The 252,498-nt window shown below is 46.2% G+C and overlaps 9 protein-coding genes, 3 non-coding genes and 2 pseudogenes across 16 annotated transcripts in view; 5 read left to right on the forward strand and 9 right to left on the reverse strand.

Annotated features, from left to right (window-relative positions):
• Nucleotides 1-53,839: 53,839 nt before the first annotated feature.
• Nucleotides 53,840-68,447, reverse strand: ATPsynF (ATP synthase, subunit F). The gene is made up of 4 exons (XM_084604274.1): nt 68,288-68,447; nt 64,184-64,282; nt 61,474-61,590; nt 53,840-53,963 (listed from the first exon to the last, which is right to left on the reverse strand). Exons 1-4 carry the CDS (start codon nt 68,364-68,366, stop codon nt 53,935-53,937), a joined length of 324 nt encoding a protein of 107 aa, XP_084460400.1. The 5' UTR covers nt 68,367-68,447; the 3' UTR covers nt 53,840-53,934.
• Nucleotides 68,448-68,849: 402 nt separating this feature from the next.
• Nucleotides 68,850-112,434, forward strand: Agps (alkyldihydroxyacetonephosphate synthase). The gene is made up of 18 exons (XM_084604275.1): nt 68,850-69,165; nt 89,462-89,550; nt 92,360-92,450; nt 95,743-95,863; nt 96,908-96,982; nt 97,501-97,572; nt 97,973-98,052; nt 98,157-98,237; nt 100,171-100,405; nt 101,284-101,411; nt 102,643-102,694; nt 102,811-102,950; nt 104,632-104,681; nt 105,565-105,634; nt 106,409-106,470; nt 108,096-108,285; nt 108,686-108,743; nt 110,235-112,434. Exons 1-18 carry the CDS (start codon nt 69,013-69,015, stop codon nt 110,357-110,359), a joined length of 1,872 nt encoding a protein of 623 aa, XP_084460401.1. The 5' UTR covers nt 68,850-69,012; the 3' UTR covers nt 110,360-112,434.
• On the reverse strand, nt 72,373-72,446 carry TRNAI-AAU (transfer RNA isoleucine (anticodon AAU)). The gene has a single exon. It is a non-coding gene; the product is annotated as a tRNA-Ile (tRNA).
• Nucleotides 72,903-72,976, forward strand: TRNAI-AAU (transfer RNA isoleucine (anticodon AAU)). Its single transcript has one exon. It is a non-coding gene; the product is annotated as a tRNA-Ile (tRNA).
• Nucleotides 112,435-115,059: 2,625 nt separating the features above from the next.
• Nucleotides 115,060-146,159, reverse strand: LOC146189468 (lymphoid-specific helicase-like). The gene is made up of 15 exons (XM_084604276.1): nt 145,684-146,159; nt 143,480-143,692; nt 140,855-140,957; nt 139,239-139,291; nt 137,682-137,813; nt 134,031-134,261; nt 132,668-132,942; nt 131,525-131,666; nt 131,194-131,328; nt 129,685-129,830; nt 124,915-125,134; nt 123,351-123,496; nt 121,285-121,535; nt 119,806-120,017; nt 115,060-115,955 (listed from the first exon to the last, which is right to left on the reverse strand). Exons 1-15 carry the CDS (start codon nt 145,795-145,797, stop codon nt 115,914-115,916), a joined length of 2,415 nt encoding a protein of 804 aa, XP_084460402.1. The 5' UTR covers nt 145,798-146,159; the 3' UTR covers nt 115,060-115,913.
• Nucleotides 146,160-146,258: 99 nt separating this feature from the next.
• Nucleotides 146,259-147,746, forward strand: LOC146189469 (intraflagellar transport protein 27 homolog). The gene is made up of 7 exons (XM_084603269.1): nt 146,259-146,330; nt 146,426-146,505; nt 146,590-146,649; nt 146,790-146,849; nt 146,924-147,041; nt 147,383-147,492; nt 147,562-147,746. The coding sequence occupies exons 1-7, from the start codon at nt 146,294-146,296 to the stop codon at nt 147,658-147,660; spliced, it is 564 nt and encodes a 187-aa protein (XP_084459395.1). The 5' UTR covers nt 146,259-146,293; the 3' UTR covers nt 147,661-147,746.
• A 772-nt stretch (nt 147,747-148,518) lies between these two features.
• On the reverse strand, nt 148,519-154,055 carry LOC146189470 (PHD finger protein 10-like). Its single transcript, XM_084604277.1, has 2 exons — nt 153,198-154,055; nt 148,519-149,771 (listed from the first exon to the last, which is right to left on the reverse strand). The coding sequence occupies exons 1-2, from the start codon at nt 153,852-153,854 to the stop codon at nt 148,605-148,607; spliced, it is 1,824 nt and encodes a 607-aa protein (XP_084460403.1). The 5' UTR covers nt 153,855-154,055; the 3' UTR covers nt 148,519-148,604.
• Nucleotides 154,056-159,180: 5,125 nt separating this feature from the next.
• On the forward strand, nt 159,181-180,805 carry LOC146189471 (uncharacterized). Of its 2 annotated transcripts, none has more exons than XM_084604284.1 (9): nt 159,181-159,393; nt 164,002-164,340; nt 168,220-168,291; nt 170,400-170,435; nt 172,911-172,940; nt 175,596-175,778; nt 177,141-177,272; nt 178,615-178,744; nt 180,400-180,805. In XM_084604284.1, the coding sequence occupies exons 2-9, from the start codon at nt 164,002-164,004 to the stop codon at nt 180,456-180,458; spliced, it is 981 nt and encodes a 326-aa protein (XP_084460410.1). In that variant the 5' UTR covers nt 159,181-159,393; the 3' UTR covers nt 180,459-180,805. The 2 variants fall into 2 exon arrangements, with proteins under 2 accessions (XP_084460410.1, XP_084460409.1); XM_084604283.1 differs by having other exon boundaries at nt 159,183-159,393; nt 172,911-172,988.
• A 514-nt stretch (nt 180,806-181,319) lies between these two features.
• Nucleotides 181,320-203,980, forward strand: LOC146189472 (putative ATP-dependent RNA helicase DDX5). 2 transcript variants are annotated; one of them, XM_084604278.1, is made up of 12 exons: nt 181,320-181,472; nt 187,000-187,268; nt 187,895-188,028; nt 188,623-188,688; nt 190,449-190,590; nt 191,072-191,232; nt 191,498-191,670; nt 194,045-194,090; nt 195,534-195,660; nt 197,444-197,503; nt 202,222-202,461; nt 203,384-203,980. In XM_084604278.1, the coding sequence occupies exons 1-12, from the start codon at nt 181,450-181,452 to the stop codon at nt 203,959-203,961; spliced, it is 2,019 nt and encodes a 672-aa protein (XP_084460404.1). In that variant the 5' UTR covers nt 181,320-181,449; the 3' UTR covers nt 203,962-203,980. The 2 variants fall into 2 exon arrangements, with proteins under 2 accessions (XP_084460404.1, XP_084460405.1); XM_084604279.1 differs by lacking the exon at nt 181,320-181,472 and adding an exon at nt 181,829-182,035.
• Nucleotides 203,981-207,479: 3,499 nt separating this feature from the next.
• On the reverse strand, nt 207,480-218,870 carry LOC146189473 (uncharacterized). Of its 3 annotated transcripts, none has more exons than XM_084604280.1 (6): nt 218,494-218,685; nt 218,147-218,177; nt 216,895-217,001; nt 214,929-215,045; nt 210,784-210,866; nt 207,480-209,613 (listed from the first exon to the last, which is right to left on the reverse strand). In XM_084604280.1, exons 1-6 carry the CDS (start codon nt 218,525-218,527, stop codon nt 208,309-208,311), a joined length of 1,677 nt encoding a protein of 558 aa, XP_084460406.1. In that variant the 5' UTR covers nt 218,528-218,685; the 3' UTR covers nt 207,480-208,308. The 3 variants fall into 3 exon arrangements, with proteins under 3 accessions (XP_084460406.1, XP_084460408.1, XP_084460407.1); XM_084604281.1 differs by lacking the exon at nt 218,494-218,685 and adding an exon at nt 218,730-218,870 and having other exon boundaries at nt 207,483-209,613; XM_084604282.1 differs by lacking the exons at nt 218,147-218,177; nt 218,494-218,685 and adding an exon at nt 216,171-216,283.
• An 8,884-nt stretch (nt 218,871-227,754) lies between these two features.
• Nucleotides 227,755-229,115, reverse strand: LOC146189474 (uncharacterized; annotated as a pseudogene).
• Nucleotides 229,116-234,981: 5,866 nt separating this feature from the next.
• LOC146189475 (cytoplasmic dynein 1 light intermediate chain 2-like) lies at nt 234,982-239,238 on the reverse strand (annotated as a pseudogene).
• Nucleotides 239,239-246,343: 7,105 nt separating this feature from the next.
• The window catches only part of LOC146189476 (uncharacterized), a 13,160-nt gene continuing 7,005 nt past the window's right edge, over nt 246,344-252,498 (reverse strand). The window contains exons 3-5 of the mRNA XM_084604285.1: nt 251,312-251,863; nt 249,774-250,103; nt 246,344-248,323 (exon numbers count right to left, since the gene is read on the reverse strand). Coding sequence (XP_084460411.1) covers nt 247,826-248,323; nt 249,774-250,103; nt 251,312-251,863 — 1,380 coding nt within the window. The 3' untranslated portion in view covers nt 246,344-247,825. The remainder of the gene's footprint in view (nt 248,324-249,773; nt 250,104-251,311; nt 251,864-252,498) is intronic.
• LOC146189477 (U4 spliceosomal RNA) lies at nt 250,199-250,340 on the reverse strand. The gene has a single exon (XR_014707754.1). It is a non-coding gene; the product is annotated as a U4 spliceosomal RNA (small nuclear RNA).

The raw sequence follows: 252,498 nt of genomic DNA on the forward strand, positions 1-252,498 counted from the left end.
TGCTCTTGAGACGCTTGAACGCGTGGATGTGGCAAAGACTTAGTCTTGTGCGTTCGATTACTGTTTCCACAAAGAAGTCTTCTTGTGGCGTAATTTTGTGGCATGTGTCGCAACTAGTCTTAATACTAAAAGGAAAAACGCACGTAGTGAAAAACCTTGTGCGGAAGGCTTGTACCTCTGAATGTGGCAAGAGCAGTTCCGTTCTCTCCAAGAGGTCCCGCACTAGGTAGACAAGTGCAGATTCTGCATCAGTTCTTCTTGGGTCATTTCTCTGACGTTCCAAGTTATGCCTCTGACCTGGCCAGCGTATATGTGGCCGCATATACTTGTAAAGGAACCGCCTTACCTGCTTGTGAACGATGTGGCGTTGATGAAACGATTGAGCACCTTCTTTGTGATTGCTCTGTTTTTGCAACTGAACGACATACGCTGCGTACTGCATTGCATCGTCTGGACGCTCACCCCTTAACGGAAGGGAAGATCTTGGGACCACGGCCACAAAAGTCATCTGCGCTCAAAGCCTACAAGACACTTCTTCGCTTTTTAAGAGAGACTAGCCTGATTTACAGATTGTGACTTTCTCACCTCCTTTCCTCTTCTATCCTCCCCCTTTAATCCCCCATTCCCCTTCCCCAGTGCAGGGTAGCCAACCGGAATTCATTCTTTCTGGTTAACATCCCTGCCTTCCGTCCTCCTTTTCTCCTCCTTTTTACCGTTTATGGGTAAACGCTTGATCTTCAGCAGTGCGTCGCGCACACGCTGGTGAAAATCGATGTACTCGTCGGAGCTGCCTTAATAATCGCCGGCACTGTTCGGCCATTTGGTTCCGAATCCAAATTCGGGACGGCTTGTCTCCATCCGGTAGGCCTCCTAGTGTGAACCGCTTCGTTGAATCGATTAAAGTCTCCTTTCGGTTGTTATTACCTAACCAGAGACACGGATTTATTTCCTTAGACCTCACAGACATGTGGAGTAGGTTCGTAATATGTTAATTTTTGTCATTTGGTACGCAATGACTTCGTATGTAGGCGAGGTACTTTAATGTGGGCAGAACAAGAGATGGTGCATGCAGCAATTGTGTTGAAGGACAAATGACTGGTCACGCTTATCGCAAAAACGGAAAGACCTAAACATAACGGACACTTCGTGTCTGATATGATTCTCCCAGGTCACTTACCATGATCCGAACCCACGACCACGGTCTTAGTGGCCGAAAAGCGCAGGAATTGAGTCTATAGTCTAGTTAGGTTACCCGCTGGTGCCTGAAGTCTTCAGGCATGGAAATGGAGAAAGAAGAATCAATTTCCTGCTTTAAGAGCAGTGCGCAAAAAGCCAGCACAGAAACTCCGAACCTCTTTGTTGTTTCTTCGCGCTTGTTTTTAGATAGGAGGGTTTCTTGTTAAAGACATCACTTGTAAGCAGCCTTGCCGACTTTGCTTTCCCAAAAGGAGTTGTTGAGCGCCAATGGGCACGATGGAGTGGATTTGCACTCGGCTAGAGCATAAAATGACGAGATTTTCACGACCTAATCTTTTCAGGACTTTTTTTTTCTTTTTCAGCCAACAGAAAAACCGTCCATGCCGCCATCTTCTGCGCCCTTCAAAGATAAAGGGCCACTGGAGGCGCAACAACCTTCAAAGAAGCCACCAGGTAAATTTGTAGAATGGCGTCATTTTTTGTTTCCCCTCATCTGGCTTCCGCTTATCCGACTGGCCGGATAGGGATAAAGTATGCGATTTGCGCCTCCGAACCCAAACAATCCAAATATCGCACATTGTCGAACTGCGCTGGCAATGCAACTGGTCTGTTTAAGGCCAAACTTTGCCAGCACAATACCAATATTAGGTATGTGGTTAGTGCTGCCTGGGAGGAAACGAGCGCGCGATATGTTTGTTGACGTGAAGGACTCTTTTTGTCGCATTATTTCTGGTCGCTCCTACTTACTAGACCCCCCTTCATGGATCACTGCCTTGTCGTGGCGGAGGGGCTTGCGAAACCCGATGAAGTCGTGAGCTCTGCTGTGTAGGACCACCCAAGATAGACAGGTCACGGCAGAGAGTTCTGACAAAATGTGATTCACTGGAGAAGGTAATGGCAACCCACTCCAGTATTTCCTGCCAAGAAAACCCTATGGCCAGTCACAATACCATTATCGATATGGCGCCGGAAGATGAGCCCCCCAGGTTGGAAGGCATCCCACATGTTAACTGGGGATGAACAAAGGGCGATTCCTAGTAGCTCCAGGACGAATGAAGCGGCTGGGCTAAAGCCAAAAGGACGCTCAGTTGTGGATGTGTCGGGAAGCGACCGGAAAGTCCGATGTTGCAAGGAGATATATCACATAGCAACATGGAATGTAAGATCTATGACGCAAGGTAAACTGGATATCGTCAAGCGAGAAATGGACAGATTGAACATTGATATCTTGGGTATCAGCGAGCTCAAGTGGACCGGAATGGGAGAATTTAACTCCGGCGACCATTATGTCTTTTATTGTGGGCACGAATCCAAGAGAAGGAATGGGGTCGCTCTCATAGTAAACAGAAGAATGGGCAAAGCAGTGCTAGGGTACAACCCCAAAAACGACCGAATGATTTCACTTCGGATCCAAGGTCACCCTTTCAACATAACAGTTATCCAAGTCTATGCCCCGACCACTGCTGCTGAAGAAGCTGACGTTGAGAGATTTTATGCGGACCTACAATGCCTTTTAGACCGCACCCCATCATCAGACGTCGTTTTTCTCATAGGAGACTGTAATGCTAAGGTCGGGAGTGAAGAAATATCCGGAATTACAGGCAAGTTCGGTCTTGGTGAGCCAAATGAAGCTGGGCAGAGGCTAGTAGAGTTCTGTCAAGAAAACAACCTGACCATAGCGAATACTCATTTTCAACAGCACGAGAGGCGCCTGTACACATGGATTTCACCGGACGGTCTGTACAGGAATCAGATCGATTATATTATTTGCCGGCAGAGATGGATAAGCGCTATACAAGCAGTAAAAACAAGGCCTGGGGCCGATTGTGGCACCGATCATCAGCTTCTTGATGCCAAAATTAAGCTTCGGTTGAGGAAAACGCAGAAAACTAGAAGGCCTTTCAGGTATGATCTGGATCAGATTCCATTAGAATATGCTGTGGAAGTGAGGAATCGATTTCAAGAATTAGATCTAGAAGACAAAGAGCCCGAAGAGATGCGGACTGATGTTCGTCATATAATACAAGAAGTTGCTACTAAGGTAGTTCCAAAGCAAAAGAAATGCAAAAAAGCAAACTGGTTATCTGAAGAGGCTTTGCAAATAGCTGAGGAAAGGAGGATGGCAAAAGGTATGGGGGAAAGAGAAAGATACAAGGTTCTCAATGCGGATTTTCAGAAAATAGCAAGGAGAGATAAGAATGCCTTCCTGAACATACAGTGTCAAGCAGTTGAGGACAACAGCCAATTAAGGAACACAAGAGCTCTGTATAAGACAATCAAAGATATCAAAGGAAGCTTCTGTGCTAAACTGGGCGTGATAAAGGACAAACGAGGCAAGGACCTCTCTGAAGCCTCAGAGATAAAGAAGAGGTGGCAGGAATACACAGAAGAACTGTACAAGAAGGACCCGGATGTGCAAACCCAACATAGGACGGTTGTGTTTACTGATCTCGAGCCGGGCATCCTGAAAAGTGAAGTTGAATGGGCCTTAGCCAGCCTTGCTAAGAACAAAGCTAGCGGAATTGATGGTATTCCAGCTGAGTTGCTTCAAAACCTCAACCACGACGCTGTTAACACACTGCATACATTATGTCAAAAGATTTGGACAACCCTGCAGTGGCCACAGCATTGGAGAAGGTCAGTTTACATCCCCATTCCAAAGAAAGGCAGTGCCAAAGATTGTTCCAACTACCGCACGATCGCGCTTATTTCGCATGCTAGCAAGGTGATGTTAAAAATCCTGCAAGGTAGGCTGCAGCAGTATGTGGATCGGGAGCTTCCGGACGTGCAAGCTGGGTTTCGCAAGGGCAGAGGAACTAGAGACCAAATTGCCAACCTTCGCTGGATCATGGAAAAAGCAAGAGAGTTCCAGAAACCCATTTACTTCTGCTTTATTGATTATGCGAAAGCGTTTGACTGCGTAGATCACAGCAGATTGTGGCAAGCTCTCCAAGAGATGGGAGTTCCAATTCACCTCATCTGTCTCCTCAGGAACCTTTATGAAGGGCAAGAGGCCACAGTCAGAACTGGGCATGGTCTTACTCATTGGTTTCCGATTGAGAAAGGGGTGAGGCAAGGCTGCATACTGTCGCCCTGCCTATTTAACCTATATGCAGAGTGCATCATGAGGAAGGCCGGTCTGGACGAGTCTTCAGCTGGAGTGAAGATTGCTGGAAAACGTATCAACAACCTTAGATATGCGGATGATACCACTTTAATGGCAGAAAGTGAAGTGGAACTCAAGAGACTTCTGATGCGCGTACAAGAAGAGAGTGAGAAGTTTGGGCTTAAACTGAACATTAAAAAGACGAAGATCATGGCGTCTTGCCCTATCAAGTCCTGGAGCATCAATGGACAAGAAGTGGAAGCTGTGACAGATTTTCTGTTCTTGGGCGCCAAGATTACCTCGGAAGGAGACTGCAGCCATGAAATTAGGAGACGCCTGCTTCTGGGAAAGAGAACAATGGTTAGCCTTGACCGCCTAGTACAGAGCAGAGACATTAGTCTGCCAACCAAGATCCGTATAACCCGTGCTATGGTCTTTCCAGTTGTGATGTATGGATGCGAGAGTTGGACTGTGAAAAAGGCTGACCGCCGAAGAATTGACGCGTTTGAATTGTGGTGCTGGCGAAGACTCTTAAGAGTTCCTTGGACTGCCAGAAGATCAAATCAGTCGATATTGTCGACCATAAACCCTGACTGCTCATTGGAGGGTCAAATTCTAAAGTTAAAGCCCAGCTACTTTGGTCATCTGATGAGAAGAGAGGAGTCGCTGGAGAAAGATTTGATGTTGGGAAAGGTTGAGGGTCGCCGGAGGAGGGGTAGGCAGCGAACGCGATGGTTAGATGGCATTCTCGAGGCATTGCAGATGAAGCTATGTGATGTTAAGAAGATAGTGAGAGACCGGAAAGCGTGGCGTGACATGGTCCATAGGGTCACGAAGAGTCAGACACGACTGAACGCCTGAACTGAACTGACTTACTAGAGCAATCTCACAGTCATGAGTGTACTCCAGCTTGCTTAGTACTCAATTTCAAAAATTGCACCATAGTTTTTACCATAATTTTGCAAATAACTCATCGGCCACTTCATTGAAGGAATGCTTCTTTATTCAAAACATTTAGCACCTCATTTTTCTGTCGATGTGACGGCATTCGAGAGGACGATGGAGCTCAGGCTGTCCTGAACGTAATGACGATGAAATGCAAATCTAGGTGCCGGACAGCTACAGAAGCCCTGTACCTCCGCCTCGCAGTGTTGTATGCTTTGGACTCGATACTTGCGGTCGAGCCATGATGTGCTTCATAATCGTGAATAAAGGGTATATCGAGGTGTTTATAATTCAACAAAACAGCGTGCCGTTCCACGCGCATAAACGCTATGGGTGCGCAGTGCAAGTATACGCATCAAGTTTTTTGTGTTCTTTTTGCGCATTATTTTCCGCCTTGAAAAAAACTCCACATAGAACAAACACATTCAATCGTGGGGATACAATGGCAATCCGGGGAATGATTTAATGATTTTGAATTTTGGTCATGAGTTGTAATATGTTCTGGGATATTTCTGAGCAGTAGAACCGGTGTTATGAGCTCGAAAGGTATGTTTTTTTTTTTTTAATTTTAAATGTACAGAAGTCGCATTTAAATGCGTGAGCATTAAGGCATTCAACATTGCTAAAAGTGCTTGGCTTTTCTGTTTGTGATAATTTTAATAATTATCAGTTATTTTACGCTAGCTTTGTCCTAGTTTGCATACGCTACCCGCCTAAGCACGCGCTGCATGAGTGCAGGCAGGTAGGTCGTTATGTAAAACGATTTGCTCCTATACGAATGGAAGGAGTTCTCAGACGTAAAGCTCAAGCATCTAAGCAAAGAAGCCCATCAACCTGTTCTTCAAAGGGTATCGATCTATGCAGCACTTCTTAATCCTCCGAAGGCTCAAGGAGCGACTGCACTTACCGCAACGACGGCAGTCCTAAGGGACCCTGACTCTGCAGCGCACTCACGAGGAGGCACCGCAGCTGCCTCTGGGAATAAATTGGTAAGTGACACTGACTCATCACAAAGCGAGACGAAAGCCAGTCTGCACAAGAACACTCCCGTTAGGCCAACTGGAAGGAGAGCATGCAATCCGTTGTACTGCGCTTTCAAGCCGGGTTGTTGCTGAATCAGTTTCGAGTACGTCTTTCACTTACTAAATAGACAATCAGAAATACTGCTGCAACATCTGTTTCACAGTGTTTGCCGTGAGACAGATTGTAACCCTGGTTGACATCTTTCCGCAGACAAACAAACCTCCATTTTATAGAAGCAATTCTAGATGCATCTCTCCAGCCATGTAAGTCAACCAAGTGGGAACCGTGGGCAGCTACTAGTACTTAGGCCCGGTTATAAGAAGGTGTGAGCTGCAGCCACTTCCCTTCGTTGCGGTAGCACAGTTTGTCACAAAGTCGCCTAGCTTCTTCGCTACTCATCCGTCAACAAGATTAGGCCCCATTTTCTCCAAGTGCCCCACTGGGGTGGCGCAGTGGTTACGGCGCTCGACTACTCTGCCCAAGGAAGCGGGATCGAATCTCAGCCTCGGCGGCTGCACTTCATTGGAGGCGAAATGGAGTGGCGTCCATGTGTTGTGCGATGTCAGTGCACGTTAAAGAACCCCAGGTGGTCAAAATTTCCGGAGCCCTCCACTACGACGTCTCTCATAGCCTGAGTCGCTTTGGGACGTTAAACTCCAAAAACCAACCAAACCCTACAATTTTCTCCAAGTCTTCGTGACTGTGAGCCTTACTGGGGATCATCTGGTGGCATTCATACGTCGGTCGGCTGTGCTTCGTATCAGGCGAATAATTATTTTATTCATTTTCCCTATTAGCAACGTCTATGAGCAATGTCAAGAGCAAACATAATGCGCTCTTTTTCGGCAATCGTTTTCGGCATTTCAGAGGCATTGCAAAGAACCTGGATAAAATTCGCAAGATGACTCGATGCGGCTGCATCCTACCCGTGAACCGCAGTTCAAAGAGAATAGCCGGTCCGCCGTCTGCATGCCGCCCTGTCACTGCTAGAATTCTATTTTAAGGCGAAACCCTTTAATGGCTCATGCTTTCGTCGACAAAATGTGTTCCACTTGCGGCGGCTCTGATTGGCCGAGGCGGGATGACGTCATAGAGGTCTCAACTAATAACAGAGCACTACCACAGTATGCGCGAATGCGTGCCTTATATGGCCATATGTCAATTATTGATCAATTACTAATTAATTACTAATTCGGTAACTCAATAATATCTAAAAATGATAGTTCAATTCAATTACTTACTTATTAATTACATAATTGAATGGCTAATAATTAAATAATTACCCGATAAGTAATTATTTGATTTATTAATTAATTGGGCTAGAACGTGGAGGCTAACCAAGAGGGTGCTACTTAAGTTGAGGACAACGCATAGGGATATGGAACGAAAATTGGTAGGAGTAACATTAAGAGATAGGTGCGTGCAGAGTGGGTCAGAGAAATAACTCAAGTTACTGACATTCCAGTGGAAATCAAGAAGAAATGGGCATAGGCACGACATGTAGTGCAAAAAGAGGAGGAGAAAATTAGGTGGGCGGATGAGGTTAAGAAGTTCGCGGGGGTCAAGTGGATGTAGCTAGCACAGAACCGAGTTAATTGGAGAAATATGGGAGAGGCCTTCGCCCATGCAGTGGGTATAGTCAAGCTGAAGATGACGATAATGATGATGATGAATTAATTACTAATTAGTGTCAGTTGTGTAGCAGAATGCGACACTTCGCCTTTCACTACTTTAGTCGCTAAAGTCCCTTGTAATGTTTGGCTTGAGGTCTTTCGATACCAACGTGACAGTTTTCAGCTGCGTTCTACCTTCGAACTGTACCAGGTTCATCAAAGGCCACGATGGTAGAAGCCTAGCTGCCATACATTTACACCACAGCAAACCAGTGCAGCAACCTTATTTGCAGAAATAGTCTCGTCTGTCCTTTCTTCACCCATCTTTAGCTCTTTTTTCATCTTTTCGCAATAAAAACACTCACTAGTATTCCCATTTGTTCCATTATCAGGACGTCTCCAATTCAACTACGCAAAAATGATTCAGAGCTCAACTCATCCAAACTACTCTTATCTGGCGCGCGATTTTTCACACCCTCAATTATTAAAGCCATTTAGTTTGCTCCCACAAATATCACAGTGAGACACCACACCTGGAGATTGTTTAGAAGGCGCCATGTGCACGTTTGTGGACGCAAAATGCTTAATATCTGACTGAGCCCTTTTTCCTAGGGGCTCGAAGCTCATCAAGTGGACACTTCACTGTTTCTTCGAGCCCCATCTTCTGTTTATTCTACGGAAGAAATGAAAACATCGATCGACCGGCCGACCGACCGACCGACCGACCGACTTATTCCGACATTACTTTATTTCACGTTTCGCATGTTCAGTTGCGTCAAGGCCCTAAATGTGCAGGCATATAGCTTCTTTCAATCTCATTTCGCTGTATCTTCGAGAGATGGAGCAATATACTCGACAAGCAGGGCCTATATGTTTATGGCGCACAATTCAGAAAAGGAAATTCGCCTTACACATGAGGATAAGTTAAATAGAGGTAGCGATCACAAATGTGGACATGGCGTCTCGAGGGTCTGTGATAAAGTACGCAGGTTATCGCACCCTTTCTGTTTTCGAGACTCACTTTTTCTCTACCTCCCAATTGAAAAAGAGGTCTTGGTGTTATGTTTATTGCCAATATAAAATAGTTATTGTGTATAGAAATGAATAAGAATAGCCGACAAGTGGATTAGAAGTCTGTGAGTATGTTTCCTTTACGCTTTCTTTGATTATTTATCTCAATGTATCCTATGTATCTGCATGTACCTAGCAGCCATCCGTCTTCATACCCCCTCCAACATCATTCTTTTTTTTTTTTCGGCTTCATACTATATCCCAGTCCGTATAGCTTCTTGGTGATGTCTTCATTTTTCAACTACAGCTTCAATGCAAGCCGTCTTCGCTCTTTCTGCCCAAAAGTCATTCCTAGTTAAGTTTCTTTGTAAATAGAGTGCTTTATATCAATGTGAAACAAAAACACGATGCCCGTTTTTTTAGAGAAAAGAAGGTTCAAATGTACTAAAACTGCTTTCATTTCTACTTTCAAAACTAGCTCAAGAAGTAAGAGTTGTATAGTATTCTTCCCCATCACCAAATGCATCAGCGTAGAATAGGTTTACCCAGAACAGGTGTCGCTTAGAATTCATTAAAATTGGCGCCGCTTTTTTTCCTTGGGCAGTGGCGAACACGGTCAGTTTCTTGTCCTATAGCATGAAATTACTAAGTTCATCCCCTCGTAAAATCTCACTTAAAGGGACTCGTAAAGTGTCATTGGAAGTAACCCCCCCCCCCCCCCCTCTTCTTTTTTTGACACTGCATAAATACGAAGGAAAATGGGATATCGAATTACCGCCAGCTTACTGCAGCCTCACTATGCCGTTTTCGATAATCCTTGAACGAGAAGATGGGAGCAACGGGCGGCTCACTGGTCAACAAGAGTAAACAGCTATTCAAAACTATTACTTTTTTTTACTTTTAGACACGAAGATATTAGAATCATGCCAGAAGCGCTGTCTTCGAATCTCTTAAAGTCATAGCTTCACGACACGAGGTAAAGCCAAGGTCACCGTGTGCTTCCGATGACCTTCAACAATCTTTTGGGTCAAGTTGCAGCTTAAATAGCCACAACCACTTTGTGCAGCTACGTTCTCACCAACGGTCAAGGTCAAAGATCAACTGACGGGGAAGTAGCTTAGCGCATGAGCAGCTGCGTAATGAGACGCGTGATGAATGACGTCAATAGAGGCGCGCCGCTCGCCTCGGCCGTAGGTATTGCTTCACATTTGGATTAATCGAAGCTAAACCAGAGTAATTTTTTTTCCTACTTAAAGCGCAGATTTACAGCTCAGTTTAATAATGAGACCTGTAAAGTTGCATGCTTTGCTTTTAGCATTAAAGTTTTGGTTTGTAGAACCATGTCTGCGTCGGAACTCGTAACCGCTATGATTCAGCATGGCTAGAACACGTGCTGTTTCGCTGTTAAGTGAGTATATGTTAGCCTGATTTCCTTAAAAACGCATCTTTTTTGTGCCATTCATTTAGGAAACGGAATAGAGCCCTAATTTCGTTGGTTCCCTAGCAGGTGTAGTGATTCAGCAACCGATCGCATTGTTTTCTTTCTTTTTTGCAGAAACAACCTTCCTTTATCGATCTACCCAAAGTTGCATTCTCACAACCAAGAGCTCCAGCGACCGTAGAGAAGCAACACCAGCAACTACCCAAAAGTAACGACCACCAAGCACAGATGAGTGCGAAGCCGTCCAAAAGTGATTCTCCCACAAAACCCGCCGCTGACCTGCAGCGCTCGAAAGAAAGCGGCCAACGTTCGCAGCCAGCGCCGTCGCTGCAAACAGCTTCGAGGCAGACTGCACCACATTCCGTCGTCGCTAGCGGTTCCGCCGCCCCTAGCACTGGCCTCAAGCCTACGAAAAAAAGCAGCAAAATCTCGCAGCCGGGGATGCTAGAACAATCAGTTCCGAGACCGGCTGCACTGTCTTCCGCCGTGGCTGCTCAACGCATTGCTCCAGTCCTCGCACCTCGTGGCTTTATGCCGGCGGGACCTGTTGGCTCCAGCGCTAGACTCCGAGCACCTTCGACGCTCCCCGCAGCGGGCACTAGGGAGGAGGCACTGAGGGTGCTGCAAGCGTTGCAGGCGCTGCGAATGGCTCAGAGGCTGCCTTCTATGGCTCAGAAAAGAAGGAAGAAGAGACAGCGCAGGGTGGTGGAAGATCAGAGCCCGTCGCCAGCATCGGAGGATGAACGCACCGCGGTTTCAAGGTACTAACACGGCCCCAGAACCTTGGCTGCTCGCCATTTGTATATACAAAGCATTTAACGAACACTTGCGGATACCGAGTATTGCAGGAGTTGCTGAGCTTTATCACCTATCATCGATCACTATACAGATCATCAGCTGCGATAGTAGCCCACTGGAGAGCGCAAGTTCTCCAATACTCCTACAATTAACCCGGTCCTGTGCTAGCTGCATCCCATTGATATCTACCCACCTGACTTTCTGTCGGCCATTGTTTACACTTTCCTTTCCTTAGAACCCAATTTATTACCTTAGGCGACCACTCTCCAGATATAGGCCTCCACAGTACAACCAATTTCTCTTACAAAACTCTCTAGGATAATAAACATTCAGCAACAGCGGAAACGACAGCCCTAGGCCGCAAGGGAACGCTTCAACGAAATTACTTTTTTGGGCCGATGTGGAGACAGGCGCTCTTTTCGAAATATTAGAGAGTTTATTATAGGGGGTCCTATCGGTAATAGCGGGATACGAGTGCTCATGCCCAGAGTGGTTATCCTACTTCATCCCCCATTGGGAAATACAGAGATGGGAAATACAACTGGCGAATTCATCCCGCGGTACGCAGCAGTCTATGTTCCGTGTTGCAGCTCCAGCGGTGCATGAGCATTCTTTGAGGCACTTGAGAAGCAAGGCGGCTGTCGAGCGACGCATACGCGTTCCTGGAGCCACCTGAGATGCGAGGCAACAGTCGAGCGGCGCACGCGCATTCTTGGATCCACTTGAGAAATGAGACAACCGAGCGGCGCATACGCGCTCCTGGAGCCAACTGAAAATCGAGGTGACAGTCCAGTGGCGCATGCGCATTTTGGATCTACTTGAGTAACGAGGCGACAACCTACCGGCGCATACGCATTCCTGGAGCCAATTGGGAATCGAGGTGACAGTCTAGCAGCGCATGCGCATTCTTGGATCTACTTGAGAAACGAGGCGACAACCGAGCAGCGTATATTCCTGGAGCCAATTGGGAATCGAGGTGACAGTCTAGCAGCGCATGCGCATTCTTGGATCTACTTGAGAAACGAGGCGACAATCGAGCGGCGCATACGCGCTCCTGTAGTCACTTGAGAGGCGAGGTGGCAGTCGAGCGGCGCACGCGCGTTCCTGGAGCCACTTGAGAAACGAGGCGACAACAGGGCGGCGCATACGCGCTGCTGGAGCCAATTGGGAATCGAGGTGACAGTCGAGCGGCACACGCGCATGGCCGGAGCCACTTGAGAAGCTAAGCGACAGCGTTATGTGATTCGCTATTGTAGCGGAATGGACATTCCAATCGAATCCAGCGTTTAGGATCCATAAACGTTAGCCGAAACTATACAATCTTGTGGCACCATCCATCGACATAAGATGTTGGTTTTGGTTTTGGGGTTTAATGTCCAAAAGCGACTCGGAATATGAAAGACGTTGTAGAGGAGTGGCATTGCTCGGCGAGGCGAAAAGACAAAAACGCAGCGAAAGGCTCCGAGCTCTGCCCAGTATGCTGCGCCTGTAACATACAAGCCCAATTCATATACTTACATGTATTATCTATTACGGGAGAAGCAGCAATTTTTTATAAGAATTAAAACAACGCTTCCGGCGTCTATAAAAGTGCACGAACACCATTCAATATCACAGCTGACTTCACAAAGCACCATTCTGCGATCAACTAAACTAGCAGAAATCATTTCCTTGGCTATTTGGAATTCAGCTTATATTCCTCTCATTTTGAACCGCTTTCTGGTTGATTTATAACCTACGGTAAGTATCATATATTTCTGATTATGTTCATTCTTGTTCATTTTATTACCTCGAACTCCTCACTTCATGTTTGACGTCTCATATGTATTGCGTTTAACGGATTTCTAACCCATTTATGATGCCAACGGCAGCTTACAGGTTCCAGTCTGTACTGTGGGGCTAAAATTATTACAAAAAACATTTCTCGTTTCCAGTTATTGCACTGTCTCCTCCTTTCTGCTCGTCCTCGAGTTATTCCTACCGATTATGCATTGTTTCTCTTCTACATCGAGTTACAAAGAGCGCTTTTTTGAAGTGATCCTGTGTCGCCTTTGCATTGGACGTACACATCTCACACACAATTTCATACTCCTCAGAGAAGAAAAACCTTCATGTGAGACATGAAACGAACAACTGACAGTAAACCACATTTTAATATCATGCACGAAATATGAGGAAATCAGGAGGAAACATTTTATGCGTTTCTATAATAAACACATTCCATTTCATCCAAGTCTTTTGCTATAGGAGAGAATGCCATTGTCGAAATTTCTTCTATTTTCGATTTTTTAAAGAAGTAAAGCTAATAAACAAACTCTGAGTTATTTTAACAAGAACTGCTTTACCTTGAGTTTGGCGCATGATGGCCTTAGTTGCATATGTGCCATAAAACCCAACACAACACTTTACTTCGTAGGAAGCACCCTCTCATATCAGGAATGACTATCTTGCAGTAACTGACTCTGCCCATGGAACATTAATCCACTTTCGTACGAAATAATTTTCCTTCCCCCTTTTCAGACTCATACACTATGTGGATATTCAAGAGTAAGTATACCATCGATGGGCTTATCAAGTTTGCATCACTTCCCTGCGTTGAAAACATATCCCTAGCGAAAAACCGTATGAGTCACAATAACCTCACACAGATTTCTCATACTAAACTCGTTCTAAACTCATACAAATCTTATACAATCTCATATATTTCTCATATGTTTCATATAGGTATGAAAGACTAAAAACTATTTACTTCATTATCAATAATTATCTAAAAATTAATAAATCAGACTACTTTGAGATCAAAACTAATGAGACATCAAAGCATCGTCATAGTAGGTTCATTCCATTGCCGGCTATAAAAAATTGCTTCAAGTCTAGTTATTTCCCGCGAACTTGTAAGGACTGGAACTCTCTTCCAGATTCTGCTGTTCAATCATCATCACTATCTGAATTTGTACGCCATCTAGAAAATTTCATCTATGGCACTACCACAGGGTGATGAGGTTCTGTTGCTGTTGTGTAGGATGGCTGTTGTTCCGATTTCTGCGTAATTCATTTTTGTTTTGTTTGTGTGTGTGTGTGTATTCAGAGACAATTTTTGATTGACTATTGGTTTTCATCGTGTTCTATATTGCTCATTTTTCGTTTTGTATTTTCCACTCCTGTTACAGCCCCTTATGGTGGCTGACAGTATTATGAATGAAATGAAATGAAATGACATTTGTATAAGATTATATGAGATTTATACGAGTTTAGTATGTGTTTAGTATGAGAAATTTGTATGAGCTTATTGTGACTTATAGGGTTCTTTCGCTAGGGATATTTGAGGGTGTCAACGGGAGCATGAAAACATTGGTGCGCACGGAGCTGTACTCACGTCCAATGTTACGGTGCAAAGTTCGCCTCCATGAGACTACATTTCCTGGAGCACAGATTGTTACAGATTGCCAATAGAATTAATATCTGCTATTATATCTATTACAGCAAGAAACGAAGCGTTCTGGCGAATTCACAGAAACAGTGCCTCCGACATACAGCTGAAATAATACTTTTTTCTGATTCCATATTACCATCTACCCGACAGATAAGGAAACTGCATCATACGGAAGTCGCACTAAATTAAATAAAATAGTCTAAAGTGTGCATTCAATTCTGGAGTTTCTGATGATTTTTTCGCCCTCTAGAAAATGGAGTATATACGGATAGCGATTATTTCGGGTAAAAGTGCTCAGCTTGTGCCTTCATGCGTAGGCCTCTCAAGTTTTGTCTTAACCCAGAAGTAATTAATAATATTAGACTTTTTATTGTCGTTTTTTTATCCGTTGCCGCTTCATGTATATTCGCATGCACAACATTAAAAAGTGACAGTATTGACCACAGAATTATGCATATTTACGTCTCAAATTACAATGAAAAGTTTGTTGTTTCCACTCTGTTGTTTCCACTCTGTCATCCACGTCCGCAGGGAGACGGAGGACGACCCTAGGGAGCGGGTGCTGATGTTCTGTATGAGCGTCTTCCTCATCTTCATCTCCCTCTCATTATTAGCCATTCTCGTCTTGCTCTTCACAACAAACAGTGAGTGCTAAACTTCTCTGCGCACAACGTATTTACCACAACCTCCTCTTTGAACCGAAACGCGCTATAGGCGCACGAACGTCATAAACGTGTAGCGAACTCCTAAAAGCATGTGTTTCGGAACGCAGCTCTACTGCTCCGGGTACAACCCTGAGTTTCCCCTCATTTTGCGCACTTGTCCTTCAAGCCCGACCAAGCTCAAATCAAGCACGCATCCCCAAGACTAACCATGTATCACAAGTGTCCATGACCGCGCATGAGGTCTAGGGTTCCAATACTCCGCTCGCGTTACAGTAGCCATAGCAACTGGGACGCCAATCGTTGGTAAAGCACCAAAGTGCCGACGGAATATACAACTGACACTCCTTTGTTAAGGCTCTTCACCCTCTGACGCGCAATTTGCTCTTAAAAGGACAGTCTACTGCCAGAGACGAGTATAAAATACTGGCATGCGCTGCTCGGTCTTACACCTTGGTGGCAATATCGACGAAAGAACTCGCAGTTTAACGAACAAATATGCTTTAAATTGATCTGGAAAGTCAGGTTTTAGCAGATGGTGGTACCATGCTGTGTACTTTCGATGCTACAAACATCTCATCTGTTTGGAGCGTCTCAAGTGAATATACTACATTTTATGACTATGCCACAGTCACACAGATACGTAATCTAGTTCATATCAACTTAAGGCAGCCTGCTGTTTTCTCTTTCAATAAATTAGCTTTGTTCTTAAATGCGTTCAGAACAGAAAAACACACCCAAGACGTCGCCATTTTTGTAGCGGTGCCGCCATCGCCAGCGATGCTATAGGTAAAAATGGTTGCTGCTATCTGCTGTAGATTCCACCGAGATTAATCAGTTTATTTATTCATTTCATTCTATTTCAAACCGTACTGGTATGTCAATTATATTTGAACAAAATCTGTGCATTTTAGCCAATCATACGTTCTGCACGCGAGTTAAGCGGCGTGGCATTACTTGTGTTCACAGACTTGCATAGAGTTAGTATACTAATTGTATGTCGTGTCCACAACGTCAGTGTTTACAGACGTGATCTATCAGTGAGAAAACGAGATTACCATTTTGAAAAGAGTTTTAAATGATCCTGCCGTGTTTCTCAGCTCCACAGCTGAGTATTCGTCAAGTTTGGGATGCAGGTTTCTGATCAAACAAGAAAAAATGTGTAAAAATTCAGTGAACTGTCTAAGTCAACACTAACGGACAGCTCCGTGGTGAACGTTTTATCGCTGAATTGCAATCTTTTAAGGCGAGAAACTAACACCAACGGTAAAGATGCCTGATGTCCTAATGATCTCGACAAACATTTCATTCTATCCGTAGTTACTGGCCGGTTCTGCGCGCATTGCATATCACTGGCTTGCAAAATAACTGCCTATCTTCTTAACGATGTCTCCCCATATTTTTAAGGGGACGAATAACCAAAAATCGATTCCTATATATAAGTCCCTATAACGTCTTTGTGTACTTCGGCCCGCGAGAGAAGTTGGTGCCCGTTCCTACATACTCTCTGCTTGCAGGAAGACACCCAAGGGAATGTAAGTACAAAAACAAAATATTTGAATTAACGCCTGACCGCAGGAAGTATTTATGCAGATCATAATAGTTCGCGATACGCTGCTCAAGAAATCATTTTTGAGGACACCGATGTTAATGGGCTATGGAAAAGGAAATAAAGAGCTCTTTAGAAGAGACAGAAGGGTCTGCTCGGTACACAAAGTGGTCTAGAACATAACCGAGCTGGCGTCTAGAATATAACACCCGATTGTTTCTTCGCATAGTATATTCCCAATGGCTACAGTTTTCGTGTTTATTTACTTCCGCTTTTGATCACATGATGTTTTAGAATCGCTTGCGTAAAATTCGTGCATCGCCGCATCATCGGCTGCACCCAGAGTATCTATATTTATACGATTTTAAAGAAATTGGGAAATACTCTGGTCGAGGAAATACGTGACACTATCTGTAGTTGGTACGAGTGTGCACACATATTGGGTGCAACTTATGACCGCTTAAAGATCTTACAAGACACTCGAGCGAGCAGAAAACTTGGTGCTTATAATGAAAACGCCGTTCTAGCATCAAAATCCCCTCTCTGAGCTCCGCAATGGCTTTGCAAAATGAGAAAGTAGCCATTTTCTAAGATGGAATCAGAATTTATTAGCGCAATAACTTTAAAGGCCCCCTTCTCTAGAAATTCCGGCGTTCTCAGCTTAGGCGCTGTCAACGTGTTGAGCGAAAAGAAAACAATGCGAGCATGGTTCTGGCGGGCGGCGTGGCCGGGTACTGATTAGGAAGGAAGCAGGATGGAAGCGGGGTTATGTGACGTCATGAGCAACATAATATGGCTGCCAATCCGGGTTGCTGCTTTGAGATATAGGAATCGAGTCCTCCGAGACGCTAGGAACCCGAGTCAGACATGCTGATATTATAGGCCACGAATTCCCGGCCGTTTATACGACTTGGTCATAAAGGCTACATGAATGTATGTATGTGTGTATGTATGTATGTATGTATGTATGTATGTATGTATGTATGTATGTATGTATGTATGTATGTATGTATGTATGTATGTATGTATGTATGTATGTATGTATGTATGTATGTATGTATGTATGTATGTATGTATGTATGTATGTATGTATGTATGTATGTATGTATGTATGTATGTATGTATGTATGTATGTATGTATGTATGTATGTACGTACGTACGTACGTACGTACGTACGTACGTATGTATGTATGTATGTATGTATTTATTTATGTATGTATGTGCGTGTGTGCGTGTGTATACGTGTGCTAGCGTGTGTGTGTATGTGAGAGAGAGATCCGTTCGGAACATTTTCCTCCATTTTCCAACACTGAAGTCATGATACATGCTGCTGTAAAAAAAAAAAGCGCGCTTGACGATTTGTAAGCACCCCCGTTTTCGTTTTCTTATCCGCACAATTCATACTACACGCTGGCCTCTAAGAATTTCGCTAACGCAGAATACGACCTCCAGACTGAAGACTACCATTCACACCCAACGCCGATGTTTGTGACGGCTTCGCAACAACGAATTCGAGGCAAAAAGCACTGGCATTCAATAGACCCCAGTTCACGCGAACGAGTTAGGTGGCAGCGCGGCCGCACACGCTGCGGTTACTGTGCCAGGAAAGATGTCCACATTTACCTCCCCATCGTAATGGCTTCATCCTTACTCGACTTTAGGCGGGCAACACAGACCTTCTCTTGCCCTCATGCACTATATACGGCAACGGTAGGGGTAACATTAAGAGATAGGAAGCGTGCAGAGTGGGTCAGAGAAATAACTCAAGTTACCGACATTCTAGTGGAAATTAAGAAGAAGAAATGGACATGGGCAGGACATGTAGTGCGAAGAGAGGATAACCGATGGTCGCTTAGGGTAACAAACTGGATTCCAAGGGAAGGAAAGCGTAGCAGGGGGCGGCAGAAAGTTGGGTGGGCGGATGATGAGGTTAAGACGCTTGCAGGGGTCAAGTGAATGCAGCTAGCACAGAACCGGGTTAATTGGAGAAATATGGGAGAGGCCTTCGCCCTACAGTGGGTATAGTCAGGCTGATGATGATGATGACTGTACGACTCTAGCGCGAGGTGGCATATCCCAAGTTCTCTGGATTACCCTGTATTTCCACTGGATGCTCCGAGATCGAACGGTGGATCTTTTCTTCTAGCAATGGACTCTAACATCCAAATATTATTTGCCAAGTATGGTTCTCTCACTGGCCTGATAACAGCAATGTGAGGTAACTGGCGATCCCAGACAACAATGAAGACTCTGTTTATACTCCCCCCTTTCAAATAAAGGACTATCAACTTAACTGAACCAAGCGCAAAAGTATTTAAAGCATGCGAACTTTCGGCAGAAGATGTAAACAAACTTCAACTTGCAATGCGCTTGCAGCGGGCCCTGCGCAGTTAGGTTTGAGAATTTGGAAACTTCAATGACTGAATCAATTTGGCGCAGCGTTGTTCGCCTGTCCCTCTGTGATGACCAGGCATGGTGGCATCTTAAATCAGGCCTCCTGGCGGACGAATCGTTCAGACCAAAACTCCATGAAGGCCAATTTTTGTACGGGAAACGATTTCCCTTTGTGTTTTGGACTTATCAACAAAGCAGTCTATGTACGTTAATTTTAGTTTGCCGCACTGAATGTGTTTACGTAATGTCCCGCACCACTGCAAATCGGCATACCAAGCCCGAAATAGCTGGCAGGGCAGATTTGAGTTCCAATAGGTGGCTTCGTAGATAATTTTTACTTCGGTAAAGCGAGTTATTGTATCTATTTAAGATTTCAAAGTGTTCTTATGGAGAGGGTTTGCTGTATACGTCAATATTTATTTAGACTACGTGTTCCTGATACGTACCCGGAGCACTCGTTTTGCATTGTTCTGGTGTCTCGGAAATTTTAAAATAGAGGTAAATTTATTTTTCTCTTTCGGGAGTGCAAATGGTGGCTATAATGAATGAAAAAAAAGAAATAACCGGCTTGAAACTGTTACTTTGGGTGTTAGATCGCGAACTCAAAATTAAAAACCAAGGCATTTACCGGAGGCTCGAATTCTCGTGGCGCTTGTGCAAAAGCTCTATCTCATACGCTGGTCCCAGCGTTATCAGATAATTTTGCCTCCTGGTAGCGATTTCATGATAACCTTATCTTGTATTACTTCGTTCGGCACTAGGACTGACCTCTTGCAGAAATATATTGCGTTGCTATAGTTCCAATTCCTCAAACTACAATTATAAACATTTCAACGTTTCCTTCCATAGTTCGTGTAAAGGACCTACCACGTAAGTATTGGTAAAAGGTTATAATCTTTGCTAGCAGTACAGAATGAAGAACCTGTTTTGTAATCGGTTGTGTTACTATAAATAGCATATGGTTTGGCACCTTCAAGCACAACAATGGTATAGCAGAATAGGTACCCACTACTGCGTAGTCTACATGGTACGCACTGAGCAAGATTGGCATGGATTAATTTGCTTTATGACAAACACAGCGCAGTACAAGCGCCTACTGTCTCGTGAAACTTGGTGGTTCGCTTTCTTTAGTGCACCATCAAAGGCTTCCGAATCCTTATCGAAAGAGTCTGCATCGCACAACGCGGTCGCGATAGTTTATGGGTGTGTAACCCTATCTTTGTTGCTTGGGCGTCTAGCAACCACGTTTCGCGCGTGGCTGAGAGAACTGTCATCACATACACGGCGGAATATATATTGCCGGCGTGCGCCGATGGCAATGAGTTTTTTTTTTTTTTTTTTCTGCTGGAACGATTATTTATGCTAAGCCTTCCGATGCAGTGCCGTGTTGTGCTTTGTTTTCTTGCAAATCCTGAAGAAGCTTGCCGACTGTAGTGAATACACATTGCTGCAAATGCATTGGGCATGCGGTCAAGCCTTAACGATCAATGTTGGGACAAGGTAACGGAAGCGGTTCCACACTCAATGAACAATAAGTTAAGTTGTCTTTGAGCCATTTACGATAAAGAGATAACCGTGCTGACTCATACCTTTCCTTAGATATACACAAGGATCATCTCTGCTTGACCTACCTTTTCGACAGCCTTGTGCGGAATAAAGTTGTATGCGATTTCCCACACTGACAAAAAAAAAATCGATTCTACACTCAGCAGCCTCAAATGACACGATGAACACTTGAGTTTGCATTAAAACCCAACGTTGGCTCACTTGAGCAGGAACTCAATAAAAAGTGGCAGTGCTTGACGAATCAACGAAATACAAAAATTCTAACATGCAAAGCTAGCAGGTAAAATTAGCGTATGAAATGATGACGTAATCGCTCATATTTCCGTGACGATGTGTACACTTATCCTTGTGGCGTTGTATTATGCATAGAAGCTTGTGGTGGGGACACCATTTCAGGCAAGGATTTCTATATTACAAATGCACCGCTACCTCATTATATGACGTCATCGTGGTACTTGCCCTCTTTAACTGGCACTGTGCATTACAGAGATACCGAAACGTCATTGCGGCTTTACTCAAATGATTTCTTTGTCGTTTCGTATGCTAGCACAAAAAGACTTCGCGTGATTAATTGCAAATGTTACATTTTCGACCACTCGCCGAATTTCAGAACCTGTTGAGTTGCTTTTGAAGTATCGGTTCACATTTGGGTAAGCAAGAGTGTTAGGGCTGAAAATGTGAAGGCACGTGAGAGCACAAGAAGATTAGACTCTCCGAGGGATGTGTGGCCATACTACAACGGGCTTGAACCGGAAAAGAAAGACGCTCTTTTGTGCTGCAATATACTCTGACAGCCAAGCCGGTATCAGAAGTAATGCACTCTACACAATATCTGGCATGCATTTCAACACTGAAGAACTTGAGTGTTTAAGGTAAGCGCTGATTTTGTTTCACATAACGCAATTTGAACAGTCCGCAAAGCAGTGGGTGGTACCAGCTATGTATAGTGATTTTACATCACATATTTTAAGGCGAAAGCCTTTAATGACTCATGTTGTCGTGGACAAAATGTGTCCCTCTTTTGCGGCGGCTCTGATTGGCCGAGGCGGGATGACATCATAAAGGTCTCGACCAATCACAGAGCACCACCACAGTACGCGTGAATGCGTGCCTTATATGGTCATATGTCAATGTCAAATTACTAATTAATTAATAAATAATATTTGATGACTTATTGAAAACTCAATAACTGATTGAATAATAATTATTAGTAATAAACAGGATATTTATCATTTATCCACTTGTTGACTGATTATTTGCTTATCTAACCAACGACTAATTAATTATTTACTAATTACTGTCGGTTGCGCAGCTGAATGCGGTGCTCAGGCTTTCGCCTTTCACCACTTTAGTCACTAAAGTCCCTCGTAATTTTGTTTGGCTATGACTGCGCACATTTTGTAGCAAAGAAAATGTCATTAAGTCAAGTAACCTTTCTGTCATAGAATAAAAATTGATGGCAGCAGCACAAATTTAAAGCAGGTATTTACAACGAAGGAACCAGTGAGACTAACTTGTTACAGAAGCAGTTCTTCACCACGCACCGCCCCGCCAGGGTGGTGCAGTGGTAAGACGCCCGACTACTGTGCCGGAGCACCAGGGTTCGAACCCGACCTTGGCGGCTGCGTTTCGATGGAGGCGAAACGAAGAGGCGTCCGTGTGCTGTGCGATGTCAGCGCACGTTAAAGATCCCCAGGTCTCACGTGGTCGAAATTACTCCGTAGCCCTCCACTACGGCTTCTCTTTCTCTCTTTCCACTTTCACTCCCGCCTTCCCCTTCCCTTACGGCGCGGTTGAGGTGTCCACAGAAAACAAGTGAGACAGTTACCGCGCCTTTCCCTTCCTATAAATCAATATAAATCAAATCACAACGCACCGCGAGATGTGACGCATCAGCGTATGATTCTTAGACACTTATGGAATTGTAAAATTAGTAAAATGTTGCCAAGTCATCTGCACGCACTCACTGCAAAGCATACCCGGAAACTTTGAGTAAGACCATTTTCAGAAGCGAAGTTTATTAAAGCAATTTTTTTACCCTATCACAAGATTGCACCGTAAAAATCAATTCGTCTGTAGATTCCGTCTAGAAATTCTCGTACCTTTTACTGTTTGTTGTAAAATCCACGCCGTCGGTTTTCCGGCCGTCCCTACTCAATGAAATCGCAGAAAGAAACTTCAAAAGCAAGATTTTGCTAATCTGCGGAAGATTAGAGCATTCCATCGATATTTTCATAACTCGTTCACAATAGTACATTAGCATATTCGTAGTCTCTTCAATCATAAGTGATATCCTTGAAAGATGATCTTGTCAGAAATAAAGCGCGCAGTATAAAGACTGACGAGTTTAACTTACTGAAAAAAGAAGCGGCCGTGCAACTTACGTGCAAGTACTCGAGGGAATCACTTGAAAAGTAACTGCCAATGCCGAGCGATGACGGGAACTGAAATTTCTCTTGTAGGCCTCGCCCAGCACAACGGCTATCCCATTATTGCAACCCAACGTCTGCTCAGTGGGAGGCCGTGCTCTCCAGCTTAACCTTGAAGGCTAGCTACGGCTGATTGACATACAAGGTGAAGTTAGTTGCAGAGGTCGCAGTAGCCTTAGGCTAAGCCTCCTCTCATCCAGGAACAATCAGTCACCTTCAAAACTCGTGCTAGTAAAGCTTAATACTCAATTATAAATCGCCCCGCCGGTGTGGTGCAGTGGTTACGGCGCTCGCCTACTGTGCCCAAGGACGCAGGATCGAATCCCGGCCTCGGCGGCCGCTTTTCGGTGGAGGCGCAAAGCAAGGCGCCAGTGTGCTGTGCGATGTCAGTGCACGTTAAAGAACCCCAGGTGGTCGAAATTTCCGAGTCCTCCACTACGGCGTCTCTCATAGCCTGAGTCGCTTTGGGTCGTTAACCCCCACAAAACTAAACTAATTATAAATCCCTCACTCTCCACTCAGTTAAATTCAAGTAACCCTAAACAGCAAAGAGCAATAGGTTTAGATATAAATGTTGTGCAATAATTGATATCCTGGTAAATAAATAAGGCACGCTACACTGCTTTGCGTGACACATCTGTCAGAATTATACCGAATTAGAGGGTGGTGTGCCATGATTCTGGCGTGAAAATACAGGAGTCAGAGATGTGGCACAGATTATTACAATCCTTCCTCAGTAGCGTAAGAGTGTATTATAAAATAGTAATTCAAGGACTCAAATGTAGATTTCATTTGAAGAGTGCAGGATACTGCGGTAACTGCTTGGCGGTTTCAGAGAATCTGACCAATCAGAATGGACAATTTGTATGTTTCAATCAGTGCCGTGAAATAGCTGCAAATGAGGAACGCCCATTAAAACAATCTAAAAGGGCGCATAACTAATCGCTGTTACGGGAAATCTGAGGAATTGTGGAGCAAAGTAGTACATTTATTCAAACAACTTAGACTGGAGACATTTCATGCTTTCTTCGGGGTGAGTGTATGGAATGCTGAGGCGATAGAAAAAAGCATATTAAAAACCGGGAGGTCGTTTTTGTTCATGTGATGTTCACATAAATAAAAGAAGAGTTCTGGTCAACATAGGAACAGACAAGTAAAACAGTGTTCAGTCAGCGCTCTTACGTCGCACGTTTTCAATTCTTATTTTATTTTGGAAGTTTATATGAAAAAAAAAATTATGAAGAGAGTAACGCAGCTGCGATTTGAGAGTCTAAAAGACAATGCTGTGGTAAAAATTTTAAAACATCTCGATAGCAGTGTACACTATTACTTACGGAAGGAAACTGAAAGAAATGAAAGAAAAAATGTGGATTCGGATTTATTTTGTTGTTTCAGCAATTGTGACTGCAAGAAGCAATACCCCTACCAGTACTGATAGAGTCGTCGAAGGACGGATGAGGTAGCTTTAGCCACCTCATCTTTCTTTCTCTAGTCTTTCTCATACTACCTGTGTCTTTTTTCTTTCTCGAGTATTCAGTTACTAATCATGGGTTTCATAGCAATACATGCCCAAGAAGGCTTGACTTTATTCCTTGGGACTAATTTAAACGTGTTATTCATATGCCTTGCGCCCCTCCACCGTGCCCTTGTCAAGGCCCAAGACGCCAAGCCGAGTAGCAGTCCACTTACTATGCATGCCAGTTTGCCGCCCACTACGCCTTCAGTGACCGACAATGACTTACCCACCAAGGAGGCAAGTGGTATGGCCTCTATGGCCAACGCTAGCTCACAAAAAGTTACTAGGAATAATTTCGAAGGTGTCTTGACTCCAAACACCCTTGTGGGAACCAGAACAGGTAGTGAAGACTTGGACGAGGTGAGCTGGAGCGCCGAAAAAAAAGCACTGTTTCTTATTGGCTATCCTTTTTTTTTTTTCGCTTTTGTGATTCAGCGGCACGAACGTGTCTAGTTATGCTTACTGATACGTCAAAAGGATAAGGCTTACAGATAGTCAAGATTCAAAAAAATAATCCTTATAGAGATAGCCAGGTTCCCGCCGGGGTGGCGCAGTGGTTACGGCGCTCAAGTACTGTTCCCAAGAATGCGGGATCGAATCCCGGCCTCAGCGGCCGCTTTTCGATCAAGGCGAAAAGCAAGACGCCCATGTGCTGTGCGATGTCAGTGCACGTTAGAGAAAACCAGGTGGTTGAAATTTCCTGAGTCCTTCACTTCAGGTTCTCTCATGGCCTGAGTCTCTTCGGGACATTAAAGCCCAGAAACCAAACCAAACCAGATAGCCAGGAGAATATGAAGAACATAGACATGACAGGGGCTCTTTGGTCATTAATAGATCTTACAGTGGTATCCCTCAATAGGCATGACTTCATATAGTATTTTGCCCTCACTGCCTTATGGGACGAGTCGTGGAGCAAAAAGGCTTGAAATTATAATGAGGTCAATGTAGGCTGCTATGTGAAGGAGGATGATATAAGTGTAGCTCCACGAGAGAGAATGGCAAGTAATGAGAGTAGATAACCGATGGTCACTTGGAAATAACAGAGTGCGCTCTAAACGATGGAAAATGCAGCAGTGGTTGGAAGGCAGTCAGGGCAAAGGATGGCACCATGAAGCTTGTGGGGACAGGGTCTCCGCCGCTGCCCAGCACAGTGTTAATGGGTAGTCAAGGGGTATCTGTTGCCCTGCAGTGAACATAGTTTGTCTGATGATGATGATGATGATGATGAGGGTGGTGGTGGTGATGATGATGATAACGTAACTATAATATTTACTGCCCATAATAATAATAATAATAATAATAATAATAATAATAATAATAATAATAATAATAATAATAATAATAATAATAATAATGATTGGTTCACAGGAAGGGAAAGGCGCAGTATCTATCACATTTGTTTTGTGGATACCTGAACCGCGCCCTAAGGGAAGGGAAGAAGGTGGAGCGAAAGTGGACAGAGAGAAAGGGGAGCCATAGTGAAGGTCTACGGAGCAATTTCGACCACCTGGGGATCTTTAAATCGCACAGCACACGGACGCCACTTCGTTTTGCCGCCATCGAAACGCAGCCGTCGTGGTCGGGTTCGAATCCGGGAACTCCGGCATAATGGTCGGGCGTCTTACCACTGCACCATCCCAGCGGGGCCATAACAATAAGCCCACTGACGAAACAATTTTGGGCCATAACAGTAAGATCAAGGCGTAGAAGTTGAGCAGTGCGTCTCCTGTATTTCCACCCCACAGCTCTCCTCTCCCTCGGGCCAAGCAGATGCGGGTCCTTGCGAGCTCCTTTCGGAAGACATCAAACACAGGACCCAGTTTTCTGGCTGGGAGATGCCAGGGAGCAAACTTTGCCGCCAGCAATCAGGCCAGCTCACTGAAAATCGAAGGTATTACCGGTGCACTAGGTCATTATGGCGACGCGGCGCCACTTCATCAAGAGGTATCCGGTAGTTGGGAGTTTCACACATTTTCTAATGGACGCTTAAAGGCACCGACGAAAGAAAGAGTATGTAGGTTCGATTGGTTATGACGCGACTTAAGTTAGATTTCAATCCACAGAACCTCACGCTAAGCATCAAAGAATGAATTCTAAGCTATAATGCATAGGTCTATCAGTTTTCCACTCCGTATTCGTTTGCGCTCGTCAACGAAGTCCCCAATATAATTAACTCCAAAATGTATCTGAAACCTCTGCTTATTTTCTGAGCGCCGAAAAATGGTCGCTCTTTGTGCTGTTCACAAATTCAACATTTTTGTTTTTCGGATTAAGGTAAGTCCTTCCTGTCGCACTCATTACGAGTATTTAGTTATGTTTTTTTTTTCGAGTTCTCGTAGCATATGTTTATGGCTTATTTTCTATTCCGCTTAATGTCACTAAGCGACCTAGGCTGATGGACCACGCAATGAAGCGCTACAGATAGCATACTGCAGACCACCTGGGACTCCCAACGGGCACTGGCCTCGCTTAGCACAAGGACGCCTTCCGTCGCGCCTCCATCGAAACGTAGCCGCCATGGCCGACGTAGAACCCAGATCGTCCGGACCAGTAAGATCGTCCAGCGTCCTAACCACTGAGCACGGTGTGAGAATATAGTAATTGATTTAGATGTCTCTCACAAATTCCTTGGTGTTTATTTCCACAAAGCCTTTGATTGGTCTATCGAAATTAAGTATGAGCGGACTAATAATTTGCAGGCTAAGGTACCTAATCGCAAATCTGCCTGAAAAGAAACAACAACTATACTACTCTATAGTTCATTCACAGATTCAATCTAATTTGCTGGTATGGGGGCATACAACAAAACCTAATTTGGACAGCACTGACTTGTTACAGGAAATGATGTTGAGAGTTATGAAAGGAGCCTATTTTTGCCACACAGCGCCGTTTTTCAAGAAACATCGCCCTTAACCGTCCGCAATATCTTCCATCAAAAACTAGCCTTGGAAATCCGTAATCAAATGAAGAACAACCGTGAAGACTAAAAAAAAGTTTTGAGAAAAGTCACACGCACAACTTGCGCAATAGCATGTGCAGGAAGGAAAAACTGCGATTAAATTTCGGGGCCCAAATGTTATCCTGTATAATTCCAGAGTTTATAAACAGATATCCTAACATGAGACAGTTACTGGAAAGAAGCACATCTATACCACTGCATTTAAAAGCAGTTTTCGACCGATTATTGTCGGCGCAAGTGTAAAGATTGCTGTAGTGTTATAATTCTGCCGTGCATATTTTTATTTTGTCATGCATATGTGCTTGCGCTGTGTTTACATTGTTTTATTTTAAGTAATGTGCTCAAATAGTTGGTGAACTTGATTTTGTGTGCAATTTCACCGCTCTTTATATTGCCAACCATGTTAGGCATGTGTCGAATTTGGGGGGCAGGGAAGGAGGCTAGCGCTTCGTTAGGTATTTCACTACCTTTTCACAATTTTCTTATACACTTGAACCTATCTGAACAAACTTTTCCCTCAGTCAGGTGCTGACACTCCGCACGGCGTAACCAGATCTTATTCGCCACTCATCATTTCTTTTGACACCGACAGATGGTTCCACATGACCGAGTCTTGTAAAGTCGTGCTGCAACGGCCGTACTGCACGTGTTGCGGGCTCGTTCGGTACCGCGGCGTATACGTGAGCTTTTCAAGTGCGACAAGGTGCCCAGGGATTGTAACTTCTGTCTACACCGAGACATTTTACGTTACTTCGTGTTCTACTTGCTGGGACAGCATGAATGGACGGAGCAACTACGAGATCGAAAGAGACCCGTTCTGAGCTCGTTATCGAAATACATTCAGTGCAACGTCTTTTTTTCATCCGCACAACTGTTGAGAACACGTTTAGCTATAGATCATTTTAATGATAAAAAGTAGGTTTCAATGCGCTATAGCTCCTACATTTCCTACATTCCAAATTGCTTGAACAGTGTACATAATGCGCAGACATGTTTAGAAGAAGCGCGCTCTCTAGAAGACAGAATTTACTTCCGCAACCTCGGGTCTTTTAACGTTTATAGAAATCTACAAGACGTTTTACAAATCTACGAGACGTTTTCGCATTTCGCCTGCATTAGAAATGCTGCTTGCGCACCTGCGATCAAACTGGCGCTTTAGTGCGAAATCAGAACGTCGCGAGCGTTGGGACCACTTAAAGCGAAACCAAGAAAGGAAACTTCTGGAGTCCACGCCCAAAAAGGTGTGTTGCTGGACAATATCCTGGTGCTCGCGAAATCTGTCGGGGATAATGGCGCTTGATTTTGTTTTCTGGCCTTTACTAGCTTATGAAACCTCACTTTTTGGTGACACACGCAATCCCGACATTCTTGCACACCAGCTTTAATTGTGAAGTAAGTGGCATATTGTCCGTCTCGCGTTTTATGATCACCATGTTTGCCTATCACCAACAAACATTCTTCAAATCTGGGTGCGCACTTTTGACCGCGGCAGTGGCGTGCCGTATTACCCGTATCCTCATCACTAACATATCTGTGGTGTTCACAAAGTCGCTTATTTAGGCAACCGCTGTTGACACTTCATCAGCAGTCGTTACTCCTGACATCCTCCCGCTCTCTTTGCGTACCTCAGCGGGGACAGCTGTGTGGCCGGGTGTTCTACACATACTGCCGGAGGCCGCTGCCCGAGTTCTGCTTCACGCGTGCGGTCGACTTTAGCGAGGGCGACCACCGCGCAAGGTGGAGAGGTGTGCAACCGCAGTCCCAACTGGTTCGCCTCCAAGGCTACCTGCATGCACTCCTGCGTGGACTCCATGTGGCCGCCCGGGGGGTTGCTTGGACAGTCTGGTCTTCTCTCAGTACCGGACGTAACGGCAGAGCGTTTTAGCAAAGCCGGAGAGCCCTACAGGCCGCCACGGTAACACGTAGTCGTTGCTATATATTATTGTCACGTTGCTCAGGCTGACGTACGCAGTAGTCGTCGTAATTAGCGTATTATCTTACAAGCTAAAACTCGGTAATACTATGTGTGATGACCAGCGTATATGGGGTGTCGCATATTCGACTCCCCGCGTGTGTTAAGCTTCAGTGTGGTGTGTCGTGTATTGTAAGTTTACAATACGACGTCATCACTTCGTTTTCATTCCTTCGAACCACACTGCGGCAAAATTTATTAAGATGAAAGCCTTGCAGGCAACGTTGTGTCCGCAACATCCGTCATCAAAAAGTTTCGCCGGATGTGACGCCATCACCTGGTGATGGCATATCGTGTCAATGCTCAAGGAATTATGATAATAAAGATGTAATGATAAAATTCATAATTATTATTAGAGATAGCAATTAATGGCCAATATATATAGATAATATAGGTAGTTAGTGACAAAATAGTAAGCGATAAGGTAATCACTATATATTAGTGAAGATAATTAGTGATATTTATTTAGTGAGAGGTACTTAATAGAAACGTCATGGCAGTGCTAATACTTTTGCATCCTTTCAATGCAGTTTCTGCAGTGATATCTAAGTTTATTAGGCAAAATAATCAAGCGGAACAGCTAAATCTCATTTGTCTCATGGCAGTCTCATCTTCTGTCTGCTCCGCACAGCTCCGACCTGAAGACTCATCTTTGGATCTTCGAAGGCGAGGCTTGCAAACCCTGGAATTTTTCTTGAGGCGTGGTGCTCCCTGCAAGATGCCGACCTTTCCGGGAGTCAAAATGCACGCGCCCGCAAGTGCTCCGCCGGCGAAAAGTTCGTGCTCCTGCGCCGGACTTCCCCCTGTTAGATGTGGCTCGAGGCGCCATTGATAGCGTTGGCCTGCGGCTCCGTGGCTCGGCGGAAGGCATCAGTGGTCCCGACAAAGACGAGGCGTCGACTAACACAACCAATGTTTAATTCAGCATCACGCAGGAACGGGCAGAGAAGCAGGCCCGGAGAAAATTGTCACGCTCGTCGAGCAGGTGTATGGCGTCGTCTTTGCGTGGTCTCTGATGTTTCTCTCGCAGCGGAAACAGCCGCTGCTTTTTATATGCTCGGCAGTTCAGATGGAAAGGGAGAATTCATGTCACAGCAAGCTCTGATGACTGTCACAGTGGAGCGACAAAAACTTCTCCACCTCCTGTTGACGGGCGAGGCTCTCTCCATCGAGCGCCGGGCTTGGCCAGCGCTTGCACACACACGCACGCACACATACACATGACGGCACGTGTAGTTCCAACGCGTCGGAGCATGTTAGCAGGAGGAGCGTTGGGCCGCCGATCGCACAGCGCTGAAATGGCCGAAATGCTCGCTGCTTCGACTGATGCGGATAGCTGCGGCCGCGTCGGCTGTCGCACATGACGGAGGCTAATCGTAAGACCCCTCGGGTTTCTGCACTGCAGGTAGCTATTTCCCTACTTCGCCTTCAAGCTGCCCACAGAGAAGAAAATCAGCCCCACATCTGCACAAGCACTTTTGTCTCACAAGAACCAACAGGTTTCCGGCGTTAGCGTCATGCAAGCGGGCCTGTGGACGCGTGGACAGGCGAAAACGTCGGGCATGACTGAGCTCTGCATGTTTCTGCACTGCCAAGCAGCCGAGATTTCTCTACTTCGCCTTCAAGCTGCCCGCAGAGAAGACAATGCGATGTCTCAGCACCTCAGCCCCAAATCTACGAAAGCACCGTTGTCTCACAGGAACCAACAAGTTTCCGACGTTAGCGTCATGCAAGCGGGCCTGTGGACGAGAGGACAGGCGAAAACGTCCGACATGACTGAGCTCTGCAGCATTTTCAAGCAGCTAAGATTTCCCTTCTTCGCCTTCGAGCTGCCCACAGAGAGGAAAATGCGATGTTTGAGCACATCAGCCCCAAATCTGCGAAAGCACCTTTGTCTCACAGGAACCAACAGGTTTCCGACGTTAGCGTCATGCAAGCGAGCCTGTGGACGCAAGGACAGGCGAAAACGTCAGACATGACTGAGCTCTGCATGTTTCTGCACTGCCAGGCAGCTGACACTTCCCTACTTCACCTTCAAGCTGCCCGGAGAGAAGAAAATGCGATGCCTCAGCATTTCAGCCTCAGATCTGCGCAAGCACCCTTGTCTCATAGGAACCAACAGGTGTCCAACGTAAGCGTCATACAACCGGGCCTGTGGAGGCGAAGACAAGCGAAAACGTCGGGCATATGACTGAGCTGGGCGTGAAGCTCAGCTGCATGAGGGCGCTGTATCAAACGAAACTTCGTAGCACTTTATGAGTATCTGCATACTTAATATACCTCCAGTGCACTGCTAGGAATGTTCAGTGTTTTCTGTGGTAGCAGTGGAATTGGAGATTGGAAGGGTGTTGATGTCCGGAATATCTGCCGGCGGGAAAATGTAGATGAAACATATAGTCGCAGCCATTCGTCGACCACACTTGCTTCGCTCAGATGTAATAAAGTACCACGGTTTAGCCTGATAACCTGCATTTTCAAGCCAGACGCTGTTTACGGCTATTTTACCCAGAAAGAGAGTACTCGGCTGAAAACTTCCTTTTCGTGAAAAGGATGAATTGAAGCAGCGGTAAGTATACAGCTGGGTGGGGTGATGGCATGCTCTCCCAGAAGACGTAAACTCTAGTAAACACGAAAGCATGAAAGCCTTCGTCCGAGTACCTGGCGACGCAAAATATATGGCGAGGATTTATCATTATGTTAGATAGTGAGACACCGGAAAGCGTGGCGTGACATGGTCCATAGGGTCGCGAAGAGTCGGACACGACTGAACGACTGAACTGAATCAGAGGTAGCCTAAATGTGGTCAAAAGAAATAACTTTGGACTTGAATCAGGTGCGCACACTAAACGACGAGGAGGACAATGTCGTTAGCAATAGGCACAATATAATTGAGGCATTCAGCCATGACAACGGAGGCGCGTGAGGAGTCCCCGACACCTCGCCTGTAACAAAAGAGAAGGTAAAAGCCTTACAAGTAATGCAAAATGAAAAACCAACAGGTCAAGATCATGGTTATTCCATGTCTGTTGGCTGACGAAAGGATAGCGCTATCTTTGCTATTGCTCCCCAGCATAGGGTAAGCAGGAAAAGGAATGAGGCAGGATTTCAAGATGAAGGCCTTTCTTGCCTCATTGGTGGTGTGACAAGGACCTGTATCCAATAGCTGTGGACAGAGCGTGTCGTTCATCATCATCATCATCATCATCATCAGCCTGACTATACCCACTTCAGGGCGAAGGCTTCTCCCATATTTCTCCGCTTAACCCGGTTCTGTGCTAGCTGCATCCACTTGACCCCTACGAACTTCTTAACCTCATCCGCCAACCTAACTTTCTGCCGCCTCCTGCTACGCTTTCCTTCCCTTGAAACCCAGTTTGTTACCCTAAGCGACCATCGGCTATCCTCTCTTCGCACTACATGTCCTGCCCATGCCCATTTCTTCATCTTAATTTTCACTAGAATGTCGGTAACTTGAGTTATTTCTCTGACCCACTGTGCACGCTTCCTATCTCTTAATGTTACCCCTACCATTTTTCGTTCCATAGCCCTCTGGGTTGTCCTCAACTTCTAGCGTGTCGTTATGAACAGATGTCAGGGAAACAAAAATTTTTTCCACCCAACGACTCTAACCACCATTCACCAACCCTCACCCAAGTGCGCCAGCCACTACCCAACGCCGACTTTCTCAATTTATTGTCTCTCTTTGATAGACATCGAAATGCATAGCAGAAAAACAAATGTAAAAGCTGCCAACTGGACAAGTTCGCCGAAAGTCGGTGTTGGGTTGTGTATTGAAATATCTACTGTACACCGACTTCGGCGAACCTGACCATACTCCTTGTCTAGCGTAACGACGCTAGAGGGCGTCGACGGAAATACTGACGAAGCGACTAGTGGCTCGACCGCAGCAGCACTCAGGCTTTCACATTACTCCAGTGCAGCAACGTTTCTGCAGTGTTTTTGTCCCTCTACCGTGGGAGCGGAAACTAGCACGCACTCTTTCCAATTTCCCATCGTCACCCATGCGCACCCTATCCTAAACAACGAACAATCCACTCTCACTTCATGCCCGATACCGTGACCAATTCTCCCTCTCATGCAGACTGCGGCAAAACAGGAGACTTCCTACCCATCCTCCTCACAGAGTACAGAGTCAAAGGCCAGTCTTCTTCCCTTCCCTCCGTGGTCTTCGCTGCAGAGCAACAGAAAGCTGTCCTGCACTTTTTATATTGTCATGTGACACCCTACTAGAAAAAAATTCAGGGGCGCACATTAGTCACCTTGCGTGCAGCAAAGCGAAAGCAGTTTGGCCGCCCTGCTGCGATCTTTGAAAAGTCCCTGTTCTTCGAAGAGAGAATGTAAGCTCTAGAGAGAGAGAGAGAAGATTTAGAGCAAGGGAAATAGAAATGGAGAGGCTTTAGAGAGAGAGAGACAAAAGAGAGACGGAGAGGCTCTAGAGAGAGAGAAGGAAAGAGAGGCTCTAGATAAAGAGAAAGGTTCTGGACTGGAGAGAGGAAGAGAGGCTTCAGAGAAAGAGAGAGAAAGAGAAGCTCTGGAGAGAGGAAGAGAAGCTCCAGAGAAAGGCTCTAGAAGAGAGGTATGAAGAGAGGCTCCAGAGAGAGCGAAAGAGAAAGACAGAAAGAGAAGGACTTCATATTTATCTCTAGTCTCTCTAGAACGAGATGGAGTGGGGTAGAGAGATAGAGAGGGGAGGCCTTTCTATAGGGAGAGACCCTGGAGAGAGAGAGCTCTTCCTCTCCACTGTAGTAGAGATTATAGACTCTTTCATCGCTTTCGTTATAACTATCGGTTCATAGCTACCAGAACCCCACTGGTATTCCGCGGAATCACGAGGAATCTCGTGAATATATCTCGCGTATAATTTCTGTGTAGACTTTCTGCGGACGCCACTGTGCGTGCGTGTGTGTATGCGTGCGTGTGTGTGTGCGTGCGTGTGCACGTGTGTATGTGTGTGTGTGTGTGTGTGTGAACAACTTTCATGTTTTTTTTTTTTTTTTTAAGTTGCTCCGTTCGTTCCAAATGCCATGCTGCGCTTTATGGTGCAGCACACTTGGGCATGATGACAAATGGTTGTTTATAATGCCATCCGTGAATAGAGATGCGGCGCAGAGGAAGGTTTTTAGGCACCCAATCGGCCGAGCGGACTATTACTCAACGCTACGGTCGCGGTTGTGTGAGTTAACTGAGCAGTTGCTCATCCCTGAACTAATATGCCGCCACACACTGTACGGATTTGCTCATTTTTTTCCACCTTACCAAAATCCACATGCCCTCGCGTCATATCTTTTTCTTTTTTACATTTTTCGGGTTATACATCTAAGTATAGAACAAGATCCTAGGTTTTTAGCTACTCAGCCATGCTTTCTGAGGCGTTGTCTGCCGCGAATGTAAGCTAAGTGCATTTTTTGTCACCGCAGTTAACGAAGCAGTGATGGGTCTTAGGCTACTGGATAAAGCTACATATTTCGTGCTTTGCTTTCGTTTGGTGTGCTAGTTCTCGGTTTCGCACGCCACGCATGCAAGCGCCGATAGATGTGCAGCTGTAGTTGAAAACACTTGTAAGACAAACTGCTACCACGCTTCTCAAGTTTACCGGCAGCTCGCAAACCATGCAGTCAAAGCTGCAAAGAAACCATACACAGACTGTTGCTAAATTGTTCCCGTCTGCCGCCTAGTTACAATTTTTTTAAGGCGTACCGCTCAGTTTGGCCAACTGGCAACGAACTACGGACGTACGGAGGTGAAGGCGAGTTAACCAACGTCGAAATCGTGTACGTGTGGTGTAAGACACTGACCGCTGAAACTATTTTGGCGGGAAATCCTTGTCAGCATTTTGTATTGATGTTTCAGCAGCGACAAAATACAAGCTGCTATGCTCTGGTGAGACCCTGCGCCAACGCTTTTACCGGCGCACGGCCGCCACGATTGGCGGTGGGGCATCGCCGCTCGCGCCGATCGAGGCGGCCGTGATCGGCGCCTGCTCCGGAGAGCGCGCGCTAGCCATGGCGCTAGCCGTGCACCGCGTAGGTGGAGCCATGGTCGAAACACGAGAGGAGGAGCAGTGGCGCCGGAGGAGGAGTTTAGAGGTCGCAAAGATAGCGTCCAGCTGCTGCACTCTAATCACATGTTACGTGACGCTCGCGGTATAACAGGGTGTTTCACGTCCGCCGCTAGGGATGAAGATGGCGCTGGTGCACACTCACAGGTTTCGGTTAGTCAACATAAATACCCAAACAAGCGGAAGGTTGGACAGCCATTCGTTCAACACATTTATTCAAAAGAGGGAGTAGATATGACGGCAGTCTTCGGTGGCGCCCTCAGTCCGTCGATGTAGCTCAGTTGCAAGAGCACTGGACGAGACATTCGGAGGCCGTGGGTTCGACTCCCACCATCGGTTGTTGTTTTTCCTTCCGCTTTGCATTTAATGTTCTTTATCCCGATAATCACCATAAGTCTAATTTCGGTCAATAAAAATAATATAAACATAAAAAAGGAAGAAGAAACCCAACGTTTGCCTTGCACTCGTAGACTGTTCGCTCCTTCAAATTCTTTAAAAACGAGCCCCTCATTTCCCTATGTATATATATAATACCACTGAGTGTAAAAGAAGGTTTAATCTGCACGGCGAGGTCGGCGAGGAAGCGTACGATGGTCTGAGTAATCACCATTCCACAGACTGCTTCCTCTTCGTCAGCGCCCAGCAAAAAGGACTCATCTTCTTCACAATATGCATATATATATATATACTGTAGTGTGGTAATCTTCATCGATATAACCACTGACATGCGTCGCGTGCTGCCGCTCTCAAGGACGAAGAAGTTGTTCGCTGCCTTGCTCTTTCGCCACGCCTGACGCTTCGCTGCGAGTCTCCCCTGAGCGGCTGGAATCACCTGGGTTCACCGAATAAACACACCCCTACAATTGGTGCAGGTGCTGCTGGGTACGTTCCCATCCACCCTGGAACTTAGAAGCCGCACGTTGACCACTGCTTCCACCATGCCAGACGAGACCACCTCGACATCGGCGCCCCTACCAACCACGGTACTGTGTTCTGGCGTTCTACGGCAGCGTGATCCATGCCTCTTCAGTGGCACGGCTGACCAAGACGTCGACGACTGGTTGTCGGCGTATGAACGTGTCAGCAGTTACAACAGATGGGACGACACTATTAAGCTAGGTAACGTAATCTTTTACCTGACCGACGTGGCGAACCTCTGGTTTCGCAACCATGAGGCAGACCTGCCATCTTGGTCTGCATTTAAGAAGAATTTTTCGGAAGTGTTTGGCCGTCCTGCAGTTCGCAAACTCCGAGCAGAACAACGCTTGCGTGAGCGCACACAGCATGCCGACGAGTCATTCACAAGTTATATAGAGGACATCGTTGACCTGTGCAAACGTGTCGACCCAGTGACGTCCGAAGCGGCTAAGATCGGACACATCTTGAAAGGTATCTCCGAGGACGCGTGTCAGATGCTCTGGCTGAAAAATCCTGCCTCCGTCATTGAAGTGATTAAACTTTGCCAGAGCTACGACGAGCTTCGAAAGCAGCGCGCTTCTACCCGGCGGTCCGGTTTTAGAGACGACACCATTTCTACACTAGCACTGGGTGGTTCTACTTCATCTGAGGACAGCCCTTTGATTCAACAGATAAAAGCCTTCGTTCGCGAAGAGGTCGCCCGCCAGCTATCCCTGGTCCCTCAATTACAAGACACTGGTCGCCTTGTTCCTGACATGGCTCCGTCTTTGGCCCCTACCATACGGCGTGCCGTGCAAGACCATATCGCTGATGTCCTTTCGCCCAGTTCCGTGCTCTCGCCCAGCCCAGTGCTTCCGACCAGCCCCGTGCCACCGCAAGTAACGGCACCACTAACGTACGCCCAAGTTGCGGCCAGGCCGCTAATGCCAACCGCACCTGTTTCCTACCAGGCCGCCCCTTCCAACCATCCTTCACCATCGCCTGGGTCGGCGTTCCATGTCCGTATTCCAAGGGTACGCCAACGCCCTACGAACCCTTGGCGCACCGCAGACAACCGGCCAATTTGCTACTCTTGTGGGCTGCCGGGCCATGTAGCCCGTCTTTGCCGCCAACGCCTTCCACCTTCTTGCCCTGACCCCTGGAACTACACGTACGACGCCGACCAGCCCTCGCCGAGAACTCAACCCGGTTCCGAGTTCGTTCCTCGGGACAATCAAACGTATACCTCTCGCCGATCATCTTCCCCTCGTCGCCGTTCACCATCACCGCTTCCCCGACGTTCTACCGGCGCTGTTGAGGGAAACTAACAGTCGCAGTTCCCGGGGCAAGAACTGCGCTTGGTTCGAACTCTTCAAGTCCTCCGTCTTCTCCCGCAAACGTAATACAAGTGTTCGTCGACGGTGTCGCAATACTCGCTCTTGTTGACACGGGCGCTGCCGTATCCGTCATCAGTGAATCTCTTTGCCGTCGTCTTCGCAAGGTGACCACCGCACTACCCGACTTTTCGCTTCGCACCGCTTCATCCCAGCGCATTCATCCCTCAGCAGCGTGCACGGCCCGTGTTCTCATCGAAGACGTCTTATACACCATCGAGTTTATTGTACTGGCTCACTGCTCACACGACATCATCCTGGGCTACGATTTCCTTTCCGCTCATCATGCCGTTATTGACTGCGCCCGCGCGGAAGTTTCCTTTTTACCTCTTTGTGATACCGTCTTGTGTGACGTCCCTACCCGGCCTGCAAAACTCCTCGTCGCCAGTGACACAGACATTCCTCCATTTTCTGCTGCCCTCGTTCCACTCTCCTGTGAAAGCGTTATTAGTTCGACTGTCTTCTTCACACCTTCCGACGCCGCTTCACGCCATCCCTGCCTCCTGCTTCCATTTGCTGTCCTCAAGTTCGAAGATGGCCTTAGTGCAATGTACGTCTCAAATCCATTTTCGTGCCCGTCCGTCCTGCTACGCGGCGAGTGTCTCGGTCGTATTGAAGAACTTGATCCCGAGCTTCTAAATACTCTTCCTGCAACGCCTACTTCATTAGACGTTAATGTGCTCAGCTCTTGCGATACAGTGACCGCTTCGACACCACCCGATGTTCTTCAACAAGCTATTGACGCAGATCTCCCACCCGCACAACGCGATCAACTCGCTGCTCTTCTACAGAACTTCACTTCTGCCTTCGACCTTCCTCACACTGCTCTGGGTCGCACGTCTGTCGTTACGCACGCAATCGACACTGGTACAAACGCACCTTTACGACAGCGTCCTTATCGCGTGTCGGCCTCCGAGCGCCAAGTCATTGCTGACAACGTGGACGACATGCTTCGCCGGGGCGTCATACAGCCATCTAACAGTCCATGGGCTTCTCCGGTTGTTTTGGTCACCAAGAAAGATGGTTCCATCCGGTTTTGCGTCGATTACCGTAGGCTTAACAAAATCACGCGCAAAGATGTCTATCCTTTGCCGCGAATCGACGACGCCTTGGACTGTTTACAGGGAGCCGAGTATTTCTCCTCTTTGGATTTGCGCTCCGGCTACTGGCAAGTACCGATGGCTGATAATGACCGCTCGAAAACTGCCTTTATAACACCGGATGGATTATACGAGTTCAACGTTATGCCCTTTGGCCTCTGCAATGCCCCGGCTACTTTCGAGCGCCTGATGGACACTGTTCTTCGTGGACTTAAGTGGCAGACCTGTCTTTGTTATCTGGACGACATCGTAGTTTTTTCTGCCGACTTTTCTTCTCACCTTCTCCGCCTAAAGGATGTCCTCACGTGTCTCGCCGGCGCTGGGCTTCAGTTGAATTTGAAGAAGTGCCACTTTGCCGCCCGAAAACTCACAATTTTAGGCCACGTAGTTTCTAAGGACGGCATTCTTCCCGACCCCACCAAACTTCGCGCAGTTGCAGAGTTCCCGAAGCCAACCTGTCTGAAGCAGCTTCGGAGCTTTATCGGCCTCTGCTCCTACTTTCGACGTTTCATCTTGAACTTCGCCTCTATCATCGCTCCTCTGACCCAGCTCCTTGCCGGCAGCTCCGACCTTTCCGCCTGGACTCCAGCCTGCGATAAAGCCTTCGACACTTTACGCCGCCTTTTGGTTTCGCCGCCCATTCTACGCCACTTTGATCCGGCTGCGCCTACGGAGATCCACACTGGTGCCAGCGGTATTGGGCTTGGTGCCGTCCTTACCCAACGTAAGCCTGGTTACAGCGAGTATGTTGTGGCATACGCCAGCCGAACATTGACAAAGGCAGAATCTAATTATTCAGTCACAGAAAGGGAATGTTTGGCCATTATTTGGGCTATCGGAAAATTTCGTCCTTATGTGTATGGTCGACCGTTTTACGTTGTGACCGATCACCACGCTTTGTGCTGGCTTGCCTCTCTGAAAGACCCATCCGGTCGCCTTGCTCGCTGGGCTCTTCGTCTCCAGGAGTTTGACATTCGTGTCATTTACCGATCAGGCCTAAAGCATACGGACGCGGATGCTCTTTCCCGCTCGCCATTGCCTAGAGATAATTCGTCTGACCACGTCTGTGCCTACGATTTGTCGACTCTTACAACTATCGACATGGCTACCGAGCAGCGGAATGACCCCTGGATCAATGCACTTTTGGATTTTCTCTCAAGTCCTACTCCCGGTCATTCATCCAAAGCGCTCGTCCGCCAAGCCCACCACTTCTCCATTCGTGACGGTCTTCTCTATCGCCGCAATTATTTGCTTGATGGACGGAAGTGGCTTCTAGTCATCCCGCGTCATCTCCGTGCCGACATTTGTGCTGCGTACCATGGTGACCCACAATGTGCTCACGGTGGCGTATTGAAAACCTACACGCGCCTACGTCTGCGATTTTACTGGCGTGGAATGTACCGCTTCGTAAGACATTTCGTGCGCGCTTGCGAATCTTGTCAACGCCGAAAAACGCCTCAGAAGTCCTCTGTTTCGTTGCAGCCGTTACCCTGCCCTGCTCGTCCGTTTGACCGCGTTGGCATAGATCTCTATGGCCCTCTTCCGACTACTCCTGCTGGAAACCGGTGGATTATTGTGGCAGTAGACCATCTGACTCGCTACACTGAAACATCACCGTTACCCTCTGCCTCTGCAAGAGACGTTGCTTTGTTCATTCTCAACAACTTGATTCTTCGCCACGGGACTCCGAAGGAACTGCTCAGTGACCGCGGACGCGTTTTCTTGTGCGACGCTCTCGAGGCCCTACTGAAAGAATGTCGCATCATTCATCGCACCGCTACTTCTTACCACCCTCAGACGAATGGCCTGACAGAACGCTTCAACCGTACTCTGAGTGACATGCTGGCCATGTACGTCAACGACGCTCATTCCAACTGGGACCACGTTCTTCCCTTCGTAACCTACGCGTACAACACCGCGATACAGACCACCACCGGATTTTCTCCCTTTTTTCTTCTTTACGGGCGCGAGCCAACCTGCACAATGGACGCGCTTTTTCCCTACCGCCCTGATGTTTCTGAATCGACGCCACTCTCGGACGCCGCCCAGTACGCAGAAGAATGCCGTCAGCTCGCTCGTTCGCTTACAAAGGAAAATCAGTGGCAACAAAAACACCATCGTGACACTGGTGAGGCGCCTTCATATGCGCCCAACTCCCTGGTGTGGCTCTGGGTTCCTGCCACAACCGCCGGCCTGTCAAAGAAGCTTCTTGCTCGGTATCACGGTCCATACCGAGTCCTTCAAAAAACATCTCCTGTGAACTACGTAGTTGAGCCGGTTACGCCATCTGCGGACTTGCGTCGCCGTGGACGCGAAATAGTTCATGTGGACCGAATCAAGCCCTACTACGATCCGTCTGTCCTTTCGGCACCATGAGTCGCCAGGATGGCTCCTTCTCTGCCCGGGGGGAAACTGTAGTGTGGTAATCTTCATCGATATAACCACTGACATGCGTCGCGTGCTGCCGCTCTCAAGGAAGAAGAAGTTGTTCGCTGCCTTGCTCTTTCGCCACGCCTGACGCTTCGCTGCGAGTCTCCCCTGAGCGGCTGGAATCACGTGGGTTCACCGAATAAACACACCCCTACAATACATATATATATATATATATATATATATATATATATATATATATATATATAGGGAGAGAGAGAGAGTTGAATGAAAATCACTCCTAAGCCAACAATACATGAACTAAACCCAAGAAATACCTACTATGCAGATTGAAAACAAAAGTGACAATTGAAATGGTGAAATCTTCTGAGGTATGATGACACAGAAGGAAATGTTATACATGCCCTAAACTTCTCATACAGGTCTATAGAGATTACTGTAATTTGGCAAAGAAACCCCAGTAAATTCTGGCTGCCCAAAAACAGTTTTAAAGTTAATTTATTGAAAACTGTCCCCAAGTACTAGCACATCTCAGGTTCATGCGCGAGTGACAACTTCAGTTGAGTTTGTCCGTGATACGTCGACAAGTAGAGATTACAATATGTGAAACATTCACACCATATCAGGTCAAGAAAAAATTCTTGTCCCTCTGAAACAACCAGTACAAAATATTTTCATGCAAATGCCTGGCAATGCATGACACAGCTATAACTTAATATGTTGCGATATATTATTAGCTACAGATCCAAATACACATATGCATATTGCTATAGAGTCGTAGGTTCCAAAGACATGTTTTGTAAGAAACTTGACCGATTCCTTCAAAACTGTTAGCACTTCTTAGCACATCTAACATTAAACACCGAGTGACCACTTCAGTTAACAGCCTGTCCGTAAGATGGTGCAAGTAAGAAAAGATTTCACCTACAACAGGTCAAAAAAACATTCAGACTGTTGAAGTTCATGAACATTTTTCTTCCCTTCATACAATAAGTCCAGAACATTTCTCCCATATACCTTCCAATGCCTGCCTCAGCTATACCCGAAATAAAACGTCGCGAAACGGTATTATCTACTATCTACAGCCTCCAATGCACATATACACATTTCTGTAGAGCTGTACAGACTCCAAAAACATGTTTCGCGAAAAACTTGGCTGATTAAACTATAACATCACATCTACACTGAATTCCTTCATCAGAGATATGCTCATTTAACTAGTGAGTGAGACAGTCTACGTAAGAAGCATGAGCTGCATTTTAGGATAAAAGTGATTATTGTTTGAGAACGCACCGACCAGCTTTCACCATCGGCGCCCCAGTAGGGCAGCGGAACGCAGTCGCAAAGTCCTCAACGTACGTAAGCGGTGTGTTGATGTAGCGTACACTTTCGGGCGAGGAATCATCCGTACAGCGGTAGTGGCTACCATAAAGATAAAAAAGCTGCGCATGTGAAAGGCGCCATGTACTCCAGGACACTTGGACGGTATGCCACCTGGGGCCATTAAGCGCCTTTGCTATTGACGACAGGCCTAGCGCGGAGACGGTCAACGTTTCCACAGCCGCGAATGTGAGTATGTCGGTACCGTCGAGGTAGTTACGAAAAAAACACAGCTTGAAACGCTCGATATTCGCCGAGGTCTTCGGCTTCCAATCCATTCCGAATAGCACCATGTACCAAAGACCCTCCGCCAATCGCCGTCCGAGAAGAGCGGCGTTTGGTAGAAGGAGATTGCCAGGGCCGGTGCGTATGTAGCCATAAAAGGAGGCCGGAAGTTTCACTTGCCCTTTACCGATAAACTCCAGGGCAGCGAAGCTGGAGATGCGAGCGTCGACCATTCCTTGAATGTGCTCCCTGACAACTTCAATATTGTACGCACGACCACGAAGTAGATTCTCGGCGAAGATAGTTGATGGTTTCGGCACCGGGACTCTACTCCAGTTCCTCGGGGTAAACAAGGAGACACCTTTTAAGAACACTTTTATCTCATCAGCATCTTCGGCATCGAAGAGACCACTTTTTTCGCAGTCAGCATACACGGCTCGTTTTACGAAAGAGAACATCGTCATAGCTGCAGAGTCCTTTTCGGGGGTTGTAAACACTTCGGACGTAAACTTGTCCAACATGTTTGGCATTACACTCACGCTCCTCGAGCACACATCAAAAATTACCCGGAAAGGCCTATCGTATGACTTGTAGAACCCCAGTGCAGCGCGTGTAACACTGTGCGACGCGATGTACACTGTCACTATCGCAACAGCGTCGCTACCGGAGTCTTCGGTCACTGAGGCGATCAGATCGTGGATCAATCGTACTGTCGCGACATCATCGACATACAGGAATCTTGCGTCTTGCAAAGGGTAATTGACAGCTCTCAGGGCCGCTTCGAGGTCATCGATGTTCCATACATCTCGGTTGAAGGCGTCGCGTCCTGAAGGCACTCCGTAGATTGAGTTGTGACCGTGAAGTGCAGACGAACTCTTGCACACGCCTTGTACCAAACTTGTCACATCCATCTGCTCGACCTTTGAATTCGTGAAGTACTCCTTCAATACACTGGCAGTTGTCGTTATCGCATCGAAAAAGACTTCACTGGCCTCGCACATGAGCATGACCTTCAGCGATAAAGATGCTCTGCCCGACCAGAACGAGACCCGTAGGACAGACGGGAAACGGTACTTAATTGAAACCATGGTCATGAAGCCGAATGCATTTCTGGTGTTGAGCTTTCCGGGGTTTTCCCATGCGTTCCTAAGCAAAGCGGATGCAAGGCTAGTTAAAAACCACTCCCTGCGTGCAATGTCACCCACACATGATCTGTAGTACGTCGTGAGGAACTCTCCGGCTTCGCGCATCTCGGTGCCGTTAGGAATGACGCCTGTCACCATGGCGTGCACGAGGTCGGCGGTGAAGTTGGGGTGCGTGGAATGTCGATGTCTGATGGCGTTGGAGCACACGTATGCGAATAAATTCTTGCAGGGTTTCAAACTGTAGTTGATGTATGGGGCTAGTTCTGCCGCTTCACCGGGGCAGCAGAAGGCCCTTTTCACTTCGTTGTCGTCTGTCCTCCGACGGGTGAAGAGGTACCAGCATAAGGTCAAAGCGATGGCCACAACCACTGCTGTCACGGCTGCACCAGAGACCAAGAACAGTACTTCATTTGTAGCCTCTTTGGTGCGCGGGGAGATGGGCGCCTCTTGGGGAGGATCCGCCGCTTCAATGTCCAAGAACCAAGGCGTGCTGGCGACGTCCTCCATTTCGCATTTCCTTCTTCTTCTTCTTCTTCTGCCTTGATATATGGCACATACCCACGAAGGGGAATTGGCCAGGGTTCAGTGTGGACTGCCAAATGTCCTACACAAACTGAATTAGGGCATTAGAGTAATTGTCAACTAAGCAAAAACACAAGATTAAAGATCACAAAATTGATTAAGAGAAAAAATAAGACGCACATTTTTTGAAGTTTGTAAATTTGGAATACAATTAACAAGGGAATCTGTCCGTAGCTCTGATGTAGTTATGTCATCATCATCAGCCTGACTATACCCACTGCAGGGCGAAGGCCTCTCCCATATTTCTCCACTTAACCCGGTTCTGTGCTAGCTGCATCCACTTGATCCCTGCGAACTTCTTTACCTCATCCGCCCACCTAACTTTCTGCCGCCCCCTGCTATGCTTTCCTTCCCTTGGAATCCAGTTTCATGTCCTGCCCATGCCCATTTCTTCTTCTTAATTTCCACTAAAATGTCGTTAACTTGAGTTATTTCTGTTACCCCTACCATTTTTCGTTCCATAGCCCTCTGGGTTGTCCTCAACTTAAGTATAACTCTCTTGGTTAACCTCCACGTTTCAGCCCCATAGGTGAGTACAGGTAAGATGCAACTGTTGTATACTTTCCTCTTGAGCGATACCGGTAAGCGATACCGGTAGTTATGGAAGTACTGACAAATTTGAGGCAAAGCAAATCCTTTCGCACTTTTTTGCTTCTTCTGAAACCATTATTTGGTAATAATGTGATTTCAGTTTTCCTGAGGCTAAATTACGTCATCTGTGCCGAAGATACCTGGAAATAGAAGGATGTCATAAGGCTTAGTGGGGTTAGGAGGCAGAATGATGCATATTATATACAGAAAGGGGGCATCTATTCCGTTATCGAGGAGGAGGAATCAACATTTATTAAGCCCGAAATAATTCGGTGGTGCATGCTTGCACCAGACGGGGTGGTTCCCTAGTTGCGGGACCCATATGTTTCCAGCAGCTCCTGGCCCCTGTCTGTCAGTGCGAGCTGGATCGATAGGGCGGGGCTGGACAACAAGGTCTCCCATCGCTCAAGGGGTTGGGGATTTGGGGTGTTGGCGGGAAGGGGAGGAGGGGGGGTTTTGAGTTGTTTGCATTCTGCCAAAACATGCGGCAGGGTGCCCTTTTCTTTTTTACAAAAAGGACAGAGCATGTCGTGTTCCGCAGGGTACATGCGGCTCATCAATACGGGATGCGCAAGCGATCCCGCCTGCGCTCGGCGCAGGATCGTCTGTTGTTGTTGCCTGGTGAGCTTGGGGTGCGGTTCTGGCAGTCTGCACCTTTCCTCTCGGTACATACTTGTAATTTCCCGAAAGCTGGTAACCGGATGCGGTAGCTCTTCCGGCTCGTTCTCGCCCCGGATTGACATTTCTCGGGCATGGTAGTCTGCGATGATGTTGCCTGCTACCTGCGAGTGAGCCGGGACCCACACGAGCTCTATAGCTCTTCCCGGAGGCTTGCACTTGGATAGAATGGCTCGGGCCGCGGAGGATATTACCCCTCTGCGGAAGCTTCTGTAGGCTGTCTTTGAGTCAGTGACCACGGTGTCCACGCTCGGCTGTGCGAGTGCGAGGGCCATGGCCGCTTCTTCTGCAACTGCGGCGTCTGTTGTCTTTATGGACGCGCTGACGATCGAGGTTTACAAGACAGATGAGAACTAGAAGTAGGGTTCCTTGTCAATAAGCCTATGTCTGGTAATATAGATGAATTCTCTAGCATTAATGAGAGGGTGAGAGGCACCCTCTCTTAATAAGCAGTATAAACTGAATGTTGTACAGGCCTGCACACGTACATGTAGTCACGATGACCAGGCAGTCGAAAGCTTCTACGAAGATGTAGAATTACCAATAGGGAAAGTAACCACGCAGTATAGTTTACTAATGGGTGACTTCAGTGCCAAAGTGGGGAAAAAGCAGGTTGGACACCAGGCAGTGGGTGACTATGGCATTAGTGCTAGAAGTACCAGTAGGAAGTTATTACTTGATTTCACAGAGCTCAAAAACTTAACAATCGTGAATACGTTATTCAGCAAAACAAAGAACTGGAAGTGGATATAGAAAAGCACTAACAGGGAGACTAAAAATGAACTTGGCTTTATACTCTGTTCTAACCCTGGCCTTGTGCAGCATGTAGAGGAGATTGGAAAGGTGCGATGTAGTGACCGCAGGATGGTAACGTCTCGAATTAGTCTAGATTTGACGAACAAAACAGGTTAGTATGGAAGATCCATCAACGAACTAGTTACAGAGGATACCGGTAAACTGTCCAAGGAGAAGAAAGATTTGATTAAGAAACGCAGAAATATGAAAGCTTCGAACCCTACAGACAAGCTAAAACTGGCAGAGATATCAAAGCTAATCAAGGAGCGTCGTAAAGTGGCCGACATAAGGAAATATAACGTGGGGAAAATTGAGCATGTTCTAAAGAACGGGGCCAGCTTTAAAGCGGTGAAAAAAAAAAAAAAAACATTGGGCATAGCAAAAATCAGATGTATGCTCTAAGGGACAAGGCGGGCAATGTCATCACGAATATAGACAAGATAGTCAAAGTAGCCGAGGAGTTCTAATCTATAGAGTAGTCGAAGCAGTCAGGACAATAATCAGATTGGCCGTAGTGAAAAGCATCGCATTATCACGGACGAACATGCCCAATCTCTGCGCCAAAGCCCCTAACGCGTATCGCCGCGAGAACGCTAAGCTATCCGCAAGCAACTCGATGAAATGCTTCGTGACGACGTCATCCAAGCATCAGATTCCCTGGGCAGCGCCAGTCGTTCTGGTGAAAAAGAAAGACGGGACACTGAGATTCTGCGACGATGATCGCCGCTTGAACAGCATAACGAGGAAGTATGTTGACCCTCTCCCTCGCATTGACGACACATTGGACCGGCTCTGCAACGCAAGGTACATCTCATCTATGGACCTAATGAGCGGCTGCTGGCAAATTGAGGTCGACGAAAGAGACCGCGAGAACATCGCGTTCATCACACCAGACGGCCTCTTCGAGTTCAAGGTAATGTCATTCAGCCTCTTCTCTGCACCCGCGACGTTGCAAAGACGACGTCATTGTCTTCTCTTCGACCTTTGAAGACCACCTGAAAATGTGCTTTGCACAGTGCTCGGCGCCATAAAGTCCTCAGGTCTAATGCTGAAAGCAGAGAAGTGCAACTTCGCTTACGGGGAGCTGTTGCTCCTGGACCAAATCGTAAGCAAGGATGGTGTTCGTCCAGACCCAAACAAAACAGCTGCGATCGCGCAGTTTTCCCAGCCAGGTGATGAGAAAGCTGTACATTAATTCCTCGGACTGCGCGCGTATTACCGACGATTCGTCAGGAACTTTTATCCCCTAGCCGAACCTCTGCCGCTGCTTGCAAAGGCAGGCATGTCATGAGTTGAAAGCACCGCAAACTGAAGCCTTCAAAGAACTTAAGCGCTGCTTACAGTATCCACCTGTCCGTACCCATACGGTCGACCATTCAGGTAGAAAGCGATCATGCGCTCTGCTGGCTCGCCAATTTTGAAGACCCCTCCGGCCGCCTTCCTCGGTGAAGCTTACGTCTCCAAGAATTCGACATCACAGTGGTCTGCAAGTCCGGTCGCAAGCATTCCGACGCAGACTGCTTGTCCCGGGCCCCTTTGATAGCGCCCCCAAAAGACGACGACGACGCCTTCTTGGGACCGGTAAGCGCCAGCAGTTTCGCTCAACTGCAGCGCTCGGACTCTGAGTTGAAAGACTTAGCGGACTACTTGGAAAGACTGCTTCCCCTCCTGCTGTGTTCGAACGTCAGTTGTCATTCGGACCGCGCAACGACATCCTCGTGAATAACTAAAGCGCCTAGCAGGAAAACATACCTCCGTGTCGTACCTAAGGAACTCCCTTATTTGCAGACTTTCCACTCAGCCGATAGCAGGGCACCTCGGTATGGCGCGCACGTTGCATCGGGTTCAAGAGAGGTATTACTGGACGTGGTGACCTGCCGACGTTGCCCATAACATGAAAACGTGGCGTGAGTACCAGCGACGCAAGACAACCCGATCAGACCAGCTGGGTCACTGAACCTCATACCGCTCCCGACCAAACCCTCTCAACAAATTGGGATGGATTTGCTCGGCCCCTTTCCGACTTCATCTATGGGTAAAACACTGGCAGTGGCTTAGCTCAGCTATGCTAGGATATACAGTGTTCTGCAACTTTATCGTGCGCGTTTTGAAAAATTCACCCGCCTAAACCGGAAGCTCATTTGCGCCGAAATCGGGCACAAAGCTTGCATGTTGTTGTCCCTTTACGAGGTAAGCTTGACCATGATGCTAATTTGGTTTGGCCGCGCATGATAAAAATCCAAGAAACGTCTGCGACGAGACTAAGAAGGAAAAGACGCCAACGAGGAGTTTCCAGCACTGGCGTCAATTAAGTCTCCCTTGTACCAGAGTCTTTCACAAACGTGACACGCAAAGCCGAAAGGATTATTCGTAAAGTCGGCTTCGAACGTCCGGGCCACACTCGCACTTTCACTCAGTCTAATCACGATCGGTTACACGCCGGGTCTTCACGTCGTCCTCCATCACCGCATCCCCTTCCAGCGAGGCCATGATGGGACGCCGCTCCGAGTCCCGACGCCATCTCTTGGCCAGGCGCTCCTCTCTGCTCCGGCGTCTCCGCCTCTGGCTCGGCCTTGCGCCGTTCGTTCTTCCTGTTCTCGGCGGCCAGCCGCCAGGACACAACCTCGGGGTCAGACGAGTTGAGATTCTCCAGACTCCAGCGCCGCTCGGCTCGGCAGCTACCTGACTCTCCTCCATAGCAAGCGGCTAGTATCACCCTCCGTTTACATGGAGGAATATCAACTTTCGTGTTTACTTTTGGAAGAGCGTGCTTGCTCGCAGTTAATTTAGTTCAATTGTTAGAATTTGAATATCCATTATTGAGCAGAGCTCACATTTTCTCGCTTCCGGTCTTGTAGATCAATTTTCTCTGTCAATTGTTGCGAAACTGGAACATTACTTCAGTAGGCTTATCTGGGTCACATTGGGAACATTTTACTGCAGAGGACAAAGCAAGGAGAAAAAATGTGGAGGAAAAAAAGCTAAGGAGGGAGCGCGCGGCAATACCCGTGAAACCTAGTCGTAAAATATAAAATGGAGCTAGTCGGTCCCCACGTCATTAGACCACCTGAAAGCGTGCGGTGATATCTACTATACCACTGCGCGAGCGCGCACGCGTGAATCAGCGCGGTAACCGTGCATGCTCGCCACAGCCGACCACCACCACCGACCGCCGCGCGGCCGCGCCAGGGAAGACGCGAGCACTAAAACATACAGACATCACAACATAGGGACTATGTCGGAGAGCGAAAAATCGGGGAAGGGAACGTCCTCCTCGGCGCTTGGCTTGGGAAGGTTGGCCTGGTGACGTCATGCTCTCTCATCAGTTTTTTTACCTCCATATTCGTTGGGCTGGTGACGTCATGCTCTCTCAGTGTTTTTTACCTCCATATTCATTATACGACGACGCAACCTCTTTGCGCATGCGCAGTAGCGCGCGCCATGCATGCATACAGATGACGATGCGGCTTGTGTGTGTGTGTGTGTGTGTGTGTGTGTGTGTGTGTGTGTGTGTGTGTGTGTGTGTGTGTGTGTGTGTGTGTGTGTGTGTGTGTGTGTGTGTGTGTGTGTGTGTGTGTGTGTGTGTGTGTGTGTGTGTGTGTGTGTGTGTGCGTGCGTGCGTGCGTGCGTGCGTGCGTGCGTGCGTGCGTTTGGTTTGTGGGGCTTAACGTCCCAAAGCGACTGAGGCTATGAGAGGCGCCGTAGTGGAGGACTCCGGAATAAATTTCGACCACCTGGGGATCTTTAACGTGCACTGACATTGCACAGCACACGGACGCCTCTTCGTTTCGCCTCTATTGAAACGCAGCCGCCGAAGTCGGGTTCGAACCCGGGTATTCCGGTGTGTGCGTGCGTGTGTGTGCGTGGGTGCGCGCGCGTTTGGTTTGGTTTGTGGGGTTTAACATCCCAAAGCGACTGAGGCTATGAGCGACACCGTAGTGGAGGACTCCAGAAATTTCGACCACCTGGGGATCTTTAACGTGTGCTGAAATCACACAGAACACGGACGCCTTCGTTTCACCTCTATCGAAACGCAGCCGCCGAGGTCGGGTTCGAACCCGGGTATTCCGGTGTGTGTGTGTGTTGAACGATATTAACCGCTGTAAAACCAAGCCAGGAAAAAACAATGCAAATTGCAGCTGGCTATACGAATTTAACCTGGCTTATCAACACAGTATAACTTCTTCCTGGGTGAGTTGGTGCACACTGTACATTATAAAGTTAGGGTGCAAAAAACCAACCACACACAAACTACACACAGCACAAACGCTCGTGCTGTGTGCTGCTAGTCTGTTAGTGTGGTTTTATTTTTGAGCTCAAACTTTATACAGTAAAAGCTCGTTAATTCAAATTCCACGGGGCCGCCAGGCCAGTTCGAATTAACCAAAATTCGAACTAATGAAAGTGAGCAAAAATGAAGGCGTTTGATGCCCGGAGGGCACGAAAAACATTTATTTAGCAAAAAAGTCTGTTATCATCTTCTGCTTCTTCTCTCTGGGGGCTACCGTACTCACTCGGTCTTCTAGCATGCGAATGCGACGCAGGGAGTCTTCTTCCCCCTCTTCAAAGCTGAAGAAAAGGCGCGCGACATTCAGCGCTCCCATAACTTCTGCCGCGGATGGACGCACGGGCTCTTGCTCCTCGTCGTCGTCCTCGTCTTCTGCCTCTTCTGGGACAGACTGCTCCCCAACAATTTCAGCGACAATGTCCTCATCACTTAGGGCACCGCACACTGCTGCATCGCTGTCTACTCCAACGTAATCATCAAAACTGACGTCCTGCAGCACAGCACGCACAGCCGCAGGCAGAGGCTCCGGACTCCCATCGTCGCCACTTTCTTTCATACTTCCGGCAGCAAAGCCACAGTGGTGGAAGCAGTTTGCAATTGTGGACGGCGTGACCTGCTCCCATGCACGCACCAACATGTGCATTGCTGTGAGCAATGTGATGGTGCTGGTCTTCTGGTTTCCAGTGCACAAAGTCATGCGCTCGATCATGTGGCGCCTATAGAAACATTTGATGTTTCTGATCACCCCCTGATCCATCGGCTGCAAGGCCGCAGTCGTGTTGGTGGGCAAAAAGACGAGCCTTGTGGCTTTCAGCTCGGCGTCGACTTTGTGTGCCGAGCAGTATCCACAATGAGAACTTGACGCTTTCCTAGCTCCATCCTCCGATCGAATTTCAAGAGCCATTTTTTAAACAATTCGCCCGTCATCCACGCCTTGCTGTTGGCGGAGTATTCCGTAGGCAGCGTCCTAATGTTCTTGAAACATCTAGGCTTATGTGCCTTGCTGACAACAAAAAGAGGGACCTTCTCCGTCCCGGTCATATTAGCGGCGACCAGAACAGTAATCCGCTCTTTGCTTCGCTTGCCGCCAGCGCAGCTGTCCCCTTTAAATGTTACTGTTCTGTCGGGCTGGAGCTTATAAAACAAAGCCGTCTCATCAGCATTGAATATATCATGTGCCGAGTAGCTTTCTAAGTACTGCTGCAGAGCACCGCTTCGCCACGTGGCACAAGTTTCTGCATCCACTTCTTTGGCTTCTCCAGACAACACCCGGAAGACAAGATTATGTCTGTCTCTAAAGCGGTGAAACCATCCTTCGGAGGCGACAAAATCTTCCACATTCAAGCGCAGGGCGAAATCGGCCGCCTTCGCCATGATAATTGGGCCGCTCAGTGGAATGTCAGCGCTTCTCATTTCTTTCACCCACGTGATCACAGTGGTCTCAATTTCCGGATACTTGGCTAATCGAAGCCTTTTTCTGTTGCTGGCGAAATCTTCGGCTTCATAGGCATCCTCGATGGCCTTCCTATTTCGGACGTACGTCGACAACGTGCTTGGTGGAATCCCGTGCTTTTTCGCAATTTCCACTTTGCTGGCCTTCCGTTCATCCACCTCGCGTAAAATAGCCACTTTCTCCTTCACCGTCTTGGCACAGTATTTCCCACGCGAACACATCTCGCGGACACAAGCTCACAACAAGCGGCGTGCAAAACGAGGGCTCACGAAATGCAACACGAAACCGTGGTCGATAACACTAAAACGTCGTTCCTCGAAGGAGTCGCGGCAGGAAAGACTGTTTAGTACTTGTTCCAGCACCCTAGCGGCGCCCCGATGGTTGTGCCATCTATCGTTCTGCCGTGAAAGCTTCCAACGATGGTTTTTAACAGCGCCGCTTGGCGGCGCGCAGTTCGAACTATGGGTGGCGGCGCCAATTTTTGAGTGAATTAACGAGCTGTTACGCGCATAGACTTCTATGCACTGCGGACCGGACCACGATGACTATTTCGAATTATCCAAAATTTCGAATTAACGAGTTGTGAATTAACGAGCTTTCACTGTAATGCACAATTGTAAACACAGCATAAACAAGCATAACAACACTTTTGCTTACATAACCAGGCTTAGCAAAGCTAAGCCACAGCAATTTTTTTTTGTTCCTTTTTCTTCCTTTAGGCTCTTCTTTTGCCTTGCTTTTTTACATTGCCATTTTTCCTGAATTTAATTTCTATCATTCAAAACCTGTTTATTCTGCATTCCCTTTACATTTGGACAAGTTGTGCTTTACCAAGTTATATTCTTTGCCATTTATGTCTATTTTTTGCCTACAAAGAAAAATAGCATTGGTATTGGAATGATGGGTATGTCTCATAACATCAGCTATGAAGGACACCATAGCACACAGCAGAGGGAGCAAAATAAGAGATTGAGATGCTGAGTATGGCAAAAAAAAATTCATGTTTCTCTACAGCCACCCTAGTTTCCCTTATAAATGCTCTTATTGATGTGCTAAAGCATTAAGGCACACTTCAAAACTCATTCCCTTTAAAGAACCCTCTTGACTGATGAAATCGACCACACTGCATCTTCCAGTCTTGCTAAACCTGACCACACTTGTGGCCAAATGAACTGGAAACTGAAAGCAGCTTTCAGCAAATGAAGCAAGAGGTTAACACGACTCTGTATGCATCCTCAAGTATTTTATTGGGCATCTCAATTCAACGAATGACATACACCAGGATAGGAGGCCTGTTCTACAAAGTACTACTTGCCACTTCTTAGTGGTACTTGTACCTCCTCTCATGCTCTGAAAAACAAACAAATGCATGCAAAAATTAAGCATGGCAGTGATATTTTTGTGACAGTAAATACAAGCTGTGCAATTTCTGTCAGCGAGACTTATTTTATGATAATATTAAGACAGTGCCAGAAATAGCATTTGAACATGAAAGATGATTCGTGCACAATGAACAATTAGACTCTACAGTTGCCGTCACATGAAAGGTGTTTGCATAGAACCATCAGCACATTTTATTCACACAGCATTTTCAGCTTTGAGAAAGTTGTTCTGCAACACATTACACCACAGTGGTATTCAAAGTCCAAGTCACTTCTAGAGTGAGACCTCATTAAAGGAAAAAAAGTGAAACCTCTGACTACAGCCATCCACCAAAACTCAAGAATCAATCCATTCTAAAAGCATCACCTAAGTTACAGAAGTGACCAAAGATACTGTTTTTAGCCTCAACGGCAACCAATTAAAATATGCACCCCAAAAGGGGAGCTTTCATGAAAAACCTGCACTTAGGAGCCCACGCTGGACATGGCAGCCATGAAAACAAGGCGAACTCATAGCACTGGCCATGTTGTGCACCTAACCAAAAGCAACCCCATAATCTGGCCGTGCTACTGGTCACCTGATCCTTCTCTGCACCACACAAAATGTGTTGTTTTATGGCGTATAAGCACCGAGGCTATCATGCACATGTGTGAACAGTATGTACACACAGTATGTACACACAGTCAAACCCAGATGCATTGATCTCAGAGAGGATAAAAAAAATTGTTTGATATATGAATAGACATTTAGCGGAGCAGTTCTATAGCTACCGAACCAGTGGGGACGCCGTTGCGCAAGCGCGAAAACCTCAGGCAACAAGCAGGTTTACGGTGCTTTGTGCTTACCCACTCATCTAGTCGACCAACGGTTTGTGCACAGCGAGCGAACGTCGTAAACGCATAGCATACCGGCCTCCAATTTAAATGAAAATGACAAACATTTTTTGTCTAACACAACATACCTTTAGACTAAAAGAACCAGTAAAGCTAAACAATAGAGTAGAAATCCAAAACATGTCCTTATTAAGCAGTTTTAGCATAATAAAAGCAAGCGTGATACATATTTGTTTCCGCATAACTCCACTATTCACCTATAGGTGCGGCAGCATAGCACTACACTCAATAGGGCATTGTAGCTGCCGTGCGTTTCGCTTGTGCTGCGCTCCGCCGGTGGTCGGTTTCGGGGTTCCCAGTGAAGCGGAGATTAAACCCGTTGTGCTAAATGTCTTGGAATGCTTGAATTTTACAAACGAAAAATGGAAACTAATAAATGTGTATGTAACCCAGAAACAAGAGCAAATAGCATCCATGCTAGTAACGCACTCCTTGAAAGTGATGCGCCAACCACTGACATGTTTGCATTGCACCACTCACCATGTATTGCCAGGTCTAAACTACTTTGCATCAAAGCCGCAGAGTATGGCGCTCTGGAACTTGTCACTGCCTATCATAAAATATATACTCCTGTTACCAACACACTATCTATACATCCTGTTACGCCTGAAAAAGAAACCCGCAATGCTTGTAGACCTGTCCTATTACAGCATCAGAGCTGTGGCTTACAGCTGAACTCCATCCAACTAAGTCCGTGGCCCACCCCAACAAGGAACCCTTTGCTTAACCCCTCACACCTAGGCACTGCAGGAAAGCTAGAATGGTGGGTGAGCGCCACAGTTCACTTTTTCATGTAGCAAGCCCTCCTGTTCAGTCCCCCTTGCATATTAGCACATGTACGGTTGATGTGATTCCATTCTCTCAACGGTAGAGTCCATTGAGCTGCTTCACCTGGCAACAAATAGCGGAAATATTGTCAAAACGAATAAGACCACATTTAAAGTCCACCGTTACCGTCGCTTCTGTGGCGCAATGAATTAATACAACTTATTTTAGCATTCAAAACATTAGTTCAAATCCACTAAGCAATTTTTTTTTTGTTTCTTACAAACCACGACATTCAAATGAATTAAAATCTAAGATGTTTCATGGGTTGTGTTCCCCTTTAGGTTGCACTATGTGAAGCTTTTGATTCTTAACAGCCGCAAACCAGCCGTGAACAAAGCCAGGAGGTGATGGCATGACAATGGTAACACTAATAAATTACCTTCCCCGTAATCATTCCCTGCCTTCAGTGAGTGTGTTACCTTCAGGTTGCTTTCAGAGGCATGGCTCAGCAACAATCCCCGTTACAAGCAGTGAGGAGAAGGAAGTTGCGGGACCCTACCGTTGAGAGAACGGAATTATGCGTCCGGTTGGTCAAGAAACATATTATACAACCAGGATATGTTGAAATTTTGAAAGCAGTAACCAGGAAATCAGGAAATCGTGTTATCTGGGAACATATTAACCAGCAGAAAAATAGTAGAACTCTATAGGTGAGTTTATACTGTCCGTATTTCTGAGCTTATGAAATGGGGAATCGTATGAACCGGGAACATACCGTATTTACTCGCATAATGATCGCACTCGCGTAATGATCGCACCCCTGAATTTTGAGGTCAAAATTCCATTTTTTAAATTCCCCGCGTAATGATCGCACCCCGAACATGGAGCCGCCTGGTGGTTGATCTGCAGTCATCCCGCAGCGAATGCATTCCGACGAGTTCCCAACCTAGTCTAGTAACGTTGGAGTTCCCATGATTCCATGCTTTGCGGCGTTCGCCATTTTGCAATTCGGCAGCGTCGTAGCGTGCTTTGTGTTTTTGTGCGAGTTTAAGCCATTTCACCATGGGACGGTATGCCAGTTACATCGCCGCGTTCAAGCTCAAGGCTGTCGACTATGCACTGGAGCATGGCAACCGCGCTGCTGGTAGGCATTTCGGCGTGGACGAAATGAGGATACGCTTTTGGAAGAAGCAGCGCGAGAAGCTGATGGCTACGAACAAGACACGGCGGGCTTTCCGTGGACCCAAAACGGGCAAGTTCCCTCGTGTTGAGGAGGCGGTCCTATAATACGCGAGGGACCTGCGCAAGGATGGTTGTGCAGTGTCATTAGAAATGATACAGACGCAGGCGCGCACAACTGCCAGGAAGCTGGGAATCGCCGCAAAGGATTTCCGCGCTAGCTCCGGTTGGACGACTCGCTTTATGCGACGGAATGGACTTTCCCCGAGGCGGCGGACGTCGTTTTGCTAGTGGCTCCCAGCCGCGTATGAAAGCAAAGTGATAGACTTCCATCACTTCGTCACTAGGCTTCGCGAAAAATGCGGTTACCTCATGTCGCAAATTGGAAATGCCGATCAAACTCCACTGACGTTCGACATGCCCCGGAATACAACTGTGAACGAGAAGGGTGCTCGGAGCGTCCTCATGAAGACGTCTGGCGCAGAAAAACAGCGATGCACAGTCATGCTTGCTGTGACGGCCGACAGGCGGAAGCTGCCACCATACGTGATCTTCAAACGGAAGACTATTCCAAAGGGAAACTTTCCCCGTGGCATCCATATATGTGCACAGATGAAAGGGTGGATGACTGCAGACCTGATGGTCGACTGGATCAAGACTGTTTGGGGAAGAAGACCAGGAGCATTTCTGCTTCCCTCGCTTCTGGTTTTGGACAGTTTTAGGGGTCACCTTGTGGACAGCGTGCGTGCCAAGCTGAAAGAGCTGCGCACGGACATTGCAGTCATTCCTGGCGGCCTGACTTCGCTGCTGCAGCCTCTCGACGTGTCTTTGAACAAACCGTTCAAGGACAACGTTCGACGACTATGCTGAGTGGATGGCGATGGGCCAGCATGATTTGACGCCGAGCGGAAAGATTAGAAGGCCATCCGTGGAGATGCTGTGCTCGTGGATCACAGAAGCGTGGAGCAGTATCCCCGACGAGGTAGTGGCTAAGAGTTTTAAGAAGACAGGCATATCTAACGCTTTGGATGGAACGGAAGATGACTTCCTGTGGGATTGTGAAGATGCTCCCAGCGACGACACTGCCGTTTCCGATGAGTCGTGCAGCAGTGAAAGCGAGGATGGCGAGGATTCAGACTTTGATTAGAGTACTGACGAAAAAAATAAATGGGCATTGTGCACTCCATGTGATGCTTAATGTGCGTGTTTATTGCGAAGGTAAGCCTTACTCAGCTTTTATTTTTGGTTGTAATCGAGATATATGTTCTAAGACGTCTGACCTGCAACTTGTTTGCGTTTTCGGTGCTCAAAAATTTTTTGTAGAAAATTTACCCCGCGTAATGATCGCACCCCGAAATTTGCGTCAGTATTTAAAAAAAAAAAGTGTGATCATTATGCGAGTAAATATGGTACCGACGAGGTTCTACTGTACCTAAATTCGACTATTTTCCTCTCTTTTAATGCTTACACTTAGAGCCCTGCTGCCATTTCTCTACCTTTTCTTTCTTCTACCTGTTTCCCTACTGTAGCTATTTAACTTATGCCAGCTGCATGTTAGGTGTTAAAAATGAAGGGACATTTTCTACGACCAGAAAAAAAATCTCCTTTTGTTATTATTCAACTACCACTAGTACTAGCCCTACACTGGGATACTCACAATTCACACGTATCTGCACGCATTCAAAGTAAACTCAATGCATGCATTCCACTAGTCTTGCTCATGATACACCTTGTATATGCTGTTATTTCTAAGCGAAACGTTCGCAGCATTAATCACCGGAAAGTAGAGTGCTTTAAAACGAGAAACACTAAGCTTGCTTTTTTGGAAATGGAAGAGGCAGATAAAACATAACTGGCAACCTGGTGAGATAAAAAATCGAGATTTTATTCCCAGCAACGAAAGGAAGTAGTATGGCACCATGTGCTGAAACTCGAGTGTTCTGACTAATTCACAATATAAATTTCTGGTTAAACCGGAAGTTCTTCCTTCAATACTGTAAGCAAGTGATAAGATCTACCACCTTTTCTGCCTTTGGACAAGCTGATGTCACATCCACATGTTTTGCACAATGCAAAATGTTCACCTTTCCTCGACGTCACAAAGCATGAAAATTCAGAAGCATAAGATCGCAAAAATGTCTGCAAATGTGTTTCCTTGGGCTTTGATAGTGCCATGTCTTCAAGCACACGAGAATTCTAACTTTACGCTGCGCACCGCACAACCACCAAAATTAAATACAACCAGGCCGAGCTACACTGGCTTTGATTTGATTTGGCTTTGATTCGTTACATAGTTGATGCCGATGGATGCCAGAGCAGCCATTGATAGTGACACTGGTAATTACAATGCTGCTGCAGGTAGATGCAGCTTACCGGGAGATGCAGAGCAGTGGTCGTACAATCAAAGTTAAGTGAAAAGTCGGGAGTCTCCTGGGCAAATTGGGAAGGTTGGCACATATGGATAAATAAAAACAACTGCTACCCTCCAACCACAGAGGTTTCAGCCAATATTCAGTTTTGCACATAAGGCACTTAAGAGGAGACCCAGGTCTTTGCGGCCAAAAATCGGTCAGCTACCTCCGAAGTTTGATTGAAAAATACCATCCAATTTGTGCATTGCAGTATTCCAAAGACTAGGATCTGCACGCATGCAAAATCACGCCTAATTTCATCGCCCGCAGTTAGGGAAATACATGCTCTGTGGTCATAATCTTGGTCTCTTTTCAAAGGTCGTGATTCCAGCTATTCCTATATTTCGGTTGGCAACCATCACCGAGCCAACCAAAGTGGAAAACAAATGAACAAAATTGCACGAAACGTGCTGGTATTGGCCTCCCACCGCACATGAGCAAAATGGCAAGCTTTGATTGGCTGGCGGCATCGACTGCTCGCGACCCGGTGCCAGTCTGAAAAGGTCGCTCCATTAGGCCTTGTTGGCCTAGCTCCATTCCCTCGTAATGACTACAGCACGAAATGCGCAATATTTAAATTCGCATTTCATTATTAGCCTAAAAAAAGTAGCGAAATATAGAGACAAATGCGCCAAGGACGTTGCATCGCCGCATCTCGTTATCTGAAATCAATGACGAAGCACCAAAGCTCCGCGTAAAAACCGCAATGACCTGACGACGGCATAGCATAGCCGGTCGTGCTCAGCGCAACAGCAAGAAGCGAGCACGATCTTGTCGAGGCAATTCCTGCCGCATATGGGCACCTTAATCGTGATGGTGCAGATGAGAAAGCGATGCCTAAGCAACTTTCAATGCCGGGATAGATTGCGCTGTGAGGCAGTGCCGCGGTTGGCCTCCCGCGACATGCGAAATCCGAAACGCTGTCAAAATAAACTTGCTTCTGAATGTATGCGGTGCAAGATGAGCAAAGGATGCATATCACTAGTTACAGGCCAACTACGAATACAGCGTGAAGTGAGAATGGCAGTTGTGCACCACAACTTTGTGCCAACTTTGCAGAGGTCACAATGGAAACGCACTGTCTTAGTGGTGGCCTGCGACCTCCAAACCATCCATTCCGTTCGCCTGCAATTCCATTTTTTCGAGGCCAATTATACTGACGGTAAATAATGCACTGACATCGAAAGTGAGTGAGAACCCATTTTAAAGAGTTACTGTTGGCTTTGATGCTTCAAAAATTCGCAATTTGCTTCATTTTCTCAAAACTGCATTTTTGACACATTTGGCATTTCGGAGGAGTGATATCTCTGGTTCTACATCAGCTATTGCTATGATTAATTTTTTTGCTAGAAAGATAAACTCATAACCTGTGCGATAATATTAACATTAAACCACTGGCTGGTTAAGAAAATTTTTGAAATAATTTGTCCGAGTTGCCAAAATGAACTCTTTCTCTTTCAAGTTTGACAAACTGTAACTTTCATCCAGATTATCCTAAATATTCATTTATGCGTACTGCACTCCTTGATGACTCTAAATCATTTAGAAATAAAAATCTCCACAAAGTCTTGTTTAATTACCAAGATTCCTCCAAACAACAGACATGCTTTAGTTACTGTATCAAAAACTATTTGCTGTAGAAGAAAAATGTTTGCAGTTTTAGAATCAGAATATTAAAATGCACCAACTGAAAGTTTGGTGTAATTCTGTTCATAAATAGAAAAATTAGGTGTAAGACCAGGGTCATCCCTTAACTAAAACATGCTCACCAAAGTGTCGCAACAAAGCCAAGACAGTTCCACAAAAGGGATGATAAATATGGTTGGAAAATATTTTTAAAAAAGCACAAAAAAGAGCATGATTCCGTCCTCTCTACAGTAAAGTGCCACAGTTTCTGCCTAGGCAACGCCATGTAGAGGCAAATAGAAGAAATTTTTTGAGCACAGAGAAAGACAATTAAACCAGTCATTTTTCTTGGTTCGTGTACAATGGATCACTGCTGCATTTTTTTTATGCACAAGATAGAGCTTGAAATCCGTTTTTAAAAGATCTTTTGTTTCTTCAAAAACAAAAAACATGCATATCACTAATCTAACTTCAAGTGCATGTAAACCTTCAGGTTATATTCCAAGGTGATTTGAAGCAAAACTTTTATTTAGAAACCTCTGGGCCTAGGCGGAGGGTGAGAATGAAAGATGCAGAATGCTGGGTCAATGTAATACTCACTCAGCTTGCTGTAGTTGAAATAGTAGAACAGCAGAGACATGCCCACCGCATACTGGACAATCGGAGTCAGACCAGCATACTTGGGTTGCACATACTTCATCTGCCAGCGCCAGAATGCTGCCAAGCAATGAGAACTGCTTTAGAGATCCCAGCATTTCTTCTTTCAGACTTTAATCAAAAATGACACAGCTACACAGTACTAAACACGTGTGACAGCAATCAATGAAAACAAAAATAGAGAATTAGACAGTGCACTCAAGCACACCGCCCTCTTTTAGAAGTGAGATAGTACATTTATCAGTCACTTTTGTCTTCGCTAACCACACTGCTTCACTAGATTCACTTCTTTTCGTAATTTAGTGGCGGTTAGCTTCGGCAAACAACTCTAAAAGCAGAATCATCATGAATCAGCAAATGCAATCCGCCTTTTTCACAAGATGTGGCGCCCTCTGGGAGTGGTTGAAAATTCGTCTGATACTAGTTGAAGACGTCCTTGGGAGATGCAGCCGTCAGCGAAATGATGGTGTGTTTTTGACAACTACCACCACCTATCTCGCACGCCTGTCCCGAATATTAACTATGCATGGCCTCAGAGATCGGCTCCGGCTGCGCCGATGGCAGAGGGCAAGAACTGCGAATGCGCACCTGGTGGTTTGTTTTCAACCAGGAGAGAGAGTGAGGCATGCATGCGCAGAGCGGCCTTGCGAAAAAGGCGGATTAGCCGCCTATGGGGACAGTCAACACTAAGTGGCAGTACAGATGCAATGAAAAGATGGATGAAAGAACAAAATTCAATGAGCCTGTAAAATCCACACTCTTATAAAGCTCTCTCAATGGCGGTTCTACAATTTTCCTCAAAGGACAGCTGATGAAAATTATAGATTACAAACTCCCCCATGCAGCTACAAAAGAAGGCCAAAATGTTTTTTCAAATGACAATAAAATCTTCACTGTTAAATATGACCACAGTCACGGTTCGTTAGAATCCTCCCCCATTGTCAAAAGTTACAAGAGGTGTATTGACCTTGCTTCTCCCGAAAATTATACAAAAGACACTCGACTTCCTGAAGCCACGCTGCGAAAGAAAAAGAAAAAAAAAAACTGGGCAGACATTTGAGCTCCACCTATAAGAGCATGCAGTTAATACCGACATGACATGACTGAAATGACGTGAAATGACAGCAGCTTCCCCCGGGGATCCTCATTCATGCAAGTGCACTCTGCTACTCGCATAAACACCACCTCCTTAATGTGTGCCTCTCGTTATCTTACAGATACTCATTAGCAAACAGTCAGCTATAACATAGTGTGGAAGACCATCCGACAGATATAAGGCACCACTAACAAAGCCGTATGAATGTGCCTGCGTGACTCAGAGTCCAAGGGTCCCACAGGGTTCAACTCCCACTCGGCGACCCGAGTTGCCAACTCCTGCCAACTCAGCCATGTCATGTGGTCTCGTGACATTACACAACCCCTTTGACCAATTAGTGCCCTGCCATGTCAGCTGCCATTTACCACCTGCCAGAGGCATGCCCATGATATGTCACTCACAATAATAATAGTAATAATAATAATTGGTTCACAGGAAAGGAAAGGTGCAGTATGGACGCCTGAACCACACCACAGAGGGAAAGGAGGAAGGTGGGAGTGAAAATTAAGAGTGAGAAAGAAGAGCTGCAGTGTAGGGCTCCAGAGTAATTTCAACCACCTGGGCATCTTTAATATGCGCTGGCATCGCATAGCACACAGACGCCTCTCCGTTTCGCCTCCATCGAAACAAAGCCACCGGCAGTCGAGATCAAACACAGGTACTAGGCCGAGAAGTGTTCACTTACAATGCCAAACCTGAATTTTATGAAAAACAGGGCCCCCTAAACAGCGTTGTGGGAGAATGCATTTCAGAGAGAAAAATGAGTCATGCATGTTCTGTGAACAGTTTTCAAGACTAAAGGTGGTAGATGTGATACAACCTACTAATGTCCTAACTGTGCCCAAGGTTACAATAAATATGGTAAGGCATAGCATGGGAAGATCAGTTAAGAGCTCTTCTGGTCAAGTATTTTTGCATTCACAAAATATTTAGTAAAGACTAATAAGCTGACTTTTTTTTTTCTGACTTGATGAAAAAAGTGTCAAAGTAAAAGTTGTAGACACTCTCGAAAAACAGCTAGCTAAGTTGTTTTCATCAGGCAAGTGCTGACATAAAGTAATCTTATTACCAGACGAAAAAGATACCCGACTCAACAAAAAAGTTCCCAAATGATGGTGGCGCCCCTTTAAAGTCCCGTGACACATGACAGATAAAATCCTCTTTTCTGCCGTGCTCTCTACGACGAACCTTTGTATATGCGCTTGGCGAATGATTCAAAATAGCAGCTGGTCACGTGAAAGCTTTAGCTGAAGGCCAATAAATAGAGCTACATAAAATCATGATGAAAACAATGCAGCTAACCTTTTTCAGAGGTGACTTACAACTTCTGCACTGATACTATTTTCTATAGGTGAATAATTAAAAAGTGGCTAATTAGCCATTACTTCTTAACTTGAATGAACGAAAAAAAAACTGCAGACCCAGATTAGCACTTTGAACAGCTCTTCGTTGGTTTCTATGGGATAGAGGTCACTGCTTTTTTTAAAACCATGGTTACATCTAGCTGGGGCACTTGTTATACACAACCAAAAAGCACAAGTGCAAAACTTAACCAACCTCTGCTGAAGAGCCCTGCTAATGCCCTGGGCGACTTCTCCCGCCGTGAAATCCAGGCGCCAATCTCAGTGAGACGCAGCTCCGAGAATGGGGTGTCCGCTGCGTGCCGTAATGAAATAGTCAGTGAAAGAAATTGAGCATATTTCAGCCATGACGAGGCCTGCACTCTACTCTTAACTTAGGATATGGCTACGTGGTAATCGTTAACACGGGGAGGGCTGCAGTTAAGGTTGCAATCCATAGTGCACCACAGAAAAGTTAAGAGGGCCCCTTTTCATGCCTGGGGACCATGTATCTGCATTACATTACACCAGATGATACTCCTCGCTGGCTAAACGCTCCCCACCTCAAGGATGACATCCTGCAAAATTTTACACATTGGAGCTGATTTGATCCAAAATATGCGTGGCATGTACTCTTGTGAACTCTGTGCAAGGCAGGTATCTGCAAAGCACACTGCACTCAATTCCAGACTGAATGCAGCCCACCCGTGAACTCTAGATTTCGACGCACTCAACAGCAACACCAGCATAGCCAACAGTGTCACATGTGGTCCTGGTTAAGGCCAGGCGTTGTGGTAACAAAAAAGTGATCTGCCAAGTGTTTGATGGTGGTGCATAGACTGTAGAATGCAGTTTCCATTTCATGTGCAGGTGTGCCATGTGCCCCTTTTTCTTTGTCCTTTCTATTCCTGCCTTCTAGCCTTCCCTGACCAACTCCAGCTACAACATCAGACAGACCTGTGTCCATGCAAGGTTTAGCCAATGCATTGTCGTCGCTATGTAACACACCATCACTACGCATCACTATGGACAATTATGAAAGCATGATGACATTCAGTTTTCTATCAGGATGCGCAAACTATTGCTGCTATTACAACAACATAAAGCACAAAGTGCCTCCCTGATACAGCTATTACATTAAATAACAAGGAAATACCGTAGCTGGATAAAATTTAATACAAAAGTGGCAGGTGCCTTCATGGCATCCGCAAATTTTCATGACACCCCAGTTAACCCGCTAGGACTCAGTGAACCCCCTTTCATCTGTCACATCCTGCTTTGTCACACTACAGATCTGAGGGAATTATCCATGATGTCATGAGACCCGATCCAAGCCACAGGCTGCGAGAAGGTCCTCTTTTCTTGAGTTGTATGGGAAGTAATGAGACGAACATCGGCAGATTTTTATAAAGACTTGTATCCTCTGCAATAATGCCTTGTTGGAGCTGCAGGTTTTTACTGAATAAAGAACAAAGAATATAGCTGTACTCATAAATTCTCCTCTACATATTTCAGTCTGCTTTTCATTAGCAATAAGAAATAACTCTTGTAAACAGCAAAATTTAGTGCATTATAAAGGCAAACTAAATCACGTCTACATGAGCACCATAAACTCCGGAACATGGCCTTTGCTTAAAATTAACATGGTCTCTCAGATGGCATTGATAGCACTGATCGTAAAGGCATGTGATTCCCAAATTGCTATATCAGGTACATTGATCTTGCAATAAAGAAATGTTTGGTAACATTCTGCTTTGTGCTGCTATTTTTTAGCCAACCGTCTAGCCAAGCCGTAAATGTCAAGTGGACGTGATGAGCATAGAAATGAAAGGTCCGTTCGAATCACCTGCACTATGTGAACTGGTTCACGTGGTACTGCACTTCACCATTCGTTCCAGCAATGCAACATGGTGCCCTCTGCACCACGCCGTTTGTTTCAAAAAGTGCAGATGTCCCGCAGGTCGAGTCACGGAAAGTTCAACAAAACTGTGCACCTCCTTAGTGGTCAGTGCCGAAATGGTGCAGCTGCAGCCGCCGCATGAAAGCAGACGACAGCCTGCACGATGATGGCTTGCGCGTTGTGATAAATAGTGAAGCGACCCTAGTTATTCCACTCGTCAACGAGAATGGTGCCCCTGTTTGCCAAAGAAATGACGACGCGTACTTCAAACCATGTCTAACAAATAAGCACCAGCATGCGTTATGAGTCATGATCATGATCGAAGTTGCTTGCGCTTCGTGCCCGCTGCCGCATGGTGCACATGCATCGAGGCTGGTCCGTGTCAACACTTTATTGCGATGAGACGTCAACCGGCTCCAACATGCCGAATAAGAACAATTTTCAAATAGCACATCGCAATACACAGCTAGCTGACCACATGAATGCGGTCGGCTTTTATACATATATGCATCGCATTACGTATGTGTTGTGCAAATGCATATATATATATTGTTACGGACGACAAGGAAGAAGAACCTGGCAGTGGCGCGGGCAGGAGCGCTCGCGCTAGGTCCGCGAACATTCATTAAACGTCATCTACCATCGTCATCGGTCATGTTCTGTCTCCTGTCTTCATCGGCTTGCCACTTCGTAACATTTGGTGGAGGTGCTGGGTACGGCATCCCCATCCTCGCCTTGGAGCATCGACACCATCTTCACGCCGGGACCATCACCGAGGGCCCAGGGACATCGCCGAGCAGCTTCGCCCCAGCCCTTCAAGCCCAGACCTGAACAACTACCACCGCCCAGCCCCCAGCCCGGACCTGAAGACAAGGATAACAGACATACCGATCAGAACCGAGATGAAGGACCCGAAAGACCCGAAGGAACCGATGGACACGAACACGCAACCCCCGCCCAAGCTGCCCGACGTGACCTTGAGCCATTGGTCCCATGGACTCTGGTGACGGATGGTTGACAGCTCCAAGGGAGGCGGATCACCCACGCATCAGACATCGTACCGGCAAGCCGTTCTATTCTTCCTTCTTCCTCTTCTTCTTCAAGCATCCAGACACGCCCATCATCATGCTATAAAATCATTAACATCGCTAAACTTCCTCGTCCACGATCGGGACGATCGCTCGGTGGCCCCGGGTCATGTTACGGACGACAAGGAAGAAGAACCTGGCAGTGGCGCGGGCAGGAGCGCTCGCGCTAGGCCCGCGAACATTCATTAAACGTCATCTACCATCGTCATCGGTCATGTTCTGTCTCCTGTCTTCATCGGCTTGCCGCTTCGTAACAATATATATATATATATATATATATATATATATATATATATATATATATATATATATATATATATATATATATATATATATATATATATATATATATGTACCTTTTACGGCAGCAGGCGATAGAAGCGCACATGGTTATGATTGAAGTATACAATAAGCATGCATCACATCGCATGCGTGTGTATACTTCTCGAGTACGCATAGCCGTTTCCTTGGCGAATTCGATCGTGCTCTCGCTGACAAGTGGTTTATTACAACGCAAATGTCGAAAGCATCGCGGCTGGATAATGGCAAAACTTCGTTGTCATGTGCTATTTGAACATTCATCGAGTTACCCGGGACGTTGGCGTCGGCTGACGCGAGTTGCACACAGCCGACCGCAGCTTGTTGGCGACGTCAAGGCTAGCAGACGGCCCAGCCTGCACTCTACCATTCGTTTGGTACTTATGCTGCACCTGAACTGCTGGAACTGGCGCTGCACGCTTTCGGAACTGGTGCAAAGAGTGCAGCTGAATCGAACGGATCATAAGTATTCTGCGTCTAACCTAGACAAGGAGGTTATCTAGGCGAGAGGAACGCGGATACACGGGAAAATCCGCGCCGTTTCGCGGCCCTCATCATCCAGGTTTACTTGAAGACAGGTCGTGTAGGCAACGTTCTACTGTTCGTTCAGTGCATTGAATGGCTCCCTTATGAGCACAGTTTTCGCAAGCTTAAAGAGAAGGCTAACAAAAGCAGCCGAGCAGCGATGGCTACAAAATATATGCTCGCCCACTACATTGCTCGCACAGCAAATGACGACCTTACGAGTGAGGTGCTCGACCTACAGATGGTAATTCTCTGCGTTAATATTCTCGTGTCCTAAAGTTGCAAAGTATGTTTATTACTTTGACAATACAGCGAATGCGTTTCAAGTAACTTTTCCTGAGGGGATAAACGCGTGCACAACAAGCAATCGCCGGCTTCCGACCGTGTCGCGAGGCTTAGAGGTGTCCTTAAGAATGGAAAGTCAGTAGCGCCAGCAATGAGCAAAAACGTTACATAAGATTACCGGAGTGTCATCGGACATCTTACTCACGTTTTCCGTAGTATCGAGAGGGATCGTAAGGCCCGTGGACCCTTGGGTTGTACTGGGGCGGGTAGTCTCCGATGGCCATTGCTGCTTTCGATGAAGGTGAACGGAAAGGCAAAAGCAGCAGTCGGCAAAAGCCACGTGACTATTCACATGCACTGGATTTCTAACACAGTACTACACATTACATCCGCCTTGCACGCTGCAGATAGATGACATAGATGAGGCCAAAAGTTGAAGCCTTCTACTGCTTCTACCATGTTGAAGCATATAACAAAAGAATAACCAATTATACAAAAAATGTGCTTTGTAACCTTTGCTCTCTGGATCATAAAGCTAATACAAGAACTCTATAAAACACACTGTTGTCTCAGTTCTGCTTCCCACACTTTATTATCTTTTAGCATGTACTCTTCTACGGCCAAATGTATCGTTATGCCAAAAAAAAAAAAAAGTAAAGAACTCACACGTTTCTCGAACATATATAAGATGATGTCAGTAGCCCCGTGATCAGTAGTTTAGTCGTATTTCGTTTTGTTCTCAAACTGCTCAAACGTCACGTAAGAGCCCACGCTTAGCTAAGTGAGAGCGGAATCGAATCCAATCCAATCCGTCCTCGCCGCCGACGCCCGCAGGTAGTACGCTTGTTCTTGTTTTGCCGGATACAATCGGACGATTCGTTCTCGGACATCGTCTCTCTACTGGGCAGCGTCTCTCTCTCGCGCGGTGGGATGGCGGCCAAGGAGCGACTGGACACCATCCGAAAGCACCTCCAGGGAGGCTCCGGCAATGAGTCGGACGAGGCACGCGCGCTCAACGACTCGGAGAAGGGCGTCTGCCCCGTTGCCGCGCACAGACCAACCACAATCCCGAGGCGAAGGCAAGTTACCTTTCGTCAGTCTTGTTCGTGCACCTCACGTGGAGACAAGATTCGCCGGCGCATTGCGCCGAGAGGAGAGGCGCACAGAGGCGCACTGGAGGTTGGAACCGAGCGAAGAGAACAACGAGCTCACGGGGGATGCACTTTTGACGCATAGGTCAGGGAAGATAGGCCGGGTCGCGCCTGAGCCTCAGTTCCATCCCACGCGACAATGCTCAATCATAGTTTCGCGGCTCTGGCATTGTAAACGTAAAGAAAAAAAAAAAAAATGTGTAATCGATTGCTTCGGCGTGCGTTAACTTCTCGCCGAGCGCGGCAGTTCTTTTTGACTTCGCGAAAACATTCGTTTTGCTCGCCTGTCACGTCCGACTGCAAAAGTGTGGACAACTGACAAGGGCAGGAGTGCATGAACGATGATAGCAAGATGCTGTGTACAGGCTCCAGCTTTTTAAAGAGCTGTTAAGCCGGCAGTGTTCGGATCGGGCTGTTTTGATCGGTGCGGTTGGCTAGAAGCTTGTCAATCCCACTTGCAGCGCGATTAATTTCGACTTTCTTCGCACTGTTCATCTAGGTTATCTATTTTAGGGTTTCAGTATTAATGGCGTTGACCGGTATGCTGTCTGAACGGTTGAGAAAATGCGCTTTCTTGATTAAAATGGGGTTCGAACTGCCTTCATTTCGCCCTACCGTATTAAGTAGCTCTTTTTTTACGGTCCAGATATTCAACAAATTCGCTGTTTATGACCGGTAGTCCGCACCATGCTGTTACTTTATCGCCTGTAGAAATTTTAGATTGCCTTTGTTTACTGTAAAGATTGTGGCATTATAGTAAAAATTCAGTACGCACTGTAAACCCTACTCAGCAATGTTGTTTAATTAGAGAGGCACCATTTTGTTTCCTTTGTGCTTTGCATGTGTCTATAATAGTTAAACAGCAGCACTGAATAAAATTCCTTGTGGATTCACTGGGCTGCCAGCGAAATATACACACGGCATCATAAATTTATGGGCTGTGGCTTAAGCAAATAAATTTAATATACATATTCGCATTTGCAGCACATTGCTTGAGATTTAATGATTGCACTGTATTTAAAACAATCAGAATTAGTGTAGCATATAATCTGTTCCTAGGTGTGCACTTATTAACATTTTCAAATTAAATTTTTACTACTTTAGCATTTCATAATCTTTTGACTAAGGTTGTACATGGCCATTGAAACATATTTGAACATGTTCAAACATCACCTGCTTTACATAGACTGTACCATAGAAAACCGAAGGGTTGATGACCTCACAATCTGTAGGTGAAAGAGGAAGCATATAGCTTTGTAGGTATGCATGTCGAGGTTGTATTTATTCAGACCACGACCAGCTTTAAAACAGGTCGTGGTTCAGGCAAGTACCCGCTTCTCTTAATTTTGATGGCAGCAGTTCACGCTTCGGTGGCTCAGCAGCTGTTCTTGAAGATGTTCTGCCATTTGCTTTTCTTTTCTTCTTTTTTAATTACTTCAGCGGTGTCAGATGATCCAGGAAACAGAAATGTGGGCAGTTGCTAAACATCATCAATACAAACATCATCAGTACATATACTAGCACGAATCACTTTTGTGGGCAAGGATGGTTAAAATTGTTTATGCGAGTACACTTCCTCGTTTAAGTCATCCCTTCTCTGCACTTGGCAAGCACTGAAGTTTGCTTGTGGCACTATGTTGATAACTGTGTGGGTCCTTTTTTGTTGTATTTCCTTAGACGATTAACTGTAGCTTTAGTTACTTCTGTCATATCGCTGCTTGTCATCTTTCTAGAGCAATTTTTTTTTAGCAGTGGCCTCCCATTCTGTTCTCTTATGAGATGTTATGTAATTGGCATAGCTAGAAAAGAAGAGCAGTTTCTTTTTTCTTTTTTTCATTCTCTCTTCAGTCACTGCATGTCAAAATTTAGGTGGAGACTACTTGCCTTTCAGAAATCAGTCTTCTTCTAGCTCTGCCATTTGCCATTACTCACATTTCCTGTTTTTGTTTTTTTCCTCAGTCACATGGCAAGACTATCGTGTCATTTTATTGGAAGAGAAAAATAAAAGCACCTTTAATAGAATTCAGCTGCAAGCAGCCCCGAAGTGCACTTCGTTGTTAAAAAAAAAGTTATATTTTCTTACCGACTTACTGCGTAAATCTGCATCTATTTGCATTTAACATCGAACTACACTCAGGTTGGACATTATTCTGTCCTTGTCACAACCTCCTCTTTCCATTGCACCCACAGCCCTGTTTACATGGACCTGACAGCGGAATCTCGAGTTGGGGACTTGAGTGCATGGACTCGACCCTACCGGGTTTATATGAACCCGACCCGACGAGCGCAGAACCGGCTCTAGACGAGCGGGGGGGCGGTATTTCGCGTGGAGACGAAAAATGAGCAGATGGCACCCGATTCCGGTTTTTTCCCCCGCGCATCTCTAGCGTTTTCCGTACTGTTCTCATCTCCCACTGTGCCCCGACTCAACCCGACAGCGTTTACGTTTCCTGCATCGGGGCGAGTCCAGTCAACCCACCCCCTGTGCGGGAGTTCTGGACTCGCCCCGTCGTCTTCTCGGCCCGACCCGACGGAGTTTACATGAGCCCGACAACTGGTTTTCGTCCCGATAACTGAACTCGAACCGCTCCTGTCGGGCCCATGCAAAACGCCGCTCATCTTTAGGTCCTTATGCAGGTTTCACCTTCCCCTCTGCCATACATAGCCTCTTAAACCTGCAGTAAGCCTGTCTCCTCCTACCCTCTATCTCATATCCTCAAAAGTGGAGAGGCGATCTCTTTTTTCCTCTTTACCATCTACCCACAGTGGAAGGTTGTCACAAAAATAATTCAGCTGACAATTTAAATGCCCATGATGGACTTACGGAAATTGCACTTATTAACTAAGCACTTACATTTTATGACTGAGGCTGTTAATTTCATGGCAAATGTAGATAGACGTATCCTACAACAGCCTTAGTATAGTCCATAGTTATTGCCTTTGATCCGCATTTTTTTTTCTTGTGAAACAGGGTATGCCTAGGTTCAGTTTATCAGGAAAGGGGCGCAGCTTGAGGCAGGTATATAGAATCAATTTCCAATAGCAGACATGGAGGAGTGAACGGTTCGATGATTGTCTATGGGGACTATAATATAATGGTCAGCGCCCATTTGGTGTTGAGGAAAAAAAAAAAAGAAAGTGGCCTGCGCAGGGATCGAACCTACGACCTTCGCGTTATTAGCACGACGCTCTAACCGACTGAGCTAGCAGGCCAGACGTGGCAGCGTACTGTTGAATGGGAAGTGCTCTCCGGCACGCCTGTCGATGCTCTAGCTGGCATCTTTTCTGCTGGTATATGCTCGGCCAGCTTGACATACACCTTCGGTATCTTGTGCCCTTTCTGCGTCGCAATAGGAACGGTTGTCGCGGAATTGCGGGTAACGAGTAGAGCCCTTTTGAGGCGGTGGAACAGTCCAGCTCCAGCGTGAAAACGCCGACGCTCGGAGAATGTATAAAAAATATAAAAGAAAAAAAAAATGTTAAGGGCGTTGCACTGATGCAGCGTAGGCGTGTCAGAACAGCAAGGAGAGCCGGCTCGCTCTCCGAAGTGCGGTGGCACCCTACTCAGAGTAAATAGAGTTCAAAATGTTTGAGATACCGTGAACAGCTGAAGGCGAATAGCGCGCTGGTTGGCTACTTATGGACTTGGAAGACTCTGGTGTTCCATCTGGCCTGCTAGCTCAGTCGGTTAGAGCGTCGTGCTAATAACGCGAAGGTCGTAGGTTCGATCCCTGCGCAGGCCACGTTTTTGTTTATTATTATTATTTTTTTTTTTTTTTTTTTTTTTTACAATTCCATTTATTGTATCTTCTTCAAATAAGCAGATGCATGACCATTTCTTCCGTTTATTTTGGCTAAGGTCGACACTTCGCTTGTTAACTCTGGTGAGGGAGAGTCTCACATGCGCCTTTTTAACTTTGTTGCGAAAAAGGAGGCTTTGGGCACCCGATTTCCCCCATCGTATGGAGAACGGTGTAGGTTGCTGTGTTATTTGGCATAGTTCTATTGGTTAAACAGACCTGTTTTCATTTTTAAAAATATATATAACAGTGACCAAAAACTTTATCCTTTTTTTTTTTATGTGGTTGGGGATGGTGAATTAGTTAATTCTTTGTTAGTTTCTGCAGAGAACGCCGAACAATAGAGAGGCTTTGTCAAAGAAATATAAATACTAAAAGGCTCTGCCATAAATATCGTAAACCGCGCATTATAAAGCACCAGCGTGTACCCATGTTCCAAGGTCTAGAGTCCATTCATCTCACCTTCGAGAGATTGCAATGCTGAGTCCTCGCAAAAGGCCTCAGTGCATGGAGCAGAACTGTATGAAGGGGTCTGTACTGTGCGTTTCGCCCGTTTGGCTGCCATTGCGGGCCGGTGCCGACGGGAGTTACTGGCACGCGGCGTGAGCGAATTATAATGTTTGGTCGCAGAAGATTGCTTGAGTACTAAATTCAGCGGTATATTATCCACTAATAGTGAGCGGTGTTTGCTTCTCTTCTTAGCCCTGGGTCTAAAGGCGCAAATTGAACGGGACAGCCAGTGTAATGCGCGTTTAATTATATTGCAGCATCAGCAGTAAATAATCCTTTCTTGTTAATAGCTGCCGCGAAAGCACAATGGCACCTTGATGTAGTGCGGAAATTTTATTACACTCGCATTTGCATCTAACTGCGCCAGAATTCACCTCATGTCGCTCCAAACTGAGGTACATGCATGCTACGAAGCCAGCAGTATTGAGGTGGTTATAGTTTAGCACGGCCGGTCTCGGGGGAGAGCGCGCGCTCTTTCTTACGGCCTTCTCATCGCCGCGGGAACAATGGGAATGTTTCTCCTTGAGTTGCTCTCTCCGCCACCCAAGGGGCGCGACCTGCTCACTGTTCGCTCCGCGTCTGCTTCAGCGGCGGCGGGTGGCTTTTGCCTGGTTTCGCGCTGTCGCTCGCGAGTTTCGTGGTTAGTGCAGCCCCGAAATTAAAGAACACAGAACGTAGATGATGCAGCGGCATGTCGTCAACGTACTACACACGTGAAGGGATATAAAAAACACTGTCGTTCGGCAAACGTTCGACAAGCATGGCATACATTGCGGCATGGTAGCTACTTTTGTCCATTTTAGTCCGAATTTTTCCCAAGCCTGTACAAGAATAGGAACAACAACAACAACAAAACTGAATGAGAAGTGATCACATCGAAGCTTCTTCAAGGCTAACATGACAGCAACTCGTCTGCAACAGCAAAACCGTCTTTAGCGCTAGATGCGAAACCATTCATGTAACACCGAAGATGAAAATAATTTCATAAAAATGTAATGTAAATTGCAAAATTCTTGCATGATATAAAAGATTAGTATAACAGTCAAAGTAAACGTTGTAGGGTTGAGTTTTAAATGTTATTACAATTCATATATTAGCCAATGTGTGGTATTATACACATTATTTTAATTTTGCAAATAAGCATTGTTTTAATGAAATTTTTACATGCTATAAGCTTGTTATGAAAGCACTAAAAAATGGTTTGATATTCATGACACCACTTGTGCTCGAAGTGGTAAAAAGAGGCCAATAAATGATGAAGGTGATACTCGATGTAATGACTTACAAATGAGTTCACCTGCTATATGGAAAGTATGCAAGAAACTTTAAAGCGTTAAAGAAGGACACTCTCACTGAAGACTCATTTCAAACCCTATATAGCGACCCATTGAGGCTCTTTTCGGGAAAGTAAGGTTAATGTGCGGAAGGGAATGACATATGCTAGATGCGAGGGCCGTAACAGCTAGCGGCACATGACTACATTGTCAAGACAGACGTTTCATCTGAGAGCAAAATCAAGGCACTGAAGGAAGTGATGGCATCTCCTACCATCCCATTTCCCACTGTCACATATTCCGGTTTACCTTACGCCGCTGGGTATATCGTTTAGTTAATCAACTTCGGGTGTGACGCTCGCTCTATTCTTCTTGAAACTAGCGAAAGAAGCAGCCCCATGTAGTACGCTCTTCTACGAGGACAATATTCTAGTGGACTGCAAACGTTGTTGCCCTATTGGACAAGCGCTTTTTTTTTTCTTTTTTTTTTTTAGGAAACGCTGCCGTGCACCTACTATACACACAAATGTTTTCGAAGTACTTAAGACCCTGATTCAGTCAGCATTTTAGAATTCAACACTAGTTGCCCGAAAGGAATTGACAACAGCTATGTTATGATATAGGTCCGCTCCTTTGATATTTGAAACATTTCTCAGAATTCTTCTTCTCAATTAATTATACCAGGAAAGTGACAGAGAACACCGAGAGGCCAACTCCTTATGTGCACAAGCCGTGCAGGAAGATTTTGAGACTGAATTTTCTAGACGCAGGTCGCGTTTTGATGAATTGATGAACATATAGTGCAATGTGTAATTTTGAAGGACAATTTTTTTATTGTTTGCCGCTCTTTTCAATTCTGCTTAACTGTTTATGCCGATTTCCTTGATTAAAAGTAGTCGCGAGACTACATATACATCTTCGGTCTTTCAAATGACTGATATGTTTTGAACGAAGCTAGAACATCCCACTCCACTAGACAAGTGAAAATTTTACTATATGAGTAAATTTTTATTCTTTACTTTGAATCTGAGACGCGCCATGAATTTTTGCCCGTGCCTCTTCTGATCTAAACGAAAACGGTAGCGGTTGACAGAATCTCCACCCAACAGTTCACTATACACTATACGTCAGGTCGCGCTACGCCTGCTTAAAACATTCAAAGGCACATTGCATAGCCTGGTAAATTTAGTTTTGTAGAAAACTTAGGGGTAAAAAATGTTGAAGTGTTCCCGAAGCTTCAGTCGACCGTGCAAGGCCGCAGTGACGAAGGAGAGCGCGCGTGAGCGGATTGTTGACTATTTTATTCCTCGTACGCGATAAATATTCGATGTTGATTACGGACTTTGTATAAACCATAAGGGGCGAAATGTCAGGACCTGCCGGTTACAACTGACGCGGGCGAAGCTAAAAGCGAGCGCGCGTTTCCCTTGCGCGTGAACGGCTGTAGCGGAGGAGCAGCAGTGGGGCGGTGGCGAACCCACCGAGGCGCGGCGGGCGGTTGAAACACACCCCATTGGAGAGGCCGTAAGAGAAGAGAAGCGCTCTCTCCCTCGAGACCGGCCGTGAATTTAGTTTTCGACTATTACACAAATATCGGAGAACAAAAGATATACTGTGTGTGCCCGGAGGTGTGCCCGGAATGTAATGAGGATTGCCTAGTGGTGTGTGGGAGCGAGATTTTCCTCGAGTAGATTGAGTTGCGCCAGTCGGTAAGAATTAATTGCGCAACTTGACAGGGATCGGCCCTTGCGAGAAGACAACGAGACCCGAATATATATTCGCGCACAAGGAAAACAGCAAAAATAATTTCACATCTCTCTCTCTCTCTCTCTCTCTCTCTTTGAAAACAGCCAAAAAAATAATAAGCACCAATTAGGCGGGGGCCAATGGCATTTTCCAGTATGATCGTTCCTTAAAATGCGCTGGGCATTAAATTATGAGGTATTAAAGGTATTGAGACTTTTCTTTTTTTTCGCAGGAGAACGGTGGTAGATTGTTTAGCGAGAACACATGTACGGATTTGGCTTTGTGATTGGCATTTATAAACATATTACGTGCATTTCCTAAAATTTGTGTCCCTGCTGCCTGTTCGAAACGTTGCTGTGGCTGTAGGAAGAAGAAAAAGAAAATGCACGGGCTTGCTACTGGCTCTGTAGCTGAGCCACCTCTGCTGCCTCGTGCAGACAGAAGAGAAAATAGAGAAGAAAAGGAAGAGGGAAAGAAAGACGCGCGCCGCAATAACAGCCGTCGTTCACCACCGAAGCGGTGGCGGGTGCAATGACGGCCTACAACAGATAAAAATTCGGTGGCAGGCCAGCCCTACCTGCCCCCCCCCCCCCCCTGTGTTCGAAACGTGGAAAGACGCCCGACTACTGTGCCGGAGTACCCGGGTTCGAACCCGACCTCGGCGGCTGCGTTTCGATGGAGGCGAAACGAATAGGCGTCCGTGTGCTGTGTGATGTCAGCGCACGTTAAAGATCCCCAGGTGGTCGAAATTACTCCGTAGCCCTTCACTACGGCTCCTCTTTCCCTCTTTCCACTTTCACTCCCACCTTACTCCCTTTCCTTACGGCGCGGTTGAGGTGTCCACAGAAAATATGTAAGACAATTACCATGCCTTTCCCTTCCTATAAATCAATCAAGACATCTTCCGAGGCATTCGCCGCACGGGCTGCCCGTGTACTACATATACGACGCATGCGCACGACGTGCAGATAGGAATTCTCTGCTTACAAACCACCCTCATGAATGTAGCGATGGTGAAGTCGCGAAAACTGCGGCATATGTTTTTCGGCGGGCTTTCGAGCCTTGTCAACTGTCAAGTCGTTTTCCATGGGGGCAGCACTTAATATTACGCACTTGCCGCCCAGGAACTGGCAGCCGATGCTTTGTGCGGCTGTCACCGGAGAAGGACATCGGTTGACAAATAGCAATTGTTCTATATGTTAATTGAGTTCCGTACTCAGTGGCAAAGATCCTGTACTTTTAGCGAACACAAAGCTAGATAAGCTAGAAAAGAATAAGATCAAGAAATAAATACATGGAATTTGAGGCGTCTCCGCGCCACCATTTCTAGAGGGGCGAAGGAATATCTGAGGCAATTGCGCACCGCCATACATTTGCTGGTGGTGATCACGGAGTCCCATTCCTGATGGACGTCATCATGCAGTTCGAATCGAGGAGTAGATGCAGAATAAAGCATTCAATCAAATGCATATTTGATATACGCGCGTTGCGGCAATCACATCCGCCCAGCCTGCGAGGCAGCTACTTACCCCAAGAAAAAAAAAAATCGGGAGATGCTTAAAGGGCAACTCCGGGGGATTTTTGACATTCGAATATTCTAATAAAATTTTTATTGTACATTCTCCTCTCCGTCCTGAAGCATTCTACAAAATCTGGGCGCCGTACGATAATCCGTTCGCGCGCAACACGACTTTAAAATATGCTGTTTTCATGGCTTAAGTTGAGACTATTTCTGCCGGCAACACTGAGTTTCTGACGTCACAAACAGTATACCGGCGTTACTGTCCACTTCCCGCATGATTATGAAATTTTGAGGTTTATATTGAACTACCTCAGACATTTTATGCAATGCTTCATGATTTCCATACTTTATTTTCACCATCCAACGCACGTACGAGTGTTTCTCTAATACTGAGTGTGACGTCACCATTTCGTCACCTGGGACGTCGTTTCTGGCCGTGAAAGCAGTTTCGGTTTCGATTTGCTGTTTTTTCATTTTAAAAATACTTCTAATTGGAATTTCGAAAAACGGTTTTTTGTGTTCGAGTCAGGACGTGCCGAGGAATGTAATTGAACCAAAAACACAGAATGATGAAAAAACCACCGGAGTTGACCTTTAAGCATACGCCCGATAGCGTGCGCGGTTTTCCGACACGTTTGGCGACTGTTAAAGCGATGTTCCTTCAGATTGACTAGCAGATGGATGCTGAATGGAGAACGAAATGTAAATAAATTGTAATTCATTGTGGGTGGAACAGCGCGAACTGGACGAGAGACAAAAGCAGGAAGAACACAAGCGCTGACTTGCAAATAATATTCAGAGGTACGCACATTTGTACATCAATATCACGTGACCCTACAGAACGTAGAGTATACCTGCGCAAGCAAGTTTTAAGAAGTACTAATTTGGGAACTCATCTGGCACGTGGTGCATCCCATTCAAAAACCTTACCCTCCCTTCATCCGCACAGAGCCTGATGGAGGCGAAACAAAGAGGCGTCGGTGTGCTGTGCGATGTCAGAGCAGACATCGGGGCCACACCACCTTTGTGAAGGTCAAGCAGGCTGACCGTGAGAGATAATGACGTGGTGAAGCTTTCGCTTAAAATCATTTTTTCTAGATATGCACCGACCAGCCAGCGGTGTGTGGATTACTCTAGGAAAATCCGCGTAAACTAACCATTTTGAGTATAGGACGCTACGTTGCGTTATACTTCACGAAGAACACATTAGCCGCGCCTTGAAAGAAGGTTTGGTTCTTAACGTCCGAGGTTGCGTATATATGACGCGTGTCATTTCCTTATAGGCCTTCTCCATAATATTCTAGTTCACTTCAGTCACGGTAACAGATCGCGGATCGCTCTGAAACCACGGCCCCTAAACGGAATCTGGAGTCGTCTACTATACGGCGTCATCTCTCCCGCTTCCGTGCACGCTGTACCGAGAGAGGGAGACCGCAGTTACAGCGTCTTTCCGCTCCTCGCAACCAATTTACATTTGATCTCGTCATTATACCTCGAGGCAAGGAGCAGCTCGAGGACTCCCGGCGACGATAACTATGTACGCTTTTCCTTTGTGATTTTTTGCGAGATCTCACATTGAAAATCATTAAGTATACGAAACCATTAGTGTGTGTCTGTGTGTGCATCTGCGTGCGTGCATACGTGAGGCTCACTCCTTTAAATACTTTATGGAACGCGGTCGGGAGGAAAGGATTGTGGGAAACCCTGCTTGAATGCATGTGTTCCCGGTACGGTTTACGTTCGTGCTCCTGTTGAATAGTTAATGACGCTGGCAGCGACTCCTGGTCAGAGACGCTCGCTAGTATAGTGTAAGGTGAGGTGTTAGCGTATATAGTGCGTAATCAGTAGTCGTTTGCGTCAGCTGAGTACTGTATACGTATATTTTTGGAACCAGTTAGTTTCTTTTCTCGTTTTTATCAACGATTTTTATGCGAGGCGCCTCGCGCGATTCATTTGAACGTGGTCACGCAGTTCAGTCGGGAAAAACTACTTTTTCGGGGCACAGGACCGGCAGCGACCCATCGTGCTGCCTTGGAGCACAAGTCTTGTGCTTCGGAATTATTTCCTTGCGACGTCTCCTCTGACGTCGCCACGCTGACGCCAAAGGGGAATTCGGAGCGAAAGCGCAGTTGGGCGTCTGCCCATGTTTATGGGAATTTCAGTCACTTGGCTATGCCAGTAGGGGTGCGCAGGCCTTCTCCCTAGTCTAGGTGGCTCTGGCCGGAGTACCCGGGTTCGATCCCGACCTGGAGACGAAACGGAGAGGCGTCCGTGTGCTGTGCGATGTCAGTGCGCGTTAAAGATCCCCAAGTGGTCGAAATTGCTCTGTAGCCCTTCACTACGGCACCTATTTCTCTCCACTTCCACTCCCACTTTCCTCGCATCCCTTATGGCGCGGTTCAGGTGTCCACAGAAGCAAGTGTGACAGATACTGCGTCTTTCCTTTCGTTTCCTTTGGACCAATCACCGATTGATTGGTTTATAGGAAGGGAAAGGCTCGGTAACTGTCTCACTTGTATTCTGTGGACACCTCAACCGCGCCGTAAGGGAAGGTAGGGAGGTTGGAGTTAAAGTGGAAAGAGAGAAAGAGCAGCCGTAGTGGAGGGCTATAATTCCGACCACCTGGGAATCTTTAACGTGCGTTGACATCGCACAGCACACGGACGTCTCTTCGTTTCGCCTCCATCGAAACGCAGCCGCCGAGGTCGGGTTCGAACCCGGTTAATAATTAATCACTTGACGGAAGGAAGTGAGAGGAGGGCTGCAGGATCTCTCTCAAGTCCAATGCGCGCCAAGGAGGTAAAGGTTGGTTGGTTGGTTTATGGGGTTTAACGTCCCAAAGCAACTCAGGCTATGAGAGACGCCGTAGTGGAGGACTCCGGTAATTTCGACCACCTGGGGTTCTTTAACGTGCACTGACATCGCACAGCACACGGGCGCCTTGCTTTCCGCCTCCATCGAAAAGCTGCCGCCGAGGCCGGGATTCGATCCCACGTCCTTGGGAACAGTAGTCGAGCGCCGTAACCACTGCGCCACCCCGGCGGGGTAAGGATGTAAAGGGGCTAGCAGGCTGGCCGTCGGAGCATAGATGGGAGTAAATGGCCGGAGCGTGTTTAAACGTTGTTGTGGCTGTAGGAAGAAAAAGAAACTGCACGGGCCTGCTACTGGCTCTGTAGCTGAGCCACCTCCGCTGCCTCGTGCAGACAGAAGTGAAGATAAAGAAAAGGAAGAGGGAAAGAAAGGCCATGCAAAATTTTTTACTGGACTCAAATCGTTTGCCTTGCTAAATATTTAAACATCACTTGTTCTACAATTATAGTGTCAATCTCCCGCGAGTGTTACCACTTTTCATTTTATATTTCGCTTATTTCCCGTTTTGTTTCCTTTCCTCTACCCCTCAAATCATTTTTTTTATGCAAGTATATTTAAAAAAATTCTTTGCTACCCAATTCTTGGCCGATCCCCCTCTGCGGGTATGTGCCATAAGTTATTTGGACAACAACAACAACGCGCGCCGCAACAACAGCCGTCGTCCACCACCGAAGCGGTTGCGGGTGCAATGACGGCCTACAACAGATAAAAATTAAGAGGCAGGCTACGAGTGACGACTTGGAGATGCCTTCGGCAAAGCACAAAGCAATATGCACACTAGCGGTTGCGGGTGCAATGACGGCCTACAACAGATAAAAATTAAGAGGCAGGCTACGAGTGACGACTTGGAGATGCCTTCGGCAAAGCACAAAGCAATATGCACACTAGCGGTTGCGGGTGCAATGACGGCCTACAACAGATAAAAATTAAGAGGCAGGCTACGAGTGACGACTTGGAGATGCCTTCGGCAAAGCACAAAGCAATATGCACACTAGCGGTTGCGGGTGCAATGACGGCCTACAACAGATAAAAATTAAGAGGCAGGCTACGAGTGACGACTTGGAGATGCCTTCGGCAAATCACAAAGCAATATGCACACTAGCGATTGCGGGTGCAATGACGGCCTACAACAGATAAAAATTAAGAGGCAGGCTACGAGTGACGACTTGGAGATGCCTTCGGCAAAGCACAAAGCAATATGCACACTAGCGGTTGCGGGTGCAATGACGGCCTACAACAGATAAAAATTAAGAGGCAGGCTACGAGTGACGACTTGGAGATGCCTTCGGCAAAGCACAAAGGAATATGCACACTTGTTTCCTTCTTCTTATATAAGATTTCCGATTTTCTAAGAAGTTTTTTTATGTTGCTAAATTAAGATTGGGCAATAAAAAATTCGGGCCCATCGATATGGGAACCCAAGGAACGCCTCAAGGAGCTGTTCTCTCTCCACTAACTTGTCCAGGCTCAACGCCGTGGATGGCGTATGGCACGCCATCTACGCGGACGACATTACTATCTGGCCGTCCCGGGGCAACCTAGGGCAGTATCCCGGGATGATGGCGGAATAATGAAGCATAAGGCATTGTAGGGACAACAGGTATCAGGTTTCGAGGGGTATTTGGAAAGGAATTATGGTCCCCGGGCTTACTTTCGGAAAGGTGGTTTTGTGCCTAAAATCAGAAGTACAGTCGACATTGGAAATAAATCAGAGAGCCGTCGGACGATTAGCACTGGGTGCCCACGGCATAACCACAAATGGCGCAGTACAGGGAGATTTGAGCTGGGTATCTTTCGAAGTACGGGAAGCTCAGAGTAAAATATTTTATGAGGAACGCCTGAGGAAATTGGACAGTAACAAGTGGGCAGCCAAATTATTTAAATGCCTATACCTAAAAAGCGTTGACTCACAGTGGAGGAAAAGAACTAGGAAACTAGCCAGTAGGTACGCTGGTCACAAGGACGAAGAAATAAAGAGCGTTAAGCAACAGGTGAAAAAAACAGACGGTAAAAATTGGATAATTTCTGTAGAAAAGAAACAGAGTGTGGAGCTATACCGAAAGTGGAAAAGGCAGATCAGAAAGGAAGCTTTCTTTGATTCAAACTCGAGGCAGTGCCCTACTTTTTGACGCTAGATCAGAGTGCCTTAGAACGCGCAGCTACAAAAAGAAATTTAACCATGAAGATGACACATGTGCAGTATGTGGTAAATCCACGGAAACAATTAACCATATTATAATTGAATGTAATGGTATCCATCCGGAAGTCGATGCAGGCATAGTCACTCTTCCTGAAGCTCGGGGGTTTTATAGATACCAGTGGCCGGGTAATGAACCTGCGGTGGAAGCTAGCAAAAAACGATTGGAAGATTGGTGGCTTAAAAGCAGAAAAGTGACATAATGTTACTAATGTAAAAATAAAAATTCAATAACTATAATGATGGTATAGTTAACCAATCTAAAACAATATTTGATATAGGGTGAAAAAATGAGCATGATAGCAACTGCTACCACCCCGTTTCAAAGGGGACACTCCTACATTACATCCATCCGCCCAGCGCGGCCGCGTCGTCTGCTCCACGCTGCATTCCACTCCTCCTCCTGTCGCGCTCTCGTCGCCGTCGCTCCAATAAAGGGGGCAAGAAAAAAAACTACAATAAAAAAATTACGGCGCACTTTTTTGTGCAACTTGTGTGATAAACGGTAACGGCCTGGTTGTTGGCCTTTTTTTAGTTATACCTCGTGCCGCTTGTGTCTCGCACCGATGTTTGTCCCTGGCGGTGCCGCAGCGACCATCGCAGAACTCGGCCTCAAACAACATATATGTCATACTTTGTGCCTTCGTGGGGAACACGTCCAAAACGCGCCGGAAACAGGCACCACGGCGCCGGTAGCATCCTATGTAGCCACCGTGCCGAAGCGAATGGGTCATTATGAGTGGCAACGTTTACTTTCGTTGGCCTTGTTGGGGGGTTGCCTAAAACATGTCCCAAATAGTTGAATGGGCGGCCCCTTTTAAGTGAGCAGTCACAAAGGGAAGAGAAGCTCCCCAACCAGCGCCCGGAGCACTCGTCGCTGTGTGCACGCATATCAATGATTCTCCACAAGAACGCGGCTTACTTCATTCTCTGGACAGCATGGACAAAGGCAGCGGGGCTTCCGCGTTCACGTTTTTTTTTTCTTTGTCTCAATTACTGCAAACAATTAAGCGCTCTTTGAAAACACTATTCGCGGCGATCGCTTTTCAGGGCCTGAAGTGGCGCGCAATGATGACAGTCTATCAGTTAATCATAATTTCTCGTTTTCGAAAGCACGATAAAAAACATTTTCAACCAGCCTCTTTTTCAGCCAGAGAACCGAAAAAAGCAAAAATGAGAAACCCCACTGGCGAAGAGCGCTGGCTCTGCATGCGTCTGTACACTGTTCGTACTCATTCTCCTGCTCCGTGTGCACGCGCGGCCGCGCCTGGCACGTGTTCCTGCGCGGGCGGGCTGCGCGGTCTCCACAGACGGCCGTGCGCTACAGTGGCCAACGTTACTAGATTTCTTTAATCTAGTAACAGTGGCTGCGTGCGCTGTGCGGCTGCTGGTAGGTTTTGTAGTTCCTCTCCGCTCTGCCAGGAACCGAGCGCTGGTGTCGCGGAGCGAACTCCAGCTTAGGTTCCTTATACCAGCCATCCTGCCAAACCACCAGAAGAATAAGAACAAAGCTAAATATTGGCAGTGGCTTAGCTCGGCTATGCCAGGATATACGTAGCGAGAGGTACGTTTCCCTGGCTGAGCTTGAAAATATATGGACTCCATACATCTATAACATTTGTCCACAACAGCTGCAAACACTCCGCAAAATTCATATGCTTTCCGCAAACAGATCTACAGAAAATATATAGACTCCATTATTCCATACAGCATCCGTACAAATTCTTATGGAAAATATGCGGAGTCCATATGTTTTCCATAAGGCTTCGTACGGATTGTTTCAGTAGGGAGTTCCAGGCCCTCAGGATGGGAAGAGTTAATCTTGTTTTGTCTATACCACTGTTCAGCAGCGGCTGGACTCCTATGCACCCATGTCAAACGTGATACTGCCGCCTATTACATATCTGCCTTTTATAGACCGTTTTCGCGGCGAGGAGGAAAATAGCCTCGAACCGGAACGCGCTGCGCGGCTCCTCCTGATGGTATGTGGGGACGCGGAGATAGCTGCGGGGGCGGCAGGGCATTCTACGGAGAAAGGGCACACGTTGCAGTCTTTTGCACACAGAGTGTCTTGAATAGCCGCAAAGTATCTAAGCCGATTAGCTGATGTGAGCGATGTGCTTTCTTTCCCTGTTCTTTCCTTCATTTCCCTGATCGTTTCATTTCCTCCGGCCGTAGTTTAGCTGCTAAGAGCTGCCGCGGTTAACGCAATCTTTTTTTTTTTTTTACTCAGTTGTTTGCATTAACAAAAAAAAAATAACAACCAAAAGGAGATGATTAACGGAACATAAAAGATTAACAGCGGTGGTATGCGCGTGTGTTGCTCTACTCTGTTCCACTTGCGTGAGCAGCTTCTGAATTTCAAGCCCCAACCGAAAATGTTTCGCTTTGGCAGCCTTTCGTGCGAGTTCCGAACACTGTGTTTGTAGAGTAGGGACCGGAAAAACTTAATATCGTGCAACAACGGCAGACTTTGGGCAACAAGTGGATGATATTCCTTGCGGCAAATATTTACGAGATGCCGCCAGGTAAAGAAGAACTATTTCGATTCAGTCACCTGAGGTTAATGCAAGTATGAAAGAACCCGTCCCACTTGAAGACAACGATATACTAATAAATTGGTTGTCAATTTATTAAGTGAAACAGCGCTAAAATATTCTTTTTTGTTTTTTAAAACACGCATCTCGTAAGATTTTGCCGCCGATAATAAATGGGAATATGATCGTAGGAATAGCAGCGATTGCTTGCAGTAAGCAAACCTTGCGACGAAAAATGGACTATATAATTGTTGACAAAAGCAACTTTCGATGAGGACATTATGGGACATAATTTAAGGTCCTTATTCCATAGCTATCATTTGTCCATTTTACCTTGTATTTTGATGTCAGCATGACGGCAGCGTCAGACAAACGCAACTAACGCCCAGTCAGAGAAATTGCAGGATAGCAGCTTACGCTGTTGACAAGTCATCGCCACTCCCCGCACATACCGGCAAACAGGTGGTTGAGTCATGTAGGCAATGCTGAAATCCGATTGCCTGGTAGTGGACGCTTGAACACCCTGCCTAATTGTCACCCAACAAAAGTAGCCAGGGTAGAGTAAATGGATCCGAAATGGATAATGGATACTTAAGAATAGAACCCCAGTGGAGGTGTGGGAACTTTCGCAGTAGCCGCTCAAGTAGTAAATAGTATATGAATGATCGGTTGACCCAACAAATCTAGCGCGATTAGCATTGCTTCTAAACGTGACATGAAACCGCTACATTCGCTTGCTTTCTTTCCTCAAATTGTTACGGTAAGCCGTCTCTAGAAATCATTTAAGAATAAAAAGTAGATCGAAAGCTGCCATCACTGCCAGTGGTGCGCCGCCGCCTCTGTGCCACATAAACGTTACACACTAATTGTAATCAGGCTTGTAGCCTTCAGCCGACCTGCTCAGGAGTATACTTTTTTGTCATTTCTGACCGAAGGGTTCGCTGCTACTGAAAATTTTTTTTTCTTTCAGCTAGGTACTTTCAGAAAGCAAAAGTTTGCGTGCGAAAGCTCCAAAATGCCGATTTCCGCTACTTGTCGCCTGTTCCGCGGATGGGACCCCACATACCAGCATGGCGGTTGTTCACAACTCGGCCGCTAGATGGCGCCACATACAGAAAATGGCAGCGCCCATAATAAAACGGTCTATACGCAATGCTGCGCATGCGATGCGCGGTTCGGGTGATAGAGCGGCTTTCGGACAGGCGGCGACGAAGCTCGCGGCGCACCTGTGGGTTACCATGGTATCGGCGCACGCGCACAACTGATCATGCGCGTAACCATGCGCGGCTCCGACGGAAGCGGGCGTGCGGCCGCGGCGAGGACGAAGCGCACGCTCTGCTGCTCGTGCTGCTTTTTCTCCGGTTGTTATGGTAACGGCACATGCGCACAACTGGCCCCTCCTGGCCACCGCGACACTCGAGTGTAGCTCGAGCCTAGTGTAGCTCTCACTGCAAAAATCGCGAACGCACAAAATACGCACAAAATCGGCGCTCATCTTGCATTCTGGCACATCACGCCTTTTGACTAAGCAGCACGCCTTTTCAAGTAAAAAAAAAAAAGAACTCCACACACCACAAGACACACACCTCACCCATGTGTCACCTGACTGCGTGCTCACCACCCGCAAAAATGGTTGGTTGGTTTGTAGGGTTTAACGTCCCAAAGCAACTCAGGCTATGAGAGACGCCGTAGTGGAGGACTCCGGAAATTTCGACCACCTGGGGTTCTTTAACGTGCACTGACATCACACAGAACACGGGCGCCTTGCTTTTCGCCTCCATCGAAAAGCGGCCGCCGAGGCCGGGATTCGATCCCGCGCCCTTGGGAACAGTAGTCGAGCACCGTAACCACTGCGCCATTCTCCCATGTAAGCTAAGGTGGTGACCAAGATGCGTCCACCGTGGTGGTCAAGGGCGCGCACCACCTTGACCACAGGTCGATCGACCGCCAGGTCGACCGAACGCAGTGACGTCATCACCACCCCGTGTAAAGACTGAGCTACATGTGAGGGATAAAGAGATTGTAGTGACGTCATCACTACCTCGTATAAAGACTGAGCTACATGTGAGCGATAAAAAGATTGACGTGACTAGGCAGCGTGGCGAAAGCGATTACGGTTTGCTTCATCGCCTATTGGAGAAGATACATGCACGCGACAGCGCGGCAAACCACGCAGTGGTGCAGTGGTGCCTGACTACAGTTTCAGAGTACCCGAGTTCGATCCTGACCGCCGGCAGCTGCATTTCGATAAAGGCGAAACGAAGAGGCGTCCATGTGCTGTGCGATGTCAGTGCTCGTTAATGGTCTTTCACTCCCACCTTACGCGGTTCAGGTGTCCGCGGAACAAGTGTGACAGATACTGCACCTTTCCTTTCCTGTGATAATCGAGCACAACTGATATTTGGCATCGAACACATGATTGATCGCCTGCGAATGTTGTTAAGGCTTCATTGCCCCCGTTTCCCCTGAGAGTCCCGTCCTTAGATGAAGAATGTTCCGCCCGAGTACGAGGTGACACACAATAGGGGTTAGCGGCTATAGGCACGCGAAAATGGGAGATGAATGTTGTGGTCACCTCGCGTGGCTCTGCGCTCACGTCCCACAGCGGTTGGCCGGGCGATCAGGAGACGGCGGCAGACTCCTCGATCGAGAGGAGCAAGCTCGTCTGCTCGTCCCGCTAAGTGGAGGAGGTCTGTCCTGCCATTCAACAAGGGAAAAGAGGAAAGGCCTCCGCGGCGGCGTCGCCATGGGAGTTCGGAAGGCAGGGGGGCCAGCGTACGTGTGTGAACAGCAGCAATGAGAACAGTATTTCCAAAATTATAAAAGCTGATGTTTATTTACAGCCTTAAAATAAATATGGAGTCCAAGAAAAATCGTTGGGGATCAAGCTAACTGCTCATACAGGTGTTTCTCTGGAATTGAAACCATGGATGAAGGAATCAAAATTTTTATGTTGAGGGTGAAGGTGTTAAGTGTACAGGAGAAAAAATAGCCTCCTTTTTGGTCTGTGCAAAAAAAAAAGCGTTCCAAATTAAGAGGATGCTTTCAGTGAAAACAAGGGGGTGTGTGGAGATGTGACTGATTCCACAGAAGTCAACTAGCCTGCTGGTGAGCTCGTCTTAGCTTTATTGTGGTGCACTAGACCGCTGGAAGTGTTTTTTTTTTTTTTTAACTCTTCTAATTGTTGCTAACTCTCTTAGCTGAAGCACCTTGTATATAGGTGTGCCTTCAACTGGTACATTGGCACATTTTTCTTTTGTAAAAATTTTATGGAAGGATTTTGCTTTGCAAAAATGTGTGAACGGCTTTTATTCGCAAAATTCCATATGCAGATTTTTGTTTATGGTGATTGTACTGGGAAAATAGGAAAAAGGGGTGAGGAAACTGTCCACAGTGCCTAGGAGTGCACCATCTGTGGTCACGTGGCTCAATCTGGCGTGGAAGTTGGTGTATAATCATTGAGGCTGTCATTATTCTTACTGTAGGATAGAGCTTTTCTGGCTGCTACCTCCCCGTCCCTCCCCTTCCCACACACTTACTTATTTGTTTGTTTGCTTGCTCAATACTGCAGACCCTCATTTGGGTTCAGGCAGAGAGGGCAGAAAAATACTCTGTGGCTTTTCTGTGCAGAGTTCAAGGGTGCCTAATCCACATGTTGCAGGTGCAAGTTTGCATAAGAGAAACTCACCCATATCTCTTAGAACTGCTGAAGTGAAGCTGTGTTTCATGGTTTTATGGTGTTTCATAGTTCTTGTGTTGATGTGCAGGCAGGACCTACTCAAGTGGAATGGCTGGGGCTACAAGGACTCCAAATTCGTCGTTGACGGCTCCACACATCACATCTCATTTACGGGTGACAGGTAGGCTGGATGGTTAGACCTTCTCTGCTTGAGCTTAGTATGTGCAGGTTTCATTGTCAAGAGGATGTGGCTTTTGGGTTTATTGTATGATATCAAACTTAAGTGCAAGGGTGTTCTTAGCATTCTTTCCATCACCAGCGAAAACTACTAGGTACATTTGTTTGCAGTGCATGCATTAGCGGCAGCAGTTGTCACTGTCACTGGCGCTCTCTCAAAGTAGGTCAATCAGCAATATGTATGTGTTGATTTAGTGCATTGATTTGTCTGCCTGCAGTGCTGCCTTGCTCATTTGAGACATTGTAGACTTGCCCCCCCCCCCCCCCCCCCCCCAATTCCTTTTTTTTTCACAAAGCATGCAAAAATGCAGTGAAGCCTCACCAATGCGATCATAAGAAACCAGAAAAAATGCCAAATAATCCAAAGCTCCCAATTAAGGAATGGTCCCTTAAAAAAGTATAAAGAACTGTCATCGCAGTAAATTTATTAGGGGAAAACTTGACTGTTGGTTATTAAGGTCTGTGGTCGAAAACTGCATCCACACACTCTCTATGTCAGCATGGAAAACATTTCAAAACAGTGAAGGTTTCCCTGACTTCATTTTCGCAGAACATTGCAGTGCAGTTCAGCCCTTGCACAAATGGCATCATTGCATGTGAGGAGGCTTCAGCGCACAAACTATGAACAGCTTCTGAAGAGCACACAGTTTCGGCACATTAAGAGAATGGAGAAACCTAGACGATGAGAGAGAGACACCTTCTTTTAGGAAAATGAAAGCACCAGCATCTGAATCTGTGCGTAGCTGTGCATGGCTTGTCGATTCATAGCCGGGTCTTCATCGCCATTGTCTGGAGTGAAGAAGACAAAAAAAAACAGAATCGAAGCTATGCGGCCATTCAGTGTCGGGGCCGTGCGAATGTCGTTGCACTTGCCGTTGCACGTATATGAGGTGTGAGCGGGCAGCACTGCACCTTTCAGTTCAGGTCTGAGGAATGATGTCTGGACAATTGCTTGTTCCGATCATGCTGCCATGACACAGCCTCTGGTCGGCAACCTGTATGAACGAACCGATCAGAGCCTTTCTGTGTCTGAATTATTGAGCTTTCACGGGCATTGTCCGAGATATTCGAACTTCAGAATTGACCAGCACAACACTAATCCCAAGATTGATGATTCAGTGCCGAGCACTGTGCCTATATATTGAATGCAAAATACAAAAAAACACCCATGTGTTGTGGGATGTCAGTACACGATAACTCTTTCAGTCGTCTATATATATATTTTTTTTCATTGGAAAGAAATATTTATTTCACCCAAATGGTAGCTTCTTAGTTCTTTAACATACCAGCAATTCATTTTTGCATAATGTATCCTAACTGATAGAAACAGCTGCATGTAAGCGCCATGATTTTTCATGTAAAGCTCGAAGGATCTTGAAGCTACTTCTCTTTCAAAGGTACCTATTACATTTCAAAAAGCGACAAAAAAAATAATTGATGTTACTCCTTGTAAGAACATTTGTCTGCACAGGAGGGGTAGACAGTGTGTGCTACCTCACTCACTGTTTCACTAAACATAGTTTACTGCATTTTCTGTAGGGCATAGAAACCACCTTAATCTGTGACATGGAAAATGTGAAACTCACCTGAAGCAAAGAAATTACTGCTAGACATAGCATGCTCTGAGAAAAATATGTGAGTTTCGTTTGGCTTGGTTGTATAGGTTTTAACGTCCCAAAGCAACTCGGGCAATGAGAGATGCTATAGTGGAGGGCTTCGGAAATTTCGACCACCTGGAGCTATTTAACGTGCACTGGCATCGCATAGTACAATGTTGGCTCGCTTTTTGCTTCTATTGAAAAGTGATTACTGCAGCCTGTATTGCATCCCGCATTCTTCGGTTCAGGAGTTTAGTTTGCTTTGTACACAATATCGTACACAGTGCGTCAAAAGACATACTGTGTATGAAATTGAAATTGAATGTATGAAAACTCAAAAACAGAGTACCAACTGGTCTTAATTTCATCTATAGCCCTTCACTACTGCATCCCTCAAGGCTCATTTGTCATTTAAATTTGCCGATATGTACAATGTAGACCTTAAACAACGCAACACTAATATGTGACAACTAAAAAAAGAACGCCAAAGATAAAGATTGCTTGTAATAACCTTTGACGTGTCCCAGTATATTAGGAGGTTTCGAAACTAGCCATCCAGTTTATGCCATAATTTAAAGCTGAAGGCAAAAAAAATGAATACCTAGAATAATCACTTATAAACGGAGTTTAAATTGACGTTTAGACTTAGTGTGTTACTTTGTCTTTTGATAATACTATTTGCAATGTTTATTTCCATCACATACAAGTTGTGTGTGGAGGTGAAAAAGAAAGTGATAGTCCACTCGGTGAAGCTCTCACTTCTTTACAAGTTGCAGTGTGTGCATAGGGGTATGTTTACCACATAATCCGCCTATGTGCGCATGTGCATTTCTTGGCCTCCCCGATCAGCGCAGCCAGAGCTGATCTCGGAGGCCATGTGCAGTTAACATCCGTGATAGGCGTATGCAACAGATGGCGGTAGCTGTCAAGAACACACACCGCCATTTAAACCAGCGGCAGACGAGTTTTCAACCACTCTCAGAGGGCGCCACATGTTGTGAAAAAAGGCAGATTACCATTGTAAGTGTGCATGCAAACACTGGGCCCCGATATGCATATTAGCGATTTTCCTTGTGGGAAAAAACGTTGCATAAGAAATTGAGTTTTTTTATCAAACAGGCCATCCATTTTCTTCCCCCTTCTTATCTCCCGCAGGTACAAGATTGGGAACAAGACACTGCCACACTTCAAGGCTTGGGTGGAGTCTGCACTGGGCGTTGACCTCAAAGTCCTCATGCCTTCCCAGGTGAAAAGGTTGCTCAGGAAGGGTGTGGGATGGGGGGCAGCTCATATGGGCTGTTATAGGGAAAGGGGGAAGGAAGGGTTGGGACATTTCATTGGTGCTCGCAGTTCTTTTAACTCTTCGTGCCTTGCTGCTACCACTTTTTCTGCTGCTTGTTGCGTGACAAGTGCTTCTATTCACTTCTTTGTATAACAGCATTCATACTCGTCTACTTGATTCTGGCTTCAAAAGAGGGTGTGAAAAAACATAGGTGCAGGAAATTGCTAGTAATATGATTGTTTTCTTTCTTTCTCCTATTTTTCTAACTCGGCAAGGGTGCTGAAGATCCTTGCATAGTAAAAAAAAATTTTTTTTTTTTTTAATTCTTAATGAAAGCTTAGTTGTATGCACCATTATCTGGTCTTTGCAATGACCATGAGTACCATGGCAAATAGTAATGAACCAATGGCACCAAATTGTGGCCCCTTGTTCAAAGCATGTCTGTCTCAGTACACCTTTGTTTTAGTGCATGTGGCTTCAACAGCTGCCAGGTGTGTATGGGCTAGCCCATTTCACAACTGTTTGATCACTGATGGTATTCTATAGGAGATTATTAACTAGAGCTGTAATAATGCATGTGTGTCGGCATGGTAGAGGTATTTCCGCTAAATAATTTCTTTGCTTTATTTCTGACAGTCTTTTGTTTTTGCGCTACTCTGTGAGTGTGTGCAGTTGCATTTGGCCAGGTGCCACATCGAGCCAAATTACCTGCTATTTCTGTCCTCTGAATAATAATAATAATAATAACAATTATTATTATTATTATTATTATTATTATTATTATTATTATTATTATTATTATTTATTATTATTATTATTGTTGAAAGGTGAGCCGTGCCATAGGGGGGGGGGGGGGGGGAATGGAAGGTGCGAGTGAAAGCGGAAAGAGCGCGCGGGAAACCTTTTAATGGAGGCCCGATCGGTTCCTCCATCCCTCGCTATCTTCTCCTTTGGCTGAAATGTAGCACTCCAGGTGGCCTGGTTGTCAGAATATCATAAGTCATCGCCTGTCTCTTTCTCTACTTGCTCCTTTTAATTGTTGTCACTCGCAAAGTGCACTTGATTGCACGTTCATTGCTCTGTGCCTTGCATGCTTGCTTGCTGCACACTATCTGCACGTTGTTCCTGTTCCTTCCGGTGGTGTCGTTGCTTTCCTGCGCCCCGCATGTGTCCTCAGGAGCCCATAAAGAGCACCAAGACCTCCCTGCAAGACTCTTCCTCCAGCGTGGCTGTTAACCCTATGCGCATGTGCTCGAGGGTAAGCGCTGAAGGCTGGTTGCTGCTTGCTCAGCACTCGGGGACTCCTTCTTCTGCCTTGCAGTGTTTATATGTTTCACTTTGGTCACCTGTGTTTTTTCACTTGTTTCACTGCCATCTGTTTTTTTTTCTGCACCGTTCATTATCCTCGTAAAAGGATGTCGCTGTGTAGCAAAGCCACGTGGACCGTTTTCATCGGTCCCATGGCTTTAGTATATCGTCGGTCGCATGGCCCGTGGAATCTGTGATTCTTTGATCATGTGACTAACGGGGGCCATGCCACCCATCAAACTGCTCATGACCACGGCCCACTGAAAGGTGGCGTTGAAACTCGTGTCACATTTTGTAAACACTCCACCAACATAATTTTTGCTCAGGGTAGCAAAGGGACGGCAAGGGGAACGTGATACTTGGCAGGACCTCTGTGGTACCACCCTGAGCAATAGGACATTCAGTACGGTAGGAATGCATATAAGTCCTCGTTTGAAAAACGTTGCGCACATTAACAGAATTTCAATTGTTTGGAAATGTATCCGCGAGATCCTACTGTATTCGCTGGATATATCAAGAAGTAAGCAGTAGCTTGAGCTACAAGAACTTGGAGTGCAGTTTGGGAAAATAAAATGTAAAATAGTAACGCAAAATAAACTTTAAGTCATTTATTTTACTGTTCATTTAAGGGTGCATTCGAGAAGTCAGTTCAAAACCTGTAAGGCAGATTATATTTTTGTTGACCAAATGTGTACACTGAGCGTTTAAGGGTTTCAACACTGGACTAAAACTAATCCAACTTTAACTAAAGAAACTTTCTAAGGAAACTTTCCTCTTTGAATGTAAACTGGCCTAGAAATGAGAAAATTGAGGTCAACAACAGCCACAAAATATGAACGACGTTTATTTGACGAAAGCATCACAGACATCGAAGCACCACTCATATGCAGCGCATAGACTGCCTGGTCACGAGGCAGGCCAAAGCTCCATGACCTGTGAAATTCAAGTACATACTTCTGTCGGCTATGGCTGGGAGCAGTAATGGCTGCGATGCTCTCTTCTGATGGAGTTTTGTGAGGGCACTACCTGCGTGCCATTTTCCCAATTTTATTGGGTTGACGTCTTGTGTTGTGAGTTATAATTCAGTGAATCTAAGCCAACCTACGAATTTCGTACCTCATGTTCTTAAAAAAACTGCTAGCTTAGGTTCGAATAAATGCAATATTGTGGTGTGGAGATTTCTGTTTCAAATATATATGTCATTCACTGGCATTGTTGCATTTGCTTCAGCTTGACAATGATTATGGGGCCTATTGATGGCACCCGTCTCTTGTTTATTTGTCTTTACTGCTCCTCCTAAGGCAATTAAAAATAGAGCTAGTATTAGGGCAGACTATTTGGCGTGACATGGAAACAATTGCTTTGAGGGTCTGTTGGGCATGACACTGAGTCACCGTGTCACCATAGTGGTGGATCCCTTACGGTGACACATTAGTGCTGCTAAGCATGTGTTGGTGCCATCTACATTTAGGTGGAGGCTAATGGCAAAGCATTTTGTGGCTGAAGTTAAAAATAGTCTACAGGTTTCAGCATCACCACTGTAGTTAGTTCTCCTGAATAGAAGCCATGGGTCTCTTATTCATTACGTTTTAAGTTTTGGCAAACAGGCAGCCATCCCTTTTCCCCCACTATTTTCTGACATGTGTGTGTGCCGAGTTCCTAAGGAAAAAGTGATGTTGTTCCTCATTCACCATTCTTATCTTCTGCCTTAAGTGTCTCTTTGTAATCATCAGGATTGTTTGCCTGGTAACACCATTCAAAGTAAAGTTGTTCAAAGTGTGTAGTAGTCAGTTCATGAGCCCTGTGAGTAACGGCATATAAAATTTCAATCTGGCTGTGCTAGAGGTGCGTTAGGTAGGGTCAAGTGCATTTTTTCTTTGATAATAAACACGTCTTCTTTTTTGCAAGGGGATAATGGGCCCTTTCTCTCATTATGTGTTCGCAACAGCAACCTCCTACTGACCAGGAACTTCCACACCCCATCATCAACGAGCCATACCTGGAGAATGTTCGTCGTGCAGGGATCGCCTACTCAGTTGATGGGCAGGACAGGCTCTTCAGAGCACATGGTCAGTGCAGCGTATATACTGTTTGAACATGTGACTCATGCCATAAAAGCTCTTGAGCAAGTGCGGAAAATTTTGTAGTTTGAATCATTAGACTTAGTCATGCTATGCTTGTAGAATTCAGTGCATGCTTACCGCAAAGCTTGTCATCTAGCAGTGATATTTCTGCTTTTTCAAAGAAAGGTTGGTTATTTCTTTTTCTTTCTGAGCCTCAGGCACTACTCCAAATGTCCTTACTTAATGTACTACAGCCTTGACTAACTAAACAAATGCTGACAAGGCTAAATCCACTTAACCTAAAAGGAGAAGCACCCTTCCAGCATGCTTCTTCTTCCTTTCAACTGTAGCTGTGCTGACAGTCATTCTAACCGATGGATTTTTTTAAATCGCTATTCATATGCTGCTGCTACCCTTAGTTAAATGCTCCTTTGCTTGGTATCCCTTCTGGCACTTTGCCAACATTAAACTGCTCCAGTTCAATTTTCCCCTTCTGCTCTCAGCTAGAATACTAGAATACTATCTGCTAACATTCATTCTGTAACCCATGCTCTTCTTTTGGCCTCTTAACCTTGTGCCTGCCTCTCCTTGAATCCCTCACTACACTGTCCATGTCGACGCCAGCCTTGAAAGTTGAATTAGCATCTATTATTTTTAGCGTCCACGGAATGCCTGCTGATGATATCACTAAGGATTTTGCTAGCTGCCTCAGAACAGATTTTCTTTTTACTTCCTTCATATTACAAGTCCCATGAAAATTTTGAACCCGTTGCTACTGCCACAGTAGTGATGTGGTACCAGCGTAGCTCTATGCCTTTTTTTTTTTTGGTGTAACGCTTGTGATGCATCATAACTTGTATGCAAACAGCGCGTGTTTGAAATTAAAATGAGACGATTTGGTAGGAATCGGCGTATTACTTGACTGGATGTCAGTGCCTATGGGACGAAGTGCATATTTCGTTCTCTGCCTCTTTGCAGATAATACACTGCTTGGTCGCTTAGGAATGATTCCACATTTCGTGCCAATTGTTTTTCAATGTTTTTGTGCAGGTCACACCATGAGGGAGATCTTCACGTTGCGCGAGAGCTCCTTTGCACGCATTCCAGACTTGGTTGTCTGGCCAAGTAGGTGGATCCTCAATGTTCACCGAGAAAGGCTGTGTGTGGGCTCTAGAAATTTTCCTTGCAATGATTGCTGAATGCTAAGCACAGCCTTGCGTAGATACGCACATGTTGTCTGGTTTCTTCTCAGTTTGAGAACAACACCAGGGAGCGCAAAGTGGAATGTTACTTTCTTTGTCCGTGACTAGGCAAGGTAGTCAATCTACTTAATCATTTTAGATAAAAGATCAGTTCACGGAAAAGTATAAGAAAAGACATCCAGATGCCAGTGGTGACAGGTCGCACTGAACTGCCTAATTTAGTGTGGTTCAGTGACCAGGCAGTGGTGTAGCTTGGGTGCCTGTCAAGTGACATTTTATTTGTTTGTGTTTCGAAGGAATGTTTGTCACACCGTATGATTTTTATTCTTTTTTTTATCCTAGCACGGGACCTCTGAAACAGCAGTATTGTATGCATCACTGTGCGCTTGCTTTTCATTGACTTTAGATGTTCTATCCTCACTGCATCCACTCGTCTTGCAGCGTGTCACGAAGACGTCGTCACACTGGTGACGCTGGCTGCTGAGCACAACGTTGTCATCATTCCGTTTGGAGGTGAGCAAATCCGTATGATTAGATGAAAATGAGTATTGGCATCTAAAGCAGTTGTCTGATGGCATTATTGAACCTAGTTGCGCCATCCTTATTTTCTTTAATATTAAAGATTCACATCTGCATGGTTAGTTGGCCCAACACAACAGGGAGCATATGTTCATATTATACCCAGGTGAAAATTTGTTACTGGGAATCTACTGGTTTCTGCTGGAACGATTAGAAAGCCTACTGGTCCTCTACTGGAACCGTTTAAAATTCCTACTGGTTTTGTACTGGCCTTACTGGTTCCAGCAGGGTGCCTACTAGTTGCTTTTTATCTTATCGGCCACCATAGTTTTCTCCTTTGTTTCTCGTTTTTGTCAGCCTGCTTACTGAGACTGTATTATCCGTTGCCCCACAGGTGGTACCAGTGTGTCGGGCGCCCTCGAGTGTCCAGCCGGTGAGACGAGGATGATTGTTTCGCTGGACACTTCTCAAATGGTACGCGGTCTGCGCTTTGACACCTTTGGCTTTGCTAGGTCTTGTTAGGCCTTTAGCATTGTTCAGTCATGGCATAGCAAAACTGAGACATGGTGTTTGTGCAGAACCGCATTCTATGGGTGGACAAGGTGAACATGACAGCCAACATCGAGGCGGGCATTATAGGCCAGGACCTGGAAAGGCAGGTAAGGGGAACAGGTTCCCTTGGCACACAGTGAGTGCCCTTGCTGTGTGCGCCTTATTGCATTAGCATACTTGGTGTCTGCCATTCTCTCTTTGTTTTACTCTGTTGTCTACCAGTTCTGCCCAATTAGGTTCAATGTCAACACTTCTGCGGCGAAACCACATGAGCTGTCCATCAATTGCCGTCTTTTTTTTTGGCTCTTATTCCATCTGGTGGAGTGTAATACATTAATTGTGCTCCATTAACTGTAGGCAGTGGGAGCCACTCAAATCTGTCAACTCTGGCCCCATTTGCAATGCCGTCAGGTGGATACTGCTGTGAACCATTCAAATTTTTGTTTGTTGTTTTTCGACAGCTGCCAGTATGCGGCCTCATCACAGTGATTGCAGCACGCTGAACGATTTTGTACTGTTTGGTTGTTCATGCTCGTTGTCACTAGATGTGGTTTTATCATTTTCTTGGTCGCGCAAGATACGCTAAGATGTATCTCAAATGATTCCAGCCACTCGTGTCCATTTCCACAACGTTCCAGGTTGTTCTGGTCATCTTTTGGGTGTTTATCTAGATGCTTCTTTGCCAACCTTAAATTGAGCACTGCCAAATGCAGCGAATTTGGCTGCCTGCATTGGTGATGCACTACAGTTTTTTTCCTGCTGAACTAGAGTTCCTGTTGCCTCTCTTGTCAGGCCACGATGGCCCAGTTTTTTCAGAGCAGTGTCCCAGTGAGCTTGCATAGAAGAGGTTGCACAGCCATACAGAAGTTGCACAGAGGTTGCTGTTGGGACCAGCACAAGATGATTGTATTTGTTCAGACTCTTGTCTACCTCCTAAGCACAGGTACTGGCAGCCACCTCTGCAGTCTATGGCAGCAACACAATGAACTTTACATCCTTTCTCAGGGAAACATAATGATTGGCTAGTTAGGTTGTCAACCGGTACCACCAGTTGGGTGGATTTGAGTGTAAAAACACAAACTGTTAGGAAGAAACGGGAGGCTGAACACTCTGTTCACAGCTGAATGTATTGCACAGTGTAAATACCTGGAAACGAAGGCTCTCTCAGTGCATACAGAAACAAGATAATACAAACATGACATAACTGCGTTACAATAAGATTCTCATTGTGGTTTCCTTATATGCTACATGCCTTTGCATTGAAATCAGGGATGTAATATTTTGAGCAACTAGCCCAGCTTGTACTTCTTTTAACTCATTTTTAAAAAGCTACTACCGGAAAAGCCATCCTAACTTGTCAGACCGGTTTAAAGATCAAGTTCCCAGTTGATTCTAGTTTAAACCATGGGTAGCATGGCTTCTCCAGATGCAGTGGCACAACTTAGTGTAAACAACTGGTGCGCTGACTGTTGATTGCGACATGCAGCGTTTGACATGGTGTGAGTCAAACATCTGTGCTAGGTTTCTTTTCCATCCTCGGTCAGTGTGCGCTCTGCCATAACTTCTGCTAGTTCAAAATATTGTTCACATTAGCCAGCAGTAAATGCGAAAGCCTTTTAATCGCTCATGCTGTCGTGGACAAAATGTGTCCCGCTTTTGCAGTGTTCTGACTGGCCGAGGCAGGATGACGTCATAGAGGTCTCAACAAATCACAGAGCACCACCGCAGTATGCGCGAATGCGTGCCTTATATGGCCATATGTCAATAAATTATCAATTACTAATTAAATAACTAATTTACCAATTGATGACTTAGTAATTCATTAATGAACTAATTAATTATTAAATGATTGTCTAAGTAATTAATTACCTAATTACTGATTAGCTAAATAAATAATTAGTATCAGTTGTATAGCAGAATGCGGTACTCAAGCTTTCACCTTTCACTACTCTAGTCGCTAAAGTACCTCTTAATTTTTCTTGATTCTGTTATACTTCATCACGAGGACCGTTCCTCACTGTGCGACGATTGCTCTTGCAGCTTGCGGAGCACGGCCTCTGCACGGGCCATGAGCCAGATTCGTACGAGTTCAGCTCCCTGGGCGGCTGGGTGGCCACGCGGGCCTCGGGCATGAAGAAGAACGTCTATGGCAACATCGAGGACCTGGTGGTGCATGTACGCCTGGTCACACCCAGTGGCACGGTCGAGCGAAGCTGCCAGGTGCCCCGGCTCTCCAGCGGGCCCGATGTGCACCACTTTGTGCTGGGCTCTGAAGGTGAGCTTCTCTGGGTTGCTTCGCTCAGGGATCACAGTGTCAGTGGAGCCTTATAAGGCCACAACAAAAGGAGGAGGCTTAATGCCAGAAAGGGTGTCAAATCGCATCTCTTCTGGTCTAGGCCAAGGCAAAGGAAAGAAGGATGGATAGAGTGTATAGAGGAGGCAGTGATGGTATACATCTGTTGGCAGATGCGTGGATGCAGCGTTAATTGCGTCTGTAGCAAAGTTGGTGTCACCTTTAATTGAGACGGTTAAAGTAGGGAATTGGATGTTGGGAGGAATGCTGGAAGTAGGTGCCTATACAGACTTTATGCTATGCCACAAGTAAATAAAGTTGCTCAAAGTCACAGCTGTCACCTGTAAGTGCGCTCTTTATACAAGCAGAGGAACTACTTTTAGAGCAGTTTGTGAGGTCAGAAGGACCATGTTTCCATTTTGCATCACATGATTCACAGCATTTCAATTGCATTTCAGAAATGTTGCATACTAGTCAAGTGATGCTTGTGCAAGGTCAAAATTTTGAGTACTGTTTAGAAAGCTGCTACAGCGACCTTGGGAGGTCACATAATTTTCACGTCTAGCTTACTGTATGAAGTGAATCTGCATTGTGTGAAACTTTAAAATGTGATATGACACATAGTAATTTTGATTTGCTGACATAATATAGTGCATTTACGAACATGCTGTGGGCAACCAATACCTTCGAGACAATGTCAAGTGTACAGCCAGAGGATTTCGTGTGGTGTTCTGGAATGTGCGTGATGTCCACAGGTTTCAACAGGGCAGAAGAGAGTCGCGTCCTTTCTACTGCTGCTTGCCGCAGTTTTAATATCACTTGTGATGCGTCCTCTCTTTTTCTCCCCCTTGCGTGTGCAGGCACCCTGGGCGTGGTGACTCAAGTGGTGCTGAAAGTGCGGCCCCTGCCCGAGTGCCGGCGCTATGGCTCCATTATCTTTCCTACCTTCGAGCCGGGCGTTGCCTTCCTGCGCGAGGTCACCCGACAGGTGGGTTGCTTTAACGACCTCTCTGGAGGTGTGGTGTTGGTCGGTGTTTCACAACACCGACCATTGAACCCATTGAGGACGATGCGTTCAGTGCTACACCATTTTCATCATACTGTGCCATTGCGTTGAAGGGGCACCGGGGACAATGCAAATTCTGTTGTTGTCTCAAGTCAAAAATTGCTTCTGTGGCTGTTTACGACTGTGCTTATATATTTGTCCGGCTGCAAAAGACTCATTTGTACATTCATTGCTGACAAAACTGGATTTAAATATGCGCAAATATGCTAAATGTCATCAGTTCTTACCGGTGAAAGCGGCTGATGGTGCCGACGCTCGTATTTCATCTTTTGACATTTTCTTGCAAAGAAATGTGCCACTTTCAGTAGGACTCGCCTCTTTCTCATTCCAGCACAGTAACCTATGTGTGCTGAAATGACTTTGACTGTACACCATTGACTGTACAACGTTCGGCCCTAGATATGCAACATCCATCGCCTCTTATTTAATGCTTTCCTTTTTTGTTTTGCTGTTGGGTACCTTCATTACACTCCTCCTTCAAATCAACAAAGCTGCAAAGCTCGGTGCCCTCACCACTACTTCTTTGCCACACGTCGCATGTGACAACTAAGCAGACGTGACATTGCCTTTTAATCCCCACCTGGTGCAAGCTTCAGTGCTGCTCATGGCACTGAACAGCCACGGGCTGCTTTCTGCCATGTGTTTTCTGTTGTCCACGAAATAGCGGTGGCTGTCCTGAAAAGACCTTACAAATCTGGACACAACTTTATTAGTACTAACTAGGAGGGGCACTAATCAAATTGATCGACTGTCAAATAAGGCCAACTTGATCAAGAACTGCAAAGCCAGTTAGAAGGTTGTGCGTATATTTTTTAGCTATATGGCCGCAGTCAAGCGGTTGCTGATTTATGGTTGCCGTCCTGATTGAAGCCTATGTTCCACGTTTGGGGGGACTCCCCTGAACACTTTGGGCTATTGGTCACATAACTTCTTACCTTTGCTTTCTTGGTGACAAGCAGGAAGCTTTTTGTGTCTGGAGACTTGGTTCTGGAGGGGTCAGGTTGGTCAGTTTTACTGACCTTTGTCCCCAATCCTTGGTAGCTAGACCCTGAAACTGTGCAGGAGATGGTGCGAGTAGATGTCTAGGAACATCCCTAGAACAGTGAGCCTTTGCTTCTTGTTAGATGATCTTTTTGGTTCTTGCAATTCGCAGAACATCCGGCCAGCATCCATCCGTCTCATGGACAATCAGCAGTTTATCTTTGGTGAGTTTTGCATCGAGACTGCTCTGTGCCTACCTGTTGCATTGCCTACAGTTGACAGTTACGCGGCCTTTGGCAGTGTTGGGTTGGTGGACTGACTGGACTCTCTCTCCTTGTAGGGCAAGCTCTCAAGCCCGAGGCCTCTTCACTGCTGGCCCCCCTGTGGGATGGGTTCAAGAAGTTCTACGTGACACGTATCAAGGGATTCCAGGTGGACCAGATGTGCGTCACCACGCTGCTCTTCGAGGGCAACAAACAGGTGCGTACTGCCCCGACATCCTCAGGCGCGTGCACTCTCTCTCTTCTCCATCCATCCATCCATCCGTCCATCATTATCATCATCAGCTCCTCCTCAGCCTGTTCGCCCGTCTATCTGTCTCTATCTATCTCTTTCCCTCCACCTCTCTCTATCTTTCTCTCTTTTTCAGAGAAGGTGCAAGCACTTGTAGCATAATAAGTAGTCCCTAATCATAGGTTGAACTGAAAAAAAAAAAAAAAATAGAGAGAGAGAGAGGTTGTGGCATGCACGAAGGAAGGTGTTTGGGGAACCCAGGGATTTGGGGAACCCAGGGCAAGGAACCCAAAGATTCTGCAGAACCCACTTTGAGGAACCGCTTCTGTGGATTCAAACTGTGGAGCACAGCGGAAAAGGAATAGGGACACCAAATTTTAGGATACATGTTTTTTGTTTTGATTTTCTTTGGAATAGCACACAAGACGATAGTGAAGATTAGCCGGAAAATGGAATTTCATTTGTGCCAGCTAAGTAATTCATAACTGAATTTTTTTCTCGTGTCATTTCGGTTTCAGTCACTAAATGTTAGCTGTGACATCACAACATGTTGAGATCAAGCGAGTCGTCAAAAACTGCGATGTAGAAACTGCTTGCTCGTTATTTTCAATTTCAACCATTTGGCAGGCTTGCATAGGTGTGTGCAAATTAAAGTGATCATTGCAGCGACCATACTGCAGTCTCTGGATGCCTCATGTCACCTCAAATCATTTGCGACGCCACAGCCATTGTTCGGCAGTTGGAACCGAAACTCAAGCAGCATCAGATGAGTAAAAAATGAAAGTAAAAACAATCTGCCTTTTTTTGTGCTATCCACCATGACTTTCCACATTTTATGACGTGCTCTGCATTGTTCCAAAGACACACTGCACAAGTGAAATTTGATGTTTCTGCTTCTGTAACTCTACTGCTGTTCATGCTGCATTAGTCAGTGTGATGACCGATTGATCAAATCTGCTGGCCGAGCACTTGAAAGGTATATGCATTAGCACCCAGTCAACCGGGGCATGCCACTTGTTTTATGTGACATACCAGATACCATACTGCTACCATGGAGCAGTCTGGCTGAAATAAGTGCAAATTAATTAAGGTCGTCAACATGTTTATTCTGAGGATTCCCAGAGGGATTCTGAGGCGAATGCGGCAATACTTGAGTGTGTAATTCCCTGTGCTACTAGGTGTGTATTTTTGGCCACATGCCAGCAACCAGCTCGACAAGGACAGAGCAGGTTTGTTTGTGTAACTGTGATCATTGGTGCGAATATCGGCTGTACTGAGCGCCACGTCAAAATACAGTGTTTCTTGACCAGGCAGCGAGGGAAATTTCAGAGCTTTCAGATGTGACGTGGAACATCATCACTGACTGAAATGGCTAGTAGTGCTCTTCACAGTATAAAATATCGAGTATAATTGCACACCTCTGTAGACTTGGCAGTGGGCAGAATAGATGGTACAGTATAATTTCTGTTGCAGCATGTTCGTGTGATGAACAAATCAGATTTTTTTTGCCACCTAACTTTCCACAAGTGTGTCAATAACTGGGTCAGGCACTATTGCTTCAGTTACGCATCTCAAAGCTTGGGCATTGATTTACAGTAAAGTCTATACTTGCTATGGCCCTATATTCCTGGCGTCTTTTCATTTTTAGGATGTTGACGCTCAGGAAAGGCGGGTGTACGAGATTGCGGCCAAGTATGGGTAAGCGGTCTTTCTTCCTCCCCCTTCCTGGCCCTTCATTCTCGCGACTTCTCGTTGAGTTCATACTGCTAATAAGAAAATAACTTTCTGCATACATGGTGCTGGCCATGTGAAGCAGTGTCCTTGTAAGCCTGCTACTGCTGGTTCTGCAAATCAACCTCACTGCCTGCCATGAGGCGCATTATATAAAGCCGAGTCTGAGGTGTCTGGGATGTTGGAACTAGAAATAATTGGTTGACTAAACCAGATATACAGCAGCAGTATTGGATTGCTTGCATGGCCACGTGTCTGCAGCAGTCTTTTTATTTTTTTTAACTGTTGCAATAACATCTCACCACACTGGCTAGGTTTAATACGGTTGCTGAAACCTTGTTTGACTTTGGAAACTGCAGTAGAGACGGAAAGCGCCACAAAAGGAAAAGCAAAGTTTATTTCCCATGCTTGGATTTTACTTTTATGCAAAGCATTAGAAAAAAAACGTGCTGTTGACGATTTCAGACACTGCTTGTCATTTCGATTCGAAATAAGTATTTTTCTGCCCTAAGTAGTGTCCAAGTCCGAAGAAAGCTTGTTTAGTCCTTCTGCGCAAAACGCGAACACTTCGTTTTCTAAAGGCATAGACAAATTGTTGTCATTCTTAATATTCTGTAAATATTCCATGCATTGCACATACCCTAACATTAGCATCTTTGTATCAAGCTGACTACATACCCAGCTCATAACTCTCTTTTGAAATCGATGGACACCTGATTCGACTGCTGCTTGACACCAGGAGGTTGTGTTGTTCCTTTCACTGACATCAAATCTGGTGCTTACTTTCGTTTATTTGCATAATCACTCCGAATTTCTTCATTCATCTGGACCGTCTCTTTCTTCTTCACAGGGGGTTGGCTGCTGGTGAAGAAAATGGCATGCGGGGATACATGCTCACGTTCGTTATCGCCTACATCAGGGTTAGTACTTCACCCTCTTTTCCTTCTGCTTTTCGCCCCTTTTATCAGCCGCACAGTAATCAATGTTTGATTGAATGCAGAATACCATAATTGTTTACATATTGACCGGATATCTTTCTCTAAAAATTTGTGAAGAGTGCATTAATGACACGGAGCTAGACGTCATGAATTTAAATTCTGACAGGCAGAATAGTAAGTGCGTCTATCATGCAATAAATCCAGCACTCTTTTACATTGATGGAACACGTGGAACGCTATCCTCCTCTCTGTAAGTCATTGAAGGTCTACCTGAACAAAAGAAATAAGAGGCTTGTTTTTTTGAGAAGACTTGTCACACCCATCGTAATACAGCATAGTTCAGCGCTCTTGTTTTAACTATCTTGGTGCATTGTTTGCTGCCTTGCATTTGTGCCAAAAAATTGTCATTGGAATCTCATTGTACCACTCATATTTCGTAAACCCACATCTTTCTTGATGCATTAATTTGTGTTATTTAACGCTTTTATGCGAGTGACGGCGACAGTATAACTAAAAGCAGGTACATATCTTTGTTGCAAATTAGGTGACACACGTAACACCTGTCATAAACGAATTTTTATTTTTTTTTTTTGGCAAATGAACTGTTCTACAAACAGGATAAGCAGCATTAAAGACCAGCGGAACATGTGCGTCTTGTCTTTGCTGCTCTGTTTATTTGCCTAAAATGTGACTCACCCATCAGCCCAAGCATATCTGACATGGTACCTCTCTCCCTCATCTGTGTTTTGCCTCCAGGACCTCGGCCTAGACTTCAGTGTTGTTGCTGAATCGTTCGAGACATCGGTTCCCTGGGACAGGTGAGGTCCTCCCTAGTTCATCGGTCGTATGTCGTGCTAGTATATCTCTGCACAAATAATGGCATGTATCGTTACATCTGCCCGAGATGCTGCATCTGCATTTATGGATATGACTTGCGTATACTGTCAGATCCTCCTTGTATATAAGCTGGGGTGTGCGAGTAAAAAAATTTGCTAACACGAATCGAATGTGAATATGGCAGAGAAAATGCCATCGAATATCGAATCAAATATCTGATTAGTGAAGAAAAACAAAAAAATAAATTAGAAAAAAAAATAGCGAACAGTGTTCATTGTTTTTATTTTGGAATGCATATGTATTTGCAAAAATAGTCTAGCAGTCTACAAAAGTGTATACTTTACTGAAAAATCCTGAATAAATTTTATACAGGATTCCATATACCACTTTATTGTACAGGAAGGATCGGTAGAAAACCGGTAGAGGTGTCATATCGCTGCTGAATGCTGGGAACTCTCGTTAATTTGGCCTTCAAAGAAGTATAAAAAATGTTCCAATTAACCCAAAGCTCAAGCTATCAATGGGCCTGAAGAAAACTGCTGAAAACTGTTTGCATCACAGTAATTTTATCTGATACCTGCACAATGGTTGTCTGCCTTTGAGATGAAGGCCAAGTGAGAGTGACGTTTTTTCCCAGCATCATCACATGCTTTGCTTTGCACACACCTTTGGGAAGGCTTGCACTACCCGTTTTGCAGTGTTATGCGGTATCAGTTGTCAGTCTTCAAAAAATGGCCCCGCTGCGTTTTGAGGGTGCTTCACTGCATAGTGAACGCTGTCAAGCATTGTAGCGAAGCGCGCAGTGCAGTGAAACTGCGATGAATTGAAAAATTTTCGGGGTATTTAGTAATCTTCTAATGGTCAGAAAATTCTGGATACCAGCTTTCAATATGAATGTGAATCGAGCAACAAAGTTATTTGAATAGTATTCAAAATTTCGAATGGCACAATGGCTACAAATTCAGATGCAGCAAGAAGTGCCAAAGTGTGAAAAATTGCATTCTTGGAAACTTATCAAGCAAGCTTGCAAAATGGACACAGAAAATCGCGTTTTAAAATGGGAACCTGCGTTTTTTTGTGGTAGTTGTGATGAGTGCGTTTTTGCTTGCTCCTTTTGCAAGCACAGTCTCTTCGGTGTGTGTAAACTTCTGCCGATTTGTTACACAGCAACTTCGTTTGCCAGGAATTGGAAAGTCAAAGGAAGTGTAAGCGAGACTGTGAAAGCGTCATCGAACCGCACGATTATTGTAAGAGAACTAGTCAAATTTTATAATTGATCATTATAGAAGACGGCAGTCTACTGTATTCTGCCAAACACTTTGCATTCTCCTTGCAAAAATGTGAAAATTTCAAGATTTTTTCTCTCACAGGATAATAAAAGCTGCCTGAAGGAATACTATTTCGAGTTAATTGACTATTTGCACGTAAACATGACTGATGTTGACTGTAGCCACAAATGTGCTCTTCAACGCTATTCCTTTCCCCCACCATACATACTTCTCTTCAAACAACTTTGAGCTAGTAGCGCATTCTTCCATCTGTCTTGGTTGTTTTGCCTCGCTTGCTGATGCTCTCCACCCACGGCGCACTCTCGTCCTCCTTGCAGGGTGGTGGACCTCTGCCGCAACGTGAAGGACGTGATCCTGCGGGAATCGCGCAACCACGGTGTGGCGCTTCCACCGCTGGCCTCGTGCCGCGTGACGCAGACATACGACGCAGGCGCCTGTGTCTACTTCTACTTTGCCTTCAACTACTCCGGGGTGGCCGATCCTGTTCACGCATACGAAGAGATTGAGGTGAGGTTAAAGTTTTGTCACAGTGTGCTCACCCAAAGTGAGATGGCAGTTTGTGAAAAAAATGATGCTAAGGCAGAGGTATCTGTGTTCCTTTCAAAAGTTCACTCCGGGGTAAACCTGACTGCGCTGCTACGAAGAATATTTATGGATGCGATTTGTATTGTACGAGAGTAACAGCAATTTTGGCACTGGCATGTGACAGCGTCCAGTGAATTCAAAGTAGTTTCCCCTCTTTTCATTTCATGTCATGCAAAAACGTGTGCAGCTTAAATTTCCATTTGAAGTTGATCCTTTCAAAAGTTTGAGCCAATCTGGAGGCTATTGTGCCAAGTCAAGGGTAGTGCTAGCGTAACTCTGGAGGCAGTGCACAGAGTGACTGGGTTTTTTCGTTGCTTTTCAGGCTGCGGCAAGGGAAGAGATTCTGGCATGTGGAGGAAGCATTTCCCACCATCATGGAGGTATTGCAATGCTTTCAATTTTTTTTTTTTTTTTTTTTTTTTTTTTTAGCAGCAGCAGTGCCTACAGTAACATATCATGGCACTGTTAATCACTTAAATTGCAAATTCATCCAATGGCGGGAGTCTATGCCCGTCTTTGTACATAATTGGTGGGCCAATATTCTTTCCCATCATGCTGTAACTCCGAGTGGAGAACCCTGGCCCGCACTTTGTGCTGAAGTGGACAAAGTTTATTTGCGTGGTTTCATAGCGTCGTTGCTATGGGTCAACAATCTTATAGCAGAATTTAGTTGGGTGGTAACATTTAAGGGAAGTGAGAGAATCACCTGGACAGTCAAGCGGGCAAGTTGATAATACATTATTAGTTTGTACGCGCTCTTTTTTTTTTTGAAAGAATCACCGCGGCACACTCAGCTGACTCACGAAACATTGCTGATGTAGCGCACATTTAAGTTCTATACAAATGCTCTGCTTCACCAAGCTCATTGTGCTCTCGGTGTGCAATACTTGGGTTATTAAACGGCCGTGTCAAGCATGCTTTTCCAGTGTTTCAGCAGCACCTGCTGTAGTATTCTGGCATCCCATTACTCTTCCTTTCCCTCGACATCAACACAGCGGGGCTGAAAAGGGAACAGAAATCACTGTCTCGTCTAATCTCAATGCGGTATATTGAACAGGTGCAATGAGTGACATGCATGACCTACCCATCTGCAGAATGCCGAGCTGCAGGTCAAACCACGGTTCAAGCGATAAACAATCTCCTACTTTTGCTCGTGACAGTTCATTGTGGAAGCTCGTAGAGGTAGCGTTTCACCTGTTCCTTTCGAGCTTACGTCCTGACTGTCCGACGCACGAGGGAGAGCATTATGAAGGCAAGGATGATCATTTAAACTCTTGGGCAAAGCTATTTGCATTTAGGATTAGAACTGCTGTTTCGTCACTGCGCCATTTCTCAGGTGCGTGTGTGTATATAGTGCTCATATCTGGTGTTCAGTGACTTTCGAAAGGAAAACTTGGTGAGAACTTGACACCAGTAAAGGTAAAAGACGTGAAGTTATTCATGGACCCTCATTTGAGAACTCATGTCATGAAATGATTCAGCATTGCTGTAGGGATAAGGGGTGAAGGGGGTTGTGACAGGAGCATAGCATTGAGCTCGGTCGTGACACAGATGAGCATCTTGTTCAAGACCGAGGAGGACCAAGCGACCACTGCCGGCACTTAGTGATTATACATCAATCTTCTTCACGAAGCGTAAGCAGCAGCTTTTGTGATTGGGAACTACACACCATTAAAGGGACACAGAAAGGGGGTTCAGAAGGTGCTTTACTCGTCCCTGAAGGCCGCCCTTTCAGTGTCCATTTAACGCCAACATCCCTGGTACTAGACACGCTAGGCCAAAAGTTTTGCTGTAGGATGATAGGCGATGGCCACCCTTTCAGTGTCCATTTAACAGTGCCACATCTCTTTATTCTGTCGCCTTTGTTCCAGTTGGAAAGATCCGGAAACGCTGGCTCGAGCAGACAATATCAAGCACGGGCTTGCAGATGCTGCGCGCTGTGAAGCAGAGCGTAGATCCGCAGAACATCTTTGCCAGCGGCAACCTGGGAATGTGAAGACGTTCCACGGCCGAGACTTTTTCCTGAAATGTCCATCCGACGACATCGAGCAAACGTGCCAGTTTCTCACGACAGTTTTGTGAAGGGCATTTTGGAAGCTGCTAAGTGCTGCTCGAGCTGTGTTGTGCACTACTGCTGGGAGCTAATCAAAGAGGGGTGGGCGGAGGGGGAAATAAGGTCACGTTTTTTGTAAGTTGTTTTGAAGAGGCAGTGCTAAAAGACAGTTTCTGCGAGGCATTTCTATGCCCGCTGTGTGCAGGTTTATCAACTAAACCATTTTATGTGTGTTCTCTACTACTCTTATGTTTATAGTTTACTAACGAATGGCATTGTTGTCATGCTTTTTTTACTTTTCTTCATAGTCCTCAGCTAATACATTCGTTTGGTAGGCGAGGACAAGGCAAGTATGGGGCATTTGCTAGACATGGAAGCAATTATTTTGTTCTTTTATATATGTACACATACACATTTTTTTCCCTTGTAGTCATTGGTATCGAAATATGTTCAGTTCATTTGTGCTGAAAAACCACGAGCCATTAAATAGAATGAAATGTTACGCAAGGACAGCCAGAGTCCTGACTAATCGGTGATCATTAAGTCCTGATCAATCAGTGATCATTAAGTTTCAGCCTGACTACCACTTGGTACATCTGTGTTGAAGCATAAGCTTTGTGGTACACTTCAAGGCTTGACATCTCTGGGAATGAGAGGACATACAGGGTCTCTCGGTATGGAAGGGAGCAATCAGCTTGCACAAAAAATTAATTCTTTCATAATTTCTCTACTCAAATGAAAAATGACTTCTGGATATTACACGTTAAGGTGATTTTTTGTGTCACACATAGTTACGATTAATCATTTAATGAATGCCACAACATCGCACCCTTTCATATCTATCAAGCTACCCTCAGCATCATCTACCTATGCTGCAATGAAATTATGCTGGCTTGGCGGGTACATTTGAACTCTTTCGGGACGAAATATCAGTGCTCGTGTGTTCCAAGCTTCTGGTTTTAAGCACTGTGCCAAGGGCCGCATTATGTTTTTATTCTTGCGAAGTGTCTCTCTGAATCGCAAAGTTTAGTGATTATGCATCACCAAAGGCTCTGCTTCCAGTCTCTTCCAGTAGAAAAGGTAGATTTTGTTTTTACTTCGCCAAACAGGATAGGCCTTTTGAGAATAGCATGGGCTTTTTTATTTTTATTTTCATCATTAGAGCAGCCACTGCTAGAAGCTTTTCTTGAGTTAATCGTGAGGCAAGTGAGAACGGTGTTTTTGCTAGTTCTTCCTTAGTCTTGCTCACTAGCACATCGGTAAGGAGGCAGGACCAGCAGGAGCCTTTGTTTAAAGTGTGGTCCAGAATCAGTGGTCACTTGCTTTCAAGCCTGTGTTAGTTGTTATTGTTAGTGATGTCATCCTAGCAAATGTCTGCAGGATTTAGTTTTTCGTTCTTTCTTCGGGACTGAAGCTCAACTGTTGCTGCTTATGACAGTCTCCGTAGAGATCATTATTGCATTTCACTTGGCTTGGTGTTTTTACGGTACTGCTGCGTTTACGAGAGCTCACAATTTCTTTCCATCCACAGTTCTGAACGTTTTCAACTTTTAATTACCAACTTTTATTCACAGTTGTGCAAAAACGGTGCTAAGTGCAGGCACTTTTCACGCTAGCTAAAAACAAACTCTGTGGAGTAAAAAAGATACCACTTTCAGTATTTGTTTTGATTATTGTGTTCCCACTGTCAAGTCACTACCTTTGTTGAGGAGTCAGTGAAAAAAATCATGTATGGAAAAATGCCTTTATTCCTACAAGGCTGCACTCCCTGTAAGCAGTCGCAACGCCAAGTGATCAAAAGTCAAGCCATCACACGTTAGTTTTGTACTTCGTATTGCAACACCGGATGATAGAAAGTGGGCAAGCATGTGTGTGTCACAAGTTGCAGGTTCGACAACCGACGCCCCCTTTTGGTGCAAAGTGAGTTTGTCTAAACCTGTTGCAGTTTCTTTGTTTTGCTGTAGACCAGCATTTCTGTTGATGACGGCGCAAATAAACCTTTTTTTGACATTCCTACACTTTTCTGACTCTCAAACGGAAGCTGGTTAGCAGAGAGGCCATTCTGAGCACTCTTCATGCAAAAATGCATCGTTTGTCATTTGCCTTGGCGAATGGATGGAAAAACATTTATTTCATCGGCTTTAAGAGGTTCAGTTTGATTGCTGGCCGCGCCAGATGGCCGCCAGTTGCGTCCTGACGGCGATCTCTTCGGCCCACTCAGTAACCCGAGCCTGGATGGCCGGGTCCGAGCAGCGCAGCACGGCCTCCCACTCCTCCAGAGATGGAGCTGGCAGCAAATCGGCGGGTGGCGGATAGGCCGCGCACCCCCATGTAATGTGGTCTAAAGTAGCGTCGACGCCACACTCTTTGCATTCAGGGTCAACCTGCTCTTTGAATATAATGAATAAACTTTGGGGCAGGGGAAGGAGCGGGTTTGTAGCTGGCGCCAGAGTATCTCCTGGGCCTTGCTTAATGAATTGTGTGGTGGAGGGAAAATGCGCCTTCCCAAAACAATACTATGGCAAGGGAAAGAGGATTACATGGATGATTTGTGACAAATTTCATTGGGCAGCATAAAGCACCTGCCCCTAATCTACAGAGGACCACAAAGTACAGGGGAGTGGTCCGAAATCCAGATCGAGCAACGAAATGCAAGGTGCACTATGGGTGCATGGGACAAGGTAGGAAGATCTGCCCCAAAGCAAGCTGTTCTCAATAGGGAATCGGAACCCAGGATCTGAATTAATTTTTTAATCACCTTATGAGACAATTGTCAGTTCCCACAAGGAAATGTGCTCCAAACTACCAGCTGGAGTACACTATTAATGGACAGTGAGTGTACCACAACAGCTCCATGTCTCCTCGTGCATAGTTCTGTGTTTCCGAGAAATTATCCCGATTTACGCAGTAAAGCATTGTGCTAGGCATGAATAAGAGCAGGAAAAGATGGACATTAAAGGAACAACACTGGCTAAACTCTTGTTCTGTGCAAGGTGACCCAACCTCTGTCAAGGGACACTCCATTGCCTGGTTGCAGTACCACAAGGAGGACTGCATTTTCCGATTCTCTCGAGGAGCAACTGGAGGTGCTTTCAGTGCCGTAGCACTACAACCACATCCTTGCAAAATAGCGCATGCACATGTATAGGTCCAAAGCCAGTGCGACCTTTGTGAGTACCAATGGAACAAAAATTTCACCACGACTGGGTCTCGAAACCAGGTCGTGGCAAGCAGATCAGCTTCACTGTGGGCAGTTGCATTAGACCACTGCACAAACTCTGTAGCCGGTTCCTTCTCATGCTAGATTGCCAGTTTTTCATGCCATCTCCACCTCCTCCGACAAAGTTGCACTAAAGACCGGATTGGATGGCGTTCATTTCGAATGTGCAGCTGTATTTTGACACAACCTCAGGTGGTGCACGAAGATGACGGCAGTGCCTCGCATGCAAATTTGCTCTACAAATAAATGCCCTAGTATTTCCTGCCCTGTTGACAACTGTCTTGGAAAATCCGCGTCATTGTGCGGCGTACGCATGTCTGAGCAGGTTGTGATATTTTCTCAGGTTAACGTAGAGGCTAAGGTGGGCTCGTTACGGATTGTTAGCGTATCGCCATGCTTGACGCTGAAAATGGCAATAGGCAAGCAGGACAGTGGGAGTCAATAGATTGTAAAGTCAAAGCAGTAAACCAGAGCAAGTGGCTCTACTGGACAGCATTCTGAGCATAGATATCTGTGCTAAACCATCTGCCAGTTTTTGTGGTTAACTGCACTGAACATCACATTGGCAGCGTACCATATTGGGAGTTTGGCACAATGAACCAAAGCACAGGAACATGAAAATTTATTTTATCAGGTGCATCCCCAAAAACGATAAGGAATGCGTGCTAGATGTGTCAAAATATCTACTTCAGGAATGGCCAAACTGGCTCACTGCAAATCGAAGCGCTGCTGACAGCCATTCCTACATGCTCGCAGCTCTCTGGTCTTTACTGCCCCCATCCCCTTTGCCTTTTGCTGCCAGGCCTAATTTTAGCCCACTGAAGCTAAGCTTAGTGACCAATTCACCAGGCTTGAGGAACTTGACAGTGATTTATAATCTCCTTTTAAAGATGGCAAAAACCTCGTCATGTTTCGTCCTTTTAGCCAATCCTTTCACGATTGATGGGATCCCCAAGTGGGTCAGAAACGTGTCTTAATGTTTGGATCCAATTATTGCTGCAAGGGACTCTTCTCTGCAATGAAAATGATGAAATAAAAATGGCGTGCAACCCTTTGCATTGTTCAAGGCAAATTTCAAGATGCTTGCTATACCAATGGGGCAGCGGAGTGGACAGGCAATTACTGCTTACTGCGACATTTACAGTGAACACCAGCTTTATTCAAGAAAAAGAAGTTCATTGCCACATTTTTACTGCGGCTTTCAACTCAAAAGGCAACCAGCTGTGGCACTAATGGCCACCGCTGGTTGCCATACAGGCCACAGCATGAAAAGAGCACATGTCATCTCGTTGAAACCGCATCAGTCTAGTTTATTTATTCAACTAATGGAAATAATGTTTCCATCCTTCTAAGTACCAATCTTTTTTCAGAGTAGTTTTAAGCACCGGCACTGTAAGTGCACGGGTGGTTTTCTCTTGTACACGAGCTGGTGCATACCATTTTCTCAATCACCGGTCACCACGATTCGTGGCACTGATGTCTGGCGATATATCTGTATATTTGCATGCAGCAATTCATGAAGCTTCACATCCCATCTCGTAACACTCCAGTATTACAGGTGCGTAGATTCTTATATTTACACAGAGCATATGTAATTGTATCGCTATTAGACTGTACTTTGTCACTTGTCTTCTGTGACCATTCATCTATGTCCATATTTACATTTTGCGGTCCACTACATCGAATCTAAGATTCATATCCTGTACAGAGGCTTTGTGTCCACAGCCCGTGGCATTTCAAGTGTCAGAATCCAGATTTGAACTAATTGACATTCACTCAAGTGCCTGAATTCATTACATTTGTGCACTAAGCCACGGACACCTCCCGTTCCATTTTTAGCTAGTAGATTAAATTTGTTGATACCATATTAATATATATAGTGCTGGCAGTGAGACTGATTCCACTGGCATTTGGATTAAATCTGTTGGCACTCCTATTTGAGCTGACATATTAATAAATACACAAAAAATGTAGATAAATATGACATGCAAACGACGTCATTTAAGCACAACTTTTACTGCTTTGAAGCAACTCTGGGCCCAACCTGGCCCATGACAATAACAAAACAATTTTATTGAACACAAGAGTTTCCTATGCACATAAATATTACAGTAAATTACATAAATAAAGCGGCAAAGTGCAGGAGAACCATACAGAGAGTGTATAACAATAAAGTCTCGCAATTTTGCTCTGTGACCAAGAAGTGAGTGTGCATGCAAACTTGGAATGAAAAATGTAACACCGGCAGCCTGTGGGTCGTGGCTTTGCATCGAATGCTTAGCTGAGCTTGTCGATGGTCGAGCTGTCCTGTGCCACAACCTGAAAGGAACGCAATCAAATACCACTCATTAATGACCTGATCAACTAGACAGCGTATACGCCTCAACCATGTCCTTGACAAATTAACTTTACACTTTATATTTAAACACACACATACGTAGTAAGATGCAGCTTTAAAAAGACAAAAAAAATGGCTGGGGCTTAGCTTTGGTTAAGTCTGGTAAGTTGCGAAAGCAATACATCGTGGCTACGCCTTAGCACGGCTCGTGGTTCTTCACTGGTTCTTCACGTCTCACGCTCCTGGTATGACGTCAGAGGTCATTCTAAAGGTCAAACGTGGCTACCGGCCGCCGCTATGCGAAAGACCGTTCAGTATTGCTTTCGCAATAAAAAAGCAGCGCATAACCATGGGCCGTCCTGTGTTGCTCTGCTGACCAATCAAACCGGCAAACAAAAACCAGTTTTTTTTATTTGCAACTATATCAAACAAGCCAGACTCATCAAAACCCTCGAGCTTTAGAAAGGCATCGTGTTGCTGTTGTTTTAGGTAACAATGCAAGCTTGAACGATGAATAACGGACTACTTTTCACCACTGAGGAATTGTGCGCGGCCATCACTGAAGACTTGAGTTGTCCGACTAATAAACCCTTTTCAACGCAGCACAATGACCCAGAGTGGACACTAGTGCAGGACTTGAAAATTATGCAATGCATTTTGCAGTCGCCAGGGTCACGTTTCATACACCTCAGCCAATATCCAAACGAGTTAGTTCTTGTCAGGCCGAACACTACTGACGTAATGCAGCTCGGTTCTGCATCTATGATAGGGGTGTGAGAGTTCCAGTTTTGAAAAGCAGATTCGTAGTGCACATTAGGATTCCTCGAGTACGGTCACAGATCGATATTTCGGATGATGCCCAATTTTCGAACCTGCCTAAAAATCCGGACCTTGCCATGGCACTGCCACGCACTTATAGAGTCAATGTATAACGCCGACCAAAATTCAGAAGTTTGAAATCCTTTTCGCTGAATTTTTTCCAGACTTTTTTTTTCGATTCGCGACTGAAGAGCTACTGAAAACGCAAACAAGGCTGGTGCCATTTTGGTTTTCAGCAAACTTGAATCCACGTGTCATATCATCTGCTGATCACGCCATCGGAGCCTCGCATACCCGGTGTAGTCTCGTAGCAGGCACCGCTTGCTGCACCAAGTGCCAGCACTGCCGCCTTGCACAGTCGTAAGTCGCCGCGGTCACCATTCACGTGTGATGTGTTGTGCTGCATGACATCCTTACTACAGCCCATAGACCAAGGCGTTATCCGGACACTCAAGCACTTCTATCGGTCACGCGTGCTCAGTTGCATGGTGTTATGCGTGGACAGCGGCAAAACCTACAGTGTCAACTTGTCTGGAGTCGGCATGCTGTCCAATGCATTGAAGGCGGTGACTGAGGAGACACTGCGGGATTGCTTCCGCCACGCTGGTTTCGCGATCAGAGATGAAGTGCCATCGTCATCCGATGATAGCGCGAGTGAACCTCCTCAGCCGTCTGCTGACCTCACCGAGCACTTGCGCGCTGCAGGAGCCATTCCCATGGAAGTGACGCCGGAGCAGTTTGCTAACGCTGACAGCGAGATCGAGCTCTGCACTGAACTCGCCGACGATGAAATTGTTTGCCAGGTGCTTAAAAGTGACGACTCGGGCTCCAACAGTGAGAAGCCAAAGGCTGTGCTGCCAACTAGCTGTAAACTAACCCGAGCTCTGATGGTTCTTTCGGCTGTGCATAGCATCACCCTTGCTGACGTGCAAGCAGACTTACTTGTACGGCAACGTAGCGCCCCGCAGAGGCATACTGACCACTTTTTCAAGCCGCCCGCTAAATAAAGTGACTTTTTTTCTGCATGAATTTGTTTTTTCGGACTGCCTGATTTTACGGACGCTATCTCGGCCCCTTAAGGGTCCGAAAAATCGGTCGGCGACTGTATTTTAAAAGCGCAGATTTTTCTCTTCGATCTAAGGGTATGCGAATATATATTCACAATTTCAAATACGAATCTGATATGTTTGTTATTCGATTCGTATTCGAAAAATTGATATTCCGAACGTTCTGAACACACCGAAGTGTCATCGCACTGCATGCTTCGTTGCAATGCGCGATCGCGTGGACTGTGCAGTAAAGTACCCTCAAAATGTGACTGGGCCGGTTTTTTTTTAAGAAGGGATTTTCCCCTTTTTGAAAAGGGCATTCTTAACAGCGTACACAAAATGAAGCATTTGACGAAACCGGGAAAATACATCTCGAATGCATACAACCACTGTGCAAGTGCTCCTCACAAAAATTAGTCATGCAAATGGTTTCGGCAGTTTTTTTGGGCCCATTCAACAATTTGAGGTTGGCCGAATTAACGAGTTTACTGCATTGAGTAGCGATATGCTAGCTCCACATGGCTTCATGCAGGTCCTTCCTGTAAAAAAAAACAGTATATACAGAATCCTGTACAAATTAATACTGCTGGAGTTTTCAGTAGGGATATACACTTCTGTGCATTACCAGTTTAACTTTATTTGCAAGTACCATGTTAATTCTGAAATAAAACGTTTCCTGTTATTATTGTTCAGTTGCTTTTTTTTTTTTTTTTAAATGATCAAGTATTCGATATTCGAAAGCATTTTTTCCCTATATCCATATTCAATTCGTATCTGAAAATTTCGATATTCGCACAAGCTTACTTTAAACTAAATTCACAGTGATACGCAGTGGCATTTCTGAGTGACGCTCACATCATGTGTCAGCCACGCAAACGAAGCAACTCTTTCCTCCTACACACAGTTGCTGGCACGTGTGCCACTTGTCAATGGTGGTGCACCCGTTATGAAAATTTGACCACTCATGTGTGCTTCGTAACAAATAGAACATAAATATAGGGGGAAAAAAATGCCTTAGAATAATGAATGAATACCTAATCAGTGAAAAAAAAAAAAAAGCATGGAAAATTTTAATGTATCACATTGTTCACCTTGTTTATTTCAGAATTAACATGTACTTGCAAATAAAATTGGACTAGAATTGCACAGAACTGTTTACCTTACTGAATAATCCAGTAAAAACGTTATGCAGATTTTTGCAAACTGGTTTTCTGGTTACATTTGGTTTGCGAGGTTCAACGTCCTGAAGTGGCTCAGGCTGTGAGACTCAGTAGTGCAGGGCTACAGAGTTAACTTTGACCACCTGAGGTTCTTTGGCAAGCACTGACAACGCACAGCACACTGGCGCCGAGGCGGGGATTCGATCCTGCATTCTTGGGACGGTAGTTGAGCGGCCACCACCACGGCTGGGCCATATCTTTGCTCTGCCTTGGGACTAATCTAGTAATTTAATTGCTCACAGTAGGCTTTTTCAAGTGGAATCTCGTTATAACCCAGATTTTGAGCAAAAATGTTTCATTAACATCCAATATAGTTTCAAAGGTACGCACAGAAATTCCTGCAAAAGTCTGCTAATAAACACAAGCAAGCAGCACTCTAAGGTAACCAAGACGAAGGTGCAAGAACACAGCAGTTCTTGAATTCAAAGCGTGGTATAAACATGCAAAACCTCACCTTTCACTCTGTGTTGGAAAACAAAAATATGCAAACAAATAGTGATGCAGACCCCGTGCATTTTTTTTTTTTCTTTTTGCTATTTCATGGCAGCCCTATTTGAGAGCGCAATATTTTGAAATCGGTAAATGCAACGCTTTATCATCTCTAGGTAGCCCCTCAATTTTCTGGCCATTTCGGCAGCCTCACTATTAGTTTTCTGGCTCGCTGTCGTTGTCACCACTTGCATCAGCTGGAAGAATCAGCAGAGACTCGGTACAAAGCCAAATCCGGGCAGCCGCAGCCGTACCTCAAACAGCTTGTTGGAGGCAGTGTTGTCGTCTCTGGCAGTGAGGCGTTTCCGGTCCAGCAGGGCGCGGAGCTCCTCTCGCGAGAGCACGCTGGAGCTGGCCTCGATGACGGCCGAATGGTCCGTAGACTGCAGCAGCTCAAGCAGCTCTTGCGCCGAGAGGGTGCCACCACTCTTGGAGTCATCCTTGCAACCCACTTTGGCAAACTTGCCTGCATGTACACACCACGAAGGCTTCCAGTTTGGCCACCAACAACTTGCGGGCAAGCCATGCACCATGCGGCAGACTTATATCCGGAAACGCAGTAATGACACTCTGAATCCCGCCATGGCACCCCAGCAGTTATGATGTTCAGCTTCTGAGTAAAGGAACGTGGGATCAAATCCTCGCCCCGCCGCAGTGGTGCAGTGGTAAGACACCTGACTACTGTGCCAGAGTACACGGGTTCGATCTCAACCGCCAGCAGCTGCGTTTCGATGAAGGCGAAACGAAGTGGCGGCTGTGTGCTGTGCGATTCAGTGCGCGTTAAAGATCCCCAAGTGGTCGAAATTACTCCGGAGCCCTCCACTATGGCACCCCCTTCTCTCTTTCTACTTTCTCTTCCTCCCTTCCTTTAGAGCACAGTTCAGGTGTCCACAGAAACAAGTGACAGATACTGCACCTTTCCTTTCCAGTGAACCAATTATTATTATAGATATTATTATTATTAAATCCCGGCTGTATGTGATGGAGACGGAATGAGAAAGATGCCCACACACAGCGCAATCCTGTTGTACCAATGCCGTTTCGTACTGACACAGGTACATAGAATCTGTGGCACAACAGCATGTCTACCATTCTGGTTAGGAGTGGCAGTGGCAAACTCTCCCGAGGCAAGACTACACTTCTCGAGCATAAGGATACGCTCTAAGGTAGACGAGAAGATAATTGCGACAATAGCTCAGTTGATACAGCAGCTATGCATGCCATGTGGGGGTCATCAGTTCAGGTCCCATGCACAGCACAGTTTGGTTTGGTTTCAAGAGTGGTTTAACGTCCCGAACTGACTCGGGCTATGAGAGACGCCTTAATGGAGGGCTCCGGAAATTTCGACCACCTGGGATTCCGTAACGTGCACAGACATCGCACAGCACACAGGCGCCTTGCTTTTTGCCTCCAACCAAAAGCGGCTGCCGCGGCAGGTATTCGATCCCGCATCCTTGGACACCAGCAGTTGAGCACCCTAACCACTGCACCACCATAGCGGAGTGCACAGCAAGGTTTGCTGTCATTATTTCTTTTATGGTTTCTTGTCATTAAACCATCCTTTGTGGTCACACAGCTAATTTCTCCATCGTAACGAACATCACAAAGAAAAACTATGCATTCCCTTATGCTTTTTTTTCCCCTCAGTTTCGTCATGTCTCATTTCCTCAGTTGAAATGACTCTGCGGGCTTCTACTCCATGCAAGCACACACCGACGGCTTAAGTGCGAGACCTTTCTGCATGATGAGCTTCTCGAGGCGTCGCTTGGCCCCGGCCATCTGGATCATGCGCTGCTCGACGGTGCCCCGTGTGACCAGCCGGTAGACGACCACCGGCCGCGTCTGGCCAATGCGGTGGCACCGGTCCATGGCCTGCAGATCACACTGGGGGTTCCAGTCTGAGTCGTAGAGCACCACCGTGTCCGCCCCCGTCAGGTTGATGCCCAGGCCACCCGCACGCGTAGACAGCAGGAACACAAAGTAGCTGTCCAAAGAGAAGAGGTCGAGATGAGGGGGTCACCGCACGTCCGTAATCACCAGGCTGATAAAATTAGAGCAGGATGGTTTATGTACAGTTACAATTGGTCCAGCGACATGGTATCAGAAATGAGAAAGGGAAAGGGAAATGAGAAAGGAGTCTAGCGACTTACACCAAAAGACCCCTAATGTCTACCCTGGAATAGGTGCAACAGAAATAAAACAAGGCCCACAAGACACAGCAAAATGTTCCCAACATACTGAAAACGAGGCAGGCACCAGACACAGAGCACGAAGTACACAAATTGCACGGCACAAGCTAGGCGTAGGCAAATGTCAGTGGTAGCAATACCACTGCAGTGTTCCTTTGCTCGCTTATGCAAATGAGCCAACGACATAAAACTGCCGCTGCCAGACAAGTTTCATGACGCAAAAATTATTCTCCAAGAACACATAACTGTAGTGTGCTCAAGCTGGATCAAACAACATGAGTGCACAGTGGCCATTTCTAGGCAGGCGTCGCCTCAGCCACCATGACTCTGTTATCACACAGCAGTGTTGCATATCAACAGCCCTCACAACAGAACCACCTAGAATCAACTTGTCCACACAGGATTCTTTAAAGGCCGACACTAACGGCGCTGCCAGGGCAGCAGCCAGAACACATCAATGTGAATGCGTGCTTTTAACTACACCGCACTTAAGTCTTTGATGGTGTTTTGACAAAAATGAAAGAAGAAAAAATGAACACTTTCCCAGGTGATCACTTTTTTTCAATTGCTGGTCCCAAATGAGCAAAATGAGATATAGAGGAAAAGAGGAGAAAAAGAAATTAGGAGCAGTATTTTGGTTACTCTGAAAGAGTATGCTCGGAGCTCAAACTGGTGCAAGATGAGCTATCGATCTCCGAAGATCAGCCATCATCTGATTTAGATTCAGTGCACGGAGTTTAATCAGACTTTGAAGAGGCGTCACTGCCAGTGTCAAGAGAGGAGATAACTTAAACATAAAATTTAGAGGGCAATAACACCCTATCAATGTAGGTAGCAAACAATATAAAGAGCACCAATAAAGATAAAAACCAACATTTGCAAACTCAGTAAAGCTGCAAAAAACTAGCACACTATGAGCATCAGTAATAAACAAACTAAGAAGAAGATCAAAGACAGAAATCAATATTGCTGGGCCTCTGCAAGAGAGTGCCAATAAAGATGAATACAAATCAACTTTCGCACACTTTCCTTGTGACGAAGTGGAGGATTCGAAAGCACATTCTGATAAACCGCTTGGCACACTGAGGATCAGAATCAGTTCTCTTTTTCTCCACAAGAAGGTTTCAGAAGCAAGTTTTCTAACACTTCCCGTAGATCCTAGAATGTAGCAGCACTTCCCAGTAAGGCGCAAAACGTCAGCACCGTTCCTGCACAGCAAAAACCATGCAGCACGATAATTCCACCATTGTAGATGTAGCCAACTGCCATAAAAGAATTAATGGGTTTTGTCAAAGCAAAAGCGTTGCCAAAAAGATCACCAGGATCACGTGAGATCACTTGCGTCCACTCATCGTGGACAGGCTAATCTTTAAACTGCACAAGCTGTGATTGCTCCTTCCTATCACCAGGCAAGTGTGACACTAGTACGAAAAACAAACAAAGCATGAGCTGACGAGATCAGGCCATGGCCACGACAGCCACATTTCAATGGGATCAAAATACAACAGACGCTTTATACATTGTTCAATGATGACAGCGCACACAAAAGAACTGCAGGGTGGCCGGACCGCTAAAGCGTGGTTCTAAACCAGACGGTGCAAATGTCCCACCTTGGGTCGCAATTGAAGAGCTTCATCTGCTGTTGCCTGTCCTCCACCTTGGTGTTTCCGTCCAGGCGGCAGTACTTGAACTTCCGCAGGTGGCAGTAGTCCTCCAGGATGTCCAGTACACGGCACATCTGAGAGAATATCAGCACCTGTGGGGGAGGGTGGGGGGGGAATGAGCACAATGAGCCGATTTCTGTGCAGACTGGATCCACACGAAGGAAACGTGTGGATCCGAGTTTCGGCCTAAATGTCTGCCACTACCAATAAGCGGGGCACACTGAAACCAGGAAGCTGACACACCGAGTAGCAAAATCTGTCCTTTCGCTCTCTCGACATAAAGTGCAACTAGAATGCAGTGTAGTGTAAGCCAGTGCAGCACATGAAATTTCGGTGGTTGACAGCATATATGTATCTCAAATACAGTTAAAACGTGGTTATAACAAAATTGTAAAATATCCACGTTACATCCAGTCTTTCATTACAAGCAGTTTCCGCATGAAGACTCGAAGCGACAATGCAGTATCGAAACTAGATTAAGAAGTCAATGTGAGGGGAGCTGCCCTGAAAGTGTTTACAGTAAATCCTCATTTGTACTCAAAGCCTTAGAAGCGGTGTAACGTTCTGCAATTGCGCCATTGTGTGACTGCAACAGGGGCGTCCACCCCCACCCCAGCTCGTACATGATCAGTCTACGGGTGGAAGCACCATAGCCAGGCTAGGGGGGATAGCGCGCGTAGTCGTGTCACCACCAAGCGAAAGGAGGCACCTGCCTCTTTACGCATGTTCCCACTCACCAGCCACTGGCCTCAGGGAACCGCCTCTTTGTCTCGCATTGCTAGCGCTCTCCACTGTGCCCACTACCAATGCACATGAGCTATCGACGTCAGATTCTCGCGAGTAGCCACATGGGCGCCAAAGGGTGCATGCAGTTCGTCCTTTGTATTTTTTTTCTTCGTCCTGTTAATTTTTTGTTGCTTTTGAGAATGAGCTAGCATTCCAAAATCGAAAGCAGTGGAGGCTGCTGCACTTTCTAAGTAGATGTACCATTGACGCTACAACTCGGCACATTGTATCAAGGAGGTTGCTCGTTGTGATCAGTTCATACTTTAAGGCCACGAAACCTGAGGGGTTCTGCAAAATTTTCAGCAATTCAGCACTAGCTATGAGATAGTCAGCGCAGCGAGTGCTTTATATCAAGGTCAAGCACCGCAACTTGTTTGTTACATGGAGTTTTCAATACACACACTTTAATGGAGGGTGGCGTTGGGGAATTAGAAAACTTCGTAATGTCGAGGAATTCGCAACATGGACTTTCATTACGTAGAGGTTTAAATGTATGCGCTCGTTCCCGGATATTGCCTCTCTTGGCCTGTCCTCCCTTTGTGTGAAGCAGAGAATGGTACAGAGTGCCACTGATCGATGCAGCATACTAGTGCCGACTTCCCTCTGGAAGTACCCCTCATGAACAGCAGCATTTCAGGTATCAGTTGGCTGGCAAATCAACATCAAAGTGTTTTTCCCTCCTTTGCACACCGGTGTCCCGCACACATTTGCATCCGGTCCTCACCTTGTGGCCCCGCCGGCGCAGTTCTGTGAGCATGCAGTCGAGCAGGCGCAGCTTGCCGCAGGCCTGGACCAGGTGCTCCCCGTTAGTGCCGTCATCCTCCTCGCAGAGTCCGCGGAAGAGGTATGGGTGGTTGCACAGCTTGCGCATGTCCATGAGCGGGTTGCGGCTGCGGCGCAGCTGCTCCAGGGGGTCACGGGCCTCCTCCTTCGACGACGTCGAGCTGCCTCCCCGGAAGAGAAAAAAAGAGACATGAGAGAAAGCCATGTGCCGAGCCAAGTGAGGACGCACGACAGCCTCAAAGAGCGCACATCCTGTTGACCTTTCGGGTTCCAGGGGATAACAAACCCAAAGATATACTCATGGACATGCAAACAGATGTTTCCCTCACAACTGCTGACTGGCAGAAGGCATGCCCAAGTATATACAAGCTCTATTAGGCACTAATAGAGTTTAGTGCCTAATAGAGCACTAGTAGAGCTCTATTATGCACTAAACTGACATATACCAAAGTCTTTGCTACAGGGAAAAAAACAAAAAGCAATGTTGCAGAGACAAAGACTAAATCCCAATCTGCGTCATCACAAGACTTGTTTATACAGTCAGTGCTGCCTTTATTTATTCCTCTACACGAGAAGAAATCTTTCCAGCAGTTCCTGTGCAGTCTGGCCTCTTAGTTTTGGCCTAGCACTGTGGAAGTGTGTAGCTTGCAATTAGTGCAGTATTTCCTACGTGCGGATTCCCTCCATCATTCCTTACACTATGCACGCTCCCTTAGTGATACAGTTGCCTGTTGGCCAATCTACGCACAGCGTCTGGCAAATCAAACTACGCGATGACAATGGATCTCTTCTAAAGAGGAGGATGAAGATGAAGCGGCACGTGCACTCGTGTGAAAGATGAAGCGCCATGCAGCGCTCACAATATTTTAAGCATATCAGTTTTTAGTAAGACACCCACACTATTGTTATCGGCGTTTATAGCCGTCGACGAGCACCCGGACCGTTGCTGAGCTGGAAGAAGAAATCTTTCCAGCAGTTTCTGTGCAGTCTGGCCTCTTAGTTTTGGCCTAGCACTGTGGAAGGGTGTAGCTTGCAGTTAGTGCAGTATTTCCTACGTGCGGATTCCCTCCATCTCATTCCTTACACTATGCACGCTCCCTTACTGATATAGTTGCCTGTTGGCCAATCTACGCACAGCGTATGGCTCTGCGGGTCTCTCCTTTCCAGCACATGGTTTCTTTGCACTGCAGTCACGTTACTACACAATCACAAATTTCCCAGCCCAAAGACATTTTTTAGCATGACTGGAAGGGGCGCCAAATAGCGAAATGAGGCCAAGCCTTCAAAATACAGTACAACCTCGTTAATTCGAAGTCATCGGGACCGCGAGAAATCTTCGAATTAAGCGGGTTTTCGAATTAACCGAACACACCAAACGAACGAACACAAAATTCGTTGCAGGAACGTGTTACCTTTATTCGGCATATTTTGAATTACTACTGACAGTAATCAGAGATGCTGGTTTGCCGCGTCCGGTAGTTTGCAGCTCCTAAGGTCATGCTCTCGAGTTCAAATAGACGAAACATCTCTGAACTTCCACCGCGGCACTCAACAAAACTGCGGATAACGTTCAGCGATCCGATAACTTCACCAAGAGCAGGTGCTCGGGGAGGCTCGTCGGTGTCGTCGTCGCTATCGTCGCTGTCATCGCGCATGTTCGTACCAGCAGTGATCTCACTCTCCAAGTCAGAGTAGCCAGTTGTAGAGCTAGGTCGTTGGCCTTCTCCCGCAGTAGCGTTCCATTGACGGGAAGGTGGGCAGCGTTTGCTTTCTGCAGCCAGTGAAGCAGAGCAGCTTCCACATCTTGATACGTGGGAGCCCGCACTCATGACCGCTTCGAAGAATAGGTCTTGCCGTAAGCCTCTAGTATTTTTGACTTGTTGCTCAATATTGTGGACAACGTCGAGAGGGGCACGCCATGCCTTTTGGCCAACTCGGTCTTCGAACAAGCGCTCTTGCCTGCTTCCTGGATCAAACAGAACTTCTGCTGCAGCGTTAAAGTCTTGTACTTTGGCATTTCTGCACTGCTACGATCACAAAGCTAGCACTTCTGCACAGTCCCGCCCAAAAAAACGGCACAGTAGCCGACCCCTAACCACAGCGCACAACACAAAGAAATGGCGCAGGCGAGACCGGCGCGGCGGTGGTGGTGGCGTACTTGCAGCGTCGGAAGCACGGGGGAAGAGTGGGCGAAGCACACCAAGGGATGGAGTGGGGGCGAGGTCACGTGATAAAAACCGGTATGCCCGCCGTGTTGCAGTGAAGCACGTCTTCTCCTCTGCAGGCGCGTGTTTCGGCGGTGCGCGAGGGCGCACTGTGGACCGATTTTTGTGCAGAGTGCTCCGGCTGGGGCGCTTCGCCTATAAATCATCACCATTACTATGTGGCTTTGCCTCGCGGCTCCGTAGGGCCGTCGTTTCGCCGGGTTTGCGGCGAAACATGGATCAGGCATTGCCGCATAGCAGTCCAAATTTTCGAATTAACCGGGCTGGCGCAGGCCGCCTGTTCGAATTATCCGGCCAAATTTACATTGGAAAATACGGGACCGCAGAAAACCTTCGAATTATCCGGGATTTCGAATTAACCGAGTTCGAATTATCGAGGCTGTACTGTATTTAAAGGCTGCACATTGGATTCCAACACATGCAGCTCTCTTCAGGATAAAGCGTACCGGCATACTGTGTCACAGCAGGAAATGTCTGCATTCTGTTGAGCAACCCCTACATAATAAAGAACATGCAAGATGGAGACCAGAAATAGTACCTGCGAAAGTATACTGCCAGTGATCATGCGATCCCGCTCTGATAAGGGATGTGGCGTGGCTGTGGCCACTACTCATTTGCTTATAGGCACAAGAAATATGGTAATTTTGGTAGCAGTTTTTGTACTTAAAGGCACCTATCTTGAACTTCAGAGGTGTTCAGAGGTGCTCATGTCTCTACTGGAGTACTGTGCTACGTCAGCGCATGTTAAAAAACCCTAGCAGTCGATACTAACTGGGCTATTCAACTACCGTGTCCCTCATAGCCAAACCCCTAAAACAAAAGCAAACTACTTACGCTTTCAGCTTTACGAGTCTAAGTTTTTCGTCGTTAAAGAAGAGAGCCAAGTGGAGTATGGCATCCTATCGGCAGCCCACTTATATAGCTGACATGTGGCAAACATAATTTTCAATTCAAGTCAAAGGATATGCAAAAATCCCATTTTGGGGAATGGGGGACGGAAGTTTTACAACTTGGATAAATTGAACTTCTTTTGGTTCCATTTAAGGTCCTAACTGAAGAGGTTTCACGACCCATCCTTTATTTTCAGTTGCCAGTCTGTCAATTTGTAGATTTTGAAACTCATTTTGCACAGCCGTATTGGTTTCTAATCAAACAATGTAGATTTCTGTACACGCCGCATTTTTTTACAGCATGAGCACTACCTAAATCCCAGCCAAAACCCCGCTCACGTAGCCTGTTTGACCTTGTGACATTTGCGACTAAATGGGGAAGCAGAAGGATGTGACACAGAGGAGCCAATCAGGGGCGAGCCAAAGCTGCGTCAGAGGTGGCGCAGCCAATCAGAGGGGCTCAGACCACAGGTGGCTTTGCAGGCAGCTATGCTGTGCCGGGGGTAGAGATCACCTTTACTTCCAATTTGCAGCTAGGCGTGTTTCAGTATGTTCTGCCGTGGCTCTGCTTCTTGGGTTGGTGCAGTGGTAAGACGCCCGACTACTGTGCCGGAGTTCCCGGGTTCGAACCCGACCGCGGCGGCTGCGTTTCGATGGAGGCGAAACGAAGTGGCGTCGTGTGCTGTGCGATGTCAGCGCACGTTAAAGATCCCCAGGTGGTCGAAATTACTCCGAAGCCCTCCACTACGGCTCCTATTTCTCTCTTTCCACTTTCATTCCCACCTTCCTCCCTTCCCTTACGGCGCGGTTCGGGTGTCCACAGAGCAAGTGTGACAGTTACTGCGCCTTTCCCTTCCTGTGAACCAATTTAACTTTTATTTTTAACACGAAGACTAACCCTGGGCCAGCCAGGTTATTTGATGAAGAGTGTCCTATGCTACACAAAACTATGCTAAAGAACTAACTAATGCATGTTAAACCGTGACTGGCCATAAGTGCTGGTTAGTTTTTGCATTCAGTTAGTCTACTTTTGTAGATTTCAGCTGCAACAAGATCAGCCCTTACATTGTCTCTTTTAATACAAGAGATATGTGATTTGATATCTGAAAGAATTTTTATATTTGCATTAAAATACTTCAATATTTGCACGCCGCTACACATATACAAAGCTCAACCGAGAATCCAAAAAAATAGCATATCATTTTTGGTTGATTGGCTTAGGGATTTAATATCCCAAAGTGACTCAACCTATGAGAGACGACGTGGTGGAGGGCTCCGGAAATTTCGACCACCTGGGGCTCTATAACATGCACTGACATCGCACAGCACACAAGCATCTTGCCTTCCGCCTTCATCGAAAAGCGCCCGCCACAGCAGCGATTCCACATTCTTGGGCGCAGTATTCGAGTGCCTTAACTACTGCGCCACCGCGGTAAGGCAATGTGGTTCTTGAGCAGCTTAACCCAACAACACGCAGCAACAGCTGCAATTCGCCTTAGTGCTCTCCAAGGCACTAATCAGAAAGTAATATCTATTTTTTATGTATTTTTTTACCAACCTCGCAGCTTTCTAACAAGTTTCAATCAACGCACCCACCTGATGCCGCTGTCACGTGAGCTTTCATCATCATCGCTGTCATGTGCGAAGATGTCGTTCTCGCCAGGTATGATGTACCTGACGGGCTTTCTCGTAGAGCGCTGCTGTCTACCGAGGGACCCCGTCTCTTCGTCGATGGTTTCGGCCTGTTTTGAGTGATTTACCAACTGTCACAACATGTTCGGAACCTGCAAGCAGCTGCTTGGACTACACAATTTTCTTTGCATAACAAATACCAGCTCTTGAGAACAACAGTAGCTAAAATGAAAGCCTGCTTACCAATACGGCATTCCGTACCTACTCGTATAACATACACAAACACGTAATAATTTATTTAGCACCATATTTGCCACAGCGCCTTTTGAACCTGTCAGCGACAACTTGGACTACAACGGTCCTTATTTAGTAAGCAACAGCTCTTGAAAAAAATACAGCTAAAAAATGAAAGCCAACTTATAACAACTATGTACTGTATCTATTCATGCAAGGTACACAAATACATAAGCGCACCCTGACCATCAGACATTAAACTGCATAAAATTGTAGCGGCAACATAAGTTTTACACCGTGCAATTATCACTCCTCCAAAGACAACTGTTTTCACACACACATGCACATAAAAGCATGTTGAGTACGCAAAATAATACAGCGAGCTTTGGTTACAACATCAAGAGCTTTAAAAACAACTGTTAAACTTGCCAATTTACCTCGCCTGCATGCCGTGACATTCTATGAGGGCTTCTGTGGCCCAAAAACGGTTTATAACCAATGTAGGTGCCAAAGAACATCTTTTTTGTCCCTTTTATTACCTCTCCGGAAGATGCTATGCCTCAGTACAGACTGTACTGAGGCATAGCAAGCTGTACAAGCCTCAGACTGTACAAGCGCGAGCACTCATGTTATGACACACGTGTGATATCCACGAGCACTACAGTCTGTGACAACCTTTTTTGGCACTGGACCAGAAGCTACGTAGCCGAAGCCCTCCAGTCTTCCTACACAGTGAAATGTGGTCCACACATGCAGTTTATAGTTTCCTCTCAATCAAAATTTGGAATAGTGTCAATATTCATTCTTGAAGGTGTATTTCTAACGAAACTGACAAGTTTCAACGCCACCAGTCACTAAAAAAGCAGTTTTTTTGATGATGATGAATTTTTTACCTACGCCTAGTTACAAGAAGCTTGAACAGATGGCACCAGTTGCTCTTGTGACAGAATGACGTTGCAGTATAGCAATGGGCTAGGGAAACTGCCCTACTGCTATCTGTCAAAATGACACAGTTACACAAACAGTACACCCTTGCCAGCCTTCTTTTCACTGCCAAGAAAAACTGTCACTAAGTGCTGCTCGTGCTAGTCCATGCTGATGGAAAGAAGCCACAGATCCTTGACGCGACACTCGATGTGGCGCCTCTATCTTTGCACCGTTACACCGCAAACGCTTACGCCGCAGAATGGGAAAATGCACCCTCAATCACTGACACAGCAGAAGAAAAATGCGGATAACAATCCTCGCCTTTGGTTCGGCAGTCACCTCCAGTGCTCGGTCCATGCAAACCTTGTAGAGCCTCTCCTGGAGTGGGCTGAGTGGGGCGTATACGAGCAGCTCTGTCTTCCTTGGCAGCTCGAGCGCAACATCCTCCTGGGGAGATACGGGTCGGAATTCATTGTGCCTCAAAACAGACACGTCAGGCAGTTACTTCTATGCAGAATGCAGACTCTAGGCGCAGTATAGCTGCAGCCTGAGTAGGTTAGGTTGCTAAAAACCGAGCAGCCACTAATGTGCCGACTAGGCTTCCGCTTCTTCACCTTGGCCTAATGCGCAGACACAAACGCACCTTGGTTCGCCGGAGCAGGAACGGCCGCAGGACCTCCTGCATGGTGGCGACGAAGTGGTCGGACTCCTCCCGCGCCACGAAGCGTGCCGCCCCTTCGCTGTCTGCCCCCGACAGAGACTCCATGTCAAACCACGACTCAAACCTGAGGACGCAGAAAGACAAAACAAAGTCATTGACTGCGCAGCCAAGGTGAGCCATCCAAATCCAGTTCTCTCATAGGCAGAGAGTGCCACAACTGCTGGTTTAAGGCCAGGCTGAAAGTGACTCTAATCAATTTCTTTTCCCTTCATAACAATTCACTCTGGCTTTCTTCTCAATGCCGCTTCCTTGCTATAATGCATGGTAAAAGAAAAAGGTAGGAAAATAACAGGCTATTAACACTAACATGAAGGAAGGCGGCAGCTGCTGAAACCTTATATGTATTGTTTTAATTGGCAGGCCTGATCAATTGGAAATCAGTGCAACGTAACTTTTCTTACAGCCGAAAAATAACCAATTGGAAAGTAGAACAAGGATGACACACCACGGCGTGAAATGAGCATTGTGCTGGGCTTTGTGGTGCTTAAGCAGCCGAGGCTCTAGTACACCATGAACAAGCCACAAAACGGTTATGCCATTTATTTCACAGTGATCAACATCACCAATTAAAAAAATACATATAAACATTTCCTGCACTTTTCTTGGTTTTGATGGCTGGGAACATTCTCTTCTCCCCATCTAGTTCAAGCCTGCACCATCAAAACTTAAAACGGATTCCTGATCAGAACTTAAACTGAAAACGATGGTAGTGTGGCATGCCCTCAAAGATCGGTATACAAAAATCGGTCTCAACACGTGTGCTTGTGAAACAAACCTGGCGGCGACAAGTGTCTGCATTTCACTGTGACATTTTCTAGCACACAAAGACTCAGTTTCCAGCAAAGCCTGTAGCTTTGTTATCGGAACGTGACAATTTAACGACATACATCAAATGCAATTTGCACTCACTACAGTAATCTTGACATTACTTTGGTGTGCAACCCTTTCGACCATGTTTATTTTTCTCCGTCACTTGTGCATTCCCATCTCGATGCATAAAGTTCTGTTCCACGAAGCCTAATGAAAGCACAGCCAGCAACACTGAGCAGCAGATGAGAGACTCACGCCTGCAGGTCATGGAAGATCTCCGGGATGAGGAAGTGCAGCAGTGCCCAGAGCTCGGTGAGGCTGTTCTGGAGCGGGGTGCCAGTGAGCAGGATGCGGTTGTGCACACGATACTGGCTCAGCTCCCGCACCAGGCGGCACTTGAAGTTCTTGAGCCGGTGCGCCTCATCCACCACCAGGAGGAGCCAGTCAATGGGCGCCAGTCGCGACCGGTCCCGGATTGCCACCTCGTACGAGGTCACCACCACAGTGGCCCCACGCACCCTGTGCGGCACCTACACACACCGCGTCGCAGGGAAGAAGTCACTGCCTTTCCCGGGAAAGCTGGGCCTCACTTGGCCCTCAGACGTCAAGGGGGAACGCTCAAAAATTAACAGGCTAAAAGGAATAACAAAATGCATAATCATAACACAAAAACGGAGGCTTGTTTTCACTCACTGGTGAACGGGAGAGCAAGAAAAGAAGAGGAAGCAGGCACAATTAAGGTGGATGCTTTGATGGCTTTGGTTTGGCTTGTGGGGTTCAATGTAGCGGCTCGGGCTATGAGAGACGCCGTAGTGGAGGGCTTCGAAAATTTCGACCCATTGGGGTTCTTTAACGTGCACTGACATCACACAGCACACGGGTGCCTTGCTTTTCACCTCCATCGAAAAGCGGCCACTGAGACCAGGATTCGATCCCACATACTAGTCGAGCACCGTAACCACAGCGCCAGCCCGGCAGGGCAAGTGGGTGTTTTGAAAAAGGCAGGCTAAGCTTCGAAGCATACTTTGATTGGGGCATGCAGCAGTCCTACACCACGATGGGCATCTCTGAAACACTCACAGTCCAATATGTGTTTCATGACTGCATGCACTGAGCATGTATGAACACGACCTCGGCTACAGACATGACACAAATAGACTGCCGCCAAATGACAAGGCACAGCTAACTGATGATGGCCTGCTTTGCATTTATCTCAATGCCGCTTTCGGAGAAACCCACTTGCACAGCTATGCACACTGAGTGTTTTACCCCTAAACATTACTTAAACACCACAGTTTAATCTCAATGGTACGACTGCATAAACAGCTGCAGTATGATTACCCCCAAATAAAGCTAATAAAAAGTAAAGGTGGAGGTTTGAGACACATACAGATATAAGGTGCCCAGAGAACCCAGGAAGCACTTTAAGAAACCCAGTTTGAACCCCCCCCCCCCCCCCCCTAGTCAAGCCACTTATAATTATACTTCAGAAACAGCCCAGCCGCTTACAAACTTTGATAATTAGACACCGTCCTTCGTTTGTAGTGCACGTTGGCACCTCACAAATCACGCCACAACCGTAAAATGGACAACAGGGACCAGGTAAGCGGTGACGCACCATCTGGTAACGTTCCTCCTGAGGTCCATGGTAGAGCAGCACCTTGAGCGAAGGCGTGAAGCGCTGCAGCTCGCCCACCCAATTTGGCAGGGTGGACAAAGGGGCCACCACCAGGTAAGGTCCCGGCAGACCCTGATCCACCAGAGCGGCTATCAGGGCAATCACCTGAATGGTCTTGCCCAGACCCATCTCGTCCGCCAGGATGCCATTCACACCATTCTCGAACAGCACCTGGGAGACCATGCAAAACGCACGGTTGCATTCAAAAGAACACCAAGAAAAATAATTACCAACAATTGTTCTTTCTCAGCAAACATTCAGCCAGTTGTTCGGCTCTTTGCAACTATACCAGAGTTGCAATGCAGTGCGAGACACATCTGTTACCAAAAACAAAACTAGACAAAATCCTTTTTTTTCCCCCTTCCCCTTCCGCAGAGTTTAGACTCGTAGCAATGTTATGAAAACGACTCCGTTAAAGCAAGCTGACCATGTGCTATCTGCGTTAATTTGTTATTTAGAACTTTGAGGGATGGGAGAAAAGGTTATCGACTGCTTCGCGTCGCCAGCGCACTCCGCCGTTCCTGCTACCGACGCGCGGGAGCCCGCAAGCAGTTGCGTGGCAGCAATGGACTTGTGTGGAAGCCCCGTGTCTTTTTTCTATTATTTTTTGCAGCTTTAAGCATGAACTATTGCGGTGCCATGTTCCGACAGCGAAAGCAGCGGAGACTGCTGCGTATGCCACGGAGTTTCGGCGCCGACGCTGAAACACGGCGCGTTGTGTCAACTGCGGTCGCTCTTTGCTATACAGTCGAACCCGGTTATATCGAATTTTGGTTATATCGAACTCACGGAATATCCCCTTGAAAATCCCATGTAAAAGTATAGGAAAGCCGCATCATATATCGAACTCAATTTCACCGGTCATTCGATACATCGAACTCCGCACCACGCACTGGAAAGTGTGCCTTCCCCAAAGCCACGCGCGGAAGGAATGAGGGGACAGCGCCACGCCCATTCCCCAAAGGCGTGCGCATCTGCAGTTATCGTTTCCCGCGCGCCAACACATGACGTTTGCAAGCCATGTGCGTGGGTCTTCCCATTCTTTTGCCGAGCTATCTCTCTCCTTCAGCACGCGCTACGCATGCGCCAAGCCAGCTCAGCCCCGTTTTCAGACAGACGTCGGACGCTTTCTCCAGCGTGTGTTGCGAACCCTCTGCCCGCGGCTGCTGAAGTGGCTATGGCGCCTGTGAACGTTAAGAAGCGGCAGCTCTCTCTGTTTTTTTTTTTTTTTTTTTTTTTTTTTCCCGAGAGTCATTCTTTCTTATCGTTGTGCTGTACGCGCGACGTAGCATAAGATGTGGCGGCTGCGGAAGTTAAAAAGCGGCAGGCTTTTTTTTTTTTTTTTTGGCGGGAGCCGTTTATCTTTGCATGTATGAATCAACGAAAGCACGCGGTCTGCTCCTGCGATCATGACGCCCGCTCCAAGCGAGGCGTGATAAATCGAACCAGGCTTGTGCAATCAAGCCATCACAGGCACTCTGCCAAGTTCGCTCCCCGCCACCGGAGAAGCTATAAAAAGATAAACGCGCCCTGACGCTATCGCTGCGCAGCATCTTGGCACGCTGCCAAGAAATGAGCTGTGGATGCGACGACCGAAACGGAGTGACGCGCGCCATCGACATGCAAGCGAAAACGCTCGCGATTTCTGCCGCAGCGACACAGAAACCTTGTATTGGTGGCTCGAGCGGCAAGAGGGACGCAGCTCCAAGAAGCTTGAAATTTTTCGCTCTGTCGCTGCCGCTCGTCACTGAGATTGCTCAATCGCTTGCATGTGAGCGAGCTGGTCTTAACGCATTTTTTTATTTTTTTTCAAATTCTCGGGTGCAAAAGTGGAGGGTGGGTTCATTATGCCAGTGGGTTGATTACGCGAAACATGTGGTATCGTTTTTTGGCATCGTAGGTGCAGTCACAAGCCGATTTTTGTATATCGAATTATCGATATATTGAACTATTTCGCGATCCCCTTCGAGTTCGATATATCCGGGTTCGACTGTAGTAGGTGTTCTTCTCATTTGAGTTCGTGTTTTATCGTCCTAAAACTTGCGGGATTCTGCCAAATTCGACTCGACACTAGCTATGCGACAGTCGGCGCCACGCGTTCATTATAACAAGGTCAACTGCCGCGAGATGTTCGTTACATGGAGTTTTCAAATACATTCACTTCAATAGGGGTGGCGTTGGGGAATTTAAAAACTTTGTATTATCGAGGAATTCGCTACATAGATGTTTAACTGTAGTTGAAATAGCAAAAAAAAAAAAAAAAAAAGAAAGCTAAATAGATCGAAATCTTCACACACAGCGTAAAACAAGCATAATATGTACTGGGTGAGCACATTACAATACACACCACTAAAATATCGAGCAAAATGCGCCCCGAGTGCGAGAAAAAACATTTAGACGCCTCGGTCACATTTTGTTATGCTTTGACAATGACAGTATGTAGCCACAAATAGCAATATGCTGCACACATGGATGCAGAGGTAGGCGAATAACAGCCAGCTCGCATTATCCACATGATGAAAAAGTAATAAAACAACAATGAGAGGATAAAGTCTGCAGAACATTGCTACTTACGGGCGGCTCCCACAAGAAAAAGAACAGCAGACAAAAGGCATATAGTAACTCCTCATATTCATAGTTGAACACTCAGTCTATGTGACAGCTACTATTTTTCCATGCCATAGTAGAAAATTACCACAACTGCATCCTAAACTCACTATTTTAAGCCATTCCTTTTTCCTTTTTGCCTGCAGCAGTTTTAACATCACAGTAATTCCGAAAAAAAAAAAAAAAAATTGAAGCAAAAAGCTTCACTAGGCAAGTCAACTCCGAGTCTCGCGTGTGCTCCGTCGTTAGAAACACATATAAAGCCCCGCTTTTAACCAAGCCGTGTGAATGTGCCTTAGTAACCTATAGGAGTAGCATGAATGCAAGGGCCTTGGCAGGTTGAGTCTGACATAACCGCCCCAAGAGAAACGAGAGACCCAAGTTGACAGCTCCTGCCAGGGGACCACGGTCATGGACACGAGACGAGCAGTTAGACCTGGTGTAGTGTTGCTTTCGCAATTACGGCCACAGCTGTGCATGGGCAAACCACGTGACGTCACAGGAGAGGCGCAAGTGGTCGAAGCTGTCGGAGCAGCCGCTGCCGCCGCAACCACCACTGTGACTGTGCCGGTTGACCTTTAGCCGGTGCCACGCGCTTTCACCGGGCTGTGTTTATGTCTATACAGAAGTGTAACGATGATGATGATGTGGAATCGGAATAAAGTTCAATCTTATGTGATGTACGGCTGTAATCAATGTTTCACCGTGATGATAAGCCATGGAATATCTATAAGATGCAACCGTGAGCAACAAAGTAAGCCACAACTACGCCAACGAACCACAAGCTAAGCCATGGCATCGCCGAAGCTTTTTGCTCCCGATATCCAGGCTTAACCAAGCTAAGCCACCACCAGTGTTTTTGTTTTTAAAATACCGTTAAACAACAAAAACGTTTCTGTTCTACCAAATTTCACACCTGGAACTCCATTTAAAAAAAAATAATAATAAGGGAAAGGGGAAATTTTCCAATGACTGAGCACTTACCTTAAGCCACTTGTAGCCCTCAATCTGGTAGGGCCTCATTATGCCTCCTGTGAACAGGGGCGGCTGCCCCTCGGGGAGAACCACACCGGAGAGCTCCCCATTCGGCAGACTGGGCTGTGAAGAAACCTCCTCCTATTTTAGAATAGGAAAAAGAGAAGAAACTGGCCATCCGCACGTCCCAAACATGGTTCTATTTGCCAGGCAGTTTCAGAGCTGCTGGAAGCCACAACCGTGGAACACAGATTGACAAACAGAGGAGAAGCTCTCTCAGCACATGTGAAGCTGACTCTCAAAGAGGCAAACTAGAACGAGAGTCTGCTCTAATCCGTTGTGCATTTCCAACAGACGGGATGGCATCAAATAAAACTCTCCGCTCCATGTGTGAGATGATGTCGCGTGTGTTGTATGTGCGGTTCAAAAAAAAAGTGACTCACGTGAAGCAACATATGGTACAGTAAAAGCTAACCGATTCAAACATGAAAGGAATGGGAAAAGCACCAAAGTTACATTAACGTTGAATTATCAACTGATCCCGTCAAATCTGCCAAAAATGGTCCGCATAAAAGCTAGAAAGAAAAAAAAAAGCCTTTTTTGTGTGAACAGTTCCAGGCAGAACTTCTCCAAAAAGTGGTAAGGGTGATGAAAACGAATATGAATGGTGCAAGGGTAACTTTCCCCAAAGAACAGCATGGCACAAGGCATTTTCCTCTACAAAAGTGGAGGGGAAGGGGGGTTACAGTGACTAGTCGTCCACCAGACAGTAGCTAGACATTTTTTGTGTAGAGTAGTCATACACTTGAGTTTCCACATTCATGGCTGTTACAACACAGTGATGTACGCCTCATCAACAAAAGTTTAATTGGACTCTATCCTTGCTTCATCCAAGGAATTCAATTCATTGTGGCGCCATCCAGTGACAAAAGCTGAACACACATTATTCGCTACGCAAAAAGAGCGGTGGTTTTTTTAATGGTGCACTGAAGAGAGTGCAAAATATAATATGACAAGCGCTCCTAGAAGAAAAAAGAGCGGCATGCATTTATGAAAATCAGTTACATATTCCCGAGGTGTGGTCACATAAGAGTATTACGGTGATAGTAACAGTTCTTCTCTGCAAGATGTCGCCTCAGTTGATTTCATGCACTTTTCAATGGCAAATTAAAACTGCAAAGCCTTGTTTCTTTGATAGCATAGTGCTCGACCTGTGCAACATAAGGAAAGATCTTGTCATTTCTACCATAATCTCGTAGCATATTTTGGTCAGTGTTCCATCCCTTTAATATGCAGCACAGGCCCCAGGCTGAATATGTAGATAATTAGTTGTCGTGTAGGTCATACCAGTGCAGGGCACACTTCAAGGTCACCTCCAAATTGCCAACCTATGCCAGCCCTTGGGCATCCGAATGAACAGAGCTTCTGACGCCACCGACTTTGATGGCATTTGGCAGGACTTCAGTAGTGTTCCAAATTATGTGAACTTGCAAGTTAATTAAAATTGCAAGTATTATTCAGGTTTCACAGTAGTGTGAAGAGGCGCATCGATATACAAGGACTAACCTGTGAAGATGGTACCGATGATGGGTCCCGCTTGGACGACTTTGCACTCCTTGCTGGGAGAGGAGCAAAAAAGCTTCAGTCAGGGCAACCTAGCATAACTCATAGTATGCACAAAGTGAGCGCTAAAGAGTGCACCTTCCATTTCTCTTTTTTCTTTTTTTCAAAAGGGTTCATAAGCATTTCATCCAGCTACCTGATACTCAGTGCCATTAGGCTGCAGCTTAATGCTCAGCCATATGGCATTTCAACTTCCACAGATTTCTTTCCATTTGGTCAAGTTGCTCAAGCCTGCATCATCACTTTGTCACAACAGTTGCACCTTATTCATAAACCGGCAGAGAGCCGGGCCGATCAATAAGCTCGTACCACTACTGGACACAAGCGCACAATGACAAAGTAGTGCAACCGTAGAGCTGCACTTCCGCCTGCAATCACAGAATTAGCTTCCTTTCTTTTCCGAGAACTACTGACAGTTACTTCAAAGATTACCGATTGACCTAGCCATCTCCAGAGCCAAGAGTTCTCAAACCCGACTTTACCAAGGGCAGAACCCTTGGAGCGCCTACATCCACGCGTGGCTCAAATGCAATGTTTCCTTCACGTATACCTCATTTTGCAACTAGCAATCCTTTCACTGCTTTCACACACTGCGCGACTATAAAAGGAGCCATTACTCATCTTTTTCTAATGCTGAGCATCTGCATGCTCTTTCATTTTTACGCATCCCAGGAAGGGAGGAATGAAAGCCAAGACACACAAAGCTTCCTAAGCACGCCTTTTAAAAGTCACTGAGGCTCCACCGGGGGTAAAACGACTTAGGACCACTGTTCTGGTAACATAAAATTGCATAAAAGAGAGAGAGAGAGAGAAATGCACCGCCACTTAGCTACACTGACACTGCAGCTTTTCACTGCCCACCCACTTGGATAAAGCCCGAGTATATTTTCGTCAAGTTCCACCTATAAGTGGTGCTTTGTGCGTGCTTAAAGAAGTATATCTGACCTGTTCAGAACCGCTGCCTTTCTCAAACTCATCTGTGAATTTAAAATAAAGAAAATATGCTTTCAAGTGAATAACAAGCTCAGAGTGCTGAATATTTCCAGTCTATATTTTGTTAAATAATTAAAAACAGCTGCCTTTAACAAGCTAGACAAGCAAGGCATGGGAAATTAAAATCCCTATTTTCCTCAAATCAGTGTACCAGAGAAAGGCATCTGCCTTTTGTGAAACTCCCGGAAATAAAACACTTTCCTCAGTGAACTGACACCCAAGAAAATACAGACTGGATTCCAAGACAGACAAGCGCAACAGGAAGCGGCAGAATTTTAAGAGACAAGATCGGGTTAATTGGAGAGATGAGGGGGAATGCTCTTGCCCAGCACTGGGCCTAACTAGGCTAATGATGAGGGTGGTTATTTCAGGCTGCAACCAAAGGAGGCAAGCAGAACTCCATGAAAATTTCATTTCGTTTCATTTTATTACCTTCATTAAGTTAATAAAATCAATTCATCCAATTAATTTAATGTAATTAGACTGCCGATGGACACCGCAATTTGCCTGCTTCGACCCTGCTTTCCATCTGCCCACCTCAACCAGCCTTGCTTTGCGCAACCTACGTGATGACAGAGGCGACGCTCTCCGCTTCTGACCGGACAGCTTCGGAGACTCGCCACTGTCCTGCTTCTTGGAAGCCCCCCTGCTCGAGGCCCGGCTTGGCTGCTGCGTCACGAAAGAAAGTTCACTTATTACCATCACCACTCCCAACATAAGGTTCCCCTGAAAATGCCTCTTGCACATAAGGGCAGGTCTTGCATTGATTGCAACTATTGGAGCGCAAAAAATTCCTTCTATTAACAAAGATTAGATATTTTAGCCAGTACTTCACAAGTGGCGACATGCTACTCTCCACTGAAGGATATGCGGTCAAAAATTTTGAAAAAAAAAAATAAATACATAAGGCTAGTGAAATGGGGTGAAGATGATGTCAAACTTTGTGAAATGCAATTAACACACTCACAAACAGCAATCAAAAATTTCAGTGCAGGTATACATCAACTTCAAGGAATACACACATCAACTTCAGGAGAGTACACATCAAGGGGACATACATGAACGTTTTAGAGTATTAGAACACTACAGCGCACTTTCGGAGCACCAATGCTGAAAGTTCTCAACACTCACTGAGGAAGTAAGTTTGATTTAAATGTGTGCTGTGGGCACTAATAAGCTCCCAAAGTCAATGCATCACAATTTACGGTGCCTTTTTGGCACCACAAAAAAGTGCTATAAAGTACTCTAAGCAAAACAGCATCTTCACAGCAGAACCAAATTAAGGTTACAGCGAAAGCAGGTTCACTGTTCTGGTGTTACAAAACGTACACCTGCCAATAGTGAAGGCCAATGTGGTGGACAGACTAATGTTAATTCATGTGCCTCCCACAACCCTTGGTACTTTTTATGTGAAGAAGAACCAAGTTAAAAATTATGGGGGACGCTTAAGCTCTGCGCATAAGAGTATGATACGATAGCTTACGCGACCACTCAACATATAAAGTCCCGTTTTAAACAAAAGCCCTATGAACATGCCTGCGTGGTCTAGCAGTAGTGTGCCAGACCGGGCATCCAAGAGCACAGCAGGTTGGTTTTTATTCCAACTTGCCACCTCAAGAGAGCAAACCGAGCTGGAAGCTCCTTCCGACTTTGATATCATGTGGCTTCAAGCCGCACATAGAATTTAAGAATTAGTGCTTGGCCATGTTCAGCTGCCAGCTACTACCTGCCAGAGCCATACCAGTGGCATTTCCCTTACCGCAACAACACCGGATTTTCTGGGCAACGAGGCCTTTAACGCTACCACATTAAAAGTGCAACAGTGGCTTTTGACACCATCTAAAACAATTAGCTGCGATTCATGAGAGCCCATCGGAGCACGAATAGCATTCTCACGACTTCATTGGTGATAACTTTGGCATCCACATAACAAAGGGCCGAAATAACAACAGGGCCACAAGTTAGCCCACTCTGCACAATAACGTGAGTTGAGAACACGGCAGATTGTCTGCTTCTCCTCGAATCCCACCAACCTGGACAAGCAAACCACCAGCAAGTCACTTCTGAACTCACCATCGTCGCACATTAAAAATCGGTTCGATCAATTCAAACGGCAAAAAAGGGCTAGTTCGAACAGGGTTCTTCTTTTTTTTTTTTTGGAATAACCAGCGCGAAAAACACTGACAACAGCTCGATCGTCTGTTTTACTGCAATCTCCTAGTAAGTTGATAATCCTTGTTTTTATTGTCCTTTCTTGGTTTGGTTTATGGGGTTTGATGTCCCAAACCGACCCAGGCTATGAGAGACGCCGTAGTGGAGGGCTCCGGATGTTTGGCCACCTGGGGTTCTTTAACTTGCACTGGCATCGAACAGCACGCGAGTGCCTTGCTTTTAGTCTCCACCGAAAAGCTGCTGCCGAGGCCGGGATTCGATCCTACATCCCTGAGCACAGTAGTCGAACGCATAACCACTGCGCCACCCTTGTCCTTTTTTGATTGCATATGTTATAGTACAGAAAATAAAAATTGCGGGGGTTTAAGCATGGCTTGAACCTAGTGAAAGAGCGAAAGCTGTAAGTGGTGCAGCGAAGTTTTCTGCGGACACCTGGATTTAATGCGCCGCCGTCACAACATTCGAACGAACCTTCTGTCCTAGCCACTCGCTGTTGTCGTTCACCTCTACCAACTACCAAGTTATCTGTTTTCTTCTTCTACTTCTTATTCTTTTCCTTCTTTTTTTTTTTCTTTCCTCCTCCAACCCCTGGCCCAGCTCTCGGTCTATGCCACGTGACAGTTGCTAAGCAACGGTCATGTGGCACAGTGCCATAGCTAGCTTGAACAGTGATGCGAAGTTACTTTAGTTTTGCATCGAAAGCTACACTGGGCTAGGTTTTCAAGCCGTCGGCATGGCATCGCGGCACCGTGCCATCCTGACGGCTTGAAAACCAGCGCAGTGTAACTTTCACTACAAAACCGAAGTAACTTCGCATCACTGTTCAAGCTAGCGTTTTACTGTCATCTGTCAGCCAATTATTTTATTTTGTGTCATGTTTTCAGCAGCAAGGGGCATTGGTAGGAGATTAACTCTAGAACTTCCCCATTTGCACACAACACACGCTTCCACACGAGGAAGCAGACCAAATAAAAAAAAAAATACCTGAAAAAGTATGCGGGAAACATCCAAGGACAAACCTGTGGATCGGCTGATGTGCCCTCCTGCGCCTTTTTGCGATTTGCACTGTGCAACTGCTGCTGCTGCTCCCTAGTGGCCTGCTCAGCATTCTGCTTCTCAATGCGCTTGATGAGGAACTGGGAGTACATGTTGCTTGCGCGCAGCAGCTTCTTCAGTTGCTCCAGGCAGGCCTCGCGGGCCAGGGCCTTCTGCTCCCGCTGACTCAGAACCCGCTGCAGAAAAAGATGCGCAGGCAATGCAGTGAAATAGAATCTTAAACGGCACTAGGCACAGCTCTCCATCGTCTTTTCTAGATCGAGCTTAGGAAAGCAGAGACAGCATAGCACTGTCAACCTTATAACTGGCTTTTACTGCCTTATTATGCGCTTGCAATATATTGTTGCATTAAACACGGCTTCCCTTCCCTAGACAATAAAACCTCAGTCGTTATCGGTAGGTAGCACTGCTTGATCAGCCTCTAGCGGCAACTACTGATGTTTCTTCGGCAGAAGCAGACACACTTATTGCAAGAGAAGGACGAATTTAACACCCAAGCAAACTTGGACGAGCCAGGCTTAATAAGCAGACTGTCATTTCTGCCTCCTGACAAATGAAGTTCATTCTGCATTTCGTAGTACTCTGTGTTTGGTTAGTAGCGAGCGGGCGACGTCTAATATAAATGTTTGAATCGGTTATATATGGTGGTGTGTAAACTAGAAGGCCACTTAGGCCCAAATTTCGGAAAAGAAAATGTCCGTTAGGGATTTAAAGCAAAACATTACCCCCAACTCTCCATACAAACTTGCAAAGTCAAGGCTGAAACAGGCACAATGATCACCATTTAAAATAAAATGGCAGTGAAGCCCAGCCACCTCAAGGATCCGTGCACAAACGAAGTGTCCTGTTGTCATAAAAATGCCCGGTGGCATTCGCTATTTTTCTGCGAACACCTGGATTTGATGTGCCACCGTCACACGTTCAAACATAGTTTCCCGTTTCCCCCCAAATGAGCTCCTCTGTTAAAAGGACAACGTGGTAACATATCAAAGTCGCAAAATTAAACAGGTTTCGCCCAAATGACAGAGACAGAGAAAACATACATGAGGGAGTGAGGCTCATTATCAAGCCAACTGTTTTCATGCATTCACAATATTAAGGGAGGGCACTGCACACTACCACACTTACCTGATATATCATGAGGCACGTGCACATCAGCAACCACATCTAAAGCAAAAGACTGCATTTTGCCATCCAACTTCTGGCATATTAACAGCCATGTCATGATCAAACCCAGCAAAGTAACCACAACAATATTGATTTAGCGACTTTAATGAGTCGCACTATTTATTTCTTTTGCTGCACTGTCATCTTTAGCAGGGTGGAGTGGCCAGATAACGTCGATATCTGAGACACCAGATAAAGTAAAAAACGTTCTTTCGCTACTGATGTGGTTATTTCCTGGCTAATCAGCACATGTTCCATGACATACGTTACAAAATAAGTTTAATGACTGTGCAATATAGCGAGTTATAAAATATACTGAGAACTGGTATATGCATACTGAGCTCCTATAGAACAAAATATGTGTAAAGCAAGCACATCATTTAATTAAAGACAGGAACCGGCCAAATATACGATACATTTTTTTTTTTCGCGCCACATCGCTGCAAAAAAAGCTTAGCCACACGGCAAACTGTCTTGAGAAACGATTCTCAGATGACATGGAAATGAAGAGTAACAAACAAGCTTCCTTATTTTTGTTATTCACGACCGGCCTTTAGAGACAATAAAAGCAGTTGATCGAAAGGACAAGTGCGCGCGCTGAGTGTCTTCTAAAGAATTTTCAAGTGGACGCGTATGGTGCAACCCTCATGACCCGCGAAATTCGGACTCTGGAAACAAAATTTAAGCACGCGATAACGAGGCAATCAGAAAAGTGGCACGAAAACGGAGAGACGCAATCAATGGCTTCGACGAAGCGCGGGAAAATGTACGGCTGCGCATCGAACGCAGTAACCGAAAAAAAAAAAAAACTAAATCTCGGATGGAAATACAGAATGAACGCAGATAACATAGCGCACGTATTTTTATATCAAGAAATACTCGTTCCTACATTTGTCTGATCAAGCTCTGAATGTAGAAATATCGTCTTTTCGCGCCTCAAACTTCGATTACATCGACGTGCCCCGTCGAGCGTGCCGCGCTGAACGAATGGCCACCGTACCTGCTCTTCTTGTTTCTCGGCCTCTTCTGACAATTTCTGTTCTTCCTCGAGCATGCTTTCGGTGAGCACGGGTTCTTCAGCAGGAGCGCAGGGAGCGTTGTTGGCGGCCGCCATGGCTGTTGTGCACTGAAGCCAAGGCCCATGCGAAGCTGCCAAAGCACGAGCGCCGAAAAGCGTGTTGCACGAGCTGCGCGCTGTCTATCAGTGAGTGGCAAGCTTTTAAATAATACAGAGTAGCACGCTACACACTCCTGCTGATTGGTAAGGAGACTGATCGAAAAACAGCGCTTGTCATGAATACATCGGTCGAACCGTCGCCAAGCACGTGAACAGACGACACGACACAAAAGCCCGCCGAAAATGCATGCGAAAACATGTCGAAAATGCGAAGAGACGGCGGGACGGCACTAGTTCGGCAGTGAATTTTTGTCAAAGACATCACACGTTAATTATTTATAGATTCCTTGAAGCTGAAAGAGCCTTCTATCCACGCTATTTTCTCCGCTTATTTTGAGCACAAACTATTTTGCAGACTATTTTGTAATGTAGCAGTGTTGCTATGGCAACTGACTAGGCATCGTACAAACAGCAGACGACGCGTTTCAGAGCCATGAGCAACATTTTGCGCGTAAAGTGCGCTGTCATAGGTAATCTTTCCGACTGCTTGCCAGGAAATTTTTCAGATGCAAAGTACAGTCAATACTGAACCTGCAGCTAACAAGCGCATTTCTTGTTTCTCCAGGAGACGCAGCTATTGGCAAGACTGCCTTGATTCAAGTCTTTCTGCATGACCGTAGTTATTTCCCGAAAAATTACTCCATGGTAAGCATTAGGTAGAAAAGTACGGCACATTAATACCAACCTGCCATTTGCATTATTTCGTTCTCCACTGTTCTTCCAAACAAGACGACAGGAGTCACGCTGTCGGTCGGCAAGGTCAACATCCCGGATACCAAGGATGCTGTTGTGAGTAGCGCAGGCAAAGAGCAACTCGCGATATTTAACAATTTAAACATTCCGGCACAGTACTGACATCTAGAGTTCCAAACCAGCTATGGACTGTAATGCACAGTTGCAATGAATAGTAATTTATGTTAATTCCACAGGAGCTGTACCTCTACGACTGCTCAGGGAAGGAAATATACTTGGATTTCGTCCAGGAATTGGCGAGTATTGCGGCTAAACCTGCACTTCACAGGTCGAAATCCGTGTTGTTTTCCACATAACTGCATGGTTACAGTGGGCAGATGCACCCTTGGCCATAGTCATGTTTGACATGTGCAACGAGCCTTCATTTCAACATGTTTCAACCTGGGCTGCAAGGCTCTCAAAGAACAGCACCTGTGGTCCCAAAATAGGTGAGAAACTCCAGTCTTTATCAGGCAGCACAGTTAGGTGTACAGTATGGTCTATTAATAAAGGGAACGTGCGATTGCGTGGCTTAAACAGCTTAAACACTTTGCAAAGAGCTGCCACTGACAACTGGCCAGAATGACCGATGCATGTGCATGGCCATGCATGGCCATGCTTACTGTACATGAACTTTAGGCAATCGTTTGTCCCCTGCTCTCTCGGGAATGGTTTGTAAAGCCCAGCTGCCACGCGGTTCCATGTTCCCTTTAACAGTGGACCGTACTGTACAACTAATGTGAACAAAAATGCAAAACAAGAGTTTTGGATGTGGAACTGTCATCATCAGGCGTACTAGTGGGCACAAAAGGAGACCTCAAAGAACGCCGTCGAGTCTCTTCCAAAGAAGCCCAGGAGGTAGCTGAGCACATTGGCTTTCATTACCTGGAATCATCTGCGGTAAGACACTCAAACTTCCCTTTGGGCTTACATTTAAGGCGTCCATTTACGCACGTTTCCAACTCGCAGAAGGAAGCTGAAGGAGTCCAAGAGCCTTTCTTCTATCTCGCAAGCCAGTGGCACAAGACCCACAATGAAAAGAGCGAACCACCAGATGATGACCTGTGAAAAAATGTGCACACCGCTGATGATTTCTCGCCAAGTGGGTGTCTCGTCGAGGAGATATTAAAAATAAAAATGTGGGGCTGCCCGTTCAGCACACGAGTGGCCTCGTTCCTATGAGCACGTGGCTACACAAAGCCAGCAACAATATTCTCCCAAAAGATGACAAGGCTACATTATTTTTGGAGCAATTGTAAAAACAACCGTCAAATTGTGTAGTGCACACTATGAAGCCTGCAAGATGTTTATTAGTATGAAAACCTGTCACAAGCATCTTATTAAGGTGGCACCATTTGAATCTTCCAGACTCTAAAACCACCAGCAATACCATCAGCACCATTGTGGCAAAGTTCACATATATAATGTCACATATAATGTGACTGCTTGATTCTCTTTCTGCACTTTTCAAGCAAATTTACTGACACTGTCACTTGATATAAGTGTGCAACCTTCAATTACTTTTTCCATCCACTGGAATTTATTCTATTGCTCTAGTAAGCCACTGGTCATCTGTTCCAGTTATAAGCTCTCCCCAGCCCGAATTTGTTTTTCTACTTTAACCTACAATATCAACTAGCCTTCATTCCCAAATTCACGCTACTCTCGAGCTGCCTCCGTCACCTCTATCAATTAGCTTTACTTTGACCCCTCTCATCATTCAACCTAGCTTTTTCTTTTCAGCCTCAGTGTCAGTGTCACAGGCAAGTACAGGAGACATACATTCATTACACTCTTTCTTTCTGATGAATAACATTGATACATCTCCTCTTCCGGCACCATGGATAACACCCAGCCATAATCAAGATATATTTCAGTGCTTTCTTATTCTCAGAGACAACTATAAACACAGAGTCAACGCCATGCTCTGAATAAAAACAGAGTCCGTGCTCATTTATTCACTATGTCATAACGAGAGCAAAAACTTTCTCACAGCAGTCTTAACCCACCCATCACCGCCCTTTCCGTTGACGGTAGCAGTTCTGGCAGTAGATGGTCACGCTACGCTTGTGGTCGACGGGGTTCGGCCCCTTCCCATACTCATGATGCCACTGTACCCGAGGGCCCTCCGGCCCTGGCGTGTTGATGCTACACGTTGCACACCGCCCACATAGCCGGCAGATCCAACGACCTGCCGGAACGGCCTTCATGCCGACACAAAAGCTGTGGTACCCACGGTCACACCGGTCACAGAACATCATCTTCTCTTCATTGTCTGTCGCCATGCACACGTTGCACATCTTGCAGTCCATGCACTGCCATCGATACGACTTAATGGCTGCTGCCATCTCGGGCAGGATGTCGAGGCACGTCACGTGACCCACCTTACCGCACTCTGAGCATGAGATGAGTTCCTCACCTTCCTTGGTCGTGTCGGCATTGGCACAGATCTTGCAGAAGTTCGGTCCCACTGTAGTGCTAGTATCCATGTCCGAAGCCGGCGAGCTTCCGCCACTTGAGCTGCTACAGGACGAACCATCCGAACCAGAGCTGTCTTCGGATTCGGATTGACTTCCGTCCGAACCTGGGTGTGTGTAAACTGAGCCAATCTCCTGAGGTGGCCCATAGACAACTGTGTTGATTGGCAAATACTTCAGTTCCTGCGACGTGTACACCCGGTAGTGGTCTTGGTACTGTCCTGGTATCAATGCAACAGGGTACCTCCGCCGATTTGTGGGCATAACCTCAACTTTTGGTATCTTGCGTGAAGGGTACTGGATGGTGAATGTCTGTAAGTCAAAGCATGAACGCCGCTCTTCCCGCCGTTCCTGGTTGAGATGCTGGTTGTACTCTGCAGTTGAGGCGACTGCCTTTCGGACAAAGTCCGCCATCTTGCACTTTTCAACAGACACTGCAGCGTAGCCACGGTGCTTCTCGACCGTATTCTGCTTGTCACGCTCGCGAATGTAGTTGACATACTCTTGGTACTTCTCCGGGTAGTCACGCATAAAGAGGTCAACCACGTCGTCTGCACGAAGGGCTGTCAACCCGAGATCACACATGGTCATCGTCACAACACCATGTTCCTTGAGGAACTCTTTCTCGTCAAATTCCACAGGTCGTCGCACAAGATCTGGGTGTTTCCGTTTGAATGACTTGACATTCAGGAACTCGCACACCTGCAAAGATAGTAAGCCAGCTACGTTTAGAATACCACTAGATGCCGCTGCAGCAGTCTCAGTTTTTGATGAACACAGCAATTACCTTTCTTGTTTTTCAAGCTGTACATCAAACAAAAGCAATGTTGAATCTTAAGTTGCAGACAGTCACATTTTGTTGAAGTGATGCAAGACTACAAACCACATTAGCGGCATGCCGACAGTTTCCAGGGTCAAGTATAAAAGGTATGGGAGGAGAAAGAGAACATATAATATTGCGCACCTTTGCTCTCATTTCTGACACGTCAATATAACAGAAGATAAAAATATAGTAAACAAAATGCATCACCAACACATTAGAGCAAAGCAAAACTGTGACTATTTCACAATATATAAAACCTAGATCAACACTCAAGGTTTGAAAAGTCAGTGTCTTTCCCTTTTACGCATAGGCTCAAACTGCATCTAAATCAATGATTCAAAACATTTATCATCCATGGAAGAAATTCGCAACAATAGTATCTGACAGCTAGATAACAGCACATCAGTTCAAAATAATGCTCCTACAAGCAGTCATTCCTTTTGGCTAATAGGCATACCGCATTAAGCTTAAATCTAGTTCACTGAAGGCATGTGGGGCATAACATTTGAATGCTGCATGCTGATTGAGACATCAGAGCTGTGGGACTCTACTGAAGAAAAAGCTTACAAGCATCTTATTAGTGATGACAGTGATGAGCTTACAGGTGAAGGGCCCCAACCGTTTTTAATTCTTATTAGAAAGCAACTATAGAGGCCCCCAAAGATGCCAATATTCTTTTTTTTGTTGTTGTTGTTCCACTTTCTGACTAGCAAGTCGCACAACGAGCCATTGTTCCACTGCTGTCTCCAGCAAGCTGTACCTAACGGGTCCCAGTGACATAAAAAAAAAAAAAAAAAGGGGGGGGGGGGGGGGCGACTTTTACAAGTTTTCGGCAAGGCAGGCTTATCTGGCCATCATGGCCAAAGCTTTAAAGCAGTGGCACTGTAAGCAGTACCACACTTAAAGGGCAACTCCGGGGTCTTTTTGACATTGGAATATTCTAATAAAAAGTTTACTGTAGATTCTCCTCTCCGTCCTGACGCATTCTACAAAATTTGGGCGCCGTACAATAATCCGTTCGCGCACAACACGACTTTAAAATATGCTGTTTTCATGGCTTAAGTTGAGACTTTTTCTGCCGGCAACACTGAGTTTCTGACGTCACAAACAGTACACCGGCGTTACTGTCCACTTCCCGCATGATTATGAAATTGTGAGGCTTATATTGAACTACCTCAGACATTTTATGCAATGCTTCATGATTTCCATACTTTACTTTCACCATCCAATGCCCGTACGAGTGTTTTTCTAATACTGAGTGTGACGTCACCATTTCGCCAAGTGGGGCGTCGTTTCTGGCCGTGAAAGCAGTTTCGGTTTCCATTTGCTGTTTTTCCTTTTTAAAAATACTTCTAATTGGAATTTCGAAAAAGGGTTTTTTGTGTTGGAGGCAGGACGTGCCGAGGAATGTAATTCAACCAAAAACAGAAAATGATGGAAAAACCCCCGGAGTTGACCTTTAAGCTCTGCTTCTAAGGGTGCAATGCAATAGCATTAATGGTTCCTGTATGCACTCCCCTTGCAAGATATCTTAAATGATATCCTAAGAAAGGCACCCAAGCCGTCTTTCCCATTTTCCCTTCATTTTTAAATAACTCTTAAGCTGTCCCTCCATTATTTTGCAGATAATCATTAGCATGGGCTACCGCATTAGCTAAAAGACCGTCCAACGGACATAAAGCTCTGCTTTAACCAAGATGTGCATACGGGGTCGTTCACTCTCGGCGTGAACATGCAGGCAAGCAGCTGCCCTCTTTATAGGGAGCTTGCATGAAGCGAGGCATGCTGGGTAATCAACCATGATGTTGTTCCTGGCAGCAGAAGGCAGGCAGCGCAGCCATGCTGATTTGAGCAAGTGCCTTGTCGTTTTCGACGGTCCACCGAGCAAATGCACGGCTTCTTGTGCGCTGCCCTTACGTGCAAGCAATTTTCGGCAGATTCCTGAGGAACATATACGCGCTGACGCTGTGCCTGAAAAATGGGGCGCGCTATGAAGAAATGCAAAGCGTGTGACGCGGACCTATTCAAGCTACACGAGAACGACCGACTGCACTATGCGTCTGGACCTAGCCGCCCGTCGACATCGCCGACATTCATGACTTCTAGTTCTGGCAAGTAGTTTGATACTTCCCCGGATTGGCGTCGATCTTGCGTATGTTGGCCCCTGCGAGCCATTCGCATCAGCGTCGCTAGAGCAACCCCTTGCCTTTTCGCCCTCGTGCAGACTTATTTTTGGAATCGTGAAGAATAAGCAGTCGGCCTGTTCGATCGCACCAGCAGTGTCTGCGTGCAAACGCGACCAAGCAGACAAGGCTGTGTGGCAGTGCCGTGCAGCGTCGTCTGCTGCCAGCGACATAAACATGGTAGATTAGCCAGCATGCATCGCTTCATGCAAGCTCCCTATAGCGCCATTGTGTCTACCTAATGCATCTGCAAAAAGAAGGAAAGTGGTCCAAGCGCAGAGGGGCTAGGAGGAGCCGCTTTGCATGGCCAGCCACTTTGCCTCATTGCGCAGTCAGTTTGGATGCAATGACACTCTGAAGACAATGACCACGCATCCGTGTGTTTGCCGTAAGAATGTATGATACTGTATGTGGATGTGCAACATAGAGGTAGCATGTCTGACGTAGGATCTGAGTGCTTTGATGGGTTCGATTCTCATCTCACCCTCCAATCTCAAAAGAAAGCCCCAAGTTGGCAGCAACTCGGCCATGTCGTGTGGTCTCATGATGCTTACAATGGTAGATGAAACCAGCGTACAGGAGGCCGACAAACAACACCATGGTCTCATGCTCATGACATCACACAACCCGACAAATAGTACCCGGCCATGTCAGCTGCCATCTGCAACGGAGGCCCACAAACAACACCATGGTCTCATGCTCATGACATCACAACCCGACAATTAGTGCCCGGCCATGTCAGCTGCCATCTGCAACCTGCCAGAGGACGCCTGTGATTTTTTGTTCCCAACGCGCTGTCTGATTTGGCTGTCTATGAAATATAATTGTTTTACAGGTAAGTGAATGCGCAGTATCTGTCAAACGCTCTCCGTGGACACCTGACCTGCGCCGCAAGGGAAGGGAAGAAAGTGGGAGTGGAAGTGAGAGAGAGAGGTGCCTTAGTGGAGGGCTGCGCTGTAGTTTCGACCTCCTCGGGATCTTTAACGTGCACTGCCATCACACAGCACACGAACCGTTTCGCTCTCATCAAAACGTAGCTGCCGGCGGTCTGGTTCGAACCCGGGTACTTCGGGTTCACCGGCGGGACACGCTGTCGCGTTAATACACAGATCGCAAGCGCACCTGCTCCTGGAGCATGTAGGCGTCCCCGCAGTCGGACGGCCAGTGGTACTCGAAAAGCTTGTCCGCTGTGATAGTGGTAGGAGCCTCCGACGTCACCTCATCGTCCGAGAAGCGCTTGCGACCGCTCTTCACGCTGCTTCCGCTGTTCTGAGAGTCGCAGTCCACCACGGTGGGCGCGAAGCTCACCACTGGCGTCCGTTCGCGACCACCCTCGGTGGCGTCGCCGCCCGGGTCGTCCGACTTGGACGACGACGCCGGCGCTTCTCCGATCGCCGCCTCCACCACTGTCGACGGCGGCGGTTCGCGCAGCTCGTCGTCATCGTCAACGTCCCTGGTCGCCGTAGCTGACGGCGTAGCCGCACCCGAAGACGGCGGTGGCTCCAGGTTCCACGAGCTCCGTGTGTCCTCTTCAAAGACGGCGACGCCGTCCACAGGCTTCTCGGGTAACGGAGACGAAGCCGTTGCAGAGGACGCCGCCGTTAGGCTTAGCTTGGGTACGTGCGGCTGCAGGAAGATGCCGGCCGCTGCGGCGGCCGACGCAGACGACGACGTCGTCGCGTTCTCCTCGTTCGAGCACTGCGAGTCCCCGTCGGCCGCAGCCGGCGTCTCGCTGCTGAAGACCGGTGCGGGCCATGCTTCGCTACCGACCGCAGACATTTCTTTTTTGCTTTAGATAAATAACACAGAAGCACGACGTCGACGACGGGCGACGTCCAAACAAACGTCCAACCACCAAGCAAAAAGTTCGTTTTAGCGTCGCTCACATGTCGCTCATCCGTAATTCCGTTTACGCTCACTTGCAGACACAAAAGTTGCGTTTACGTCACAAAAAATTACAACAAAAGCAAAACAACTAGGACTTTTATTTTTTATGTATAAGGGTTATTTTATAAACAGCTGTTGTTAATAAAATGTTTTTTCTCAGAAGTCGTTCATGCGTTCGTCGCGACATGGCCAACATGGCGACATCTTCACGCCGGTCGATGCATGTGAAAAAGCGCGAAAAGGATACTCGGACGACGAAAAGAACGATACGCATGTGCGCTGACTCGCAAGTCGCAACTGAACTTTATTGGAGAAAGGCTTATAAGCAGGGTAGGATATCCAAAACCCTATCGAAACCTGACAGCAAGGGTATAGTGCCTATTATAGGCACTGTAGCAAGGGAAAAAAAAAAAAAGTAGACATTGTTCACCAACGGCACCTCCACGGCTAGGCTGCTGGGAATGGCGGCATGGCTTGATGGCGGTATGTACTACACAACACTATAGTGCCTAGAATATACTGTTCTAGGCACTATAACAACACGAACACTGTAACAACACATGGGAGGAAATAATAGAAGCCAAAGTAGTATAAATAGAGAGACTCGGTCAATACAAGCCTGAACATGTGCGACAGGGACGGACTTATCAAGAGATAAAACTGCAGAACCAGCATGTAGTACATCCCATTCATGGAAACATGAGCCCCACTACAAACAGAGAAGACAGAGCCAAAGATCGAAAAGGAGATAAGCAAGTTAGACCCGAACCATACCTAAACTCAGTGGTAATGGTATATCCGCGGTGTACACTGACCCAGCCACCGGGAAATCGGGAGCTGCAGTCGCGGCAGTGTACGGGACCAGCCCCTCTTATCGTCGATAATAACAAAAAAATGCAGTCGTCGCCTTAATTTGGTAGCAATTGCGCGCTAGCCAGCGTCAACACAAAAACTATGGTGTTAATAAGCGACAGCAAAGCAGCCATCTAGTGGAACCGATCGCGAGTGGCTGATCTTGTAGCGATGAGCAGTTAACGTGCCACATCTGGGGAGGACGTGGGTATGAACAGTTGAGTAATACATGAAGGAAATCGGCTGGTTTGCCGCATAGTCGGAAAGAGGCGGAGAAGAGGTCGGGCAAATAACGTTCGTGCACAACTATCGGGTACGTATGGGAGTGTACGATATGTTTGGCTGCCAAAGCATAATTGGTGCGTATATCTGTCTATTGGAGCGATAGTATTCAAGAATGTCTCTTATATTGCCGCATAACGCTAAACAGACAAGAACACAGCGAGACACACGGGACGGACGCTGTGTCCCTCTCTGTTTAGCGCTATGCGGCAAGAAAATTCCGTCACCAACTCGCCCAAGTTTCCATTCTGTCTCTTATATGTTTAACAGACATTCCCCATTGACGGCGGCGGTGCTCTCCCGCCCGGAGGGCAAGATCTCGGGCGAGGACGTCGTGCCTCGTGGTCCCCGGCTAACCCGGATGAGCATTGCGTCCGCCTTCACTCAAATAAAAAACACCAGTCTTCAGGTTTCGCGCATGATAGCCACAGTAATTACTACTACCAACAAACGCTGGGAATGTGGCAGACAAAGCCTCTGTAACACTGACGAATTAAATCCGCGGGGTATTTTTTTTTATAATTTTTATTCAAGTTAGATTTTTGGGAAAGGAATGCGCCTTATACTTTTGAGCAGACACATGGAATATGATTGTGCACCTACACCTAATCAGGTCAAGGTCCCGTTTTCATATTTTTTTGCTTGTAAATTGTATATCGGAATGAAGGGTTCGGCATATCTGTCAGACTCGACAGACGGGAGGGAGGTGGGAGTGAAAACGGAAAGAGTGGAAGTGCCACAACAGGCTGGCCCTCCAGGGGCTTGCACACCATTTGCAAGGGAGGACCTGTTGCGCGGGCCCCTCCCATGGGCCATTATGGGGCTCTGCCCCACACCTGCATTTTAATGGCCAATAAAGTTTACAGCGCCACCGGCCACGTGGCCGCGCTTACTGCGCGCCTCTCCTTCAACATATATTTCACCATTACCGCACTGTTGCCAAATCGTGGGAAATTTCCCATTTCGTGGAAAATGCAAGCTATATATACTAAGGGAAAAAAAATTATTTTCAATCCACTGAAATTGTGTGAAATTTCTGCTGTCGCTGGAAACTGCTGCTCCATATATGTTTCCCCGAGAAAATACGTAGGCTCGAAGTGAAAACGCCGAGCTGCCCCCCCCCCCCCCCTTTTTTTTTCTTGAGCAGAATTTGTGCCTGTCTTTATTTTCCTGCCTAGCCTTGTTTACAAAGCCAATGAATTGCGCGCGTTGCACACCGCACAAATATCAAGTGTGGCATCGAGTCTCCTGCCATACCACAAAAAAACATCGTTATCGCGAGATTCTCTGGTGCCAGCTTAAGATACGCACATTTTCCACTCCTGCCTTCCGCCACCTCGTTCATCGTGTTAACAGCAATCATGGGCATGGTAACAGTAATCATGAAGTTGACAGTTCGGTCGGAAAACTGTCGGCGTAGTATGTACTACCTCGACCTTGGCATGTAGTCAGCACTATAGCAATGTTGGTCAGCACCCTGTGTTGGAAATAATCGGGGACTGCGTAAAATTTTATATGGTAATTTGTGGTTCTAATGATTGATGTGCGCGTGTGATAGGCGATGACGAGTTAATGAAATCATTGTAACTAATTGATGCATAAAGAAAGGGGAAAAAAATAGGAAAAAAAGGGGACTGAAAGGTATCAAAATGCTCAGAAGGAAAAGTCGTATGCTTGATGATGCTAATTCAAAAATTTAGTGGATCTGATTAATCTATCAATTAATTGAAATAATTAAAATGAAAAAATGATTTCGGTATCCAACTGCTTAGAATTGAAAGCCAATATTTTTGCTGATGTTAAAGGCCCACTGTCCACCCTCCGGTCGAAAATATTTTCTTCCCCGGTAACTGTGAGACTTCGTCCCTAGAACGCAAGGCCGCAAAATGTTTTTGAAAAGAGTAACTAATAACGCAGTTACAGCCACCGCAATCACTCGATTCTGTCATGCTTCTCTCCTTCCGTTCCCTCGCAAAGGTTTTTCACTCTCCTGCCCGAGGTCGTCTAGCCTCCGCAAGACAAATTCCCCTTCCTCCTCCGCGTTTAGCGGGAGGTGGGGCGTGGCACTCCGCGAGCGCGAAAAAAAAAAGAAAAAAAAAAAAAAAAAAAACGGCTGAGGGAGCGCGCGCCGCTGGATTCAGTCTGGCCGTGGCGAGGGAAAAGTGCGCAGCGAGCGGTAGACACCCATCCTTCTCCCGTCAGTCAGCGAGACGGACCAATGGACGTCGTTCGCGGTACGTACGTCATTATTGTGGCCCGTCGGGCCAGCGCAGGAAACGGGGAAGCTGGCTTCCCAAAGGAGAGCATGAGTGAGCTTTGAATTGTATTTTCAATGCTTTGCGGCGCGCGTGTCACTGTAGCATTTTGCACAGACTATCTCCGGTACCTGATCGAAACACTGGGCTCCTTTGCTTAAAAGGGCCTTCCCTGGACAGTGGCCCTTTAAGTAAATTCTAAAATTAATAAAAAGTTGAAAAATTAAAGGAAGTAAAAACAAATACATTGTCCTGCTGTGTAATATGTCAGTGCATTTACAAAACCCCATGTGGCAGAAATTTCCGGTTATTATTATTATTATTAATTTCCGGCGTCCTCCACTATGGCACCTCTCATAGCCTTAGTCACTTTGCGACATTAAAGGTGTATAAGGACACCAAGTTTTAGTGACTGTTTTCTTTTGTTAATGATGCGTAAGGCATTCCTATGGATCACCATGCACGGGGTCTTTACCCACAAGCGCTAAAATGTGTAACTGAATTTTTCTCACAAGTTTCGGTTTCAGTTTCAGCAGCCGAGAGATGCCTGTGGCGTCAAAATCAAGTCTCTGTCAAGAGCACGCAAGAAAAAAACATTTGATGTAATACTGGGTGGGTCTAGCGTTGTGCCGAATTCAAACGACAGAGGAATGATTATATGGCTGTTCTTTTTCATCCCTTACGCGAAGTAGACTTTGACAATCGCTTGAAATCGAAACCGAAATAGATGGAAATTCAATTATAATTTGTTCAGATGTTGTAGGTGAATATCACGGGATAATACATGTACAGCAATTTCAAACACATCATTACACAGAACAAAACACCAACTCCTACCAAAAAGCAAGACAGTCCTTCCTAAAGTCGCAGCAGCACACGGGCGCAAATTGCGTCTCGCCATCATCAAGCGATTGCGTCAGTTAATCAAAGCTTCGTGTATGGGGAAGACGCTGTCGCACTGCATTCGCTGCAGTATTGCTGCTTTTACCGCTTATTAACTGGATTGCAAAACATTTATTTCGTTAGGAAAAGCAGAATGCAGATGATACATATCCGTACGTGCTAGGTGGGTAGCCTATTCAATGACCCGGGTAGCCCATTCATTGACGGCCTCCCATTGCTCGAGAGTAGGAACCTGTATTATAGATTCCGGGGGCGGCTCCTTATTACAGTTCCACAATATGTGATCATAAGTGGCTATTTCCCCACATAGTGTGCATTCCGGGTCGTAGTCATCGAGGTAGAGAAAGTAAGGAGCCATGAAGGATTGAGTCTGGAGTCACCTACAGGTGGTCTCCTGCTCCTTATCTAAGGGAAGGATATCCTGCTTTCAAGCTTAAAATGAATAGTAATGCCGTTTCATTCTTTTTTACCCCTTATTAAAAACTCTGGCATTATTTAACTTCAATTTAACCCGCCACTACTATGATGTTTACCGCCATTAGCCACCAATGCCATGCCAGCACTTCAAAAAATCATGCGAGACGAAAATGAGAAGGATTGTGGACACTCAAGATTCCTAACTTGTTTAATTTTGTATGAATTCAAAATTTATATATTGAAAAGAAACGTTTTATTTTAGCCTTGATAAAGAATTGCTGATTATTGGACTGAAGCGACTGAAGCTCCAAGAAAACTGCTCAAATTAGTCTTCAGCATTTCTGTCCTACTGCAAGTGCGCCACATGGTGCGCCATAAATAGTGTCTCAGCTGCCATCTGTATATTTAATGCCAGTGTATTGACTTTCTACCATGTATTAGTTGTTCGGTGATTAGTTGTTTAGATAGAGCTAATGTTGCTTAGCGCACAAAAAAAAAAAAAAAAAAAAGTGTAACAGATGCTGGCCATTTGAAAAGTCGCATGCGGTCAAGTCACATCCGAATCCCGTACCATTGTAACGAGCGTGAGGAGTGCACTGCTAGCACTGCTGCACCTTTTTACCCCGTGCAAACTGTTCGTACCCTGTTTTGTGCAAACCGCAAGGTCCGCCGAAAGCTCAAGAGAGAGGCGTGAAACGCCGTTAGCTAACGGACAGACCAAGGTGAGTTATGGCTGCAGCCGCTGCAGCTCTCGTATGGTTAGGAGCGCGATTGGCACTCGGCGCAGAACTATTTTCGCTGTCAGCAGCCGGAGTGCTCTCAAGCCGACGTGGTTAAAACGAGTCGCTGCTTCGCAGAGCGGTTTTGACCACTTCGTCAGTGAGTACCCGACCGCTGTCACATTTTTATGCACCATGGAAGTCCTTGGCTGCGCTCAACCGCAACTAGACAAACCGCGGACAAGCGTTTTTGGTGGCCTAACATGTTTTCAAAACGTAAATCCATCTGTTCTCTGAGAGCTGTGAACGATAGTTCGTACCTTCCATCGTTGCGTTCGCAAAGCGACGCTTCCTACAGCATGAGGCGTCGCGGGAGCCTTGATGTTTTTTTTTTTTTTTTTTTTGATGTTTTTCCATGGCTCCTGGGTCCACTTTCAGGCACCTCGAAAGACGACCGGTCACTACGTAGTCGCGCACGTGGGTTGTCAAAACGAACTCATTCGCAACCGTAGGCTTGTATTCATGGCAGTTTGTGGCGCTTTTGCATGCACGCTGTATGTATGCTGCTTTGCGGAAGAGTGTAGATATGTCATTTATTGGCGCGTGAATAAACACGCGTTATTCGCAGGAGGCTGTCTAGCCGTTTTGTCTTTGTCTTGTCACGGCACAACTAGTATTTAGCAGGCTTGGGTAACGGTGTGAGAACACCCGCATAACTAGTGGGAACGCACGAAGATCATTTAGGCGGTACCTTGACCATAGCAGTCGGCCACATAGCAGTGCCCATTGGAACTAGAAGAAAAGGGGGTAAAACTAATTGAAAATCGGTAGGTACTATTCGAACTGCAGTTAGTTTCATTTGTGGGAACAATTTCAGTTGCTCTCTTCCTTGTCTATTTACTGGGATAAGGAGGATTTTAGATTGATTTAGACCTCCGTTTCTTATTGCGCTTCTAGATTATAGTGATGTGACAGCTGCGTTTTGCTTTCTAGTGTCGAACCTTTAGGGGTGGAAGTGTTGCTCCAATCGTTCCATTCTGCTCTAAACTGCTTTTCCTTGCTCCATCCTGCTCCAAGACACTTTATTGCTCGAAAACTGCTCCAAACCGGTTGCCACAATTTTTCCCTATGAAATTTAGCTCAACACAGGAACGATAGCAGTGCACCGGTGGCAGACGTATAACACCTCTTGCAGTGGGCTGAATACAAACAAAACTTTCGCAAGCTAGGAAAGTGAAGCATAATTTAAAATTTTTGCACGAGTAAATTTATTATGACCTATAAGCGATTAGAGGCAATTGTGAAAAAATGCACTGGGTATGTGACATAGCACATTATCCCATTCTTTTGAATCACTGGTGGAGAGGGAAGCGAGAGCAGCAAGTGAAGCAGGTAGTGTTAGCTACCACGTTAATGTAGTAGGAACCGTTACTAAATTTGTTTGGCGGAAAAAAAGTGCACAAGTTCTTCTAATGTCCTTGCTTTAACAACAAACTGGTATTTCACCATCGAGCAGTGACAAGCGCGTCAGGCTTATGCCCGACAAAAGCATACTTGTAGTGTCACAGGGTGATGCGCCAAAGGTGCCAACCGTCACTTCGTCAGTGAGTACCCGACCGCTGTCACATTTTTATGCACCATGGAAGTCCTTGGCTGCGCTCAACCGCAACTGGACAAACCGCGGACAAGCGTTTTTGGTGGCTTAACATGTTTTCAAAATTTAAATCCATCTGTTCTCTGAGAGCTGTTAACGATAGTTTGTACCTTCCATCGTTGCGTTCGCAATGATGGGCCTATCAGGGCCTATCGCATACTTGTTAAAACTGAACCCCAGCATTGCTTAAGCAAACACATAACGAGCTACTGGGAGGAGGCTGAGAGTAAAAAAGCTGAAGGATGAAAAGTGCTGTCGATCCTCCCTGAAGGCACTACTGAACAGTGCTTGGGAACTTATCAGTACAGGTGCAGGAAAAAGGATATGCAGAAGATAAAAGCGGAAACGTGCCCATTGATGCGAGCGCCAAAAACTAGTGGCACTGCTAGAGCGTAATGAAATGGTTGACCCTTCATTTGAATCTGTCAAGTGAAAGTAGGCAAAAGCTTTAGGCCAAGCTTGGCGTTCATTCATGAGGTGCATAAGCAAGTGTTTCGTTGCTGCAAGTCTGTTCCGGATGGTTGCTTAGGTCAGCCTGTGCTGTTTTAAACATCGTTACATGTTTTAGCCATTTGTCTTTTGTCAGAAGTGCTTGCATAGTCGACAAAAGCACTGAACGTTACATAGAAAGTAATAAAAATAGGGATTTTGTATTTGAGGAATAGAAAATTGAAATTATCTATGGTGTTTCGCCCTAGAAACATGCTCCAAAACATAGTTCGAATGCTCCAAAACTCTTGTTTGATTGCTCCAAAGCTGCTCCAAAATGCCATTATAACTACTCGAGCTGTTCCAAAATGCTCGAGCCTGCTTCCACCCCTGAACCTTGAAAAAGGTGTGTTTCTTTTGCCATTTGTGCTGGCTATCATCGAAAACTCCACAGTGCAGTTGTGCATTTGAACCGGTACCAAATTTTCAGGATGATAATTAACTACCGTTTCCGAATAAATATCAGTGTAGGTTATCGGTGGGTGAGAAGATCGGTACAATGCAGCATTTCTTATACACGCAAAAAATTATTCGGGCAATTACAATACTCCCTAATGCAAAAACGCAGCGCTGCTGTTTAAGCATTTTTGTGATATATTGAGGCAAATTATATGAGAGATGCTTGCATGTATGTACTTAGGTGCAGTTACAATGCACTATTTTTCTCACGAGCCAAAGAGAATTTCTCAGCAAAAGGGAAAGGAGTGCCAGGGCTCTTCTTTCTTTTCTTCTGAGAAATTCTCTTTGGCTCGTGACTCTCTCGTGGCACGTGACTTTTTCACTTAATTACAGTGGCACCAATGGCGACGTTACTCAACCTTGGAATGGGTGTGTAAGGGCTGCATTCGAAAAATAGGAACTCATGTTATGCACTTCAAGCAATGCAGGCATTTGTACTTGTTATTAGTGATGGATTTTCAGCACAAGGCCACGTATAAAAGAAGCTAAAAGAAATGCTGATACAGACATATACTCTGAACCTGTGACTGGAAGTCACTAGCAGAAAATGAGTGGCACCGGCGCCTTCAGTTCATTGAATGTTATACGAGCAACAGTCAGCACTGTAGACTGGACAGGGTTCTGTGCGCGAACGTTTACTCCTTTAATAACTCTGTGCGAAAACGCACTCTGTTTCTTTTCTATTTTCCCACATACACGTGGACTTCGTATTGGTTTCTGAAAGCATGGTTAAGCATAGACGCACCTAATTTTTGTTGTGCGTTCAGTCTTTGAAATGATGGGCAGGATATTACTTAACATGAACATCCGGGTGGATTGGATGAAAAAGTGGCAAGTAAATGACTGAGTCTTTTCTTTCATGCAGTTTTGGTTCCAACCGCCGAAAGGCAGCGGTGATATCACAGTCACATTGAGGGTACACGATGCGCACAGAAACTACAGTATGGCCTTTGATTTCACAAAAATCCTTACACAGGTTTGAAATTGCAAGATATAAAAGAAGGGATTATATGTTAGCTTTTTCTTGACTTGGCATCATAACCGCCGTTTATTGGTTGTGCCCTGGCACGGTGGTGCAGCTGTTTGAGTTCTCAACTGCTACGCTCAAGGATGAGGGATCGAATCTTGGCTGCGGCAGCCAGTTTTTGATGGAGGCGAAAAGCAAGGTGCCCGTGTGCTGTATGATGTTGGTGCATGTTAAGGAACCCCAGATGGTCAAAAATATTCCGCAGTCCTTCACTACCGCATCTCTCATAGCCTGAGTTGCTTTGGGACGTTAGGCTATAAACCAAACCAAACCATTTATTAATAGAAACAAACTGCATGAGAGAGAATTCAGTTATAAGTTATTTGGCTGGCTTAGGTGAATTCCATGTCATGCCTCGTGCTATTCCAAAGAACCACACCTAAAATTTTGGTATCTCTACTTTTTAAAATTAAGGTACATTTGGCTAATAGTAATATTTATTCGCAGCTTTATAGGCCTTAAGTGGCCATGATGTCTGATATTTTAAAGCTTATGCTGTACATAAATGGAATACCAAAAGCAAGATCTTTCTTAGCTATAACAAGGCTTCTTGAAAAAAAAATTGCCCCTGTTTTTCAATTTCTTTTATACAAAAGCCTTTAGTGTTGGAGGCATTTATTTGTTGTGAATGTCCTCAATGTGCACATTGACAGTCAACTGCGTCAATTGGCTGTGAGGCATTTGTAAACACAAACCAGCCATGTTTCGATGGAGGCAGAATGCAACATGCACATGCTTTTTATAGTAGCAGTAAAGAATCCCAGGTGGTTGAAATTATGCAGAGCGCTCCACTATGGTATTAGTCATAAGAGTGAGTGGCTTTGGGACATTAAACTACATAAACCAAACCAAACCTGCTCTCTTCCTTTTTCACCTAACTGCCAGTAGTGTATATGTGCACGTGCGTGCATACGCTATTGCAATTGCATGAAGGTGCATGCTTCGAGAGCAGTTCTTCACTATCGAGTCTTACACTTCACAGATGGTGAGCAGCCGTCTGGCAAACCGCCTGGGCGTCGCCGGTGCTTCGCGGCGCCAGCCAGTGATGGATGCTCGTCAGATCCTCAATGCCCGACGTGCCACAGTGGCCCCTGCCGTGCCAGCCCGCCGATTTGGCTTGACTTCACGTGGCATCGTCAAGACGGGGCGTGCAGCCAACATTCGCCTCAACACTTTGCGGAGCGACCTCGTTGCATCCAGGGTGGTTGGTGGCAGCGGACCCCTCAGCAACCGCATTGCAGCGTTCGGCCGCCGTGGTCTAGTCACAGCCACACAGACCTCGCCAAGGTTCCAGGCGAGGAATCTGAGACAGCAGGCACAGGTCCATCCTTCTCTCTCAAGTCACCATTTCACTCCAAAACAAATTTTTTTCCATCTAAATAGTGGAGGAGGTATTTACCAAGGCCATGCTATGAGATGGCGTGAGGGTGGTCATGTTGCCATGTCTGTGGTCATTTCTTCATGTCAGTGATGTTGGCTCACACAGTTTCATGCTCACTATAAGGTATCCTTCCTTTATCAAAATCACCCCATAACTTTTTTCATCATAATCCTCAGCCTGACTATACCCACTGCAGGGCGAAGGCCTCTCTCATATTCCTCCAATTAACCCTGTTCTGTGCGAGCTGCATCCACTTGACCCCTCAGAACTTCCTAACCTCATCCGCCCACCTAATTTTCTACCGCCTCCTGCTATGCTTACCTTCTCTTGGAATCCAGTTTGTTACCTTAAGCAACCATTGGTTATCCTTTCTTCGCGCTACATGTCCTGCCCATGCCCATTTCTCCTTGATTTCCACTAGATTGTCAGTGACTTGAGTTATTTCTCTGACCCACTCTGCACGTTTCCTATCTCTTAACATTATCTCTTCCATTTTTCTTTCCATAGCCCTCTGCATTGTCCTCAACTTAAGTAGAACCCTCTTTGTTAGCTTCCACGTTTCAGCATATCTACTTTTCTTTGTGGAACGCTCTGTGCACATGAAGTTCATGACAGTAGTGTTCTGCACCTTTATGTAACCATACTGCCTGTTGAGTATTGTTGTTAGGCAGTACTTGTCCTCACCGTGATGTAACACTACTGCCCGTTTAATCTGGTAGTTAAGCACTACTGCTCTGCACCGTAATGTAACCACACTGCCTATTCAGTGTTGCAGTCACCCCATTCGTTCCCAGCTTATGATGCAGCTTAACAGCAAAGTTTGTGAGCTGTGTTGCCCACAGTGGAACTTGAGGCTTTCCATATCAGTTGACTACCAGCTGCTTCCATGGGACACATTGGAAGAAACGGCACTTAATTGTTCCAGTTATAAAACTGGTATACTGCAGAAATGCACTCTAGCGTATTCCAGCATAGAAAGGAACGGTCTTGGCTGTCTATTGGCGCTACAGAACAGTCATGCACTTGCCGTACATCTGGTAGAACCAGCATGGACGGGTTCATGACTCGGGACCGAGGTTCACAACAGTGCAGTATGCAGAGGTTCTGCCAGATTCAATATTAAAGTGTCACGCAGATAAGGATGACAGTTTGATGTAGGTAATTGAAAAGTCATTTTGCAGTTTGCTCACACTCTGTTCTTGGGCTCATTGGATTGTCAAAAAATTGTACGGTTTCATAGATTTGTACACTTCAATTTCTTTGCCTGTTGCAAAACTGTGTCTAATTCACCATGCACAAGGCAGGCGTCGCTACAGGTGAATAGAACGTGCTGCAGTGGCCCCATATGTTGTTCACAGTGCCTGCATTCACAGTCGTACGCATAAGTGTTTCCACAAAGTCGAACTGAACCTTTTGATGCCTCTGTTTTCTGTTTCACACAGTTCACAGGCGTAGCCACCCAGTCGCACGCTTTTGCAGGTTGGACAGAAATTATATCTGTGAGATGCGAAAGATGCAGCTTTTAGATCACAAGAAGTTAAGTTTAAATTTGTGGCTACAGGGACATGGACCGCGTATATGTAGGCCTCTAAAAAGTAAATTCTTTATACAGACTGACCTCTGCACTGGGGGCAAAATCTCTGCAAGGAAAGAGTGAAGGTCGTGTTGCTACGTTGATTGTTTTGGGAAACATTATTTGCTGCATGTGCTGGTCGGCAGAAGCAAAGCACCCTGTTTCCAATATAAATTTAGGATGCTAAATTTTCCTGCAACAGAGAATTCAATGCCAGGTAAAGCTCCCTGTGAGGAGAAGCTGAAATTTTGGAATGTGTGTAACTGTGTACAAAGCACCCTAAATGGTTGAAAAAGGGTTTCTAGTAGAAATTTCGAATATGAATCGAATACCATAAAAGCCCGCATAAATAATGTTGTTTTCTCATTTTATCACGCCAGATTTCTGCCTCGTATTATATGTGGATCCGAACAAATTCCAGTCTAATTCGCAGTTAAGTTCTGGCTATTATGCCAGACTGGAACTGCGCTATCGGCATCAGGCCAGTCAGATTTCCAGTGGGAGGAGGCACCATCTAGTGGTGGTGTCGGTTGACTGTTTTGAGGGTTTCGGTTTCACCATGCTGATTCTGCGTCCCTTGAGACCACTGCATGACCATGGGGCTCGCGACGCACATGCAACTGCAAGCAGGTCGATCGCACCTTGCACGATGTAGGAATGGCAAAAGCAGCACTCAGTATTTTGCACGGGTCTCTTAGGGCCTCTCCAGCCGTGCTGGCCACGCTCTCCGGCCGGATTGCGGATGTTCGACTAGCATTCCTAGAGTCACGCTTTCGAGACATGCAGTAGAACGAATGCATTTGGTGGTACCCAAATAAGTTTTCGCGAAAAAATATCTCTAGCAAGGGACTCTCGGCACATAATACCGTGACGACGATCACGAAAACACCAAATCCTAAAACACAGCGCATGCACGAGGCATGCCTACATGTGGTGACGGGAGGCTCATGTGGCTTCTGCGATTGCCAGTGAGAATGTGAGCTGTTCTTCTGATCATGATGGGGGAAATCTTCGATCAATTGTGTCGGTGCGAGAAGGAAAGCACCGGCGCATGAAGATGCACGGCATTATTCGTGACGCTTGGCGTGGGGTTGCGTTGTACATGAAAGTGCGTATGTCTTGCGGAGCAACTGCGAAACCTAGTGCAAATATCATGCTAAAATTGCGCATTCGTGGCCACTACTTCGTTTTTCTCGTAATAATTTTAGGTCCTGGGAAAGAGAATTGAAAAAAAATAAATGCTTTTTGAGAAATGCTGACCCATACAGTGGGAGCTTTTGCTTAGAGCTGCATTAGCAGCATCCGCAGGTTCGATGCCTGTGATCTTGTACGCACGCTAGCTCCGCTGCTAAGGCATTGCCGAAAATAATTATTTGCTTCATTATAAAACAGTGGGGTTGAAAGAAAGTTTCATAATCGAATGGCTCTTTTAATAAAATGCCTCGCTGATCACTTAAAAAGTGCCATCCACTGTGGCTTCGATGCTAAGCAATGTAGGCCTAGCAACGATTAGGGAAAAGCAGCCGGCCAGAGTGCCGTCGTCAGCTGCGCTCGCGCGGGCGGCATCATTGTTGTAAGCTTGCGGTATCCTGTACACTGTGTACATTGTTCTAGCGGGCCAGCTCATATGCGGCTTTCGTACTCTGTCGCTTACGTGCTCCTGAATCCCGCCCACAGGTGCCCCTATTGCCTCGGTTAAAAGTGCTAACAGAGATCGAAAAGCAGTTTGCGGTAACAGCAGTTAATGGCATGACTGCTGTTTGGTCTGCCACATCGGCTTCGCGTAACTATAGTGCCCACAGTAGCGCAACCGCGGTTGACGCTGCTCGTGCACAGAATATGCAGCAGACGACACGATTTAGCAGATTGAAATTATTTTGGGTAATTGAAATTCAGGGTGAAGTTTCAAACAAATTTACCACTTTCGTTACTGAAACAGTGAATTGTCATTGACATAATCTTAGTTGATTCAAACAGCTGTGCTTATTCAAACTGGATGTTTTGTCAGACCAACACCAGGTGTTCTAAAAACACACTGCATGTGTAATTTCAATAAAATTTAGTTCTTGCTTGGAGTTTGGATCAAGTGTTTATCGTAGATTGATTGTCCGGGTACTGGGGGCTTTGTCCGGACTGCGCTTGTGTGTGCATTGTAATTGTGTTTCTAGCTGCCTGCTTCCTTTATTTGTATGTTTGTTTTCTTTCCTGGTGTGTGCGTGATTTCTGCGACTACGGTTTCACCACAGGGTCTTGGCGCCGGCCTGGTCGGCCAGAGGCGGGGTCTCATCAGTGGCAGCCGGCGAATCGCGGCACTGCAGGTAGGTGCCCTTTCCTCTTCCTTGAGGTTTGGTGGCACTTGTCTGCTGCGATTACTGTATAACAACTGAGGGCCACACCCCAAACTTGGCGGCCAGCAATTGGTTTGTTCCACTGAGAGTTCAAGATTTTTTCCTGAGTAAAAGCAGCTGTGGGGGCCACACCCAAAACTTGGCGGCCGGCACTTTGTTTGTTCCACTGAGAGTTAAAGGGGTCATGACAGATATCATTTGAGCACAATCAGATTATTGCATTTCACTCCACACACGTGAAATTAAAATTCCGCAAAATTTGAGCTCATTCGGTGCAGTAAATATTTTTAAAATGAATATTTTTTTTATTACTTCGAAAGCAGCTTTCTGGTCTGGCCACCATTGGCCGCTCAACCTGGCAATCGTTGACCGATTCTCTTTAAAAAATTGGGGCAATTGTCGATCGTCTGAATACTGTTTTGGTAAAGTAATTTGATGAAGAAAAATCTTTTTTCACATGATTTTGTGAACACGCAAAAGCTGCTTGCAGTTAAATATTTCTAAATTAGGTGCTTAAGCAGATACAATAACAAAGTCTATTTCATATTATTGCATATGTGTTGTTATTTAATGTAACTTCATAACTGCCCCCATATAAGGCTATTCTGCGTTTCCTTGGTTCAATAAAGGAGCGAGAAATTGGGAGTTTTCAGTATTTCTTATCAAGAACTTTTCATGTTTATGTTTGCATTGTTCAGTTGTTGGTAAAGTTGATGCCAAAAATATTTTAAGCTTTTTTTGGGAAAATCAATCCCAAAGTTGGCGAAAAGCGATAGTTTTGATAAATTGAGGGGTAAATTCAGCATAAATTCAACATTCAGAGCACCTATAAACTCTCGATCCAATATATGTGGGCTAATGACATTTTCTCAGTGAAAAGTGGCAGTAAAATCACTATCTCTTCTATTTCCTTGTTTTTTACACTGTAATAGCATTTTAATGAAATGGTACATTTGTGGAAAGAATGCAAACCGTGTACGATTTGAGGTCTTGGTCTAGACGGGAGAATCATCAGACACGAGAGACATTACGCATGGTGCTGATTCACTCTTTTGTGCATAAAACAGCTGCACTTGTTACGGGTCATGCAAGAGCCTGATTCTTGCCACTAAGTGCCAAGCATAGCATATTCTTTTCGAAGCAAATTATGCTCACATTATGCTCCATCAATGCACAGCGTCAACATTACTCTGTCGCACACATCCTCAGTCTAACCGTGCTTGACAGCTTGAAGCAGTTTTCGCAAGTCGTCGCTCGACAAAGATAAAGGGCAGCAGGTAAGGCGTTCGCAGTGCTTTAAATCATTTTCAACCTGGAAGGCTCACAAGCAGAGTCGCTGAAAACGGACGGGCAGTCGAAAATTTAAAAGGGACTGACAGAAGAGGAGGAAAAGAGAAAGAGAGAGAAAAGAAGCAGAGGCTTTCCTCCTCACGCCAACACCTCGGCCTCCAAGGCTGAGGAGGTTTATCAAACTGGCTGGGACGGAAGTGGGTTACACTTTCCTCCCCCTTCACGGAGGGCCACAGCAGACCACTGGGCAAGCCGTAAAGCCGTCACAAGCGCTGGATTATATGAGAATCTTGACAACTTAGAATTACATGTTGTTAAAGCGATACAGGGGTAAAGCATCCACTAGAAACCCATTTTACTCTGGGTGGTTAACTGGCACCCACCATCGTGCGCGTGAATATTGCGTCATGCATATTTTCAATGCACTATTTGATGGATTTGCTGGGCCTGCACTAATTTGCCACAAAAATTTGTGTCGCTGCATAAAAGCGGTATGCATAAATGGTGCTGTTTTGTAATGTGATAAATTAATGGGTCCCATGTAAGTGCCGTGCCTCACCATAACCGGAAGAAAGAAACAGTGTTACTGTATATGGTTATATACGGTAACTGGTATATACAGATACCAACTTTAAAGTAGAGGAGACCATTTTTTGAACTGTCGTGTTTTTTTTTTGTTATTATATATATATATCTGTCTTTCTCATTGTCATCATATCATCTTCTCTGACCAGATGAACTTTTGTCTTCCCTTGACTTACATTCCACTTTTTCACCTTCCACCGCAGCAAATTCAAGCGGCTCAGATGGACATCGACGAACGGGTGAGCTTTGCTTTTGTGTTCTTTCTTTTTTCTTCTTCAATAAGCATTTCTGTGCTTCCTCTGAATTGCATGAGATCTGCGTTGGGGGACTTGCCTTTGTGTTGTAATATGGACCGCTTGTGTGGGAGGTGTCTTTTTTTTAGTTACGACATGGCTGAAAAGACTGCGGACAGTAGTGCGAAGTCTCTCAGCAGTCGCATATCGTGAGCTCGGTTATGTCTGCACCAAAACAGAAGAGCCTCTTGTCCAGTTAACCCTGATACCTTCATATTTGATAACGTCATCTCTAAAACTTATTCTCCGCAATTCCCTGCTATGGCTTTCTTTCGACGGAGTCACTGTGCTGTTCTGACAGTTGTTTCATTTCTCTTGCGGACACCAAAAAAGACTGCTTGGAACAGGGCACACATAGCATGCATTGCCATTGCCTTCACTGTTTGAGGAGGACCAGGCAGCATTTTTTAAAATCTAAATTTACACCACAACCAACCTTGTGAATGTACTTGTTAGGGTTCAACAGGAAAAACCAGCGCAGAAGCTGGTTAAAGTCCTGAACCAGGAAATGTTTCTCTTAAACGTCGTTGAAAAATGAGTGTAGGTTCGAGTCTGAATTTATCAAAAGTTGCTTTGGTAGCGATTTCCCTTTACAGCCCTTTGAATCTATGCGAGACTGGTAAAAGAAGAATGTGTAAATCAGAAAGCCATCATTACTTATAAAAAATGTATTTATTCAAAGCAAAAAATATAAATCTCATCGTGCTTACCATGGATTTCTTAATAAGCGCTGTCATAATGAAAGCAGTCATTTATTTCCTACCGGGTTGTATGCTAAACTGCGCCATAGCGACGGCATATTTGAATTGAAGCCAGCAGGTCCTTCATTTAATGTACCACACTTTGACGCGACGCACAAGGTATGCAAACGCTACGACATCAGCCTGCAAAAACTTTGTGCTATGTTAAGATTGTCTAACGTAGAAAGGGTGGCGCTCTGAGACTTTGGTTTCCAGGGTTAGTTGTTGGAAGCCACATCATATTCAGTCTTGCCTTCTTGTTAATGAGGGGCCTTCCGATTACCTAGGTCTTGCTGGTGTTTCTGAGCCCAGCAGTTCCTTATCAAATTTTCATATGCTCGAAGGAAAGTGAGACCCCATTCACGGAGGTTCGATTTCGATTTTGCTGTTTCTGTGAAATCAAAGTTGAATCAATTTCAAGAGGCTTTCAGCGGGAAATGTTCTTATGTACTGGAGTATCTGGGTTCAAACCCGACTGCCAGCGGCTGCGTTTAAATTGAGAGGCAGCAGCATTCTGTGTGACGTCAGTGCATGTTTAAGAACCCTAGGTGGTCAGGGTTACTTTGTGTTCCTCTACTGCAACATCCATTTCTACTCCCACCTTCCTCTCTTCCCTTGCAGTATGTTTCAGGTGTCCACAGAAAAAGTGTGACAGACACTGCATCTTTCCCTTTCTGTAAACCAATTTATGCATATACAGGGTGTCCCAGCTAAATGTAACCAAGGTTCAAAAAATACTGTGAGTTCTAGCCAGGTTAAACCATTTAAGAGCTGTTCAGGGTCGTCTATTTTGATTCACCATAGTGAAATAATTAGCAAAGACTAATTAGGTCATTGTTAATTGTCTTGAGAGGAAAAGTGTCATAGCAAAAGTTGTCGGTCTGTTCGAAAAACACCTAGCTACATTGTTTTTATCAAGACAGAATCTACGTAAAGTGATTTTTTTTACCAGCTGAGAACAATACCTGGTGAAATAAAAAAAACTTTGTGACAGCGGCACCATTCTAAAGCACGAGAACTGTCCAGATAACAAAATCCGCTTTTTTCTGCAGTGCACTCTTTGATGCTAGGTGTACGCACTTGGCGGACGATTTAAAATAACAGCCAGTCACGTTGCAGCATATTTTGCAATAAGACCTATAAATAGAGATGCATAAGTCTTAGCGTGATAGAAACAACGTAGTTGACTCTTTTTCAAGGCGGTCTACAACTTTTGCATTCACTATTTTTCTCTCAAAAGTAAGTAGTTAAAAATAATTAATCAGTTTTTACTAATTAATTAACTTTTGTGAACGAAAAAATGTTGCAGATTAGCATAGGCGACTCTGAACAGCTCTGAATTGGTTTCACTGGGCTGAGGCCCACCTTATTTTTTAAAACCCTTGGTTACATTTAAGTGAGACACGCATATATATATGCATATGTATAGCATACAAAACATTGATGTACTTGTAATATTGTGTGTTGCTTGTTGTTAAGATACAGCCAGCCCATGACGTTTGAATTCTAATCTGAAGACCTCCACTATAGGGCCTCTTCCTTTCCCCCTTTTCAAACCCTTCATATTTTCCTCCACTTCGGAGTTTCATGTATTCTGGAAGGTAGATGCTCACTGTGCCTTCCCTTTCTTCTTCATTACCATCATCCTTATTACGACTGCATGGGTTTTCTGACAACGCAGATCCCACAGGCTCGCAACAAAAGAATCCAGGTGAATCCTAATGGCATCTCTGTCACCACTGCCAACCCGTTCATGTCGGTGAGTAAGCACAGCACGACTATGGCAGTGGTGTTGCCTATGCTGAGCACCTGAAGACAGAAAAATGGGTGAACATTTTCGATGATACCCAAGACCAACCAATTCCAGTGACAGGTGAAGATATTCTGAAATTTGGGCACTTATTTGAATGGATTGTTCACGCACGGCTGGTGAAACAGGGTAGTGGTCTCCCTTTATTCCTGGTGCGCCCACTGTGTCTCGTCCTTGGCTGTGCCTGGCCCAAAGTGCCATTTGGTATAGGGCCCTCGGTTCGTGGGTAGTACTGCAGCCCCATTCTTAACCATTCATACCATTGCAGCCAATCTTATCCCAGGGGTGGAGCAAGTGTCACTCGCCTGTAGTTTGGCCACGGGATTCACTAATAATGCGGAAGCCTTTCTTTGGCTCATGAGTGGCATCCACAGAGATGCGTCAAACGAGATAAATCCAAAATAAATCTAACACAAGCCACTTAACAAGCCAGGCCCAAATTTAACCTTCAAAAAAAAAAATTTGTCCACTGGGAATTGAACTCCTGTCCCTCCGATCACCAGCCGATGGCCGCCGAAAGGCTTTCGCCTTATCGTTCTTAAGTGCTTCCTAGAAATATTTTGCTTTCGCTTCATCGCTTGGTTTTGCTGGTGCCATACATGTAAGCTTCTCGCAACGATGTATCTGGTCAGTTCGTTGCAATTGGACAAGCTGGTTTTACTGTGGCAGTGAAAATGGGCAGTTGGGTTACAAACATGCTTTAAATTAATAAATGAGTATTGCCAATATACTGTCTTTATACAGGGAACTATGCATAATAACTGCAACTGAGGACATTATTTCACTGCCTAGGAAGAGAGGGCAGATTTAGGGCTATGTAGATTTGGCTGCATTGTCAGGGAAAGTTGTCCGGAAGCATAGTGCACATGGGGTGGTAGAGCATGTGTGGTTTTTCAAGGCAGCATGGACTTAGCATTTCATAGTTTTTTTATGGCGCATAAGCAACGGTGGCTATCATGGTTCATCATATTTATCATAGTTCATACGGCTATCATAGTTCATAGCTTACTTTGTTGCAACTGTTGGCATCGACTGATGGTCACAAAAGAAATTGGAATTTCAGGCCTGTCGACCTATTTTTGAGTAATCTCTGAAACATCGTGTTTCCAGTGATGATCTCCTTTATGCCTTTAGTTTATGTCGACTGAGAAAAGGCGGGGGAGGAGGCGAGTGGGAGAAAAAGAATTTATGGAAAGGCAAGCGGTGTGACAGGCTTTCCCAATTCTGTCGACCTATTTTTGAGTAATCTCTGAAACATCGTGTTTCCAGTGATGATCTCCTTTATGCCTTTAGTTTATGTCGACTGAGAAAAGGCGGGGGAGGAGGCGAGTGGGAGAAAAAGAATTTATGGAAAGGCAAGCGGTGTGACAGGCTTTCCCAATTCTGTCGACCTATTTTTGAGTAATCTCTGAAACATCGTGTTTCCAGTGATGATCTCCTTTATGCCTTTAGTTTATGTCGACTGAGAAAAGGCGGGGGAGGAGGCGAGTGGAAGAAAAAGAATTTATGGAAAGGCAAGCGGTGTGACAGGCTTTCCCAATTTGCAGTTTTGCCGCAGAATTTAATTTTAGGGCAGTTAGGAAGAGGTGGAAACCTTGAAGGAATTTAAAGTCAGTGCTGCGGTAAGTGTGGCCTGTGCACACAACGTCTACACTGTCATTACTGCTTGTTTTTTGCGCTGTTGTTGGCGCAACGCAGAGAAGAAACTATGTTAAAGGGGGGACATCAGTCTTTGCGCACAGAATAATGAAATCTTTTGGAGACATGTATTTTTCTTTGCAGATTTTAAGTTTGTCATTTGATTTCAGTGTTAACCAATTCCTTGAGCATCTGTGTGATATCTTAAGTAAATTTTTGTGATGACCTTTCAAAAACCTTTACTTGAGGGAACTCACTAAATTGCATGTCATTGGTTTCTCCAGACATCAAAGAATGCAGTAAGATTTCATCCCCTTTTTGATGAACTTAAATATAGTAGGGTTTTGGAAAGGCAGAGGCAAACTTCTGTCCTGTTTCTGAAGTGGCCACTTCCAAACCCTACAGCTGAACTTATGTGATAAGCAGGATGACAATTTCATCATTATTTCAGACCTCGGTGTAAGAAGAAACCAGTGGCTTGCATTTTAGCAAGTTCCCTGAAGTAAGATATTTGAAAAGATTGTCAAAAAACACAACATACTATACTGTACCACATAAGTGTTCAAGGAATTGTTTTAAATAAAATTAAATGAAATGTTTGGAATCGGCACATGGAAATACGTGTCCCTGGAAATATTTCTGAATTGTGACTTCAGTAATAAGGAAATAGATCTAAACAGTGTATGTGTGTGTAACCTCCCCCCCTTCTTTAAGAAAGGCGGCGTGCCACTCACCGGCTACGGATGTGTGGTGTCCTCTGTTCACCGCACTGCATGTGCCTCTAGATGGCACCACGTTTTTTTGGATGGCAAATGCCGTATTCACTTCTGCTTGGCCAGCCATTGTGGTGGTATACAGGCATGTTGACTGTTCGAGAGTTTGGTTTTTCTTTTTCTCCCTTCCCTCGCACATTATAAGCGTCGACAGGGCCTGCTGCCAGTGCGGCGTGGTGAGTCACCCATGCTGGACAACGATGACGATGACGACCTCGAGCGGCTGACGCTGGACGACGTCCTGGGGAGGTCGACCGCCGGAGCCCCTGCCGCTGCTCGCCTCTATCGCTCCAGCACTTCCGGGCTGGGCAGACCACAACGAGCCTCCGTAAGTTGAACTACGCCCTCTTGTTGAAGGTGTTGTTTAAGGTAACATTGAGGAGGAATTGAAGTTGACCTGTATACTGCACGATACCTTGCTCTGATGAAAAAGTGTTTACCTTCTTTCAAAATGAAGCTTTCATAAGCAAGAAAGGATAAAAAAAATTATATAATATTCGGTGTCACCAAACGCTGGCCATTTGTAAAGGCACTCTGCGATGCTGTCAAGGCGTCACTTTCATTTCCTGCATGATTTTCATGATGCTGGGCTGCCCTGTTGCCCTTTCTACACTCGTTTTTAGTCCTGACGCGACGGCGAGTTTATTCAGATGCAAGAAAAAAAAACATTCCTTTTAGTGAATTTTTCCCAGAGACAAACTGTTGAGCGGTTGTTGGCAGAACTGCACAGGGCTGAAGAATTGTTTTTCACCAGGGTAGAAAATTGTGCAGAGTTGTTCCTGGTGTCTCTTTCAGCGGTCGTCGCATGGCACGGCTACCTTGTGGTGGTGGAAATATTTATTACAGATGCAGGTACAAACCTGAACAGAGTTATGGGGCCCCTCTTTGAATACCTGTGGGTTATGGAGGTTATGGAGGATGCACAGGTAGGGATGATTGTGGTTGGATGCTACTCAAGTCTGCCATGACTGCCACACAGAATTCCTCCCACACAAAAAGTAGTTCATTGTTTAAGCGCTGCCTCAACGGAAAGCTAACTGCCGGAAAAATTTGTATGCTCAAAAGTTCGTTTGCTCGTTTGATGTAGCCAAACACTCAAATGCTGATTTCGTTTGCTTTTGCGATGATCAGCGCAGTAAATAATAGGCATAACCCAGTGTTACTAGACACCCCCTTTTTTGTTGTTGTAAAATCTATAGTAAAATCTCGGCGTCAGTAATCTCACTGGGTCATGAAAAAGTTGATATCATCAAAATGAACAAAATCTGCGTGTAGAAGCATGGGAAATGCATTCATGCAGATCTGTTTATGGTCGAGGGGATTCAATTACAGGCGCATAAGCTGCACCTCACTGTACAGGGTGAGTACAGTGCAGCTGGTGCTCGTGACATTGGCAGTGTGTGTACAGTGACTAGCAGTTGCGGAGTTGGAGACGTGTGAGCCGCACGCCAACAGAAACTGCTTCCTGTGCGTGTGTAAGTGCTAATAGCAACCACAGAGTAAGTGGTGTGCGGGCTACACACTGCGGCAAATTGCTTTGTGTGGTACCTTGAGGCATTTCACTTTCTGGCACTGGCTTCATGCAAATGGCCTCTGCCGGCTACACACGCCAATCCTGGATTCTTCCTGTACCTTAAAAAAAAAAAAAAAAAAAAAAGAAAAGAAAACTTTTTTTCTTTATGTTCTGCAGCCATCGCTGAGCCGGATTCAGCACCGGCTGGATGGCAGGACGCCGCCACGCCAGTCGCCGTCCGAACCACTGCAGGGCGTCTCCGTGCTCGTGAGCAACCTCCACCCCCAGGTCACTGAGAGTGATGTCCGGGTATGTTGCTACAGCAAAAGTCTGGAACCTGTGCCTATTATCCATGTTATGGGTCGCATCAAGGCTAGTGGCTTTGGGCATCCTTCTAAGTGTGAAAAGATGACAAACAGAGGGAATTGACATTGCAGATAGAGTCAAATCCACTTATAACAATACTGCTTAGAACAATATATCGGATATAACAATGGACTAACACTGCACCATCAGCTTTTTGATCTTTTTTCTATGGGAAAATGGCTGGTTATAACAACGTTGTCCAGCAAGTTATCGGTTATAGCAATTAAATCTGGCCACCAGGAACCAACCGTAAGGGACACAAAAGCACTGAAACGCTGCGACTGCACCATTCGAACCACGCACAAAATTCGAGTGCCTTCCTTTCTGCCGTCACCGTTTCCTCAGCATTGCAAGCTTATGATATTTTGTATCAAGCATTTCTTTTCGGGAAAGCAGGCTTCATTCGGAATGCCAGGGATGTGAAGGTTCACAAAGCTCCAAGCTATGTAGAATTTATAACGGTGGCATGTCGAGGAGCGAATTTTTTCATGTTGATAAAGCCGATGGTGGTCAGGAGGCTTCACGAAAGTTGCCTACTTCATTTTTGCTAGAAGCTCCCCACTTGGGCATGTGCTGAATTAAGCATTCCACAAAGAGACCTGAACTAAATATGCTGGGAAGTAGTCAAAGCTGACTATAATAATTTTTCCTGCAAAGTGGATGGCAGACTGGGCTTTACAGTATAAAGCAAGTAGTATGGTATTGCTACCTATTGATAAATAATTGAACCTTGACATGGCAAAAGTGAGAAAAACCTGCAATTTTTAATCTGTGGTGCTTTCATGTGAACACGCAAAAGAAATCACTGATTAAAAGCCGAAATGAGAAATAAATGTGGGCGAAATCCCTTTGCAAAATGCGTTCACAGGAAACCCCCGTTACCCACAATTCGTAAGCACAGAGAAATATTTCAAGATTATGTTGATAATACAACTGCAGCATTAGTCGCCGCCATTTGGTGTGGTCTGCACAGTGCCACTGCACATGGGGTGGGGAGAGTGGAAGGTGTCAGTAGCACTCACGTCCCGCCTTCTCTCCCCTCTTTCTCTCTACAGAGACATTCCCCTTCGCCTCCCTTTGTAGGTGCTCTCCGCTATCCCCAGTCCCACTGTGTGTCTGCAGTGATACTTTTGTGGTGTGGGAAGTCTCATCCTGTGAGACTTATCTGCATTTTGTTGCTGTTAAAATATCTTGCCTTCTTTGCTACATTTCAATCCTCTTTAGTGTGCCTTCAATGCTTCCTTGATGTCCCTGAAAAGAGTGTTTGTGCCCTTGTTTCTCCCAGGACCTGTTCCAGGATATTGGTCCCATGCACGATGCTCGGATGGTGGGTGTGTCGACAGCCTTGGCAACCTTTCACCGGCATGCTGATGCCATGAAGGCCTACAAGACCTACCATGGACGCTTGCTCGATGGTAGGTGAAAGTAGTATGCACCACAGAGAAACACTTTCTTGACTGGTCGTGTAAATTTTTGTCCTACACCAGGGACTTGCTTGTTGCTTTATGCACAAAACTTTTCAGCTTGTTATATGGGGGTGGGGGAGAGGGGGCAGTCTGACCATATGCAGTGGTACTAAACCTTATTGGAGTTGGTGTATCCTATGTGTCTTCATTTTGTCCTCCTCCTTCTTTGCGCTGTATTTTTCCATCATTGAAGTTGGTTTGGTTGCAGGTTGCTTTTATCACTTTCCGGTTCATCAGTGGTGGTGTCACCAAGGCTAGCTTGTTGACCTGGCATTGTTTGCTTGAGTGAATCACTACTTTCGAGCTAACAATGCTCTAGCCTAACATTTGTCAATTTTTGTGGACAAACGATAGACAAATGGGGGACAGTTCACAGGCAAAGTTATTTTTTCGTGCTGACCTTTTATGCAGAGCATGTAAAAACTCCCTGCAAGTTGGAACCAATTGGGCCACTTTTGACGCCAGTCAGCCAGAATCTGATTTTTCTCCCATCTATGTTTTGTTTGTCAAATTCATTAAATTATTTTGGCAGGATAGAAATAATGACACAAAATACTGGTTTTAAAAGTTCTTAAAGCTCTCATATACATGCCTTTACTTAGTAATCTCAGTGTACCTTATGTCATGACTTGCTTGGTTAGGCTTTTTGCTTTTATCTCTTTGCATTATAAAAGACACTCATAGTACTTTCAATTTAATCTATTTTTGTGATTTAGAAACCTTATAGTAGCAATAAAATTTTCAATTGCTTTTTATATCCTGTCACATGTACACTTTCGATCCTCATTTCGATCTGCATTCAACTGAATGCAGATCGATATTGTCCACGGCAACTTTCAAGTAAAAGCGAGCTCGAGCTTGCTTGACTTCAAGCTGCTTCCTCAATTGCTCTTGAGATTTCAACGCACTCGAAAGTGGTTGTTGACACTTTCGTCGCCAGCGAGCTCTAAAATTTGAAAACAAATGAATGCAACAAAACCGCAAATAACAACATATTAATGTGTTAAAATGCATGATAGAACATTTGTAAAACATTGGACAACATTCGTAGAATATTGAGCTTGTTTATATTGAGCTAACTTTATAATCGTGACACCGCAGTCCACCGCCAGTGCAAGCAAAGATGGCGTCCTCTTCGACTGCGTCGGTGCGGAAACTGTGGAGCAAAAGAGAAACTGCAGCACTCATCGACTACTGGGAAAATATATTAGGTGACATGAGGCGCAAAAAGCGAAATGCTGCTATGTACACTGGAATCGTGCATTCATTACCCCAATCTCGCCTTTCTTTTTTAGACTCATTGCGACTGACGGCAGACGACAGACCACCGTGCTTTGGCTGTCGGCAAAACATTTTACGTCACCTAGGAACATTTAGCGCACGCAAAGGAAATTTCTCAATGCTCATTGAAAACGTCCGTGTAGCACCGGATGCTTCAATCCTCCTTGAAAGCCTCAGTGCAGACAGAGTTCAACGAGGATCAGAAGTGTTCGTGTTACAGAGGTATTAGTTGTGAGGCTGCTGCAAATTGCATATAGTTGTGAAAACTCTCTGCTTGGAAGTATGTTGGTGCAACTTGAATATTACATATTCATGCTTTGCAGGTCAGCCAATGAACCTGACTGTGCTGACACTTGACCAGTTGCAGTCCAACCAGAGGTGATGGGCTGAGCCCAGAACCAAACATCATCAGAAGACACTATCTGCAAGGCCAGGTTCTCCTCAGCTGCCGATGGCATTTTGTTTGTTGCATTTCGTTTTTAACATCCCCCCGCCCCCGTTTTTCGTTAAGAGCACATGTAACAGAATTGTCTCCCCCATTCCTCAACCAGTGTTTGCCAGTTCTTTCTTACTTGTTGCCTGACCAACTTAGCCCCACTCTGATTAATACTTCAGACGTCATCGCAATGTGCTTCAGCATAAGGACAGAGATGTGGTTCAAGTTGATTCCCATCGCGTTTGACCCTGGCGCCTGGGAGGCCTTGCGGAAATAAAGATCACGTATTAGCACGAATGCGTCTCTCGATATTATTATAAAGCGCATCCTGCAAGAAGCCATTTGGCCAAGCAGGAGGCACGTGAAGCAAACGCTGCTGCTACAGAACCCAGCGTGATCTGTGCAGGTGAGCTTTTTGACGCCCAATTTTTTGTGAATTTTGAATCGACAGCTGGAAGGTAGGAAATATGTTAACTGCTGATGGCATTTGGGACGGCATAGGAGTATTTAAAGCGTAAATTACAAATCCGCGAAACCAATTTATTTCTATGTATCGGCAAGAGAACGAGGTCGAGTAACTGCTTTTTAATTTTTTTTCTAGTCGTCGCCGCACAACGCAGAACGTTCTGGTTTCCTCTGCTTAAAGTAGTGCCTTAGGAAGTCGCTTCGAAACATGCGGCGCTCGGCTGTAAACCCAATGAGTATACAAGAGCGATGCAGTTCTTGTATATTATTCCGTGTTTTAAACCAAGGCTGAAGTTTGTCGATAAGCGATGATTTTTTTCAGCGACTATACAATGAATACGCTACGCCATGTTATCGCTCATGTTGCTCCGCGCGTTTGTGTTTCGGTGTAACCCACGCACGGAGATCCCGCGTAGCAAATCAATTTGTTAAATAATTTAGGTTTCCTTATTGACGGCGTTTCTGACCAGGCATGTCGTTCAGAGACCCTAGAGGGTAAGCAAAAGCGTTTTTGTCTCGGACTGCTCGATAGCGGTGCCGAATCCGGAGTTGCGCTTTGCAATGTTTGCGGCGGAAAATGGCTGCCGTACGCCGCGCGCGAGCCTGCAGTTGCTCTCTCACTTGATACTGTCATGTTTGTTTTGTTGGTCATTTCCGAATTTCACATTTGCTGTCTTGAATCGGGTAATTTAGCGTTAAGGCTCATTGGAGGGCTCAAGAAAGGTTACAGCACAGGGCGCTGATGTTGCTGATTCAGGGCGCTCGAACCCTTTCTACGTCTTCCGAAAGCGGTCGCGATAAAACTAGTTGCACGGTTCGCCGGCGATTGCGTACGTGCATTGCGCTTGCAGTAATCTGAACCGGTTTTGAGGTGCGCTGCTGTTGTCGCGCAGGGTTCTTTCACCGTGCGTTCCTATTGGTCGCTAATCGACGTTCTCTTTGCTGCGAAGGGACTCTGAAACAAAACAGATCAGTCACCCGCGACGCCTACGTGAGCCAGCGCGGACTGCGATAAAGTTAGGCCTAAGTAATCCTGTCGCTTCGGGAAGGCATCCACGGTCAGTAAATAGTCAGTTATTACAGCCATCGCTGTTATTACGGCACATTAAGGTCTGTTTTCGCGCGGTAAGGTTGCGTTACTGGAAGTAGAGGTGGCGCGAAAACCGTCGGCCGGACGTTTAGTGCGTAGCTGTGCCCGCGCCTGCTTCGATTTCTTATAGATATCTCGAAGCTGAGCTCTGAGCACCGAAGGTCCTGCTAGTTTTGTGTTGAAGGCTTGCACAATGCGCAGTCAGCTCTACGAGTGACGCTTACCGTACTTTCATGAGGCCGACGTTTGCGAAGTCGACTAGTTCGATTTCGGACGAAACTGCACGGCTTCGTAGCATGACATCTTTTTTACATGTGTTTACTTTTTCTTGTGTTGCATGCTTTGAAAAAGTGGCCTGCTTTCAGTCTGTACAACTCGATGAGCCGAACGACCTTGAATAGCCTGTTGATTCAGCCATCTTGGAATGTGTGCTCCCCGGATTACATATCGTAAACAACGAGTGTGCTATGCAGACGCGCATTTATTTGTGCAAATGAATATTGAGCATTGATCGACATTGTCGTTTAGTGTCGGAGCGTACTCGTGCTCCAATCCCGATATTTTTATTTTATTATTTTTTTTTTTTATTGTCACGGCAGTTGTCAAAGTGCTGCCCTAACGGAGCAGGTAAATATGGAAAGTAATGTGGGTTATATAACTTCGCATACAAATTGGATGGAGTGGATGCCATGGTTAATGTATGCTGGCGATAATGCACTACTAGCTGATACCCAGGGAGGTTTGCACTGATTAATACTTGTGGAGACGGAGATGCTTTAGCTCAATTAAGGCAAGTTTGGTGATATTTTATTCCACTTTTCAAAATGAGATACCCAGGCTGGCAGAATATAAATATCTTGGGCTATGGGTAAACACAGTTACACACGGGAAAGCATTAAAAGACTGCTAGAGTGAAAGGGCAGACAGATGCTGTGATATTGAGATATATTGTATTATAGGGACATGACAGGTATAAAATATTGACAGGTATTTGGGAAAGAAGGGTCATGCTAGGGCTTACCTCTGCAAGTGCAGTTTTTGTGCCTGAGGGCAAAAGTTCAATCTGGGCAGGAAATAGAGAACATTTAGCACTGGGTGCTCATAGCAGTACCACAAATGAGGTAGTACAGGGGGACAGGGGCTGGTAATAATTTGAATGATGGAAAGGCCAGAGTAAAATATTTTGTGTGGAATACCAGAGAGCATTGGACAATAAAATGTAGGCAATCATGGTATTTCATTTGTACAGAAGTAGTGTTGACTGAAAGTAAGCAAGTAGTTTTTACTTAACTCAAAAAGGAAGTGCTCTACTCATTGAAGGAAGATCAGGAAGACTTGGACTACGAAGCTACAAGGAGAAATGTAACCGGAAAGATTACATACATGCGGTGTGTGCTAGTTACATGGAAACAAATGGACATATTTTACTGGAATATGGTAATAGACGAGTTGCAAAACCTACAAGTTAGCTTCCCTGTGAGGCAGGAATTCCTGCACAATGGCGGCATAGACTTACTTTGGAATAATAGTTGGGAGCAGCGCTGGCACAGCGACTGGCGGCAGAGTAACTCCCGCACCCCTTGCCCATTCGTCACAGCATTCCGCAAGTGGGTCGCCAATTCTAAAACTCCTTTCCTCACCCAGTGTGGCAGTGCTCTCCCTTCCTTTATGCCCGCGTCAAGAATGTCCGAAAACCTAAACCTGTTCTCGCACAATGGCCTGTGCGACGGGGACTGCCGATCCGAAGCTGCGTGGACTGTAGTAGATGCATGCACTGGACCTAACTATTGCCGCGGAGTCAGGTTCTGCCGCCATTGTGCATGAATTTCTGCCTCACAGGGAAGCTGACTTGTAGGTTTTGCAACTCGTCTATATCCAGCCAGACGTCTGTACAGGTAGTCACTCTACCTGAAGAGAACAAATGTGATGTGAATGAATCTGCGAAGGATTAAAAAAAAAGCAAACGGAAGATTGGGGGCTCAAGAGTTAGGTGGTGATATGGGTAGAAGTATAGAATTAAAACTTCGTGTAATATTAAGTCAAAATGATGTATGTTTAACAAGAATTTAATCTTTAGTTAACTTAAAATATTGTTAGGATATGTACCAGGTGATTCGGAAAATACTTTGAAAATTCCTAAAAATAGTGGGTTTGCAATAGAAAAATATTGTTCGCAGGAACTTACTCTCAGGTGTGGTAAACATAATTTGTTGCTAAACTTTTCTAATTGTGCAAGCAATTGACTAAAACTAATTTTGAATTATCGCAGTTGGGTGTTTGTTCCCATTGGAGAGTTGGAAGCTGAGAAGACAACAATGCCATATGAGTTCTTGAAATGAATAAAAACTTTTCCTACAGGCCTGCAGTGCGATGAAATAAGACTTTTTTTTTCGTATGAAACGCCTTTTGGAGCAGAATTTCCAACTAGTATAATATAGAAAGCTGGCTTTGATTAATTTGCCTATAGGGTAGGAAAGGAAACGAGGTGTGGTTCTATAAAATCTATCCCGAGTGCCCTCCCTGTCAAGGGAGTAGATTGATGGCAATTTCCACTGGCCGCTCTGGAGCAGGTTTTCTTGGTCAAGGAAGGCGATTTCGATTTACACTGGTCCACCAAGATCGGTTGCTCTGTTCCGCTTGTATCGTGAAGGAGACAGCACGCAGTAATCGACTGCTCTCAGCCGTTCTTTGTTGTCTTTTTTTCTTGCTCGCTCTGTGTGCGAGTGTGCAATAACACTTCATTATTATCACACCGCTGGTCGTTCCGAGCAACTCAAGCCACTCTAGCTTGATTCTCTGACGAGAGTGTTATCTTGCCGAAAGTCCTAGTTAGCGATGGCGTCACTTTGGAGGTTGTGGGATTTTTTTGGCTGTTTACAGCGATTTCAGAGGGATCGACAGAGGACACTAAGCATCACCATTCTTTTTCGCAATTATGTTGAGGTGTGTCCATTGAAAAAATTGCAAGGGTTCAACGCTGTTGAACCAAATATTGAGTGAAAGCATTAGCTGCGGGTGACCGAGCATTGTTCTTTCTCAGCCACACATATAAAGCCCTGCTTTAACCGAGCCATATGAACATGCCTTAGTGGCCTATAGGGGTAACATGAATGCCAGGAACCTAGCAGGCTGATTCTGACATAACTGTCCCATGTGAAACGAAAGACCCAAGTTGGCAGCTCCTGCCAGCCAATCTCGCTTTTGTGTCAGGTGGGGTGTGACGTCACGCACTGCGCCGCGGCTGCGACAGCGCTACGCCGACCGCTTGAGTTGGTAGCCCAGCTCTCACCCTAGTGTCACGTGGGGTGTGACATCACAGTGTCACGTGGGTGCCGCCGTGCAACGCTGAAGGCTCGAAATCTAGAGTAGCATTGCTTTCGCAATAAAACATCTACAACGTTAGGATTGTGCGAAAGGAAGTTCCAGAGTGTCAAACTCCCACCTATTTATCAGTAGCAACACATTTTGGCGCTAGGATGCGACTTAACTTCCGGTACCAGCTCATCATTGCTTCCGGCACGCGCTGTACACGTTCCGCTGGTCGATCAAGGCTGATCCGCGTTACGGTGGTTTGGGCCGCCCTATTCCGGTTTGCTCCCCAATCAACTAGTGGAAGTCGCAATATGTTATTTCTCTCCGACAGTCGCTTTTTAGCTGCAGGTGACTGACACCATTTTGCTAGCTGCATTGCGTCAGCCCAGATGTGGTCGCTGTGATCAAGGGTTGTAATAGTTTGACCCACACTGTTCTTAAATTAAATTGTGCAGCCTTAGTGATTAGCAAAAATTAAGAGGGCTCAACGCTGCTGAACCAAATATTGAGTGAAAGCATTAGCTGCGGGTGACCGAGCGTTGTTCTTTCTCAGCCACACATATAAAGCCCCGCTTTAACCGAGCCATATGAACGTGCCTTAGTGGCCTATAGGGGTAACGTCAATGCCAGGAACCTAGCAGGCTGATTCTGACATAACCGTCCCATGTGAAACGAGAGACCCAAGTTGGCAGCTCCTGCCAGCCCGTGTGTCACATGGGGTGTGATGTCACAGCGTCGCGTGGGTAAGGCGTAACTGCAGCCGGGTCACGCGAAGGCTTGAAAGTGCAAGTAGTATTGCTTTCGCAATAATAACTCTGTGGCCAAATCGTCAGCCTTTTTCTTCTGAGCAGAGTAAAGGGAACTTTTTTTGTATTGTATATTTAGGTTGCTCTCAAGTATATCGTATACATAATTGGCTTCGGGGCAGGCACCTGAAACTGGATGGGACACCTGAGCATCTAAAAGCACTTTCAAGCCTGTACTACTATTCCACTTACTTCCAAAAATGGTTGATATAGTACGGCCTCATTCCAGGGCACTTTCTGTATCGAAAGTTCACTTTATGCGATGAGCCCGCAATGAGTGCTGACAAAAAAAAAATAAAAACAGCAAAGGGCCCATGCCGCTTTCTTTTTTAGCTTAAAGATCTTTGAGTTGAGCGGAAGAATGAATGCTCAAGAAACTTGAGAGCTTCAGTTTTCAGTATGCAGCATCATTGCATGTGCAACTTTTTATTGTTTTTTTCTGTAGAATGGCAGCATTGCATTCAGCTTTGCAATCCAATGGCCATCCACCCTTGCCAAGTGATGCAGGGGCCTGTCATCTCTTACTTATGGGATAATTAAGAAGTTGTTATTAATTATGCATAGCATACTCATTCATAGCATACCCTCCTATATTCTCCAGCAGGTAGAGGGAAGAAACGCCCAATGCGTGCAGCATATGGTTCTCACAGGTCTCGTCACTAAGGAATGGGACAAAGTTTGAGCATTCAAACAATGAATGTTTTATAATTACTGTTCATAAGTGCATTTTATTCCCCCTTTTTCTAAGCGCGTGGGTATCCAGCAGTGGAGAAGGGAGACCTAAGAATTGGCGCTTTCTTTCTCCACCGCACAGGAGGGACAGCATGAACCGTTGGCGTGGCAGCAATGACGATGGCATGCGGGGCAGCCTGAAGGGGCGGCAGCCCGGCGAGCGTCTGCGCAAGCCCAAGTGGGACCTGTCGCGGCTGCCCCCCTTCCAGAAGGACTTCTACAAGGAGCACCCCACTACTGCCCATCGGCCCAAGCACGAAGTGGATGCGTTTCGCAAGCAGCACGACATCACCATCCGCGGCAAGGACGTGCCCAACCCCATTCTGACTTTCGAAGAGGCCAACCTGCCGGGTGAGGCGACGTTTTGCCGTGCCACTCCTTGTCCGTCTTCGCTAGCAGCCCGCTGGGTGTCTTAGCACATCCACTCTTGTAGAACTGTCCAAGCCAGTTTTCTTCCTGGTATCACTTTCAGGCAATAGTCAGGTCACCAATCTTCATGATTCTCCGAATCGCTCGGTCTTTTAAAAGTTCCTTGAATGATTCACAATCGAGCATTTTTATTGTGTGTGTGTAAATGTTTGACCTACATGTAGCCTAGGTGTCGTTTAACCGGCTAACAATGTCAGCTTTATTATTATTATTATTATTTTTTTTTTTTTTTGTTCACAGCATACTGTGAGCATTGTTCCTGGGTGCTCAAGAGGGTTTTACTTTATAATTAATGTGCGCTGTTAACTTGTTGAAATGGTACATTTCACTTTTGACTATCTTGGAGGTTGACACAACAGCCGTGGGAGTATCTGGTATCGCTGTCTGGCCACAGTGGGCTCCAGGAAGTGAAGGCTTGTGCAGCCTAATCTTTACTTCTAGTTGTCACCTCATTTCTGTAGTGTTTAACAACATGCCCGCGTCTGCCTCTCTGTCTCTCTCCTCCTGCTTCTGTTTTTCCTGACGCCTGTGCGTGTCATTGGCTGCAGACTTCTGCATGTCGGCAATCCGTCAGGCCCAGTACGCCTCACCGACTCCCATTCAGGCACAGGGTTGGCCGATCGCCCTCAGCGGACGGGACATGGTCGGCATCGCTCAGACCGGATCGGGCAAGACGCTGGCGGTGAGCCCGGCTCTCCCCTCTCCATGCATGAGCGGGGCATGCGGTCACCCAGCTCTAGCTTGAAGATGGCTCCAATCCACCAGTGCTCCACAGAGCAAGTTTCTCGAGCCCTTGGGGAACCAGTGAGCAGGCATGGTAAACAGGTGCTTGAGCTTTATCGTCTGCTACAGCGCACCGGCTACAGCTGTAGGCAAACACAAATATGTGCTTTAGCAGATGACAAAGCAGTAGCTCCTGCTTACAGTTCTCACCGCATATTCACAATGGTTCCCCAATGGCCCTGGAGATGTGCTCCAAAAAATGGCAATGGCACACTGAGCTGCATTCGAGCTGGAAATGGACAACTGTGTACATGCGTGGACCGTTACGATTGATGAAGCCTGTGATAGAGGCTTGGGGAAAGGAAAACAGCAATGTTTCCTGCCGGACTCAGTGTTTGTGACTGCCGAGACAGTGGGACTGTCAGACCAATAATTCGCATCTTCAGCTGGAGGAATGGTGTGAAAACTGTGGCGTAACTGTGTGCACGTGCAATTTTAGCGCTAACCGTGCCACTTCATTAATTCTTTTTTCTCCTGTTTCTCTTTTCCACAGTATATTCTGCCAGCCATTCTTCACATTAGCCACCAGCCATACCTGGAACGTGGGGATGGCCCTATTGTGAGTGCTTGTTTTCGTTCTCGATCTTCCGCCTTTTGTCCATGTACAGTAGAACCCTGCTATAGTAAACTCGGATATAGTAAAAACTTTGATATAGTAAAAAACTGAAGCCCCAGTTCATCTTCCATAGACAACTGTACGTTTTTCCCCCTTTATAGTTTTTGGTAAAAATCGGTTGTAGGAAAGTGCTCCTGGCCGCGGCGACCATTCCCACGATATGATATTGCCACCCGCGCACTACCTAGAACCTCGAGGCAAGATCTTTTGTATTTGAAAACAGAAATATAACGCCAAGTGTTCGTTTAGGTGGCTTTACCACTAGGCTTAGCAGCAGTCAGGCGAAGCCTACTTTACAGAAGCCTTGGAGCCGTGAGGGAAAGCGCGCAGCGCGTAGGAAAAAAAAAAGTAAAGCTGTCTACAACCATAGCAAGGAGGCGGTGTGGTTCGTTGAGAAAGTAAAGGTGAGTAAAAGTGCAGCAAGAAATAAGGAATGGGAAGAAATGGGTGAACATTCACTGGAATGTGCAGCACAAAGCATGAGGGCAGCAGAGGCAGAAAGTGGAGGTGCAGCGAGTGCGGTCCGGTCTTACAGCACTTGAGTGCCACGCGCATTTATCTTTTATTGCCTTTTAAAAGACGTAAAAAGCAAAAAGGGACACCATGTTCATGCTAGGCTTTGGTTTTCACATGAAATCGAACTTGGTTGCATTAGTAATCACATCCTCATGCTCAAGAGGTACTTTCACAAGATGTAAAGAAATTTTGTAATGAAACAATTGCACAAAGCGATGATAAAAGCGAGATGGAAGGTATTTCAGCTTTTTTTTTTTAATTAAGCAACAAGACGTGTTCAGTAAGTGCCTATTTAACTACCAGACAGCATCTTCAGGATTATGTCATCACTGACCACTGATATAGTAAAGACCCTGATACAGTAAGTATTTTGCTGGTCCCAGTGACATTACTATAAAGGGGTTCTACTGTACTAAGAGCCCTGTGCACAGAGCCTATAAAAGCGTTGAGGCCCACACTTTGAGAGGTGACTAATTTGTGGTCCTGTGGTTGAGAAGAGTGGGCCTTACCCCGTAAATGGAACCCTATATTAAGGACCTTGCAGTGAAACATGACAGTGATCCAGCTCTCTTTTTAATTTTTGTTCGGCCTCAACACCTCAGTGACTAAGTGGTTATAATGCTGCATTGCTGAATTCGGGGGCGGGGGTTCGATTCCGCCCAGGGCGGCCACTTCTTGATGGGGCTGAAAAAAAAGGCGCCCATGAATGTCGGTGCATGCGAAAGAACCCCAGGTGGTCAAAATTTCTGAAAGCCTCTACTATTTTATTATGGCCCCCCTCACAGTTTTGTTGCTTTGGGACGTTAGACCCTGTAAACCAAATCAAGTTGTTCTCTTTTTTTGTCTCAAATTGTCTTGTTTGTAATGTCCAGTAGTCATGTCTGCTCTGGAGCCGACATTGTCTAAAATACGGATTACAACCTGTCTTTGTTAAGAACATTGCAAAGCATAGTTGTGGAAGCATGTGTGCTTGCAGAGCACTTAAAGTAATGAACTTGCACAGTCATGAAGTGCACAGTCGGCAGCAGACACTTTTTCGCCGGAAGGTTGTTTGTTCTTTGGAAGAAGTCAGCGGGGAATAATGGTGCTCATCTAAACTGCAAGCACGTTTTGTTACACCATGGGTCTTTTTCTGGAGGTGTAGAAGTGTGCAGAGTCATAACGTGTATCATGGCGCGCGTTTGCAGGCCCTGGTGGTGGCCCCCACCCGAGAGCTGGCCCAGCAGATCCAGCAGGTGGCGTCGGAGTTTGGCCGGGCTTCCCGCATTCGCAACACCTGCGTCTTTGGCGGCGCCCCCAAGGGACCCCAGATCCGGGATCTCGAGAGAGGTGAGTGTGGTCACGCCTTTTTGTTGTTTTGAGCGACTGGCAAATATGCAAATGTGACTATGGCATCATTTAGCTACTGCTCCAATAACATGCCTGGACATGCGTATATGTTTTAATACTGTCCTTCGGAGAGCAACTTTTCTCCGTGGCCAAATAATCTTTTGCTGTCTTTTTATTACAGATGTCATGTCTTTACTACAAGGAAACAAATAGTGTATGTTCAGTTTTCTGTGGAATCCAGAATGGAATCGCAGTTTCACTTTATTGCGTGCCCTTACTTTCTTTTTAAATGTGCCTTTATTGTTGCAGGAGTCTGCTGTAGCCAGTAAGTGTTTAATTTTTTCCACCTCTTCAATGGCCGGAGACGTTGTAGTACCAAGTTGGTCGGCCATATTGAAGAGATTAGTGTGTGCTGTTTTCCCTGGGCTGAGCACTGGCCTCATGCATTCCTGTTCGGTTGCTGCTCCTCTTGTTAATGCAGGGGTGGAGATCTGCATTGCGACCCCCGGACGGCTGATAGACTTTCTGGAGGCCGGCAAAACGAACCTGCGTCGTTGCACCTACTTGGTGCTGGACGAGGCGGACCGCATGCTCGACATGGGCTTCGAGCCCCAGATCCGCAAGATCGTTGAGCAGATTCGGGTGAGCGCCCTCCTCTCTCCATCTCTGTTAGCGCATGTAGGCACAGAGACTGGCCTTCGCGGAATGGGTCAACTGGCAGAGCTCTGAAAGGAAAAATGGACGAAGAAGGAGCAAATGTCGCAAGGTGCACTTTACGAGAACTGTGCAGTGGATAACTATGATGGGCAGGTTGACAGTCTTGTCGTCGTTTGGCTAGTGCATGTGAATGGCTGTCTGTGGAGGGGGTGGGGACTGGACTGGTTGTCACGTGCGTCGCCTTACGCAGCCGGACCGGCAAACACTCATGTGGAGTGCCACGTGGCCCAAGGAGGTGCGCTCCCTTGCTGAGGACTTCCTCAAGGACTACGTGCAGATCAACATTGGGGCCCTGCAGCTGTGCGCCAACCACCGCATCCTGCAGATCATCGATGTCTGCCAGGAGGCCGAGAAGGACACCAAGTGAGCAGTGGGCCATCATTGCTGGCTGCATTTGATCTTAACATGCCAGGGGAAATTTTTATAAAAGTGGCTAGCTTAGCTTCGGAGTGCTTGTTACAGTATCTGGACAGATTGCATGTTTTCGGTGACAGGAGCATAGCTTATTGTGTCAAGAAATATTATATGTTCAATATATCGTTGTTAGCTTGTCACAGTTGGATCTGCAATAACTGCTTTGCCTGCAGGTCAAGTTTGAAAGGGGGGGGGGGGGGGGGGCTGTAGTTTTGAGATGCTGACAAATGCATGGTTATGGCTCAGTCTAGCACCTTGCAGAAATGCACCAAAATATGTGCCCATATTGTATGCCTCCAGGTTTCGAAGCCAGTGGTGGTAAAATATATCCTGTGCGGTGTCATTTGAAAGAGAGATGGAAGAAAAGGTCCGACAGAAGAGCAAGACTTGGGATTGAAATTTGCTGCTTGGTAGTACATCACATGCTTGCCCTACCATTCATCACTAACAGCTGAAAAGTCAAAGCAGGATATATTGATCGTTATGGTGCAATTATACAATATGTGAAAATATTACGTTTAAAACCCCCCCTCAGAATTGGTTGAACATTTGTGGGTGCGAAATAATGTACCATACAACTGTTACGGAATGCTCAGCTCAGTGAAGAAAACAAAAAAGCAGTTAGAATAGATATGGATTGTATGTATATATATATATATATATTATTTTTTCATTTATTTCTGCACCCCGCCGGGGTGGCGCAGTGGTTACGGCGCTCGACTACTGTTCCCAAGGACGCGGGATCGAATCCCGGCCTCGGCGGCCGCTTTTCGATGGAGGCGAAAAGCAAGGCGCCCGTGTGCTGTGCGATGTCAGTGCACGTTAAAGAACCCCAGGTGGTCGAAATTTCCGGAGTCCTCCACTACGGCGTCTCTCATAGCCTGAGTTGCTTTGGGACGTTAAACCCCACAAACCAACCAACCAATCATTTATTTCTGTGCTTTACTTGTTACGTGATGCAATTTGTGTTATACAATTCTTTAAAATTCTCTGCCTGTACCCGACAAATGGTACAGACGCATACCGAGTCAAAGATAAACTGAAGGTAGAGATAGGTGGCACACTTTCAAGCTTACCTGCTGTCAGCACAGTGTTGGGGAGAATCCTGTCTCCAAATACAAAATAGCCCCTTTTTTTTTAATAGAAGTGTTTACATGTAATTTTGCATGTACAGCACCTGTCAAGTGTTTGTACAAAAATGTTGGAAATGCCTCAATTGTGACTGGTGCCTTGTATTTTTCTCTCTCCCCTCACCACCTCCCACTCCCCCGCGCGAGCGGCGATGTGGTTGCGTGGCTCATGCACCCTGGCGCCTGCTTTCGGCGTGACGGCCTGGCCCTCGCACCCGCCCGTCTTTGATGGCCCGAGGGGGGGAGGTGCTGGAGGCGGGTAGCGCCCTCCTCCTTCGGCTCTCCCCTCTCACTTTGTGCCTCTGGGTGCGAGTCAGTCCGTCACTTATATGAGCAGTTGTGTTTTTTCTTCTCGCATACTCATTTCATTTATTTCTCAAGGGGGGCACTCCGGAGGACTGGCCCTCTCTCCCTCTCTGAATGGCCGAGGGCAGTTTAAGGCTTCTGGCATCTAGCGTGCAGTTTTCCAGACTGCTGCTCCGAAAGTACCTTTGAAGAAGCAGCTGCAAACGCATCTCGTGATCAGTGGCAGTGAAACCCAAGGGCTTCGTGTTGCTGAGCAAGACAGGGAAGGGCCAAAGCTCAGGTTCGGCGGTCTGTGCAGTAGGAGATTAATGTGCTGGACAGTTAAGCGATGTAGAAGCACATATGCATCACCTAGTGCTAGCACTGCGCCATTGGCATCACTTTATTATTTCCATCACTGTACTAAATTTCATCACTGTGGGGCTGTCACTCCGATGCCTGTTTGTAACGCCGCCGTACAAAGAACCCCAGGCGGTCGAATTTTCCAGAGCCCTTCACTAGGGCATCTCTCATAGCCTGAACAAGCCATAAACTATTTAATCACCTCTCACTGTTGGGTTTCACTGCTGGCATTGGTATCACCGTGCCTGACTCCACTCAGGAGCTTGTATGTGTGTCACTGAGGGGCAGCAGCTGTGTGGCCAGTTTTTGCATAAATTTCTGTACCGCAACTGTATTTTAAGAATTGCAGCTGCAGTTCAGGCTGTACTTAAAGTGGCTGTTTCTTTTTTAAAGGGAGTGACTGTTGTCCGCGAGTGCCCTCCTTGTCGTAATTTCCCCTGATGACTGCGTGGTCTGCAATGTGCCTTGGGAGAGGCATGGTATCACCCCCCCCCTAGCTTCATCTCCATTCTTCCGGCTCATGACTTAGCCGTTGCTCTTTCCAGGCTCTTCAAGCTGCTGCAGGAAATTATGAACGAGCGCGAGAACAAGGTGCGTGTATGTGAGTGGCAGGTCGGGCTCCAGACTTCGCCGACTTGTTTCTTCTTTTTAATAATTGCTGCTTATTTTTCCTCCTTCCCTTTTCTGTTTTGGGCAAATTATACTTCCTTATTATTTGATGACCTCTCTTTTTCTTTTTTTTTTTCCTTTTTCTGGGAATGAAGCACTGGCACCGAGATTTGGTCTTCTGGAAATAGCTGTGGTGATGTGCCATTCTAGTCGGGCCACTAGCTATTTTTGGAAATCCAAAGTAAGCGCACGGGTGGGGGGCCTTAGTTTCTCGCCTGAGAAAGTTTTTTTTTTTTTTTTGCTTCTCACAGTACCCGCATTAATACTTGCTCAATTCATTTGAATTAATACTCAGGTTCAGCTTTCAGGTCTGTTCCTTGACCTTTGTGATAGTGAGTCGGCGATGAAGTTTGTTTGCGCAGGTCTTCCTTTAAATGCTAAAAATATTGTGAAGAGAAAGAATTGCATTCTTGCATGTTCATGAAGTCTTTCGCTTGCTGGAGTTAACGCAGGAACAGACTAAAACGTAAGTGAATCGAATTTTATCTTAGAAAGTTATGGTAATGCCCTGCACAGTAATTACTCCACAGAGTGAGTTCTCGGGAACTTCGGTGGGGCAAGGCTGTCCTGTCAAAATTGCTGCATGTCTCGCGTGGTGCCAGTGTTCGGCCTTCCTCTGTCCTTGTAGCCGCGGGAGGCAGCGAGAATCGTGGGGGAGGGGGAGGCACTGGGGGTCGGCTGCCAGTTTCCTTTCCGCAAGCGAGTGTACATTCCGTCGCCACAACGGCCAGCACGTCAGCAATCGACCGCCCCCCTCCCCAGCGCTTCCGTTCGGTCCAGCGAGCTTCAACGACCACGCTCTCGTATGCCACAGGGCAGCTGCATCAATTTGTTCTGTCAGGGCTACCTTTGTGGTCAAGGCTTTGACGGTTGCAAATGCAGTGTGTTATTTCATGGGCTTCATTTGCAAGCTTTGTGGGATTGGCTAATTGTGTTGCCCCTGAGAACTTGCATTGTTGTCAAGTTGGATAGAGGCGTATCGCAAATGCAAAGAAGTATTGGTGTTTTGCAGAGGGACTGGCGATATTGCGGGAACCAAATCTTAATTCATCACGTGCCATTCATGCAAATGTTAGTGCACCGTTTGTTACGCAAGAAGGCTATGAACAACGCTGGTGGTACAGTTGCAAAGCTTTGCAGCCATATTATGGACCACAGTAACGAAGAGGCTACAACAGTAGAAGAATTTGAGGAAAAATTTGCCGGAGGTGATAACGTTTTAAACCCAGCTGCCAAAAACGTTGTCAGCTGAAATTTCGGTGTGGAGCCCTGCCCTGTGGCAACGCGAGCCCTTCAAGAGAGCAGGAGAACGCGTTGCATCTCGTGTTGCGCTTTTCGTGAACGCTCCCCCCCGTCACGTTGCAGACCATAATATTTGCCGAGACCAAGCGTAAGGTGGACGAGCTGACGCGCAGGATGAGGCGCGACGGTTGGCCTGCCATGTGCATTCACGGAGACAAGTCGCAGCCCGAGAGAGATTGGGTGCTCGGAGGTGAGTTGGCCCCGTCGTCGTCACCACTGCCTGCCTGCCCACCATTGATCTCTCTGCTCAGCTTGCCTGGATTGTACGGTGACATTTGATACGTTATCAGAAGCTGTAAGCATTCGTGGCAGCTTCTAAAGGCCAGCTTGTCAGTGCCATATGGCGCTACCATTGTGAGTTTCATGTTGAAGGGACTGAACACTGGATTTTAAGCATCGGCCTTTTTTCACCAAAACAGAAAGCTTGCTGGCTAAAGTGGTCAGTTTCACAACGGTTCTGTTTGAAATGCTGTAGAAAAGCTTTGCCAAGATTTTTTCGGTAGATGCATGCACCTGTTTTTCTGTAGTCCGATGCTGGAAGCCATGATTATCAAGCACATGCGCGTTGGCAGAAGTGATGTACCAAAAACTAATATAAACCTCGCTCGGCAGACTGTAATTGGGTGTTTTTTTTTATGAAGTAGCATTCACTTCAGTTTTCAAACTGAAGATTGTTGCAACGCAGTACCAAACATGTACAGCTTGTCAGTGAAAGGTTTTGTGGACTGTGGTTATCGCATTTAAGAATTTCAATACTCTTTGGTGCCTTCTAATGAAGGGAGCATAGCTTTCTCTAAAGGGCTTTTCGCTGCAAGACGCTACTTAATATGTATTGGGCGATTTTCATTACCAAATTAAAATGACAAATCTTCGTTTGTTAGATATTGAGGGGGGGTTCAATACGCAGAGTGTGATGCAACGACGTATTTCCATTGCCACTGTAATGACACATTCTAGTAGGTGTTCAGTCCTTTTGACAGATGTACATTCCTGTAATGAATGAGAAGAGTTGAGATTGGAAGAGTACAGCGTTGCTGGGATCCTTCTCTAACCAGCCACATTGCGTCATGTGGGCAAGTTTGTGCGGATATATCGGTAGTGGTTGCGTTCCGCTGCAACGGAGGCACAGTCGGCCCAGCCATTGTCAGCTGGTATCTGCTTCAGCGGCTACCTGTGCAAGAAGGGCAGCATGCCTGCACGATGGTCCTTGTTTCTTTTTTTGCTGTTTTTTATTTGCCTTGCATGTCAGTGCGTAGCTTTATAAATGGCGGCTTTCACTAGGGTTTTGTTTGGACACTGTGCGCGACGTATCAGCAGCTTTATTTGATATTCTGCCTAGTCGGTTATACACAGGGTTCATGCACGTCCTTGAGATAGTTGGAACGCATTTGATATTAAAAAAGTGTGTCAACCTTTGAAACTCCTTATAAATCCCTGGAAAAAATTGGGTCATGCTAGCCAGAAAAAAAAGAATTGCCCCTTTATATCCTTGAAATCTTGAAAGCATTGAAGTTCAGGCCAAATATTCTGTGCAAATCCTGGTAGTTGTATAAAAAAAATTGTGAAGCCACTTACGAAGGAATGTAATAGCATTTGAGTTCTCCGCTGCACTTCTATTGTGCATTTGCATCAGTTTTATTGCTGCATTCGTCGGCGCGTCAACCAGACACCCATTAGTGTTTGAGGAAGGACCCCAAATTTTTCAGCGCGGGACCAATTCCGAATGGCCCCTATGGTTGGCGCTCTCTGTTTGGTCCTTTGTGGTCAGCTGATCCCTATGATGTCATGACAGTCACGACCAACCTGAATTTTCGTTTAACGGTGGAAGGCTTTGATGTGATGAGAACTCTAATGCTGTTGCATTAACACTGGCGGGATATTGGTGTAGATGACGGAGCTACTGTGGCACGACGCTTGCAAGCTGTATGGTTCACGGCGTCAGTGTCTTAGACGTCATGTTTTCTCGCGAACAGAGTTCCGAAGTGGAAAGTCTCCAATCTTGGTTGCTACCGATGTTGCTGCCAGAGGATTGGGTGAGTAGTCTCAGCAGGTCGGTGAGAGCTGCAAGCGTGCATTTCTGCGGGGAAGTGGAAGTGGGGAGGCTTCAGAGTTTCGTGGGTTGATCGTCCCACAACACGTGAAATTGCACTCACACGTCTGAACACTACCCTGAAGACCGCAGGTTTTTTTTAAGACGAATGTTTCGAGAGATGCAAGCAAAAAAGGTGTGGCGGACAAAGGCGGGGTTGGCGACGTGGCCGCGGAGCGGATTGGTCGGGCTCTTGCTTATTTGCCGTTGTAAGGAGCTCAGAGGCAGTTGGTTTATCGTCACCTGCCTCCTCTTGTCATTTGTGGCCTCCCACAGGCAGGCGGCCACTGCTGTTGCGTGGCCGCTTGTAAGCAATGCTGGGTGGGTTGCGTTGTCTTAACTGTCGTTGCCGCGTGTGGTGGGCGGGGCTTCTTCCTCCCCGTGGTGGTTTCGAAAGCGGCTCCTGTTCTTGTCTCTTCTTTCTCTTTCAGAGGCACCACCGTAAACAGAAGCGAGCGAGCGAGACGGGGATGGTCTCGCATTGTGCAAAATGGTGCCTCTGTGTCGGTACGGCCGCGGGCGCGCGCACTTGAACTCGAGACGACCACGGAGCACGCCCCCCGCCGCTGCCCCCTGGTGGCGTTGCGGGGAGACTCGGAGGAAGGACGTTGCCGCCGCTTGTCACGTGGACAGGGCCTGGCCCGGCCGGCCGCTCTGCGCAGTAAAAAGAGAAAAAAATAAGGCCCGCGAAAACCCCACCGCCCGAAGGAGGCCGAGGGCGCCGCCGCCACCGTCTTGAACCGAGGAGGGGGGTGGCGCTTTGCCCTCGCCCCTTGGCCACACGACGACGTTGGCCCCACACTGCGGTGGGCGGGGCCGTGCCCCGGACCGCCCCCGCCATTCTCGCCCGTCTCCTCTTGTGAGGGGTTGGGCCACTGCACCGGCCCCACACCAGAGCAGGCCTTGACGACATAGGCCTTAAGGGGTCTGCCTTGGGCCTGGCTCCAAGAAAGCAACTTCAGAGAGGCCGTCGTTGGAGTACTAGAGAACTATCACTCCTACGTAACCACCTTTGTGTTCTCGAAGCTCGGGCACGATGCAGCGTTTCCCCCACCCAGTGCATGACCATATTATAACCTACTGGAGGCCATCAATTGTCTCAACGATGCTCAATGGGGGACTTGGCTTGTCTGTGCGAAAGGTGCGCTCCCTTCTTACCTGTGGTTTTCGGCGAGGCGAATTGGCGCGCTTATACACGGGATAGTTGTGGCACTGCGTGCGTTGGCTGGCAGCGGTGAGGAGTGGAGAGCGTGGCAGCGTATAGGGGCTTGTGTGAGCAAAAACGGCTCGAGAAAAGGGGCATTCGGACCCCTGCTCCCCAAGGCTAGGCCCCGCCTGCTGCCGCAACAACCCGACAGAGTGTGGGGTAGGGGCACGCACAACGACCGGCGTCACCCAAGCCCCCCCCCCCTGCCACTGGTGTCGAGTTGGCGCAAAGGTGCCCCGCCTCGTCTGTGGCGGGTGCCTCTCCACCATTCTCCAGACTGCCTCCTCCTCCGCACGCTGAGGACGGAAGGAAACCACAGGTAATGACGACCGGGCCTCTAGGCTGGGCCAGCGCACGAGCGCGTCCTAGAGCTAGCATTAGCATCAGATGGAAAGGCAGAGTAGTGCCCCCCCCCCCCCTTTTTTTTTCTTTTTTCTTTCTTTTTTTTTTTTCTCTTTTTGCGCACAGCATAGTTGTGTTTTGAAGTGCTCAACTGATCTTGTAGAGAAATTGTAGAAAGTTGTGCAGGCAGCGTTATTTGTTGTGTTAAAAATTAAGCGGAGCATTCATATCTGGTCATTAATCAAAAGAAAGTAAACTGAGGCTGGTAATTTTCCAATATTGTTCTGTTGGGCACAATTTCAAGCAGATATCTCAACTTTTGAAACTATACTTAGCAGAAAGGTTTACTTAGTCAAACTTTCCTGGCATAAACCACTTGTACGATTTGAAGGGTGAAAGTATGTGACAACTTAATTGAGATGTCTCATGCCGTCATTGATATAAGGATGCTTTACCTGTAGGAGATCTTATGCTGTAGCTAACGGGCAGGTACTGGCTTATTCTTTCAAGAAAGAAATTTGCTTAAAGGCCATCGGTGAACTGTGTTATAAACCTTGAACTAGGTTGTCCCTGGTTGCTCGAATACTGGGTCAGTTTTGGCTGCTGGCACAAGTTTGGTGTGCACGGAGTAGCGCACAGCTTCACACAATTTGTACTAATTCTGGCTACCTCAGTAACAAGAATCTTGTGTGGTAGAGAAGGGGCATAAGTAGAGTTTTAATAATAATCCCATGTCTTCCCTGCTTCCACCTGCTATGAATCTAGACAGCGTAATTAGTCTCAAATTTCCTTAATGGGAATGGTTTAAGAGCAACCATAATAGTAGAAATATCGACTATTAGCAGATTGACATGCATACAAAAGTAACAGTAGAGGATCCTTTTCAATATACAAGCACATGCATTGTGTCACTAGGGGAGGGGCAACTTCCTGTGGTTAGCCTGGAATTGGAAGCTGCTCAGTTTAGCCAATAGCACATAAATGAGTCCGCTTGAACGCAGAAAAGTAGCTATTGTGTTTGTCAGTCAGTGTTAAAACATCTGAAAATTCCCTAGCCGCCTTTTTTCAACATAGCGAAGCTTGCGTGTGGCCATCCTTGGCAGCCTATTGGCTTGAAACCTAGTAATAAAAATGCATAACCCTTTGTTGCTTCTATAATGATAACTTGCTTGGCACAAATAGAAATTTTATAAAGTAAATTACGCGCATTTAGAGGTAACCCTGATCTCGTAAGTCATGCTCAAGTCGTAGTAATGATTGAAGACGCGTGGTTATAAAATATACTGCGAATTAAAGGTTTTATATGTGATTACTGGGAAGCTTGTTTATCTTCCTTAGTTCAGCTTACCATTAATGTTTCAGACAGCCTCACACTAACGAATTCAGGGATTTCTTAGTGGCCGTTGTGAAGCAGTGCTCAAGGTTGCGATTCGTTGAATGTAAATGTGTGTACATTTACTTAATGTTCTAACTATAGGCTACAGCAGTGTAGTCTATTGGTTACAGAATGGCAGCTGCCTTCAGATGCTTCATGTTCGTAGTAAGATAGTACTTCGAAATCAGCAGCTGCAGTTGCTAACTATGGGCCATGGTGTGTGGCCTGTGTATTACTACGCCGAATAGCTCGCATAACCAGCCTTTAATATTTGACCATACCGAACGTGCCAAACGTACCGACATCCTTGAGCTTAATATTTTTGTCCGATTCTTAGCTTTGTATTCAGGTAACCGAAAAAGCTTTTAACAGGAGACTACTTTCTGTCACGGAGGAATTGTGTGTGGTAGTTATTGAAGAGTTGAATCCAGCTATCGAATGATGCGATGTGGTTTTGCCCAACATTTAAAGACCACTGCAACTTGCAAAAAGTAAAATATCTTGGATTTGTGTTGCAATGATTTGATCAATGCTCACAGATTTCGTTGTTATGCTTATGTAATACCTAATGTTAGGCAATATTAGTTTTTAATGAAGTAAAATAGAAGGTGATATGCAGATAAGGAACTAGTGCAATATGTGGTAGTGTGGTTCAGCAGTGGAGGAACCATACCACCAAAATAGTGAGCATATTGAAGCTACATCAGCAAAGTGCTACTCATCATTGCAGTACATTGCTCTTGACATGGTTTAAGTAGTTTCGTAAAGTTTACTTTGGCTGAAACTATTTGGGCTCAAGAAGCATTACGGTGACCACTTGTCTCGTCTTTTTTTGCAGCCGCCATGTTTATGTAGCTAATTGCATCAGCTGAAGTTGGCGGCCTCTCAAATACCGTTTTATTACTGCAGCGCTGACCATCACTTTTTCAGAGACAAAACTTTTACAGTGGTCATCTGAGATATTGATAGCAAATGAGCCGGAAACTTGGGCTGTAGTCCTAGATTGCCATTGCTGAGTTATAACTTAAGTTCTCTCAGAGGAGCAAGTTGTTTGAGGTAAGTTGTCAGCGGACATCTTTCAGCCTCTTGCCTTTTACCTGAAATCTTATGGGTGAGATAAAGCATGAGATAAAATATATGTCTTACGCATTTTTAATGGATTATTCATGTCCTGAGCAGCTAGAAGCTTCGTGCCACTTATAGTTAGCAGTTCAGGCAGAGTAATTGCGCACTAGTCTCTAAAGTCAGTCATAATAGCCAGCGAGTGGCAGCCATCTGTTGCAGCTTGAACTGGGGCAGCATTTGGTCACCCCTGCGAGTCAATACAGAATTACTGAAACATGCTGGAGCCCTTCAAAGCAAAAAGTACTCTGTATGCCCCCCTTCCCCCTCCTCCTTTTTTTTCCCTGCAAAGCTGCTTCCTTCGGCCCTCTCATAACCGTGACTTTTATGGGCTGTTCTGTTGTACACACGGGCACTCAGTCGCGTTTGAAGTAGGCTGTTAGGATTCGCGCAGAAGTTCTTAGGCGTTAAGACTGTAGTTTGTTAGTTTGTAGATGTTCGTACACAGGGCAGAAGCTCCCATTCTACGCAGCCTTCCACCTGCCATGTCGTCACTGTGTCGGAACGGGCCTCTAAGCAGGAAAGTTGCTGATCTCGCATCCTCTCCGCACCCCTTCACCCCACCCCCATTTTTCTGCTCCTCCTGCCCCTTCTTCCTGGTTGTGCTGGGTGGCAGACGTGGACGACATCAAGTTTGTCATCAACTATGACTACCCCAACTGCTCGGAAGACTATGTGCACCGCATTGGACGGACAGCGCGCTCTAATAAGACTGGCACAGCGTACACATTCTTCACCCCGGGCAACTCCAAGCAGGCCCAGGAGCTCATCTCCGTACTCAAGGAGGCCAACCAAGTGGTGAACCCCAAACTGTACGAGATGTTCGAGATGTCCCGCTCGTATGGAGGACGTGGCGGTGAGTCACGCCTACCATCTTTCTGGGTGCCGCCCCCACCTTTAAGTATGTTGCGTTGCGTCTCGGTAGGGAGCCACGATGCTGATAACAGACATGCACCCAGTGCGAATCCTTGAGGAACCAAAGACATCATTTTAGTGGTGCATCCTGGTGGTGCAAATGACGCACGTTTAATGGCACCTTCTAACGCAGAATTGCCGATAATGTACAAGCGTTACATATGCAGTTACTACGCTGCCACATTTGCTTGCATTTTTTTGCTGCACTTCATTGCATTGGTCTTGCTTTAGGTTGAGATATGCATCCGCAATGTCGGATGCTACAGTGGTGTAGTATGCAACAAATTAGTGCTGGAACCGTCAAGTAAACAACATACACTTCTGCTTATAAAAACTGGCTGTAAATGGCACTATGGCAGCCATATTCATGGCCTGCATTTCTTCGCATTTCTTAGGTTCATAGTGCGGACTTTTCCTACATTTAACAAAATTCTCTACTATTCCACCCGGGAGGGGTTCTTGCAGAGCACAGCTGAGCACTTCGCTTGATAGCGCGGCAGAACGGTATCAGGTTCGCTTGTCAGAGGCTCCGGAACCAAAGTTGAAAACCATCATGTTTTCAAAAATGCAGCAGGAATTCTGCTGGGATGGAGCTGAATGGGAGTGCTGTCAGTGCAAATGTAAGAGGCTGGGCCTCAGAAATAGGTATCTGAACCCACGGCTGATGAGAGATGCTGGGCCAGTACTGATAAGCCTCGTTCTAAATTGCTGTCATCTGCTTGCAGCATTGCAAGCTATTCAAAGCCATAATGAACTTATCAAAAACCTTGGCTGCACAGCTTTCATTTCAATCTTAGCTAAGGTGTTGTGCCACTAGTCTTGCCACTTACGGCTTACTGTTGCAATTCATTGTCTTGTTGCAGGTCGCAACCGCTGGCGTACGTCGGGCGGAGGAGGAGGTCGTCGCAACGACGACTATGATGACGACCACCGACGCAACCGTTATGCGACCGGAGCCAATGCCTACAACCCTGGCAACAATGACTATACGACCTCCAACAGCTCTGACCTGCCCAATAGCAACTACGGATATGGCATATCATCCTCGAACCAGTCGTCGCATCATTCGTCATCTGGTACCAACTCGGCACCTACATCAAACATGTCACAGATGTCGGGTGGTGGCGGTGGCGGCGGCGGCGGCGGCTCTGGGACAATGATGGCAATGACACCCATGGGACACATGGCCCCAATGACGCCAATGATGGGGCAGATGACGCACATGATGCCCGTCATGCACATGGCCAATGGCCAGTCGTACATGATGGCACCCATGGGACAGCAGCAGCAGCAGCAGCAGGGCATGCCTCAGCAGGGTGGACAGCAGCAGCAGGGAGGACAGCAGCAGCAACAGCATTCAGGGCAGCAGCAGATTCCCCACGGACTTTTGGGCCCACCACCACCTCCCCCACCACCGCCAGGCGTCAATGGCGCATGGTAGAAAACACAGTCACGCTGCCTACATCGTTATTATTTTTATCCTCTTGGTTCTTAGATGTACAGGCAAAAATAGCGAGGAGAGCTGTGGTGGCTCTGGTTCTTTGCTTGGATCTGTTTCACTCCACGATTTGCGGGGAGAATGGCGCACTTTTATTTATTGATGCGTTTTGTGAAAATTGGACGTCACATGTGTTGGTATGAGAGCAATGCTGTCAAGTTATTGCCCTTGAGCGTTTAACAACCATTGAACGTGGAGCTCCTTCTATTTCCTGGGGAGCTAGGACGGCAAAGTACGACTTCGGTCCTGTCACTGCTGTAATAGATCGACGATATGTTTGCGTCAATAAGAGAGGGGGGACAGCAGTCCTTTGAGTGTTAGGATGGTTGCAAAAGCATCTGCGCCATAATGTTCAGGCCCCATCTTGTGGCCACTTTACAACCGTACCTTGACTGAGCAGTGCAGCCAGTCTTGAGATGCCATACAGTCAGTTGCTGCTTTTCAGCACCTACGTTATCTGTTGCGCATGATTTCTTGCATTGTACTGTAGCATTTTTGCATGTATTTTATTTATGTAATACATAAACAAAAGCCGAGCGTTTGGCTTGTGAATGAAAAAAATCCAACTTGAAGCACACGCCTGGCTGTTAAGATGTTAAGAGAAGACTGCCTATTGGCTGATTACCATTGCTGAAAATGCTGCAGTGTTCAATCAGAAATTACATATTGCTTGCTCACCCTAGTGGGCATATTTATGAACTGCAGTTCTTTGTTAAAAGCCCGACTAGTTTTTAACGATTTTCTATGACATGTCATATCTTGGCAAATCATTTTTGTACTATCTTCAGCATTTTGTTTCTTTACTTGTGTACATTTGTAGTATGTGTTACTGCAGGACTTTGCTGTTGTATGCATGAATGGGCTTGAGAGGAGCAGTCGATGACAGTCCATTGCATTTAAACAGCAACTGTAATTACTGTATTTTTGTTACGCATAGTAGTACCTTTATGTGACATTCTAAGCTTAAGAGAATGCCTTTGGGCTGGTTTGCACTAGCTCCGTTGCGAATTATCAGTTTTCATCATTGGTCAAAGCAACAAAGATTGTCTTGTAGCACCAAAATACACCAGCCCCCGCATAACAATACTTGGCTTTTCTCGCTGTATGGGCCATCAGTTTCACTACCACCTTTGTTCACCTTTTCACCATGATCACCACTTGTGTAGGCATTAGTCACACAGGTTTTCATTTCCATGCATCACCACCAGTACCTTGACCTTTGCGTTTAAAAGAGTGCAACACTGTATTTACAGTATGCCTTCTGAATTCATCAAGATCATATTCAAAGATTTGTCATCAGTGGCAGCCAGCTTGGTGCCCCTTGTAACTTCTTTATATCCCCAATGGTATTGATGCTAAAATAAAAGTTCAGTGGTGAACGAACTGCGTTATTTTCCTGTGGGCAAATATGCAAATAAGAGTCAGGTGGCTTGGCTTGCTGCCAAGAAGGCTGGCACGCACCTCCTGGCTTCTGCTTAACTATTGTTTTCACTGAAGCCACAACGAAGGATGCAAATGTGTATGGTAGATGATGCAAGTGCAAAGGTGACCTAGTGTATGCAAAATGCCAGTACATACCTAGCTCTGGTGCAGGAAGTGAGGTCGCTTGGCTAGGACTTACACAATGACTGGCGAACATGGAGGAAGGAAAAAACTGAGAGGCCCTATGTATCCCAGATGCATTGCGAAAAACGTACCAGAAGTCACATGCTTTTTTTTAGCCTAGATATCAACAGCGTCAGCGTTGCTATGGGGCTGCATGGCTCACGGCGTCGGCGTCTGATGCCGCGGAGAAGCGCTCAGACGGGAAGGGGCACACAGAAGAGTGCAAGGGGAAAAGCTGCCCCATGTGTAGGTGGCGCCACAGCATTTTTCGGTCGCGAAAAGTGACGTCACGGCCTCTCCTCAGTTTTTTCCTTCCTCCTTGCTGGTGAAGGATGTTGCCACCTTCTGCACGGATTGGACCAACTTGCTACAACTTCATAACGGTGTGTACACCATGTGGACTGTAGATTGAAACAAAGCCTTATCAAATGTTAATTCTTGTGAATTTACTTAGTAGCACGTCTGTGCTTCAGGGCGGATCTCTGGAGCATCAAATATTCAGGCATATGAGTACATTGCACAACAAGAAGTGGCTGATGCTTCAGAATGAGGGAGACTTCAGGCTAGTGAAGATGGGTCGTGAAATAAATGCGGTGTTCTGAAAAGCAGGTGACACACCAGGCAAGTGGTGATGAAAACTAGCAATATCAGCGCAGTTTCAGGGAAGGGGTAACTAATCACAAAACAAAATTTGTTGTAGTGTGAGAGAGCTAGAAGGCGAAATGTAAAAAAACTACTTTGCGACACTAGTGGAGGTACTCTGGCTGAACCATGAAGCCGAGAGCACAAGCAGGCAAAAATAAATAGCAGGATGTTTTGTAATAGATTTCCAACGGGTTAGAAACGTCCAACGATTCTCCCAACAAGGGAAGCAGGGCATGTGTAAAATATATCGGAATCACAAGTCTGGTTGCTTGAGTTCTGCGAGAATTCTTATGATGGCATCTGGAAAAAATATAAGGTAATTTAATGAATCCTTAAGAGCACTCTGGACGAGCTAGTGATTATGATCACGAACAAATGATTCTTGTATGTAGTGAGTAACGGCTAATAATGTAGTAGGTCAAAACCTAGGGCAGCACAATTAACAATCGCTTGCCCACACGGTTTCACATTGCAATAAGTTTTCGTTTGGTAAAAAGAAAAGCTTTAACGATGAATATTCTTTAATGTTTTAGCCTTACAGGCCTCATGTTTGAAAGATCTGTCCATACATCCGCAGCCTTGTTTTCAAGGTGGCAAAGAGGAGGGAGAAAACCCGCCCCACTTTCAGCAGAGAGGGGAAAGATGAAAATAAGAGTGGGGGGTGACAAGAGGGCAATATGGAAAGAGAAATGCCCCTTATCACTTACATAGAGTATGGAGGGAAGAGACAGGGCGGGAGGTGATTGATGAGAAAGAGTGGAGAGAGGAATTTGTACGAGGCTGGGGTTGCTGGATTTGATTGGGTGAGTGGGGCGGGGGGACGGCCCTACATACAACGAACACACTGCGTACCTAGCAGCAACAGTGGCTGCTCTATACAGAGGGTATACTGATGCTACGTAATGCATGTTATGCCACATCATTTGAAGACTGTATACCAGGGGTCTCAAAGACAAAAAAGTCTACATATACTTGGGTATGAAAGAGAAGGTGAGTTGTCCGGTACATTGTTATTCAAAGTACCTGATGTCCATTCCAGGTTCACAAAGATTAAGTGACTAATGCCTCTTCACATTTCACACAATACGTGCCATCTGGGAACAAGGCCTTTTAGCTAATTTTAGTTGAAAAATGACTGATTTCGGAACAAAGGCTGCACCACACAGCTCCAAGGGCCGTGTGCTTGAGACCCCTAGTTTGTACTTTCTCTTTATTATTAAGGAGGAATGAACATTTTCCAAGCCATATTGAATATGAATAGTGTAGTTTCACCACCGAATTAAATCCGAATCATATAGAGGCACAACAAATCTGTACTAAGATTTGCTATTTTTTTAATATTAGTCCAGCATGAGCCATACTGTGAAGTGCCAGTGGCAGCGCTGCATTTAAATGTTATAAATTGCCCGGTTAAAGCTGTAGCTGTTGAAAGTTGAAACACTAATTATCACTAATTAGCCGCAACATAAATTCAGTTTGTGAACTGTATGTGTAAAAGTTACTTTATTCATTTGTGACTAACGAGAATAAATTAGTCATACTTCAAGGTATGAAATGAGCATCAAATATATATATGAGGAGCAGGAGGTAAAAAATTAATTCATGGCCCCCTGACATTGGGCTTCAAGGCAGGGCTTGATGAATTTGTCTCAAACCTACTGTCGTCCAGCCTTGGTAGCTATGCATGAGTATTATGAATGCCACCATGCAAATGGATAAATAGTTACGCTGAACCGTTCATCCCTCATATACCGATCATAGCAAAATGGTATGGAGCATCAGCATCGGCCCTGTATTTCAAGCAGTCTTTGAAGAAAAATACTATGGCAGGCCTAATTTGAACCTAGTGCAATTGTATTCAAAAGGATCGGTACATATTCATTTCAAATAATGTTAAAGATGCACTATTTGACTCCTTCTAACAATCAAATAGGGCGATGCTCAATTTGCTATTCCAAATATTTTAATTTTTTGACACCCATAATTGTTATATAGCACATAAACTCCAAGTGCTCACACAAACTCAGAACTTGGTGGCAGTTATGATGGCTGCAAATTCTCTAGCACAAAGTTCAGATGGCTTCCGACAGTTCGCTGAAGGTCCTCCAAGATGCTAAGCAAAACTCTGAAGTTCTCGCGACAGGCAAGCACACCGGATGGCACCGCCAGCGCATCGCTGATAGTCTTCAACACCTGAGTGACCTTTGTGAACATCTCGTTGTCCAAAGGCAGCGTTGTAAGGTTGCAGACAGATGTAAAGTTTGCAAGCCAATCGTAGTACGCTTGACTCCCAAAGTCAGGTTCATTCAGGAAATTGAATTCAGACGTGGTGACTTCACTGCCAACACCAGGGTCACCTTCCTCCATGCAGTCCATTGGCAGTCCTCTGAGTGAACGCTGAAGTATGTCACCTTGGTCGACTACCTCCACTTCCATGCAAGTCCGATTGCTGCCTTCCTGCAGCCTCCGCGAAGCATCATGTGGATTGCCTGCATTTACCGTAGTCTCTTCAAGAAGGTTTTCCACTCCTCCACTTGCACTTCTCAAAGTCGTGGTGTTGGAACTAAGTTCCGATATTGTCCCTCTTTCGTTCAAATGCTGCTCCTCGTGAACACCTGTACCATCATTTCCTTCCAGCCTAGCACACACTGGAAGGCCACTGGTGGAGACTGTGCTAACACAAGCAGCTAATTGTTCCCTCAAAAAATGGTCCCCTTTACTTCCAGGTTGGGCCTTGGTGGCATCAGTGCTACCAAGGCTGTTCCTCTGCGGTAATGTGTCACAATGATTTTGCACAGCAACCTTGTTGGGTGTTTTCCTCCCATCCCCAAGTCGATCCACAACTTTGCCAAGTATTTTCTTTTGCACACACAGCTTCAAGAGTGCCGCTTCACCATGGTACTTCACCGCATGCTCCTTCAGCTGGCAGGGACGCTTAAATGATGCTCCGCATTCGGGACAGGTTCTTCTCAGAGCTGGGTCATGTTCTTTCTCATGCCTCTTTCGGCTTGAGGCATTCGAAAATAGTCGCTTACAGATACTGCACTCAAACTGCCGTCGCTCACTACTATGTGTCAGCCGGTGTCGACTGAGGTCCGATCTTTGAAGAAAGGTCCGCTCACAGATGTCGCAAACAAAGCGGCCCTTATGCGATCCATCGTGGGTAGCCAAGTGCTCTTTGAGGTAGCCGAGCCGAGCAAACTCTCTGCTGCATCGAGGGCACGGGTAACGCCTCCTGGGGGAATTTGGGTTGTGCGTCTTCAGGTGGCGCCACAGACCGGTATTCTGCCGGAACTGCTGGCCACAGGTGGGGCAGGAGTATAGCATCTTGCCTTCGTGCCATGCCTGCATTGTAAAACACCGTGGCAAAACAAACCAGGGCATTTTAAACTGGCATGGAAAGAAAAAAAAGAAAGAGGTGAGGCTGCACCTTTAGCTATGCATCCTACAAGCCTGGGATGGGGAAATGACAAAATCCGCCTTTTTCACAAGACGTGGCGCCCTCTAGAGAGTGGTTGAAAATTCGTCTGGTAGTGGTTGAATATGTTCTCGGAAGACGCAGCCGCCTGCGAAGTGGCGATGTATTTACTTGACAGCTACTGCCACCTGTCGCAAACGCCTGTAACGAACATGATAGGTGCATGGTCTCCGGCATGCGCAGCTGGGTTGGTGGCTTGTTTTCAAACAGGAATGGGGTGCGCATGCGCAGAGCGGCCTTGTGAAAAGGCGGATTGCAATGCCCCCTCCCATCGCACTGGCTCAGTAACTATGGCATTCACCTGTCTAGCCCCAGGTTGTGGCAGCAGATCACCACATCTCTTCCTCTCTCTTATCTTTCCTCTGTCTCCCTCATCCCTTGTCTCTCATCAATTCTGTTCACACGAAACTCTTATCTTCCTCTCTCCATCTTTTCTCTGTCTCCATCACCCTACGTCTCTCAGCAATGCTATTTGGGCAAGGCCTACGTGAACCTCTATTCTAAGAGTTAAGACTGCCCACCGAGTGGACATATCCAAATGGATCTGGCTTATACTGGGCACATATCCATCTTCCAAAAGCTTTCAAATGTCGTTGTTACCATTTTGGACTGCATTAGTTGAGTAGGCAGTCCCATCCGCTATAAATCGATTAAGGCCATCTATTCCAGCTTTAAATGTTTGATAAATTCATAACTGTTCAAAACATAAGTTTTGCAGCATCCACTTTAGTACCACAGTGATAAGTGTGAGTTCAGTTGAGATCACCTATATGACAGGATGGGTCAACTGTAGTTGTACAGCCATCACTTCTGCGTTTGGATGCTTTATCCAATCAGCGTGCAGCTAGGTGGACATACTTCCAGATATGCACTTCTTCATACAGGCCCAGGTGAATGCCGGTGTTTTCAGTAAAACACACTAGTTGCGAGCAACACCATTCACTAAGGGGAGAGCACTACAACTGTAAAACTGTGTCAGTATGCCTCAAGGATGCACAGTAAGACCGAATGAGGTTTATTATTAACATGCCACTCACCTGATGCTCAGCTAATGTGAGCCTGCTGGAGAACATCCTGTGGCACTTGGCACATTCCAATGGTGAGATGCTGCCTGCAGTTCCTGGCAAGACAAGTCGGGCAATAATGACGTGATGCTTACAATAACATAAATGCAACAATGTGTCCCCTTATGCACCAGTTTTAAGCAGCAGATTTAAAACACGTTTGCTAAAGCAAACACCACATGGCCACAGCTTTAGTATTACACTGGCATTGTGCAGTACAATGTCGGTGCATGTTAAGAACCCCAGAATGTCTAATCTATCTGGAGCCCTCCACTACGGTGTCCCTTGTAGCCTGAGTCGCTTTGGGGCGTAAAACCCTCTAAAAAACCAAACCTACGAGTACCAGAGGCTTCAATCTAGTATATTTATGCAAATGTCAAGCAACTCTAAGCACATTTGCTAGCATGCTATAGTAACCCAGGTAGCACCGAACATTATAATAATGTTATAAATTTGTTGTCTAAGTTGCCTGGATGTTGCTTAACATTCTCTGACATAAAAATAACATTAGCAAAACATTCAAAAGAAACATTTTACTAATATTGACTTTTGAATGTTATGATAATGTATTCAATGTTTATGTTGCATTGTAAACATTATTTTAATGTTACAAACAAATGTTGTTTTAATATTGTTTCCTAAATGTTCAAGTAATATTTGGATCGTAACTATAAAACAACATATAGCATATATAACACTGAGTCCCAGCACTTTTGCCCTTTTTCTTCCAGTAACCATGTTTTTTCAATAACACTTCTTTGCATCTAGAGCTTTGAGATGATGCCCACCGTAGAATGCAAACACAGCCCTAATATTTTGCAAGAAAGTATTGCTTATTATCCATTCACAACTATCATTAATGGAACACCCGTCGGTGATGGATATAAAAGGTTGACTCTATGCTATTTGCTCAGAGGTAAGTGTAGGAATGGTGCTGTATTGTGGAGTTGTGCTTTATTGTGGTCTTTGTAAAGCGTGGAAGCTGTGTACCATCACGAGCAGTGAGCTTACATGTGCGTTCAATGTTGCTCTACTTTTTCATGAATGTTACATTTATGTTGTTTAAATGTTTATGGAAACATATACCAATATTTATATGTAACATTGCTAAAACATTAGAAATAACATTAACAACATCAAAATAATGTTCGACTGAAACAAAAATGTAACATTTCTCTAATGTTTCAGTGCTACCTGGGAAGTGGCCTTGGTGCCAGAATTGACCTTCATAAGTAGTTGCCACTTACACCTCAGATGCACACACAAGAGCATGAACCCTACTTTGCCACTTCAAGACATAAATGGTTATCGTAATGATCATGACAGGAAGGGAAAAACACAAAGGACAGATGTGGCTGGTGCAAAACAACAAAACAAGTATAATTAATCTGTTCGCAGAAGTCTTTTTTGATTACCAGCCTGCTTTGTAAAGAACCCTTCAGCATGGCAAAAATTTGCGAGCACAAGTGAAATCATTCACAAACAGCACAGCCATGCTGCAAGAATGTACTCTGGGCGACTTGGCACCATGAAATAAAACATTAACATGCACTTATAGCAATAAAGTATTACCAAATGGTCAAAAAAGTGGGCACTGCTTCCAGCGGCCTTGAAAGTGGCTCATGTGCATGCTGCTGCTGCTAATAGGATCAAGGATTTGTGACGGCACACATTTATGTGTTGCACATCGAAACATGGCTCCCGAATTGGCTCCTGCTCATACTATGCTTTGCATAGGTTGGCCCTAGGCACAGTTTACTAGAAGAAGAAGATGAGGAGGAAGAAAGGCAGGGAGGTTAACCGGTAAAAGAAACCGGTTTGCTACCTTGCACTGGGGGAAGGGGGTGAGTGGATATAAAAGTGGTGGGTAAGAGAAGGATGGGTGCAGTCAGTATAGTCGCATCAAAGCCATATCAGATCACATCACATCACGTCACTGTCATATCACGTCATATAACAGCAAAATCACAGCCTATCGATCGGGCCCATGGTTTTCATGAAGCGGAGCAGTGCCTGGGAGGCCTTCGCCGATGATGGCCGCGGCCAGTGACCTAGAATCTTAATTTCAGTCAGTGGGCGTCCATCAAGATGCTCCAGCGCATGGCAGAGACACTGTCTTCCACACTGTATATGGGGCACTCACAAAGTTTGTGGCCTATAGTCTCGTCGCACCCGCAGGTTGCACATGCAGGGCTATTCGCCATACCTATCACAAAAGAATAAGAGTTTGTGAATGCTACACCAATCCACAGGTGGCACAGCAAAGTTTCTTCGCGTCGGGGTAGGCCAGGTGGAAGCCGGAGCTTCAGGTCAGGGTCCAGGGATTTTAAACGGCAGTTCCACGCAAACTGGCCAGAATTCTACAAGGCGAGTGTGTGCTCCAGCGCAAGTGCGCGAAGCCTGCCCACTGCGTTTGCCCTGGAAAAGGGGATCAACACACAATCGCTCTCTTGGGAGCTGTTCGCGCGACTTTGTGCACACGGAGATTGCCCGCTATGCCGCTGTGTCCTGGAAGCCATTATTGGTAGATGATGTAATGTCCTCCACTTATGGCATAGTGAAGAAGTTCTCGTATTTTCGCAATGAGTTGCTCATGGGCTCCACGGCGGAGAGCCGCTTTTAAGGCTTGCAGGGATGCTTTTGAATCTTTGAAAATAGACCACCGCTGAGAGCTCTGCTGACTGATATGCCTAATTGCGACATGAAGAGCGGTTAGCTCTGCGGCTGTCGAAGAAGTCCGGTGAATTGTCCTAGCTTTTATTTCTGAAGTAATTGCGGGTATGAGCATGGAGCCTGAAGAACTTGTGGCATTCACCGAACCGTCGATGTAGACTTGCAAACGATTTGCATGGTGCGCATGAAAGTATTAAGAGTGACTTGTTTTAGTTCTGTTGGCGATAGCTCTACCTTCTTCCTGATGCCAGGTATTGAAAGAAGCACATAGGGTTGATGCAGGCTCCACAGTGGAGAGGATGGTCTAGATGGGAGTGCAAACGAGGAGAGCAGAATAGTGTGATGTGCATTAACGGTTTCTGTAAACAATGTACATGGCCTGGTAATAGGAAGACTGGCCAAATGATGAGAGAGAACTCGGGAGATGTGTCGGAAATGTGCACTCAGGGCATCGACTGTTAGGTAGGTAGTTATGGAATGCTCCTGTGCAATTAATATGTTAGCAACCGTAGAGGCACAATTCGGCAATCCCAGACAGGTTCGCCGAGCTTTACAGTTCGCACAGCCATATCAGCTAGCACAATTTACAACAAAAGGTCAAAATCCTGAACTTTATTTTTCATGCACATACTACTGATGACTTTGTCCCTATGATTAAACAGTTGGACGTTTGAGGGCAACAGCATCGTTTCCTCACTTGTTGGGTACCTGTCTTTTATGCAGTTCCAGTTTCTTTAAGTTGCGAAGTGGTGGCAAATTTCGGTGGCCGTCATTATCGATGGTGCACATGCATGTTACACATGAGGAGACAACACTTGCCGCATGTAAAAAAATTGTAAATGTGAAAGGGATCAACATGACTAAGGAAAACATTAATTATAAGGGAGTAATTACTCTTTGCCATCCACCCAAACACAGCCACACCGCCACAAAGAAAAGCTATACAGCTTTCTCAGAAACTTTGCAGTCAAAGAAAAATTCGTCCTCGTCCGGGGGTTGGAACCTGGACCACTGCCTTTCTGGCGCAGTTGCTCTACCAACTGAGCTAACCAGGGTGGTGAGCAGATCAGATGGTAGGGCAAAAGTGAACTGATCAATAACCAGAAGTGGGAACAGTGTTGATCGAATATTTAGGGAAATCCCTCAAGGTGTAGTGCATTTATAATAAGGGAGTAATTATTTACTGGCATCCAGCCAAGCGCAGCTATACAGCTACAAAAGAAAGCTATACAGCTTTCTCATAAACCTTCGTCCTGGTCCAAGGTTGTCAATGGATGTCAAAGAGTAATTACTCCCTCATTACAAATCTACTCCACTTTGGGGGATTCCCCTAAATATTCGACCAAAGCAGAATTCACTGTCCAGAGAATATTGGTATAACGCCAGCCCATCCTAGCGCTTAGTTACACCCCAATTTGTGTGCCACTAGGCAGAAAGGACCTTACTTGCATGTATAAACTGGTGCTTCGTCCTCTTCAGCCTGGAGTCGAAACGACGTCCACAAGTCTTGCAGGGAAACTTGCCACCTCGCGTATCTTTGTGCATTTCAGGTGCCACCGCTTCTGCAAAAGCATGGGTGCTTTTTTTTCTACTTCTTTTTTTTTTGGCCATAGCCTAGTCTGCACAACTGAGATCTTTCATTGTGGCTTACAAACATGCATGCCCACACTTATCGCGCAGCTGTTCATCACAACTATCCTAGAAGATATCCACAAAAACCAGTTTGAAGACACCTTTTCTGTCACAATATTGTTACATATATGCCCTGCTTGACAGAACAGTCACACAAGTCATCAGCCGTTGTGTTTCTTGAGCTAACCTTCTTGCCAAGTATCAATATTTTCTGGCCGGAAGCCTGAACTGCATTATTTGGCTTACTATTATACACAGTAACACCTCATGAGCCAGCTAAGTATTTGTCCTACTTTTAACACTATTGCAGCATTCTAAAACTGTGTGCGAGCGATGGTAGCTCTGTTTCAGAAGAGAAAATAAAGTAGTGAATGCGTCATAATTCTGTAAGTGCACGGCTTGTGGTAATTTTAAATACACTCCTCTGGCATCAAACCTGAAACTTGAAAACCTTGGTGTGATGATTTGTTTAAAGCACACTAGGGCCACCACATCTTCACCAATTCTATCATTCTGAAGGCCCTGCACACCATTACTATTTGGGGCAACAAGAAAAGAAACAAGAGTTCAAAAACCTGCACGTGCCTAAGTCGAATGTGCAAAATACTGGCAAACACACTCTTTGTGGCTTTCGTTCATCATGGCTTCCGAGGTAGGCAATCCTTACTAACAGCACATGCTTAAACGAGACGTTTGCAGGTGACATAGTACATGCTCACATGCTTGCAAAATGCTGCGGTTATCGAGGTGCAGGTTTATGCTTACTGGTTTTTATTAAAGCATGCATTGTGAAGCTTCAGCTAGAGCAAGTGCCAAAATTATGTTTGTGAATCTCAGTGCTTTCTTACCCATCTTTTCATGTTCCTAAACATTGCCAGGAAATATGACTTCATGCCATACCTGCCATATGTTCACTGCAAGTTAGCACAGCTTAAAATGATTAACTCAAATGCTTAAGGCATGCGGGCCCTTGGCTAGCGAGTCCATGAGTGCAGGGAAAATAAACCAATAGCAACGACTATCATATATTCAATATTAAATTGAAATATGCCTACTTGAAAGGCTTCGTCTCGTTTCTCTCTTCATTAAAGCTTATTTCCAGCCATCGTCGAGTGAAAAACTTCTGCGCCATCAGCACTGTCTGCTTGATGTTGCCTGCTAGCATGTGCTGCATGATGGGATTGCATAACACTCGACCATCGGTCTTCACTGTGATGCACTCAAGTTGCGCTCGTGCAATGCGAACATATGACACTGAACGCATGGCAGCCAGGCGAACGCGCAACACAGCAGGTAAGTACACAGAAGATCACTAGAGTGCTATCAGCGGAAGGCACCATAAGATATACTTTCAAATAGATGGTACATGATGTATAAGAGCATGAGTATCAGTTATGTATAGCACGGAATCAATCGGGCCTGCCTAGAGTGCTTAGGTGGTGTGCTTTAGAGCAAACGAAATGGCATCTCATCACAGCTGCGTTATGTTGGACAACGTGCTTGTGTCTGTGAGGTTCCAATGTATATTTAGCTTCACTCATGCAGCACAGATATCGTCAGTGATAGTTGATACCTGTTTCACACTAACCATTTATTTACGTTCCACAGCACTGCTCGAGTATTCTAGACGAGTTTATTGTCTAGTGAAAAGGTGAAAAATTGAGATCTTTTGAGCATACACTTGCATGACAACAAATCCGAGATGTGCACTTCGCCAGGATTGCTGGACTACCAATGCACGCTGTTTTTTGCTATGCATGAAATTTTGTAACTACTTACGAGTGGAGTTTTTGCCTCCTGGTGTAGTTCGAACACTTGCGCTGTTTTGATTTTCTTCCTCGGCTGCATCTGAAGCATCACTTGACTTGTCTTGCAGGTCATAGTGACTGAGGGTGATTAATAGAGGCATATTGTCACAGCATAAAAACACACGATGGTGTACACTTTTCATCAAATATATAACTGCTTCTTTTTTCTCCAGCGAATTCTATGCAGAGCCAAAGATATCAATCTACCTTGTTGTGAAACCTGAAACTTTTGATACTGACTTTCTAAAAAAGTCTGGATACAAACATGTGTATACATTAGCAGTAGATAAGCATGTGTCACAGCAGTTATGAAATTGCAACATGCTTTACATGAACAAAGGAAATAAGCACCAAAGGGACCATGCAATCATCCGTTTCTGAAAATTGACTTCGAAAAACAAGAATAAAATGATACAACAAAATCAATCTATTACACCATGTTGCACATGGTGCAAAGATGAATGTTGTAATAATTGATGTCTGTTACATAAAATGTGAGCACACTCATCCAAAGCACTTGTGTGGTGCTCTTCAGGGTAAAGAAAACTGAGCACATATAAAAATAAAAGCAAATGAGATGAGCCTCCCTTTATGCAGGTATACAAAGCTCTCTGTACATTAGTCCAAGAGCACTTTGCTCTATCTCTCTAGGCCGATCTGCTAATGTCTGCATCCAGTTGTGCACATGAAGTGAATAAAAGTTTAGTGTATCAGGACAAGGTTATCAATTTTGCAGCAAGTCGCAGTGTCTGTCTCTTAATGTATATTTCACGAGCGAAACCTATACAACACAAATGAAGCAAGGTTTTAGTAATATGCTTTCATTATTTGAGGAAACAAATTGTTTAATATATATGATGTAAAGTTGCTTGTTCATTCATGAAAAAAAAAAAAAAAAGTTCGACATGGAAAGGAAATTATGCAGGCAGTTGAGACAAGACAAAGTAAGACATTGCAGTGGAAACTAAGGAATAGCTTACATGCTGCATGCTATAAAATGGCGAGAGACCGAAACTATACATGGCGAATCAGACGATGTATACGTTAGACGTTACTTGCAATATATGTGACAATTCACTCGACACCTGTGTCTTTTAATGTTTTTAAACCCGCAAGGCTCCTTCTACCCCCTTAATTTCTGCTTTCCCCGAGAGGACAAACAGAAATATAAGAATGGTGAGTAACTCGCGTTGTTCATGCGAAACAGATGCACGCAGACTTACTCGAACCGGGCCGGCAAGCTTGTTTTTCGAGCTGCAAGAGATAAGACAAATCTATCATTTCAATGTAAGTACATTAATGATCTATAGCAGCAAAACCTGCTAGTTAGAAAACGCCTGCAGGCATACTATTTCTACTTTTTTTCTTCAACCAACCAACTCCTAAAGTCGAGTTCAGGACGCCCATCTTTCACCTCCAACTCTCTCTTCCGAATCCGTTTTTTTTTTTCCTTTATTTTGCGTCTTACCGTCTATTCTATTTTCTTTCCCATTAATTGATTTCAAATAAAATTCTAGTCACCGCCTGATTAATGGCCAATCCCCCTAGAAGGTTCAGCAACAGCTCAAACCTCCGACTTCATTTAACCATTTAACGCTGAACATGTGCGGCCAATATTATGCTGTGTCCCGCTCATTGAACGAGCCAATGCTTTTTCTTCTTGCAGATAATTAGGGCTTGCCGATAGTACTGAGGAGCTCTGGTGTAAGATGCGACGACACAGGAAGAGAAAAGGCTGGATTACGCTGAACGTCAAGCGAGACAAGACGTCCGAAAAATGCTCGACACCAAGACCCGCGAACGCACCTCTACTGAGGCATTCCATGTTCTTTTTTAGGCTGCCAGTGACTATTCAGTGCAATAAGATGGCATGCCAGAGCGCATATTTCAAACTCGTTTAACCATGCATGGTACACCGTGCCATGGAGCAAGGAACGAGCATTATCATTCATCAGCAGGGCGCCGCCATTTTGATTTTTTGAGCAACTGAGAAACTGTTCAGTTCAGTTCGTGGTGTTTTATGCGGTAACCTTATTTAATTTGTATTGTTTTGCAGTGTTTGTAAAAGGATGAATGATTTTCTTATTGTTGCACGTTTATCTGAGAATAACCGGCAGAGGACACCCGTACCAACGCTAACCCGTACCTCCCTTAAACAAAATGTAGGTAGTCGCTCGCTAGCTCTATGTGAAAACAGCTGACACTGGAGAAATGATGCTACTGCGAGTGGATTGCGGAAAATCGGAAACCGGCAAAACTGCAGAACTCGCAGAAGGTAAAAGGTAAAAGAACTGCTTGGAAGCGCGGAGTAGTTTTTTTACAACGGAGTGCAAGTGCGCTATTTTGGTTGGTTGCGCCGTGTCATCGGTGTCATGTAAAGTGTCGACTGCCTGTGCTCAGAGTTTGCAAAGCCCTGATACCCAAAACAAGAGTATACAATCCAGCCCTGCATCGTCGACTCGTCGTTGCTTTGCATATGCAGACGCGTCATGGTGAAGTGTTTCGTGTCCAACTGTCACTCGGGCACTCCGTTGTGCTCCGAAAAGCGCTCGTTCTTCATGCCTCCGGCGAGCGAAGAGAGGCTGGCAAAGTGGCGTGAGGCGGTGGGTCCCGATGAATCCGGGAGAGAGCTCACCCGCATGGACCGAATCTGCGACAGGCACTTCGAACCGCGCTACATCCGGAGGACGTTGTACAAAACCCCCTTCCCCGCACAAAGGCCACCTGGACTGATGAGCGACGCTGTCCCGTCAATATTCGAGCCTTCACAGTCCACACTGCTTTCGGGCACCAAGAGCGCGGTCAAACAGTTTGACGCCAATGCCAAAGGTCGGGGTGAGGTTGATAGTTCGCGAGACCAGGTCGGGTGCGCAGAAAAGGGAGCGGAAGAAAAATACGAGAATGCAAACAGTATCACGCAGAGGGCGACAGTTGAAGTCGTCGCCTCCAAGAAAGCAGCGGACGGTCGTATGAGAGCCCAGGATGAGTCGGCAGCAAAAAACCTCTTCAACCATCTTTTCGAAGTCGCCAAGCGTCTCAGTCTTCCAGGAAATTCGTGGGCGGTCCACTGCATCGACAAGAACGGCGTCCGCGACATGATCTTCTCCCAGCTTGTGGTCAAGCACGCGCCACAGATGGCGACCGTCTACTCGCCCAGAACCGTGCTGGTCAGGAGAAACATGACTGTGAATGTCCTTCTAATGGGAGTGACAGCCAAGTCCGTTGCCGACGTCAGCACGGAGGTTTCGAGCGTCGCTGATCTGGAGAAACTTCTCCGTGCCGTGGACGCGCTGCGGGTCTGCAAGGGAGGCCCAAACAGCAAGGTGTACCCAAAGGCAGAACCCGAGTGCGCCTATTTGGACTCGCTCAGCGCCTGGAGGCACAACCATTGCCCGCTTGTATTGACGGAGCCGGGCGATACGTGCCGAATGTGCCACAGTCTCTCTGACACGCTCAGGGTGAACATGAACCGTGCCATAGCGAGACAGAATGCTGCGATACCGCTTAAGGCCATCCGGGTGCCGAGGATGTTTCGAGAGGATGTTTTGCAGTTGCGGAAAGCGAACTGTGCGCTGAGGAGGTCGAACAGAAGGCTCGAGCGGCGAATCGAGATGGTTAGCAGAGAGCTGAAGGAATTGAGGCAGGAGATCGAGGTGGTGCGCTACCAAACGCAGGAGCAAAACAGTTGACCTTCTGGAGAAGGCAACATGGAAATCTCGTTTTTCAGCAAGTAAAAGCTGCTGATGTGTACAGTTCTATGTCATGAGTGCTACTTTTAGGAAAAAAAGATTATTTTAAATGTTTCATCTGACTACCTACACTATTGCGGTTTGTAAACCTGTATTTTCTGAACAAAGAACAATGTGATGTAGTGGTCATCAGGCTGGCACTGCTTTCTTGGAGTAGTAGGCACACACCTGCCAGGGAGGCTTTACAGTACTCATATCTGTAAATAGGCAGGCATACTAATTTCACTGAGCTCTAGTGCCGAAAGTTATTTGCATGCAATGAGTTTTTCTTATTGGTAAGGGGGGAGGGGTGAAGGGATGTTAACAAACTAGCTTTCATTAACCTATCTTCCTTTTTTTGTTTTCACTAGCAAGGTGGTAATTATCCAAATTCAATGCACTAACTGAATTGTTGATAAGAAAGGCTTTGAAATTGCATATTGGCGCACCTATCATATTGACACTATAGACTTTATGTGAATGAGTGCTGTGTCATGTGACATACTTGCCCCTATCTGTCGCGACCGGAGGCCAAGCAATCTCCAATCTTTCACAATAATTGCAAGACAATGGAAGGAAGCCGCCATATTCGGTATCTGTACATGTAGCGCTTGAGCTTTTCCATGGCATCCAGCACTACCATTCAAGTTTACTGAACAGGCTGATTGGGGCCTGTGCATGGTGATATATGTACATTGTGACAGTCCTTACGATTCAATTTGTAATCTATTTGGCACTGCCCTGCCATGTATGCTGGTCTTTCTAGTTCGTGCAATTGGTTGAATGATCCTGGCAATGAGTTGATCCCCAGACAAGGACAGGCTTTTCCTTAGCTGTGAACCTTTGAGAATGACTTTGATATTCCATTACAACTATAAAGCAGCACACAGGTAGATATGATTTATTCCACAGGTGTGTGTAGTGTGATGCTTGTAATGACTCTTTAGCCCCTGTTGAACAAAACACTGTGGAACAAAACAACATTCTTTGCTTTGCTTTTTTTCATAATTGGCATAAGTAAAATTCTACTTTGTGTTTACAAGCCGATCTGCTAGTCACTTTGAACAATGCTGCTAAACCTTACTTCCTCTTTCCTCAGAACAGGGTAACATATGACCGAGAAATGTCCCTACTATACTTTCCTTTGCGATGTAATGCTTGTGCTCATTTAAGTGACATATTGGTTTTGCACCACAATGGAAAAGCTTCGCGATTTAGATGCATTACAAATTATCACATATTTCAAAATGGGGTTCAATGTGTTATTCAGAACTGCACACTAACTGTTGTAATGGTATATCTGAATTCAAAAGTTACTTATTTCAGTTTCATCATCAGGTCTGCTGGTTCTGTGGGTCTTCAATCCATGAAGACACAACATGTTTGTATTCTGATATTTTTGGTGCTAGGAGGCTCCTCAAGAGCCCCAACAAGAGTCATCTTCAAGCAACTGTACACTTTTGAACATGGTGACTGGCAAACACACCCACTCATTCTAAGTTGTGTGGCAGGGGAACATTTTACCTGAATATTTATTTTCCGTTTCGTGCATCCATCCCTTTGCCTAAGCCTGAAAGAAAGAAAGCTAGACAAAAAGAAAGGGTAGGCAGATACGCTTTTCCTCTACCCGCACATAAAGAAAGGAATGAAAATTTCATGCAGTTCGCAATGTAGACAAGTAGTCGGCTTGAATAACTGCAGCATTGTTATCGTGGCATGCGAATTCTTGAGGTCGTGGGATCGATTCCCTCGACGGTGCTGGCTTCGTTTGCGTATTTTATGTTAGCCCCCAAAAGGGCTAGCATAAATAGGCAGGACTGGGGAACAATGGTGAGCCATAAAAAGGCAAACAGTGCATTCTAATGCATACTAACGCTGCACAAATATAAAGAGGCGACATAAATGGTTCATTACACTGGAGAAATACGTGTTCACGTGAGAAGAAAAAAAAAAAAAAAACATTTGGCAAAAACCGAACAAGATGCATTGAGCTGTACGTAGGCACTTGCGGTATTTCTTATGGTTATAGTGCTAGAGAGCACTATATTATGGTTCTCTTTGCAAAACTCTATGCCTTGAAATACAATCATTGAAAGGAATGTGATGATAGATCAATCATTCATAGAGTTTTGGCTTGAAGAGTTTTAATCCCGAATTGCACATGGAAGAAATGAATAATGAAATATGTCTATTTGCAATCTGTATTCCTCCAAGTGTTTGCTGTGTCTGTGCCGTGACAGTGCCAGGTACTTTCTGCTGTCAATTTGAAGTGAATTTTTCAACAGCTGATCAGAAAAGTGTTGCTTTTCAGGCCCGTGAGAGCTGTGGAACACTTTTGCCTTGCCTTGATCTTCAAAAAGCGTTTGCATTTTTTTTTTTTTTTTTTTTTTGCGCAGCGGGGGCAAAGCACAGCGAAGGAAATGCTTGGTCTGAAAAATTTATACTTTAGGTTGGGCCCAGCCCAGTGCGACGCTCCCCTTTCATGCGATGACGGCACATAAAAATCCTGTAGCGTGGTAACGTAGTAACAGTAGTAATATAAGCAGAATTTATTGCATACAGCTTAAGAAAGGTAAGAAAGGTATAATTTTCACAATGCATTTCTTGAAGTTTCGGAATATTACGCATTAAAATCTCTCCACAAGAGAGCAGCAAATACTAACCCAAATCAATGCCACCAAATGTGCATCGCACTCCACCACTCTTCGAAGTCATCGTGGTCATCGATCCAGCTACTCGACAAATGAGGCGCGTTCTGCATGGTGTTTCTGGCTGGCAGGTGCGAGCACGTTACGTTTGTCAAATTTCTCGGATGCTTTTCCTCTTAAGTGTTCAGACATTCCTCACGCTTGACGTATGTCTGCTTCCGACGCGGTCGACTGCTAGTCCATCTCTTGTGTCTACCAGCGTCAAACAGCGTCAAAACACGACCACTCTTCACGAAAGTGCCAGCCTTGAACTGCTTCTACATTTGTGTTATAAAATAACAGTGCTTGTTAGCTCTGCTCTGATCGTGAGACTGACTGTAATCAATTACGATGGTGAAGTGCTTCGTGCCTAATTGCAACACTGGCACCGAACTGTGCACTGAGAAGCGGTTTCTCTTCCGTGCTCCCTTGGATGACAAGGCACGCGCCAAATGGAACCTAGTGATCGGACGGACAGACAGGGAGCTCAAGCTGAGTGACAGAGTCTGCGACAGACACTTCGAGCCGCATTTTATTATCAGAACGCGCAAAAGTGAATACAAACGTCGCACCAACGCACGAGGTGAAAGAAATGCATGCCTGACGAAAAACGCCGTTCCGTCCATATTTGAGCCGTCGCCCCATGTCCAGCGCATCGAGACTAAAGCACAGGCTGTGAAAAAACGCAAAGGGGAGTCTAAAAGGGCTACGACTCCGAGGCCGGGGAGGCCGACCAAAGTTAAAAGTCAGAGCAGAAAGTCTCTGACAGTGGCAGTGAAGTGCAACAAACAGCTGAACTGTGGCCCTCGGGTGTCGCGAAGAAAATGTGGCAAAAGCGAAGTGGCAAGAGACGCAGCTGCGCGGTGCAAGAAACCAAATGCCGGTGCACAGAATGCGCTAAAAAAGGGTGAGAGGAGCGAGTGTACATCACATGCTGGTGCAGTTTCTCAAAACACACTGGCGAAGTCACTGAGGCGCTATGGACGACCTAATCATGACCTGCAGAGACTGCGAAGTACGGGCGAATGTGACGGGACTGTGGTGACGAAAGAAGCGCCAGCGGGGCACGAGAAACCTAATGACACTGCCCAGAACAAGCTGAAAAAGACTGCAAGCAGTGTGCGTGAGTCACCAGATCACGTAGAGGCTCAGAGCACTCTAGCGAAATCATTGAGGTGTTATGGACGGTTAGGCCGTAACCAACAGAGTATACAGAGCTCTGTGGAGAGGGGAAACAGTCTTGTCAGCCAAAGCAACTTAGCGAAGACAATGAGATGTTATGGACGACTAAGTAATGCTATTCACAGTTCTCAGAGCACAGGGGAAAGTGACAAGGCTGAGGTGGCGAAGAAGACAGCAATGGAGTGTAAAGGACCACACAACATTGCACAGAAGTTCACACAAGAGTTTGTGAAGCGGGTTTGTAATGCAACAGATAACGCAGATATCCAGCCTAGAAAGCCATGTGATATAATGATTGACTTACCATGTGACACAGCTGTCTGTGAAAACACGCTTTCTGAAGATCAAGTGAAAGGGACTGTAAAGTCGCGAAATGAGGCTCTAAATGTTTCGTCTCATGGGATGTACCCAGTCACTTCCTCACACTTTATACCTCCTGTGCATAACCTCAACAGCAGGGTTGATTGTGGTGAAACACTAACATCTCCCCAATGCGTTACTCTTGAACCAGAGCTGACTAACCACAGTGCTGTGGCGATGGCTGTGCTGAGCTCTTTCGACGATCTGTTTAGTGTCGCTAAACAGGTCAACTTGCCCAGCAATTCGTGGGCAGTTCACTGCATTGACGTGGATGGTGTTCGTGACATTGTGTTCTCCGAGCTTGTCTTGAGGCACGAGCCTCTGATTGCAACTGTTCACTCTCCCAAAACTATGCATGTCAAGAGTGATATGAGTGTCTCTGTCTTGCTGCTTGGAAAGCCGGTGCAGTCCATTAGTGGCATCAACACAGAGTTTTCAAGCGTTGCTGAATTGGAAGAACTGCTCAGAGCCCTGAACGCAATTTGTGTTTGCAGAGGAGGTCCAACGCTGAAGATGTACCCAGCAGTGGAGCCTGAGTGTGCCTACGTTGACTCTTTTAAGCACTGGAGGCATGTCAAATGCCCTATTGCTCTGCCAAACAAAGGTGTCGTGTGTAAATGGTGTCACACCCTATACGAGACACTCCGAATCAACATGTCACGCACCCTTGCCAGGCAGAAAGCAGGGGCGTCTCTCAAACGCATCAGGATTCCATTGACAGGGGGCAGTAATAGGATAACACTGCTTTGTAAAGCAAGAGAATCTCTTCAAGAGGATTACGCAACACTCCGGACGCAGCTGCAATCATTACGTGAAGAACTGGCAGAAGTTAAGCAGGAGTTTGGACTGGACCAAGGGGAAGAATCTGTGGGAGTGTTTAGCATGGAGGGGACAAACTTTTCCAAGGAGGTTCAAGCGGAAGAGGGATGTGTGCCCTTTCAGGAGGAAAATAAGGATATGGGGTTTGAGGAAGAAGAGACGGATGTGGACGAGACAAACTTTTCCGAGGAAGTTGAAGCGGAAGAGGGAGATGTGCCCATTGAGGAGGAAAATAAGGATAAGGGCATTGAGGAAGAAAAGAAGGATACAAACTTTGCACAGGTTTATGTTGTTTACTGATGATCGATACAAAAGCATTGACCGGTGCCATTGAAGGATGTGGTATTTGTTTTCTAAAACTATCTCACTTATTCATAACATGTTATATGCTGGACACTGCATATTGTGACTGTACAGCAACTGCTGTTTTGTGAATCATACTATAGAAAGGGCAACCTCACAATGGGAGCCATTACATAATAATGTTAGGTTGTGCCATACCATATTGCTCCTTAACATGCTTTCAGGCTGACTGTGTGTGGTTTTTATGACATTTAATGATTGTCTTGCCAGACTTTTTGATTGATGTTTTTCCAGAGATAAAGTTACTGAAGCTATAGTTGCACAAACACATGTAATGTGCAAAATGCTTAAGTGTTTTATATAAGATGGTTCTAATTTTCATTGGTACCAAGGCATTCAAATTGTTTTTTTTCATTGATACATTGCACTTTAATGCTTTTTCTTGTTGATCAAGCAAAAGAAGTTTGTGATGTGGCTTTGCTACAAGGAAACTGGGTTAAATACTTATAACCTGTATGGGTTTAATTGTCTTTATTAGAATAATTATGTGCTAACAACATGCAAGTTATCTGTTATTTTTAATTGTTATTGATACCTCTTGCTAGAAAAAGTGCATTGTACATACAGCATTAGCAAAATATCTTGAGAGGGCAGACCAGCTATAGGAGTCACATATTGTATTCGTGATGAAATTTATGTTGTCAGGCTTTATATATTGTCTTTGTAATCACTTACCATGAACAACCACAGATTCTTTTATAATCTTTTTCACTATGGCATGCAAAGTGTTGATGGAGAGGCACAAATATGATACTGAATTATTCTGTAATATAGGTTCAGCAATGTTTTCCGTTTATGCACTGAAAGAAGAGAGGCAGTGCAGCTTTCCTCTGGGTATGTCATCTGAAGGTAACCAAGCTTTTAGAAAAGGTAGAATGTCCTAGCCTGATGAAACCAACTAAAGAGTTTTTATTGTTGCGAGGCCAGTCTGGGTCATCTTGAAGTGAAACTTTACCAGCACATTGATAAGAATAATCAGGGTTCAACTGTGCTTACACAATTAGTCTTCATAAGCACTGTTTGGGCATGGTTTTGCTTGGCGGTTTAGCATTGAGAAACTGGCACTGTGAGTGCACGTAAAAGTTCATGTGTAGTGTAAATTATCCCATAGCCCTCCACTACAGCAACTCTTTCCTAATTACACTGGTGAACTTTGATGCATTCAACAGAATGCTGGTTGCGTTCGACAAGGGGAGCGCGATGTGTCGTTCGCAGCAGCAAGGCATAGGCTTTCGGATTCTGCAGTGGAGAAATGCGAAAGATCCCCAGGTGGTCGAAATTGCTCCGTAGACCTCCACTACGGCTCCTCTTTCTCTCTTGCCGCTTTTTCTTCCACCTTCCTTCCCTTACGGCGCGATTGAAGTGTCCACAGAAAACAAGTGAGACAGTTACCGCGCCTTTCCCTTCCTATAAATCAATCGGAATTTTAGGTGAGAGCGTTTAACGCCTCATCATCCTGACAGCCATGCCGGGCACGTGAGAAATTATCTCGGTTCTTGTCTAGCCTCATGCTAGCGCGGTTGCCATGTAGACCTCCACCGTGCCGCCACCGCTAGTTAGTGGTAGATAGTGGCCGATAATGATAGTGGTATAGTTAGTGACAGTGATGATAATGACAGATTGTTGTGGTTGTTGTTAAGAACTTTATTTTTCCACCGATGTAGGAGGCCTCCTACTCCCCGGCACGCAGGCCTAGGGGACAGGGGCAGGAACCTCCGCGATTAGAGGCAGGCAGGCAAAGAGGTTTTGGTTCCTTGCGGCCTCTTCCGCCAGGCAGATGGCTTGCTTCTGAAGAGTTGGTTCCTCGCTCTGCAGAAGGGTTTCCCAGGCTTCTCTACTAAGATTTTTTGTCTTAGCCCCTGGGGAGCTAGCGCATTTCCAAATTACGTGGTTGAGGGTCCCTCTCTCCCCACATTGCTTGCATTTATCGCCCTGTCGCTCATCTTTCTGGATGGGATAAGCCCAGGCCGGGTGGATGTAGTTCCCTGCCTGTAGACGCCGCCATGCGATCGCCTCTTTATTGTTCAGACACCTATCTGGTGGTGGCACCAGTTTTCTGCTTTGTCTATAATTTTCGACTATTTCTGCGTAATTTAATAGACGTTCGTTCATGTTCTGGGGATCAGGCGGCTCCACGGTTACCCGGAAGTAGAGATCTTGGACTTGCCGCCTCGTTACCAGGAACAGACGCGTGCGCTGGAGTCCATATTAAGCTTACTTCTATTCAGCGGTTTCCGATCAGGATTCGCACCGCTTCTGGTGCGATCCTGCCCTTTGCCGCCGGGGTGGTGCAGTGGTCAGACCCCCGACTACTGTCTGGAGTTCCCGTGTTCGAACCCGACCACGGCGGCTGCGTTTCGATGGAGGCGAAACGAAGTGGCTTCCGTGTGCTGTGCGATGTCAGCGCACGTTAAAGATCCCCAGGTGGTCGAAATTACTCCGTACACTACGGCTCCCCTTTATTTCCACTTTCACTCCAACCCTCATCCTTTCCCTTACGGCGCGGTTCAGGTGTCCACAGATCGCGTGACAGATACTGCTCCTTTCCCTTCCTGTGAACCAATTACTACTACTAATAGTTGTAGATGGCTGTTTTGTTGTCACTAAATATGAATTTTGCTTCCGTTCCTACGCAAGCGAGCGCTAATCGCAATTTCTTCAGCTGTTTCGGAGTTGCGGCTTCTGATAGTGGCTGCCGATACTGGGGCGCCTCGGCCGTCGACTACCGAGGCTACCGCCGCACCCGACTTCCCACTCGCTGCATCAACGTATGCAACTGCCTTGCTGTCCAGTGGCTCGAATCGCTTTTTGAGTGCTTCTGCTCTCTTTTGCCTCCTTTCCTCGTTGTATATGGGATGCATGTGTCGAGGAAGAGGGGAGATGATTAGCTTATCTCGGTATATCTGTGGGATGCTCGACTTTTGTTGCATCCCTCTGTCTGTCTCTAAGCCTACCATATTTAAAATGGCTCTTCCTGTTGTTGTCTGGCTTAGCCTTTCGAGTTGGGACACATGACTGCTTGTTATTTCTTCCCTCGTATTGTGTACCCCCATAGCGAGCAGCATTTCTGTACTCACAGGTAGGCCCAGGGCCCTCTTTATGCATCGTCTAATGAGTGCTTCTAATTTTCTTTTTTCCTCTGCTCTAAGGTCTAAATACGGCTTAGAGTAGCCTATGTGGCTTATGACATATGCATGCATAAGTCTGATCAAGCTCCTTTCTTTTAAGCCTCTGCCCTTCAATGTTATTCTCCTGAATATTCCTATGACTTGTGTGGCGTAGCCTTCCAGTTTCTTTAGTATTCCATCGTTGTTTCTGTTCTCTTGAATGTATTGCCCTAGGAATCGTATTTGATCAACCTTTGGTACCGACATTCCTTCCACTTTGATATCGAATTCTCCGATTTGCTTGCACCTCAACGATTTTGGGTTGTAGACTAGTAGTTCTGATTTCTGCGGTGAGCACGGAAGCCCCCTACTAGCCGCGTAGTCCACTACTGTGTCTGCCGCTGTCTGCAGTCGTATCACTCCTCTGGTTTATACAGAGATTGATGTCATCCGCGTACATGCTAAATTTGAGCCCCTCAATGTTGCTCAGCGCTTTTCCTCATCGCCACGTTGAAGAGAAATGGGGAGTGAGTGAGTGAGTGAGTGAGTGAGTGAGTGAGTGAGTGAGTGAGTGAGTGAGTGAGTGAGTGAGTGAGTGAACTTTATCAACTGCTCGGGGATCTTTTCTTCGCCTCTTCAACCGAGGCTGACGAGCGGTTGGCGCCCCCAGTCCAGGGCACCACTGGCTTTCGCTAGTTTGCGAGCTCTTGTGACCAGGTAGAGCTGAGCCTCCGGGTCAGAGCTGGCCAGCAAAGCCTCCCACTGTCTTTCATTTGGGTTTTCAATTTTTTGTAGTTGATGTGAGCTGCATTCCCATGTTATGTGGTACAGGGTAGGGGTCTTCCCGCACCACGGGCACTCGTCTCTGAATGTCGTGGGATGCATCATGTGTAATATGTGTAAATTAATGAAGGTGCCCGTCTGTAGCTGCCTCAGATCTATGGCCTCCTCGTTGCTGAGCTTTTTATGCGGCTCCGGATATACTTTCCGCAAGCCTCTGTAGTGTTGTAGTATTGTGGTGTAGTCAGGGTCAAGCGGAATCAGGTCCTCTGTCCCGAGACTGTTGGGCGCACGGTAGGTTGCATGTCCTCGTGCTACCCTGTCTGCGTACACATTCCCCGTGATCCCTGCATGCCCCGGAATCCACACTAGTGTTTGAGTGTATTGTTTTGTTGGCTCGCTTGTGGAGGAAAGGATTTGGTGCGCTACCTTAGATAATTTACCCCGTTGAAAATTTCTGCATGCGGATTGAGAGTCTGACAGTATCGTCAGACTTTCTCCCGTTTCTCTTCCTTGCCTAATGGCCAGTGCGATAGCCACTTCCTCTGCCTCCGTGACTGTACAGTTTTGGATCGAGGCGCTAACTACCTCCCGGCCTTCGCAGTCTGTGACCGTGGCTATCGCCCTCTTTGCGTTGGTTTCGTATAAGGCTGCGTCGGTGAACCTTGACGTGTCTTGTTGGCCGAATGTTTTTTCATAATACTCTGCCCTTGCCTGCCTTCTTCCCGGGTGTAGGCGGGGGTCCATGTTTCTTGGTATGGGCCGAACTCGGTACCAATTTCTGACTTCCCGCGATACCTCTCTTGTCTTGTTATAAGCCTGTAGGTGTGTTCTATATCCCAGTCTTTCCAACACCCGTCTTCCCGTCCTCGTTTGTAGAAGTCTGTTTAGCTGTGACTTGATTTGGGCTTCTGCTAATTCTTGTATTGTATTGTGCAGACCCAGAGCTGCTAGTTTGTGGTTCGGTGTGTTCTTGGGGAGCTTGAGTGCGGTCTTGATAGCCATTTTGATGATGGCGTCCGCTCTGTCTTCCTTTCCTTTGGTCATATTGAAGTAAGGTAGAGCATACGCTATTCTGCTAATAACGAGGCTCCGGACAAGTTTGAGTGTGTCGGGCTCCTTCATCCCCATCTTTTTGCTGGTCACCCGTGCTATCATTCGGGCGACCGGCTGGGTCGAGGTTTTGAGCAGATTAAGTGTGTGTTGACACCTTTGATTCGATTGGAGCCACATCCCCAGGATCCTCACGGTTGTCTTTTCGGGTACTGTCTCCCCTTGCAGCCGGATCTCGAGCTTGTGGCCTTGATCTGTGGGAGCAGAGCGGTTGCCCTTCCCTCGCCAGAATCTGATCAGTTCTGATTTTCTTGATGAGCACTCCAAGACCCTCTGCTTTAGATATTCTTCGATGACAGATGCTGCTTCTTGCAATTTCGCTTCCTTCTCCCCGAGTGATCCTGTGGTCGTCCAGATGGTGACGTCATCAGCATACATAGCGTGCTGTATGCCCTCCACCTTCTCGAGGCGCCTGGCCAGGCCAATCATTGCCACATTGAACAGCGTGGGCGAAATGACTGCTCCTTGAGGTGTCCGTTTGTTGGGCGGGGAGAAGGTCTCTGTTTCTATATTGCCAATCTTGATTTCGGCCGTCCGGTTACTCAGAAAGCTCCTAACGTACTCGTAGACTCTGGTTCTACAATTCGTGTCTGCCAGACCATCTAAGATCGCCTTGTGAATAACATTATCAAATGCACCTTTAATGTCCACTGCAAAAACTACGTGTTCTGCCGAGCGTGGGATACCTGTCAAGACCTCTTCTTTGATCTGCAGGAGAACGTCCTGGGCTGATAGCTTTTCTCTGAAGCCAAACATGGTGTCCGGCATCTGAGCGCTATCCTCTCGATCCCTGAATCTCCTGGTAACGTCATCGCCAGTCATGACGTCACGACCGGAGGTGGCGTCATTATCACTTTCGGTTATTAGACATGACCGAATGTGACGTCATGATGACGTCACATCCGGTCATGACGTTAAGGCCGATGACGCCACCATGTGACGTCTCGAAACATCTAACCATTACTATTGGTTAGTGATAGTTAACCATGACTTTTACTTTCTGAGTACTAGTTAATGTCTGGTTAGTGTCAGTTAAACACCCCTTAATTAGTAAGTGATGGTTAGTGATAGTTACGATGACCTTCAAATGCATGGGTTCCTATGGGCATCTGCTTAACTGTTTTATTATTAGTCGTAAATTATCATGAAATTATCTTGAAAATGACTTAAATCATGTTTCGATATCATTCGACTGCTATTGATTAAGTATCGATTCAATGGTGATTGGCATATGCCCATATAAGGCATGCACCCGAAACGCGGACACATTTGCTAACGACAGTATGAGGCATTAAAGGCTTTCGCCTTAAAACCCGGTCGTTGGCGTATGGACTCGATGGTACCCCCAAAGAGATTTCAGGTGTCCGCAGAAATGAGTGTGACAGATACCGCGCTTTTCCCTTCCTGTGAACATATTAAGGCGAAAGCATTTCTTGGCTCAGAGCGAAAATCTAGCGTCGGCGAGACGTGTCAGCCAGATTCCGCGAGTGATAGATAATGCACCTTTACTTTCCTGTAAACCAATTATAAAACGCCGGTGGACTTTATGGGGGTTATTCTTGAAATAATACACCAAAGGGGGGGGGGGGGGGGGGCTAGACGCGGAAGTATAGCCTTCTAGCCCCAGCGTGCAAACCCAACATACAGAGCTGTGACCCCCAACCCGCGGTGCGAGAAGTCGCCACTGCGGCGGGTTCGGGCCAGAGGGGACAAACACGAGTTGCATACTCGAACAGGCTTTATTCTGCCCGAGTTCACGGCAAAATATGGCACTCAAGTACAACCGCCGTAGCAAGTGAACGTCCCGCTCCGACCGCCGCAACGCTAAGCTTAACGACGAGTATCAATCAATCAATCAATCAATCAATCAATCAATCAATCCCGTACGGGGGTGAATAATAAAACCGTCCAAAATGGGGAAGCACACGCGAGAACTAGAGATGAACGTTCTGCTAACCACGCGAGGCTTCGCGCTCACGGCCCGCAGTGGTCAGTGCCATAGCCCATAGGGGGGGGGGGGGGGGGGGGGGGGGGCAGTGTGCTCTCCCCTCACCATCAATAACAGCGCGGTAAAATTCGCATGATAGATACGCGTGGCCGTTATAATGGGACAGAGGATTCATGCGACGTATCCCCACAACTTTGATCAACAGAACGCTGGTTGCACTCGACAATGGGCGCAAGATGCATCGTGGGCAGCAGCAACAAGGTCAATTCTACCATGGCAGCAACGCTCAGGCATTCGCAATCGTCCTCTGCAGATTCTGCAGTGCTCTGGGAACTTTTGTGTATAGAGTGTCGCTTGTTGGGTTCTGGCCTACACCATGTGCTGCGAACGGCTAATTTGTTTTCAATCGTAGTCATACGTATCTTTTGTAGCACTCCCGCAAGCCTTCTCCAGTCTGTTTTACGAACGTGGTTATCACAATAAATTTTTCTTTATGCAGTTTACCATTGTGCATCGTGATGTAAGTTTTCGCCTGTGGTGTGAGCTTTTCTATGTGGACGTATTTAATATCTCGTGTCTGATTCTGCCCAGACACTGGTAGGGTCTCTTTGTACGTTGCTCGAGTCTTCAAAATTTAACACTTCCTGTTCTTTGAATTGGTCACTGCGTGAATATTTCACACGGGTTATTTGATGCCTTCAAAGAGGTTTTGTGTTTTATATGCGCCAAATAATCAACTTTTCTTCATTCAGGCATGTCACGGTCCGCTTGAAAAAAGCACCGATTGATTCGCGCCTCTGTTATCTACATTTAGTGTTACACGCACGCCAAACGATAAGCGCTGCTTCACAGCGAAAGAACTGCGTCGCGGGGACTGATGGTTGGCATCGTCTGCTAAATACAAACAATGGATGGAGCTTGCAAGATCATGTGACCGTAACACTATACTTCCAGTCAAGAGTGGAAGCCGAGACCTGTCAGCAAGTAGTCCGGTACAGCAAAATGAATGTATACCAAATGCCGAAGTCAGCAGACGAAGATGCTGGTACTGCATTTAAATGAACTCTTTGTTGGGTGACTTTCGGCAGCAAAGGAGCTAACCAGCTCGGCGGCGGCGGTGGCATTAGCAGCAAGCATGGTCGGCAATCATTGAGCAAAGAATGCCCGTTGGGCTTATCAGCGCTCTATTTAAAATTGACGACGAAACATATAAAGCAGCCAAAGATGACTTGCCTGGAACAATGTGGAAGCAGACGGGAGGGGGCTGCAATCATCCAAGATACATCTGTGCTTATTTTGCGCGCCAAAAAAAAAAAAAAAGGGCAAATCCGCACCACGCGCCTTGAGCGTGGACAATCAAAATGCTCTCGGCATTTCCTATAGATCATTTTGCCCGTTACAAGCACAGTGATAAGGTCGCATGACTGCAGCTGTTGAGCGCCACAAGTAACAATCACAATATTTTGCCTATTATCCAAGCAGGTTATCCTGATGAAGCATGAACACTCGTCCGTTCATGAAGCACAGTTTGGCGGACATTTCCGGAGTAAGGAAAAAAACAACACTGAAATAGTGTGCGAACCCGAAACGACACGAGTCACAGCATTGAAGGACAAGCTGGTTCACTAAGCCGGCACGTGACGACTGTACTACAAACCTGGCGCACTTTCTCTACGGCTGTCCTTATCTATGTACTGATGACTCATATGCGTGGCATTATTAGGCGCCGGAGCTCGAGGAGCCTTGGCTAAAGTAACCAATTCTTGCGTAAAGATCACCGTTAAACAAACTGTCAGTAAGACCAACGAAATCACAGACAGCATGACACCAAACATTCGAGACCTCTGCTTGCCATAGTTCCCCCGACGGTGTTCCCCCCGTAGGTGCAGAGAACCCTTTCGGTCTGTACGGCGCTGCTACAACAGCTTGCGTCTGCAATGCACCTAAATCCCTCTCGTGTCATCATCATCATCAGCCTGGCTATACCCACTGCAGGGCGAAGGCCTCTCCAATATTTCTCCACTTAACCCGGTTCTGTGCTAAGTGCATCCACTTGACCCCTGCGAACTTCTTAACCTCATCCGCCCACCTAACTTTCTACCGCCCCCTGCTACGCTTCCCTCTCGTGTGCGTGCTCGCAAGTGCGGTCACGTGTAGGGGGAGGGGAAGCCACTGAAAGCAGTAGCGAGTAGCTGTATGCTCGTCAAGCAGATTCTCTAGCTAGTTTCTTAGGGACGCAGATGCTTATGCCAGATATCTGCTCATATTGCGCTACGCAGCAACTCCATGCATTGCTTCGTGCGATGTGGAGTAAGCGAAAATGCAAATATGCAACATTTATTAGGGCTAAATTGACATTTTGAAATAAAAGTACATTTCAAAAAGCATGATAAACCTAGATTAAAGCTCGAATAAGAGTATAAAAATGTGTTAAGACTTAAAAAGAAATATAAAACAGTAAAACTTATTTCCCTCCCACTTTAAAAAAAAGTTCTGGAGTCCGAGAGATGATCACCTCCGAGTAACGGTCGTCCCACAAGGCTGAAACGATGTACTCGAAGAAGTTGATCTTGTGGCAGTCCCAGACAGTGAGGATGAACACACCGTGCTCCCGAGCGCCAGCGTGGGAGTGTTGAAGGAGAAGCCATATATGCGGTGTAGCACGTACTTGTAGAGCAAGTTGAAGTTCTTTTTCTCCTTTGTCGAGGTGCAGAAGGGGGCGGCGTCGTGGCGCATGTAGAACTTACACACACCACCTGATGGATGAAGTCGAAGTTCTCCAGCGTGCTCATGTAGTCGGCCTTTGTGATGACCACGGCAGCATCCACGCTCAGGCTGCTGCTGAGTGTAGTCGACGATGGTGACAGAGGTCCTTGGCAGAGGCGAACTGAACCCCTTTTAGCTCGTCTCTGGGCTTGGTGTAGTCCTGGAAGGGCTGCGATACCTGTAGTCTTTTCTTGTCGACCGTGCTGGGCGGAAGGCGCAGCCTCGTCAGATGTTCCTCCAACAGCGCGAGTCGAGTAGGGTCCAAGGCGTCGTCACAGACGCCGTAGAGTACGGTCACGTTACCGATAGTCTCCTCAGTGAGCACAAACTTGAGGAGGTTGCGGTGCAAATGGTCACCATCGAGAACCCACACGCACAGTCGGGTCTGGTCTTTGCGGCAATCTTCGTGGACGTTGGGGTTGTGGCATACGAGGCCCGAAACCTTTCTGGTGCCTTCGTTGCCCTGTATCTTGGCGATGAGGGTTGTCTTACCGGATTCGTTGTCGCCCAGAACGAGGAGCAGCTTGTGCGATGGGAGCTTGTTGGGAAGGCTCGCCTGCACTTGCTTGAGGATAGACGACCAGATGCCTCCCGTCGTCTTCCTTCGCCATGCCGTCCGTCTGGTTCTATGTCGCTTCGCTGTTGCTGATCATGGTGATGGTTATCCGGTCCCTCGCCTGCATCGTCAAAGCGTCCAATTATCTGGGCGAAAATGCTGTCAGCTTCTGCCAATGAAACGGCGCCACGATGGGAGCAGACTGCAGGCCGAAGCGCGCAAATCAGCGGGTGGCTGAGGCTGGCTGGCTTTATACAGTAGCTGCTAGTGCAGTGCACGGAAGTGGAAGAGCATGTGACTTAGCGACGTCATCACATTAAGTGAAAGTGCTCGGCATGCGTTTGTTTGCAGCGGAACCCAGAGAGGGCGCTCAGAAATCTCGTTTTGCGCCTTCACCGTAGTAGTGTAGATAAGGTAGCCGCACGTGAAGGTCGCAAGTCGCCAGCACTGGACCCGCCCTGCAATGAAAGCACGGCAGTTACAGCGAGCACAACCGCCGCATTTGCCGTGCGGTTGCAGTTTTACACGTGTTTACCGAGCGGCGGTTCTGAAACTTTAACGTTCCGGTGCATAGCGACGTCTCGGCTTGCACATGCGCGCTGAGAACATCGCATAGAACCTTCTAACTGCACCTTTTTTAAGTTTGGTTTGGTTTGTGGGGTTTAACTGCTGGCTTATACAGTGCGTTCAGAAGAACATTCTTTTTATGCCCCGAGGTAATAAACATCGCAAAAAAAAAAAAAAAAGTCTTCGGCGCATCGGCACCGCGTGTCGTAAAAATCGCGAGCCGCGTAAAAAAAGAACAAACAAACCGTATCATGATAATTTGTGATCCTAATCATGGTGATTGACTGGTGTGAGATGGGCGATGAGAGATAATAAAATCATTATTGTTAATTGATGAATTAAAGAAAATAAATGAAAAATGGTGCTTCAAAGGTGTCAGTATGCCTAGAAAGAATTAAGCCATTGCTTGATGATGCTAATTAGGAAAATTTCGAGTGTGTCATTGAAAAATAAGTTAGGTGCCAGACTACTCAGAATGGAAGGCCAATGTTTGCTAATGCTGAGTATCGATGTATAAGAATAAAAATTAAAAAAGTACAAATTAAGTTTATAAACATCAATGGGAAAATAAAACAAGCCATTAGAAAGGGAAAGTAAATATAAAAACAATACAAAAGTGAAAGAAAAACATTGTACGTATGTGTAAAACGCTGTCGCATTATACCATTAACGGCAAAGTTTAAGTGTCCACCTAATTTTTGTTTTCGAGAGGCGAACAGAGCTGAAAGCGCAGATGACACCAGCCGATATCCGGTCGAGATATGTATATAGCAATAGATGGCGTAGATGATTATCCGGGGGCTAAACCGCCTGGTGCAGCGTGCATTAACAGCTTTAATTTCGCTGCCATTTTCCACGATGACTATATAGGCCAGTATGGAGCTCCTTATCTACTTTGACTATATTGTCCATATTCGTAATGACATCGTCCGCCTTGCCCCTTAGCGCGCACATCTGACTTTTGCCAATTATTTATTTCCTCTTCGCCGCTTTAAGGCTACCACCTGCCATTAGAGCATGCTCTATATTCTCTGTTGTAGTCTGTTATATCGGCCACTTTGAAGCTCTTGATTACTTTTGATAGCTCTGTTGGCTCTATCCTGTTTGTTGTATTGGAGGCTTTCATACTTTGGCGTCTCTTATTCAAACTTTTCTTCTGCTTGGATAATTTACCGGAATACTTCCTAACTATTCTACAACCTAATTATACTGCGCTCTCTGTAATGATATCTCTGAAGGTATCGTTCATCGCTTCTATACCAAGGTCGTCATCCTCGGTTAAAGCTGAATATAATTTTGTAGCGAGATACTGAATTCTTCTACCTTCCCTCTCACCGCTAGCTCGTTGAATCTGTTTCGTTCCCACTTTAAATCTAGTCTAATTCGAGACATTACAACCCTGCGGTCACTGCATGGCATTTTTCCGATTACCTCTTTATCCCGCATAATGCCAGGGTTAGAACACAGTATGAAGTCAGTCTCATTCTCAGTCTCCCCGCTAGGGCTTTTTGAATGTCCACTTATGGTTTTTTGGTTTGTTGAAGAAAGTATTTATGATTCTTAAGTATATATTGCGCTCTGCAAACCCAAGTAATAACTAACAATTGTTATTTCTAGAGCCAATGCAGAAGACACCCACTGCATATTCTCCAGCCTGCCTTTCTGCCTACTATAACAGCGAAGGCGCCCATCAGAACAGTATACGGCCTTTTCCCTTTACCCATTTCTGATTCTACATCTCCGTAGAAACTGTCGGCTGCCTGGTCATCATGGCTACATGCAGGCGCGTAACTCTGTGCAGTCTTCAGTCCATACCGCTTATTAAGTTTGCATGCCAACCACCTTCTCGTTAATGCTATATAGAATTCACCTATGTTACCTTATTGACAAGGAAACCTCTCCTAGTTCTCGACTGTCCGGTAAACCTCAAAAACACAATAGATGCCCGCCCTTCAGTACAGAATATGCCTCATTCGGCCTCCTAACCTTGCAAATTCCACGTGACATCCCACTATTTCCCGCAACTTCCAGGTATTTAGGGCACAAATTAACTAATTTGCGGCCTCAAGAAGACTGAAATCAAATTCATGCGATCACTAATTAATGGTTTAAGAAGGAGCGTAGAGAACAAGGAGGGGAAACAGAAAAAAAGAGAAGAAAGAAGTGCGAAATGGAAGGCCTTTATTCTTGGACACAAAAGTGGCGGTGGATCCTCCCCAAGAGGCGCCCATCTCCCCACGCACCGAAGAGGCAGAAAATGAAGTGATGTTCTTGGTTTCAAGAGAAGCCGTCACAGCAGCGGTCGTGACCATCGCTTTGATCTTATGCTGGTACCTCATCACCAGTCGATGGACGAACGACAACGAAGAGAAAAGTGCCTTCTGCTGCCCAGGTAAAGCAGCAGAACTAGCCCCATACATCAACTACAGTTTTGAAACCTTGCACGGATTTATTCGCATGCGTGTGCTCCACCGCCATCAAACATCGACAGTTCCCGCACCCTAACTTATCCGCTGACCTCGTGCACGCCATGGAGATGCCATTCCTAACGACACCGAGATGCGCGAAGCCGGAGAGTTCCTCACGAAGTACTACAGATCATGTGTGAGTGACATTGCACATCTGGAGTGGTTTTTAACTAGCCTTGCATCCGCTTTGCTCAGGAATGCATGGGAATACCCGGGACAACCCAACACCAGAAATGCATTCGGCTTCATAACCATGGTACAGTTAAATACCAATTCCCGTCTGTCCTACGGGTCTCGTTCTGGCCAGGCAGAGTACCTTTATCGCTGAAGCTCATGCTCATGTGCGAGGCCAGTGATGTCTTTTTCGATGGAATAACGACAACTGCCAATGTACTGAAGGAATGATTCATGAATTCAAAGGTCGAATAGATGGATGTGGCAAGTTTGGCACAAGGCGTGTGCAAGAGGTCGTCTGCGGTTCACGCTGACAACTCTACGCAGTGCCTGGAACATCGATGACCTCGAAGCGAGCCTGACAGCTGTCGAATACCCGTTCCAAAACGCAAAATTTTATGTCTATGTTGTATTGACAGTCTGAATAATTCACGATCTGATCGCCTCAGCGACCGAATACTCCGGCAGCGACGCTGTTGCGATAGTCACAGTGTACATCGTGTCACACAGCGTTACGCGCTCTGCAGCCGGGTTCTACAAGTCATGCGACACGTCTTTCCAGGTGATTTTTAATGTGTGCTAGAGGAGCGTGAATGTAATGCCGAACTTGTTGGACAAGTTTACGTCCAAAGTGTTTACAACTCATGAAAAAGACTGCAGGTATGACGATGTTCTCTTTCGTAAAACGAGCCGTGTATAATGACTGAAAAAAGTGGTCTTTTCGATGCCGAAGATGCTGATGAGATAAAAGTGTTTTTAAAAGGTGTTTCCTTGTTTGCCCCGAAGAACTGGAGTAGAGTCTCGGTGCCGAGACCATCAACCATCTTCGCCGAGAATCTACTTCGTGGTCATGCGTACAACATTGAAGTTGTCAGGGAGCACATCCAAGGAATGATCTACGCTCGCATCTCCAACTACGCTGCCCTGGAGTCTATCGGCAAAGGGCAAGTGAAACTTTGGCCTCCTTTTATGGCTACATCCGCACCGGCACTGGCAATCACCTGCTACCGAACGCCGCTCTTCAGGGATGGCGTTTGGCGGAGGGTCTTTGGTACATGGTGCTACGCGCAATGGATTGGAAGCCGACGACCTCGGCGAATATCGAGCGTTTCAAGGAGTGTTTTTTTCATAACTACGTCGACGGCATCGACGGTCTCACATTCGCGGCTGTGGAAGTGTTAACCGTCTCAGCGCTAGGCCTGTCGTCAATCGTAAAGGCGTTTAATGGGCCCAGGTGCCATACCGGTGTCCTGGAGTACATGGCGCCTTTCACGTGCGCAACTTTTTTATCTTTGTCAGCCATTACCGCTGTGCGGGTGATTCCTCGCCCGAAAATGTGCGCTGCAACAATATGCCGCTTACGTATACGCTGAGGACTTCGCAACTGCGTTCCAATGCCCTACTGGGGCACCGATGGTGAAAGCTGGTCGGTGTCTTCTTAATAACGCATCGCTCGTATCCTAACATTGAGCTCATGCTTCTTAGACATACTGTTTGTCTCACTCTGTAGTTAACTGAGCATGTCTCTGATGAAGAAATTCAGTGCTGATGTCAGTCAATTTAGTCAGCCAAGTTTTTCACAAAACATGTTTTGGGAGCCTGTGCAGCTCTATAGGAATGTGTGTATGTGCTTTGGAGACTGTAGACATTATCATTTCGCGACGTTATTTTCGGGTACAGCTGTGCCAGGCATCGGAAGGCATATGGGGGCAATTTTCTGGACTGGTTGTTTCAGAGGAAGAAAAACGTTCGAGAACTTCTACAGTGTGAATATTTTTTTACCTGTTGTCGGTGAAATCTCTTCTTTCTTATCATCATCTCAACGACAAGCTGTGCCAAGACGTTCTTACAATTTCAAGGAATCGGTCAAGTTTTTCACAAAACATCTCTTTGGAACCTTAACTCTATAGGAATGCTCATAATGTGTATTTTAATCTATAGCTAATAGTGTTTCACGACATTTTCATTCGGTTATAGCTTTGTAACGCTTTGTCAGCATTTGTATGGAACATTTCTGTACTGCTTGTTTCAGGGGAACAAGAATTCTTTCTTGACCTGATATAGTTCCGAGTATATAATTACAGATGCGGAGACTGCGCACATGTATTATATGTGGAGCAGAATTGAGTCGCTAGCCTGCAAGGTCTTGAAATAATCTGGGGTATGCGCATCGCCCAAAAAGCCTATTTGAGCATCACGTAAGGTGGGTGTAGAGGGAATAATGAGCGAGCAGATGCCGCCGCCCGAGAGTTTATAACCCTGGATACCCGGCCCTCCTCCCTCCCTGAAGTTTTAGGCTTCCCTAGGGCCACAGTGATTATTAATCTAGGCAGACGCACTATAGGACTCGCGCTTATCAAGGAAAACAGTTTCTATGCCCAGCAAAGGGATTAGATAAAGAACCGCGTAATTTACACCACCTAAAAACCACGTCATTTAACAATCCAGTAAAGCTGCAGGCTATCGAGCCGTAATCCTTCTCAGATGAAGATATATTTTGCGGGAAGAAAGCAGATTCGCACCATATGGTATAGGTCTTCTAGTCTAATACTGCCTTAGACGCTATCACATGGCCAACGTCAGAAGGATGGGAGGCAGCCCTGTCCAGCTTGGACCTCGAGGGCCAACAAGCCTTCGTGGAAAGAGCGAGGGCAGTGGGCCTTCTCAAACGGAATCCTGAGCTAATGATCCGGGCCACCTTCTCACAAATTCCTCATCCTTTCCTTTTTTTTTTTCTCTCAATGAAACATCTTCAAGATCATCATTATAAGGCAGCATTTTTGAGGTGTCAGAGCAAAAATCGCCACTTAACACGATTCCAGATAATCCGAGACGTTTGTGCATTTTAGCGTTTGCAGTTCAATGAAGCCTAGTAAACAATTCACAATGTCCACCGAGGTGTGTCTTACCTTTGGTGCCACTCAGAGCGTTTCTGAGCTAAATTCGCCGTTGACAGCTTGCAGGTCTGAAATACGCTCGCCGAACGCAATCAGTGGGACCTCACTTCTCCATCAAATACGCCTTACACCCTGTCTTGTGCGTTTGGAAGTTTGCCTTTGTCAAGCGTTTTCAGGTAGCCCCAAGGAGCAGCTCATTCCGGTGCCCGCACGAACCAGAAGAGTCGGCAAAATTAAAGAGGCGTTCGTGTGTACGAACAGCGACGACCGTTTTATTCCAGTAAGATCACAATGCTACGTTGTAAACTCCGGCTACATCGATGCGCGCACAGAAATTGGTTAAGGCAGGACGTATAATAAACGCACACAAATGACACGGAATTCACATGAGTAAGCACACACGGCAGCACGCGTAATTTGTTCCCTCGGTGCTGGCTGAGGTTGGGACATTTTACCGTAACCTCAGTCACCAACACCCTGTCCACAAATGCTCCGCATCTTCTGGGCATGCACGCTCTGCGGCCGGTTGTATGGGATACTGACGTACGGCAGTACTAGGCTAAAATTTTCTTGTACCTTTTCTGTTTTCACTAGGCTTGCTTCACATTTATCGCCGGACTTAACGGCGTTGAAAAAAGACGAATTTCGTGAAATAATCTTTATTAAGCTGCAAAGCCACTTTGAAAACGACTGACCTTTATATGGTTCCAACGTGGGATGTACTCAACGAATATTTCAATATAACAACCGCACAGACCGCCTCAATTCCAGTGCAGGGAATTCTTTGATGGAATTGAAAATAGTATCCGATTCTTAGGTCACTTACTTTACTCAGGCGATCGACCACTCTTCAGTTACCAAATCATAAGGGAGGATCAAAAGAGTTAGTTGGACGTATTGTTTCTAAACAGGCGACAACAGGTTGCATTAAGTGCAAGGTTACGAATTAAGACTGTCTATTTACTGAAAGTTGCCAAGTCTATAGGCAGAAACTGATGCGGTTCACTCGCAGAACGATACGATCGAAAGGACACATTAACCAGTACTTAAGGAGTACACCGAACATAGAAGATGCCCCTTAAATATAACAGCGCAGTTTCTTTGGTCTGTAGAACCCATCTTCCTTTTCCTCATTCTTGAATCCCTTGTAGAGAAGACATATACGTGATTTTTTTTCCGTCTCCGGTATGATACCATTATCCCAAAATAAGAAAACCGTTTAATTTGCATATGCGTGCTTCCAATGTTCACTTAGTGTGCATCATCCACTATTGGCAGCTCTCCCTTCAAAGAAGTGATCTGTACTGAAAGGTAGTGGTTGCCCCCTATGAAGCAGTACCTTGCAAGAATGCGCGGAAACTGACTGGCATCTAGTTTGGTTTTCGAACAACTACGATTAGGGACGGGCACAGATCGTTCACTTCCACGCGCATTAACCAATGCGTAATGCACATCTTCCAAAGCAGCTTAACTTTGAAAAGCTTCGCGCACTATTCGTAACCGGAAGGAGCTGTTTTGTGTACGAACGTACCTATAACATCTTCAAGGAGGCCCTGGCATCCGCGAGCGCCCTGTGAGCAGATAAAAATCTACCGCCGAACAGCTCTTCGTGTAGTCGTTCCCCAGCCGTCCCTGCACAAGCTATATAAGATCGAAACCATGTTCCTAGCCTCGTAAAGAGTTTTTTGTGCATATAGTTTGCTTGTGGCCGCGTTTACCTTTCGTTGAACGTTGGTTAATGGACAAATTTGCTTTTCTTCGGGTAAAGCAAAGGTTTGAACTGCGGCAAGCAGCGTGGGGACGCTTGGCAGGAAAGAATCGAACTCATGAGGTGTGATATCAAGTTCTGCAACGATCTGTTTGAACTAGCAACATTAATTACATTGCCTAGTTTCTATGTGGTGGTCACTGAGCTCATTACGGACTAGAACTAGGCGGCGGCTGCAGGTTGTAAATGTGCACACTGGGTTTTAGAGCGACTCGAGAGAAGAGAACAGTTCTGCCACACATTAGGATAACCGGGAAGTGTAAACCGGAAGGGTTACCATACTGTGTACACATGAATGAAAACATAAGATATACACGGAAACAATTGGTGCACCATGGAGTCTTAGGCAGGGATTTATCTGCGCATACGCTCGACAGCACTAGACCGAGACTTTCATCGCACTGCCGCATTGTGGGCACACGATGCATTGTTGTCTTTGCACTTGCGCACTGGCCAATTGGAGATACTCACCTGCCACTCGATTATTCCGCGCACTGTATTCTAGGTCATTGTAACTTTGGCCCGAGAGAAAAACATGGAGGTAGACATGCGTGCCGGGGGGCCATCTTGTCCAGGCGCTCTGTCAACGGCCGGAAAATACTTTGTATACATGTTATGACGAGGTAACTGCTTCCCAGGCTTTGAAAACTGTCGTCGCACTCTCCCGTCTTTTCCCGCTTGCACTCAGTGCACGCCCGACCTGCACGAGTTTATTTTTGTGTATGCATCCGCCTGTACGTTTTGCGCCCGAAAGTATGCTTGTAACCAAATATTAACCAAGTGGTCGTACTGATAGTCGTGGACCTCATTCGAAGGGAAGTGTGCGTGTGGAAATGATACAAAAGCAGCTCTTACACATTTATCACACTGAACCAAGCGCAGTCATATATTTTGCCAGATGTTCAAAAAGTCTCGATCTTCGCTCACATGTCTAGGAGACTCTCATACGCGGAGACATTAGTTAACGAGACTGCGAAACTATGCAACGCTATGCTGTTCTATACAAAGGGCGACTTGGAAGGCTAATCGCGCTGCTGTCAGCGTACAAAGTTGGGCGTCCGTGTTCCGCAGCTTGTAAAGATGAACATACTTGGTTGGACGATGTAATACTAGACATAAAAAACGAAGCGCTCATATATATCAGTCCACAACCCTGACAACTTTTAAGGAAGACAATTGTATGGAAGCAGTACCAGCGTCACCCCGAAAGCAACCAAGGTCATTTTTTTCACACCTCCTTAGGACAGATGTGTTTGGCAAAGATAATGTATGGAACCGTACCTAGCCAACTTCAGGGTGATACCACTTCCTCTAGGAACTAAGAAAACAGGGCATTGGTAATAAACTTTATAAATGCTCTTCATAAGAAAGTTAAATATAAAGAAAAGCGAAAACAGTACAATCTAATCTATTCTATTCAAGGTATCCGCTAGGTTGAAAAGGAAAAACTATTCCCGAAGAAACGCCCGGAAGCCAGCAGCCTTTGGATAAGAGCGCTGAATTGAGAACCGGAATACATCTGTGTTGCTAATGGCCGACAGGATGTGCGGCACCAGATGTGAAAATTTACGCAAATTAATTTGTTCACAATTACAGCGTTACCAATAGACCAAGCCATGGCTGCTCTAATCAGCACGTTGATTGATTGAGTGAAGACTAGTTTGCGCCAAAAGCGCATATATACAAAGCGAATACTGAGGGTTTGATTTTGAGTCCATACTCACCGGTGCTACGAAGGAACATACGGGCTTCCTATAATTCTTCGATCACGAAGACAAAAATCCGTGCATCTGGCTTCGTTCACGTAAATGCATCAACTTTTGTGCTGTTGAATACTCCTGTCGTGTGTAAAATAGTTACGAACACGGGAAAGATTAAAAAGAATAAAATATAAAAACATATATAAAATCAAATAAATTACTCTACAGTACACGCATCTACGCATATTATTTGCTACTAAACAACAAATTAAAACAAGGCCGCGGGCACATATTCACAGCTATCGACACGTCACGCCCATAAGCGATGATCTGTGTTAGGGACTAGGCAATCACATTCAAGGGAATCTGTGTCCCGGAGACTAAAATAGACCAGATGGCCACACGTACGAGGCTCCGTTTTCTATCATCAGAAGTGAAAAAAAAAAAAAAGTAGAATTGGAGCCCAGGCTGCGTATGGGAAAGACGTATTACCGCTCTCGGTCTGTTCGCTACCTTCCTATCCATCTGCAAACATATAAAACCACGTCCCGGCGTCCTGTGGGACTAGTGCGCGCCACAAAATCCGTATAGTGTCCACGCAACATGATCACACACGCACACACAAAAACATTCGATAATGGACTGGGACTTCTCGCACTTCCTCGCTTGAAGCCGAAGCACTGACACGACACACCATCGTTTCCGCTTGGACAACGCGCACGCCACAGTTGCAGCTGTGCATCCATGAACAGGTCGCTGCCCTCAAGACCGGAGGGAAAAACGAAGCAGCGGATGAGCGGAAGCAGGTAAAACAAGCCGTCAAAATCGAGACGGACATGATTTGGACGAATTTCCGGTATGCTGTCAGCGAAACTTGGGATGGCCTGTGTGACGCGCCAACCGACTAGAACGTGGTTGCCTCAAGTCGGAATCCAAATTGTCTCACTGCTACCACCAGATCATGTTTGCCTGTAGCAAACAGTGTATTGCTAAAGCTTTGATGTCGGAGGCTTCAGTCAAAGATAGCAGCATGGTTTGGATGACCCGTTCACACCGACGGATAATGTATAAAATTTTCATGGCGACGCAGAACAGGAAGGCAGCATTAGGAACGAGTGCAGAGCCTGTACTTGATGAGGAAGAAGCGATCGACGTGTGGGGCCCGTCAAGATAGATGGCGTGCGCATCTCTCCACTACATCTGCGTAGCCACACTGATGAGGAAGGCTGTAGCGGCAGGGGCACGTACCGAACGCTTATTGGCAGCGTAAAAAATGCCGTGTCCTTTGATTTTTCATGTCGGCAATGAGCTGGGGACGGCTGACTCAGTGTTTATCAGGCATCCGTTATAACCTCGTTTCCTTCGCCAGCCTTCGCCGCCTGTCTGTCCCGAGGAAAATAACACCATATCGCTTCGGTACAAACAAAAATTTGAAGCAGCTGCAGTAGGATGCATGCGTCTTCTGCGGCTGTGGACACTTTTGACCTTCTGCGGCGGTACGTTGATTATCGGGGCTGCCGCGGTAATGTCGGTGCCACATATACACTCGTGTCCACCCTGCCTGTGAACATTGCTATTTTCGACCGGGAATCTTCCAGCTTAAAGCTGCATGGACGAAATTCACACCAACTTCAATGCTTATCGACAAATTTACCGCGGTAGCGTGTTTTCGGCGTTTCATGAAAATGTTCGTATTTCGTTCCCAAACATCCAGGAACGGAGTTTAAGTGCGTATCATGTACTTCGGTCTTGTAGGAAACCGGTTTTTGAAGATTCGTGCCTCAAAACGTTTCTCCATCGCCGACAGCAACATCCCGTTCTGCGCTTTGGGCTTCGAGGCGCCTGATGGAAAAAGCTGCAACGACGTTGCAGTCTTAAAACTCTCGTTCCTTTCTATCACGTCATGACGGCGGGGAAGGTCACGACGACGGAGCCACAATTGGAGCCGCTGTGTGCGACGTCCTGTTATTGTTGCTGCCGCTGCCGGGCCTGATCCTGGGCGGCTGTCCAGGACAGGCGAGGTCCCTGCGCCGCAGCATCTTCATGCGTCGCCCGACGGCCTCCAGTAGGCGAGGCTTCCAATAGTACACCTTGGTGTCTCGCACAGAGGTGGCGTTCACGCAATCGTTGCCCCCGAACTCGCAGACGCGGTAGTGGTGCAAGAAGGCGACGCTCGACGCCACGTTGACAGTCGTCTTGCCGGCCAGGAACTCCCAGACGAAGTGGTTTCCCACCTCGACGACACTCTCGGGCTCCAGGATGCACTTGGAGCGCTGCCGGTGCGCGTGCAGGTGTAGCTTCCGCATGGTCTTGCGCAGTGTCACCAGGGGCAGCTTGTCTTTAGCGGCCACGGGGTCGTCGGGCCATTGCAGGTAGAAGAAGGCGTTGCGAAAGGAGTAGGCTCCAGCACGGCCGCTCTGCACACAAGGTAGTGAGTTTATGCGCCATCATCATTATCAGTCTAGCTGTCACAACTGTTGTACAAAAGGCTCTCCTATGTCCCTCCAATCAACCTTGTCCTCTGCCATGCCATAGCCATGTGTGGTAGTCTTATCGCCGCAGAATTTGTAACCTCACCGCCTACTTAGCTCGACGACGCCTCTGCTACGCCCTCTTGGAATCCAGTCAGTTACATGAAATCATCACCTGTTACCTTGCTGTCGCATTACAAGTACTGCACATGCTAATGAACTTACTGCATGTCATCACGTTTATTCAGTGAGCACAACAGAAGCACGCCTTCTGAAAATACGGGGTTACAGCGAAAGGGACCAGTGGTCAAAGCTGTTCGTAAGGAGGCTACTAATGACGAAAACAATGATGTAGGAGGACATAATGGGACAGCATGTACTAGTCGTAATAACACACTCTCCGAATAGACTTTCCGTATACCTACGTGGAAAGTCAGCTGTGGTATTACTGTGGTAGTTCGGGACAGCTTGCCCGAGCTTCAGCTGTTCGTCACCTCAAAGTGCATCCTAGCTTCTGTAAGCCGTAACTGCTCAAGTGCTTTAGATTAGAAATAGGAGTGCATTGAAAGGGCACTAAACAATGTCGCCTCTCTACCAAAAAATCGTCCGGCGTATGTAAATTCCTAATGCGAAGGCATTACTTCTAATTGCAATGGAAATCCAGCGTGGTTCGAGAAAGTGGCGTTAACAACCCGTGAATCAAACGAACCATTGCAGCATTGTGTTTATCTGGGCTAGACCCCAAGCATTTCGATGCCATTTTTTTTTAAGTCCGCCATGATCCGCCCCAAACATTTTAGAAGTTGGCCTGGACCAACAAATCACATGACCTATATTAAAAAAAATTACAAGGGTTCAACGCTGCTGAACCAAATACTGAGCGAAAGCATTAGCTGCGGGTGACCGAGCGTTCTTCTGCTTCTCTTTTTCTTCTTCCTCAGCCCACATATAAAGCCCTTCTGTAACCAATCCATATGAACGTGCCTTAGCGGCCTATAGGGGTAACGTGAATGCCAGGGTCCTAGCAGGCTGATTCTGACGTGGCTGTCCCATGTGAAACGAGAGATCCAAGTTGGCAGCTCCTGCCAGCCCACACCCTAGTGTCACGTGGGGTGTGGTAAGACGTACGTGGCTGCCGCCGTGCTACGCTGAAGGCTCGAAACCTAGAGCAGTATTGTTCGCAATCAAACATTGATTGTATTCATTGCAAATGACAACACTCCGAACAAAACGCTTTTGCCTTGACCGCACCTGAGTATTTTAAGTGCCCCCTGTAATTTTGCTTAGGGACTGGACGGATTAGCGAGGAGTCATTAGAGTGCCACTGTTTCGATTTGTCCAGGAAAGCTTGTCAGTCATAAAAGCGCGTGTATGTTCTCTCGAACGAGGCGCGCACCTTGTTTCTTTCCTGGAGCCTTTTGAGCATGGTGGGTATTGTGATGTTGCCGGAGGGCACGATGAACTCATCTAGGTCGATCATGGCCACCCAGCGGAAGCGGTACATGACGCGGTACAGGCAGTCGTTGAGCGCCGCGAACAGGGCCTCGGTGCGGATCTCCCGCTGCGAGGCGATAGGCAGCTCCCAGGGCAGCAGCGTCACCAGGTTCTCGCTGGCGTACCGCTCCAGCAGACAGCCCACGTCTGGGCCGACCGTGTGATTGTAGAAGACGAAGTGCGACGCACCCAGTGCCACGTTCAGCTCGATGAACTCCGCGAACTGCAGCACCTGCAAAGCACACGCAAGCGACCGTTAATGTTCAACTTATTTCCCAGACTACGAAAGTTACTAGTAAATTGTCTGTTTTTGGATTGGGTTGCAAGGCCCCGTAGGGCCATCCAAAAATTGCCTCGGCCGACGGTATTTCACGTCGTCCAGGCGGGGCATTGGGAAAAGTTTTCAACTAGCAATAGTCGCTCCTCAGTCGAGACTTCATAGGATGCGACACTGCCTCTGCGCAAAGCTGACACGTTAATGGACAGCGACCGGTGTACCTTCTTACCGTGCCTCTTTCTGGGGCGGGTTTGTAGTGAGGTTTAGGTAAGGACACTGCCAGACGTACTGCAAAGTTTTAGCTCGCATCTCACGAAATGCTTGCTACATATACGCTACTGCAGCTTTTTAGTCGAAATGCTTAAACTTTCATTCCACAAAGCGTATTCCTTTGCCGGTCATATTCCATTAGAACAGCCCTGAGCTAAGACAGAAAGCATGGCATGCGACAGCATGCGTTATCGCCCTCCTCTTTCTCCTTTTCCGAGTTGAAAGTCCCGCGCGCGTGGCGCTGAGAACTTTTGTATACTCACTGCTTTCAATAGTCACGGAAACAGCTTACGCTGACCCCAAAGTGGTGGAAATTGATCCTCAGATCACCACGGCCTCTCACTTTTTGCCAGTCGCCGTGATGGCTCGCCATGAGAACTTGCCCCGTCGGTGTGGTGCAGTGGTAAGACGCCCGAATACTGTGCAGGAGTACCCGGGTTTGAACCCGACCTCGGCGGTGGCGTTTCGATGGAGGCGAAACGAAGAGGTGTCTTTGTGCTGTGCGATGTCAGCGCACGTTAAAGATCCCCAAGTGGTCGAAATTACTCCGTAGCCCTCCACTACGGCTCCTCTTTCTCCCTTTCCACTTTCACCCCCACCTTCTTCCCTTCCCTTACGGCGCGGTTGAGGTGTCCACAGAAACAAGTGAGACAGTTTTAAATGGCTTTAAATGGTCATATGGCGCGAACGTTTCAAACATGAGCGAAAGCGGTGCCATTTAGGCGTGTCGTTAAAAACAAAATCAGCCGCACACAACTGACCACGAGAGCGAGCCTATGCGGCGGATGTACCAAGTTTATGGCAGCGAGGCCCAACGTGTCGCCACCCTGAACGAAGAGACACGGAACTATCGAGGCACCCTAGCGGACAACTCCAGCGGAGGTTTTCTGTACCTTGTTATATTCGTAGTGGATGGGCTTGACGCAGATGGCCAGCTCCCGCTCCTCTGGCAGCCTGTCTAGGGCCGAGTCGTCATCCCGGCGGTGTACGGCCAGTAGGTTGCGCGGCATGCTGCGGTCGTTGAGTCGCTGCACGGACACCCACAGCGGCGTCTCCCCGGTCATGCCCGCCGGAAGCGGGCACAGCAGGAAGAAGGCCGAGTAGCGAAGGTTCCAATTCTCGCGGATCAGCTTGTTAGAGGCGAGCACCGTGGCCGACTGGAAGGACTCGTCGTCGCTCATGGTGCGCCAGAAAATGCGGCATACCACGCGGTCTGTGAGCCGGGTGCGGGCAGCGGCGATCACGCGGATCATGCGCACCCTCCGGGCGTCCAGGTAGGCCGAGAAGACGTAGAAGCGGTCGTTGGTGCGTCGCACCCGCTGCCAGTGGTCGCCCCGGGCCTCAGCCAGTTCGACGAGCGTGCTCATGTTGGCGTCGGCCGGAAAGTCGGAGCTCTCGGTGCCCCCCGCGAACAGGCCGCCGTCGCGGTGGCCCTCGTCGCCTGACTGTGAACACGCGAGCAACGGGAAAACGTTAAACCGAGGTATCTGGTAATTTTTTTTTTTATGTTGAGACAGGGTAGTGACAACCTTTGCACAGCCCCGCGCGTACCACTTCGCTGAAAACTAGCCCTAAATGGGCATACACCATGGAGGAAGGAAAGAACTTAGGAAAGGCCCTGACGTCATTTTATTGAAGCCGGCGCGGCCGCGCCGCGACCGGACGCTGCAACTAAAGCCCCTCAATAAGGCTTTAGCTGCAACGTCTCTCCTCCTCCTTTACTCTCCGCATTCTATTTCTCCGCGATGCTCACGTACCTAGGGCCCTTAGCAATGCTGTTGCTAGTGGCCCGAGTTTTCATAGCAACAGTGTCGCCGTTGCTAATGGCCCGACTTGGCTAACCTTAAATTTTGACGTCACTTCCGCCACACTTTCTCCAATGCATTGGGAATGGCAAGGGCCTCTCCTAAGTTGCTTCCTTCCTCCATGGCATACACCGTGCGTCACAGCAAGATGTATTCTTCATGTCGTGTTGCAATGAAAACAATAAAAAAAGGCATTTCTTTATTGTCCAAAACTGCACCTTAGGCCACCTGTAACTTAACCCACGCCTGTAACAAAAACTACTCATTCGAATGAA

This window comes from Amblyomma maculatum, chromosome 5, assembly GCF_055883805.1.
Source record: "Amblyomma maculatum isolate TAMU_Amacu chromosome 5, ASM5588380v1, whole genome shotgun sequence".
In the NCBI taxonomy this organism is placed as follows: Eukaryota; Metazoa; Arthropoda; class Arachnida; order Ixodida; family Ixodidae; genus Amblyomma; species Amblyomma maculatum.

Excerpts from the sequence above, each read along its gene's own strand:
- ATPsynF (XM_084604274.1), bottom strand. The coding sequence starts at position 68,366 with ATGGCCATCGGAGACTACCCGCCCCAGTACAACCCAAGGGTCCACGGG. Across the intron at positions 64,283-68,287 it reads CTCTCGATACTACGGAAAAC|CGGACACCCCATTCTCGGAG; the intron begins GTGAGTAAGATG and ends TACGGCACGCAG. Across the intron at positions 61,591-64,183 it reads AGCAGGGCTCTTCAGCAGAG|CATTCTGGCGCTGGCAGATG; the intron begins GTTGGTTAAGTT and ends ATTGCTTGGCAG.
- Agps (XM_084604275.1), top strand. The coding sequence starts at position 69,013 with ATGGCGGCCAAGGAGCGACTGGACACCATCCGAAAGCACCTCCAGGGA. Across the intron at positions 106,471-108,095 it reads ACATCGGTTCCCTGGGACAG|GGTGGTGGACCTCTGCCGCA; the intron begins GTGAGGTCCTCC and ends TCCTCCTTGCAG. Across the intron at positions 108,744-110,234 it reads CATTTCCCACCATCATGGAG|TTGGAAAGATCCGGAAACGC; the intron begins GTATTGCAATGC and ends CCTTTGTTCCAG.
- LOC146189468 (XM_084604276.1), bottom strand. The coding sequence starts at position 145,797 with ATGGCGGCCGCCAACAACGCTCCCTGCGCTCCTGCTGAAGAACCCGTG. Across the intron at positions 125,135-129,684 it reads TCACGTGACAGCGGCATCAG|CTCGACGTCGTCGAAGGAGG; the intron begins GTGGGTGCGTTG and ends CCGGGGAGGCAG. Across the intron at positions 120,018-121,284 it reads GAAGCTCATCATGCAGAAAG|GCAAGTTTGCCAAAGTGGGT; the intron begins GTCTCGCACTTA and ends GTGTACATGCAG.
- LOC146189469 (XM_084603269.1), top strand. The coding sequence starts at position 146,294 with ATGAGCAACATTTTGCGCGTAAAGTGCGCTGTCATAG. Across the intron at positions 146,506-146,589 it reads TCCCGAAAAATTACTCCATG|ACGACAGGAGTCACGCTGTC; the intron begins GTAAGCATTAGG and ends CTTCCAAACAAG. Across the intron at positions 147,493-147,561 it reads ATTACCTGGAATCATCTGCG|AAGGAAGCTGAAGGAGTCCA; the intron begins GTAAGACACTCA and ends TCCAACTCGCAG.
- LOC146189470 (XM_084604277.1), bottom strand. The coding sequence starts at position 153,854 with ATGTCTGCGGTCGGTAGCGAAGCATGGCCCGCACCGGTCTTCAGCAGC. Across the intron at positions 149,772-153,197 it reads CCTACATGCTCCAGGAGCAG|GTGTGCGAGTTCCTGAATGT; the intron begins GTGCGCTTGCGA and ends CTATCTTTGCAG.
- LOC146189471 (XM_084604283.1), top strand. The coding sequence starts at position 164,002 with ATGGTGAGCAGCCGTCTGGCAAACCGCCTGGGCGTCGCCGGTGCTTCG. Across the intron at positions 177,273-178,614 it reads TCACTGAGAGTGATGTCCGG|GACCTGTTCCAGGATATTGG; the intron begins GTATGTTGCTAC and ends TGTTTCTCCCAG. Across the intron at positions 178,745-180,399 it reads CCATGGACGCTTGCTCGATG|GTCAGCCAATGAACCTGACT; the intron begins GTAGGTGAAAGT and ends CATGCTTTGCAG.
- LOC146189472 (XM_084604278.1), top strand. The coding sequence starts at position 181,450 with ATGTCGTTCAGAGACCCTAGAGG. Across the intron at positions 195,661-197,443 it reads GAGAGATTGGGTGCTCGGAG|AGTTCCGAAGTGGAAAGTCT; the intron begins GTGAGTTGGCCC and ends TCTCGCGAACAG. Across the intron at positions 197,504-202,221 it reads TGTTGCTGCCAGAGGATTGG|ACGTGGACGACATCAAGTTT; the intron begins GTGAGTAGTCTC and ends GCTGGGTGGCAG.
- LOC146189473 (XM_084604280.1), bottom strand. The coding sequence starts at position 218,527 with ATGTTCAGCGTTAAATGGTTAAATGAAGTCGGAG. Across the intron at positions 218,178-218,493 it reads ATGGTTAAATGAAGTCGGAG|CTCGAAAAACAAGCTTGCCG; the intron begins GTTTGAGCTGTT and ends TATCTCTTGCAG. Across the intron at positions 217,002-218,146 it reads AGCTTGCCGGCCCGGTTCGA|TCACTATGACCTGCAAGACA; the intron begins GTAAGTCTGCGT and ends AATCACCCTCAG.